At 40.1% G+C, this 288,358-nt stretch overlaps 3 protein-coding genes and 5 long non-coding RNA genes across 10 annotated transcripts; 5 read left to right on the forward strand and 3 right to left on the reverse strand.

Moving 5' to 3' along the window:
- The first annotated feature begins 27,039 nt into the window (after positions 1–27,039).
- On the forward strand, positions 27,040–123,081 carry LOC126108634 (uncharacterized). The gene is made up of 2 exons (XR_007523572.1): positions 27,040–27,868; positions 122,942–123,081. It is a non-coding gene; the product is annotated as an uncharacterized LOC126108634 (long non-coding RNA).
- On the reverse strand, positions 30,287–40,175 carry LOC126108637 (uncharacterized). Its single transcript, XR_007523575.1, has 3 exons — positions 40,051–40,175; positions 38,425–38,521; positions 30,287–31,066 (listed from the first exon to the last, which is right to left on the reverse strand). It is a non-coding gene; the product is annotated as an uncharacterized LOC126108637 (long non-coding RNA).
- Positions 73,632–87,178, forward strand: LOC126108639 (uncharacterized). Its single transcript, XR_007523577.1, has 3 exons — positions 73,632–73,873; positions 74,951–75,046; positions 87,025–87,178. It is a non-coding gene; the product is annotated as an uncharacterized LOC126108639 (long non-coding RNA).
- On the reverse strand, positions 122,459–137,760 carry LOC126108633 (uncharacterized). 3 transcript variants are annotated; one of them, XR_007523569.1, is made up of 3 exons: positions 137,643–137,760; positions 136,024–136,119; positions 122,459–124,794 (listed from the first exon to the last, which is right to left on the reverse strand). It is a non-coding gene; the product is annotated as an uncharacterized LOC126108633 (long non-coding RNA). The 3 variants fall into 3 exon arrangements; XR_007523571.1 differs by lacking the exon at positions 137,643–137,760 and adding an exon at positions 136,772–137,382 and having other exon boundaries at positions 136,024–136,115; XR_007523570.1 differs by lacking the exon at positions 137,643–137,760 and adding an exon at positions 136,772–137,382.
- A 251-nt stretch (positions 137,761–138,011) lies between these two features.
- LOC126108638 (uncharacterized) lies at positions 138,012–138,781 on the forward strand. Its single transcript, XR_007523576.1, has 3 exons — positions 138,012–138,201; positions 138,356–138,466; positions 138,626–138,781. It is a non-coding gene; the product is annotated as an uncharacterized LOC126108638 (long non-coding RNA).
- Positions 138,782–174,273: 35,492 nt separating this feature from the next.
- Positions 174,274–175,593, forward strand: LOC126108241 (uncharacterized). The gene is made up of 3 exons (XM_049913471.1): positions 174,274–174,403; positions 174,493–174,611; positions 174,772–175,593. The coding sequence occupies exons 1-3, from the start codon at positions 174,274–174,276 to the stop codon at positions 175,591–175,593; spliced, it is 1,071 nt and encodes a 356-aa protein (XP_049769428.1).
- A 4,436-nt stretch (positions 175,594–180,029) lies between these two features.
- On the reverse strand, positions 180,030–182,453 carry LOC126108243 (uncharacterized). Its single transcript, XM_049913472.1, has 2 exons — positions 182,122–182,453; positions 180,030–180,380 (listed from the first exon to the last, which is right to left on the reverse strand). The coding sequence occupies exons 1-2, from the start codon at positions 182,344–182,346 to the stop codon at positions 180,030–180,032; spliced, it is 576 nt and encodes a 191-aa protein (XP_049769429.1). The 5' UTR covers positions 182,347–182,453.
- Positions 182,454–247,440: 64,987 nt separating this feature from the next.
- Positions 247,441–275,650, forward strand: LOC126108244 (ankyrin repeat, PH and SEC7 domain containing protein secG-like). The gene is made up of 4 exons (XM_049913473.1): positions 247,441–247,502; positions 263,991–264,567; positions 270,664–270,787; positions 275,063–275,650. The coding sequence occupies exons 2-4, from the start codon at positions 264,002–264,004 to the stop codon at positions 275,645–275,647; spliced, it is 1,275 nt and encodes a 424-aa protein (XP_049769430.1). The 5' UTR covers positions 247,441–247,502; positions 263,991–264,001; the 3' UTR covers positions 275,648–275,650.
- Positions 275,651–288,358: the final 12,708 nt, after the last annotated feature.

Consider the following 288,358-nt stretch of genomic DNA (forward strand, 5'->3'; position numbering starts at 1 on the left):
TTTTTTTTTCTTTTTTTTTCCTGTGCTGAGGACTTGTGGGCATGTATGCCTCATACAGATCAGCAGCTGCTATTGTATAAATTTGAAACGGAAGTAACATGACTTCGCCATTGTGCATTATAGAGGCAGTCCCTTTCGAATGTCATACGTACTTGTGGCAAGGAATATGAAATTAAATTGACACTATTCTGATACATTATTCTGTTTTTTAAATCTTTATTATCTCTATATGCAATATCATGTTGTCTGCAAACATCATCTAGAGGATTTATTCCTTGAACGCCTTCAGCTAATCCTTCTTCCGATTTTGTTCCTGGACCACAACAATTATGACCAGAGGAATGCATTTCGAGTGGTAATTTAATAATTAAAGCATTAACTAATACTTTTCCATATTATTCATATTTCTAAAATATGACAAATGAATCAAAAATGTAATCAAATATGGAATTCCTTTTGGATTGTTTATAATAAAAACACTAAATCTATTTCTTAACATTTGTGTTATTCCCACAAATAACTGCTGACCCTCAATTAAATCTCTAACATCATTCATCCAAACATATTCAGTTGGTTTTACTGTATATTTTTTTATTAAATCTTCACGTAGTTTTTCATTTTCTTATGAAGACTCTGTATTTGATTGTAATCATCTTAAATTTGGGAAGAGGTCATAAACACTTCCTTGTATCAGCTCACTATATTTAATAGCTTTACTTAATTTCATTTTATTTTTATTCCTTTCAGTATATAATGCTCTTCAATGGTACAAAATATCTGCATAATATGATAAATGAACACAATCAAACTTTTTACCCATATCATGTATGGCAAAGTGTTCTTTAATTAATGGATTCATTAACAATACAGTAGATGTAAAATGATATTAGAGATAACGAGTTTGTTTGCGTAGCCATCCTCCACAGCCAGCACAGAAATATTTATTTTGTAAATAACAAACGCCTACTCTTCCTGCATTGTATTTTATCTCTCCGGGTGCATTTCACAGATGTGACTAGATGGCAGAAAGCGCAGATACCAACTTAAAATGCGAAGAACTGTGACGAATCATTTCTGTACATAAAAAGAGAAGAGAACTGTTTTATAATCTACGAATAATGCATATGAAAAGAAAACTGTATTATAGTTTCCACTGATGATAAAGTGAAAAAAGGTGAAATGTGTCTGGAAGAAATAAAATGCACTGCAGCAAGAAGAGCCTTTTTATTTATGTAGCAGATATTCATGAAGTTCAATAAAAATTTGTAATTGTGCCTCATATTCAAAAAGGCATTTCAATATGAGTACGATTACTGTTATTAGTCAGTCACCTGCTCACACAAATAACACGACAACATTTCATGGTATGTCAGTGTCGCAACTTATGCATCACTAAGGGTGGCAGCAATCTGAAACAGAGAACAGTTGACATGAAGTGTTTCAAGGAGTGCCGACTCGGGTCACGGCGGACTTACCACACTCTTACTATAACTAGTATGTTAAAAACTAAACTAAACTCCGCCCGAACAGGACTGTGAAGGCCCAGCAGTAATGCCCGTCCGCCGTGTCGTCCTCAGCCCATATGCATCACTGAGTGTGGATATGGAGGGTCGTGTGGTCAACACACCTCTCTCCCGCCCGTATGTCAGTTTACGTAACTAGTCTGTTGGGGGGGTTCTTAACATATTAATTTATGTTACCAATTAATAATAAAGCAAGTACATATGCAGCCTGAGGTGCCTGTTCAGAATGTCAGTATTGGCTCTTGAGTAAAACAGTTTAACCGCTGTTCTAGATGGAGACGAAGGACTGAATACATTGAGGGAGTACGAATAGATGTGTGTTGCAGTTACTGGGCGGAGACGGCAATGCACACAGAAGCTAGGCTAATATGGAGAGCTATATCGATCCAGTCTTTTGTCTTAAATCAACACAATAAATGCTATATTAATAATGGCGATGTGTGTTGTTGCACACTTCCTGATCGTAATAGACAGTGTAGACGGTTACACAGTATCCAGTTTTCTTGTCAGCATAATTTTAAATATGAGACAAAAGTTTTGTTGAGCATAATGAATTTGGTGTGTGGCACTGTACACAACCATCCAGTAACACATGGCACCTACAGTTCATTGACAAAGAATAGTGCAACATTTTTTGTGGCAACTTGGATTACAGGAGAGATTGACTGGATGCTCTGTGATACCCCTGGATACTGTGATAACGAAGTCTCTCGGGCAGGGGATATGGCTTCTCAGATGACTCCTCCATCTGGAAGTGGTGTGGGAAGATCTGTTTGAATACAAGTCTTCTTTTTAAGACTTTTAGCAAACAGAAAAAACCTTTCATAACTTTTTAGGTAGCTGTTACGTAGAATTAACTACTTTCATTGCTACAATTATTACTACATCTGGATATCCATTAGTGTGAACTGAATACAAGACTAGTGAAAATATCTATGATAGCAATGGCAATTTACTTATGAACGTGCAGGAACAATCGTACTACCAATTATTTTTGATTTGTATGTGTTGTACACTCGAACTGGAGACACTGTAAACACACAGTGAAAGGTTGTCTAGTGCATGCCATACACTGGCTCACTTAGTTGAAATCACACTAAATAGAAGAAATCTGCAAATACGCTTATCGGGTTTCTTGCCAGATCGTTTTGTGTAACTCAAACAATATTTTGTTGATGGAACTGCTTGACATCGTCAGGTGGTGGTAGATGGTGCTGTCACTGCTGCAAGGCACGGCTGATCAGTAACACAAGAGGTAGGTGTGTAAAAGGGTTACTATCAGAAAGAGTAGTATTATGAAAAGCGTCAAAGGAAATTTAAGTGAGCTTTCCTCACCTGGTACTTTATTGATGATGTTGCTGTGCTGGTGTATTGTGATGTTGATAGAACCTCTGGGCCATGGGTTTTTACTCCACAAGCCTCAGATTTCACAAACTCAGATTGACATCATCTCACAGTGGCACCTGCAAATTATGTCCTCAATTATTTGTTGGATGTATTGAAATCTGTCTTCATGTACAGTTTCTTACTCTGTACAGCTCCATGTCAACACATGTCCTATTATCTGATCCCTTCTTCTTGTTAGTGTTTCCCATGTATTCCTTAACCTCTCCAATTCTGCAGAGAACCACCACATTCCTTACTTTACAAGTCCAACGAATTTTCAACATTCTTCTGATCTCAAATGATTCAATTCTCTGCTGATACAGTTTTCCCACAGTCAATCTGTCATACAACACTGTGCTTCAAACGTACATTCTCAGAAACTTTTCCTCAAATTAAGAGCTATGTTTGATACTAGTATAGACTTCTCTTGGCCATGAATGCCTTTTTAGCCAGTGCTAGTTTGCTTCTTCTGTCCTGCTTGCTATTTTGACAAGGGTTATTTTGATGCCTAAGTAGCAGAGTTCTGTAACTTCATCTACTTCGTGGTCACTAATTCTGATAAGTTTGTTGCTGTTCTCATTTCTGCTTCTTCTCATTACTTTGATCTTCCTTCGATTTACTCTCAGTACCTATTGTGTTAATCATTAGATACTCATTCTATTCAACAGATCCTGTAATTCTTCACTTCAACTCAGGATAGCAGTGTCATCAGCAAATCATGTCACTGATATTATTTTACTGCAAATTTTAATCCCATGCTTGAATCTTCATTATTTCCCTCACTGCTTCTTCGCTGCAAAGACTGGACACTAGGGGTGAAAGGCGACATTCCTGACTTACACCCTTTTTAATTGAGCAATTCATTCTTCAGCTTCCTGTCTTATTTTTCCTCCTTGGTTCCTGTACATATTGTAAATTACTCATTTCTCCTAAAGCTTACCCCTATTTTTCTCAGACTTTTGAACATTTTGCATCATTTTACATTGTCGAGCACTTTTTCCAGGTCGACAAATCCTATGGACTTGACTTAATTCAGTCTTGCTTTTATTATCAACTGCAATGTGAGAACTGCCTCTCCGAGGCCTTTACTTCTCATAAAGTCAAACTAATTGTCATTGGAAAGGTCCTCAGTTTTCACTTCAACTCTGTATATTATTATTCTTCTTAGTAACTTGGATGCATGAGCTGTTAAGGTGACTCCGTGATAATTCTTGCACTTGTTGATTCTTGCTCTCTTCAAAACTGGCGGTAATGTTATTCCAAAAGCCTCATAGTATATTGCCAGTTCATACATTCTACACATCAATGTGAACAGTCGTTTTGTTGTCGTGTCCCGCAATGACTTCAGAAAATTTGATAGAATGTTATCTATCCCTTCTGCTTACTTGATCTTAAGTCGTCCAAAGATCTTCTGAAATCTGATTCTAATACTGAATTTTCTATCTCTTCACTGTCGACCCCTGTTTTTTTTCTATCACGTCATCAGACAAGTTCTCCCCCTCACAGAGGGCTTCAGTGTATTCTTTCCAGCTATTCGCTCTCTCCTCTGCACTAAACTGTGGAATTACTATTGTGTTCTTAATGTTACCTACCTTGCTTTTAATTTCACCAAATATTCTTTTGACTTTCTATATTTTGTCAGTCGTTCCGACGATCGTCCACTTTTCGATTTCTTCACATTTTTCGTGCAGCCATTTCGCCTTTCCTTCCATCCACTTTCCTGTCTATTACATCCTATTTCTGTATTTCTGAGTTTCCCTGAATATTTTTGTCCTTCCTTCTTTCATTGATCTATTACCGATGTTTTCTTCACAGTTAGCTTCTTCATATCTATGTTTTTCTTTCCAACGTCTGTGATTGCCCATTCCTCTTCAACTGAATTGCCCACTGAGCTATTCTTTATTGCAGTATCTATTGCCTTTGAGAATTTCAAGAGTATTTCTTCATTCTTTAGTATTTCCATATCCCACTACTTTGCTTATTGTTTTTACTGCGTAGTGTCTTAAACTTCATCATACAGAATGATTGTTACTTCTTATGCCATAAGTCTTCAGGTGCTGTTGCTGCTGATTTTTATTCAACCTTTATACAGTGGCGAGGTTCGAATGCAGGACCCAGGACTTTTTGATTACTAGTCAAAGACTCCACTACTAGACCTACACTAAGAAACAATTAATGTAAGGACTGACTGCTCAGAATGTAGGTAGAAGCGACGGAGAGAAACAGCTCCCCCTGCATCGTCACGGTCACATAGCCATAGTCTGTTCATTTGCATGGACAATCATATTGATAAGAGAAATACTGATAACGGTGTGTGCACACTTCCATTTTATGGATAGTAAATAACAATGTCAAAGTTTTGAAAGATTGTCACTATTATATTTAACTCATTTGGACAATGCTGCTAGGTCTCATATTTCCAGATGAATGCTTTTCCGGTCATACATTTCTTGGAAGTTAAGTTTAAAATTGATGTGCTACAGACTGATTTAATAAGTCTTAAAATCATATCGTTTGTGACCTGTTAAATGTGATGGTAACACTACTTATATATGTGGGGAAGGGGAATCATAGAAACAAAGAATCCCCCACCAGACCAAAATGTTGAGTCATGCCTGAAGTTCCAAAGCACTCTCTTCAGCTATATCGTGTCCTATTTTGATTAGTGAATGTCAACAAACTGTGGCCTATCTCTGTTAGTTGAGAAATGTTACATTCGTTGTGTTAGTAATATGCCCTCCTTATAAGTACCATAAAATTGATTTCTTTCCTATTATTTATATGCTCTCCACGGATGTCATAAGAGTCAATACTTCTCTAAACCACACACTGAAGAAAGTGGTGTTTCCAGCATGATCCACCAATCCGATATACACTGGGACCACAGCTAACACTGACAGGTACTGAGAAACTCTGAAAAAACTCAAACGGGTAATTCAAAGGCAAAGAAGAGGAATGTTGAGCAAGGGCGTACACACACTCCATGACAATGCTCGCCCACACATTGCTTGACAAATCATTACTCTCCTGCAACGGTTTCAGTGGAACATAATCACCCACCCTATAGTCCTGACTTGGCACCCAGTGACTATATCGCCTGTTCCCTAGGTTAAAAGAACATTTGGCCGGAAAGCGATTGAGCTCTGACAAGGAGGTGAAAGAAGAGGTTCATAACTTTCTGAACAGCACGGCGACGAGCTGGTATGACATGGGCATACAAAAACTGCAACAGTGTCTACAAAAATGCATTGAAAGAAATGGTGACTATGTCGAAAAGTCTCTAAATGTTAAAGCTGTAAACTGATTAAACCATTGTAGAAATAAACAAGTCTATGTACTTATAAAAAAAGACCTTATTTTTGGGATTACCCTCGTATGTTGGGCTACCTGTGCAAAAGGAAGGCTCACCTGTTCTGCAACCTATTTATGATTAAGATAATGATTGAACTGTCAAAAATGAAATCTCATTTACTGTACCTGCAAGCAATATGCAATGCAAGGTGGTATCTTATCACATTTCATAATAATGTTTCTGCAGCATGCTTGCAATGCAAGTAAGCAAACACATTCATGAACGTAAAGAGTGAAAAAAAAGAGGAAGTGAAGTTAACGAACGATAAATGAGAAAGATTCCAGGTATAACTATGCTTCATTAAGTCATAACAACAATACACCCTTTCATAAAGTTCTCACAACTACATATGTTAGCACACTCACTGGTGCGACACGTTTACATAATAAAATACGTAAAACGACTGACTATGCAGGAACTGGAGAATATACATAATTCAAATGACGCAACGGATATCTAATTGTACAAAAAATGTCTTAGGGCTGAAATGGAAAAATAAACATAATCGTTGAGCGCACCCCCATCGAAAAAATGGAAAAATCTACAAAGTAATGGCGCTAAATGACTGTACAAATATTCCAGAGTTTAGTTTTAGGCCTCTTTCCTTTGGCAGATTCTTAAAATACAATGTTGTGTGCGTGTCTGTTTTCACCACTGCAGCTGAATGTAGCTCAGTCAACTGGTGGTTGCCCCATAACGAAACTACAGAAGATCTTTTCTCAGCGGTTCTATGATTGTGTTTTGGGCTGCTAAATCCAAATTTCCCCACACAAAACTACAGCAGTGAAACACTTTTACAGAACGCACCAATCGGGTGAGATTTTCTGACGACGAGCGGTGACGGCGTGCTGTAAAACGGCGGCTGCCGAATATTCGGAATGCTCCTTTAACGCCCTTCATCTGTTGTTCCCTGCTATTACGGCACGCTGGAACAGTATAGCACGCTTCAGCAGAGGGAAAACAGCCCAGAACTCCATCTGCGTTCTTCGCATCACTGAACACAACAGCATTTACCGTATATACTTGGTGACGAAAGGAACGTCATATATTTTGAAATGTGTTCGTATTTATTTAAACTCGTAGTTTTAAGTGTCTGGTATCTGAGAAATTGTTGACATTTATTTTGATATCGAAATACGTAAATCTTGGTACTATGTAAAAATTAAATTTTGAACGGAAGTATGTGAAGGACACGCTACACGATGCAAAATCCAGGCTAGCCAGTACATGAAACAATTCGCCTGCAAAAGAGCAATACGTTTTCAATGTAATTTATATACACTACTTTCTACAAAACAGATGACTCAGATAAAAATGTTAGCTCTGAATACCGTCAATCTTTATCTTTAGACTTGCAACCAATCATTCTACCACAACTGTTTTTGTATTTGTAGTGCAAATGAACATAAAATTGAACGCATCTGAGTTTGTGTCAAAAAAGCTTTTCTTTCCGAAATAAATTACCGATTTGAAACCTCTGAAATGATGTGATATCTTCACAGATTCATTCTGGTGTGTGACGAAGGATGCTTTGAGTACCACAACTGTTTCAGACTAACAGAAGTGCCAAGTGCGTCTTTTAAATACTGATTATGAAATTGCATTGTCCTCCTTTTCCAAAAATCTGTCTCACAACAGTAGCAGACGAGGTCCTTACGCACACTAGACTTACTGTAACTCGGCAACCAGTCGAGAACTGAGCTGAAGTTCTGCCGCTTGTATTGACATGCGTCCCAGGTATCAGTGATTTCGGAACGGAGGACTCTAGAATATTTAGTAAGTAAAAGGCGGTCTCAGGTTAGTCCTCACCGATGATTCGAAAAAATATCTTTGGACTACTCGTCGATTAAGAGCTCTGTCTGGTTTTTTGTCCTTTGGCAACAGACTGACGTTTGGCAGTCATTGCTTCCAGAATACACGCAACTCGTGACGCGTTTATTACCACCGATTTAGAGCTGTCACGCATGCAGCACACTATAGTCCAGAGAACTTGGCCTTCAATTGTTCTCGCTGTGTCCACATGGTATTAGTTAACTGCAGGAGCGTCTGTGGAAATATGTCGGAACTAATTTCGCTTATAAGCGGTAACAGTGCCCACGGAGTACCAGGGTGAGAAAGCTAAGTCAGCAGCAACGAGATTCTAAATTCCGGTCGCAGCATATGTTGTAAAGAGAGGACGATTGCTGGTATTTAAAGCAGTGAAAAGTAAGATCACATTAGAGAGATTAGTGCAATTCCCGAATGTAAAATAATTTGTGTCAAGACAAGCGTTAAAGGTGGATCAAACAATGTAATGGAATGCTTCTATCGAGCCTCGCCTCATCAGCAACAGTGGCGGAATAGTTTGAGAGGAACCTGGATAATATATCGCGTGAATTTCCTGGCCATGTTATAGCTTTAGGTGGAAACTTTATCCTGACATCTATACAAGGACTCAGGTGGTAAAAACTGGTGGTACGGCCAGAAAATCATGATAAATTTATCCTAGTGCTGGACCCAGAAACTACCTCGAGCCGTTGAGAACTGACTCGTGAAGATAACATCTTAGGCCTGCCGGTAACAAACAGTCCCGAACTTTTCGAATCTGTTAGGGCAGAACAGAGAATCGCAAGACCGTTACACCATCACTGAGCACGACCGTAAACAGGAATACAAAGAAAGGTAGGAAGATCGTTCTGCTCAGCGAGAGCGACGAGAAACAGGTTTCACATAACCTGAGCGGTCAACACAAAAATTTCCTCTGCAGCGCCAACTACGTGGGTATCAGTGGAAGAAGTTGAAAGAGCATTGTACTGTACACTCTAGACAGGTGTGATGCGAGCAAATGCGTTTCAGGCCTGATTTCACAGCGAGAACTTTACAGCACCGATTTTCATATAAGTGTTGGTCAACGCACGTCAGAACATAAGAAAACAGTAAAGAAATTTCCGAGATCCGAATGTGATCGATAAAATTGAAACCCAAGAAACATTTCTGTGTCGGAAGACCAGCATACGTGTAACATGTTGCGTTACTCTCTACGTAACGAAAGCCAGTGTAAACATTCGGTTTTGTGGTTTAGGCAAGAACGTTTACAGCACTTTTTATCCACGTACAAATAGCAACGGGGGGCAGCATTCAAGCTTCACATTTCCCGTCGTCTAACTGCCCATGCAAACGGCCAGTGCAGTATAAAATTTGCACCAGTGTTTAGCGATTTGAGCTCCAGTTCTAATCAACAATTCAAAATTCAGCTGTAATCGCAGACACCAGTGTCCAGCTGCCAGTGAATGTCACGATATTGCAAAGATATTTTCTCCCGCTCTACCAGTAATTTTGCAGTTGCATCTCAACACGTTACATCTATCTAGTGGCAGTCCGCGGTGTACTAACACTAAACATTATTTCGATAACAACCGCTGTTACAATTAGTGCACTGAATTATTTCATACAACGTGTCACGTTTGATGCAATTTCTGGAGAGAATTCTTAGAACGATACATATAGATACAGTATCATTGGCGACAGGCAGTACTTTGCATTCTGATGCGTACAGCATTCAGCACATTCAATGTTTGACGCAAATGTAGAGGTCCATTCCTCCACTTTTTTCTGATAAACATTTTCGCGTTGCTGTACCACCAGGCCCAATTTTTCTGCTGTTCCGTGTTCAACCATAGCTGGAAATTCCTCCCTTGTCAGGACTACACAAGGCACAAGTAATGTGATCGATGTAATTTTCCTAACATCTTATACATCTCCACGCGATATACCTTACCCGATACGATTTTGTCCAATTCTAATAAAACCAGTACGTCCATCCTCCTACCCCCACGAACCATGGACCTTGCCATTAGTGGAAAGGCTTGCGTGCCTCAGCGATACAAATGGCTGTACCGTAGGTGCAACCACAACGGAGAGGTATCTGTTGAGAGGCCAGACAAACGTGTGGTTCCTGAAGAGGGGTAGCAGCCTTTTCAGTAGTTGCAGGGGCAACAGCCTGGATGATTGACTGATCTGGCCTTGCAACACTAACCAAAACGGCCTTGCTGTGCTGGTACTGCAAATGGCTGAAAGCAATGGGAAACTACAGCCGTCATTTTTCCCGTGGGCATGCAGCTTTACTGTATGGTTAAATGATGATGGCGTCCTCATGGGTAAAATATTCCGGAGGTAAAATAGTCCCCCATTCGGATCTCCAGGCATTGACTACTCAGGAGGATGTCATTATCAGGAGAAAGAAAACTGGCGTTCTATGGATCGGAGCGTGGAACGTCAGATCCCTTAATCGTGCAGGTAGGTTAGAAAATTTAAAAAGGAAATGAATAGGTAGAAGTTAGATATAGTGGGAATCAGTGTAGTTCGGTGGCGGGAGGAACACGACTTTTGGTCAGGTGAATACAGGGTTATAAATACAAAATCAAATAGGAATAATGCAGGAGTAGGTTTAATAATGAATAAAAAAATAGGAGTGTGGGTAAGCTACTACCAACAGCATAGTGAACGCATTATTGTGACCAAGATAGACACGAAGCCCACGCCTACTACAGTAGTACAAGTGTATATGCCAACTAACTCTGCAGATGATGAAGAAATTGGTGAAATGTATGATGAGATAAAAGAAATTATTCAGGTAGTGAAGGGAGACGAAAATTTAATATTCGTGGGTGACTGGAATTCGAGAGTAGGAAAAGGGAGAGAAGGAAACATAGTGGGCGAATATGGATCGGGGGAGAGAACTGAAAGAGGAAGCTGTCTGATAGAATTTTGCACATAGCATAACTTAATCATAGCTAACACTTGGTTCAAGAATCATAAAAGAAGGTTGTATACATGGAAGAATCCTGGAGATACTATAAGGTATCAGATAGATTATATAATGGTAAGACAGAGATTTAGGAACCAGGTATTAAATTGTAAGACATTTCCACGGGCAGATGTGGACTCTGACCACAATCTATTGGTTATGAACTGTAGATTAAAACTGAAGAAACTGCAAAAAGGTGGGAACTTAAGGAGATGGGACCTGGATAAACTGAAAGAACCAGAGGTTGTACAGAGATTCAGGGAGAGCATAAGGGAACAATTAACAGGAATGGAGGAGAGAAATACAGTAGAAGAAGAATGGGCAGCTCTGAGGGATGAAGTAGTGAAGGCAGCAGAGGCTCAAGTAGGTAAAAAGACAAGGGCTAGTAGAAGTCCTTGGGTAACAGAAGAAATATTGAATTTAAATGATGAAAGGAGAAAATATAAAAACGCAGTAATTGAAGCAGGTAAAAAGGAATACAAACGTCTCAAAAATGAGATCGACAGGAAGTGCAAAATGGCTAAGCAGGTATGGCTAGAGGACAAAAGTAAGGATGAAGAGGCTTATCTCGCTAGGGGTAAGATAATACAGCCTACAGGAAAATTAAAGAGACCTCTGGCGAAAAGAGAGCCACTTGTATGAATATCAAGAGCTCAGATGGAAACCCAGTTCTAAGCAAAGAAGGGAAAGCAGAAAGGTGGAAGGAGTATATAGAGGGTTTATACAAGGGCGATGTACTTGAGGACAATATTATGGAAATGGAAGAGGATGTAGATGAAGATGAAATGGGAGATATGATACTGCGTGAAGAGTTTGACAGAGCACTGAAAGACTTGAGTCGAAACAAGGCCCCCGGAGTAGACAACATTCCATAGGAACTACTGACGGCCTTGGGAGAGCCAGTCCTGACAAGACTATACCATCTGGTGAGCAGGATGTATGAGACAGGTGAAATACCCTCAGACTTCAAGAAGAATATAATAATTCCAATCCCAAAGAAAGCAGGTGTTGACAGATGTGAAAATTACCGAACTCACTTTAATAAGTCACAGCTGCAAAATACTAACGCGAAGTCTTTACAGACGAATGGAAAAACTGGTAGAAGCCGACCTCGGCGAGGATCAGTTTGGATTCCGTAGAAATGTTGGAACACGTGAGGCAATACTGACTCTATGACTTATCTTAGAATATAAATTAAGGAAAGGCAAACCTACATTTCTAGCATTTGTAGACTTAGAGAAAGCTTTTGACAATGTTGACTGGAATACTCTCTTTCAAATTTGAAGGTGGCAGGGGTAAAATACAGGGAGCGAAAGGCTATTTACAATTTGTACAGAAACCAGATGACAGTTATAAGAGTCGAGGGGGCATGGAAGGGAAGCAGTGGTTGGGAAGGGAGTGAGACAGGGATGTAGTCTCTCCTTGATGTTAATCAATCTGTATATTGAGCAAGCAGTAAAGGAAACAAAATAAAAGTTTGGAGTAGGTATTAAAATCCATGGAGAAGAAATTAAAACTTTGAGGTTCACCGATGACATTGTATTGCTGTCAGAGACAGCAAAGGCCTTGGAAGAGTAGTTGCACAGAATGACAGTGTCTTGAAAAGAATGTATAAGATGAACATCAAAACTAAATTTTGGATGTCGCAGTGTTCTTCCCTTCAGTATTCATATAAATCTAGCGTTCAATCTCTTGTAATGAAACAACAAAAATTACATTAGACTTAATACTAAACATAGATAACTTCATACAGCTTTATTTTGCTGAGTGAATGTGAATGTAGTCTAATGATTTGCACAATAAAATACATAAACTTACATTGCAGGAGAGAAGCATTTTGCTTGTTGCGTTGATAGCTGTTATCCAGAAGATGGTTCAGGGTGCTTGACTAAATCATTTAATATTTGAAATGTTATTGGTTTTGCCGTAGTCTTTAACTTCTGTGTTTTTATTGATACAGTTGATAGACACATCACACTGTTGCGATTATTTGAAATGCTTGGTTTTGTTCTACCACCTTTTCTTGCATAATTAAAGATCATACTTAAGAATGTCCGCCTTTTGTAGGCCTCAAATTCTCTCCAGTGTCCAGAGTTACCCACTCCACGGAAGGTGCGCTGCCAGCAGACCTTGGGTTGGTACCTACCTCATCACACCTTTTGTCGCTGAGCACTCAGCCCAGCCAGAGGAAATCCCAGGCTGGGTCCAAAGCTACTCCATCGGGAACACCACTCAAGTCTAACCTTGAACACGTTTTTATCAGTCTGCCATTAATCCAGCATACACTTTAAATTACTGCTTCCGGATCAGTTCGTCGATAAGCTTCATGTGTTAGAGATTAGCTGCAAGTTTCGATGTTTATATCGAAGCACTGGCTTGAACAAAACAGTTGACCACTAGTTACGTTTCATTCATAGACGTCGTTGGAGAACCAGATGTGCTTTCTTATAAAAATTTACTTCATTACTGAAAACATAAGTGGTACTTCTATCATATGTGTTAGCCCTAGGTGGGGGTTTGGTTTTGTAGCATCAGGTACACCTTATTCATGCCAATGTACAGTACAGGTTTCTAGTACAGACAACTTAAAAACGAAAGAGTGGGGGACACGACTTTTGGTAGGAGCAGATACTAAAGATAAATTTATTGTCGGTCATCATCTAGGCAACTATTGTTCTATTTTGATTCATGGCCCGAATGTGTGACGTATCACAGCACTACCTCTCGGAGGAAGACGAAACAACCGTGCAAACATTTGGACAGCCTAGGTTTCGCAATTCGATTGTCGAGGCAGAAAGTACAGTGATAAAATAATGTATGTTAGGTGCCTGTAAGCGAACTTGTTCAAAATGATCCGTTATACACACACACCGTTTACCTGTTTTAAATGTTCATTAAAGCTACATGAGAAGTAAAAGTACGTCCTTGATATGCTAGAACCACATAAATGAGTAGGAATTTTAACACAGTTAACAGTAACTGTAAATATTAACTGCAGTGTTTGGAGCATAAATATCTATCTTACGCACACTGATGGAAAACCAAGAGACGCCACTCATGCTTTGCGGCTCTGTCAACAGAAAGGTCGCACAGATAAGAATGTGCAACATTTAACTCCAGCTGACAATTGGCATTGTCTTAGCATTGCAAGGCGACAGATGTACTCGTCCAATTGTTTATTTGTCAACATGGGGAAGTAGCGTCGCAGACATCGACACCTTTCCCCGGTATACCTACTGTCATTAATACCACTGAAGTTTCCTGCTCCTCGATCAGTTTAGTTTCCATGAATTTGTGTTCAAAATATAATGTTTTTCTCAAGAGTTAGTAAATTAGGATGGACGTTGTTGTTGTCTTCAGTCCTGAGACTGGTTTGACGCAGCTCTCCATGCTACTCTATCCTGAGCAAGCTTCTTCATCTCCCAGTACCTACTGAAACCTACAACCTTCTGAATCTGCTTAGTGTATTCATCCCCTGGTCTACCTCAACGATTTTTACCCTCCACGCTACCCTCCAATGCTAAATTTGTGATCCCGTGATGCCTCAGAAGATGTCGTACCAACCGGTCCCTTCTTCTTGTCAAGTTGTGCCACAAACTCCTCTTCTCCCCAATTCTATCCAATACCTCCTCATTAGTTATGTGATCTACCCATCTAATTTTCAGCATTCTTCTGTAGCACCACATTTCGAAAGCTTCTATTCATTCTTGTCCAAACTATTTATCGTCCATGTTCCACTACCATACATGGCTACACTCCATACAAATACTTTCAGAAATGACTTCCTGACACTTAAATCTATATTCGATGTTAACAAATTTCTCTTCTTCAGAAACGCTTTCCTTGCCATTGGCCAGTCTACATTTTATATCCTCTCTACTTCGACCATCATCAGTTATTTTACTCCCCAAATAGCAAAACTCCTTTACTACTTTAGGTGTCTCATTTGCTAATCTAATTCCCTCAGCATCACCCGACTTAATTCAACTACATTCCATTATCCTCGTTGTGCTTTTGTAGATGTTCATCTTATATCCTCCTTTCAAGACTGTCCATTCCGTTCAACTGCTCTTCCAAGTCCTTTCCTGTCTCTGACAGAATTACAATGTCATCGGCGAACCTCAACGTTTTTATTTCTTCTCCATGGATTTTAATACCTACTCCGGATTTTTCTTTTGTTTCCTTTGCTGCTTGCTCAATATACAGATTGAATAACATCGGGGACAGGCTACAACCCTGTCTCACTTCCTTCCCAACCACTACTTCCCTCTAATGCCCCTCGACCCTTATAACTGCCATCTGGTTTCTGTACAAATTGTAAATAGCCTTTCACTCCCTGTATTTTACCCTTGCCACCTTCAAGTTTGAAAGAGGGTATTCCAGTCAACATTGCCAAAAGATTTCTCTAATTCTACAAATGCTAGAAATGTAGGTTTGCCTTCCCTTAATCTATATTCTAAGATAAGTCATAGAGTCAGTATTGCCTCACGTGTTCCAACATGTCTCCAGAATCCAAACTGATCCTCGCCGAGGTCGGCTTCTACCAGTTTTTCCATTCGTCTGTAAAGAATTTGCATTAGTATTTTGCAGCTGTGACTTATTAATCTGATAGTTCGGTAATTTTCACATCTGTCAACACCTGCTTTCTTTGGGATTGGAATTATTATATTCTTCTTGAAGTCTGAGGGTATTTCGCCTGTCTCATACATCTTGCTCACCAGATGGTATAGTTTTGTCAGGACTGGCTCTCCCAAGGCCGTCAGTAGTTCCTATGGAATGTTGTTTACTCCCGGGGCCTTGTTTCGACTCAGGTCTTTCAGTGCTCTGTCAAACTCTTCACGCGGTATCATATCTCCCATTTCATCTTCATCTACATCCTCTTCCATTTCCATAATATTGTCCTCAAGTACATCGCCCTTGTATAAACCCTCTATATACTCCTTCCACCTTTCTGCTTTCCCTTCTTTGCTTAGAACTGGGTTTCCATCTGAGCTCTTGATATTCATACAAGTGGCTCTCTTTTCGCCAGAGGTCTCTTTAATTTTCCTGTAGGCTGTATCTATCTTACCCCTAGTGAGATAAGCCACTTCATCCTTACATTTGTCCTCTAGCCATCCCTGCTTAGCCATTTTGCACTTCCTGTCGACCTCATTTTTGAGACGTTTGTATTCCTTTTTACCTGCGTCAATTACTGCGTTTTTATATTTTCTCCTTTCATCAATTAAATTCAATATTTCTTCTGTTACCCTAGGATTTCTACTAGTCCTCGTCTTTTTACCTACTTGATCCTTTGCTGCCCTCACTACTTCATCCCTCAGAGCTACCCATTCTTCTTCTACTGTATTTCTCTCCTCCATTCCTGTTAATTGTTCCCTTATGCTCTCCCTGAAACTCTGTACAACCTCTGGTTCTTTCAGTTTATCCAGGTCCCATCTCCTTAAGTTCCCACCTTTTTGCAGTTTCTTCAGTTTTAATCTACAGTTCATAACCAATAGATTGTGGTCAGAGTCCACATCTGCCCGTGGAAATGTCTTACAATTTAATACCTGGTTCCTAAATCTCTGTCTTACCATTATATAATCTATCTGATACCTTATAGTATCTCCAGGATTCTTCTATGTTTAAAAACCTTCTTTTATTATTCTTGAACCAAGTGTTAGCTATGATTAAATTATGCTATGTGCAAAATTCTACCAGACAGCTTGTTCTTTCAGGTCTCTCCCCTGATCCATATTCGCCCACTATGTTTCCTTCTCTCCCTTTCCCTACTCTCGAATTCCAGTCACCCATGAATATTAAATTTTCGTCTCCCTTCACTACCTGAATAATTTCTTTTATCTCATCATACATTTCACCAATTTCTTCATCATCTGCAGAGTTAGTTGGCATATACACTTGTACTACTGTAGTAGGCGTGGGCTTCGTGTCTATCTTGGTCACAATAATGCGTTCACTATGCTGTTGGTAGTAGCTTACCCACACTCCTATTTTTTTATTCATTATTAAACCTACTCCTGCATTATTCCTATTTGATTTTGTATTTATAACCCTGTATTCACCTGACCAAAAGTCGTGTTCCTCCCGCCACCGAACTACACTGATTCCCACTATATCTAACTTCTACCTATTCATTTCCTTTTTAAATTTTCTAACCTACCTGCACGATTAAGGGATCTGACGTTCCACGCTCCGATCCATAGAACGCCAGTTTTCTTTCTCCTGATAATGACATCCTCCTGAGTAGTCAATGCCTGGAGATCCGAATGGGGGACTATTTTACCTCCGGAATATTTTACCCATGAGGACGCCATCATCATTTAACCATACAGTAAAGCTGCATGCCCACGGGAAAAATGACGGCAGTAGTTTCCCATTGCTTTCAGCCATTTGCAGTACCAGCACAGCAAGGCCGTTTTGGTTAGTGTTGCAAGGCCAGATCAGTCAATCATCCAGACTGTTGCCCCTGCAACTACTGAACAGGCTGCTACCCCTCTTCAGGAACCACACGTTTGTCTGGCCTCTCAACAGATACCCCTCCGTTGTGGTTGCACCTACGGTACGGCCATTTGTATCGCTGAGGCACGCAAGCCTCCCCACCAACGGCAAGTTCCGTGGTTCATGGGGGTAGGCGGATGGACGTACTGGTTTTACTAGAACTGGACAAAATCGTATCGGGTAAGGTATATCGCGTGGAGATGTATAAGGTGTTAGGAAAATTACATCGAACACATTACTTGGGCCTTGTGTAGTCCTGACAAGGAAGGAATTTCCAGCTATGGTTGAACACGGAACAGCAGAAAAATCGGGCCTGGTGGTACAGCAACGCGAAAACGTTTATCAGAAAAAAGTGGAGGAATGGACCTCTACATTTGCGTCAAACATTGAAAGTGCTGAATGCTGTACGCATCAGAATGCAAAGTACTGCCTGTCGCCAATGATACTGTATCTATACGTATCGTTCTAAGAATTCTCTCCAGAAATTACATCAAAAGTGACACGTTCTATGAAATAATTCAGTGCACTAATTGTAACAGCGGTTGTTATCGAAATAATGTTTAGTGTTAGTACACCGCGGACTGCCACTAGATAAATGTAACGTGTTGAGATGCAACTGCGAAATTACTGGTAGAGCGGGAGAAAATATCTTTGTAATATCGTGACATTCACTGGCAGCTGGACACTGGTGTCTGCGATCACAGCTGAATTTTGAATTGTTGATTAGAAATGGAGCTCAAGTCGCTAAACACTGTTGCAAATTTTATACTGCACTGGCCGTTTGCACGGGCAGTTAGACGACGGGAAATGTGAAGCTTGAATGCTGCCCCCCGTTGCTATTTGTACGTGGATAAAAAGTGCTGTAAACGTTCTTGCCTAAACCACAAAACCGAATGTTTACACCGGCTTTCGTTACGTAGAGAGTAACGCAACATGTTACACGTATGCTGGTCTTCCGACACAGAAATGTTTCTTGGGTTTCAATTTTATCGATCACATTCGGATCTCGGAAATTTCTTTACTGTTTTCTTATGTTCTGACGTGCGTTGACCAACACTTATATGAAAATCGGTGCTGTAAAGTTCTCGCTGTGAAATCAGGCCTCAACCGCATTTGCTCGCATCACACCTGTCTAGAGTGTACAGTACCATGCTCTTCAACTTCTTCCACTGATACCCACGTAGTTGGCGCTGCAGAGGAAATTTTTGTGCTGACCGCTCAGGTTATGTGAAACCTGTTTCTCGTCGCTCTCGCTGAGCAGAACGATTTTCCTGCCTTTCTTTGTATTCCTGTTTACGGTCGTGCTCAGTGATGCTGTAACGGCCTTGCGATTCTCTGTTCTGCCCTAACAGATTCGAAAAGTTCGGGTCTGTTTGTTACCGGCAGGCCTAAGATGTTATCTTCACGAGTCAGTTCTCAACGGCTCGAGGTAGTTTCTGGGTCCAGCACTAGGATAAATTCATCGTGATTTTCTGGCCGTACCACCAGTTTTTACCACCTGAGTCCCTGTATAGATGGCAGGATAAAGTTTCCACCTAAAGCTATAACATGGCCAGGAAATTCACGCGATATATTATCCAGGTTCCTCTCAAACTATTCCGCCACTGTTGCTGATGAGGCGAGGCTCGATAGAAGCATCCCATTACATTGTTTGATCCACCTTTAACGCTTGTCTTGACACAAATTATTTTACATTCGGGAATTGCACTAATCTCTCTAATGTGATCTTACTTTTCACTGCTTTGAATACCAGCAATCGACCTCCCTTTACAACATATGCTGCGACCGGAATTTAGAATCTCGTTGCTGCTGACTTTGGGTTTCGCCCAGCTTTCTCACCCTGGTAATACGTGGGCACTGTTACTGCTTATAAGCGAAATTAGTTCCTACATATTTCCACAGACGCTCCTGGGGTTAACTAATACCATGTGGACACAGCGAGAACAATTGAAGGCCAAGTTCTCTAATCTCTGGACTATAGTGTGCTGCATGCGTGACAGCTCTAAATCGGTGGTAATAAACGCGTCACAAGTTGCGTGTATTCTGGAAGCAATGACTGCCAAACGTCAGTCTGTTGCCAAAGGACAAAAAACCAGACAGAGCTCTTAATCGACGAGTAGTCCAAAGATATTTTTTCGAATCATCGGTGAGGACTAACCTGAGACCGCCTTTTACTTACTAAATATTCTAGAGTCCTCCGTTCCGAAATCACTGATACCTGGGACGCATGTCAATACAAACAGCAGAACTTCAGCTCAGTTCTCGACTGGTTGCCGAGTTACAGTAAGTCTAGTATGCGTAAGGACCTCGTCCGCTACTGTTGTGAGACAGATTTTTGGAAAAGGAGGACAATGCAATTTCATAATCAGTATTTAAAAGACGCACTTGGCACTTCTGCTAGTCGTAATGGGAACTGATACTTTTAGCTAAAATATATGAAAACTTAACTCTTGTAGGTGTGAAGTTTTTCAGTTGATTACAAGCATTTTGATGGGACTAAAACACATTTGCGACTGGAACAGGAAAAGCCTGAAACAGTTGTGGTACTCAAAGCATCCTTCGTCACACACCAGAATGAATCTGTGAAGATATCACATCATTTCAGAGGTTTCAAATCGGTAATTTATTTCAGAAAGAAAAGCTTTTTTGACACAAACTCAGATGCGTTCAATTTTATGTTCATGTGCACTACAAATACAAAAACAGTTGTGGTAGAATGATTGGTTGCAAGTCTAAAGATAAAGATTGACGGTATTCAGAGCTAACATTTTTATCTGAGTCATCTGTTTTGTAGAAAGTAGTGTATATAAACTACATTGAAAACGTATTGCTCTTTTGCAGACGAATTGTTTCATGTACTGGCTAGCCTGGATTTTGCATCGTGTAGCGTGTCCTTCACATACTTCCGTTCAAAATTTAATTTTTACATAGTACCGAGATTTACGTATTTCGATATCAAAATAAATGTCAACAATTTCTCAGATACCAGACACTTAAAACTACGAGTTTAAATAAATACGAACACATTTCAAAATATATGACGTTCCTTTCGTCACCAAGTATATATGGTAAATGCTGTTGTGTTCAGTGATGCGAAGAACGCAGATGGAGTTCTGGGCTGTTTTCCCTCTGCTGAAGCGTGCCATACTGTTCCAGTGTGCCGTAATAGCAGAGAACAACAGATGAAGGGCGTTAAAGGAGCATTCCGAATATTCGGCAGCTGCCGTTTTACAGCACGCCGTCAGAAAATCTCACCCGATTGGTGCGTTCTGTAAAAGTGTTTCACTGCTGTAGTTTTGTGTGGGGAAATTTGGATTTAGCAGCCCAAAACACAATCATAGAACCGCTGAGAAAAGATCTTCTGTAGTTTCGTTACGGGTCAACCACCAGTTGACTGAGCTACATTCAGCTGCAGTGGTGAAAACAGACACGCACACAACGTTGTATTTTAAGAATCTGCCAAAGGAAAGAGGCCTAAAACTAAACTCTGGAATATTTGTACAGTCATTTAGCGCCATTACTTTGTAGATTTTTCCATTTTTTCGATGGGGGTGCGCTCAACGATTATGTTTATTTTTCCATTTCAGCTCTAAGACATTTTTTTGTACAATTAGATATCCGTTGCGTCATTTGAATTGTGTGTATTCTCCAGTTCCTGCACAGTCAGTCGTTTTACGTATTTTATTATGTAAACGTGTCGCACCAGTGAGTGTGCTAACATATGTAGTTGTGAGAACTTTACGAAAGGGTGTATTGTTGTTATGACTTAATGAAGCTTAGTTATACCTGGAATCTTTCTCATTTATCGTTCGTTAACTTCACTTCCTCTTTTTTTCACTCTTTACGTTCATGAATGTGTTTGCTTACTTGCATTGCAAGCATGCTGCAGAAACATTATTATGAAACGTGATAAGATACCACCTTGCATTGCATATCGCTCGCAGGTACAGTAAATGAGATTTCATTTTTGAAGGTACAGTAAATGAGATTTCATTTTTGACAGTTCAATCATTATCTTAATCATAAACAGGTGAGCCTTCCTTTTGCACAGGTAGCCCAACATACAAGGGTAACCCCAAAAATAAGGTCTTTTTTTATAAGTACATAGACTTGTTTATTTCTACAATGGTTTAATCAGTTTACAGCTTTAACATTTAGAGACTTTTCGACATAATCACCATTTCTTTCAATGCATTTTTGTAGACACTGTTGCAGTTTTTGTATGCCCATGTCATACCACCTCGTCGCCATGCTGTTCAGAAAGTTATGAACCTCTTCTTTCACCTCCTTGTCAGAGCTCAATCGCTTTCCGGCCAAATGTTCTTTTAACCTAGGGAACAGGCGATATAGTCACTGGGTGCCAAGTCAGGACTATAGGGTGGGTGATTATGTTCCACTGAAACCGTTGCAGGAGAGCAATGATTTGTCGAGCAATGTGTGGGTGAGCGTTGTCATGGAGAGTGTGTACGCCCTTGCTCAACATTCCTCTTCTTTGCCTTTGAATTACCCGTTTGAGTTTTTTCAGAGTTTCTCAGTACCTGTCAGTGTTAGCTGTGGTCCCAGTGTGGTCCTCAGTGTATATCGGATTGGTGGATCATGCTGGAAACACCACTTTCTTCAGTGTGTGGTTTAGAGAAGTATTGACTCTTATGACATCCGTGGAGAGCATATAAATAATAGGAAAGAAATCAATTTTATGGTACTTATAAGGAGGGCATATTACTAACACAACGAATGTAACATTTCTCTACTAACAGAGACAGACCACAGTTTGTTGACATTCACTAATCAAAATAGGACACGATATAGCTGAAGAGAGTGCTTTGGAACTTCAGGCATGACTCAACATTTTGGTCTGGTGGGGGATTCTTTGTTTCTATGATTCCCCTTCCCCACATATATAAGTAGTGTTACCATCACATTTAACAGGTCACAAATGATATGATTTTAAGACTTATTAATCAGTCTGTAGCACATCAATTTTAAACTTAACTTCCAAGACATGTATGACCGGAAAAGCATTCATCTGGAAATATGAGACCTAGCAGCATTGTCCAAATGAGTTAAATATAATAGTGACAATCTTTCAAAACTTTGACATTGTTATTTACTATCCATAAAATGGATGTGTGCACCCACCGTTATCAGTATTTCTCTTATCAATATGATTGTCCATGCAAATGAATAGACTATGGCTCTGACCGTGACGATGCAGGGGGAGCTGTTTCTCTCTGTCGCTTCTACCTACATTCTGAGCAGTCAGTCCTTACATTAATTGTTTCTTAGTGTAGGTCTAGTAGTGGAGGCTGACTAGTAATCAAAAAGTCCTGGGTCCTGCATTTGAACCTCGCCACTGTATAAAGGTTGAATAAAAATCATCAGCAACAGCACCTGAAGACTTACGGCATAAGAAGTCACAATCATTCTGTATGATGAAGTTTAAGACACTACGCAGAAAAAACAATAATCAAAGTAGTGGGATAGGGAAATACTAAAGAATGAAGAAATACTCTTGACATTCTCAAAGGCAATAGATACTGCAATAAAGAATAGCTCAGTGGGCAATCACAGACGTTGGAAAGAAAAACATAGATATGAAGAAGCTAACTGTGAAGAAAACATCGGTAATAGATCAATGAAAGAAGGAAGGACAAAAATATTCAGGGAAACTCAGAAATACAGAAATAGGATGAAATAAACAGGAAAGTGGATGGAAGGAAAGGCAAAATGGCTGCACGAAAAATGTGAAGAAATCGAAAAATGGACCATCGTCGGAACGACTGACAAAATATAGAAAGTCAAAAGAATATTTGGTGAAATTAAAAGCAAGGTAGGTAACATTAAGAGTACAATGGTAATTCCACAGTTTAGTGCAGAGGAGAGAGCGAATAGCTGGAAAGAATACACTGAAGCCCTCTGTGAGGGGGAGAACTTGTCTGATGACGTGATAGAAAAAAAAAACAGGGGTCGACAGTGAAGAGATAGAAAATTCAGTATTAGAATCAGATTTCAGAAGATCTTTGGACGACTTAAGATCAAGTAAGGCAGAAGTGATAGATAACATTCTATCAAATTTTCTGAAGTCATTGCGGGACACGACAACAAAACGACTGTTCACATTGATGTGTAGAATGTATGAACTGGAAATATACTATGAGGCTTTTGGAAAAACATTACCGACAGTTTTGAAGAGAGCAAGAATCAACAAGTGCAAGAATTATCACGGAGTCACCTTAACAGCTCATGCATCCAAGTTACTAAGAAGAATAATAATATACAGAGTTGAACTGAAAACTGAGGACCTTTCCGATGACAATTAGTTTGACTTTATGAGAAGTAAAGGCCTCGGAGAGGCAGTTCTCACATTGCAGTTGATAATAAAAGCAAGACTGAATTAAGTCAAGTTCATAGGATTTGTTGACCTGGAAAAAGTTCTCAACAATGTAAAATGATGCAAAATGTTCAAAAGTCTGAGAAAAATAGGGGTAAGCTTTAGGAGAAATGCGTAATTTACAATATGTACAGGAACCAAGGAGGAAAAATAAGACAGGAAGCTGAAGAATGAATTGCTCAATTAAAAAGGGTGTAAGTCAGGAATGTCGCCTTTCATCCCTAGTGTCCAGTCTTTGCAGTGAAGGAGTGAGGGAAATAATGAAGATTCAAGCATGGGATTAAAATTTGCAGTAAAATAATATCAGTGACATGATTTGCTGATGACACTGCTATCCTGAGTTGAAGTGAAGAATTACAGGATCTGTTGAATAGAATGAGTATCTAATGATTAACAGAATAGGTACTGAGAGTAAATCGAAGGAAGATGAAAGTAATGAGAAGAAGCAGAAATGAGAACAGCAACAAACTTATCAGAATTAGTGATCACAAAGTAGATTAAGTTACAGAACTCTGCTACTTAGGCAGCAAAATAACCCTTGACAAACAGAGCAAGCAGGACAGAAAAAGCAAACTAGCACTGGCTAAAAAGGCATTCATGGCCAAGAGAAGTCTATACTAGTATCAAACATAGCTCTCAATTTGAGGAAAAGTTTCTGAGAATGTACGTTTGAAGCACAGTGTTGTATGACAGATTGACTGTGGGAAAACTGTAACAGCAGAGAATTGAATCATTTCAGATCAGAAGAATGAAAATTCGTTGGACTTGTAAAGTAAGGAATGTGGTGGTTCTCTGCAGAATTGGAGAGGTTAAGGAATACATGGAAAACACTAACAAGAAGAAGGGATCAGATAATAGGACATGTGTTGACATGGAGCTGTACAGAGTAAGAAACTGTACATGAAGACAGAGATTTCAGTACATCCAGCAAATAGTTGAGGACCTAATTTGCAGGTGCCACTGTGAGATGATGTCAGTCTGAGTTTGTGAAATCTGAGGCTTGTGGAGTCAAACCCATGGCCCAGATGTTCTATCAACATCACAATACACCAGCACAGCAACATCATCAATAAAGTACCAGGTGAGGAATGCTCACTTAAATTTCCTTTGACGCTTTTCATATACTAGATACTCTTTCTGATAGTAGCCCTTTTACACACCTACCTCTTGTGTTACTGATCAGCCGTGCCTTGCAGCAGTGACAGCACCAGCTACCACCACCTGACGATATCAAGCAGTTCCATCAACAAAATATTGTGTGAGTTACACAAAACGATCTGGCGAGAAGCCCGAGAAGCGTATTTGCAGATTTCTTCTATTTAGTGTGATTTCAACTAAGTGAGCCAGTGTATGGCATGCACTAGACAACCTTTCACTGTGTGTTTACGTGTCTCCAGTTCGAGTGTACGACACATACAAATAGAAAATAATTGGTAGTAAGATTGTTCCTGCATGTTCATAAATAAATTGCCATTGCTATCATAGATATTTTCACTAGTCTTGTATTCAGTGCACACTAATGTATATCCAGATGTAGTAATAATTGTAGCAATGAAAGTAGTTAATTCTACGTAACAGCTACCTAAAACGTTATGAGAGGTTTTTTCTGTTTGCTAAAAGTCTTAAAAAGAAGACTTCATGTATTCAAACAGATCTTCCCACGCCACTTCCAGATGGAGGAGTCATCTGAGAAGCCATATCCCCTGCCCGAGAGACTTCGTTATCAGAGTATCCAGGGGTATCACAGAGCATCCAGTCAATCTCTCCTGTAATCCAAGTTGCCACAAAAAATGTCGCACTATTCTTCAATGGACTGTAGGTGCCATGTGTTACTGGATGGTTGTGTACAGTGCCACACACCAAATTCATTATGCTCAACAAAACTTTTGTCTCATATTTAAAATTATGCTGGCAAGAAAACTGGATACTGTGTAACCGTCTACACTGTCTATTACGATCAGGAAGTGTGCAACAACACACATCGCCATTATTAATATAGCATTTATTGTGTTGATTTAAGACAAAAGACTGGATCGATATAGCTCTCCATATTAGCCTAGCTTCTGTGTGCATTGCCGTCTCCGCCCAATAACTGCAACACACATCTATTCGTACTCCCTCACTGTATTCAGTCCTTGGTCTCCATCTAGAACAGCGGTTGTCAAACTGTTTTACTCAAGAGCCAATACTGACATTCTGAACAGGCACCTCAGGCTGCATATGTACTTGCTTTATTATTAATTGGTAACATAAATTAATATGTTAAGAACCCCCAACAGACTAGTTACGTAAACTGACATACGGGCGGGAGAGAGGTATGTTGACCACACGACCCTCCATATCCACACTCAGTGATGCATATGGGCTGAGGACGACACGGCGGCCAGGCATTACTGCTGGGCCTTCACAGTCCTGTTCGGGCGGAGTTTAGTTTAGTTTTTAACATTCTAGTTATAGTAAGAGTGTGGTAAGTCCGCCGTGACCCGAGTCGGCACTCCTTGAAACACTTCATGTCAACTGTTCTCTGTTTCAGATTGCTGCCACCCTTAGTGATGCATAAGTTGCGACACTGACATACCATGAAATGTTGTCGTGTTATTTGTGTGAGCAGGTGACTGACTAATAACAGTAATTGTAATAATATTTAAATGCCTTTTTGAATATGAGGCACAATTACGAATTTTTATTAAACTTCATGATGTCTGCTACATAAATAAAAAGACTCCTCTTGCTGCAGTGCATTTTATTTCTTCCAGACGCATTTCACCTTTTTTCACTTTATCATCAGTGGAATCTATAATACAGTTTTCTTTTCATATGCATTATTCGTAGACTATAAAACAGTTCTCTTCTCTTTTTATGTACAGAAATGATTGGTCACAGTTCTTCGCATTTCCAGTTTGTATCTGCACTTTCTCCCATCTGTGAAATGCACCTGGGAGAGATGAAATACAATGCAGCAAGAGTAGGTGTTTGTTATTTACAAAATAAATATTTCTGTGCTGGCTGTGGAGGATGGCTATGCAAACAAACTCGTTATCTCGAATATCATTTTACTTCTACTGTATTGTTAATGAATCCATTAATTAAAGAACACTTTGCCATACATGATATGGGTAAAAAGTTTGGTTGTGTTCATTTATCATATTATGCAGATATTTTGTACCATTGAAGAGCATTATATACTGAAAGGAATAAAAATAAAATGAAATTAAGTAAAGCTATTAAATATAGTGAGCTGATACAAGGAAGTGTTTATGACCTCTTACCAAATTTAAGATGATTACAACCAAATACAGAGACTTCATAAGAAAATGAAAAACTAGGTGAAGACTTAAAAAATATAAAGGAAAACCATCTGAATATGTTTGGATGAATGATAGAGAGGTAATTGATAGGTCAGGAGTAATTTGTGGGAATAACACAAATGTTAAGAAATAGATTTAGTGTTTTTATTATTAACAATCCAGAAGAAATTCCATATTTGATTACATTTTTGAGTAACTTGTCACATACATTTTAGGAAAAGAATAATATGGAAAAGTATTAGTTAATACTTTCATTAATAAATAATCTTTCAAAATGCATCCCTATGGTCGTAATTGTTGTGGTCCAGGAACAAAATCAGAAAAAAGATTAGCTGAAGGCGTTCAAGGAATAAATCCTCTAGATGATGCATGCAGGCAACATGATATTGCATATACAGATAATAAAGATTTAAAAAACAGAATAATGTATCAGAATAGTGTCAATTTAATTTCATATTCCTTGCCACAAGTATGTATCACATTCGAAGGGGACTGCCTCTGTAATGCACAATGGCGAAGTCATGTTACTTCTGTTTCAAATTTATACAATAGCAGCTGATTTGTGTGAGGCGTACATGCCTATGAGTTGTTAGCACAAAAAACATTTCTCACTCCCTGCAACTGCAGGTATATCTACACCTGCACACAGCTTCGCTCTTGAAATGACCGGGCAACTTTACTTTGCTCACGGTGAAGTTCACCAACATCAATTAAACTTGAAGACGAATTAACAACTTACAGTACCTCTGAGTAATTTTGTTTGTTAACGAGCAGGAGAACTACACTCTTAGTAAGCTCTCCATTGACGCTTTTGGATTTGGCTGTTGCTAGACGTACACTGAAGCACCAAAGAAACTTGAATATACATGTGTATTCAAATATAGAGATATGTAAACTAGTAGATTACGATGCTACAGTCAGCAATGCCTATTTAAGGCAACGAGTGTCTGGTGCAGTTGTTAGATCTGTTACTGCTGCTACAATGGCAGGTTATCAAGATTTAACCGAGTTTGAACATGGTGTTATAGTCGGGTGACGACCGATGGGACAGCGTCTCCGAGTTGTATCAGGGATTTTCCCGTATGACCATTTCATGCCTATACTGTGAATATCAGGGATCCGGTAAAACATCAAATCTCTGTGGCTGGAATAAGATACTGCAAGAATGGGACCAAACACAACTGAAGAGAATCATTCTAGGTGAGTGAAGTGCAACCCTTCCACAAATTGTTGCAGATTTCAATGTTGGGCCCTCAACAAAGCTTCATGTTCGCCTGGGCCCAACAACACTGACATTAGACTTTATGACTGGAAACACGTTGCCCAGTTGGAGGAGTCTGGTTTCAAATCATATCAAGCTGATGGACGTGTATGGGTACGGAAACAACCTCATGAATCCATGGACCCTGCATGTCAGCAGGAGACTGTTCAAGCTGGAGGCGGCTCTCTAATGGTGTGGGGCATGTGCAGTTTTAGTGATGTGGAACCCCCAGTGCAATCCTGACAGGCGACATGTAAGCAAGCATCCTGTCTGATTACCTGCATCCATTTGTGTCTACTGTGCATTCCAACAGACTTGAACAGTTTCAGCAGTACAATGTGACACCCCACACGACCAGAATTGCTAGAGTGGCTCCAGGAACAATCTTCCGAGTTTAAACACTTCTGCTGGCCATCAAACTTCTCAGAAATGAACATTATTGAGCATATCTGGGATGCCTTGCAATGTGCTGTTCAGCAGAGATCTCCACCCCTTAGACTCTCATGGATTTATGGACAGCTATGCAACATTCGTGGTGTCAGTTCTGTCGAGCACTACTACAGATGTTAGTGTAGTCCACGCCATGTCACACTGCAGTGCATTTACATGCTCTCGAGGGCCCTGAAAGATTAAGCAGGTGTCCCAATTTCTTTGGCTCTTCAGTGTATGATATCACAAAGGGAAATATGTAAAAGAATTATTTACTGTATTTACTCGAATCTAAGCCGCACTCTAATCTAAGCCGCACCTGAAAAATGAGACTCTAATAAAGGAAAAAAAAAAAAATTCCCGAATCTAAGCCGCACCTGAAATTTGCGACTAAATTCAAGGGGAGAGAAAAGTTTTAGGCCACACCTCCAAATCGAAACAATGTTGGTCCATTGTAATATGAGACAAATTAGGTCGAATGAATGACGATAAAGCTAGAGTAGTTTGCTTCGAGTCGTAAGCTTAGAAGTTAAGCTTTACCAGGTAGCCATTGCTATGTGTCAGGTGCTCCGTCCGTATTTATATGCGGCATGGCTTGCTTTTGTGCGCGCTAACACTGCCTACAATAAAAAAAGAGAGGAATTGTCTCATTAGTGAAACAATGGCCGGAGACTGCTATTTGTTGTTACTTACACTGCTGCTTTCTTTGATAATGATCAACAAGAACCAAATAATAGACTGCGAATGATAGAACATGTTCTGAACGAGAGTTAGGCGAAAATGTTCCTCCGTTTGAAAATCTTTGCGGCCGCTTCTTTAGTACATCAAATTCTGCACAGAAATCAGAGTCATCTTAGATTTAAAAATCTAGTCAGTTGCTGTGCTTCATTTCTGACTATCACTATTAGGCATAAGAATAATACGAATATAAACATGACACGATACGTATATTCTTCCTCGTTTGCTGTTGCCTCACTCAAGTTTCGTAGTTTATTAGGCAGACAGGATTTAAATGAGATAGCAGTAAACACGAAACAGTACATGGCAAAATGTTTATATTCGTATTATTCATATGGTGAAGAGAATACTGCATGTGATTCACATTTCATCAGGTTCCTATTAGCAACTATCTCTTCTCAGGGGTAGGAAAAAAAATCAGAACGTAAAGTTGGCCATATTGACAAACATCCCAAACAGTCTCGCCAGACGGATTTTCGTAGTACATTGAAATTCTGCTACATTCGAAGATGAACAATACGGAATTTGTATTTACTTCATTGGATAAATGCAGTGGTCGAAACTCGGGGCGGAGAAAAAAGCTCATCTTCCACTTTTTTATTTACTGACGCAGAGGTTTTGGCGCCAGTATTTACCTTTGTGCCTACAAAGCATGCCTGTGTCGCGCTACATATATTCAACAGCAGAAGTTACTTGTGGCGGCACCTACCAATGTTTTTCAGAACTTCTGCTTACTTTGCACTCGATTCTAAGCCGCAGGAGGATTTTTGGATTACAAAAAACGGAAAAAAGTGCGGCTTAGATTCGGGTAAATACGGCAGTCCTAAAAGAATGTGATTGACATTATGATATTTAGTATTTTGTATTACATTTCAAATTATTCTTTAGCTGCAATTAATGAAAGATGTGTAGTTTTTTTTATTATCGCGAGTTGGTTCTTTTATAAATATTCAGGGTCAAGATATGGCAAAATAATCCACGCAAGATACTCCATATCCCAATGTAACACACTTGCTGTTAGTTTGGACAGTTCAGTCCACAGTGTTGCTGGACTATAATGCAGGCTATGGTATGATTAGGGATTGTTTCACAACTGCTGTAAGGGAGCTTCTCTTATGTCAGTTACCTCTGATAAGTGGCTGCATGCTTCTGGCATCTCAGTCTGCGACATGCCAGCAAGAAGCCCCGTGTTCGCAGCGATGTTGTGAAGTGACATGCAAGAAACACAACATCGCGTCGAAGACGGGGCTCCTCCCTGCCAAGATGCGACTGTGCTGACTGCTCCGAGCCCCTGGGTGCCAGAGTCACGTCTGCGCCATTTTAAGCTTCCAGCAGCATGCGCAGGTCGCTCACAAAACTCCCTCTCTCAGCCTTCATCTCTGCCATTACAGTCACTTCTGAAACATACAGAGTGCAACGTAAGTGGAATCTGTCATGCCGCACATAAAGTAGTTTATCTGTTGTTCCACCAATGCAGAGTAACAAAGATCTCTAACTACGTCCAGCTCTTTTAAAGATTCTGAGGTACACCCACCCTAAAAGATGGAAATATATATTTTTTTCAGTAATGTGTATAATAATTTCAAGTATAAGGAAGAACTTAATATTTTCTCAGACATTTCATATAGCTGTCAACATTTGAGAATGTTGATATCATGTGATGTTTTCAAAGAGGAAGTAGGTAGCCTTAAAGCTGCATCCTTGAAATGCTGCCTTATTCTTTAGTACTGTCCTACAGACTTTATATTATTACGAAATAGGAGGTCTGTTCAGAATACTGCAGAACATTCGTAATTTCTCGCTAATAGTGTGTTGGAGCAAAATGTGGTTGGCATCTCTGCACACACTGTGTTTAATGCGTAACTGCCAGTGTTTAATGCGTAACTGCCAGAAGGTTCGTTGATGTATGTCTGCTAGTTACTGTTCAGTTCTATATTGAGTAGCATGTTGTGTCACATACTTTCCAAATTTCAAGGTGGCAGAGTTAAAGAGGAGCCACGTGTCTGCTTTAAATTTTGCGTGCAACTCAAGAAAACCTTTACAGATACACATCAAATGATGCAGAAAACGCACGGTGATGTGTGCTTAAGCCATACTCTATGTTACAAGTAGTTCACACAGTTTAAAACTCACCAGACAGAAGTTAAAGGTGACCCTTGTTCAGGACGCCCTTATCAGGAACTTCAACGAAACTGTGTGTGCTAATAAAGGCTAACTGTCCGAGTGATTGCAGAAGAATGTAACATTTCGGTAGAAGCATGTCACGAAACACTGACACAGCATTTTGGGATGCATCGTGTTGCTGCCAAGTTCGCCCCACGGTTTATGAGTCGAGACCAGGAAGACCTCCGCCTCACAATCTGTGAACGGCTTATGTATTCAACAAATGAGAACAAGATGTTCCTTAAAACATCAGTATGTCAAAATAACTTAAATTCCTTAACACCAAGCTGATCTCATTCTGTTGTGGGGACACAAAGCCTCTGCACCTATTCAGATTTTGGGAGTGCTTCAGCTGTGACGATTCTGTCCAAATGTGTTACTTCCATTAATATTAACAGTAACATAAATCCAATTTTCCATGTAGCATCAACATCACCCAAGTATGTCTGCACGAAGCATCACAAGTGTTTCATAAGTGTTTCCTAAGTCCCATATGAAATTGTGAAACCCCCTGTGTACTTGCTTCTTGTGATGTAACGGGTTAAAGTGGGTTATCACTTGCTCAACTTTCAGCTTACATACTGATGAAGAAGGAAAGAGCATGAACACAAAGCAGCAACCTTGCTTCCCTTGCACTTCTACCATACATTCTTCCCACCTCCACACTGTAACACACATGGAACACACTTTATCCATAAATATGATTACTGTTCTTAGATGTGGTACACACATTTAACATTTGTTTTTAACTCCTTTCATTTCAAGGTAAACATGAATTTTACATCCTTAGAACAATAATTTGCATAATGTTGCAATTTTCCTATCCCCTGCAACACGAACTATTAGTCCTGGAGAAAAACGAATAAAACCTTTTTTGGTAGCAAATTTTGAATTTGTATCGGTAAATATTTTTGCTGCAAGCTGCACTGTTCAAGTTATCCAACCAATTATTAAAAAAGTAACCTTTAAACAACCACTCCCCCACTCCAATGCACACATATCACAGGACAGGATTTTCAGTATTGTTTTCAGGATACTCATTCCTAGTAATGTGCAAAAATTTGTGACTACACAATTTCGTTTCCCTCATTTTCCTTCTCTGACTGGATTACATGGTGAATACACATTCTTGAGTCCATCAGTAAATTTCTGCCAGTTTGTGAAAAGTAGTTCATAACACTGTTGGCATATTTTGAATGCCACCTGGAGATTTTCATTTACAATGAAACGAGTTTTGGTGTAACAAATGTACTTGAAACATGGTTGTGGTGGTTGTTATTAACATTTAATACACCATGCAGTTCAACTGTGTGAGAATATTAATACACAAACAATTGATTTGCCAGCAGAAAATCTGGAGCAGGAACATGAAAATAATTTCAAACATTTGTAATGAAAATTGTGACAGGCTATTGTGGTTTAATTTTCAAGGAGAGGAATGGAAAGCCCTGTAATTGAAGTAGCACATGAAGTGAAAGAAGATATCTCATGGTCTCTCAGCATTCTCTAAGGTTCAGCTCCAAGGTTAAGCAGTGTTTAACAGAACTCTTTACCTTTGATTCTGGAACTTCAAAATTTTCAATTAATTTAAGAAGACTTATTTTAAGCTATCAGTGTTATAATCATATTTTAAAAGGTATTTTCAAGCAAATGTTGAACCTGGTAATCTGGATTAACTCTTAACGATATAGAAATGGTGAATAAGAACCTCATGCCAAAAACTAAACTGGCATAAAATGCCAAAATAATAATAATAAACTATGGTATTCTCATGACATACCATCTGTTAGATTTGCCAACTCACAATCAAACTGTCACTTCTCAAAGTAACATATACATCCAGCTATGCTGTACATCAGTATGTAACAACAAAGAAGAATTAATATTCAGTGACTTTGCCAACTTACAACCAAGGAGTCACCTTACAACCTAATATATACTTTGGGCTATGGGACAGATCAGTCTGTCACAACAATTGTCATTATGCTTTAGCCACCCTATCAATATTTGTTATATTTACTTACTTTCCTAAATTTTTCCACCGAGCTGAGTGTGGATTACGTTTGTGAAATTACTGGCAAAAGTAATCCCAAACTGATACTTCATTTTTTAAAGTCTATAATGAAGCACATTTATATTTATTAAAATTAAAATACAGGAATAACACCATCGCAACAGTTTCACTCTTGGGCCCATGAGTTAGTTTGCAGGCCAACAGCTGACCACACTCCAAATGGCTGCATTTTGTCAAATTTCAAGTCATATGCAAATGAGGCTTCACCATTCACAAGTAGAAGGGCTTCAATTTTCTGTAATGTTATTTACAACAATGTGAAGTGAATTTAGGAGTTGGTTATGAACAAACTTGTCCGTAATTGATGGTTTATAATATATTTCTAAAAATTATTCATTATCCATTTCAGGTATAGCCCATCATCAGATGGCCTGCTATATTAACAACACAATGCGAAAATGTATAGAAACGCATTAATACAGACACAAAGGTTTTGAAAACCAACATTACAATACTGTGACAAGTCCTTCCAGCTTTTAAGACCATGAAGTTACTGCATTCAAATAAAGCAATGCTGAGGGGACATACAGACAGCTAGCAGACAAATGAATATAATGGGGAAAACTACGTAAGTAACCTTCTTTGTACGAGACGGAGTGTGAGTGACTCTGGTGCAAACTGCCAATACAGGAAAGTAAATCATTACTTTCTACCATGATTTATTTTACAATAATAACAGAAATTTTTACATATTTAAAGTAGTGTATATTTCATGCAAACATACAGGGAAATTAAACATATTGAAGGCAAGTAGTAAGCAATAAAGAGTAAAGTAAAAATATTTAACCTTAGCATAAAATTTTAGTTACAAAGTACCTTGCAGTGTAACTGGATAGATACAAAATCTACTCACCAAGCAGCGGGGGGCGAACACAGATATAGAAGGTATTATGTATGCAAGCTTTCAGAGCCATTGGCTCCTCCTCCTGGCAGAAGAATTGAAGGGGAACGGAGGAAAAGGATTGATGGGTTGGTTGATTTGGGGGGAGGAGGTCAAACAGCGAGGTCACCAGCCCCATCCGATTACGGAAGGATGGGGAAGGACGTCGGCCATGCCCTTTCAAACGAACTATCCCAGAATTTGCCTGCGGCGATTTACGGAAATCGAGAAAAAACCCAAATCAGGATGGCCAGATGCAGGTTTGAACAGTCTTCCTCCTGAATGCGAGTCCACAGTGCCACCTCACTTGATATGAAGGAAAAAGACTAGTGAGGTTTAGGAAAAGGGGTAGAGTTCAGAGAAGTCATCTGGAACCCCATATCAGGGGCAAATTACCAGATGGGATGAGAAGGTAAGACAGATTGTTGGGAAATGAACTGGACAAGGTTTGAAAACCTGACAGCTAAGAAGTGGAAAATAGGGCAGTATGGAAGACAGATTACTGCTAAAACATCATACACAAGTTAACACGGGCACTGTGTGTGACAGAGGTGGGTTGAAAAAAATATACACGTCAGAAAATGAAAGATATAGGAAACTAAAATGTTGAAGAAAGGAATAGCTACTGTGAAGAAATGCTGAGATGGAAGAAATTAAGCTAAATAAAGGCCAGGTGGGTGGCAAGAACTAAGGACATGTAGTAGTGCCAGTTCCCACCAGTGGATGTCAGAGAGACTGGTGTCGGGGGGAAGAATCCAGATGGTATGTGTGGTGAAACAGGCACCAAGGTCATGACTGACATGTTTTAGTGCATGCTGTGAAACAGGATATTGTGTTCGTCAGTATACACCCTCTGTCTATGCCCCATTCATCCTGATAACCTGGTGGTAGTCATGCCGATATAAAAAGCCAAATAGTGTGCATGTAACAGCTAGTACATGATGTGTCATTTCACAGATGGCTCTGCCTTTGATAATATATGTTTTTCCAGTTACAGGACTGGTATACATGGTGGTTGGAGGTTGTTTTATTTCACTATGTGTACCTCACAAAACAGAAGATAGTAGATTTGTAGTAGTGGGAGATGCGGAAGAAATCATGGAGAAATTGAAGAGTCCAGTTGCACGAACTAGGAAAAGACTGCCTCTAAGTTGAAGTGTGTTGAGGTAGTAAGTACTGAGGAATGATCAACATTTTATTCTCATTACTGTACTAACCCAGTGCTAAAAAATCAATAAAAAAGTGAATGGAAACAGACTATGGTTTTCAGCATTTTTGATTAGCTACTACCTTAATTTCTCTTCTGTATTTTGCACAGTTACAAATGTATGATTTTCTATTTTGTGATGCACACAGTCAAATAAAACAAGTTACAAAAGAGGTATTTTTTATGCCCAAGTAAAATCTTTTTATATATATATATATGAAGATGGTATCTGTTCCTTCAGACATGTCCGAAAGAACAGATACCATCGGTGACCATGCAGCTCGGTAGAATGAAATTACAATGAAATAAATACACTTAGCTGCATACAGGCATTGACGTACGTCAACGAGGACAGATGAAAATGTGTGTCCCGACTGGGACTCTGACCTGGGATCTCCTGCTTACATGGTAGACGCTCTACATTTGAGCCACCGAGGACACACAGGATAGTGCGACTGCAGCGACTTACCTCTGGCACGCCTCCCGTGAGACCCACATTCACAACTTATTGTCTCGCACTGTATTCATAGTGCCTTTGTTTTGGACATTTGACCATCTTCTTCCGTGCAGATGCACCAGTGTCTGAACTCTTACGGGAATCGGCAGTAAGATCGCGAGTAATGAGTAATGGGTAGGTCAGATGAACAGAGTGTGCCATGTAAGCAGGAGATCCTGGGTTCAGAGTCCTGGTTGGGGCACACATTTTCATCAGTCCTTGTTGACATATCAACACATATGCAACTAAGGGTATTCATTTCTTTGTAATTAAATATTTTTACTTTACCTTCCTTCATCTTTACTACTTGTCTTCAATGTATTTTATTCTGCATTTATGTTGGCATGAAATATATCCTAACTTAAAAATGTAAAAATTTGTTCTTATTGTGAAACAAATCTTGGTATGAGGTAATGGCTTACTGTCCTATATTGGCAGGCTGCAGAGCCACCACTCATATGCCATCTAGCGTAAGTGAGGTTAGTTATGTAGTGATGAGGGCCACTATATTCATTCTTCCGCAAGATGTGTATGTGTCATCTCAGCTTTTCCTTCTTTATGTGAATAAAGGAACTTCATAAAGTCTAAAGACTTCTTTGTCATAGCACTGTAATTATATTGTATTGCAGTATGTATTTATGTGAAAAAAATATGAATTTTGGTTTTCACACCTTTATACCCGTATTAATAGATATCTATGCATTTTGATATTTGCAGTATAAAAATGTGTTGTTAATTTAGTAGGTCATCTGGCAATCAGTTACACCCAAAACGCAGTATGAAAATAAAGGAATTCCATCACCACCTAGTTATTACTTTTTGCAAACTGTCAGCCTTTTACAGAATCACATTAAAAATTGTTACATATGATTGCACGTTAGATACAATTGCGCATCTCACTACTGATTTTCATTGGTAGTTTCAATAATCAATGTGTGGTCCCATGACTGTCACACCTTTGCTGACAATACAGACCTTCATTTTGCACCTATTGGACTGCATAACATTTAACTCCTAATGACATTTACCAGAAACTGAACTTTACAGCTGTTGCTTGTGCCAAAGCCTTGTTTACGTATTCAAAGATGGCTATTGATGTAGACTGCCATGAAACTAACTTCTCAGACCAGTGATCTTTGCAAACTCAATTCCAAATTAATTATTTTCAATTAGAAGGGAACAACAACAACAACAACAATTAAATCACATTTTCTATGTAACTTAATAATGCGCTACCTGCAGTGGTTCAATTTATAAGTGTCTTTACATTGCTGATATTCACCATAGGGGGACCAATCTTCTGCTGCACATTAAGAGTTGACATTTACAAGAAGAATACCAAATCAGAATAAACCCTTTCTATGCTAACATACCATGAATTCCATTGAGTGGTGCATTATAAGTTTATGGATATTTATTAAACTCTCCTCTTCATTCAATGTGAGGTTCTACACAAACCATACTTTAATGTAGTGTTATGAAATGTCACATTTAACATCAGCACAAAGAGTTCTTATGGGGCAGACACTTTATTGCTCACATTGTGGTTTTGGAGCAGTTGAAGTTCCATCATCTGGTGTAAAAACTAAATCACTTAACCATCTGAGATCATCTTCACCCCAATGTTGTTTAAGAACAAAAGTTCAAAAAAGGGGACAAAGTCCATACAACATCAGATGGCTAAATTATTCTATTTTTTACACTACACGAAAGAAATTTGACTTGTGAAACAAGCCGTGTATGCATTAAAACATAGTTGATTCAGGATTATTGTGAAATTCACTAATTTTACAAAATTAAATCAACAGATAACAGTTATTATTATACTGAATTTATCATGCTTCCAGCAACATAACATGAATTACGGTTACTAACACACCATCCTGCACACAGAAATTAATGAACAGCAGTGAGAAACACAAGGAAGTCACTTACCATGGTGTCTGGCTTAGCACACATCTCATCAGTTTTTTTCTTCTTTGACTGAAATGGTTTTCAAATTGTCCAGGACTATAGTCTTGTATAGGCCTACCTGAAAAACGAGGGTTCTCATAAGAACACTCATATTAAATTTAAAACTCTCTACTGGCCACAGGAAATGGACAACTACACAGGAACACAAAATGTTCAATGGAAAAACTGATTCACAACTTTCTGGTTATAACATCACAAAACAAAGTAAGGATATCTCAGGCTGGGAGACTATCCAATTGCGAGATTTATTGGAGACAGCTAACCTTTTTTTCCCTTTATGAATATCTTCAGAATTATGATGTCAAAACAACTGAGAGACTAAAGTTAATTCACCAAATCCGAATAAAACCATTTACTATAATACTACTCGTGAAGGAAAAAAGATAAGATGGCTCTTTAAATCTTGATAAATATTGAACTGAATTTATTTTGGGCCCGTACTGTAACCCGGTTTATAACCAAATTCTTATTAGTATTGGTAAGGGCAGTATGGAATTCGTACTGTGAGCCACATTTTCATCAGAACATTTAATATGCATTTTTAACACACGGTTTGTTTGAAACTTTCTTCATCCGTATTTTCATGGTTTTATACCCACTACTGCAGTGCTGCAACTCTTATGAACTCACAACAGGGAAAAAAAAAAAAAAACTACACACACTGCTGTTCACATACTGTACTGAGAAACAGCTGATCTTTTATTAACACCAACATTTAACACGTTCCCTCACAAAGTGACTTACGTTTTCTCTGACGTGCGTACCACTGATGACGAATCTTCTATTCTCTGATATCGAATAATGCACTTAGTGAAAAATACACGTACGCAGCTTTTACTGAACCTATTTCGTTTGCTACACATCTCCAAAACCCTGTTGCTAAAGGTTTTTACGAAAGCACACTGAAACATGCCTATTACTACGTTCTTCTGTCAATACACGATTTAGCGATCTGTAGAGCCGTACGAATAGGTGAATGCCTGAAGCACACTAAATGGCCGCGGCAAATGCAACAGAATTCGGCATTTCCTTTCATCCCAACGTAGCAACTCACGAAATTATGTAATAACCGGGGGAAGCTATAATCTGAAGAACTTAATAATATGAAGCAATGGCTCATGCTACAGACTGAAGGAGCTCTACATCAGATCACAGCAAAACACTTTATTGTTCCTCGTTCACAGACATCACAGCCCATGGGCTAAGCAAGCCACCATAAAGAAACTAATGTAGGTAGTAAATGTGCGACATTCACTGTGCATTTCTTCTGGTCAATAACGAAGTATTTAACACTAACTATGACTTTCTCTCTCGGGATGAACACGCCGTCTCAGTATATTACAGATGTCGCCAATGGTGACGCAACTGCTACTTTTCAGGTACGGAATAAAATATCTTTGAAGTAGGCCCAGGAACAAACATTATACTAATTAACACTGTATTAGTACAGTTAACATAACTCGGAGGTATTTACTGTTTATCAAGATCAAACAAACTATAATATAAATTTTGCATTAATGCTGTTTCAAAAGAAAGTTTCGTATTTCCAACATACATGGTTATAAATTTCAGTAGCTTATTTCTTACCTGGAGGCATTAATTCACGTATTTCTGCTAAATACAATATTGCAACTGCTTTTTTTCTTTATTTATAATTATCAATTAATTCTTGAAACACAGAACAGAGTTCTCAAAGAAGTTTATTGTGAAAGAATCTACTATCAAGGATGCTTCACAACCTAGCACACAATGTTGTTGCTCTGCCAGAACGGGCGACCTATGTACTACTCACGCGTTTTACGTCAGTAAAATGTGCTTTATTCATTTTATAACTTACACTATTTCAGAACTTATGTCTGGGGTACAAGAGACATGTCAAAGTTACAATTTCCTTTTTTGAAATTTTGTCACACTTATAATAATACTCCGTGAAGAACTTACTTACCGTACTTAAAATTTGTGAAACTTACAGTATTTACATCCACAATAACCAGTCAATTTTAGGGATCCAGCTCAAAGTATCACTTCGTCTAGGGCAACATGGCGTCACGTGTGGAAGTAATAATAAATCGTTCTCCAGAAATTGACTTAAAAGTATCAGTTAGCTGTTTATATTGTAGCGAAATTGTTCGTAAAGGTGTCAGACTTTGTTCTGTGAGACAAATTTGGTGTCATACGAAATGTGTTGCAGAAGTAAATTGGGAAAACTCGGACTGTAATTGCGGCGTAGTGACTTGTAACGGACGCCGAGCCGCAACAGAAATGGTATATTCTGGTGTTGAAGATTGTGTAGCGAGTGCATTGCAGCGTGATCTTGAACTTAGCAAAAAATACGCATCAGTGCTTCTCAACATGCTTAAGTATATCTCAAGCAGTTCTCATTGTAACGGTATACTAACAGAAACTAGCCGTGACTTTGAAATACCTAAAAAGTTCCGCTCCAAATCTGGTGAAACAGTGTACAAAGTACCGTTGCAGAATCGTTTTGATGCCTTGTATCCAGGCACAAACACGATAGGCCGCGAAACGTGTGAACTAAACAAACATTCACAAGAAAAGTGCATAAACACAATTTCTGAGTGCAATGAAACACAAGTCTGTTACACAACTGTACAGACTGATGTAAACACAGTAGGCCTAGCGGAAGAAACGTGTGAAGTGAACAAATTCAAAATTGATAAATGCATTATCGGAAGAACGAAGACGAAAAAGTGTTATAAACGTACAAAAGTAACAGTTTACTCTGATAGCCATGGACGCAATCTTGCAGAAATATTGCGTGCTGAACACAATGTGATAGCGTGTGGATATGTTAAACCAGGGGCTCCTATACAGGAAGTAGCTAAAAACATTGAGCAAGACAGATTACAAAACAAAAATCAGCGCATTGTACTGATTGCGGGCGCAAACGATGTGTATAGGAACGAACTGGCAACTGCAGTCCGCAACCTAAAGAAAATTCTTCATGCTACCGAAAAGGACACAGTGATAGTAACAGGAATACCTCATAGGCATGATCTCATACCTAATTCTTGCGTAAATTTAGAAATTAAAAAAGCAAACAGGCAATTCCAGAAAATCTGTAAAGCCTACTCAAATGCCTATTTTCTCAGTGTGAATTTTCTTCAGAGGTGCAGCTACACAAATCATGGAATGCACCTAAACAGAAGAGGCAAAAGACTGCTCAGTGAAAAAATCAGTGAAACTTCAGACAAACTCAATATGCAAGACGACTTTTTAACTGAAACTGTTATGCCACTGGACTTTCATGCAGAAAGCAATGATGACCAAAACACACATTCAAAGGAGGTGACAGCAGAATTAGCCGCCATCCCAGGCTATCCCAATAGCAAAAACGATGAAAACTCAACACTAGTAGAAGTAAGAGTAACATCAACAAAAATAGATGCAGAAACACCAGCACAACTGCCACCAGTGTCACTAAAAGCAGCAGTACCAGAAACAGCAGACACAGCACCGTCAGCAGCAGCACAATCAACAGAAGCAGTACAGACAACAGGAGCAGCAGCAGTTCCAACATCAGCAGTGGCAGAAAAGTACACAACCTCACATGGAGCAACAAGCAGACGGAAGAGAGTGCCTCCCTCCCATCTGCAAGATTTTTTAGTCACAAGCATGATGAAAAAGAAACCTCCAAGATAAGTAACATTAAATCTCTAACAGTGCTTCACCAAAACATTCAGAGTGTAAAAAGCAAAGTGCAACAGCTAGAAGTTGAGTTACAATCCTTAGACAGTCCAGTTATCTGCATCACAGAGCACTGGTGCAAAGTCAATGAAATTCAATACATAAATTGGCCCTCATATGTACTAGCTTGTTCTTATTGCAGAAACTCAATGAAAGGTGGAGGATCATGTATTTTTGTTAAGAGTGGTATTACATTTAAAGTTAGAAATGATATTATCCTACTAAGTGTAGACAAGCATTTTGAAGTGTCAGCAGTAGAGATACCAGCTGTAGATATGCCCAAAAAACTAATTGTACTATGTGTATACCGTTCTCCCAGTGGTGATTTAGAAACATTCTTTTCAAAACTTATGCAAAGCCTAGAACAAGTGTCATCCCTGAAAAGTAATATACTCTTGTGTGGTGACTTAAACATTAACACAGCTAAGGCAGATGAAACCAGTAACACTTTTCTGAATATTCTGAATAGTTTTGGCATGTCCTCTTTAGTTAATTGTGCAACAAGAGAAACCAAACACTCAACATCTACCATTGACCATGTAGCTACAGATATAGGTGGGGAAAACTGTGTCATAACTGTCAAAAATCTTGGACTGTCAGATCATTTATGCCAAATCATAAAAGTAAAAGCTTCTGTAGAAAAACCAGTAAACCTCCACATGTATAAAAGAGTCTACTCAGACGCAGCAATACAAAAATTTTGCTTACAATTAAGACATGAAAGATGGGAAGAAGTATATTCAGAAAATAATGTGAATCAGAAATTCTCCAAATTCATGTCGGAGTTTAAGATAATATTCGAAGAAGCCTTCCCCAAAGCACTAAGTTCTACTGGAACATCCACCAAAAATAAGTGGATTACCACAGGAATTAGAAAATCTGCCCAAACTTTTAAATACCTAAACTCTATAAAAAACAACAACAGTGATCCAGATTTTCTTCATTACTACAGAAACTACAAAAAAATCTATAGGAAGGTGCTCAATGTTGCAAAAAAAAGGCCAATGATAGACTAATAAATCTAGCTAAAAATAAAAGTAAAGCTACATGGACTATAGTGAAACAAGAGACAGGAACTGCAACACAAAGGCAAATAAACACCCAAATCAGGAACAAAGAAAACCTAACAAGTACCCCAAAAGAACTAGCAAACTTTGTTAATTCTTACTTTAGTAGTATAGCTACAAAGTTACAGGAAAATTTTTCAAAATCTCATAATCCACGAACATGGGAATATACATCAAATTCAATGGTATTGCTACCCACTACTGAGGAAGAAGTATGTAATGTGGTAAGGAAATTAAAGAGCAAAAATTCAGCAGGTTTAGATGAAATTCCAATGTCTGTGCTGAAAAAATGCATAAATAGTATCAAAGCCCCCCTAACCAATATCATAAATGAATCTTTCAAAGCCGGTTGTTTCCCTGATTATCTGAAACATGCAAAAATTTTACCTCTACACAAAAAAGATGATGTAGAAAACATTGAGAACTACAGGCCAATTGCCCTACTGTCATCATTTTCCAAAATAATAGAGTCCATAATGAAGAACAGACTTATGAGCTATCTAAACAAATACAACCTTCTTTCAAATGACCAATTTGGTTTCAGACCCGGCAGAGATACAGAAATGGCAATAGCACATTTCACTAAAGTGGTTTTAGAAGCACTGGATGAAGGCAACTATGTATCTGGCATATTCCTTGACCTGTCAAAGGCCTTTGATACAGTTGACCACCAGAATCTATTACTTAAGTTAGAAGCACTAGGAGTAAGAGGGGTAATCAACAAATGGTTCCATTCATACCTAAAAAATAGAGTACAGTGGGTAGAGATCTCGCATGTCTCCAGTAGATCAAAGTTCATAGAAAAACACCTGTCAGATCCACAACATATTAATATTGGGGTCCCTCAGGGAAGTGTGCTGGGTCCGGTGTTGTTCTTGATTTATATAAATGACTTTCCACAATATATCCGACATGGAGAGAAGATATTGTTTGCCGATGACAGCAATATTATAATCACCAGTGAGACATTAGCACAAATGTTGGAAAATTGTAATGAATCACTGAAAGATGTCTACAAATGGTCTACAGAGAATAAAGTGACCTTAAATATTAAGAAAACAAATAGCATACGCTTTAGAATAAACAGAAAAAACAGTCCCCTAAAGTTAAAGCTACATAACACCTCTGTAGACGAAGTGCCCACCACAAAATTCCTAGGGTTGCATATTGACAGCCAGCTTAGGTGGAGTGAACATGTTAAAAAACTCACAAAGAAGATATCTACAATGTGTTACGCACTTAGAGTTCTCTCCTCAGTATGCAGCGATGAATGTCTAAGAACTGTATATTTTAGCTATGTACATTCAGTCATAAGCTATGGGATAATTTTCTGGGGAAATAATGTACTCAACCTACAAACAGTTTTTAAAGTGCAGAAGAGAGCAGTGAGAATTATAACTAAAAGCAGTAAGTGGGCTCACTGCAGAGAACTATTCAAAATACTTGGTATTCTAACTGTTCCCTGTTTATTTATGTTCCACACTATAGTATATATAAAGAAAAATATAGTGAATTATAGTACAAACAGCATTTTACACAGCTATAGCACAAGAACAAGCCACTGCCTTCATTTAGATAGGAGAAATAAGCATAAGACCCAAAAAAGTTTCTTGTATCAGGGTGTAAAATTGTATAACAAGCTGCCACAGGAAATCAAAGAAATTAACAGTATGTACTGTTTCAGAAAAACTCTTAAACTGTATTTTCAGGAACACTGTTTTTACACAGTAAGTGAATATTTAAATGTTTGAATGTAATTTAAGTGACATAATGACATTGTATTGTATATTCTGTAAATGTATAACAAGCTGCACAGGACATCAAAGAAATTAACAACATGTACTGTTACAGAAAAACCCTTAAACTATATGTTCAGGAACACTGTTTCTAAACAATAAGTGAATATTTAATTGTTTGAATGTAATTTAAGTGATAAATGTCATTGTATTTGTATACTCTGTAAATGCATATAAAAGTGTCAATGTATCTGCAAAAATCACTGTATCCAAACTGACAACATCCATACATTGCAAAATGTCTATGGATGGCTAATCAAATAAATAAATAAATAAATAAATAAATGAAATCTTTCGCAGCTTCGCTTTACGTGAAATACTTTGAAACGTAACAGAAGCGTTCTGATATGATGTTAACTTACAGTATCATATCTTAATTTACACTACACCCCGTCCAGTATGTGGCCTCTATTTACTGTGGTAATAAATTATATAACTTAGACAAGATATCTGTATGTTGCAAAAAGTGGCAACTGATTCTGAGCAATTAAAAGTGTGAAGTTATCCACATAAGTAGGTACTAAAAGAAATCCACTAAATTTCGGTTACACAATAAATCATACAAATCTAAAGGCTGTAAATTTAACTAATGACTTAGGGGCTACAATTACGAATAACTTCAATTGGTACGATTACACAGATAATGTTGTAGGGAAAGCAAACCAAAGACTGGGATTTCTTCGTAGAAAACTTAGAACATGCAACAGATAGACTAAAGATAGTGTGTACACTACGTTTGTCCGCCCTCTTATGGAGTACTACTCTGCGGTGTGGGATTTGCATCAGATGGAATGGAGGACATCGAAAATGTTCAAAGAAGGTTAGCTCGTTTCGTATTATCACGAAGTAGGGGAAAGAGTGCAACGGACATAATGCGTAAATTTGGGTGAAAGTCATTAAAACAAAGGAGCTTTTTGTTGCGGCAGATCTTCTCGTGAAGTTTCACTTCCGAATGCGAAAATATTCTATTGGCTTCCACCCACATAGGGAGATACGATCATCATGATAAAACATGAGAAATCAGAGTTCGCACACAAAGATTTTAAGTGCTCGGTTTACCCCCGCACTGCTAGAGAGTGTAACCATAGATAAATAGTTTGAAAGTAGTTCGATGAACCCTCTGCCGCGCACTTAATTGTGAATTGCAGAGTAATCATGCAGATTTAGGTGTAGGTATAGACGCTAGTATTTTTTCGGGTTATGGGGTCGTATGATTAAAACAGAGAAAACTCTCTGAATCTTATTCTCAGAGCAAATGAACATTGTGTGTGCAAATTCTTAGTTTTATATTAACAGAAATTTTGAAGCATATTCTCTAACCAGTACTTACTCTTTTTCTTAGTTTTTTATTTTTATCCTCCAGCACGACTCTATTTAGCTACCATAATTTAAATAAAATGACAATTAAAGCAGTGTAATCTTGATCAGACAGACTGTGGAGAGGAGACATACGTAAATGCGATTTGAGAATATAATGGTAACACTGATTCGTTGAGAGTAATGGATAAAAATAACAGTAAACCATTTGTTTGTTTGGAAGTCGATAATTCTGTTCCTGTTCATTACTTCTCGTTTTTTATATCTTCTTGAGCCATAAATTTGGCGAAGGCATTGTATATACTCCTGGGCTGATTTCCAAGAACAGAGTAGGAGGCAGTAATCAAGTCTCAAGAGTTCCTATCCAACGTTGTCTCTGTTGATCACACAGTGTTACTGACATAACAATTTGTGATGCCACCACATTGACAATGAGGTGTCCCTAATACGTCAATCTAATGTAAGTGGGCAGAGAATGATTAGTGATTGAGATGCATCCATCTACACAGTAGATGATATTAATATCCTTGACTGTTTGCACTTCACGAGCCATTGCCATCTCGTTGTGTTTGGCTGTATACCTGTGTACATTTTACCCTGTATTTGATGAATATCAGTCCATTCCACTGGCCAAGAAAGAACCGCTTGTCGTTTGATCTGTAAAAGGAGTTCTGTGTTTCAAGGTCTGATGTTCATAGGTCTTCCGCTGCTAGCCGCATGTTGTGCTATTTGGTCTGTTTTGTCATTATGGATGATGTCAAAATGTCATTTAATCGAAATGATTTCTATAACGTGACCAGTCTGTCTAGCTTGATAGTGGTGATCTCCTAGGTGTAGGGCAAACTGTCAGGTCCGTTTGTTCCAATTCAGATCACTAATAGAGTTTCATATGCTTTGCAAAACAGTGCTTATTACTGCTTTGGAGATTGATATGGAGTATAACTATTTTCTTGTCTGCAGAACAGTGAATGTTTCAATGAGAAAAATGGAAGCATCACATGGTAGCTGGAACTTCCTTTGTTTAGCAGTTTTTTGGCAGAGAAATGTGCATCTCACATAATGTTCCATATCCATGTTGAGCCATCAGTACAAATTTGAGTATAGTTTGCCCACTTTTACACAAGGTATGAGATGGGCGAAAGCTCCTTTTCCGGATGTGCACATTATCATAGGCACCAACAACATCAACAAAGATGGCTGTGATAGTTTCTTTCCATGTGGCTGCGTCACAGATGTAAGAGATTAAAGTATTTAAATTATCGATTGCTCCTTTGAATTTTCAAAACCCATACTAAATCGTTGGCAGGATTTGATTTGATACCAACCGCTATTCCAAGCGATTTTTGATCAGGTGCTCTACAGTTCTGCGGATGCAGGAAGAAAGGGAAATAGGTGGATATGATATGGCCTGCTCTTCATCTTTATGTGGTTTCAATATGTCCAATCTTCTGTTTTGTGTCGTTCATCGAAATTTAGTTAAACTTGTGCAATTGTTTACAGAGTGCTACGTCTGGGAGATTTTCTATCACTCGATAGTGAATAATGTCCTTGCCAGCTGAGGAGTATACCTCCATTATAATAATTGAATTCTTGATACGAAAATCGCCCTAGTAGATGAGGATTGTGATCCCTGTACTCTGGTGGATGAAACAGCTGCTTGACTGCAGAAGCTCACAGTGTTCAGTTCATTACAGGTAGTCGAGTTCTTGTATTTAAGAAACCAATTTTCGATACATCAGCAAGATTAAATTTTTAGTTAAAGATTGACAAAAGGTTTTGCAGCTGTTCCTTGTAATGTCTTTGAATTGTCGTCGAGCTCTCACCGGTATTTCCTAGTACACAATGAAGTTTTCTATAATCTGTTCTTTCCAAAAGGACCATACACAGGTCTTCATTGTGCTATAGTTCTAGAGCACTTTGATGATGTCCACCAGACAGGGACTATTGCTCCACCTCGATATGGCAGCTGCTATTTGAATTGTAACATTAACAGGATTTATTTGTGGGTCTATCGAAGTTTACAGAGGGAGATGATCCGAGTCAAGAGAGACTTTTTCGACTGTACACTCCGTTACATGCTGAAAGTCAGTGGAGCAAAATGTCAAATGAACGGTCGATGGTCGTCCGTATGGGTTATATAGCATGGTATGAGAACCATCGCTAAGGTGTACTAAAATGAGATTTCCCAGAAGTGTAAGCAAATCCCTGCCAACTACAACGTCCGTTTCCAAAACCCATACAGAGCACTGTGCATTGAAATCTGCATAAAGGAGAATGGCGTTTGAAGCTGGCAAAGAATCTGATCCAAGGCAAAGTTACATAATTAACACTGAGGAGGTTTGTATATGGTGACAATAGTAAATGCTCTAGTAGGAGAATAACTTACAGTGGCCACTGCTTGGCAGGCTGTCGTCCTAAGATCGATATAAAAGTTTTTAAACTGCATCACATCCCCAATTAAAAATGTGACAACTCTTTTCGATCCTCAGCATCAGCAACAGCTGTACACCTGGACGACACATGTACACTTTGCACTCACACTAACACATCTCCAAATAGTAATAAAACACAAAGTCCTAACACACCCACAGCAGAGACATAGAGATTAAAACCAGAATATGACTCAACAAACTGTTGACCTCACATAAAAATAGTGCGCTTTGTTTATGGAGGGTCTACAAACAGCCAACACATTCATGTACCTGTAATAGACAGCTCGGAAACATGTGAGCAGAATGCAGATAAACCAGTGATTAAAACAAAACCTGTAACAATCAGTAGGTAGGAAGGTAACAATAATGTAGGTGCCACACAAGCAAAAACTAACACGAGATCACACAGACACATAAAAACTTGAAAATATAAACACTCAAATGGTTCAAATGGCTCTGAGCAATATGGGACTTAACATCGGTGGTCATCAGTCCCCTAGAACTTAGAACTACTTAAACCTAACTAACCTAAGGACATCACACACATTCATGCCTGAGGCAGGATTCGAACCTGCGATCGTAGCAGTTGCGCGGTTCCGGACTGAGCGCCTGAACCGCTAGACCACCGCAGCCAGCTATATAAACACTCAAGCAAAGACAATCTGCAGCCATCTGTGTTACATATGTTAACAGTAGAACCAGAGTATCCCAAACAGGTCCAGAAACAGATATGGATTCCACAGACCCACTCCTAACTAAGAAGACAACCTCTAGGATATGAGAAATTTAAAGTTTTCCCCGCCAACTAAATGTTCAAACAATTATCGGGCTTGCAGCCAGTCGTTAATTAATTCATTGCATGATATTTCGACAGGGCACCTGCAAGTTATCTTCAGGTGAGGCATTGAAGACTTTGGAAGTACACACACACAATATGCTACCCAACCACATAGCAGACAGACATATGATCCTCTTTACTTGTTTATTTATTCATGTTCTGTAGATCCAGTATACAAGATAATTGTATGGATATGGATTGAGTCATAATAAAATTATACTTATATATACTAATAGATGCAAATTGCAGTATGTATACAGGAACAAAATATGTTAACAAATACAATCTTAGCCAGTTCCTCAAGTAAGACAGGAGGTATAAAACAATTCAATAATAAATTACAATTATTCCATATCAAGTTATAACTGTTCTAGACGTGAAGTACATTGTTATTCTGCAATAGGTCATCATGTTCAGTTTAAAAAGTGGTAACAGCAAGCATTACAAGTCAGTGTGCCATATCTGACTAACAAGATAGAAGTGTTTATGTCAAACAACTCATCAAGAGAGTAAAAAGAGTATTCCAGGAGATATTCTTTTAATTTACTATTAAATTTTTTAAATATAATTGCCATTCTTGGCGTGTAAGGCCTTCAGTCATGACTGTGGTTACTTGACTTAAGATACTAATTTGGGATCGCATTGGCTTGTTTTTAAAACATTATTTGCTGTATCTGTATTTTATGGTGATTTGCTAAATTGTAACACACTGAAAGCACTATTATTTACACAGTTCTTTATTCCTTCATTAATAACGTGTGTGATTTTTATTTCTCGCTGAGACTTGAATTAATGTTTTAAAATAAATGGGTGTGATTGTAAAAGGGAACCAAAAATAGCTGGCCATTGTGGTCGAGCAGTACTAGGCACTGCAGTCCGGAACCACACTGCAGTTGCGGTCGCAGGTTCGAATCCTGCATCATGTGTGGATGTGTGTGCTGTCCTTAGGTTAGATAGGATTAGATATTTCTTAGTCTAGAGGACTGATGACCTCAGATGTTAAGTCCCATAGTGCTCAGAGCCATTTGAACCATTCTTTTAACCAATAGTAACTGATTAAGGGCCCATCCATAATCGTAACCGAATCCTGCCTTCCCTTGACTACCATGTCGCAACTGGTAGCAGAGCATGGTTTCGATTGTAATATCGCCATTTCAGTTACTGTTGGTTTGATTTGTTGAACTCTGTTAGTGTTGTATGATTTATGCCTTTCTATTGTGCTCTGTTTTAGGTGGTCAACTCTGTAATGGCGGTCTCACTTATGAGCTGGTGATAAGACGCCAGCCTATTGAGGGTATTGTTCTGGACTTAGCAGCCCACTTGCGTGCTACCACTCTTCAACCCATTTGACGTCATGCCGGATGCTGTGGGTGAGACAAAGGCAGCCACTGAGTTTTTGTATAAAGAAGTTAGCAGTCTTGAGAACGTCGGCTTTTTAGAGGGCACTCAGCGTAGTGGCAGTCAGACGGGGTGCAGGTACAGCTGATACATTTAACCAATAGGATATCTGACTTAAGGGCATTAATGTTAGGAGATCGTGATAAGGAATCTACTGCTGAATTGGAGTCTTTGGTTAGTGTATTGCAGTTTAATGTCACATGTTTAGGGATTGATGGGAAGAGGATGGGTGAGCAGGATTTGCAGTGCACAAGCGAGCTTGGGAATGACGCCCTTGTGTCCTCTGAGGGGTTAGTTGGGGCGTTTGCTAAATTGCCTATTCCCCTGGTGCATCTGTTTCGAGACATCAGAGAATTAGCTGTAGATGGTAGCACATTAAACAGCTTATGTAGCACTATCAGTTACCAAATTTGGTTTACCACGTACCATGACCCAACAGAACAAATGTCCTGTCATGGAAAAAGCTGAATATAACACTCGTGCTGCCTCTCATTTGTGTGCTAAAACTATTTTGTTAACCAGTTATGATATGTAGAAGCAATACAATGTTTGTAGTTTTGACCGTAAAATGCCTAAAGGAGGTTGCATATCCGACCTGAAAGTTAGAATTACGTAAATACTCAACTAGCAACAGATACTGTATAGAAACTGTTTTAACTGTCCAAACTGCTCAACTGATAAAGAAAACGGTCGCCATCATAATTAGGCATAGAAATATGTAACATCTCTTTTCAAGAATAAGATATACGCAACTTTATTGGAAAGAGACAACCTATACTTTTCTGGTATGGAAGTGCAATGAACCCAGTCAAAGCAAAAACAAAACTGTTATAGTGGGTAAAAGCAGTAGCAGAAAGATATTCATGTTCTCACAAACACATAGGACACTGTTACAATCATCAACATTGAATACTTTGTCAAAACTGAATAACTTCATCAACACTCCAAATGCAAGTCACTGTTAAACTGGAAATTGGGCATGGTCCTAGTCTTACTTCATCAGATATTTTCTGCACAGTAAAAATTTAAATAAAATCTTACTTGCATAAATATTCACACTATTCTTTACAGTCAAAGAAGTAACTGTATTTGTGGAAAACGTTATTCATAGTAACTTTACCTTCAGTAAGTGGGTGCTCATAAACTGATATTACACTTTTTGGAACACAGTGTGCACAGAACTCAACATAAATATCAAGAGTAGTTAGAGCTTTCTATGATCAAGTAACTTTGTGCATTTGAGCAACTTTCAATTGCGGAGGGGTGGGAGGGGGGTTGGGGGGCTTAATCTTGACCACTGTTGTAAAGCAAACTAACACGCTTTCAGGAACAATCTAAAGAATGCCAACTTAGATAAACAGTTCTTAATGAATTGACTTACCTTGTATGCATTTTAATAGATTTTACAGTCAATAAATCACTAGGTATTGCTTTTCAAACCAATCATTAAGAACATTTACTTTAAACTGACCTCAAAATGGATTGTTGTCTATTAGCTACCATCGCAGTTCTTTACTTTTAAAATCAGTGATTAAATAAATAATTTTGAAAGTCGACAAAATTTTAAATTGAACTGTTTCAAACACTGTGAGGCTTTCACGAAGCTACACTTACTACCTCCCTCAATTTTCCTAAATCCACAGTACTTTTAACTACTCTTTCTCACTTAGTATCAAATAACATTAATTAAATAGCTGTTATGCTTCGAGACTCATTTTTCCACAACAAGGACACTCAGTAATCATAGTCAAAATGGAGAGGACCTTAAAAGTGTTGTGATAAGGAAAAAATCAAGGTAGGTACATAAATTCAGGTAAGAGTTACCTTATATATGTGCACACTGTAAGTGCTGATCCATCACTTTACAACTCTATAATTCTCCCTCTCTGTAGCAGTGATTGCGCAATATTGGTGGCGAGTATGTGATAGTAGATGGACTTGCACTTGTAACTGATGTGCTCTGTCATATTTTTCTTTGCGAATTTCCTCAGATTTTAAGGTTATTTCCAGTAACAGAGTATAATAATAACTCAATCCACCCAAGGCTTTAGCATTGTATGGACAACCACAAGAAGCCTCATTCGGTACCAGGACAATGCACTTCTCAATCATTGGCTGCCAATGGTTCAGTCGCTAGTCTCCGACTAACTCCTTGGTCCACTTTTTCATTGACGCCAACCACATTTTGCACACGCTGCAAGTTTCCTTTCCAGAGGGGAACCACAACACCTTTTGTACATATAAAAAAATAAGAACCCTAAGTGTGTTTCGGCAAATACAGAGTAGGAAACATCTCTTTTATATAAAACATATCGTTTGCACGTATTAGTAAGTTATCAAAATGTTGTTTAAAAATTTCCAGTTATATATAATAATTTTTGTTTCCCTCCAAGTGAGGCAAAGAATTTAACCAATAAAGATAAAACATTTAATACAATCTAAAAGACATCAAAGTTTTTAACTGAGAAAAGATTATGCACTTTTATACAGTATCAAATTAATCATACAATAATTACAGAAACTCAACAATGGAATGTTGAACAAAGCAGAAAACAAAATGAATCGGCAAAGCCTTTCAGCTTTGTTGTTACAACTGACTCGAGCAAATTGAAAGGTTGGTATGGTTGTTTGTCCACTTTGAGCAACTCGCTGATGCGTTTGGTGTTTTGCATCAGGTAATTTTGTCTCTATTGTATCCTTTAACTAGAGGCAAATTGAGAACTGTGCCAGCCAGGGCCATGGCCGAAAGGTTTTGCAGCAGTTGAGGGAGCTAGTGCGTAGCGAAAGATTGACCACGGGAGTTTGTAAACAGCTCAAGTGTCACTATATTGGGCGGATGCAACAAAATAGCGAGGAGTTGCGTCAATACGTGGACAGAGTTAAGATGGCCTGTTGGCCTTGTTTGTCGACTAGGCAGAATGGGAGTTAGTTTCGATTGTCCTGAGGGGAATGTGAGTGGTGGGTAAGCCACATTTTGTTTTTCCCTCCACTTGGGAAGACCTTCGTGCCGCCATTGTAGCTATATCTGTATTGCCGCTCTCGGATGATAGACAGTGCGAAGTTAAAGTTCAGTCTGTGGGTACCACTTAGGTCAACTCCAGATTACCAACATCAGCGCCGGCTGGAGTGGCCGAGCGGTTCTAGGCGCTACAGTGTGGAACGGCGCAACCACTACAGTCGCAGGTTCGAATTCTAAATCCTGCCTCGGGCATGGATGTGTGTGATGTCCTTAGGTTAGTTAGGTTTAAGTAGTTCTAAGTTCTAGAGGACTGATGACCTCAGAAGCTAAGTCCAATAGCGCTCAGAGCCATTTGAACCATTTGAACCAACATCAACTGAGTCTGCTAAAGGGGAATCGCGGCATTGTTTTAGATGCAGTTGAACAGGGCATTTAGTTCATAGTTGCGTTCAGCTGCAGACACCCGGAGTCAATAAAACACACCGGGCTGTACAGCGACACTGTTGTTGAGCCTTTAGACCCTGGTGTGCCCGTGTCGCTGCTAAATCATCACTCCCACTGCCTTATATTTGTTCTCGAGTTGGTGGCGAACCGATTTGTGCCCTTTTGGATTCTGGTAGCTCCTTTTCATTGTTGAGCTTGGAATGGTTTCTTTAATTTGGTCATCTTGTGAGACAGGACGGTCCCGTCTTCGGTGCAGAGATGTCGGGTTGCCAAGGGGCAGGTGTTGCCTCTGCATCGTTGGGTCCGAGGGGATCTCGGTTGGGGATTTCTCGTGGCAAAAAAACTGTATCTGTATGTTTCCTCTTGTATGGCTATGGTAGAAACCTGTCTCGCCTGGTAACAGCATAATTTTAATTAAATCTACAATCATGTGACTGCAGATACATGAAACTGGGGTAGTCCACTGATGTACATGGAAACTATTATGCAGCACGCCTATGTAAAATATGAATGATAGCATCATGATAAACCAACAGAATTTAGTGCAAAAACCAATTAGCTTGTCACAACAGGTCATCTAGCACATTCAAGATCAGTTTATTCATACATGGATGGATATAGTTTACTAGTGGATACAAGTAGTTGACTTTGACCACTGAAGCAATCAGCATGGAAATGATGTCAGTACTTAGTTGCAGTATTTTCACACACTAATGGGTAGATAGTTTTGTAAATTTAGCTGTTTTAACTGTACAGGAACTATGTACCAAATGACCAATAGATACACAATAGAGAGTCGCCTTTAGTCAATGAGGTTTAGGATACACTATAAAGAACCTTGCCAGAGTAGAGGCAGGAAGATTGACTTTTTGTGCGTGGATGCTGTTGTTACAATACTCATCGAAAAACAGTGTATCAGTATCTACACTTGAACTACATTTTAATCTCTTCATGGCTTAAATGTTTCCAAAATCAAATTCTTTCATTTATTCCATTCCCACATGCCCTTTGTTCACTGAATTCTGGCAGTCTTTTAATGTGTGCATGTTTTTTTTCTCCAACATTTCTCATGCATATGGAGAAAACTAATTGTTTCCTTCACACTACACTAACAAATTCTATTTGTACATTCTATAAACTTTGACAATGGTAGTCCGTTTTGAAATTTCATTCTTAGAGACCCATTCCAGAAAGCAAATTTATATCCTTAGCTACATAGCCATTAATGTTATTTGGCTATTGTTTCGTGTGTGCTACGTGGCTTGCTGCCTTCCCCATCGTACTATGATCAGTTTACCTGACTGAATAGCATGTAGTGCGAGAACGAAAAGTGTAACGTGCTCACAGAATGAAAATGGGGCAACGGAAGCGTCCAATTCCACCCATCTGCTTTGACCCATGACGTGAGGGTGTTGTGGTGTGTGACGTCTCCCTCTCTCTCTCTCTCGTGTACTGAATGTGTTTTAATTTACATAGGGAAGTTTGACTGCTGAATTTTTGAGGTGTTGTGGTATTGATTTTGTTTTTTGTAGTTTGTTTTTTCGTATCAATAGTTGTGGCTGACCTATAAGGGAAATGAACGATTCCAATTATCGTAGTTATTGCTGTAGGCGTTGGTGTTTTGGTATCGTCAGCTGCGGTTGACCTATATAGGTCATTGAAAATGTCCGAGTCCACTAAATTGTTGTACTTTCTTCTTTTGTTCGTCATTTTGTGTATTTTGGGATCGTGGTATGTTTATTTTTTACTGTTATATTTAGCTTGTCCCCTCCCCATCATAGGCGCCATATTGGAGACGCTTAGAATAGCCATTTGTGCTATATTGATGACGTCATGGGTCAAAGCAGATAGGTGGAATCGGACACTTCCGTAATCTAATGAAAATATGTAAGACATTTAACTCCAGAAATGGACAAATCTGATTTACGAACGACGTTATTTACTACAAATAACTAATTAAAATTATTTCTAACACAGCCAATGGATGTAAATGGAATACGTCTATGTAAAGGTTATGTAATTATGATACAATGTACATAAAAACTAATTGGCAACATTTTCACTTACGTTTAGCAGCACCTGAAAGGGGCTGACGATAACACGCACTTCTTCCAACTGAATAGGTGTAGCTATGGACCCGTAGGTTGCTCAGAAGTTGGGCGGCATCCTCTTCTGTCTCGCAAAATCCATGCATGTCGTTCTCTCGATCAAGACATACCTCTTTCAGCGATAACCGCATTAACCTCTCGATCACGTCTACTTCCCGGTCTATAACACAGTCAGTAGGCATAGTCGAAGAAGTGCCTGAATCAAAAATTTGTGACATGCTGCTGCGACAGAACTCTAAACCACTAACAAGTAACCACACGAATCTCCACCCACTTTTACGTCAGCTCGATTTTCTCTTACGTCAGCTCGATTTGTAATTGCCGATCGATATATCAATATACTTTGCGGACGCTGGGCTACGTCATTTTGACGTCACTTCCTTAGTTCGTTCAGGTGAAGAGAAGCTCTCTCCACTGATGCCACCTGTTCTGCGCGTGACTGATGGTGCACGTCTGTTCACTGCTGCGGGGATCTCAATAGGCACGATGTAACGTGATACGGCTTACACGGCTACAGCCTGTGGCGGGGCCACAGTTCGACCAACGCTACATAGAGAGAAGGTCTAAGCGAACAGCATGACGGGTATCCTAGAGTAGTCATAACAGAAAGAAGCAACAAGTGTTGTATAAAGTTGTGCTGAGCATAGGAGTACGTGAATGCAGCACAATGTAAATGTCTTAGAACGTTTTTAACGGTATTTATGTGATGCACAGTTCGAATTTGTGTTGGTAAAATGCTGTACACATATTGTGTGACTGGGTGTAAAGATACCCAACGGGACTGAAGGTGCAAGTTTTTTCGATTCCAAAGCAAAAGAAATCATTAGAAAAATGGAAACAGGCTATCCCAAGCGAAAATTTGACAATTAGTAAAACAAGAAAGGTAAGTTACACTGCTGGCCATTACAATTGCTACACCACGAAGATGACGTGCTACTGATGCGAAATTTACCCAACAGGAAGAAGATGCTGTGATATGCAAATGATTAGCTTTTCAGAGCATTCACACAAGGTTGGTCCCGGTGGCGACACCTACAAAGTGCTGACATGAGGAAAGTTTCCAACCGAATTCTCATACACAAACAGCTGTTGACCGGCATTGCCTGGTGAAACGTTGTTGTGATGCCTCGTGTAAGGAGCAGAAATGCTTACCATCATGTTTCCGACTTTGATAAAGTTCGGATTGTAGCCTGTCGTGATTGCGGTTTACCATATCGCGACATTGCTGTTCGCGTTGGTCGAGATCCAATGACTGTTAGCAGAATATGGAATCGGTGGGTTCAGGAGGGTAATGCGGACTGCCGTGCTGAATCCCAACGGCCTCGAATCACTAGCAGTCGAGATGACAGGCATCTTATCCGCATGGCTGTAGCGGATCGTGCAGCCACGTGTCGATCCCTGAGTAACAGATGGGGACTTTTGCAAGACAACAACCATCTGCACGAAGAGTTCGACGACGTTTGCAGCAGCATGGACTATCAACTCGGAGACCATGGCTGCGGTTACCCTTGACGCTGCATCACAGACAGGAGCGCCTGCGATGGTGTACTCGACGACGAGCCTGGGTGCACGAATGGCAAAACGTCATTTTTTCAGATGAATCCAGGTCCTGATTACAGCATCATGATGGTCGCATCTGTGTTTGGCGTCATCACGGCGAACGCATATTGGAAGCATGTAATTGTCATCGCCATACTGGCGTATCACCCGGCGTGGTGGTATGGGGTGCCATTGATTACACATCTCAGTCACCTCTTGTTCGCATTGACAGCACTTTGAACAGTGGTCGTTACATTTCAGATGTGTTACGACTCGTGGCTTTACCCTTCATTCAATCCCTGCGAAACCCTACATTTCAGCAGGATAATGCACGACCGCATATTGCAGGTCCTGTACGGGCCATTCCAGATTCAGAAAATGTTCGACTGCTGCCCTGGCCAGCACATTCTCCAGATCTCTCATCCACTGAAAACGTCTGGTCAATGGTGGCTGAGCAACTGGCTCGTCACAATTCGCCAGTCACTACTCTTGATGAACTGTGGTATTGTGTTGAAGCTGCATGAGCAACTGTACCTGTACACACTGTCCAAGATCTGCTTCACTTAATGCCCAGGCGCATAAGGGCTATTAGTACGGCCTGGGGTGGTTGTTCTGGGTACTGATTTCTCAGGATCTATGCGCCCAATTTACGTAAAAATATAATCACATGTCAGTCCTAGTATAATATATTTGTCCAATGAATACCTATTTATCATCTGCATTTCTTCTTAGTGTAGAAATTTTAATGGCCAGAAGTGTATTTAGAACATTTACGATTATACTGTAGTTGTGAAGTAAACAATGTGACCATAACCTTAAATTAACGCATCCCCTGGCACTTACTTGTTAATATTTTGAGAGTATATTATTAGTAGTATTATTGGTATACTGCCACTAACATACCTTAAATTCTGTAAGGGGAAATTAAAGTTAAACACCGTTCATAAAGTGTATCCTCTGCAATTTCGAGTTTCTATGTTGTTGCTGAATCCACAGAAGTTACAGGACACTAAACGCCAATTTCTGTTGGGCTATGATCGTAACGCTAATATTTACTTGTGTGTTTTTATTTCCTGTTCCATTTTAGTTGTTTGCTTTCCATGAATGTGAAGTCAGATATGGAACAAGAGCGAATCAATATGTGCTTCAGCCTTTTCCACGTAATATGTTTAAAGAGATAGTTTTGTTACTGATTTAGAGAACTGCATTTGCCAACAGAGCTGCTCTCATAAATCTAACAAGGCGTTGTGTTTCAATATGAGAGAAGGAAAGTTGCTACTCACCATATAGCGGAGATGCTGAGCCAAGATAGGCACAATAAAAAGATTCACACAATCATAGCTTTCGGCCATTAAGGCCTTTGTCAACAGTAGACACACGCACACACACACACACACACACACACACACACACACACACACACACACACACGCAAGCTCAACTTGCATACACATCTGCAGTCTCACAGAGCTTAAACTACACTACTATTGTGCCTATCGCGGCTCAGCATCTCTGCTGTATGGTGAGCAGCAACTTTCCTTCTCTCGTATTGTTACATCCCATCCTGGATTTTCCATTGTATGAAGGCATTGTGTTTAGCAGTTTAGATGTTAGGGCCCGTTAGCTTTTCAGCAAGTTTATCATAGCTTCATCAATTGAAGTTTATCATAGCTTCATCAATTGAAGTTTATCATAGCTTCATAAACTGAAGTTATACATGTATGCAGCTCTCTGTGATTTTAAATAGGCTATTATGGGCACAACTGATATTGGTCTATAGTTACCTTGTATGTCTCTGTCACCGTTTTTGTGTATTGAAAGTGTAAAATAGAGCATTGGCTTTCTAATTTCCATAATTATACATTTTAGAACATAGTTGCTATGCCCATGGTAGTCCTCTGTGCTGGATCTGTTCAGCTTGTTTGTTGGGAAGATCAGTAGCAGTAATTTTACTCCAAGTGATTATTTTATTTCTTTTACTCTGTAATTACAAAAGGAAGGCCTCCAGATCAGATGTATCAACACTTTGTGATATAAGGAAACTTCCAGAGTTCACAAAATATCCATTGAAGTTAAATGGGATAGTAATTTCTTCCTTTCCTATGTTTGATTCCCTTTTTACCACATTCCAGGATGCTTTACATTTATTTCTAGAATTTAAAACGTATTTCTCATTAGCTTTGATTTTGGCTGCTTTAATTTCAAATATATAGCTATATTTCTCTTAAGCTTAAAGAATTTTTCTTGTTCTTACAATGGTCAGCAGTTATGTTCTTCAGCATGAGTAAAAGATCCTGATTTTACTGAGTTGTGGTGTGTTCCATTTTTTGGTGTGTAGTTTGTGATTATGGTATTGCCAGTGTTGCATCTTTTAGAAACAAGAGGTCAGTTACTGGTTCAAATGGCTCTGAGCACAATAGGACTGAACATCTGAGGTCATCAGTCCCCTAGAACTTAGAACTATTTAAACCTAACTAACCTAAGCACACCACACACATCCATGCCCAAGGCAGGATTCGAACCTGCGACCATAGCGGTCGCACAGTTCCAGACTGAAGCGCCTAGAACCGCTCGGCCACACCAGCCGGCGTCAGTTACTGCCTAGTGTATGTTTCATGATGGAAAGGAATGTGAAGAAGCATTTATTAATATCTATCCCATTGGTCAGTATAATGGACCATTCAATTAGTTTGAAGTCATTTCTCATTCTTTCCGTGTTCTCTTCATTGAGAACACTGCATGTAGTTAACATCTAGAAATTATCAGTAGACAGGTTTCCATATTGGACCCATATGCCATCAGTGTCATATATTCCTAATCTGATGGTATCACATGCTACTTATTTCTACACATTGCTAATTGTCAAGCCATGCTTCAATCCTGCTTGGTTTTTAATTTAAGCAACATAAATTGATTGAGATTACCATATTTAGCAATTAACTTTTTTTCTCTTAACTTTTTATTTCTAGGTTAATATCTCGAGTGATAAAAATTTTGTAATGCTTATATTTTGCAGTCATTAGAATTTAAGTGGAGAACCTCTTGTGAATCAGTGGCTGGCATTTGGTAAATAGATGCAGTAAGAAGTCTGTGGGTGTGAAATGCCACAGCATATGCTTCAGAAATATAACTTGTGGTCACTGAATAAGCAATTGGTACAAAAAAGTTTATTTCTGTACTTTTAATCCAATGTTCAGTCACACAGAGATTGCTGCACATAATTTCATCCAGCCAGTACTAGAATTAACTGACTATATTATTTAAGGATTGCACATTTACATGTAACAAAATTAAATCATTTCCGCTACAGCACAGCGTTGGGCCTAGTTTTTTATTTAATTTTAGTGTGTCTTTTTACTATGTTCTGATGTTCTTTGTCATTGCCAAGACCGGTATATCTCTGGCTTGGTGGGGCTTATACATTTCTCTGATGAGGTTCTGTTTGTTGAGACATATGGTACTACTTGCTTGGGCAGACCAATTTATTATTTCCCATGTTAAATATTTTTTGTGTTAGTTTTAATGAATGATCTTCTCTGAGAAAGAGACTGTAGTACTCACAGTGGAAGCAGTCACATTACAGCTTGTAAGAAGCCAGGTAAACCTCAAAAATGTGTCAATAATAGCTAACACATACTAATGGAATCTTTTGGTGTGAGGTAAGGGCCCCACATAATCAGTATAGAGTTTGTCCATGGGGCAAGATTCACACTCCGAACTAAGGAACCTCTGTTGAAGAGCGTTATTCAGTTTGGCCACACAACACAACTGACAGCGAGAAACCATTTCTCTAACTTCTCGGTCAATAGACTGCCAAGTCAAATGCTCCTTGATCTTCATCAAGGTCTTATAGGTTCCTAAATGCCCGCCAATCAACGAGTTGTGGAAATAATGGAAAAGCGGGCGCTGTAGGGTGCCTGGTAGACATATCTTAATCTCCTTGGGACGTCCTGCCCTTTCGCACAAAATACTTTTCCTGATCATGTATTCATCCAAACGCTCCCCTGCCAAAAGCCCAATGTCGTTAAACAAATGAAGAATACCGCCGAACACGACACAATGAAGATTGCCTTCTGCAGCTTCTTGAGCTTAATTTCAAACTGAAATGTCGAAATGCGAACCGCCAACCTCGTGATACAGCCGGTTTCACACGACCTGGCTAGCACCCAGCTTAAGGCTTGATTGTCAGTATCTAGGTGACATACTCTATGTTCAAGATAAAACTGGTACTTATCCAGTGCGAACAAGGTGGTCAGTGCCTCACATTCGTAAACAGAATATTTAAGCTTGGCGCTTGTTAACAGACGAGACGCATATGCTAATGGCTGCCTTAGATGAGTCAGTTTGGACAATAAATTTCTTATTAAAATCGGGCACTCCGAGAACTGGAGGATCGGCTATAGCCGCCTTAATGTGCTCAAACTTGGCCTCTTGAACAGTTCCCTACTCAAAACGCACCCCTTTCTGGCACAGTTCGTTTAAAGGAGCCGCTAACTGAGCAAAATTTAGGACAAAATGCCTAAAATAATTTGCCATTCTTATGAACTTGGCAATCCCTCCCTTATCAGTGGGCGTCGGATGGGCTCTCAACGTCTTAGTCCGCTCCTGATCAATGCAAATACTCTTGTCTGATACTAGGTGACCTAAGAAGGATAACTGCTGCCTGACTAATGTCACTTTATTGCGTTTAACAGTCAAACTGGCCCTGCAACCTATCAAAAACTTGCTGGATATGTTCCAAATGCTCCTAAAACGAACGACTATAAATCACAAAATCGTCCAGGTAATTGTAAACACAGACTAATTTCAAGTCTCCAAGAATATTATCCAGCAAACGAATAATGACGGCTGTGCCTGAAGCCAAACCAAAGGGGACCCTATTAAATTCAAACAGATTCCAATCAGTACAAAATGCAGTAATGTGATTACATTCTTCGGCTGAGGGAAACTGATAATAGGCTTGACTCAGGTTGAGCACAGCAAACCAATTAGCCCCGGCAAAACCAAGTAATAGTTATGACGATCAGGTAAAGGAACCGATTCGCATACAACCTTCTTATTTAGGCGACAGTAGTCAACAACAGACCGAAAGTCCCGCCCCTGATCCTTGGGGACAAGGAATATAGGGAGGCATAAGCGGATGTAGAAGGCCTAATAATTACCTGCTCAACCATTTTGGAGATATTTCCCCTTAGTATCTTCATAGTAGGCGCTGTTTACGAACTCCTGTGGTCAATCTTTTGCTGATCACTAGCTCCCTCAACTGCTGCAATCAAAACCCTTCTGCCATGGCCCTGGTTGCCAGAATTCTCAATTTGCCTCTAGTTAAAGGATACAATAGAGACAAAATTACCTGATGCAAAACACCAAACGCATCAAGGAGTTGCTCAAAGCGAACAAACAACCATACCAACCTTTCAATTTGCTCGAGTCGCAGGCCACGTCATATCCACATATTTCCCTTTTTTCCTGCGTCCACAGAATTGTAGAGCATCTGATCAAAAATCACTTGGAATAGCGGTTGGTATCAAATCAAATCCTGCCATCGAGTCAGTATGGGTTTTGAAAATGCAAAGGAGCAGTAGATAATTTAAATACTTTAATGTCTGACATCTATGACGCAGCCACATGGAAAGAAACTACCACACCCGTCTTTGTTGATGTTGTTGGTGCCTATGATAATGTACATGTGTGTGTGTGTTGCTGCGGAAGTTGTAATCCACTGGAATCAGTTTCTTCTCTATGAATGGTGCGAATATTGGAAGCAATGGCAAATTAAAATTCACTGCACTGAAGTCCTTCCAATGTTCCAGTATGACCATCATGGCTCTTCTCAGTTCATTCATGTAACATATTTTGATTATTCTAGCACCAGAAAAGGAGCTTTCGCCCATATCATACCTCATGTAAAAGTGGGCAAACTATGCTCAAATTTATACTGATGGCTTAACATGGATATGGAACATTATTGAGGTGCACATTTTTCTGCCAAAAAACTGCTAAACAAAGGAAGCTCCAGCTTCCATGTGATGCTTCCATTTTTCTCGCTGAAACATTCGCTGTTCTGTAGAAAAGGAAATAGTTACACTCCATACCAATCTCCAAAGCAGTAATAAGCACTGTTTTGCATAGCATATAAACTCTATTAGTGATCCGAATTGGAACAAACGGACCTGTCAGTTTGTCCTACACCTGGGAGATCACTACTATCAAGCAAAACAGGCTGGTAACGATATAGAAATAATTTCGATCCAATGACTTTTTGACATCATCCATAATGACAAAACGGACCAAATAGTACAACATGCGGTTAGCAGCGTATGACCTATGAACATCAAACTTTGAAACACAGACCTCCTTTTACAGATCAAACGACAATCGATTCTATCTTGGCCAGTGGAATGGACTGATAGCCGTCACATACAGGGTGAAAGGTACATAGGTATTCAGCCAAACACAACGAGATGGCATGGCTCGTGAAGTGCAAACAGTCAAGGATATTAATATCATCTACTGTGCAGATGGATGCATCTCAATCACTAATTATTCCCTGCCCACTTACGTTAGATTGGCGTATTGGGGACACCTTATTGTCAATGTGGTGATACAAGTAACACTGTGTGATCAGCAGAGACAACATTGTACAGGAACTCTTTAGACTGCCACCTACTCTGTACCACCAGAGCTCTTGAAACTCAGTCCGGGAGTATATACTAGACTTGGCCACTGTTTCTATGTTTCGATACAGTGTATCGATACGTGGAACTGTTTCAGTCATGGAGGTAAGAATAAGGGGAGATGGCGCTACGTATCCAAGCCGTACTACGTTTTGAAGCCATGGGGGCGTGACTCGCTGCCATGACACTCTGACCAAAACATTGCCAGTGTGCTATAGCGCTGCGTGTACTACAGTCGCTAATTGCACCATATACGCATGTAACGTCATCAGATTGGTTGTTTCAAAGTTTTTGTTTAAAATAAAATCTCGTAAAGGCGAAATTCCGCGTTTCTTCTGATTAAAAATAGTTTTTAATGTAATATTACGAATAGCTAGCCTTCAATGTAAACGACACAATTTTGTTAATTCAGTAATAAACGTGTATCACAAACTAAATAATAGAAACTGAAAACTAAGTTAGCTATACCCTCCCTCCAAAGCCCCATAAATACATCTTGTTTGTAATACGTACTGGGACATTTCAGTTACGTTACACTACTGGGAAACACTATTCATTACCACCAATATTTACTGAAATACGGTACATTGAATGGCAAATCTACACAGTGTCCTGTTTAGGCCTATACTTTACGCCAGTTAATGAAGTGTTAGCTTTTATTTTGGTACATGATGAAGACAAAGTGAGTTACTCAACACTTCGATTATCGACGATACATACGTATTATACTGAAACGTGAACTTGAAAACTAAGAGTTTAGTTCTTTGAATTAACATACCTTTTGCAAATGTTTTGGGTGTGTAGGGAAAACTGATGGTACAGCATTTTCTTGGAGCCTTACTGTTGAAAGGGAAGTTCGGTCTATGTCCTCTTCTCGGAAATGCTGAGAACATATAGTGCTCCATTTAGATGCACGCCAATTCTTCCTCCTCACGGCATTCTCCCACAGAGCTTTCCGACTTTCATTTTTAGGAAATCTAAAATCATACAGGAGAAAAACACGCTATAGTACAAGTACCGATGTAGCACACGTTCATTCACAATGAAGTTGTAAAATCACACTTAACGAGACAACTTACACATGAAATGTTATTCCCTTCGATTTCGCATCACAATTAGAACGATTCGTACATCCGAACACCACACAAGTCACCATAATAGCGCAAAATCCTTCCAAAAGCGAGCGACAAGCCTATGCACACAAGCTTACAGCAGCAATGTTTTGGTCGGATTGAGATGGCTACCCTCGGCTTCACATAGCTTCACAGCTGTGACGTCACGGCGTCTCCCACTATTCTTAGCTCCATGGTTTCAGTGTTTCGGAATGGCTGTGGATCACTGTTTCGAAACAGTGATGTTTCATTCCGCCCCTGTCTCGGATAACCGGACCAGATTCGATCTCGAGCCAGACACAGAAACTGTATCGTTGTTTCAAAATAAGGCTGTTTCAGTCCACCTGTGCTTGGAACGGACTAATTGTATCGAAACAGTGATGTTTCATTCCGCTCTGTGTCGGACGAGATTCGGGCCGGCACAGGTACTGAAACACAACATACCACTTCATGAAACACTTTCAAGAGTGTCGAAATCTTTTTGACAGGCAATAGCATGAATCTTAAGATATCCGAAAATAAAGCTTCGTTTCTAGCTGACTGTCCTAGTCCGAAATGGCGTAACATCTGCTTTATAAACACTAACCGAACAATAAAACAACGCATACTATTCACATTCAAAATAATAAATATGTGAAAATCATTCAGTTAAATTACACTTTTTTTATAACATACGCTTCTCTGTTCATGTACAGTAATCATATTAAGAAACACAAGTAAACCTACAACATTTTGAATAAAGAAGGCGTAGAGTGACAGTTATCAGACACATACATAAATCTGACGTAGGTATAATTGCAAGCAATCTGTTTGACATATCACTGATAGTGTAATGGTGAACGAGAAGGGCTAGGGAGCATGGTGAATTTATAGTAACGGTTCGAAACAACTTGAAAGACAAAACTTTTTTCTGTTATATTTTGTTATTTATTCGAATTATCTGTGAGTCTATAGTCAATGTGCCTATTATCCACAATGATTCCCTTTGTGTGCATGGAAATTAGCAGGATGGGTATATTACCCATACTAACGGAATGTGGGAATCCCAGTACCAAGTCCGTAGTTTCTGCAGTTTGGTCCCACCTCCAGTTCCGTTCGTGGTGGTTCTTCTGTCTTCAGCTATGGCTGTCCTCAGCCAATTGAAAAGTATGAAAGTCACGCGACACGAAAGCAGTGCATTTGCTGCAGGAAATACGAAATGCCTATACGCCTAAGTGATAGTTTCATACTTTCTGCAATATGATAAGCGCTCTCGCTCCTCATTTGTGTTTATATGGACATACTTATACAGTAGACATTCAAGATGATAAAATGTGTAGGTTTATTAGATTACTAAACACAAACTGTTTCACTGTTTCGAAACAGCGTATCGAAACATTACATTGCACTGTTTCATTTGTTTCGAAACAATTACGTGTTTCAGTTTGCCCATCTCTAGTATATACAATGCCCTAGCAAAGTTTATGGCTCAAGAAGATATAAAAAAAGAGACGTAATGAACAGGAAGAGAATTACCGACTTCCAAACAAACAAATGGTTTACTGTTATTTTTATCCATTAGTCTCAACGAATGAGTGTTACCATTACATTCTCAAATCTCATTTACGTATGTCTCCTATCCACAGTCCGTCTGATCAAGATTACACTGCTCTTATTGTCATTTTATTTAAATTATGGTGGCTAAATAGAGTCGCGCTGGAGGATAAAAATAAAAAACTAAGAAAAAGAGTAAGTACTGGTTAGAGAGTATGCTTCAAAATTTCTGTTAATATGAAACTAAGAACTTGCACAGAGAATGTTCTTTTGCTCTGAGAATAAGATTCGGAGAATTTTCTCTGTTTTAATCATACAACCCCATAACACGAAAAAATACTACCGTCTATACCTACATCTAAATCTGCATGATTACTCTGCAATTCACAATTAAGTCGCAGCAGAGGGTTCATTGAACTAACTTCAAGCTATTTATCTACAGTTACACTCTCTAATAGTGCGAGGGTAAACCGAGCACTTAAAATCTTTCTGTGCGAGCTCTGATTTCTCTTATTTTATCATGATGATCGTATCTCCCAATGTCGGTGGGAGCCAATAGAATATTTTCGCATTCGGAAGTGAAACTTCACGAGAAGATCCGCCGCAACAAAAAACTCCTTTGTTTTAATGACTTTCACCCAAATTTACGTATTATGTCCGTTTCAATCTTTCCCCTACTTCGTGACAATACAGAACGAGCTAACCTTCTTTGAACATTTTCAATGTCCTCCATCCCATCTGATGTGAATCCCACACCGCACAGTAGTACTCCTAAAGAGGGCGGACAAGCGTGGTGTACACACTATCTTTAGTCTATCTGTTGCATGTTCTAAGTTTTCTACGAATAAATCCCAGTCTTTGGTTTGCTTTCCCTACAATATTATCTGTGAAATCGTTCCAATTGAAGTTATTCTTAATTGCAGTCCCTAAGTCATTAGTTAAATTTACAGCCTTTAGATTTGTGTGATTTAGAGATGGGCAAACTGAAACACCTAACTGTTTCGAAACAAATGAAACAGTACAATGTAATGTTTCGAAACGCTGTTTCGAAACAGTGAAACAGTTTGTGTCTTATAATTGTATAGGCCGTCACAATATATAATCTTGAGTGTCTACTGTATAAATATTGTCATAAAAACACAAATGAGGTGCGAGACCGCCAATCATATCGCAGAAAGTGTGAAACTTTTACTTAGGCGTCTTTGCAGTTCCATATTTCGTGTAGCAGCAAATGCACTGCTTTCGTGTCATGTGACTTTCACATTTTCCAATCGGCCGAGGTCAGACTTAATATGTTTGACATAACAGATTTTGCCAAACTCGTTTCCCTGTATTCTAGTGCATAATTTTGATAGGTTTTATGAGTGATAATCTGTATGTGCTCTTGAAAAGGCATATAATGAGATATAATTTATTGAGATAACATCCTGGAAGCGAGGCACTGAATTAACATTTATGAGTATGCCACTCACACTTTTCCTACCCGCAGATAAATTTTCCATTGTTTGTCACACAGAGCAGGATGCAAAGTGACTGATGCATACAGATCAAAAAATTACCGTAACAGACTGTAGATATAGCGCAATGGTCAAGTATGGCAGTTTCTCATCAAACATTCACAAGTTAGCTGGATACATCTCATAGTAAGTACACTTGATAGAATAGGAAAACATTTCAAGGTAACTGAAATGCAGAGATTCGTATGTTTCTTTGAAGTTTAAAATCCAGACGAAAATTTAAAGCAGTTCCTACAGTGTAATGCCTTTGTGATACCCGTATCATGGCAAATCTGCCTCTACACCACTTATAGTTCTTGCTAAAGAAGTTTGTTTGAGGTACAGGTACATGGAGTTCCCTCAAGTAGTCACAGCAAGCAGATGTATTACCATTTTATTATATACTTGGCCAGGAAATCAGAGATGAAATTACGTTGTTGTAGAAATGCAATTTTTATCACAGTATCTGAACGCCAAAAACAAAAGTATCGTACAATTGTTGATTTGCCTGAGAATTTTTTATCATACAGAAGTATCAAGATGCCTATAGTGTAATAATTAAACACAGCACATTTACAAAAATATACACACAAACATATACATACACAAATCAGATAATTATTCTCAAACACATAAATGAATAAATAACATACTAAAAAAAATTAAACTCACTGAATTGTGAGCAAAAACGTGTCTTCTGTGTGCAACAAATTTGAGAAAAATGTTGTTGTAAGGTAGCTACATACACAGTTTAGTGGACTAAACAAAATACAATCAAATATAAATTCAGTGCACTCTATCCAGAGAAGAACAAAATCAATTGAAATTTTCCTGTTTCATTTCTGAGTAGATCTGCTGTGACTATTCTAAGTTGTAGTTTAGAAATATCATTTTTGATATTTTTTCGCTTGAAAGATGGGATCGTCTGTCTGTTATTGTTTGCCCCTGCTTTGAAAATATGCGCTCACATGGAACAGAGGTGGCCATAATACAAAGACGTTGTTTCATTATTTCAAACAGTGTAGGAAACAACACATGATTTTCTTTCTACCACAGCAATGGATCTTGTGATCTGTGTATCAGTGTCATCTTCATATATTTATCAAGCTCGACTATACTTGCAGTACGTGGATTGTCTACACTTTGGATCAAGCCACCTACAGCTTGGTCAAAATCTTGCCAAATGTTGCCACTGCTAGAAGTGAATGTGCTCACCTCAACTGGTTTGGCTGGTAGCGGATTTTCTGTAGAACACCGAGTGGGTTTCTGTCGTATTGCACAGCACTTGTTAATTATGGCATCTTTTGTTTCTTTTAATCGATGCCCAGTTTTTGGAAAACCATGCTCCCTGAAGCGAGGATCCAGTAATGTTGCCTCACAAGCAATTGCTTTATCTGCAAACTTTTGAACGAGGCGGGTACAGATTCCGTCCTCAAGTTTAGCAATTACTGTATTAGTGGCTTCATTGCTGTGATCTGAGTTTTTTAGTCTCAGACAATGACTTTGTAAACCTTTGCTTAATAAGACAACTTTTGACAAGGTTACATTTCTTTCACTGCTAATTTCTGTTGTGACTTGTTCAAAAGGAGATAGTATTTCACAAGATTTTTCAATAACTAACCAGTCTTCATTGGACAGTTTTGTTTGTGAATCCACACTGAGGATGGCAAGGGTGCTTTGCAAAGGCTCTTTGATTTTCAAAAGCCTGTCAAACATTTCATATGTGGAATTCCATCTCGTAGGGCAATCTTGTTTCGGTGTTAAAATAGGAACGCCCATTTGCTTCTGAATATTGTGTAATTTCTCAAGTGCTTGAGGACTTCTTTTGAAAAATTCCACTATTGACTTCACCTTTGCCCTTGTGTCTGTAATTGGTTCAAGGCTTGCTTGCACGATTAAATTCAGTGTATGTGCAAAACAAGGTACATGCCACCATTTGCACATCATCACTGTCTTCACCATATTAGGTGCGTTATCTGTAGTGCAAGCTACAATTTTATTGGTGATACCCCAAGTTGAAGTCACATTTTGTAATTCATTGGAAATGTTTTCTGCTGTATGCTTGTCATGGAATTTAAAACTAGATAACAAATATGACTTCAGATTGCAGTTTTCATCAATGAAGTGAGCAGTCACTGCAATATAATTCTCATTTTTCACAGATGTCCATCCATCAGTTGTAATGCAGATGTAGGATGCAGCTTGCACTGCAGATCTTACTCGCACTAGTGTGCTGTCGAACACTTGAGAGAGTAAACTGTGGGAGAGTGTTTTTCTACTTGGTGGTACATAGTTTTCATTTAATAAATAAGTCATTTTTCTAAACTCTACACTCTCAACTACATTAAATGGAAGGTATTCTTTAACAACAAGTCTTAAAATCTGTTCGTCTATTTTGGCTCGTTTGGATGAAGGCACTGGTCTTGATGCAAATCCAGTAATCTGTGTTTGTTTACCACACCTACCCAGAACTGAACTGGTGGAAGTGCTGGGTTATTCTTGCACAGATTGTTCATCTTGACGCACAGGCACTGGAATGGCAGATTCCTGAACAGTTGCTGTGGAAACTGAACTGGTTTCGTCACTGCCCAGATTCATAAAGACTGATTTCGAACGAGTTTCACTTAAATTACCTGTTGGATGCTTATGTCGCAAGTGTCTCTTTAAGCAAGAAGTTGAACTACTTTTAAACGACAACACTGCCGAGCACAAGTTACATTTAATTTTCTCAGGATTTATCTTCATAAAATAATCCCACACTGGACTTCGTAACGCCATAGCTGAAGACAGAAGAACTAACACAAACTGTACTGGAGGTGGGAAAAAATTGCAGAAACAATGGATACGCTACTGGGATTCCCACATTTCGTTAGTATGGATAATATATACCCGGCCTGCTAATATCCATACACACAAAAGAAATCATTGTGGAGAATAGGCACATTGACTGTAGACTCACAAATAAAGCCACATAATTCGAATAAATGACAAAATATAAGAGAAAAAAAATTTTGTCCCTTAAGGTGTTTCGAATCATTATTATAAATCCACCATGCTTCTCAGCCCTTCCCGTTCACCATTACATCATCAATGATCCGTCAATTATATTGCTTTTCAAGTGCATCCAATTTACGTATATGTCAAAAAATTGCCACTCTACGCCTTTTCTAATTCAAAATGTTGTAGGTTTACTTGAGTTTTTTAATATGATTACTGTACATCAACAGATAAGCATAATAGGAGATGTGTAATTTAACTGAATGTTTTTCACACTTTTATTATTTTGAATGCCAATAGTGTGCTTTATTTTATTGTTTGTTAGTGTTTATAAAGTATATATTACGCCATTTCGGAATAGAGCAATCAATTAGAAACGAAGCTTTATTTTCCGAAATCTTAAGCTTCGTGCTGTTGTGTGTCAAAAGGATTTCGACACTCTTGAAAGAGTTCGATGAAGTAGTATATTAAACGTATTTCCGTATCTGTGCCGTGCCCGAATCTCGTCCGAGACAAAGCGAAATGAAACATCACTGTTTCGATACAGTTAGTCCGTTCCAAGCACAAGTGGACTGAAACAGCGTTATTTTGAAACAACGATACAGTTTCAGGTCCCGTTATCCGACACAGAGCGGAATGAAACACCACTGTTTCGAAACAGAGAAACATAGCCGTTTCGAAACAATGAAACAGTTCCACGTATCGATACACTGTTCCGAAACATAGAAACAGTAGCCAAGTGTAGTGTGATTTATTGTGTAACCGAAATTTAGTGAATTTACTTTAGTACCTACTTATGTGGATAACTTCACACTTTTAAATCCTTAGAATCAGTTGCCACTTTTTGCATCATACAGATATCTTGTCTAAGTTATATAATTTATTACCACCGTAAATAGAGGCCATATACTGCACGGGGTGTAGTGTAAATTAAGATATGATATTGTAAGGTAACATCACATCAGAACGCTTCTGTTACGTTTCAAAGTGTTTCACGTAAAGCGACGCTGCGGAAGATTTCATGAAGGACGAAGTGAGACTTTGAGCTGGATCCCTAAAATTGACTAAAATTTATGATAGTTATAGTGGATGTAAATACTGTAAGTTTCACAAATTTTAAGTAAGTAAATTCTTCACGGAGTATTATTATAAGGGTGACAAAATTTAAAAAAAGGAAATTGTAACCTTGACATGTCTCCTGTACCTCAGACATAAGCTCTGAAATAGTGTAAGTTATGAAATGAATAAAACGCATTTCACTGACGGAAAGCGCGTGAGTAGTAGACAGGGCGCCCGTTCTGGCAGAGCAACATTGTATGCAAGGTCTTGAAGCATCCTTGATAGAAGATTCTTTCACACTTCACAGTAAACATCTTTTAGAACAGTGTTATGTGCATCAAGAATTAACTGTTCTATATAAAAAAAGAAAAGAAAAAACAGTTGCAATATTGTATTTGGCAGAAATACGTAAATTAATGCCTCCAGGTAAGAAATAAGCTACTGAAATTTATAACCATGTATGTTGGAAATACGAAACTTTATTTTGAAACAGCATTAATGCAAAATTTATATTATAGTTTGTTTGATCTTGAGAAGCAGTAAATGCCTCCGTGTTACGTTAACTGTACTAATACAGTGTTAATTAGTATAATGTTTGCTACTGGGCCTACTTCAAAGATATTTTATTCCGTACCTGAAAAGTCCTCCTCATACCTCCATGTGAAAAGTAGCAGTTGTGTCACCATTGGCGACATCTGCAATATACTGAGCCGGCGTGTTCATCCCGAGAGAGAAAGTCATAGTTAGTGTTAAATACTTCGTTATTGACCAGAAGAAATGCATAGTGAACGTCGCACATTTACTACCTACATTAGTATCGTTATGGTGGCTTGCTTAGCCCATGGGCTGTGATGGCTGTGAACGAGGAACAATAAGTGTTTTTGCTGTGATCTGATGTTGAGCTTCTTCAGTCTGTAGCATGAGTCATTGGTTCGTATTATTAAGTTCTTCAGATTAAAGCTTCCCCCCGTTATTACATAATTTCGTGAGTTGCTACGTTGGGATGAAAGGAAATGCCGAATTCTGTTGCATCTGCCGCGGCCATTTAGTGTGCTTCAGGCATTCACCTATTCGTACCGCTCTACAGATCGCTAAGTCGTGTATTGACAGAAGAAAATAGTAATAGGCGTGTTTCAGTGTACTTTCGTAAAAACATTTAGCAACAGGGTTTTGGAGTTGTGTAACAAACGAAGTAGGTTCAGTAAGAGCTGCTAGTACGTGTATTTTTCACTAAGTGCATTATTCGATATCAGAGAAAAGAAGATTCGTCACCAGTGGTACGCACGTCAGAGAAAACGTCACTTTGTGAGGGAACATGTGTTAAATGTTGGTGTTGATAAAAGATCAGTTGTTTCCCAGTACAGTATGTGAACAGCAGTGTGTGTAGTTTTTTTTCCCTGTTGTGAGTTCATAAGAGTTGCAGCACTGCAGTAGTGGGTATAAAACCATGAAAATGCGGATGAAGAAAGTTTCAAACAAACCGTGCGTTAAAAATGCATACTAATTTTCTGATGAAAATGTGGTTCACAGTACGAACTCCATACTGCCCTTACCAATACTAATAAGAATAAGATTATAAACCTCATGGGTTACAGTACAGGCCCAAAATAAATTCAGTTCAATATTCATCTATCAAGATTTAGAGCGCCATCTTATCTTTTTTTCCTTCATGAGTAGTATTATAGTAAATGGTTTTATTCGGATTTGGTGAATTAACTTTAGTCTCTCAGTTGTTTTGACTGTTCATAATTCTGAAGATATTCATAAAGGAAAAAAAAAGACAAGCTGTCTCCCATAAATCTCCGCAATTGGATATTCTCCCAGCCTGAGATTTAGATATCCTGTTACTTTGGTTTGTGATGTTATAACCAGAAAGTTGTGAATCAGTTTTTCCATTGAACATTTTGTGTCCTACCAATTGTTTTATTTCCTGTGTAGATGTGCATTTCCTGTGGCCAGTTGAGGGTTTTAAATTTGAGTGTTTTTATGAGAGCCCTTGTTTTTCAGGTAGGCCTATACAAGACTATAGTCCTGGACAATTTGAAAACCATTTCAGTCAAAGAAGAAAAAACAGATGAGATGTGTGCTAAGCCGGGCACCGTGGTAAGTGGCTTCTTTGTGTTTCTCACTGCTGTTCATTAATTTGTGTGTGCAGGATGGTGTGTTAGTAAGCGTAATACATGTTATGTTGCTGGATGCATGATAAATTCAGTACAATAATAATAGGGTTATCTGTTGATTTAATTTTGTAAAATGAATAAATTGCACGATAATCCTGAATCAACTATGTTATATTGCATACATGGCTGGTTTCACAACAGTCAAATTTCTATTGTCTAGTGTAAAAAAAATGGAATAACTTAACCATACGACATTATCTGTACCCCAATGTCAATTAGCAATGTCAATGAGCAATTTGTATGGACTTTATGTGCCCTTTTTGCTCGTTTTGAACTTTTGTTCTTAGACAACATTGGATGAAGATAATCTCAGATGGTTAAATGATTTTACTTTTTACCCCAGAAGATGGAACTTTAACTGCTCCAAAACCACAATGTGAGCAATAAAGTGTCTGCCCCATAAGAACTCTTTGTGTTGATGTTAAACATTTCATAACACTACATTAAAGTATGGTTTGTGTAGAATCTCACATTGAATGGAGAGTAGAGTTCAATAAATATCCATAAACAAATAATGCACCACTCAATGGAATTCATGGTATGTTAGTATAGAAAGTGTTTATTCTGATTTGGTATGCTTCTTGTAAATGTCAACGGAAATACGGAAGCGTCCGATCCCACCCGTCTGCTTCGACCCATGACGTCACAAATATGGCGGAAACAAAAACAAACACACACACTTTCCACAAGAAGCCTAATGACACTAACGGGACAAGCGCAGGAAATGGGGTGTTTTGGGTGGGGGGCAAACTAAATATAAACAAACTTAGACGCCTTGCGTAGCTACAACGTGTAAGTGAAGACAGCCATGCATGAATACCCACCCACCTCCCCAGGGCTCGTAACCCCTGCAACCCATAGAAGATAAAGATGCTTCAGTAGCTGATTAGTGTTTTTCGTCTTTTTTTTTTAAAAAAATCTCATGGGATAGAACGAACAGATCAGAAAAGTAAATAAAATAAGATAAAACAGAACTGGAGACAGCCACACATAAACCAAACTCCGCGCCGTCATGACGTCACACACAACACCCTTACGTCACGGGTCAAAGCAGACGCATGGGATCGGACACTTCTGTCGACCCATGTCAACTGTTAATGTGCAACAGAAGAATGGCCCCCCTATGGTGAATATCAGCAATGTAAAGAGATTTATACATTCAACTGGTGCAGGTAGTGCATTATTAAGTTACATAGAAAATGTGATTTAATTGTTGTTGCTCCCTTCTAATTGAAAATAATTAATTTGGAATTGAGTTTGCAAAGATCACTGGTCTGAGAAGTTAGTTTCATGGCAGTCTACATCAAAAGCCGTCTTTGAATACGTAAACAAGTCTTTGGCACAAGCAACAGCTGTAAAGTTCAGTTTCTCCTAAATGTCATTAGGAGTTAATTGTTACGCAGTCCAATAGGTGCAAAATGAAGGTCTGTATTGTCAGCAAAGGTGTGGCAGTCATGAGATCACACATTGATTATTGAAACTACCAATGAAAATCATAATACGGTTATAAAGGTGTGAAAACCAAAATTCATATTTTTTTCACATAAATACATCCTGCAATACAATATAATTACAGTGCTATGACAAAGAAGTCTTTAGACTTTATGTAGTTCCTTTATTCACATAAAGAAGGAAAAGCTGAGATGACACATACACATCTAGCGGAAGAATGAATATAGTGGCCCTCATCACTACATAACTAACCTCACTTACGCTAGATGGCATATGAGTGGTGGCTCTACAGCTTGGCAATATGGGATAGTAAGCCATTACTTCATACCAAGATTTGTTTCACAATAAGAACAGAAATTTTTACACAATTAAGTTAGGATATATTTCATGCCAACATAAATGCAGAATAAAATATATTGAAGACAAGTAGTAAAGATGAAGAAAGGTAAAGTAAAAAGATTTAATTACAAAGAAATGAATACCCTTAGCTGCATGCGTGTTGATATGTGTCAACGGTGACAGATGAAAATGTGTGCCCCAACCGAGACTCGGAACCCGGGATCTCCTCCTTACATGGCAGACACACTATTCATCTGAGCCACCGAGGACATAGAGGATAGTGCAACTGCAGGGACTTACATCTGGCACACCTCCCGTGAGACCCACATCCTCAGCTTATTGACCTGCACTATGTTCATAGTGCCCTGCCCATTATACTCATTACTCGCGATTTTACTGCCGATTCCCGTAAGAGTTCAGGCACTGTTGCATCTGCACGGAAGAAGATGGTCAAATGTCCAAAACAAAGGCACTATGAATACAGTGCGAGACAATAAGTTGAGAATGTGGGTCTCACGGGAGGCGTGCCAGAGGTAAGTCGCTGCAGTTGCACTATCCTGTGTGTCCTCGGTGGCTCAAATGTAGAGCGTCTACCATGTAAGCAGGAGATCCCAGGTCAGAGTCCCAGTCGGGACACACATTTTCGTCTGTCCTCGTTGACGTACGTCAATGCCTGTATGCAGCTAAGTGTATTTATTTCATTGCAATTTCATTCTACCGAGATGCATGGTCACCGATGGTATCTGTTCTTTCGGACATGTCTGAAAGAACAGATACCATCTTCATATATATAAAAAGATTTTACTTGGGCATAAAAAATACTTCTTTTGTAACTTGTTTTATTTGACTGTGTGCATCACAAAATAGAAAATCATACATTTGTAACTGTGCAAAATACAGAAGAGAAATTAAGGTAGTAGCTAATCAAAAATGCTGAAAACCATAGTCGGTTACCATTCACTTTCTTTTTATTTTTTAGCACTGGGTTAGTACAGTAATGAGAATAAAATGCTGATCATTCCTCAGTACTTACTACCTCAACACACTTCAACTTAGAGGCAGTCTTTTCCTAGTTCGTGCAACTGGACTCTTCAATTTCTCCATGATTTCTTCCGCATCTCCCACTACTACAAATGTACTATCTTCTGTTTTGTGAGGTACACATAGTGAAATAAAACAACCTCCAACCACCATGTATACCAGTCCTGTAACTGGAAAAACATATATTATCAAAGGCAGAGCCACCTGTGAAATGACAGATCATATACTAGCTGTTACATGCACACTATTTGGCTTTTTATATCGGCATGACTACTACCAGGTTATCAGGATGAATGGGGCATAGACAGAGGGTGTATACTGGCAAACACAATATCCTGTTGCACAGCATGCACTAAAACAAGACAGTCATGACCTTGGTGCCTGTTTCACCACACATACCATCTGGATTCTTCCCCCAGACACCAGTCTCTCTGACATCCACTGGTGGGAACTGGCACTACAACATGTCCTTAGTTCTTGCCACCCACCTGGCCTTTATTTAGCTTAATTTCTTCCATCTCAGCATTTCTTCACAGTAGCTATTCCTTTCTTCAACATTTTAGTTTCCTATATCTTTCATCTTCTGACATGTATATTTTTTTCAACCCACCTCTGTCACACACAGTGCCGTTGTTAACTTGGGTATGATGTTTCAGCAGTAATCTGTCTTCCATACTGCCCTATTTTCCACTTTTTAGCTCTCAGGTTTTCAAACCTTGTCCAGTGCAGTTCCCAACAATCTGTCTTACCTTCTCATCCCATCTGGTAATTTGCCCCTGATATGGGGTTCCAGATGACTTCTCTGAACTCTACCCCTTTTCCTAAACCTCACTAGTCTTTTTCCTTCATATCAAGTGAGGTGGTGCTGTGGACTCGCATTCAGGAGGAAGACTGTTCAAACCTGCATCTGGCCATCCTGATTTGGGTTTTCCTCGATTTCCTTAAATCGCCTCAGGCAAATTCTGGGATAGTTCCTTTGAAAGGGGATGGCCGACTTCCTTCCCCATCCTTCCGTAATCCGATGGGGCTGATGACCTCGCTGTTTGGCCTCCTCCCCCCAAATCAACCAACCCATCAATCCTTTTCCTCTGTTCCCCTTCAATTCTTCTGCCAGGAGGAGGAGCCAATGGCTCTGAAAGCTTGCATACATAATACCTTCTATATCTGTGTTCACCCCCCGCTGCTTGGTGAGTAGATTTTGTATCTATCCAGTTACACTGCAAGGTACTTTGTAACTACAATTTTATGCTAAGGTTAAATATTTTTACTTTACTTTTTATTGCTTACTACTTGCCTTCAATATGTTTAATTTCCCTGTATGTTTGCATGAAATATACACTACTTTAAATATGTAAAAATTTCTGTTATTATTGTAAAATAAATCGTGGTTAAAAGTAATGATTTACTTTCCTGTATTGGCAGTTTGCAGCACTGTCACTCACACTCAGTCTCGTACAAAGAAGGTTACGTATGTAGTTTTCCCCATTATATTCATTTGTCTGCTAGCTGTCTGTATGTCACTTCAGCATTGCTTTATTTGAATGCAGTAACTTCGTGGTCTTACAAGCTGGAAGGACTTGTCACAGTATTGTAATGTTGGTTTTCAAAAACCTTTGTGTCTGTATTAATGCGTTTCTATACATTTTTGCATTGTGTTGTTAATATAGCAGGTCATCTGATAATGTTCTATACCTGAAATGCATAATGAATAATTTTTAGAAATATATTATAAACCATCAATTACTGACAAGTTTGTTCATAACCAACTCCTAAATTCACTTCACATTGTTGTAAATATTACAGAAAATGGAAGCCCTTCTACGTGTGAATTGTGAAGCCTCATTTGCATATGACTTGAAATTTGACAAAATGCAGCCATTTGGAGTATGGTCACGTATTGGCTGGCAAACTAACTCATGGGCCCAATAATGAAACTGTTGCAATGACGTTATTCCTGTACTTGAATTTTAATAAATGTAAAAGTGCTTCATTATAAATTTTAAAAAGTGAGGTATCAGTTTGGGATTACTTTTGTCAGTAATTTCACAAATGTAATCCACACTCAGCTCTGTGGAAAAAATTAGGAAAGTGCGTAAATATAACAAATATTGATAGGGTGGCTAAAGCATAATGATAATTGTTGTGACAGACTGATCTGTGCCATAGCACAAGGTATATATTAGGTTGTAAGGTGACTCCTTGGTGGTAAGTTGGCAAAGGCACTGAAAATCAATTAATTCTTTGTTGTTATATACTGATTACAGCATAGCCGAATGTATAGGTTACTTTGGGAAGTGACAGTTTGATTGTGAGTTGGCAAATCCAACAGATGGTATGTCATGCGAATACCATAGTTTATTATTATTTTGGCATTTATTTTATGCCAGTTTAGTTTTTGGCACGAGGTTCTTATTCACCATTTGATATTGTTAAGAGTTAATCCAGGTTACCAGGTTCAACATTTGCTTGAAAATACCTTTTAAGATATGATTATGACACTGATAGTTTAAAATGAGTCTTTTTAAATTAATTGAAAATTTTAAAGTTCTAAAATCATAGGTAAGGAGTTCTGTTGAACACTGCTTAACCTTGGAGTTGAACCTCAGAAAATGTAGAGACCATGAGATATCTTCCTTCACTTCATGTGCTACTTCAATTACAGGTCTGAATATTTTCATTAAAACTGCTGAAATATATTGAAAGTTATTTCTCAGTTTGTGTAGTAAACAGATGCATTTGACCATTCTCATTGCTGTTCTGACATGGTTCCCATGACCTTTGACAGTTTCCATTTACAAACTATAATACTGAATTCATAATTGGCAGTTCCCATTCTTGAAAAATTATTATATTATACAAGATTAATTTATACAAATTTCACTTAACAGCAGCATATTGTGTTCCTGTTACCTCGTGCCAAGACACTGAGGGGCAGCCACTGTGCATACACTGCAGTGCTACATCGTGGTCTCCAGTATTTCCATCAACCTTTGGTATCTCCATTCAAAAATTTTTTTGGCGCACCAATGATCTGTAATCCCAACGTAAGTCCATACGAGTTTACTAATTTTCCTTCAGACCTGTCTATCAGTGTTTCATTTCACCTAGTTGTAGCTCTTAATTCATAATTAGTTTCCTTCTGGCTTGTTGTAATTCTGATACTGTTGTCTAAATAATGCATTTCCATGGCTATGTCATCATTTGAGGTCAGCTTGTAAAACCCATAGCATAGGACAGAGTCAACAATTAAGTCACACAATCTTTCCCTATTATTGTTATAAAAGGGTCTTGTTACACCAAAAATAAATCCATACACCCTATTACTTATGTGTTTTGTTGTATTGTGTGTTCTCTACTACCTGATCCACTTTTGTCGTTATGTGCCCTGTAGATGCTTAAATTGTTGGACCTGTCTCACAGCTACTCTGTAATTGGCATGTAATTCAAATCTAGTGCCACTGTTCACTACCAGATATTCAGTTTTTGGTAGAATCCTCTGTAGTTCTCATTTGTTATATTTCTGATATATACCTAAAACCTAAAATGGATGGATTTGGAAAATAGTATGCATCTTTAGCTACATAGCCTGGTTTTCAGAAGAACTGAATGAAACACCTCTACATCACATTCCACCACAGCTGTCCTCTTTTTTGTGATTTAAATAGGTTTTCATAACACTTACTTTATTTTAATTTGTACCTTTATATCTGTGCATATTTCGGTAGTAGTGTGTAGAAGTTGGAAGTACATCTATATCTGAGAACCTCTGGCAGTTTTGTTCTAGGAACTATCATAAGCTTTAACTGATATGCAAAGCCCATGTATAACTCCTTTCCTATTGCTATGGAGTTTTCCATTAGCTGTTGTAAAACAGAGGTTTCTGTACAGGATATGTTCTACCTAAACCTACTTTAGTCTTCCCATTATGGTGGGCAACACTGTCTTCCTCTCTTCTCCATAGTTTCGCAAAATATATGGCTCATTGTAAAGTTCACACTAGTGCCTCTTACAAAATAGTGTCTCTTCCATTCCTCTCCTTCAAAATAGAAACCGTCTGTGATGGTGCTTCAGTCCATTGATAACACTATCTCATAAAATGCATTTTCCTTTTTATTATTTGATGTCCTTCAGCTTTCAGTAGTACTTCTACAGTAATATTTTCAGAACCAGAAGAGAATATAATCATGTATTCAGGGTGTATACGACCCGGGAAATCCGGGAAAAACCTGGGAATTTTTTCATCCGGGAGAAAACCGGGAAAAACCTGGGAATAACCCGGGAATTTTTTATTGTTTTAGCTTTCAGTTAAATTTTTGCAATTTTGACTAGTAAGAACTGATTCTCTAGCAAAGAATGTTACTGTATCCTGCTACTGGAGAATGATACTGCAGCAATGAAATATACAAGAGAGAAAAAAATAAAACTTTTGCGGCAAAGGAAATGCACAATTTACAACAATAAAACACCGTGCACGCACAAGTGTCAGCAAATAGCAAAAATATATCAAAGGGCATAGGGTGAAGACTGTAATTCTTCGTAACAATAAACTGCTTGCTGTGGGCATGATGTAACAACTGTTAACATTAGGCTCGTTTGACCATTTGCCAAGGGACTGATGCGGATGCGTTGTTGACTTGCGTATGAGCAGTTCCTTCTCCCGCTTTCCGCTAGTTGAATTGTGGCTGTTTGCTGCTACTGCCCATACAGCAAACAGCTAGGTGCAAACAAGAAAAATTTTTCCCGCACGCCCTAGTTGCCAGATTCGTGCATGCGCGGAGTTGTCCAAGTTGTAGTGTGGAGAGGGTTAGTCTCCACATGACCCATATTTGCGTTAAATGACATTTAGTTATTTCGCCGCTTCTCTTGGTTTACAGCTCCCACGTCTAGTGAAAACAAAACAATTTCTGTGGCTGGGAGCTATCAAGTGAATGAAAATACATTCACATAATTACGGAGGGCAAAAATATTTTATTAGTTTCAGTTTTCTGATTTAATTTTATTTCCAAGTAATTAGCAGTCAAACATTAATCACCTTGCAGAACAGTGAATTTATTTTTGCAAGTTTGCTAAAGAAATTAGGCTTCATTAATCTTTCTGCTGAGGCAACCATTTTATTTGAAACGAAGTGTTTCATTCCACAGTATTGGCTACTTCCAACTGTTCACTGAATTTCAAGAGCATGTTATTTTCTGCCATATATGGCATTATGCCATAATAAAGAACCAAAAATGAGATCGTAGAGTATCAGATGGGACCTACTTTTTTGGGAATCTGGAAAAAACCAATGAGCACTTAAAGCCGAATTATGCATTTTAGTATAGTTTACGAAATTACCATGCCCTTGGGAGTATCCTCTGAGGCCCTGTTTCTTTTATGGTGTAATGTAAGCTCTCTTAGTGCTTTACACATAGGAACATGCAGGCTTCGTACACCACTGCAGCTGTGTACGCGCAATAATGCCTGTTTTCTGGTGCTCACTGGCAAATGGTAAATCGAACCTATTTCTAACAGTCTCCGGATAGTATTGCGAACGGTGGTTCGAAATGTGTTACTTTCAAAGTAAATTTCTTTTTATGCAAGATGAATTATGTTACGTGTGAGAAAGTGGGATGAATTTCTAAATCACAGAGCATTTAAAACTGAAGACTGAGGACCAGCCACTTACAAGAATTTTGATCCCAGACATTTATGTCATAATATTAAATTCACTGGCACGTTTGTGTGATGTATGTTAAAGTATAACACACGCAAAAAAAAATCAATATTACATGTGAACGCTTAGCTTATGTTGTAGCTATACTATGTATATTAATATAAACTCTTAACTTTTCCCTTTTCCCCTTTGTCTGTTCGCGCTACGTAACCAGTGATATTGCTATTCGCTGACTGTAACGCGTGTCGTATGCTCTGAATGTCTGCGGTCATCAGCTGCCAAGATCATGTGGCATGAGGTATGATTGGCACACAAATGGACATCGCAACCTCGATTTCAACGCTCCAGAAACTAACACGCTGTGGTTGGTGCAATTTGAATTTAGACTTTCTTAATACGAAAATATGCAGCGTGTATGTTGCTGCAAATCAAAGGTCGTTCCAAAACTTCTCTCCCTCTTTCTTGCCCTCCTCCCCCCCCCCCCCCCCCCCTTCCCCCCGGTAAGTTCTACGCGAGTGTGTATAACATTAACTATTCAAAGTATTGATAAGTTTTACAATTCCGAGGGAAAATCTACAGAAACCCAGCTGTCACTTAGCACGGAATAAGTGTATTTTCACCTGGGGAAAAAGCATATTTTTTTAAACTGGATATCCGGGGAAAATCACGGCATTTTTTCCTTGTCCCCGTATACACCCTGTGTATTTTTTTGTCTTGAGAAACTTTTTGCCTTAAAAGAATTCCATTAGGTAGTCTTTAAGCCAATATGTACCCCTACTGTTCCCCACAGACTAGACCCAAAAATTTCCTCTGTCACTTTGTATCTCATGTTTACCATTCTGAATTAAAATAACCCATGATTACTGTCTGTGTTGGCTCGCAAAAAATAGGAAGTTTGTTTTTACAATTTTAATACTTTCTTCCACTGTCATTCAAACATTTCATCATGTACTTTCCATCTATGTTGCCATTCCATTTGGAAACTTCTTGTGTGTTCAGTTTTTAATTTAGTTTTGCATAATGCTTGGCAGAGGTTTTCTTTCAAATGAGTCTCAAAACTTGGTCTACTAGATTACGGTTTTAGTGTGCATCCTCAACTGTTCTACAGTGGAATGAGATAGGAAGTCTAGCTGCCAGGTATCTAGAAAGTAAAACTTTTTGGTGTGTGCCCAGTACAAAATAACATTAAACAACATGAAATTACATTTTATGCTTCCTTGTGTAATCATTATGTTCATTTACATACATTACACCATAGTAGCCTGTCACAGTTTTCATTAAAAATGTTTGAAATGTCTTTCATGCTCCTGCTCCAGATTTTCTGCTGGCAAATGAATTGTTTGTGTATTAATATTCTCACACAGTTGAACTACATGGTGTATTAAACGTTAATAAAAACCACCACAACCATGTTTCAAGTACATTCGTTACACCAAAACCAGTTTCATTGTAAATGAATATCTCCAGGTGGAATTGAATATATGCCAACAGTGTTATGAACTAATTTTCACAAACTGGCAGAAATTTACTGATGGACTCAAAAATGTGTATTCACCATGTAATCCAGTCAGAGAAGGAAAATGAGGGGAACAAAATTGTGCAGTCACAAATTTTTGCACATTGCTAGGAATGAGTGTGATGAAAACTATACTGAAAATCCTGTCCAGTGAAGTGTGTGCATTGGAGTGGGAGAAGGGTTGTTCAAAGGTTACTTTTTTATAATTTGTTGGATAACTTGAACAGTGCAGCTTGCAGCAAAAATGTTTACCAGTACAAATTTAAAATTTGCTACCAAAAAAGGTTTCATTCATTTTTCTCCAGGACTAATAGTTTGTGTTGCAGGGGTTAGAAAAATGGCAACATTATGAAAATTATTGTTCTAAAGACGTAAAATTCGTGTTTACCTTGAAATGAAAGGAGTTAAATGTGTGTACCACATCTAAGAACAGTAATCATATTTATGGATAAATTGTGTTACAGTGTGGAGGTGGGAAGAATGTGTGGTAGAAGTGCAAGTGCAAGGGAAGCAAGGTTGCTGCTTTGTGTTCATGCACTTTCCTTCTTCATCAGTATGTAAGCTGAAAGTCGAGCAAGTGATAACCCACTTTAACCCATTACATCACAAGAAGCAAGTACACAGAGGGTTTCACAATTTTATATGGGACTTATGAATCACTTGTGATGCTTCGTACAGACATACTTGGGTGATGTTGCTGCTACATGGAAAATTGGATTCATGTTACTGTTTAATATTAATTCGAGTAACACATTTGGACAGAATCATCACGGCTGAAGCACTCCCAAAATCTGAATAGGTGCAGAGGATTTTTGTGTCTCTACAACAGAATGAGATCAGCTAGGTGTTACAGAATTTAAGTTATTTCAACATAATGATGTTTTTAAGGAACATCTTGTTCTCATTTGTGCAATACAGAAGATTTTCATAGGCTGCGAGGCAGAGGTCTTCCTGGTCTCAACTCAAGAGTCCGTGGGGCGAACTTGGCAGCAACACGATGCATCCCAAAATGCTGTGTCAGTGTTTCGTGACATGATCCTACCGAAATGTTACATTCTTCCACAATCTCTCGGACAGTAGGTCTTGATTGGCACACACAGGTTTGTTGAAGTTCCTGATAGGAGCGTCGTGAACGAGGGTCATCTTTAACTTCTGTCCGGTGAGGTTTAAACTGTGTGAACTACTTGTAACATCGAGTATGGCTTAAGCACGCATAACTGTGCGTTTTCTGTATGACTTGACATGTATTTGTAAAGGTTTCCTCGAGTTTCACGCAAAATTTAACGTAGACACGTGGCTCCTCTTACCTCTGCCACCTCGAAATTTGCAAAGTATGTGACACAACATTCTACTCAATTCAGCACTGAACAGTAACTAGCAGACATACATCAACGAACCTTCCGGCAGTTGCGCATTAAACAAAAACTGGCAGTTACGCATTAAACACAGCGTGTGCAGAGATGCCAACCACATTTTGCTCCAACACACTATTATCGTGAAATTACGAATGTGCCGCAGTATTCTGAACAGACCTCCTATTCCGTAATAATATAAAGTCTGTAGGACAGTACTAAAGAATAAGGCAGCATTTCAAGGATGCAGCTTTAAGGCTACCTACTTCCTCTTTGAAAACATCACATGATATCCGCATTCTCAAACGTTGACAGCTATATGAAATGTGTCTGAGAAAATATTAAGTTCTTCTTTATACTTGAAATTATTATAAACATTACTGAAAAAATATATATCTCCATCTTTTAGGATGGGTGTACCTCAGAATCTTTAAAAGAGCTGGACCTAGTTTGCGATCTTTCAGTTACTCTGCATTGGTGGAACAACAGATAAACTACTTTATGTGCTGCATGACAGATTCACTTACATTGCACTCTGTATGTTTCAGAAGTGACTGTAATGGCAGAGATGAAGGCTGAGAGAGGGAGTTTTGTGAGCGACCTGCGCATGCTGCTGGAAGCTTAAAATGGCGCAGACGTGACTCTGGCACCCAGCGGCTCGGAGCAGTCAGCACAGTCACATCTCGGCAGGGAGGAGCCCCGTCTTCGTAGCCATGTTGTGTTTCTTGCATGTCACTTCACAACATAGCTGCGAATACGGGGCTTCTTGCTAGCAGTTCACAGATCGAGATGCAAGAAGCATGCAGCAAAGGTAACTGACATAAGAGAAGCTCCCTTACAGCAGTTGTGAAACAGTCCCTAACCATACCGTAACCTGCATTATAGTCCAGCAACACTGTGGACTGAACTGTCCAAAATAACAGCAAGTGTGTTACATTGGGATATGGAGTATCTAACGTGGATTATTTTGCCATGTCTTGTCCCTGAATAATTATAAAAGAACCAACTCATGATAATAAAAAAAACTACATATCTTTCATTAATTGCAGCTAAAGGATAATTTGAAACATAATACAAAAAACTAAATATCATCATGTCAATCAGATTCATTTAGGACTAATAATTCTTTTTCATATTTCCCTTTGTGATATCATACACTGAAGAGCCAAAGAAATTGGTACACCTGCGTAATATCTTTTAGGGCCCTCGAGAGCATGTAAATGCACTGCAGCATGACATTGGGGGCCACACTAACATCTGTAGTAGTGCTCGACAGAACTGACACCACAAATGTTGCAGGGCTGTCCATAAATCCATAAGAGTGTAAGGGGTGGAGATCTCTTCTGAACAGCACATTGCAAGGCATCCCAGATATGCTCAATAATGTTCATCTCTGAGAAGTTTGATGGCCAGCAGAAGTGTTTAAACTCGGAAGATTGTTCCTGGAGCCACTCTAGCAATTCTGGTCGTGTGGGGTGTCACATTGTACTGCTGAAACTGTTCAAGTCTGTTGGAATGCACAATAGACACAAATGGATGCATGTAATCAGACAGTATGCTTACTTACATGTCACCTGTTATAATTGAAGTACCGGGGGCCCCACATCACTTCAACTGCATATGCCCCACACCATTAGAGAGCTTCCATCAGCTTGAACAGTCCCCTGCTGACATGCAGGGTCCATGGTTTCATAAGGTTGTCTCCATACACGTCCATCAGATCGATAAGATTGGAAACGTCCAACTAGGCAATGTGTTTCCAGTCATAAACAGTCTGTCAGTGTTGTCAGGCCCAGGCGAACGTGAAGCTTTGTAGAGGGCCCAGCATTGAAATCTGCAGCAATTTGTGGAAGGGTTGCACCTCAGTCACCTTGAATGATTCTCTTCAGTTGTCTTTGGTCCCATTCATGCAGTATCTTATTCCAGCCACAGAGATTTGATGTTTTACCGACTCCCTCGTATTCACAGTATACTTGTGAAGTGGTCGTTGTTCCCCAGACCATAACACCATGTTCAAACTCACTCAAATCTTGATAACCTGCCATTGTAGCAGCAGTAACAGATCTAACAACTGCACCAGACACTTGTTGTCTTAAATAGGCGTTGCTGACTGTAGTGTCGTAATCTACCTGTTTACATATATCTGTATTTGAATACACATGCCTTTTCAAGTTTCTTTGGTGCTTCAGTGTACATCTAGCAACAGGCAAATCCAAAAAAAGTCAATGGAGAGCTTACTAAGAGTGTAGTTTTCCTGCTCGTTAACAAACAAAATTACTCAGAGATACTGTAATATGTTAATTTGTCTTTAAGTTTAATTGATGTTGGTCAACTTCACCGTGAGTAAAGTAAAGTTGCCCGGTCATTACAAGAGCGAAGCTGTGTGCAGGTGTAGATATACCTGCAGTTGCAGGGAGTGAGAAATTTTTTTGTGCTGACAACTCATAGGCATGTATGCCTCATACAGATCAGCTGCTATTGTATAAATTTGAAATGGAAGTAGCATGACTTCGCCATTGTGCATTACAGAGGCTGTCCCCTTCGAGTGTGATACATACTTGTGGCAAGGAATATGAAATTAAATTGACACTATTCTGATACATTATTCAGTTTTTTTAAATCTTTATTATCTGTATAGGCAATATCATGTTGCCTGCAAGCATCTTTTAGAGGATTTATTCCTTGGACGCCTTCAGCTAATCTTTTTTCTGATCTTGTTCCTGGACCACAACAATTACGACCATAGGGATGCATTTTGAATGATAATTTATTAATGAAATTTTTCATTTTTCTAAAATGTATGTGACAAGTTACTCAAAAATGTAATCAAATATGGAATTCCTTTTGGATTGTTGATAATAAAAACACTAAATCTATTTCTTAACATTTGTGTTATTCCTGCAAATAACTGCTGACCTATCAATTACCTCTCTATCATTCATCCAAACATATTCAGATGGTTTTACTGTATATTTTTTAATTAAATCTTCACCTAGTTTTTCATTTTCTTATGAAGACTCTGTATTTGATTGTAATCATCATAAATTTGGGAAGAGGTCATAAACACTTTCTTGTATCAGCTCACTATATTTAATAGCTTTACTTAATTTTATTTTATTTTTATTCCTTTCAGAATATAATGCTCTTCAATGGTACAAAATATCTGCATAATATGATAAATGAGCACAATCCAATTTTTTACCCATGTCATATATGGCAAAGTGTTCTTTAATTAACGGATTCATTAATGATATAGTAGAAGTAAAATGATATTAAAGATAACGAGTTTGTTTGCGTAGTCATCCTGCACAGCCAGCACAGAAATATTTGTTTTGTAAATAACAAACGCCTACTCTAGCTGCATTGTGTTTCCTCTCTCCCGGGTGCATTTCACAGATGGGACTAGATGGCAGAAAGCGCAGATACCAACTGAAAATGCCAAGAACTGTGACCAATCATTTCTGTACATAAAAAGAGAAGAGAACTGTTTTATAATATACGAATAAGGCATACCAAAACAAAACTGTATCATTATAGATTCCACTGATGATAAAGTGTAAAAGGTGAAATGCATCTGGAAGAAATAAAATGCAGTGCAGCAAGAGGAGTCTTTTTATTTATGAAGCAGACATTCATGAAGTTTAATAACAATTTGTAATCGTGCCTCATATTCGAGAAGGCATTTAAATATGAGTACAATTACTGTTATTAGTCAGTCACCTGCTCACACAAATAACGCAACAACATTTCGTGGGATGATTACAGTCACAAGGGTGGCAGCAATCTGAAACAGAGAACAGTTGACATGAAGTGTTTCGAACGGTGCTGACTTGGGTCGCAGCCGACTTACCACGCTCTTACTATAACTAGTATGTTAAAAACTAAACTAAACTCCACCCGAACAGAACTGTGAAGGCCCAGTGGTACTGCCTGGCTGCCGTGTCGTCCTCAGGCCATATGCATCACTGAGTGTGGATATGGAGGGTCGTGTGGTCAACACACCTCCCTCCCACCCGTATGTCAGTTTATGTAACTAGTCTGTTGGGGTTTCGTAACATATTAATTTATGTTACCAATTAATAATAAAGCAAGTACATATGCAGCCTGAGGTGCCTGTTCAGAATGTCAGTATTGGCTCTTGAGTAAAAGAGTTTGACGACCGCTGTTCTAGATGGAGACCAAGGACTGAATACAGTGAGGGAGTACGAATAGATGTGTGTTGCAGTTATTGGGCGGAGACGGCAATGCACACAGAAGCTAGGCTAATATGGAGAGCTATATCGATCCAGTCTTTTGTCTTAAATCAACACAATAAATGCTATATTCATAGTGGCAATGTGTGTGCAACATCACACTTCTCTTCCTGATCCTTATAGACAGTGTAGATGGTTACACAGTATCCAGTTTTCTTGTCAGCATAATTTTAAATATGAGACTACAATTTCTGTAGAGCATAATGAATTTGGTGTGTGGCACTGTACGCAATCATCCAGTAACGCATGGCACCTACAGTTCATTGACAAAGAATAGTGCGACATTTTTTTGTGGCAACTTGGATTACAGGAGAGATTGACTGGTTGCTCCGTGATACCCCTGGATACTGTGATAATGAAGTCTTTCGGGCAGGGGATATGGCTTCTCAGATGACTCCTCCATCTGGAAGTGGCGTGGGAAGATCTGTTTGAATACATGAAGTCTTCTTTTTAAGACTTTTAGCAAACAGAAAAAACCTCTCATAACGTTTTAGGTAGCTGTTACGTAGAATTAACTACTTTCATTGCTACAATTATTACATCTGGATATACATTAGTGTGCACTGAATACAAGACTACTGAAAATACCTATGATAGCAATGGCAATTTACTTATGAATGTGGAGGAACAATCGTACATCCAATTGTTTTCAATTTGTATGTGTCATACACTCGAACTGGAGACACGTAAACACACAGTGAAAGGTTGTCTAGTGCATGCCGCACACTGGCTCACTTAGTTGAAATCACACTAAATAGAAGAAATCTGCAAATACGCTTCTCGGGTTTCTCGCCAGATCGTTTTGTGTAACTCACACAATATTTTGTTGATGGAACTGCTTGACATCATCAGGTGGTGTAGCTGGTGCTGTCACTGCTGCAAGGCACAGCTGATCAGTAACACAAGAGGTAGGTGTGTAAAAGGGTTACTATCAGAAAGAGTATCTAGTATTATGAAAAGTGTCAAAGGAAATTTAAGTGAGCTTTCCTCACCTGGTACTTTATTGATGATGTTGCTGTGCTGGTGTATTGTGATGTTGATAGAACCTCTGGGCCATGGGTTTGACTCTACAAGCCTCAGATTTCACAAACTCAGATTGACATCTCACAGTGGCAACTGCAAATTAGGTCCTCAACTATTTGCTGGATGTACTGAAATCTCTGTCTTCATGTACAGTTTCTTAGTCTGTACAGCTCCATGTCAACACATGTCCTATTATCTGATCCCTTCTTCTTGTTAGTGTTTTCCATTTATTCCTTAACCTCTCTAATTCTGCAGAGAACCACCTCATTCCTTACTTTATCAGTCCAACGAATTTTCAACATTCTTCTGATCTCAAGTGATTCAGTTCTCTGCTGTTACAGTTTTCCCACAGTCAATCTGTCATACAACACTGTGCTTCAAACGTACATTCACAGAAACTTTTCCTCAAATTAAAAGCTATGTTTGATACTAGTATAGACTTCTCTTGGCCATGAATGCCTTTTTAGCCAGTGCTAGTTTGCTTCTTCTGTCCTGCTTGCTCTGTTTGTCAAGGGTTATTTTGATGCCTAAGTAGCAGAGTTCTGTAACTTCATCTACTTGGTGATCACTAATTCTGATAAATTTCTTGCTGTTCTCATTTCTGCTTCTTCTCATTGCTTTCATCTTTCTTCGATGTACTGTCAGTACCTATTCTGTTAATCATTAGATATTCATTCTATTCAACAGATCCTGTAATTCTTCACTTCCACTCAGGATAGCAGTGTCATCAGCAAATCATGTCACTGATATTATTTTACTGCAAATTTTAATCCCATGCTTGAATCTTCATTATTTCCCTCACTGCTTCTTCGCTGCAAAGACTGGACACTAGGGGTGAAAGGCGACATTCCTGACTTACACCCTTTTTAATCGAGCAATTCATTCTTCAGCTTCCTGTCTTATTTTTCCTCCTTGGTTCCTGTACATATTGTAAGTTACGCATTTCTCCTAAAGCTTACCCCTATTTTTCTCAGACTTTTGAACATTTTGCATCATTTTACATTGTCGAGCACTTTTTCCAGGTCAACAAATCCTATGAACTTGACTTAATTCAGTCTTGCTTTTATTATCAACTGCAATGTGAGAACTGCCTCTCCGAGGCCTTTACTTCTCATAAAGTCAAACTAATCGTCATCGGAAAGGTCCTCAATTTTCAGTTCCACTCTGTATATTATTATTATTCTTAGTAACTTGGATGCATGAGCTGTTAAGGTGACTCCGTGATAACTCTTGCACTTGTTGATTCTTGCTCTCTTCAAAACTGTCGGTAATGTTTTTCCAAAAGCCTCATAGTATATTGCCAGTTCATACATTCTACACATCAATGTGAACAGTCGTCTTGTTGTCGTGTCCCGCAATGATTTCAGAAAATTTGATAGCAATGATTTCAGAAAATTTGATAGTGTTATCTATCCCTTCTGCCTTACTTGATCTTGAGTCATCCAAAGATCTTCTGAAATCTGATTCTAATACTGAATTCTCTATCTCTTCACTGTCGACTCCTGTTTTTTTTTTTCTTCTATCACGTCATCAGACAAGTTCTCCCCCTCACAGAGGGCTTCAGTGTATTCTTTCCAGCTATTCGCTCTCTCCTTTGCAGTAAACTGTGGAATTACCATTGTACTCTTAATGTTACCTACTTTGCTTTTAATTTCACCAAACATTCTTTTGACTTTCTATATTCTGTCAGTCGTTCCGACAATCGTCCATTTTTTCGATTTCTTCACATTTATCGTGCAGCCTTGCCTTCTATCCACTTTCCTGTATTTCTGAGTTCCCTGAATATTTTTGTACTTCCTTCTTTCATTGATCTATTACCGATGTTTTCTTCAGTTAGCTTCTTCATATCTATGTTTCTCTTTCCAACGTCTGTGATTGCCCATTCCTCTTCAACTGAATTGCCCACTGAGCTATTCTTTATTGCAGTATCTATTGCCTTTGAGAATTTCAAGAGTATTTCTTCATTCTTTAGTATTTCCATATCCCACTACTTTGCTTATTGTTTTTTCTGCGTAGTGTCTTAAACTTCATCATACAGAATGATTGTGACTTATTATGCCATAAGTCTTCAGGTGCTGTTGCTGATGATTTTTATTCAACCTTTATACAGTGGCGAGGTTCGAATGCAGGACCCAGGACTTTTTGATTACTAGTCAAAGACTCTACTACTAGACCTACACTAAGAAACAATTAATGTAAGGACTGACTGCTCAGAATGTAGGTAGAAGCGACGGAGAGAAACAGCTCCCCCTGCATCGTCACGGTCACATAGCCATAGTCTATCCATTTGCATGGACAATCATAGTGATAAGGGAAATACTGATAACGGTGTGTGCACACTTCCATCTTATGGATAGTAAATAACAATGTCAAAGTTTTGAAAGATTGTCACTATTATATTTAACTCATTTGGACAATGCTACTAGGTCTCATATTTCCAGATGAATGCTTTTCCAGTCATACATTTCTTGGAAGTTAAGTTTAAAATTGATGTGCTACGGACTGATTTAATAAGTCTTAAAATCATATCATTTGTGACATGTTAAATGTGAACGTAACACTACTTATATATGGGGGAAGGGGAATCATTAGAAACAAAGAATCCCCCACCAGACCAAAATGTTGTCATGCCTGAAGTTCCAAAGTACTCTCTTCAGCTATATCGTGTCCTATTTTGATTAGTGAATGTCAACAAACTGTGGCCTATCTCTGTTAGTTGAGAAAGGTTACATTCGTTGTGTTAGTAATATGCCATCCTTATAGGTAACATAAAATTGATTTCTTTCCTATTATTTATATGCTCTCCACGGATGTTGTCATAAGAGTCAATACTTCTCTAAACCATACACTGAAGAAAGTGGTGTTTCCAGCGTGATCAACCAATCCGATATACACTGAGGACCACACTGGGACCACAGTTAACACTGACAGGTACTGAGAAACTCTGAAAAAACTCAAATGGGTAATTAAATTGAGACACTGGCCCATCATCAAGGTTTGGCAGTTCATGATCACTTATCAAATCCTTGCCCCACATTGCAAGTCCTTTGGCTACTGCTCACATAGCAGTTTGGGTAGCTCTATGCCTCAGAACTACTTGGCATTTCGTTAGATTGGTTTGTTACCCAGCAGTACAACATTTGGGTATTCTTTTTCATTCCAAACTGCAGTACTTTTACCACTGCAGTTGACCTTCCATCATCTCTAGTACATAATAGGCAATCAGTGTAATCATGACTTCTTTTATGTCATTCAGTATCTGAAACATATACAAAGACTTTAGACACTGGTAACAAAGATGAAAGAAAAGTTTTTTTCAACAAGGCAATATAGAGTGCTACATACATACTATGTTATTCAAATTAAATGTTATATTCAAGAATAAGTAAAGATAAAATTTTCTATTCATTTTTCATGTCAATAGCTTATTGTAAATGCTTTTATGACAACTACTATGGTTTAGAAAAGAAGAATATCTTATTACTAACACATATAGCAGACACCCTTCTCCTTCCTTGTACATAGCCAATTTTCATATTAACTTAGTGCCATTTTTACCCAACCATTTTTAGATATTAGTCATATTAGATTATTCATTTCAAATTTTACCTTTGTTTCCTCCCTTGCATCTTTATGATAGGAACTATTTAAGTCATTCAGTTATTTCTATTGCATGCTTATACTTTCCATTACAGCACCCACTTTACTTACAACTGGCTCAGTCATTTTCTAGTGTACCCACTAACAAATCACACTATTTAATATCACTTCTACACTAAGTAATTCGTCCTGATAGAGAAGAAGCAAAGGAAATAGTAAAGAGTTCTGAGTCACAGAAGGTGAAGGTTGTCAACACGAAAAGAAATGGAAGCAGTGTTGACAACAACTCGACTACCTGGTGCTCATCATACACCTAACATTGCATAGAGTGCAATGCTCTCTGAAACTTCAACATTTCATTCATTATTGGTTTCTGTGGGCATACAACTTCAGGTCAACAATATTCCTAATTCCCAAAGGTTTTCTTGATCTAGGGTACACAAGAAAATAAGCGTTGTCATGTGGAGTTCCTTGCACTTAAAATGCCCCATTGTAAATGTATTTAAATTTAGAAATTTCATTATTAATCTCACTAGAGTTTTCATGGGGTTTCACTAACACATAGTAGCCAATTTTAAATTTAGTTATTTTGAGGTTCTTATCATGCCATTCAAATATAGTGGCCACTTTCTCTTTCATTCTTTTCCTAACCAGTTTTTTTTCTCATGCAAGTTAATTCCTACAACAGGTGGGAATTGCAAGATGTCATCAATAATACTTTTGCTGTTATGGTTCAACAGAATTTCTACAGGGGAAGAACCTGTGGTTTCATGGTAGAGGGTGTTCATGGTTTTTTGAAAGTCAGTCACAAATATGCTCCAAACCTTATGATTATGGTGGCAATATGTTCTACCCAACCTTCCTAATTCACGCATATACCTTTCGACAGGGTTATTTGCAGGGTGGTAGGCTGAAATATATTTAACTTGTACGCCATATTGTCTCATACCTTCCTTCCAGATTTTAGAAATAAACTATAGTCTGTTACCAGATAAGACAGATGTTAAAACCAAATATGTTAAAATACTTAGTAATTTTATTAAAGACTGCTTCAGCAGCGGCTTTTCTGACAGGACATAGCTTAATAAATTTAGAGAAAACTTCTAAAGATACCACAATGTAAGACCAATTTCCTGACGTTTTAGGGAGAGGACCATACAAATCTACTGATACCAATTCTAAAGTGTCTTCTGGTACTGTGTTTTGCATATAACCCTGATTGGTTCGGTTAGCCACTTTTGCACTCTGACACACATCGCAAGATTTAATTCTATCGGTAATTTTCTTCGCAGCATCTACATTAATCATAATTACATCAGTCAATTTTTCAATACACTTTTTAGGACCACAGTGCCCTAAGGCAAGATGGAAATAATAACTTCAGTCTCAAATTGCATAGGCCAACACACTTTCCATTCCTCAGTAATTGTATTATTTCTCCTGTACAAAATTCCATTAAAGATCATATAAAATTTACTGATTTTTGGGAAGTTAGAGTTACTGAAACTAGTTTTTACTGGCTTCCAGACTTCACCGTCATTCTGATAAAACCTCATACCGTTACAAATCTGTTCTATCCTCTTCCTACATGGAACTTTCTTGATATACCTCATATGAAACTTGATATCTCCATTACATCCTGTCAGTAAGTTGTCCATACCTCTGGCAATCAAGATAAAGCATCAGTCACATGATTGTCACTGCCTTTAATGTACAACGTTTCATAATGAAACTGTTATAGATACAGGGCCCATCGACTCAATCTTCCGGTGTACAGGTGAAAGTCTTTCAAAAAGGTTAAGGCTCTATGGTCTGTATGGATAATAGTTTTGTGCCTCCATAAATAATTCCTAAATTTCTTTAATCCCCAAATAATGGCTAAAGCTTCTTTTTCTGAAATAGTGTAATTCTTCTCAAAGTTGGTCAGAGTCTTACTAGCAAAAGCTGTAGTCCCATGTTCTGCTCCCCCAGATTCTGTGTTTTCTTGAAGTATTTCAATACCAATACCGTATGCACTACAGTCTCTGATCATGCGGAATGGATCACTTAAAATAGGGTGATGTAAAATATTTTCCCTCTTCAGTTTTCAAGTTCTCGGAATCTCTTTGACATTCAGGTGTCCAAATATATGCACTATATTTCTTCAACAAACTGTTCAAATGTGGGCTGTTGAAAGCTTGCCCCTTCACAAATTTGCGATAAAACCCGCAAATACTAACAAATGCCTTCAACTGTTTCGTGTTCTTAGGTGGAGGGTACTTTTCAATTGCATTAAGCTTTTCTGGGTCCTTGCCAATCCCAGATGTAGTTATGTGTCCTAGAAACTTAATTTCTTGATTTTCAAATTCACACTTCTTCAATTTCAGTCTTTCCCACTGCTGGAAGAGCAATGAGGGTTTTATTCAACAGTTCACAATGTTCCTCCCAATCATCACTGGCAATCAACAAGCCATCTACATAAACAGTTAATGTGGAACAAAGTCCTTTTCCTAAGACAGAATCTAATGCCATAACTGTAACAGAAGTATTTAAACCGAAAGATACAACTTTATATTGATATCATTTTCCTGCAAAGAAGAATGCAGTATATTTCCTGGAATCTTTATGTAATGGGATTTGCCAATATCCTGCACTGAGGTCGAGACTGGTTAAGTACTTTTCATTATCGAATTTTTGTAATAGATCATCCACTGTCTACTTTTTATTTATTTATTTATTCCATGTGATCTGATGGAACACAGTGTGTGGCAGATGTCGGAAAATATCAATTAACATTGTTAACATATATTAACTTATAGTATCCTAATGTATTATATTGCAAATATTGGTTAAGTTTACTTCACTCCAACTGCTCAATGTTTTCAATTTAACACAAATAGCAAGATTACTGATCTAAGTATTCATTTATAGAGTAAAAACAGTGACAACAAATGTGACTTCACGGCATTGCTAAATTTTATGTTGTCTTCGATGGACTTAATACTAGTGGGAAGATTGTTGAACAGTTGGAGGCCCATGTGGAAAGCTCCCTTTTTATACAGTTTAGTGTTTGTAAGTAAAACATGCAGATTTGAGTTTTTCCTGGTGTTGTGTTTATGTATTTCATTTTTTTGTTTGACTCTGGAGTCAGTTGGCACTATGTGGTTTCTGAAAAATTTTAGAATCTGGAGAATGTGTAGACAAGGCAGGGTAAGGATTTCCAGCTTTCTGAAGGTGGGTTGCAGGAGTCTCTGGGTTTGCTGCCAGTAATAATCCTCATTGCTCTCTTCTGGATTTTGAATGTGCTGAGAGCAATTCGATAATTTCCCCAGAATACCACATCATATTTTAGGTGGGCTTGCATGTAAGTGTAGAACGCACTGGTTAATGTTTCCAGGCTAGCACATGAATTCAGTACACTCAATGCATAACAGCCAGTACTAATTATGGCATTTACCTTTGCTGTATGTGTATTCCATTACAGGTTATCTTGAAACCACAGACCTGGGAATTTGAATACAGTGTCAGTATCGGCTGGTTATTTACAGTGACAAGTGGCTGAGAGGAATTTGCATTTTCTGTTGTGTGGAAGTTCGTGAAAGCTGTCTTTTTGGTGTTGATAGTTAATCTGTTGATTTTAGCCCAATTGCTGAGTTGTTCAGAGGCCAAGTTCACAGCTTTTTGTACAGCCTCTGTATTTTCCCCTTTGAGGAGTACACGTGACTTATCAGTAAATATTATTGTTTTGTGTGCATCTACTTTCAGGCTCTAGTCATTAATATACAGGAGGAAAAGTAGAGGTCCCAATACTGAGCCCTGTGGCACCCCTTGCTTTACAGTTTTATTTCTTGATAGCATTTCAGTTATTGAGTTGGTTTGTCTATAGTGTAGTTCATGCTGACTCTCTACATCTGATTGGTTAGGAATGAAGCAATCCAACTGTTTGCAGTTCCTCTGATAACATAGTGTTCTATTTTTTCCAGCAATATTTTGTGGTCAACAGTGTCAAAAGCCTTTGGCAGATCCAGAAATATGTCTGTTATGGGTTATTTTTTATCTAACAGATCTAATAGCGTATTTATGCAATCATATACTGCAGTTTCAGTAGATTTGTTGCTCCTGAACCGATGTTAAGCTAAACATAGTCATTTTTTTTTCAATGAAGCCCATCAGTTTTTTGTACATTATTTTTTCAAAAACTTTAGAAGAGCAGGATGAGACTGAGATAGGCCTGTAGTTATTCATATCTTTATCATCACCTTTTTTGAAGACAGGAATTACTTTAGAATGTTTCATATCTTCAAGGAAAGTACCTGCCTGGAAAGTACAGTCATAGAGGTGAGTTAATGGTTCAGCAATTGTGTATACACAATTTTTGATTACAACTGCTGCAATACCATCAATTACAGCTGAATATAAATTTTTTAACACTCTGAAGGCTTTTGCAACATAATTTTCAGGGACTTTGCCAATGAAAATTGACTATGCACATGTGTGGTATTTTTGCTTTGCTGGTTGGTAGTTTGTGTTAGGATTATTTTTGACCAATTTTTCGGCTATGCCCTTGAATAAATTGTTGAAAGAGTTCACCACAACTTCGGAATTAGATATAGATTCATTGTTGAGTTTGATTTCTATGTTCATGTGTGTAGCTTTCATTTCCCCTCTTTCCCTTTTAAGGATATTCCACATTGCCTTAACTTTATTGCTGGATTTGTCAATGTACTCAGCATTTTGCATCCTTTTTGCTTGTCTTATCACTCTTCTTAGGATACATGTGTAGTTTTTATAGTATTCTGTTAGTTGGGGGAGACACAACTTTGTTTACATAGCATGTGGAGTATTCTTATGTTAGCAAATAGCTGGTATCATCCAAGTCTTGTTTCTCTTATTATTATTTATTCTTAATGATTTTTGTGGAAAAGCCTCTTAAAAGTGGTGGATCATTTTGTCAAGAAATATGTTGAATTTAATGTTCACATCATTGGCTGCGTACATCTTTATCTACTTTTTTTTACTAAGGAGGGAATTTAGCTTGTTCAGGTTATCTTGAGTGAAAAACCTTCATAAAGCTTTAAGTGGGACTGGGTTTGAGGTATCTTTGTTAACATCAACCTTTAGAATGACAGCTCGCTGATCGCTCGCTGAATCCTGCATTGTATACTTCTAGAGTTGAGTTAAGTTTATTTCTATTTGCAAAAATTTGATCTAGAGCTATCTTGGATGCAGGTGTTATTCTAGTGGGCTCGTTTACAAGGCCATGCAGATTATAAGTTTTTGTAATGTTAATCAATGTCTCCCTGTTTCTGTTGTGGGTGAGAAAGTCAAAGTCACTACATACACTCCTGGAAATGGAAAAAAGAACACATTGACACCGGTGTGTCAGACCCACCATACTTGCTCCGGACACTGCGAGAGGGCTGTACAAGCAATGATCACACGCACGGCACAGCGGACACACCAGGAACCGCGGTGTTGGCCGTCGAATGGCGCTAGCTGTGCAGCATTTGTGCACCGCCGCCGTCAGTGTCAGCCAGTTTGCCGTGGCATACGGAGCTCCATCGCAGTCTTTAACACTGGTAGCATGCCGCGACCGCGTGGACGTGAACCGTATGTGCAGTTGACGGACTTTGAGCGAGGGCGTATAGTGGGCATGCGGGAGGCCGGGTGGACGTACCGCCGAATTGCTCAACACGTGGGGTGTGAGGTCTCCACAATACATCGATGTTGTCGCCAGTGGTTGGCGGAAGGTGCACGTGCCCGTCGACCTGGGACCGGACCGCAGCGATGCACGGATGCACGCCAAGACCGTAGGATCCTACGCAGTGCCGTAGGGGACCGCACCGCCACTTCCCAGCAAATTAGGGACACTGTTGCTCCTGGGGTATCGGCGAGGACCATTCGCAACCGTCTCCATGAAGCTGGGCTATGGTCCCGCACACCGTTAGGCCGTCTTCCGCTCACGCCCCAACATCGTGCAGCCCGCCTCCAGTGGTGTCACGACAGGCGTGAATGGAGGGACGAATGGAGACGTGTCGTCTTCAGCGATGAGAGTCGCTTCTGCCTTGGTGCCAATGATGGTCGTATGCGTGTTTGGCGCCGTGCAGGTGAGCGCCACAATCAGGACTGCATACGACCGAGGCACACAGGGCCAACACCCGGCATCATGGTGTGGGGAGCGATCTCCTACACTGGCCGTACACCACTGGTGATCGTCGAGGGGACACTGAATAGTGCACGGTACATCCAAACCATCATCGAACCCATCGTTCTACCATTCCTAGACCGGCAAGGGAACTTGCTGTTCCAACAGGACAATGCACGTCCGCATGTATCCCGTGCCACCCAACGTGCTCTAGAAGGTGTAAGTCAACTACCCTGGCCAGCAAGATCTCCGGATCTGTCCCCCATTGACCATGTTTGGGACTGGATGAAGTGTCGTCTCACGCGGTCTGCACGTCCAGCACGAACGCTGGTCCAACTGAGGCGCCAGGTGGAAATGGCATGGCAAGCCGTTCCACAGGACTACATCCAGCATCTCTACGATCGTCTCCATGGGAGAATAGCAGCCTGCATTGCTGCGAAAGGTGGATATACACTGTACTAGTGCCGACATTCTGTCAGTGTGATCATGTGATGTGTTTGACCCCAGGAATGTGTCAATAAAGTTTCCCCTTCCTGGGACAATGAATTCACGGTGTTCTTATTTCAATTTCCAGGAGTGTATAATTACATCTCTCCTGATGATTTTGTTCAATGTTTGTGCATCAATGACAACTCTTATGCCTCCGTCTTTCTTGTTTACTATAATAAGCAGACTATTGTACTCACTGTTGCTTCTCTCTATTACACTTCATGCTAACATTTTATCAATTTCAGCTTGTAACTGCTTCTTTCTTAGCTATTGGCACTGGATAGGGTCTTACAAAGAATGGTTCATGTTCAATGGCCTCTATATGGTATTCAAAGTTCCTTACAACACCTGGTTTATCAGAAAACACTTCCCTATTATTGATCAAAACAGTATATAAATCCCCTTTTTCTTCACACGTGAGTTCTTGGATAATGTCAACAATTTCCCTAAAACTGTCAGTTTTCGATTCATTCATTACAAAATTTTTCACATGGTAGATTTCATATAGGTGAGACAAACCATCATTTTCAGATTCTGTTTCTAGCAATATAGATTCTACTCTAACCACGCACATTGTCATCTTCTTCTAATTTGATTTCTATTGCATTAGGCTCCCTATTAATTTTAAAAATTCCATTGCCACAATCTAAAAACGACTTTTTCCTTGTCCAGCCAATCAATATCCTAAATCATCTCAGCACTTAATTCAGGGACCACTAAAAAGTCATGTTCAAATCTTTGTCTTTGATCATTTATTTATTCATGTTCTGTAGATCTGCACAAAAGAATTGCATGGATATGGAACGAGTGAGAATATAAATTAACACAGTAGTTACTTGTATATGGTAACAAATGTAAATTGCAATTGGTGTATAAGAAACAAAGTATGTTAATAGTTACAGGCTTAAGCATTTTCTATAGTAAAACAGAGGTATAAAACAATAAAATAATAAATAACAGTTTTCCTTATTACAACTATACATTAGCAGGAATTTGATAGTGCCAATTGCCTGAACACGAATTCCCATACTGGTGTAAGATGTATTAAGTTACAAAGTGGCAATAGCAAATACTACAAGTAAAGTATTACATCTAAGTTACAATGTTACATTAAAGAATTGATTTAGAGATTGAAACGCTTTTTCCAGAAGATATTCCTTCAATCTACCCTTAAATTTTGGCATTTCACTGGAGAGATTTTTTATTTCAGATGGGAGTGCATTAAACACTTTTATGCTTGAGTAGTATACTCCCTTTTGTATTAGACTCGAGTTTTTTCTGTCAACATGAAAGTCATGTTTTGTTCTTGTGTCATAGTCATGATAATAAGTATTGATTTTGTACATGTGTAAGTTCTTAGCTGTAAAGCACATAAGGTATAGGATATATTGCGAGGTCATTGTTAATATTATGTGTGTTTTATAAAGATTTCTGCATGAATGATTTCTGTTAACTCGACTTATAATTCAAATTGCTCTTTTCTGAGTTACAAATACTTTATTTGCCACTGGTTGGTTACCTCAGAATTTTAAGCCATAGGATAACAATGAATGGAAATAGCCAAAATAAGCAGCCTTAACAGCATGACTATTAGCAGTTGTTGCTATAATAGTATAATATAAGCTGCTGAAGTAAGTCTTTTTCTGAAGTCCAAAATATGGCAAAACCAATTTAATTTATTGTCAATGTGGAGGCCTAAAAATTTTGTTGAATACACTTGATGTACATCTTGATCATTACAGCTTAGACTTATGTCATCCTGAGCTTTGTGAGACCCATGGAAGTGTATGAACTGTTTCCTTTTTTTAAGATTTAAAGTTAGGCCATTGCATCTGAACCACTTATGGAGGTCATGGAACACAAAGTTGGCAGATGATGCAGTATCATTTTCAGGTTTTTTTTCAATTACAAGGAATGTATAATCTGCGAAAAGAGTAAATTTGATGGTAGGCTCAGAACAGTGAGGAAGGTCATTAATAAAAATAAGAAAGAGCAGAGGGTCAAGCACTGGCCCTTGCAGCACGCCTTCATTGTTTCCCAACCAGATGAAGCTATTGAGCCATCTTCATGATTAAGCAATAGCATCTGCTTTGTGTCAGTCAGGTACGATCTGAGCCACATTCCCACTGTGTCAGTTAAACCATAATAGGCTGCTTTTGAAAGGAGGATTTCATGGCTCACACAGTCAAAGGCTTTGGTTACGTAGCAAAAAATAAATAAATACATAAAACCAACGGAAGCCAATTTATTGTTCAGAGCTTCTAGAACATTATTAGTAAAGGATAATATGGCATTATCAGTTGACAGGCCTCATTGGAAACCAAATTGGCATTGAATATGAGCCTTGTGGAAATTCAGGTGTTCTACAATTCTGTATGCATCAGTTTCATGAGAACTTTGGAGAAGCATGTTAAAAGGGATATAGGGCGGTAGTTGGAAGCATCTGTTTTTTTCCCCCTTCTTGAACAGTGGTTTCACATCGGCATACTTCATTCTATCATGGACAATACCATGTTGAAGGTATTCATTAAATATATGGCACAGTATTACACAAACGGCATTATGACAATGTTTAAGTACCTTAGTGGAGATATTATCAAAGCCAGATGACATATTGGTTTGCATTTTAGTGATGATCCTTTTCACTTCACTGACTGTAACTGGGGCTATGAGAATTTGATTAATTTTGCACGGACCAGATCCTTTCAGAAGGTCCATAGCCTTGTTGACTGAACCCCTACAGCCAGTTTCCTCAGAGGTTGTTAGAAAGCGCTCATTTAAGACTATTGCAACTGCATTCGTTTCTTTAATTAAATTAGCACACTGTCTTGTCTCTGTGCTGTATACACTCTCCACTTTTTTTTTCAGCTCCCTTTTGATGAAATCCCAGATGGTTTTTATTTTGTTGTTAGAGTTATCTATTTCACTTTCAATATGTAAGGTTTTCGAGCACTTTATAATTGTTTTTAGGATTTTACAATATAATTTGTAGGTAATCCAGGGTTTGATTTTGCAATTCTGGGGGTTAATTTTAATAGTTTTCTTGTGAAATACTGCTTCAAAGAGGGACAATAAATCATCTGTGAATAGGTTGAATTTAATATTAACATTTCTTTCTTTGTATATTGGGCTGCAAGAGCTGATTGAAATTTTCTAGTGTCCACACTGATTGTTTTGAAGGACCTAAAAATTGGTTTATATTTTTTAATGCCAGAACAACTCATTAAGAGTTAGCGACTGCCCATCATGGTCTGACAGACCATTAAGAATTTGACATACAGTACTAAGACTACTACTAAACTTATCAATAAAGATGTTGTCAATAAGGCTTATGCTGGTATCTGTCACTCAGGTAGGAAATTGAACTATTGGAGTTAAATTAAAGGTTTCCAATAAATGTTCCAATTCTCTTCTACTGGTGTTGCCTGTACAGGAGCTTACATTAAAGTCACCCATAATGACTAACTGCTTAGCCTTTGAATATATTTTTACCAAAACTGATTCAAGCTGTTTTATGAAAATGCAGGTTTCTCCTGTAGGAGCCGTATAAATTGATACCACTATAATAGACTTATTATCAGCAAAAATTTCAGATCCACATGCTTCAAAATTAAAATCTTCACAATACATACTTAAGTCCAGTGGTTTATGTCATATACCCTATTTGACATAAATTACAGATCCACCATTCTCTCTGATCTACAGTAACTATCAGCTAAAATATAACCTTCCAGATGGGGCATCAGCATGGCAGACCTTAGACGGTGTTCTGTAAAGCACAATATATGAGGTTGGTTTTCATTTAACATGAGACCCTAAAGCTCAAATGTTCCTCTAAGGCTTATGGTATGTTGGTGGAATATACAGAATTTATATTTCAATACAGATTTAAAGTGCTGGTTTGACTTGTGCTTTCCTCTGTTTCTTGATGCAGCACAGATCCCATGAAAAATATTCGTTGTGAACAGCTGGTCTTCTACTTCTATGGCTTTTTCTTGGATATGTGGAAGCAGACATTTCAGTGGACGGTAGATGCTTTGAAAAAAGTGACTCATTGTTCATCTCTTCGTTTTCTGCTCCTTGAGGTGATGCTGGAGATGGGATCTTGGAGACTGTGGTTGTGGCCTGTTGAGATGTTGATGGTGTGGCACAGGAGTCTTCTATTGGTGCTGCTATTGCTTTAGTTTTTTCTTCTACTGAAGTTGTGCAGGCTGATGCTTCTGTCATTGGCGATGCTGGCATAACAAGTGACTCTGGTAATAGTAGTTGTGATGTTTGTTGGGGTGATAGTAATGCTTGTTCAGTAATTGCTTTTGTTTCTAGAGAGGATAATGTTGGTGTTGATGACATCTGTGTTTTATCAGTAGATAGTGTCTGTTCTGCTGCTACAGTTGGTAAGGTTTGATGAGCTGTTGTTTGTGGCTGGCAAGATAAACGTGGTTCTCCTGCTATCAGCACATTATTAATATTACTTCTGTGAGCTGCAACCAACAACTCCATAATTTTATAACTGAGAAGTTCCTTGCCCTTGCCCTTATCGTTAAGGTACAGTCCATGTCTGGTAAAGCATTTTCTCTCCAGATAGTTGAGAGGCAAGAACTGGGTGTTTTGATGCATTCTACAGAGCTTCTCAAACCGGGTGTTGGCTTCATTGATTTCTTTATTAACACACGAGTCATTTGTAAGGTCGTGTCTGGGGGGGGGGGGGGGGGTATTCCAATGATGATGAGCTCGTTTTTTGTATTAGAACAGAACGAGACAATTCATTCTTGTAGACATCATTGGCACCTCCCATTATTACTGTAAACTCATTTGATTTCGTGAAGTTCCAGCTTTTATATTATTTGTGACTTCGCCCATAGGTGCTCCAGGTTTAACATAGCTACAAGAATGAACATTTAAATTAAAAGTTTGCTTTCCCATCATTCTTGTCACTTGTGTTGACTCACTTGTGTTTGTAGTTCATTTACACACTTATCTTCTGCACTTTTGATAGTCTCTACGTCACTGCGAATGTTAATTGGTGTATTGGTAAGTTGAAACACTGTTTCACTTTGAAATGGGCTAGTGAACTTTTTAGACCTAAAATGATCGTCATAATAATTCTTGTTCCTTATTGGTAAAGCTTGCAAAATATTTACACAGTTTAAAGATTCAAAATAAACTAAGTTCTTTGCAGCTTAATTATGTCGTCACACAGAGTGTTGATTATTTTTTCTTTTGTAGCTATTTCACAACGGATTTCTTCAATACAGGGTGATTCAAAAAGAATACCACAACTTTAGGAATTTAAAACTCTGCAACGACAAAAGGCAGAGCTAAGCACTATCTGTCGGCGACTTAAGGGAGCTATAAAGTTTCATTTAGTTGTACATTTGTTCGCTTGAGGTGCTGTTGACTAGGCGTCAGCGTCAGTTGATGCTAAGATGGCGACCGCTCAACAGAAAGCTTTTTGTGTTATTGAGTACGGCAGAAGTGAATCGACGACAGTTGTTCAGCGTGCATTTCGAACGAAGTATGGTGTTAAACCTCCTGATAGATGGTGTATTAAACGTTGGTATAAACAGTTTACAGAGAATGGGTGTTTGTGCAAAGGGAAAAGTTCTGGAGGGCCGAGAACGAGTGATGAAAATGTAGCACACATCCAGCAAGCATTTGTTCGCAGCCCAGGAAAATCGACTCGCAGAGCTAGCAGAGAGCTGCAAATTCCACAGTCAACTGTATGGAGAGTCCTACGACAAAGGTTAGTTATGAAACCTTACTGTCTGAAATTGGTTCAAGCACTGTCTGCAGCTGATAAGATTAAAATAATCGATTTCTGTGATTTTATCCTTGCTCAAATGGAAACAGGTGAATCTTTCGTTTCAAAGATTGTGTTTAGTGATAAAGCAACTCTCCACACTAACGGGAAAGTCAACCGTCACAATGTCTGTATATGGGGCACTGAGAATCCGCAGGAAACAACTCAGTATGAACGTGACTCACCTAAGGTGAACGTTTTCTGTGCCATTTCAGCCAATAAAGTTTTTGGTCCCTTTTTCTTCGAAGGTGCTACTGTAACTGGACTACAGTATCGGGAGATGTTAGAGAATTGGCTGTTCCCTCAGCCCGAACAAGAAGCACAATAATTCATATTTCAGCAGGATGGATCACCACCACATTGGCACTTAGCTGTCCATAACAACCTGAACGTCAACTACCCGAGGCGATGGATCGGCCGCCAGGCAGCCCATGACAGAGCACTTCATCACTGGCCTCCAAGAAGCCCTGATCTTACCCCCTGCGATTTTTTCTTATGGGGGTATGTTAAGGATATGGTGTTTCGGCCACCTCTCCCAGCCACCATTGATGATTTGAAACGAGAAATAACAGCAGCTATCCAAACTGTTACGCCTGATATGCTACAGAGAGTGTGGAACGAGTTGGAGTATCGGGTTGATATTGCTCGAGTGTCTGGAGGGGGCCATATTGAACATCTCTGAACTTGTTTTTGAGTGAAAAAAAACCTTTTTAAATACTCTTTGTAATGATGTATAACAGAAGGTTATATTATGATTCTTTCATTAAGTACACATGTTTAAAGTTGTGGTATTCTTTTTGAATCACCCTGTATTTCGCTGCAAGTGCGCACGTTTTGCAAGTTGACATGAGTTCCTTGTACTTACATGTGGTTTATCTAGTAATTCATCTTGGCTTCCAGTGTTTTTCATTAAAATATGGCACGACACACACAGATTATCATAAAGAGCATTATATTTCTCACACAGGGAACACTTAAATACGCGTTATTTTCATTAAAAGCGGATCTTATGAATTGTACACCTTTAATGGCCGCCATCTTTAACAACTCAGATTCATTCAATACTTGTTTTCGAATGGGTTTACTGGATTTGCCAGTAGCTCCTATAATCTTTACTCCACTCACAGACATAATTACACTACACCTGGCTTACATGAAATATGTTCAAAAAATGATTCTGATATAGCACTGATTTAGGATCCTGTATCTAAAAGTACTTTTAACTCAATATCATAAACATATATGGGAATGATGGTTTGTTTAACAACTTTAGCTTCTTTCTCCTCCTGTTCTTCCCACAACAAATCCTGTTCCAGAATTATTTCTTTCCACGAGATGCTACCTACTGATTTCTGTTTTATATCAGATGGGTTTTTAGGTTTCTTGACCTCTGTCTCTAGAGATGTTTAGCAGCTCCTGTTCTTTTATATTTTTCTCATGTGGTTCTACTGGTTTCTGTAATTCAAATTCTTCCATAACATTAAGTAAAGCTTACCCCAGTATAGTATCAACAGGTGGTCCTTTTGGTTTTGTTTCAGTTTCACATTTGGGTTTTGTTCTGAAAAAAAAAGTCATTAATTCTTTTGTAGCCCCTTTCTGCAAATGTATATTTACTTTCACTAGATTCGAGCAGGAATTCCAATTTTAGACAGTGGGGCAATCCATCAGTACATGTGTTACGCACTTGGTTTTTCCGATTATTTTCTGCACACTGCCTATAGTTTAAACACTCGGGAATTTCTTTGGTATCACTTTGAGCAACATCAGCTTTGATTTCATACTTCATATAAACGTCATTCACTTCGATAATCTTCATTACACTTTCATCCTCACTGTTATTTGTAAGGGACTGTGCGAAATCCCTATCTGGTTTTACTGTATCTGCCTCACAAAAAACCCTTTTCTCAATAATTATTTCATTTGCACTGTTATAACGTCATATTTATTATTATCCTTCCTTACATCATTTTCCTCTATTATTTTTGCACACCTAATTTGCGTGGCGTATCCTATTTTCCTTTCATTTCTACTTGTCACTATCTCCCCTACCTTTACTTCTTATTTCTTATATACATTACTGGCAGTACAAATATTTTATTTTCTAATCGTATTTTCCTGTTCTCTTTTTTCCTTCAATAATGTCTTTTCGGTCGATCCTAATATCGGATTAAATTTATTATTAAGCTTATTAGCTTCATTCTCAGTTTCACATTCATGTATTATTGAAACCGGTCAACGGAAATGTCAGATTCCACCTCTTCTGTCTCCCCCCCCCCCCTCTCTCTGTACAGTAGCCATCTTTTTCTCATGCTGGCCATTTAACCACTTCACCAAGCGCCCTGTGCAGTACCGCCTTGGATACAAGCGGCAGCCACTTTAACTACTGTCAGCTTCCGATCGATGCACATCACTATGTATCACTCCACACACGTCTTCCAACACCACATTCTTAATCTTTCTGCCCCATAGATTGTATGCCTCCCACTCGAATTTCTTATCTAACATCTTTGCTTTGGGCTTAAAACAGCCCTCCGTGTGAATCTGGCCCTTAACACACGCGGTTTTAGTTTTCCAATTCGTCTCTATTTTGTAATTCCGTGGCGTGAACCCTCTGCTGCATGGCATAAAATTGCCTCTTCGTCTTCCACGATCTCTTTGAAGTATGTCTATGCAAAATCTGTCATTTTCTGTCCATTCCTTCTGGTCATTATTTTCTCGCGATCGTTTGTTATTACTGTATCAGGACGAGACACTCGATTTCCTCGCCAATGGTCTTCGTCTTCGACCCTCATCCAGAAATGCTGAAAAACTCCCATGATTACTGCCGACAAATCGTTTCGAATCTCCCGATAATTTATTCCAAAGTTACCAAATGACTTGAGTTTGTCCGCCTAGCTTTCAGATGTATCAGTTTTCTATAGAATGACTCACAAAACTCTTTCATGTTTGCCTACCTCTGATGTCATACAACCTGGCCAGTATGAATTCACGCCATGAATGGTCTTGTTTTTCTTCTGAGCAGTATTCGTCGATAAATTTCCGTTTGAAATTTTCAAAAGCCATCTGGTTTCTATCCACATTCAGTCCCCACCTTTTCGCATCACCTGCCACTGCACTGATCATTACGTTAATCTTTTCTTGGTAAGACAAGTATTCAGGAAAGTTTACGAAATCCAAAGGGGTGCCATCTGTTGTGGTCAAACTTTTCTTCCCCCTCTAACATTTTACTATAAGCTACTCTTTCAGTAAATTGGGTGGGCCTCGCCTGCATTTTTCTTTCCAAGTCCTACATTGTGCCTGGGATTTGAGAAGTATGTTCACACTTCTTTTCGCAAGTAACAATTTGGTTGGCCAGTTCCCTGCCTGTTTCTGTTACAGATTGTTTAAGCTGTGAGAATTCGGTGTTGCATTCCATTTGTATTTCGGGTTTAATACCGAATACTTTTCTGTCCACTTTAGTAATGACTAAAGGTTGTATTTGATCTTGAATTGTTGTTACTTCTGTGTCAAACCTTTCGTTGATGTTATCGATTTGTCCTTGTACATTGGCAATATTACCATTAATGACATTAATTTCATTTTTGGGGTTTCTAATTTCATTACAACGCCTACTTTTGCATCTACTTTCTTGATTGGTTTGCTGAGTCTGGTCCCTTGCATTTCAATATCGCTACTTAGAACATTCACTTGTTGGCTTTGTGCTGTGATCTGTTGGTTTTCCTCTGCAATTTGATTATTGATATTTCGGCCTTGTTCTGAAATTTGTGCAGATTGCATTTTGAACATATCTGTCATATCTGTTTTTTTCCTGTTATTGTTATTTAAACACCTTTACATAAGGTGGGCTGGCAGCAGCATACTACGCTGCTCTTCAGCCACAGGTCTGACAATGAAAATAGAAAGAAGACATATAAGATACTGAACAAAGTGGCGAGCAAAAAACAGTAGACACAGAAACATATAACACTAAGCCGTTCACACTCGATGAAAAGCACACTAAAAAAAAACTGTCGGCACTGCGTACAAACACTGACAACGTAGACGGTACAGGTGAAGAACACTAAACCACAAACACAATGGCACACACACGAGAAAGTGATAGCGATGATCTCCGGCGCGTGAATGTCCACTTAACGTGCACCAGTCCGGGGACCTGCCAAGAGGGGAAGAAGGGGGGGGGGGGGAGAACAAAGACGCAAATGGCAGAGGAGATGGTAGGAGGAATGGAGGTATGGGGGTAGGGTAAGCATGGGGGAGAGAGGTTGCCCATAGGAACAAACACAGGAAGAGGGAGGATCAAAGTTGGTTGGTGGGGTAGATGGAGGGGAGGAGGGTATCATCAGGGAGGGGGAGCTGGCGGAAGCCACCTTGGGAGAGGGTATGGAGAGTGGAGATATGGAGAGCAGGTGGGACGTGGAAAAATAGGCACAGCAGCGGACGGCGTTGGAAGAGGATGTGAGAGACAAGCGGGTGAGGGCGATCAAGTTTACAGGAGGTGTATAGGATCCGTATCCGTTTGAGGAAGAGGAGGATCTGAGGGAACGGAATAAGATCGTACAGGATCCGTGTGGGGGATGGGAGACAGATACGATAGGTGAGGCGGAGAGCATGGCGTTCAAGGATTTGAAGGGATTTGTAAAAGGTAGGGGGGCGGAGATCCAGGCAGGATGGGTGTAGCAGAGGATAGAGTGGATGAGGGATTTATAGGTGTGGAGGATGGTGGAGGGGTCCAGACCCTATGTACAGCCAGAAAGCAGCTAGAGGAGACGGAGCTGGGAGCGTACCTTGGCTTGGATTGTCTGGAGGTGGGGGGTCCAGGAGAGGTGACAGTCGAGGGTGACGCCAAGGTACTTAAGGGTGGAGGTGAGGGCGATAGGACAGCCATAGATGGCGATATAGAAATCGAGGAGGCAGAAGGAAGGTGTGGTTTTGCCTACAATGGTCGCCTGGGTTTTGGAAGGATTGACCTTCAGCAACCACTGGTTGCACCAAGTGGTGAACCGGACAAGATGGGATTGGAGAAGGTGTTGGGAGCTCTGCAGGGTGGGGGTGAGGGCAAGGAAGGCGGTGTCATTGGCGTACAGGAGAAGGTCGATGGGGGTGAAAGTGGCAGCATGTCCGCCATATACAAAAGGTACAGAAGAGGGGATAGGATGGAACCTTGGGGCACACCAGCGGACGGGAAAAAGGTGTAGGAATCCGTGTGTAGGAAGGATGTTGGGAAAGGAAGGAGCCGATCAGATGGACATAATTAATAGGAAGGGCGAAGGTTTGGAGCTTGAAGAGGAGACCGGAATGACACACGCTGTCATAGGTTCGGGAGAGGAAGATAGTGTAGCGATTGGAATTAAGCTGTTTGGAGAGGAGATGAGTGAGGTGAAGGAGAAGGTCATCAGAAGAGAAGGACGGCTGAAAGCCACACTGGGTAACGGGAAGGAGGCAGTGCTGGAGGAGATGATGGTGGATGCATTGGGCTAGGATGGATTCCAGGAACTTGCTGAAAACCGAGGTAAGGCTGATGGGATGGTAGGAGGAGACAGCGGACGGCAGTTTACCGGGTTTTAGGAACATCAGGATACAGGAGGTGTTCCACAGGTCGGGGTAGTAGCCGGTGGACAGGACTACGTTATAGAGGCTTGCCAGGGTGGAGAGGAAAGAGACAAGAGCTTCATGAAGGTGGTGATAGGAGACATGATCGTGACCAGGAGCGGTGATGTGTTTCGAGCGGAGTGTAGCGATGAGATCCTGTGTAGTGATAGCGGCATTGAGTTCAGTGTGTGCAATGTTGTCCAAGTACTGGAAACCGGGTGCAAGGGGAGGGACAGAGGAGTTCAATTGCAGACATCCAGGAAGAGGGAGTAATCGAACTGGGGATCGCTGGGGATGGTAAAGACATTGGAGAGATAGGAGGCAAAGTGACTGGCCTTACTAAGATTGTCAGGGAAGGGTTGATCATCATGAAGGAAAGGGTAGTAGGGGGAGGGTTTAGATTCGGTGAGGCGGCGGAAGGCTGACAAGCACTTGGACGAGTTTATAGGAAGGGTAGCCTTTAAATTGGTGTATGTTTGTCTCCAGTCCTGGCGTTTCTTAGCTGCGAGCAAGTTTTGGATGTGATGCTGTAGTTGCCGATGGCGTCGTAGTGTGTCCGGGTCAAGCATGTGGAGGAAGGCACAGTAGAGACAGCGGGATTCATGGAGGAGGAGGATGGCCTGTGGGGGTAAGGTAGGAAGGTGGGGGTGGATGGCGACAGAAGGGACATGGGCCTCCCCGGCCTCAGACATGGTCTGCTGGAGAAAGGAGGCGGCATGGGTAATATCATCAGGGTGGCGGTAGTTGAAGGGTTGGCCATCGACCTGGGCAGATAGGGTATCCTGGTAGGCATTCCAGTCGGCACGGGAATAATCATGGACGTACTTTGGGGGAGGTTCATGACAAGGGTCGGGGTGGGGGCGACGACCGTCTGAAATGGTGAGGAGGACTAGGAGATGGTCACTACCAATGGGGTTCAGGACATCCACCGCTATGCAGCCAAGGAGGTTAGGGGAGGAGAGGATGACATCAGGAGTGGAGTTGGATTCAGGGCGGATGTGCTGGGGAATGGGGACGAGGTCGCCATGGAGGGAGGAGAGGAACCGATGCCACTGCCGTAACTGGGTGGCGGAACGACAATGGATGGTGAGGTTGGCGGCAATCACGTAGGAGGAGAAGGTGCGGTCAATGTAGGAGAGGAAGTCAAAAGGAACAGGGCCATTAGGGCGGACATAGATGGTGGCGCAGGTGATGGTAAGGCCAGGGAAGAAGAGACTAAGGATCAGATGTTCGGTGGGGTCAGGAAGGAGAGGTTGGAGCCGAACTGGGATCTGGCGGTGGTGACATTTTTGGGAGTACGTGGGATGTGGGAGATTACAGGTGTTACAGGAGGGAGGGGACTGGAGGTTGGGGCACTGCCAGAGGAAATGCACTTGTTTACAGTGCGGGCAGATGGGGGCCTCGCGGCAATCAGATGTTGTATGTGTGTTACTACGCAGACACCACTGGCAGAGGAAGGATTGAGGAGGGGAATGGGAGGGGTCGACTTTGTAGCGTTGGTTGAAGAGGAAGGTACCCTCCTTCAGGCGACAGTCAATGGAGGGGGCGAGTTCCAAAAAAACCCGCATGAGGTGGGTGGGACCAGATGAGTTAAAAATGCAGCAGACTGCCCGTGCTTCCAACGAGGGGTGGGCCTCGAGCTCCGCCAAAACCTCCTCCTCTGTGATCATCAGAATAAGCCGAGTGATCACAGCGGTGAGGGTCAGCGGGCGACATGGAGGTTGAGGTTGGTGGGAGAGAGATGGGGAAGGTGCAGGGGTGAGGGAGGCATTGGGGCCAAAGTTGGTGATGGGGATATGGGAAAGGATGTCAGTGTGATGGGTAGAGAAGGGAGAGTGAGGAGCGGGGGGATGGAATGATGTGGGGGGGGGGGGGGAAGATTGGGCACACAACATGATGGTGGTGGTGGCAGCACATGGGGACGTGTAGACTATGGCGGTAGTGGTGGCAGTGGTAGTGGTGCTGGGAGGCGACATGACGAGAGGGGAAAAAAGGCACAGGACAGGACATAAACGACAGAAGAGAACAAGGGACTTACAAGGCAGAAGAAAAACAGAGGAAGGCAGACGAGGACCGATGAAAAGCAAGGCAGGAACGCTGTTGGGAACGCTGGCTGGCTGGCAGGCAGGCACTCACTCACTTGCAAAACCCTAACACTTAGATTAATGATGAATGCCACTATCGAAGGGCGGTATTCATAGCGAATTACCGCTGGAGATAGTTGCAAGTCTAAAGATAAAGATTGACTGTATTCAGAGCTAACATTTTTATCTGAGTCATCTGTTTTGTAGAAAGTAGTGTATATAAATTACAATGAAAACGGATTGCTCTTTTGCAGGCGAATTGTTTCATGTACTGGCTAGCCTGGATTTTGCATTGTGTAGCGTGTCCTTCACATTCTTCCGTTCAAAATTTAATTTTTACATAGTACTGAGATTTACATATTTCGATATCAAAATAAATGTCAACAATTTCTCAGATACTGGACACTTTAAACTACGAGTTTAAATAAATACGAACACATTTCAAAATATATAACGCTCCTTTCGTCAACAGGTATATGCAGTGAATGCTGTTGTGTTCGGTGATGCGAAGAACGCAGATGGAGTTCTGGGCTGTTTTCCCTCTGCTGAAGCGTGCCATACTGTTCCAGTGTGCCGTAATAGTAGAGAACAACAGATGAAGGGTGTTAAAGGAGGATTCCGAATATTCGGCAGCCGCCGTTTTACAGCACGCCGTCACCGCTCGTCATCAGAAAATCTCACCCGATTGGTGCGTTCTGTAAAAGAGTTTCACTGCTGTAGCTTTGTGGGGGGAAATTTGGATTTAGCAGCCCAAAACACAATCATAGAACCGCTCAGAAAAGATGATATGTAGTTTCGTTATGAGGCAACCATCAGTGGACTGAGCTACATTCAGCTGCACAAGTGAAAACAGACACGCACACAACATTATATTTTAAGAATCTGCCAAAGGAAAGAGACCTAAAACAAAACTCTGGAATATTTGTAGAGTCATTTAGCGCCATTACTTTGTAGATTTTTCCACTTTTTCGATGGGGATGCGGTCAACGATTATGTTAATTACTTTTCCACTTCAGCTCTAAGACATTTTTTTGTACAATTAGATATCTGTTGTGTCATTTGAATTATGTATATTCTCCAGTTCCTGCATGTCAGTCGTTTTACGTATTTTATTATGTAAACGTGTCGCACCAGTGAGTGTGCTGCTAACATATGTAGCTGTGAGAACTATATGAAAGGGTGTATTGTTATGACTTAATGAAGCATAGTTACACCTGGAATCTTTCTAATTTATCATTCGTTAACTTCAGTTCCTCTTTTTGCACTCTTTACGTATATGAATGTGTTTGTTTACTTGCACTGCAAGCATGCTGCAGAAACATTATTATGAAACGGGATAAGATACCACCTTGCATTGCATATCGCTCGCAGGTACAGTAAATGAGATTTCATCTTTGACAGTTCAATCATTATCTTAATCATAAATAGGTTGCAGAACAGGTGAGCCTTCCTTTTGCACAGGTAGGCCAACATACAAGGGTAATCCCAAAAGTAAGGTCTTTAATCAGTTTACAGCTTTAACATTTAGCGACTTTTCGACATAATCACCTTTTGTTGACACCGTTGCAATTTTTTGTATGCCCATGTCATACCAGCTCGTCGCCATGCTGTTCAGAAAGTTATGAACCTCTTCTTTCACCTCCTTGTCAGAGCTGAATCGCTTTCCGGCCAAATGTTCTTTTAACCTAGGGAACAGGCGATAGTCACTGGGTGCCAAGTCAGGACTATAGGGTGGGTGATTATGTTCCACTGAAACTGTTGCAGGAGAGCAATGATTTGTTGAGCAATGTATGGGCGAGCGTTGTCATGGAGAGTGTGTACGCCCTTGCTCAACATTCCTCTTCTTTGCCTTTAAATTACCCGTTTGTGTTTTTTCAGAGTTTCTCAGTACCTGTCAGTGTTAACTGTGGTCCCAGTGTGGTCCTCAGTGTATATCGGATTGGTTGATCACGCTGGAAACACCACTTTCTTCAGTGTATGGTTTAGAGAAGTATTGACTCTTATGACAACATCCGTGGAGAGCATATAAATAATAGGAAAGAAATCAATTTTATGTTACCTATAAGGATGGCATATTACTAACACAACGAATGTAACATTTCTCAACTAACAGAGATAGGCCACAGTTTGTTGACATTCACTAATCAAAATAGGACACGATATAGCTGAAGAGAGTACTTTGGAACTTCAGGCATGACAACATTTTGGTCTGGTGGGGGATTCTTTGTTTCTAATGATTCCCCTTCCCCCCATATATAAGTAGTGTTACGTTCACATTTAACATGTCACAAATGATATGATTTTAAGACTTATTAAATCAGTCCGTAGCACATCAATTTTAAACTTAACTTCCAAGAAATGTATGACTGGAAAAGCATTCATCTGGAAATATGAGACCTAGTAGCATTGTCCAAATGAGTTAAATATAATAGTGACAATCTTTCAAAACTTTGAATTTCCCTTATCACTATGATTGTCCATGCAAATGGATAGACTATGGCTATGTGACCGTGACGATGCAGGGGGAGCTGTTTCTCTCCGTCGCTTCTACCTACATTCTGAGCAGTCAGTCCTTACATTAATTGTTTCTTAGTGTAGGTCTAGTAGTAGAGTCTTTGACTAGTAATCAAAAAGTCCTGGGTCCTGCATTCGAACCTCGCCACTGTATAAAGGTTGAATAAAAATCATCAGCAACAGCACCTGAAGACTTATGGCATAATAAGTCACAATCATTCTGTATGATGAAGTTTAAGACACTACGCAGAAAAAACAATAAGCAAAGTAGTGGGATATGGAAATACTAAAGAATGAAGAAATACTCTTGAAATTCTCAAAGGCAATAGATACTGCAATAAAGAATAGCTCAGTGGGCAATTCAGTTGAAGAGGAATGGGCAATCACAGACGTTGGAAAGAGAAACATAGATATGAAGAAGCTAACTGAAGAAAACATCGGTAATAGATCAATGAAAGAAGGAAGTACAAAAATATTCAGGGAACTCAGAAATACAGGAAAGTGGATAGAAGGCAAGGCTGCACGATAAATGTGAAGAAATCGAAAAAATGGACGATTGTCGGAACGACTGACAGAATATAGAAAGTCAAAAGAATGTTTGGTGAAATTAAAAGCAAAGTAGGTAACATTAAGAGTACAATGGTAATTCCACAGTTTACTGCAAAGGAGAGAGCGAATAGCTGGAAAGAATACACTGAAGCCCTCTGTGAGGGGGAGAACTTGTCTGATGACGTGATAGAAGAAAAAAAAAAAACAGGAGTCGACAGTGAAGAGATAGAGAATTCAGTATTAGAATCAGATTTCAGAAGATCTTTGGATGACTCAAGATCAAGTAAGGCAGAAGGGATAGATAACACTATCAAATTTTCTGAAATCATTGCTATCAAATTTTCTGAAATCATTGCGGGACACGACAACAAGATGACTGTTCACATTGATGTGTAGAATGTATGAACTGGCAATATACTATGAGGCTTTTGGAAAAACATTACCGACAGTTTTGAAGAGAGCAAGAATCAACAAGTGCAAGAGTTATCACGGAGTCACCTTAACAGCTCATGCATCCAAGTTACTAAGAATAATAATAATATACAGAGTGGAACTGAAAATTGAGGACCTTTCCGATGACGATTAGTTTGACTTTATGAGAAGTAAAGGCCTCGGAGAGGCAGTTCTCACATTGCAGTTGATAATAAAAGCGAGACTGAATTAAGTCAAGTCAAGTTCATAGGATTTGTTCACCTGGAAAAGGTGCTCGACAATGTAAAATGATGCAAAACATTCGAAAGTCTGAGAAAAATTGGGGTAAGCTTTAGGAAAAGATGAGTAATTTACAATATGTACAGGAACCAAGGAGGAAAAATAAGACAGGAAGCTGAAGAATGAATTGCTCGATTAAAAAGGGTGTAAGTCAGGAATGTCGCCTTTCACCCCTAGTGTCCAGTCTTTGCAGCGAAGAAGCAGTGAGGGAAATAATGAAGATTCAAGCATGGGATTAAAATTTGCAGTAAAATAATATCAGTGACATGATTTGCTGATGACACTGCTATCCTGAGTGGAAGTGAAGAATTACAGGATCTGTTGAATAGAATGAATATCTAATGATTAACAGAATAGGTACTGACAGTACATCGAAGAAAGATGAAAGCAATGAGAAGAAGCAGAAATGAGAACAGCAAGAAATTTATCAGAATTAGTGATCACCAAGTAGATGAAGTTACAGAACTCTGCTACTTAGGCATCAAAATAACCCTTGACAAACAGAGCAAGCAGGACAGAAGAAGCAAACTAGCACTGGCTAAAAAGGCATTCATGGCCAAGAGAAGTCTATACTAGTATCAAACATAGCTTTTAATTTGAGGAAAAGTTTCTGTGAATGTACGTTTGAAGCACAGTGTTGTATGACAGATTGACTGTGGGAAAACTGTAACAGCAGAGAACTGAATCACTTGAGATCAGAAGAATGTTAAAAATTCGTTGGACTGATAAAGTAAGGAATGAGGTGGTTCTCTGCAGAATTAGAGAGGTTAAGGAATAAATGGAAAACACTAACAAGAAGAAGGGATCAGATAATAGGACATGTGTTGACATGGAGCTGTACAGACTAAGAAACTGTACATGAAGACAGAGATTTCAGTACATCCAGCAAATAGTTGAGGACCTAATTTGCAGTTGCCACTGTGAGATGTCAATCTGAGTTTGTGAAATCTGAGGCTTGTAGAGTCAAACCCATGGCCCAGAGGTTCTATCAACATCACAATACACCAGCACAGCAACATCATCAATAAAGTACCAGGTGAGGAATGCTCACTTAAATTTCCTTTGACGCTTTTCATAATACTAGATACTCTTTCTGATAGTAACCCTTTTACACATCTACCTCTTGTGTTACTGATCAGCTGTGCCTTGCAGCACTGACAGCACCAGCTACCACCACCTGACGATGTCAAGCAGTTCCATCAACAAAATATTGTGTGAGTTACACAAAACGATCTGGTGAGAAACCCGAGAAGCGTATTTGCAGATTTCTTCTATTTAGTGTGATTTCAACTAAGTGAGCCAGTGTATGGCATGCACTAGACAACCTTTCACTGTGTGTTTACGTGTCTCCAGTTAGAGTGTACGACACATACAAATTGAAAATAATTGGTAGTAAGAGTGTTCCTGCACGTTCGTAAATAAATTGCCATTGCTATCACAGAGATTATCACTAGTCTTGTATTCAGTTCACACTAATGTATATCCAGATGTAATAATAACTGTAGCAATTAAAGTAGTTAATTCTACGTAACGGCCACCTAAAACGTTATGAGAGGTTTTTTCTGTTTGCCAAAAGTCTTCCAAGTTGCCACAAAAACTGTCGCACTATTCTTTGTCAATGAACTGTAGGTGCCATGCGTTACTGGATGATTGCGTACAGTGCCACACACCAAATTCATTATGCTCAACAGAAATTTTGACTCATATTTAAAATTATACTGAAAAGAAAACTGGATACTGTGTAACCGTCTACACTGTCTATTAGGATCAGGAAGAGAATGTGCAACTACACAAATCGCCATTATGAATATAGCATTTATTGTGTTGATTTAAGACAAAAGACTGGATCGATATAGCTCTCCATATTAGCCTAGCTTCTGTGTGCACTGCCGTCTCCGCCTAATAACTGCAACACACATCAATTCGTACTCCCTCACTTTATTCAGTCCTTGGTCTCCATCTAGAACAGCGGTCGTCAACTCTTTTGCTCAAGAGCCAATACTGACATTCTGAACAGGCACCTCAGGCTGCATATGTACTTGCTTTATTATTAATTGGTAACATAAATTAATATGTTACGAAACCCCAACAGACTAGTTACATAAACTGACATACGGGTGGGAGGGAGGTGTGTTGACCACACGACCCTCCATATCCACACTCAGTGATGCATATGGCCTGAGGACGACACGGCAGCCAGGCAGTACCACTGGGCCTTCACAGTTCTGTTCGGGTGGAGTTTAGTTTAGTTTTTAACATACTAGTTATAGTAAGAGCGTGGTAAGTCGGCCGCGACCCAAGTCAGCACCGTTCGAAACACTTCATGTCAACTGTTCTCTGTTTCAGATTGCTGCCACCCTTGTGACTGTAATCATCCCACGAAATGTTGTTGCGTTATTTGTGTGAGCAGGTGACTGACTAATAACAGTAATTGTACTCATATTTAAATGCCTTCTCGAATATGAGGCACGATTACAAATTGTTATTAAACTTCATGAATGTCTGCTTCATAAATAAAAAGACTCCTCTTGCTGCACTGCATTTTATTTCTTCCAGATGCATTTCACCTTTTACACTTTATCATCAGTGGAATCTATAATGATACAGTTTTGTTTTGGTATGCCTTATTCGTATATTATAAAACAGTTCTCTTCTCTTTTTATGTACAGAAATGATTGGTCACAGTTCTTCGCATTTTCAGTTGGTATCTGCGCTTTCTGCCATCTAGTCCCATCTGTGAAATGCCCCCGGGAGAGAGAAAATACAATGCAGCTAGAGTAGGCGTTTGTTATTTACAAAACAAATATTTCTGTGCTGGCTGTGCAGGATGACTACGCAAACAAACTCGTTATCTTTAATATCATTTTACTTCTACTATATCATTAATGAATCCGTTAATTAAAGAACACTTTGCCATATATGACATGGGTAAAAAATTGGATTGTGCTCATTTATCATATTATGCAGATATTTTGTACCATTGAAGAGCATTATATTCTGAAAGGAATAAAAATAAAATAAAATTAAGTAAAGCTATTAAATATAGTGAGCTGATACAAGAAAGTGTTTATGACCTCTTCCCAAATTTATGATGATTACAATCAAATACAGAGTCTTCATAAGAAAATGAAAAACTAGGTGAAGATTTAATTAAAAAATATACAGTAAAACCATCTGAATATGTTTGGATGAATGATAGAGAGGTAATTGATAGGTCAGCAGTTATTTGCAGGAATAACACAAATGTTAAGAAATAGATTTAGTGTTTTTATTATCAACAATCCAAAAGGAATTCCATATTTGATTACATTTTTGAGTAACTTGTCACATACATTTTAGAAAAATGAAAAATTTCATTAATAAATTATCATTCAAAATGCATCCCTATGGTCGTAATTGTTGTGGTCCAGGAACAAGATCAGAAAAAAGATTAGCTGAAGGCGTCCAAGGAATAAATCCTCTAAAAGATGCTTGCAGGCAACATGATATTGCCTATACAGATAATAAAGATTTAAAAAAACTGAATAATGTATCAGAATAGTGTCAATTTAATTTCATATTCCTTGCCACAAGTATGTATCACACTCGAAGGGGACAGCCTCTGTAATGCACAATGGCGAAGTCATGCTACTTCCATTTCAAATTTATACAATAGCAGCTGATCTGTATGAGGCATACATGCCTATGAGTTGTCAGCACAAAAAAATTTCTCACTCCCTGCAACTGCAGGTATATCTACACCTGCACACAGCTTCGCTCTTGTAATGACCGGGCAACTTTACTTTACTCACGGTGAAGTTGACCAACATCAATTAAACTTAAAGACGAATTAACATATTACAGTATCTCTGAGTAATTTTGTTTGTTAACGAGCAGGAAAACTACACTCTTAGTAAGCTCTCCATTGACTTTTTTTGGATTTGCCTGTTGCTAGATGTACACTGAAGCACCAAAGAAACTTGAAAAGGCATGTGTATTCAAATACAGATATATGTAAACAGGTAGATTACAACGCTACAGTCAGCAACGCCTATTTAAGGCAACAAGTGTCTGGTGCAGTTGTTAGATCTGTTACTGCTGCTACAATGGCAGGTTATCAAGATTTAAGTGAGTTTGAACATGGTGTTATAGTCTGGGGAACAACGACCACTTCACAAGTATACTGTGAATACGAGGGAGTCGGTAAAACATTAAATCTCTGTGGCTGGAATAAGATACTGCATGAATGGGACCAAAGACAACTGAAGAGAATCATTCAAGGTGACTGAGGTGCAACCCTTCCACAAATTGCTGCAGATTTCAATGCTGGGCCCTCTACAAAGCTTCACGTTCGCCTGGGCCTGACAACACTGACAGACTGTTTATGACTGGAAACACATTGCCTAGTTGGACGTTTCCAATCTTATCGATCTGATGGACGTGTATGGAGACAACCTTATGAAACCATGGACCCTGCATGTCAGCAGGGGACTGTTCAAGCTGATGGAAGCTCTCTAATGGTGTGGGGCATATGCAGTTGAAGTGATGTGGGGCCCCCGGTACTTCAATTATAACAGGTGACATGTAAGTAAGCATACTGTCTGATTACATGCATCCATTTGTGTCTATTGTGCATTCCAACAGACTTGAACAGTTTCAGCAGTACAATGTGACACCCCACACGACCAGAATTGCTAGAGTAGCTCGAGGAACACTCTTCCAAGTTTAAATACTTCTGCTGGCCATCAAACTTCTCAGAGATGAACATTATTGAGCATATCTGGGATGCCTTGCAATGTGCTGTTCAGAAGAAATCTCCACCCCTTACACTCTTATGGACAGCACTGCAACATTCGTGGTGTCAGTTCTGTCGAGCACTACTACAGATGTTAGTGTAGTCCACGCCATGTCACGCTGCAGCGCATTTGCATGCTCTCGAGACACCTAAAAGATATTAAGCAGGTGTACCAATTTCTTTGGCTCTTCAGTGTATGATATCACAAAGGGAAATATGAAAAAGAATTATTAGTCCTAAATGAATCTGATTGACATTATGATATTTAGTTTTTTGTATTATGTTTCAAATTATCCTTTAGCTGCAATTAATGAAAGATGTGTAGTTTTTTATTATTGCGAGTTTGTTCTTTTATAAATATTCAGGGTCAGGAGATGGCAAAATAATCCATGCAAGATACTCCATATCCCAATGTAACACACTTGCTGTTATTTTTGACAGTTCAGTCCACAGTGTTGCTGGACTATAATGCAGGTTACGGCATGGTTAGGGACTGTTTCACAACTGCTGTAAGGGAGCTTCTCTTATGTCAGTTACCTCTGCTAAGTGGCTGCATGCTTCTTGCATCCCAATCTGCGAATTGCCAGCAAGAAGCCCCGTGTTCGAAGCTATGTTGTGAAGTGACATGCAAGAGACACAACATGGCTTCGAAGACTGGGCTCCTCCCTGCCAAGATGTGACTGTGCTGACGGCTCCGAGCCCCTGGGCGCCAGAGTCACGTGTGCGCCATTTTAAGATTCCAGCAGCATGCGCAGGTCGCTCACAAAACTCCCTCTCTCAGCCTTCATCTCTGCCATTACAGTCACTTCTGAAACATACAGAGTGCAACGTAAGTGGAATCTGTCATGCTGCACATAAAGTAGTTTAGCTGTTGTTCCACCAATGCAGAGTAACAAAGATCTCTAACTAGGTCCAGCTCTTTTAAAGATTCTGAGGTACACTCACCCTAAAAGATGGAAATATATATTTTTTTCAGTGATGTATATAATTATTTGAAGTATAAGGAAGAGCTTAATATTTTCTCAGACATTTCATATAGCTGTCAACGTTTGAGAATGTTGACATCATGCGATGTTTTCAAAGAGGAAGTAGGTAGCCTTAAAGCTGCATCCTTTAAATGCTGCCTTATTCTTTAGTAGTGTCCTACAGACATTATATTATTATGAAATAGGAGGTCTGTTCAGAATACTGCAGAACATTCGTAATTTTTTGGGATGCATCGTGTTGCCGCCAAGTACACCCCACGACTCATGAGTCGAGACCAGGAAGACATCTGCCTCGCAATCTGTGAACAGCTTTTGTATTGCACAAATGAGAACAAGATGTTCCTTAAAAACATCATTATGTTAAAATAACTTAAATTCTGTAACACCTAGCTGATCTCATTCTGTTGGTAGAGACACAAAAATCCTCTGCACCTATTCAGATTTTGGGAGTGCTTCAGCAGTGATGATTCTGTCCAAATGTGTTACTTGAATTAATATTAACGATAACGTGAATCCATTTTTCCATGTAGCATCAACATCACCCAAGTATGTCTGTACGAAGCATCACAAGTGATTCATAAGTCCCATATAAAATTGTGAAACCCTCTGTGTACTTGCTTCTTGTGATGTAATGGGTTAAAGTGGGTAATCACTTGCTCGACTTTCAGCTTACATACTGATGAAGAAGGAAAGTGCATGAACACAAAGCAGCAACCTTGCTTCCCTTGCACTTCTACCACACATTCTTCCCACCTCAACACTGTAACACACATGGAACACAATTTATCCATAAATATGATTACTGTTCTTAGATGTGGTACACACATTTAACATTTGTTTTTAACTCCTTTCATGTCAAGGTAAACACGAATTTTACGTCTTTAGAACAATAATTTTCATAATGTTGCCATTTTTCTAACCCCTGCAACACAAACTATTAGTCCTGGAGAAAAATGAATGAAACCTTTTTTGGTACCAAATTTTAAATTTGTACTGGTAAACATTTTTGCTGCAAGCTGCACTGTTCAAGTTATCCAACAAATTATAAAAAAGTAACCTTTAAACAATCCTCCTCCCACTCCAATGCACACACTTCACTGGACAGGATTTTCAGTATAGTTTTCAGGACACTCATTCCTAGCAATGTGCAAAAATGTGTGACTACACAATTTTGTTCCCCTCATTTTCCTTCTCTGACTGGATTACATGGTGAATACACATTTTTGAGTCCATCAGTAAATTTCTGCCAGTTTGTGAAAATTAGTTCATAACACTGTTGGCATATATTCAATTCCACCTGGAGATATTCATTTACAATGAAACTGGTTTTGGTGTAACGAATGTACTTGAAACATGGTTGTGGTGGTTTTTATTAACGTTTAATACACCATGTAGTTCAACTGTGTGAGAATATTAATACACAAACAATTCATTTGCCAGCAGAAAATCTGGAGCAGGAGCATGAAAGACATTTCAAACATTTTTAATGAAAACTATGACAGGCTACTATGGTGTAATGTATGTAAATGAACATAATGATTACACAAGGAAGCATAAAATGTAATTTCATGTTGTTTAATGTTATTTTGTACTGGGCACACACCAAAAAGTTTTACTTTCTAGATACCTGGCAGCTAGACTTCCTATCTCATTCCACTGTAGAACAGTTGAGGATGCACACTAAAACCGTAATCTAGTAGACCAAGTTTTGAGACTCATTTGAAAGAAAACCTCTGCCAAGCATTATGCAAAACTAAATTAAAAACTGAACACACAAGAAGTTTCCAAATGGAATGGCAACATAGATGGAAAGTACATGATGAAATGTTTGAATGACAGTGGAAGAAAGTATTAAAATTGTAAAAACAAACTTCCTATTTTTTGCGAGCCAACACAGACAGTAATCGTGGGTTATTTTAATTCAGAATGGTAAAAATGAGATACAAAGTGACAGAGGAAATTTTTGGGTCTAGTCTGTAGGGGACAGTAGGGATACATATTGGCTTGAAGACTACCTAATGGAATTCTTTTAAGGCAAAAAGTTTCTCAAGACAAAAAAATACACAGGGTGTATACGGGGACAAGGAAAAATGCACGGATTTTCCCCGGATATCCAGTTTTAAAAAATATGCTTTTTCCCAGGTAAAAATACACTTTTTCCATACTAAGTGACAGTAGGTTTTCCGTAGATTTTCCAGAGGAACTGAAAAACTTATCAATACTTTGAATGGTTAATGTTATACACACTCGCGTAGAACTTCCCAGGGGGGGGGGGGGGGGGGGTATAAATAAATAGAAGTTTTGGAAAGACTTTTACTGAAGGGAAAAAAAAGAAGTTTTGGAACGACCTTTGATTTGCAGCAACATATACACTTCATATTTTCGTATTACGAAAGTATAAATTCAAATTACACCAACCACAGCGCGTTAGTTTCCGGAGCATTGAAATCGAGGTTGCGATGTCTTTCTGTATGCCAATCATATCTCGTGCCACATGATCTTGGCTGCTGATGACAGCAGATATTCAGAGCATAGGACAAATGTTACAGTCAGCCAATAGTAAGATCACTGGTTACGTAGCACAAACACACAAAGGGGAAAAGTTAGAGGTTTATATTAATATACATAGTATAGCTACAAGAAAAGCTAAGCTTTTACATATAATATTAGTCTCTACGATTAACAAGCTACAACAGAAGCTAAGCTTTCACATGTAATATTGATCTTTTTTGCGTGTGTGATACTTTAACATACATCACACTAACGTGCTAGTAAATTTAATGTTATGATGTAAGTGTCTGGGTTCAAAATTCTTGTAAGTGGCTGGTCCTTAAAGTCTTCCGTTTTAAACGCTCTGTGATTTAGAAATTCATCCCACTTTCTCACACGTAACATAATTCATCTTGCATAAAAAGAAATTTACTTTGAAAGTAACACATTTCGAACCACCGTTCGCAATACTATCCGGAGACTGTTAGAAATAGGTTCGATTTACCATTTGCCAGTGATCACCAGAAAACGCATTATTGCGCGTGCACAGCTGCAGTGGTGTACGAAGCCTGCATGTTCGTATGTATAAAGTGCTAGGAGAACTTACATTACACCATAAAAGAAACAGGGCATCAGAGGATACTCCCAAGGGCATGGTAATTTCGTAAACTATACTAAAATGCATAATTCGGCTTTAAGTGCTCATTGGTTTTTTCCAGATTCCCAAAAAAGTAGGTCCCATCTGATACTCTACGATCTCATTTTTGGTTCTTTATTATGGCATAATGCCATATATGGCAGAAAATAACATGCTCTTGAAATTCAGTGAACAGTTGGAAGTAGCCAATACTGTGGAATGAAACACTTCGTTTCAAATAAAATGGTTGCCTCAGCAGAAAGATTAATGAAGCCTAATTTCTTTAGCAAACTTGCAAAAATAAATTCACTGTTCTGCAAGGCGATTAATGTTTGACTGCTAATTACTTGGAAATAAAATTAAATCAGAAAACTGAAACTAATAAAATATTTTTGCCCTCCGTAATTATGTGAATGTATTTTCATTCACTTGATAGCTCCAAGCCACAGAAATCTGTTTTGTTTTCATTTGACGTGGGAGCTGTAAACCAAGAGAAGCGGCGAAATAACTAAATGTCATTTAACGCAAATATGGGTCACGTGGAGCCTAACCCTCTCCACACTACAACTTGGACAACTCCGCGCATGCACGAATCTGGCAACTAGGGCGTGCGGGAAAAATTTTTCTTGTTTGCACCTGGCTGTTTGCTGTATGGGCAGTAGCAGCAAACAGCCAATATTCAACTAGCGGAAAGCGGGAGAAGGAACTGCTCATACGCACGTCAACTACGCATGCGCATCAGTCCCCTGGCAAATGGTCAAACGAGCCTAATGTTAACAGTTGTTACATCATGCCCACAGCAAGCAGTTTATTGTTACAAAGAATTACATAGTCTTCACCCTATGCCCTTTGATATATTTTTGCTATTTGCTGACACTTGTGCGTGCACGGTGTTTTATTGTTGTAAATTGTGCATTTCCTTTGCCGCAAAAGTTTTATTTTTTTCTCTCTTGTATATTTCATTGCTGCAGTTCTCCAGTAGCAGGATACAGTAACATTCTTTGCTAGAGAATCAGTTCTTACTAGTCAAAATTGCAAAAATTTAACTGAAAGCTAAAACAATAAAAAATTCCCGGGTTATTCCCGGGTTTTTCCCGGTTTTCTCCCGGATGAAAAAATTCCCAGGTTTTTCCCGGATTTCCCGGGTCGTATACACCCTGAATACATGATTATATTCTCTTCTGGTTCTGAAAATATTACTGTAGAAGTACTACTGAAAGCTGAAGGACATCAAATAATAAAAAGGAAAATGCATTTTATGAGATAGTGTTATCAATGGACTGAAGCACCATCACAGACGGTTTCTATTTTGAAGGAGAGGAATGGAAGAGACACTATTTTGTAAGAGGCACTAGTGTGAACTTTACAATGAGCCATATATTTTGCGAAACTATGGAGAAGAGAGGAAGACAGTGTTGCCCACCATAATGGGAAGACTAAAGTAGGTTTAGGCAGAACATATCCTGTACAGAAACCTCTGTTTTACAACAGCTAATGGAGAACTCCATAGCAATAGGAAAGGAGTTATACATGGGCTTTGCATATCAGTTAAAGCTTATGATAGTTCTAGAACAAAACTGCCAGAGGCTCTCAAAGATATAGGTGTAGTTCCATATTCTACGCACTACTACTGAAATATGCACAGATATAAAGTTACAAATTAAAATAAAGTGTTATGAAAACCTATTTAAATCACAAAAAAGAGGACAGCTGTGGAGGAATGTGATGTAGAGGTGTTTTCATTCAGTTCTTCTGAAAACCAGGCTATGTAGCTAAAGATGCATACTATCTTCCAAATCCATCCATTTCAGGTTTTAGGTATATATCAGAAATATAACAAATGAGAACTACAGAGGATTCTACCAAAAACTGAATATCTGGTAGTGAACAGTGGCACTAGATTTGAATTACATGTCAATTACAGAGTAGCTGTGAGACAGGTCCAACAATTTAAGCATCTACAGGGCACATAACGACAAAAGTGGATCAGGTAGTAGAGAACACACAATACAACAAAACACATAAGTAATAGGGTGTATGGATTTATTTTTGGTGTAACAAGACCCTTTTATAACAATAATAGGGAAAGATTGTGTGACTTAATTGTTGACTCTGTCCTATGCTATGGGTTTTACAAGCTGACCTCAAATGATGACATAGCCATGGAAATGCATTATTTAGACAACAGTATCAGAATTACAACAAGCCAGAAGGAAACTAATTATGAATTAAGAGCTACAACTGGGAGAAATGGAACACTGATAGACAGGTCTGAAGAAAAATTAGTAAACTCGTATGGAGTTACGTTGAGATTACAGATCATTGGTGCGCCAAAAATGGAGATAACAAAGGTTGATGGAAATGCTGGAGACCACGATGTAGCACTGCAGTGTATGCACAGTGGCTGCCCCTCAGTGTCTTGGCACGAGGTAACAGGAACACAATATGCTGCTGTTAAGTGAAATTTGTATAAATTAATCTTGTATAATATAATAATTTTTCAAGAATGGGAACTGCCAATTATGAATTCAGTATTATAGTTTGTAAATGGAAACTGTCAAAGGTCATGGGAACCATGTCAGAACAGCAATGAGAATGGTCAAATGCATCTGTTTACTACACAAACTGAGAAATAACTTTCAATATATTTCAGCAGCTTTTAATGAAAATATTCAGACCTGTAATTGAAGTAGCACATGAAGTGAAGGAAGATATCTCATGGTCTCTACATTTTCTGAGGTTCAACTCCAAGGTTAAGCAGTGTTCAACAGAACTCCTTACCTATGATTTTAGAACTTCAAAATTTTCAATTAATTTAAAAAGACTCATTTTAAACTATCAGTGTCATAATCATATCTTAAAAGGTATTTTCAAGCAAATGTTGAACCTGGTAACCTGGATTAACTCTTAACAATATCAAATGGTGAATAAGAACCTCATGCCAAAAACTAAACTGGCATAAAATAAATGCCAAAATAATAATAAACTATGGTATTCGCATGACATACCATCTGTTGGATTTGCCAACTCATAATCAAACTGTCACTTCCCAAAGTAACCTATACATTCGGCTATGCTGTAATCAGTATATAACAACAAAGAATTAATTGATTTTCAGTGCCTTTGCCAACTTACCACCAAGGAATCACCTTACAACCTAATATATACCTTGTGCTATGGCACAGATCAGTCTGTCACAACAATTATCATTATGCTTTAGCCACCCTATCAATATTTGTTATATTTACGCACTTTCCTAATTTTTTCCACAGAGCTGAGTGTGGATTACATTTGTGAAATTACTGACAAAAGTAATCCCAAACTGATACCTCACTTTTTAAAATTCATAATGAAGCACATTTACATTTATTAAAATTCAAGTACAGGAATAACGTCATTGCAACAGTTTCATTATTGGGCCCATGAGTTAGTTTGCCAGCCAATACGTGACCATACTCCAAATGGCTGCATTTTGTCAAATTTCAAGTCATATGCAAATGAGGCTTCACAATTCACACGTAGAAGGGCTTCCATTTTCTGTAATATTTACAACAATGTGAAGTGAATTTAGGAGTTGGTTATGAACAAACTTGTCAGTAATTGATGGTTTATAATATATTTCTAAAAATTATTCATTATGCATTTCAGGTATAGAACATTATCAGATGACCTGCTATATTAACAACACAATGCAAAAATGTATAGAAACGCATTAATACAGACACAAAGGTTTTTGAAAACCAACATTACAATACTGTGACAAGTCCTTCCAGCTTTTAAGACCACGAAGTTACTGCATTCAAATAAAGCAATGCTGAAGTGACATACAGACAGCTAGCAGACAAATGAATATAATGGGGAAAACTACATACGTAACCTTCTTTGTACGAGACTGAGTGTGAGTGACAGTGCTGCAAACTGCCAATACAGGAAAGTAAATCATTACTTTTAACCACGATTTATTTTACAATAATAACAGAAATTTTTACATATTTAAAGTAGTGTATATTTCATGCAAACATACAGGGAAATTAAACATATTGAAGGCAAGTAGTAAGCAATAAAAAGTAAAGTAAAAATATTTAACCTTAGCATAAAATTGTAGTTACAAAGTACCTTGCAGTGTAACTGGATAGATACAAAATCTACTCACCAAGCAGCGGGGGGTGAACACAGATATAGAAGGTATTATGTATGCAAGCTTTCAGAGCCATTGGCTCCTCCTCCTGGCAGAAGAATTGAAGGGGAACAGAGGAAAAGGAATGATGGGTTGGTTGATTTGGGGGGAGGAGGCCAAACAGCGAGGTCATCAACCCCATCGGACTATGGAAGGATGGGGAAGGAAGTCTGCCATTCCCTTTCAAAGGAACTATCCCAGAATTTGCCTGAGGCGATTTAAGGAAATCGAGGAAAACCCAAATCAGGATGGCCAGATGCAGGTTTGAACAGTCTTCCTCCTGAATGCGAGTCCACAGCACCACCTCACTTGATATGAAGGAAAAAGACTAGAGAGGTTTAGGAAAAGGGGTAGAGTTCAGAGGAGTCACCTGGAACCCCATAGCAGGGGCATATTACCAGATGGGATGAGAAGGTAAGACAGATTGTTGGGAAATGAACTGGACAAGGTTTGAAAACCTGAGAGCTAAGAAGTGGAAAATAGGGCAGTATGGAAGACAGATTACTGCTAAAACATCATACACAAGTTAACACGGGCACTGTGTGTGACAGAGGTGGGTTGAAAAAAATATACACGTCAGAAAATGAAAGATATAGGAAACTAAAATGTTGAAGAAAGGAATAGGTACTGTGAAGAAATGCTGCAATGGAAGAAATTAAGCTAAATAAAGGCCAGGTGGGTGGCAAGAACTAAGGACATGTTGTAGTGCCAGTTCCCACCAGTGGATGTCAGAGAGACTGGTGTCTGGGGGAAGAATCCAGATGGTATGTGTGGTGAAACACGCACCAAGGTCATGACTGTCGTGTTTTAGTGCATGCTGTGCAACAGGATATTGTGTTTGCCAGTATACACCCTCTGTCTATGCCCCATTCATCCTGATAACCTGGTGGTAGTCATGCCGATATAAAAAGCCAAATAGTTTGCATGTAACAGCTAGTATATGATCTGTCATTTCACAGGTGGCTCTGCCTTTGATAATATATGTTTTTCCAGTTACAGGACTGGTATACATGGTGGTTGGAGGTTGGTAGGAAAAGACTGCCTCTAAGTTGAAGTGTGTTGAGGTAGTAAGTACTGAAGAATGATCAACATTTTATTCTCATTACTGTACTAACACAGTGCTAAAAAACCAATAAAAAAGTGAATGGTAACAGACTATGGTTTTCAGCATTTTTGATTAGCTACTACCTTAATTTCTCTTTTGTGTTTTGCACAGTTACAAATGTATGATTTTCTATTTTGTGATGCACACAGTCAAATAAAGCAAGTTACAAAAGAAGTATTTTTTATGCCCAAGTAAAATCTTTTTATATATATGAAGATGGTATCTGTTCTTTCAGACATGTCCGAAAGAACAGATACCATCGGTGACCATGCAGCTCGGTAGAATGAAATTACAATGAAATAAATACGCTTAGCTGCATACAGGCATTGACATACGTCAACGAGGACAGATGAAAATGTGTGTGCCGACTGGGACTCTGACCTAGGATCTCTTGCTTACATGGTAGACGCTCTACATCTGAGCCACCGAGGACACACAGGATAGTGAGACTGCAGCGAATTACCTCTGGCACGCCTCCCGTGAGACCCACATTCTCAACTTATTGTCTCGCACTGTATTCATAGTGCCTTTGTTTTGGACATTTGACCATCTTCTTCCGTGCAGATGCACCAGTGCCTGAACTCTTACGGGAATCGGCAGTAAGATCGCGAGTAATGAGTATAATGGGCAGGGGTATTATGAACATAGTGCAGGTCAATAAGCTGAGAATGTGGGTCTCACGGGAGGCGCACCAGAGATAAGTCCCTGCAGTTGCACTATTCTCTATGTCCTCGGCGGCTCAGATGAATAGAGTGTCTGCCATGTAAGAAGGAGATCCCGGGTTCCGAGTCTCGGTTGGGGCACACATTTTCATCTGTCACCGTTGACATATATCAACACGCATGCAGCTAAGGGTATTCATTTCTTTGTAATTAAATCTTTTTACTTTACCTTTCTTCATCTTTACTACTTGTCTTCAATATATTTTATTCTGCATTTATGTTGGCATGAAATATATCCTAACTTAAATGTGTAAAAATTTCTGTTCTTATTGTGAAACAAATCTTGGTATGAAGTAATGGCTTACTATCCCATATTGCCAAGCTGTAGAGCCACCACTCTTATGCCATCTAGCATAAGTGAGGTTACCTATGTAGTGATGAGGGCCACTATATTCATTCTTCCGCTAGATGTGTGTATGTCATCTCAGCTTTTCCTTCTTTATGTGAATAAAGGAACTACATAAAGTCTAAAGACTTCTTTGTCATAGCACTGTAATTATATTGTATTGCAGTATGTATTTATGTGAAAAAAATATGAATTTCGGGTTTTCACACCTTTATACCCGTATTAATAGATATCTATACATTTTGAAATTTGCAGTATACAAATGTGTTGTTAATTTAGTAGGTCATCTGGCAATCAGTTACACCCAAAATGCAGTATGAAAATAAAGGAATTCCATCACCACCTAGTTATTACTTTTTGCAAACTGTCAGCCTTTTACAGAATCACATTAAAAATTGTTAGATATGATTGCACATCTCACTACTGATTTTCATTGGTAGTTTCAATAATCAATGTGTGATCTCATGACTGTCACACCTTTGCTGACAATACAGACCTTCATTTTGCACCTATTGGACTGCCTAACAATTAACTCCTAATGACATTTAGGAGAAACCGAACTTTACAGCTGTTGCTTGTGCCAAAGCCTTGTTTACGTATTCAAAGACGGATTTTGATGTAGACTGTCATGAAACTAACTTCTCAGACCAGTGATCTTTGCAAACTCAATTCCAAATTAATTATTTTCAATGAGAAGGGAACAACAACAATAATTAAATCACATTTTCTATGTTACTTAATAATGCGCTACCTGCACCGGTTCAATGTATAAATCTCTTTACATTGCTGATATTCACCATAGGGGGACCAATCTTCTGCTGCACATTAAGAGTTGACATTTACAAGAAGCATACCAAATCAGAATAAACCCTTTCTATGCTAACATTCCATGAATTCCATTGAGTGGTGCATTATTAGTTTATGGCTATTTATTGAACTCTACTCTCCATTCAATGTGAGGTTCTACACAAACCATACTTTAATGTAGTCTTATGAAATGTCACATTTAACATCAACACAAAGAGTTCTTATGGGGCTGACACTTTATTGCTCACATTGTGGTTTTGGAGCAGTTAAAGTTCCATCATCTGGCGTAAAAAGTAAAATCATTTAACCATCTGAGATCATCTTCACCCCAATGTTGTCTAAGAGCAAAGGTTCAAAACGAGCAAAAAGGGCACAAAGTCCATAAAAATTGCTCCCCCAAAAGAAACAGATTTTATGGAATTGATGCTCCCTCACCCTTGTTTTAGTCTTTTGACAATTTTTGTTCCATGACAACATTGGGGTATAGAGATAACATCAGATGGCTAAATTATTCTATTTTTTTACACTACACGAAAGAAATTTGACTGTAGTGAAACCAGCCGTGTATGCCATAAAACATTGTTGATTCAGGATTATTGTGTGATTTATTCATTTTACAAAATTAAATCGACAGATAACCGTATTATTATTATTTATACTGAATTTATCATGCTTCCAGCAACATAACATTAATTACACTTACTAACACACCATCCTGCACACAGAAATTAATGAACAGCAGTGAGAAACACAAAGAAGCCACTTACCATGGTGTCTGGTATAGCACACATCTCATCTGTTTTTTCTTCTTTGACTGAAATGGTTTTCAAGTGGTCGAGGACTATAGTCTTGTATAGGCCTACCTGAAAAACGTGGGCTCTCATAAGAACACTCAAATTTAAAACCCTTTACTGAGCACAGGAAATGGACAACTACACAGGAAATAAAACAATTGGTAGGACACAAAATGTCCAATAGAAAAACTGATTCACAACTTTCTGGTTATAACATCACAAAAAACAAAGTAATAGGATTTTTTCTTTTAAATAGATGCTTCTGAATTATGATCAACCAAAACAACTGTAGACTAAAGTTAATTCACCAAATCCAAATAAAAACATTTATTACAATACTACTTGTGAAGGGAAAAAAAAGATGCGATGGCTCTTGAAGTCTTGCTAGATAAATACGGAATTAATTTATTTTGGGCCTGTACTGTAACCCATGAGGTTTATAACCGTATTCTTACTAATAATGGTAAGGACAGAACGGAATTCGTACTGTGAACCAGATTTTCATTATAACATTTAACATCCATTTTTAACACACGGTTTGTTTGAAACTTTCTTCATCCGCATTTTCATGGATTTATACCCACTACCGCAGTGTGCAACCCTTATGAACTCACTACAGGGAAAAAAAACCACACACACTGCTGTTCACATACTGTACTGAGAAACAACTGACCTTTTGATCAACACAACACATTTAACACATGTTCCCTCACAAAGTGACGTTTTCTCTGACGTGCGTACCACTGGTGACGAATCTTCTTTTCTCTGATATCGAATAATGCACTTAGTGAAAAAATACACGTACTAGCAGCTCTTACTGAACCTACTTCGTTTGTTACACATCTCCAAAAGCCTGTTGCTAAACGTTTTTACGAAAGTACACTGAAACACCCTTATTACTATGTTCTTCTGTCAATACACGATTTAGCGATCTGTAGAGCGGTATGAATAGGCGAATGCTCGAGCACACTAAATGGCACAGCAAATGCAACAGAATTCGGCATTTCCCTTTCATCCAAATGTAACAATTCACGAAATTATGTAATAACCGTGGGAGGTTTTAATCTGAAGAACTTAGCAACACGAACCAATGGCTCATGCTACAGACCGATGGAGCTCTACATCAGATCACAGCAAAAACACTTATTGTTCCTCGTTCACAGCCATCACAGCCCATGGGCTAAGCAAGCCACCATAACGATACTAATGTAGGTAGTAAATCTGCGACATTCACTATGCATTTCTTCTGGCCAATAACGAAGTATTTAACACTAACTATGACTCTCTCTCTCGGGATGAACACAACCTGAAACATTTGGCAATCACACGCCCTCCCAGTATATTACAGAAGTCGGCCAATGGTGACGCAACCACTATTTTTCGGGCACGGAATAAAATTTCTTTGAAGTATGCCCAGTAAAAAAAAAATACTAATAAACACTGTATTAGTATAGTTAACATAACACGTAGGCATTTACTGCTTCTCAAGATCAACCAAACTATAATAATAAATTCTGCATTAATGCCGTTTCAAAATAAAGTTTCGTATTTCCAACATATATGGTTATAAATTTCAGTAGCTTATTTCTTACCTAGAGGCATTAATTCACGTATTCCTGCTAAATACAAATTGCAAGTGTTTTTCTTCTTCTTTTTATACAGAGCAGTTAATTCTTGAATCAGAAACTTCGACCATAGATACTAGTAGACTAGCCTTGCTGTGCAGAAGCTATACGGCTGGTGTGGCTCCAACATAAACCACGTGACTGTTGGCTAGTGATGGGCTAAACTGCGATTTTCCGATACCAGTGATTTCTGTGAATGCTACTTTTGAGTATCTGTGATTCTTAACTGTGATTTGTCGCAGTTAAGAGTCGCAGTTAAGGAACATAGGTCGTGTATCCCTCCGCCACTGCTATTTCTGCGATTTCTGCTACTTCCGCGATTTCTGCGATTTCTGTGACTTCTGCTACTTCTGCGATTTCTGCTACTTCTGCGATTTCTGCGACTTCTGCTACTTCTGCGATTTCTGTGACTTCTGCTACTTCTGCGATTTCTGTGATTCCTGCGATTTCTGCGACTTACCACCGTATGAGAAAGTTACATCTGTCAACACAGAAAATTGCATCTCAACAAACCTGTCTTTGGCAAGTATGTTTTACGTTTTTTCTTCCGTTGGCTTTAATTTTGTATTAAAGAAACAACTGTGAAAATATTAATAGTGTAATTAATATGTAAGTAGCCGTACAGTACCGTAATAGTTCGTATTTAGAAAATGAATTGTAACATATTGTTATGTTCACAGGTACCTGAACTACATTTCAGTCACTCAGTAAAGTGATAACTCAAAATATCATTGTCAACAGATCTGAAGAAATTGCCACTGCGTCTTTAGACCGTTTTCGTCAGACGAGAGGTTAGTTTCTAAGCGTTTCGATGGACTTAATTACTTCAGTGTGATCGTTCTTGCAAATGTGATATTCATTATAGCAAATATTAGCAATCTACTCTGTCAATTATATTGCTAGTAATTAATGACAGCAAAAATTGTTTAATAATCCTTGTGTTTTTGCAGACACAGTTCTGACTCTGATTACTGGTTGCTGTACGTATCTATCCACATCAAGGCTGTTTTTGAGAGAGACTCGTGAAGATTCAAGACAGTTCTTAGAGGATTTGCAGTTTAAAAGTGAAATAATTGTGAAATAAGTGTGTGAATGATTACACTGTGTTTTATTGAAGTTGTTGTGCGATTTTAAAGGAATAATAAATGTCAAATACAGTGAGTGAATAATAAAAATCTCATTTTCCACATGTTTAAGCCGCCCTATACCCATAATTTTCCGCCACTTACTTATTGGTAAACACTTGTTGGAGAGTGACATGCCGCCCCTCCCCCTTTCTCCACAATCTTGGTGTGACACTGACCTGTAACTTATCCCGAAGTCTACAATATGCATTTTGAGGCTGTTGATATGAAAGTGGGAAGTACAGATCTTCCAGTTAAATCAGGAATAGCTTAAGTGCATTACTTGAAAGTAACACAGGAAAAGCTTACTTATGTAGGTGGTAGTAGTGTCGGCAAAAAGTTCTTGTGTGTGAAGTTGCCATGTAGAACACCAGGTGTAAAACTTTTCTCCCGAGTCTTGAACTGTGTCGGAACAAAAGTGAGGCATTCATATGACTGTTTTCATTTCTCTACACTTATACAGATGTCTGAGTTCTGCTGTGTTAACACTACAAAGTCCTGTAGGCATGTGGAGTATTAACCAAAACTGTCATATTGGAAGCAGAATCAAACACATTTGTTACGTTACTTGATATTTTCAGGAGAAAAAGGCAATGTTGTTTCTTATTAATATAATACATTCAGAGTCACAGCAGTATTTGACCAACCATAACTGATGCTGAATGTGCAATTCGTCATATAATATGAAGGGCTTATTTCAATAGTGGTACAAGTCCATTACCTCCACTTTTCTGTCTATAATGCGTCTAAAATTAGTGATCCAAACAAACATAAATAAAGGTTCACCTCTAGCAAGAAGCCATATGCTTGAATATTTCTGGTATCTCAAATGCAGATTTGTCAGCGCTCATTTAACTTTACGAGTCTGTATCTCAAAATGAACAAAAATGGACTTGTACCACTATTGAAATAAGCCCTTCATATGCACACACAGCACATCGAACTCGTGAGGCACAAGGCTCTCATAACGAAGTACGTACGTCGGTCAACAGATGACACTAGGAAAAGTATGTTAACTGCGCTTTTTAGTTGCTACTTGCGACTCTTAGTTGCGATTTGTCACAGAAATCGCAGTTTGCCTCGGTAGCGAATAGCGTAGTATGAACTTTGCTCAACAGATGGCAGTGCTAACTGCGCTTTTTAGTTGCTACTTGTGACTCTTAGTTGCGACTTGTCACGGAAATCGCAGTTAGACTTGATACCGCATAGCAGAGATGGACGTAGTACGAACTTTGGCCAAAAGATGGCACTGTTAACCGCGCTTTCTAGTTGCTACTTGCGACTCTTAGTTGCGACTTGTCACGGAAATCGCAGTTAGACCCGATACCGTATCGCAGAGATGGACGTAGTACAAACTTTGGCCAACAGATGGCACTGTTAACCGCGCTTTCTAGTTGCTACTTGCGACTCTTAATTGCGATTTGTCACGGAAATCGCAGTTAGACCCGATACCGTATCGATGAGATGGACGTAGTACGAACTTTCGCCAACAGATGCCACTGTTAACCGCGCTTTTTAGTTGCTACTTGCGACTCTTAGTTGCGACTTGTCACTGAAATCGCAGAAAGCAGTGCTAAATTCGAGCAATAGATGGCTCACGTCTTTGAATATGAAATACTTCTTGCGACTGCTAACTGTGACTGAAATCGCAGTTAGATTCTGTAAAGTTGCTACTGTGATATCTGTGACTTCTCAGTCACTGTGATTTCTAACAGATACGCGATTTCCTGCCCACCACTACTGTTGGCAAAACGTGGCGGGATTTCAAATCAGCGGTCTGCCATCTTATGTTTGTATCGGATTTTCCCCACATTTCTCAATTGACTGCCAAACGCTTCCAAGAAAAACTACTTTTTTATTTGTGAAAAATTATGCCAGAACTACATTTGACCTGGATTTGTTCAAAGTACCATTTATAAAATCTAACAAATACATCGAACGCCACTCTGGTGGGCAGCGGGACGAAATTACTATAAAGTATCAATTATAGTAAAAAGTCGTTAAAATTCTTTTAAACAGTAAGAGTGGGTTCGTGTAAGTGTTTACTTTAGGAGCATGTCCATTTTAGAGTATCAATTTTAGGTGCACTTCAAAGGTTCAGTTCCCACTATTTTTACAAAAGTTTAAACTATCAGTTTAAAAAAAATGATATTTTAGATGAAAGGTGAGACTTGGCAGTTTCAGAAAATAATTTTGGAGCCTAGGTTTAAAAATGACAGACACTGTAAATACAAATTATAGATATACATTGTAAATAATAATTAACCTATCAAAACACTTCTCCTCGAAGTGCTTCGAGCAAAGGCGCGTATGTGCAAACGGCTTAAAGTTTTTCCGTTTCAAGGCCTGTATCCAAAGCTGCCTTCGGTTTTCATCCTTACAGAACCTATGAGTAGGAACGAGAAGCAGTTATACTTACTTCTGTAACCGAATCATCACAGATACTTTCCAAAATGTAATATGAGTCTGAGTTTACAGGCATCACTTTGAACACTTTAATTTACGTGATACTCTCTTTCAAGTGTAAAAAACATATAAAAGTCACTTCAGCAGATTTCAATAAACGCGTCTGCACTATCTTAGACACACTTACACGTGAAATGTAATGCCATTTCCCCGACAAAACACTGAGTACAGCCATAAGGGCAACACGAAACAACCATGTTTTGCCAACATTCACGTGACTTCAGCCCAGAGATGTTGGAGCCATGAAAATGACGTCAGGGCCAGTCTATTATATTTATCATGGAGGTAAGAATAGAGGGAGACGCCGTGACGTCACAGCTGCGAAGCCATGTGAAGCCGGAGGATGCTAAGTTCACCCAACCTGGATATGATGTGACGTCATTATGACGTATATACGCTTTAGTCGATTAACACACCTATCGACTTTTACGAACGTTCGATATTCTAAACTGTCGTCAGCTAGTGGTTTGTTTTGACACGTTCGATTCTGATAACAGCTCAGTGTGGCAGCGTATATGTATTTCGCCGAAATAAAAGTGCTGGATATTAATAGAAATATTCCTGACCGTGGCCTTGAAAACACCACGGACAACACGTTTCGTAAAAAAGTGAAGTCTTCTTATGTCCAGACCAGATTAGATTGTGTGATTGTTGTATTGAATGCTTACGCCGAAAATAATATTTATTTATTATCAATATTTTAGTATGGTTTCATCGAATTGGTCTTGTCAGTACATATTAGATTGTAGCAGCATACTCTTGCTGACTTTTTTTTCTTAATTTATGTAGCTGAAAGAGAACTCGTGCAAGTTTGTTAGTTAAGTAATTTATATGTCCATCCCAAGATAGTCTTTTATCAACCATAATTCCAAGTAATTTTACACTCGGACCGCAGAGACAGGTACCTTAGTGTCCAGTAATGACTGGTGTGTAGAATGATTGAATTTCGAACTTAAAAAGAAAAATATGAGGCATTGTTGAAGAAAAATCGTCGACCGGAGATGAAATACGAGGGGAAGTGGATTTCTCAATGTAATCTTAACGAAAGGTTAGTGTCTTGACGCATCTAAAGATTTTGGCTGCTGAGTGCTTCTTCTCACCGAGTACGAATAACCGACGCACTTCAGCTGGGTCAGAAGTACATCAATTTCTGCTTGAGATTCACAATAACCACGCAATTGCCCGTCGTCATCGATGCTGAACTCTTTTCAGCTTTTCTCTCATTAGTCTCTCGAATGCTGAACACATAATTAGAGACGAGCAACGAAAAACAACGCACAGGACACACACAGAGTACAATACACGATTTAAACGCAAGGAACGCAAAACACATTTAAACGAATGGCGCAGAGCACAGCGCTACCCTGTCACAACCTCTCGAAAGTTCACAAAAGTCGAATAGTCGATATACGTTTTCTATCGTTTTCGATGTAGCGTGATACGTCATAATGACGTCACATCGTATCCAAGTCCGGCGAACTTAGCATCCTCCTGTGAAGCCGAGGGTAGCCATCTCAATCCGACCAAAACATTGCTGCTGTAAGCTTGAGTGCATAGGCTTGTCGCTCGCTTTTGGAAGGATTTTGCGTTATATGGTGACTTGTGTGGTGTTCGGATGTACGAATCGTTCTGATTGTGATGCGAAATCGAAGGGAATAACATTTCATGTGTAAGTTGTCTCGTTGAGTGTGATTTTACAACTTCATTGTGAATTAAGTACATCGGTACTTGTACTATAGCGTGTTTTTCTCCTGTATGATTTTAGATTTCCTAAAAATGAAAGTCGAAAAGCTCTGTGGGAGAATGCCGTGAGGAGGAAGCATTGGCGTGCGTCTAAATGGAGCACTATATGTTCTCAGCATTTCCGAGAAGAGGACATAGACCGAACTTCCCTTTCAACAGTAAGGCTCCGAGAAAATGCTGTACCATCAGTTTTCTCTTCACACCCTAAACATTTGCCAAAGGTATTTTAATTCAAAAAATTAAATTCTTAGTTTTCAAGTTCACGTTTCAGTATAATACGTACGTATCGTCGATAATCGAAGTGTTGAGTAACTCACTTTGTCTTCATCACGTACCAAATTAAAAGCTAACACTACATTAATTGGCGTAAAGTATAGGCCTAAACAGGACACTGTGTAGATTTGCCATTCTATGTACCGTATTTCAGTAAATATTGGTGGTAATGAACAGTGTTTCCCAGTAGTGTAACGTAACTGAAATGTCCCAGTACGTATTACAAACAAGATGTATTTATGGGGCTTTGGAGGGAGGGTATAGCTAACTTAGTTTTCAGTTTCTATTATTTAGTTTGTGATACACGTTTATTACTGAATTAACAAAATTGTATCGTTTACATTGAAGGCTAGCTATTCGTAATATTACATTAAAAACTATTTTTAATCAGAAGAAACGCGGAATTTCGCCTTTACGAGATTTTATTTTAAACAAAAACTTTGAAACAACCAATCTGATGACGTTACATGCATATATGGTGCAATTGGCGACTGTAATACACGCAGCGCTATAGCACACTGGCAATGTTTTGGTCAGAGTGTCATGGCAGCGAGCCACGCCCCCATGGCTTCAAAACGTAGCACGGCTGGGATGCGTAGCGCCATCTACCCTTATTCTTACCTCCATGATATTTATGGTCGAAGATCAGAAAACAAACTGTTCTCAAAGAAGTTCACTGTGAAAGAATCTACTATCAAGGATGCTTCACAACCTTGCATACAATGTTGTTGCTCTTGCAGAACGGGCGCCCTATCTACTACTCACGCGCTTTCCGTCAGTGTAATGTGTTTTATTCATTTCATAACTTACACAATTTCAGAACTTATGTCTGAGATACAGGAGACATGTCAAGGTAACAATTTCCTTTTTTAAAATTTTGTCACACTTATAATAATACTTCGTTAAGAATTTACTTACTTAAAATTTGTGAAACTTACAGTATTTACATCCACTATAACTATCATAAATTTTAGTCAATTTTAGGGATCCAGCTCAAAGTATCACTTCGTCCTTCATGAAATCTTCTGCAGCGTCGCTTTACGTGAAATACTTTGAAACATAACAGAAGCGTTCTGATATGATGTTACCTTACAATATCATATCTTAATTTACACTACACCCCGTGCAGTATATGGCCTCTATTTACGGTGGTAATAAATTATATAACTTAGACAAGATATCTGTATGATGCAAAAAGTGGCAACTGACTCTAAGGAATTAAAAGTGTGAAGTCATCCACATAAGTAGGTACTAAAGTAAATCCACTAAATTTCGGTTACACAATAAATCACACAAATCTAAAGGCTGTAAATTTAACTAAAGACTTAGGGACTGCAATTACGAATAACTTCAATTGGAACGATTACACAGATAATGTTGTATGGAAAGCAAACAAAAGACTGGGATTTATTCGTAGAAAACTTAGAAAATGCAACAGGTAGACTAGAGATAGTGTGTACACCACGCTTGTCCGCGCTCTTCTGGAGTACTACTGTGCAGAGTGGGATTCACATCAGATGGGACAGAGGCCATCGAAAATGTTCAAAGAAGGTTAGCACGTTTTGTATCATCACGAAGTAGGGGAAAGAGTGCAACGGACATAATGCGTAAATTTGGGTGAAAGTCATTAAAACAAAGGACCTTTTTGTTGAAGCAGAATCTTCTAGTGAAGTTTCACTTCAGAATGCGAAAATATTCTATTGGCTCCCACCTACGTAAAGAGATACGATCATTATGATAAAATAAGAGAAGTCAGAGCTCGCACAGAAAGATTTTTAAGTGCTCGTTTTACCCGCGCACTGCTAGAGAGTGTAACCATAGATAAATAGCTTGAAGGTAGTTCGATGAACCCTCTGCTGCGGACTTAATTTTGAATTGCAGAGTAATCATGCAGGTTTAGATGTAGGTATAGACGGTACTATTTTTTCGTGTTATGGGATCGTATGATTAAAACAGAGAAGATTCTCTGAATCTTATTCTCAGAGCAAAAGAACATTCTCTGTGCAAGTTCTTAGTTTCATATTAACAGAAATTTTGAAGCATATTCTCTGACCAGTGCTTACTCTTTTTCTTATTTTTTTTTAAATTTTTATCCTCCAGCGCGACTCTATTTAGCCACCATAATTTAAATAAAATGACAATTAGAGTAGTGTAATCTTGATCAGACGGACTGTGGAGAGGAGACATACGTAAATACGATTTGAGAATATAATGGTAACACTCATTCATTGAGAGTAATGGATAAAAATAACATTAAACTATTTGTTTGTTTGGAAGTCGATAATTCTGTTCCAGTTCATTACTCCTCGTTTTGTTTATCCTCTTGAGCCGTAAACTTGGCTAAGGCATCATATATACTCCTGGACTGATCTCCAAGAACTCTGGTAGTACAGAGTAGGTGGCAGTAATCAAGTCTCAAGAGTTCCTGTACAACGTTGTCTCCGCTGATCTCACAGTGTTACCATTGTCACAAATTGTGATGCCACCACATTGACAATAAGGTGTCCCCAGTACGCCAATCTAATGTAAGTGGGCAGGGAATGATTAGTGATTGAGATGCATCCATCTACACAGTAGATGATATTAATATCCTTGACTGTTTGGACTTCACGAGCCATGGCCCTCTCGTTGTGTTTGGCTGTATACCTGTGTACCGTTTACCCTGTATTTGATGACTATCAGTCCATTCCACTGGCCAAGAAAGAATCGCTTGTCGTTTGATCTGTAAAAGGAGGTCTATGTTTCAAAGTTTGATGTTCATAGGTCTTCCGCTGCTAACCGCATGTTGTCCTATTTGGTCTGTTTTTTCATTATGGATGATGTCAAAATGTCATTTGATCGAAATGATTTCTATAACGTGACCAGTCTTTTTTGCTTGATAATAGTGATCTCCTAGGTGTAGGGCAAACTGGCATGTCCGTTTGTTCTGATTCGGATCACTAATAGAGTTTAATATGCTATGTAAGACAGTGCATATTACTGCTTTGGAGACTGGCATGGAGTGTAGCTATTTTATTGTCTGCAGAACAGCGAATGTTTCATGGAGAAAAATGGAAGCATCACATGGTAGCTAGAACTTCCCTTGTTTCGCAGTTTTTTGGCAGAAAAATGTGCACCCCGTATAATATCCCATATCCATGTTGAGCCATGAGTATGAATGTGAGTATAGTTGCCTACTTTTACATGAGGGAAGAAATGGGCGAAAGCTCCTTTTCTGGTGCTAGAACAATCAAAATAAGTTACATGAATGAACTGAGAAGAGCCTTGATAGTCATACTGGAACATTGGTAGGACTTCAGTGCAGTGAATTTTAATTTGCCATTGCTTCCAGTATTCCCACCATTCATAGAGAAGAAACTGATTCCAGCGGATTCCAACTTCCGTAGCAAAACACACACGTGTACATTATCATAGGCACCAACAACATCAACAAAGACGGCTGTGATAGTTTCTTTCCATGTGGCTGCGTCATTGATGTCAGAGATTAAAGTATTTAAATTATCTATTGCTCCTTTGCATTTTCGAAACCCATACTGACTCGATGGCAGGATTTGATTTGATACCAACCGCTATTCCAAGCGATTTTTGATGAGGTGCTCTACAGTTCTGTGGATGCAGGAAGAAAGGGAAATAGGTGGATAAGACGTGGCCTGCTCTTAATCTTTATGTGGTTTCAATATGTCCAGTCTTCTGTTATGTGTCATTCATCCAAATTTGGTTAAACCTGTGCAGTTGTTTACAGAGTGCTACGTCTGGGAGATTTTCTATCACTTGATAGTGAATAATGTCCTTGCCAAACGAGGAGTATGCCGCCATTTTAATACTTCAGTTCTTGATACGAAAATCGTCCTGCTAGATGATGATTGTGATCCCTGTATTCTGGTGGATGAAACGGCTGCTTGACTGCAGAAGCTCACGGTGTTCAGTTCATTACAGGTAGTCGAGTTCTTGTACTTAAAAAACCAATTTTCCATACATCAGCAAGATTAAATTTCTAGTTAAAGATTGACGAAAGGTTTTCCAGCTGTTCCTTGGAATGTCTTATAATTGTCGTCGAGCTCTCACCGGTATTTCCTAGTACACAATGAAGTTTTCTATAATCCGTTGTTTCCGAAAGGACCATACACATATCTTCATTGTGCTATAGTTCTAGAGCACTTTGGTGTCCACCAGACAGGGACAATTGCTCCATCTCGATATGGCAGATGCTATTTGGATTGTAACATTAACAGGATTTATTTGTGGGTCTATCGAAGTTTACAGAGGGAGATGATCCGAGTCAAGAGAGACTTTTTCGACTGAACACTCCGTTACATGCTGAAAGTCAGTGGAGCAAAATGTCAAATGAACGGTCGATGGTCGTCCGTATGGGTTATGTAGCATGGTAGGAGAAACGTCACTAGGGTGTACTAAAATGAGATTTCCCAGAAGTGTAAGCAAATCCCTGCCAACTACAACGTCCGTTTCCCAAACCCATACAGAGCACTGTGCATTGAAATCTGCACAAAGGAGAATGACGTTTGAAGCTGGCAAAGAATCTGATCCAAAGCAAAGTTTCGTAATTAACACTGAGGAGGTTTGTATATGGTGACAATAGTAAATGCTCTAGTAGGAGAATAACTTACAGTGGCCACTGCTTGGCAGACTGTCGTCCTAAGATCGATATCAAATTTTTAAACTGCATCGCATCCCTACTTAAAAATGTGACAACTTCTTTTCGATCCTCAGCATCAGCAACATCTGTACACCTGGACGACACACGTACACTTTGCACTCGCACTAACACATCTCGAAATAGTAATAAAACACAAAGTCCTAACACACCCACAGCAGAGACATAGAGATTAAAACCAGAATATGACTCAACAAACTGTTGACCTCACATAAAGGTAGTGCGCTTTGTTTATGGACGGTCTACAAACAGTCAAAACATTCAAGTACCTGTAATAGACAGCCGGCCGGTGTGGTCGAGCGATTCTAGACGCTACAGTCCGGAACCACGTGACCGCTACGGTCGCAGGTTCGAATCCTGCCTCGGGCATGAATGTGTGTGATGTCCTAAGGTTAGTTAGGTTTAAATAGTTCTAAGTTCTAGGGGACTGATGACCTCAGCAGTTAAGTCCCATAGTGCTCACAGCCATTTTTTTTGTAATAGACAGCTTAGAAACATGTGAGCAGAATGCAAATAAACCAGTGATTAAAACAAAACCTGTAACAGTGAGTCGGAAGGAAGGTAACAATAATGTAGGTGCCACACAAGCATAAGCTAACACGAGATCACACAGACACATAAAAAACTTGAAAATATAAACACTCAAGCAAAGACAATCTGCAGCCATCTGTGTTACATATGTTAACAGAAGAACCAGAGTATCCCAAACAGGTCCAGAAACAGATATGGATTCCACAGACCCATTCCTAACTAAGAAGACAACCACTAGGATATGAGAATTTTAAAGTTTCCCCAGCGAACTGAATGTTCAAACAAATTTCGGGCTTGCAGCTAGTCGTCAATTAATTCATTGCATGATATTTCGACAAGGCACCTGCGAGTTTTCTTTAGTTGAGTCATTGAAGACTTTGGAAGTACACACACGCAATATGCTACCCAACCACTTAGCAGACAGATGTATGATCCTCTTTATTTATTTATTTATTCATGTTCTGTAGATCCAGTACAAAAGATAATTGTATGGATGTGGAATGAGCCATAATAAAATTATACAGGAGGACAGTAGCCTACTTATTACAACTTAGCCAGTTCCTAAAGTAAAACAGGAGGTATAAAACAATTTAATAATAAATTACAATTATTCCATATTAAGTTATAATTGTCTAGACGTAAAGTACATTGTTATTCTGACCTAGGTCATTATGTTCAGTTCCAAAAGTGGTAACAGCGAGTATTACAAGTCAGTGTGCCATATCTGATTTACAATATAGAAGTGTTTATGTCAAATAACTCATCAAGAGAGTAAAAAGAGTATTCCAGGAGATATACTTTTAATTTACTATTAAATTTTTTTATATAATTGCCATTCTTGGCGTGTAAGGCCTTCAGCCATGACTGTGGTTACTTACCTTATGTTTCTAATTTGGGATCACATTGGCTGGTTTTTAAAGCATTATTTGCTGTATCTGTATTTTATGGTGATTTGCTAAATTGTAACACACTGAAAGCATTATTATTTACACAGGTGTTTATTCCTTCATTAATAACATGTGTGACTTTTATTTATTGTTGAGACTGGAATTAATGTTTTAAAATAAATGGGTGTAACTGTAAATGGGAACCAATGGTAGCTGGCCGTGTGGCCGAACGGTTCTAGGCACTGCAGTCTGGAACTGCGCTGCTGCTGCAGTGGCAGGTTCGAATCCTGCCTCATGCGTAGATGTGTGTGCTGTTCTAGGTTAGTTAGGTTTACGTATTTCTAAGTCTAGAGGACTGATGACCTCAGGTGTTAAGTCCCATAGTGCTCAGAGCCATTTGAACTATATTTTTTGAACCAATAGTAACTGATTACGGCCCCATCCACAATCCTAACCAAATCCTTCCTGCCCTTGACTACCATGTCTCAACTGGTAGCAGAGCTTGGTTATGATTGTAATATCGCCATTTCAGTTACTATTGGTTTGATTTGTTAAACTCTGTTAGTGTTGTATTATTTATGCCTTTCTATTGTGTTCTGTTTTAGGTGATCAACTCTGAAATGGCGGTCAGGCCTATTGAGGAGGGACCACCTCACTTATGAGCTGGCGATAAGACGCCAGCCTATTGAGGGTAGTCTTCCGGACTTAGCAGCCGGATGTTGTGGGTGACACAAAGGCAGCCATTGAGTATTTGTTTATAGAAGTTAGGAGTCTTGAGAACGTTGGCTTTTTAGAGGGCACTCAACCTAGTGGCAGTCAGTTAGACAGGGTGCAGGCACAGTTGATACATTTAACCATTAAGGTTAAGGGATCATGTTAAGGAATCTACTGCTGAATTGGAGCCTTTGGTTAATGTATTGCAGTTTAAGGTCACATGTTTAGGGCTTGATGGGAAGAGGACGGGTGAGCAGGATTTGCGGTGCACTAGCGAGCCTGGGTATGATGCCCTTGTGTCCTCTGAGGGGTTAGTTGGGGCGTTTGCTAAATTGTCTAATCCCCTGGTGCATCTGTTTCGAGGCATCACAGAATTAGCTATAGACATTATAACATTAAACGGCTTATGTAGCGCTATCAGTTACCAAATTTGGTTTACCATGTACCATGACCCAACAGAACAAATAGTCCTGTCATGGAAAAAGCTGAATATAACACTCGTGCTGCCTCTCGTTTATGTTCGAAAACTATTTTGTTAACCAATTATGGTATATAGAAGCAATACAATCTTACCCTCTGTAAGGAATTTTGTAGTTTTGACCATGAAATGCCTAAAGGATGTTGCCTTTCCGACATGAAATTTAGAATTACATAAATACACAACTAGCAACAGATACTGTTTAGAAACTTTTTAACTGTCCAAACTGCTCACATGATAAGGAAAACGGTCGCTATCATAATTAGGCATAGAAATATGTTACATCTCTTTTCAAAGAATACGATATACGCAACTTTATTGGAGGGAGACAAACTGTACTTTTCTGGTACGGAAGTGCAATGAACCTAGTCACAAGCAAAAACAAATACGTTATAGTGGGTAAAAGCAGTAGCAGAAAGATATTCACGTTCTCACAAACACTTAGGACACTGTTACAATCATCAACATTGAATACTTTGTCAAAACTGAATAACTTCAACAACACTCCAAATGCAAGTCACTGTTAAACTGGAAATTGGGCATGGTCCTAGTCTTACTTCATCAGATATTTTCTGCACAGTACAAATTAAAATAAAATCTCACTTGCATAATTATGCAGACTATTCTTTAAAGTCAAGGAGTAACTGTATTTGTGGAAAACATTATTCATAGTAACTTTACCTTCAGTAAATTGGTGCTCATAAACTGATATTACACTTTTCAGAAAATATTGCGAACAGAACTCAACATAAATATCAAGAGTAGTTAGAACTTTCTATAATCAAGTAAGTTTTTGCATTTGAACAACTTTCACTTGTGGGGGGTCCTTAATCTTGACCACTGTTGTAAAGCAAACTAACATGCTTTCAGGAACAATCTAAAGAATGCCAAGTTAGGTAACAGGTCTTAATAAATTGACTTACCTTGTATGCATTTTTAATAGATGTTACAGTCAATATATTCACTAGGTATTGCTTTTCAAACCAATCATTAAGAACATTTACTTTAAACTGACCTCAAAATGGATTGTTGTCTATTAGCTACCATCGCAGTTCTTTACTTTTAAAATCAGTGATTAAATAAATAATTTTGAAAGTCGACAAAATTTTAAATTGAACTGTTTCAAACACTGGGAGGCTTTCACGAAGCTACACTTACTATCTCCCTCAATTTTGCTAAATCCACAGTACTTTTAACTACTCTTTCTCACTTAGTATCAAATAACATTAATTAAATTGCTGTTATGCTTTGAGACTAATTTTTCCACAACAAGGACACTCATTAATCATAATCAAAATTGAGAGGACCTGAAAAGTGTTACAATAATGAAAAAATCAAGGTAGGTACATAAATTACTGTATGAGTTACCTTATATTTGAGCACACTGAAAGTGCTGATCCATCACTTTACAAATATATAGTTCTCCCTCTCCGTTGCAGTGATAGTGTAATATGGGGTGGCGAGTATTGATAGTAGATGGACTTGCACTTGTAACGGATGTGCTCTGTCATATTCTTCTTAGCGAATTTCCTCAGATTTTAAGGTAATTTCCAGTAACTGAACATAATAATTAATCTCTCAATCCACCCGACACTTTAGCATTGTATGGACAAACACAAATAGCCTCCCTCGGCACCAGTAAGATGCACTTCTCAATAATTAGCTGCCAATGGTTCGGTCACTAGTCTCTGACAAACTACTTGGTCCACCTTTTCATTCCTCATTTTGCACGCACTGTAAGTTTCTGTTCCAGAGGGGAACCACAACACCTTTTTTACATATAAGAAATTAAGAACCCTAAGTGAGGATCAGCAAATACAGAGTAGTAAATAACTATTTTGAATGAAACATATCATTTACACATATTAGTAAGTTATTAAAGTGTTGTTTCCAGTTTTATATAATAATTTTTGTTTCCCTCCAAGTGAAGCAAGGTATTTACCCAATGAAGAAAAACATTTCATACAATCTAAAAGACATCAAAGTTTTTAACAGAGAAAGGAGTATACACTTTTATACAGTAATGAACTAATCATATAATAATTACAGAAACTCAACAATGGAATGTTGAACAAAACAGAAAGCAAAATGACTCGGCAAAGCATTTGATCTACGGCATTACACGTCTCATGTTTCGTTGAGGTTTCCTGTTAGGTTTACTTCAAGGAAACATCCATGCACCTAAGTGGTGTCGGCAACAAAAAAAATTATACTGTGCAACTTCAGTTGGAAGAAAAAAAATACACATATACAGACATACAGAATACACACGAAGAAATTTGATGCATTTCTTCCAAAACATTTTCAAAATAAGACATCTACAGTCATTGTTATTACTAAATAGAGTAATTTATCTTCATATTACTTTAAGAACCAAAAAATCCATTATTAAACAGGACACCTTTAAACATTTTCATCTCAACCACATTTTATCTCAGTAACAATACAGACATTCCATGTACAAAATAATCTGCATATTAGTAAAACAGGTATAGCATTCTAGAAAAAAGGTAAATATGCATATACAATAACACACATTAGCAAAAGCACACAATGTTGTATACTATTCAGAGGACACTGAAATACTTATAAGTCTTGTATCTACACCTATACATATACACAAACAAATATAGCCATTTAACACAAAAGCATCCCACTTGACTTTTCACTAATAGCAATCCAATTTTTTTGTCAATCACATAAGCAAACAATCATTTATCATAAATATTATTCTTGCTGCCTGCAGTAGCATTTGGCACTCAATGTTTCAAACAGTTATCCACATAAAACCATATACAAAAAATATTTCAAAATAATTATTACAAATTTACATTCTGCACATTATTGGTTTGGCAGTCTTTGTAAGTAAACATTTTGGCATATGAACACAATTTGGAGTAAGAACACTAGAAGAACACCTTTTTAAATTGAGACCCTGGCCCGTCATCGAGGTTTGGCAGTTTGTGATCACTTAACTCCTTGCCCCACATTGGCAAGTCCTTTGCGTGCTGCTCACGTAGCAGCTTGGGTAGTTCTCTGCCTCAGAACTACTTGGCATTTCGTTAGATTGGTTTGTTACCGAACTGTACAACTTTTGGGTATTCTTTTTCATTCCAAGCTGCAGTACTTCTATCACTGCAGTTGACTTTCCATGATCTCTAGTACATATTAGACAATCAGTGTAATCATAACTTCTTTTATGTTATTCAGTACCTGAAACTTATACAAAGACTTTAGACACTGGTAACAAACAAGAAAAAAAAGTCTTTTTAACAAGACAACGTAGAGTACTACATACATTCTATGTTATTTAAATTAAATGTCATATTCAAGATTAAGTCGAGATAAAATTTTCTATTCATTTTTCATTTCAATAGCTTATTGTAAATGATTTTATGACAACTCCTCTGGTTCAGAAAAGATTATTATCTTATTACTAACACATTAGCAGACAACTTGCTCCTTCCTTAGACATAGCCAATTATCATAATTACTTAATGCCATTTTTACCCAACCATTTTTAGATATTAGTCATATCAGATTATTCATTTCAAATTTTACGTTTATTTCCTCCCTTGCATCTTTATGATTGGAACCATTTAAGTCATTAAGTTATTTCTACTGCATGTTTATACTTTTCATTACAGCACCCACTTTACTTACAACCAGCTCAGTCATTTTCTAGTGTACCCTCTAACAATTCACAGTATTTAATATCACTTCTACACTAAGTAATTCATCCTGGTAGATAAGAAGTAAAGAAAACAGTAAAGAGTTCTGACTGACAGAAGGTGAAGGTTGTCAACACAAAAGAAATGGAAGCAGTGTTGGCAACAACTCGACTACCTGGTGCTCATCATACACCTGACATTGCATAGAGTGCAATGCTCTCTGAGGCTTCAACATTTCATTCATTATTGGTTTCAGTGGACATACAACTTCAGGTCAACAATATTCCACCGAGCGAGGTGGCACTGTCGTTAGATACTGGACTCGAATTCGGGAGGACAACAGTTCAATCCCGCGTCCGGCCATCCTGATTTAGGTTTTCCGTGATTTCCCTAAATCACTCCAGGCAAATGCCGGGATGGTTCCTCTGAAAGGGCACGGCCGACTTCCTTCCCCATCTTTCCCTAATCCGATGAGACCGATGACCACGCTGTCTGGTCTCCTTCCCCAAAACAACCAATCAATAATATTCCTAATTCCTGAAGGTTTCTTGATCTAGGGTACAAAAGAAAATAAGCATTGGCATGTGGAGTTTCTTACACTTCAAATTGCCCATTCTAAATGAATTTAAATTTAGAAATTTCATTATTAATCTCACTAGATTTTTCATGGGTTTTCACTAAGACATAATAACCAGTTTTAAATTTAGTCGTTTTGAGGTTCTTATCATGCCTTCCAGATCTCGGGGCCGCTTTCTCTTTCATTCTTTTCCTAACCAGTTCTTTTTCCTCATGCAAGTTAATTCCTGCAACAGGTGGGAATTGCAAGATGTTACAATAATATTTTTGCTTTTATGGTTCAACAGAATTTCTACAGGGGAAAAAACCTGTGGTTTCATGGTAGAGGGTGTTCATGGTATTTTCAAAGTCAGTCACAAATCTGCCTCAAACGTTATGATTATGGTGGGAATATGTTCTACCCAACCTTCATAATTCACGCATATACCTTCTGAAATGGTTATTTGCAGGGTGGTAGGCTGAAATATATTTAACTTGTGTACCATATTGTCTCATACCTTCCTTCCAGATTTTATAAATAAGCTTTGGTCCATTATCAGATAAGACAGCTTTAGGTTTACCAATGGTGTTAAAATACTCAGTTATTTTATTAGAGACTGCTTCAGCAGTGGCTTTTCTGATATGATATAGCTTAATAAATTTAGAGAAAACTTCTAAAGAGATCACAATGTAAGACCAATTTCCTGACGTTTTAGGAAGAGGACCATACAAATTTACTGATACCAATTCTAAAGTGTCTTCTGGTACTGTGTTTAGCATAAAACCCTGACTGGTTCAGTTAGCCACTTTTGCCCTCTGACACACGTCACTACATTTAATTCTATCAGTAATTTTCTTGGCAACACTTACATTACTCATAATTACATCAGTCAATTTTTCAATACACTTTTTAGGACCACAGTGCGCTAAGGCAGTCTCAAATTGCAAAGGCCAACACATTTTCCATCCCTTAGTACTTGTATTCTTTCTCATGTACGAAATTCCATTAAAGATCATAGAAAATTTACTAATTTATGGGAAGTTGTAGTTACTAAAATTAGTTTTCACTGACTTCCAGACTTCATCGCCATTCTGATAAAACCTCATACCCTTACAAATCTGTTCTATTCTTCTCCTAAGTGGAACTTCCTTGATATTCCTCATATGAAACTTGCCATCTTCATTACATTCTTTCAGTAAGTTGTCCATACCCTCTGGCAATCGAGATAAAGCATCAGCCACATGATTGTCACTGCCTTTAATGTAAAAGATTCATGGTAGGTACAGGGCACATCGATTCAATCTGCCGGTGAATCTGCCGGTGAACAGGTGACAGTCTTTAAAAAGGTTAAGGCTCTATGGTCTGTATGGGTAGTAGTTTTGTGCCTCCATAAATAATTCCTAATTTTCTTTAATCGCCAAATAATGGCTAAAGCTTCTTTTTATGAAACAGTGTAATTTTTCTCAAATTTCGTCAGACTCCTACTAGCAAAAGCTGTAGTCTCATGTTTTGCTTTCTTGAAATATTTCAATACCAATACTGTATGCACTACTATCTATGTTCATGTGGAATGGATAGTTTAAAATAGGATGATGTAAAATATTCTCCCTCTTCAGTTTTCAAGTTCTCGAAATCTCTTTGGCATTCAGGTGTCCAAATATGTGCACTATATTTCTTCAACAAACTGTTCAAGTGTGGGCTGTTGAAAGCTTGTCCCTTCGCAAATTTGTGATAAAACCCACAAAGACGAAGAAATGCCTTCAACTGTTTCCTGTTCTCAGGTGGAGGGCACTTTTCAATTGCATTAAGCTTTTCTGGGTCCTTGCCAATCCCAGATGTAGCTATGTGTCCTAGAAACTTAATTTCTTGATTTACAAATTCACACTTCTTCAATTTCAGTCTTTCCCCCTGCTGGAAGAGCAATGAGGGTTTTATTCAACAGTTCACAATGTTCCTCCCAATCATCACTGGCAATCAACAAGCCATCTACATAAACAGTTAATGTGGAACAAAGTCCTTTTCCTAAGACAGAATCTAATGCCATAACTGAAACAGAAGTATTTAAACCGAAAGATACAACTTTATATTGATAACATTTTCCTGCAAAGAAGAATGCAGTATATGTCCTGGAATCTTTATGTAATGGGATTTGCCAATATCCTGCAGTGAGGTTGAGACTGGTTAAGTACTTCCCATTATGGAATTTTTGTAATAGATCATCCAAATTCTCATGCCTGTCTACTTTTAATTAATTTATTTATTCCATGTGATCTGATGGTACACAGTGTGTGGCACAGGTCGGAAAATATCAGTCAATATTGTTAACATATATTAACATATAGTATCCTAATGTATAATATTGCAAATATTGGTTAAGATTACTTCACTCCAGTTGCTCAATGTTTTCAGTTTAACACAAATAGCAAGATAACTGTTCTAAGTATTCATTTACAGAGTAAAAACAGTGACAACAAATATGACTTCACGGCTTTGCTAAATTTTATGTTGTCTTCGATGGACTTAATACTAGTGGAAAGATTGTTGAACAGTTGGAGGCCCATGTGCAAAGCTCCTTTTTTTACACAGTTGAGTGTTTGTACATAAAACATGCAGATTTGAGTTTTTCCTGGTGTTGAGTTTATGTATTTCATTATTTTGTACGACTCTGGAGTCAGTTGGCACCATGTGGTTTCTGAAAAATTTTAGTCTCGAGAATGTATAGGCAAGGCAGTGTAAGGATTTCCATCTTTCTGAATATGGCTTTGCAGAAGTCTCTGGGTTTTCTCCCAGTTATAATCCTCATTGCTTTCTTCTGGATTGAAAATGTGCTCAGAGCAATTGGAGAATTTCCCCAGAATATCACACCATATTTTAGGTGGGCTTGTATGTAAGTGTAGTATGCATTGGTTAATGTTTTCAGGCTAGCACATGATTTCAGTACACTCAATGCTCTGGCATTTACATTTCATGTATGTGTATTCCATTTCAGGTTATCTTGAACCCACAGACCCAGGAATTTCAATACAGTGTCAGTATCTATTCTCTTGTTATTTACTGTGACAAGTGACTGAGACGAATTTTCATTTTGTGTTGTGTGAAAGTTCATGGAAGCTGACTTTTTGGTGTTGATAGTTAATCTGTTGATGTTAGCCCAGTTGCTGAGTTGTTCAGTGGCCAAGTTCACGGATTTTTGCACAGCCTCTGAATTTTCCGCTTTGAGGATTACAGTTCTGTCATCAACAAATACTATTGTTTTGTGTGCATTTACATTCAGCCTCAAGTCATTAATATACAGGAGGAAATGTGGCACCCCTTGCTTTACAGTTTTATTACTTGATAGGATTTCAGTTACTGAGTTGGTTTGTTCAAATGGTTCAAATGGCTCTGAGCACTATGGGACTCAACATCTTAGGTCATAAGTCCCCTAGAACTTAGAACTACTTAAACCTAACTAACCTAAGGACATCACACACACCCATGCCCGAGGCAGGATTCGAACCTGCGACCGTAGCAGTCCCGCGGTTCCGGACTGCAGCGCCAGAACCGCTAGACCACCGCGGCCGGCAGTTGGTTTGTCTATTAGTGTAGTTCATGCTGACTCTCTGCATCTGATTGGTTAGGAATGAAGCAATCCAATTGTTTGCAGTTCCTCTGATACCATAGTGTTCTATTTTTTCCAGCAATATTTTGTGGTCAATAGTGTCAAAAGCCTTTAACAGATACAGAAATATGCCTATTATAGGTTGATTTTTATCTAACAGATCTCATAGCGTATCTATGCAATCATATACTACAGTTTCAATAGATTTGTTGCTTCTGAACCCATGTTGGGCTAAACTTAGTAAATTTTTTTTTTTGCAATCAAGTCCATCAGTTTTTTGTACATTATTTTTTCAAAAACTTTAGAAAAGCAGGATGAGGCTGAGATAGGCCTGTAGTTATTCATATATTTATTATCACCTTTTTTGAAGACAGAAATTACTCTAGAAAGTGTCAGTGCTTCAGGGAAATTACCTGCCTGGAAAGAACAGTCACAGAGATGAGTTAACGGTTCAGCAATTGTGTGTAAACAATTTTTGATTTCATCTGCTGGGATACTATCAATTCCAGCTGAATATGAATTTTTTAACTCTCAGAGGGCTTTCGCAACATCATTTTAAGTGACTTTGGCGATGAAAATTGATTCTGCACATGTGTGATATTTTTCGTTTGTTGGTTGGTAGTTTGTGTTAGGATTATTTTTGACCAATTTTTCAGCTATGCTCGTAAAAAACACACAAGTTCGGGATTAGATATAGATTCATTGTTGAGGTTGATTTCTATGTTTGTGTGTGTAGCTTTCATTTCCCCTCTTTCCCTTTTTATGATATTCCACATTGCTTTAACTTTATTGCTGGATTTGTCAATGTACTCATCATCCTTTTTGCTTGTCTTATCACTCTTCTTAGGATACATGTGTAGTTTTTACAGTATTCTGTTAGTTGGAGGGAGTCACTACTTTGTTTACATAACTGTGGAGCATTCTTTTATGTTTGCAAGAGATTTTTATAGCTGGTATAATCCAAGTCTTGTTTCTCTTATTATTATTTATTCTTAATGGTTTTTGTGGAAAAACCTCTTCAAAGTGGTGGATCATTTTGTCAAGAAATATGTTAAATTTCATTTCCACATCATTGGCTGCGTACATCTCTGTCCACTTTTCTTTACTAAGGAGGGCATTTAGCTTGTTCAAGTTATCTTGAGTGAAAAACCTTCGTAAAGTTTTAGGTGGTACTGGGTTTGAAGTATCTTTGCTAACATCTACCTTTAGAATGACAGCTCAGTGGTCGCTTGATGAATCCTGCATTGTATACTTCTAGAGCTGGGTTAAGTTTATTTCTATTTGCAAAAATTTCATCTAGAGTTGTCTTGGATGTGGGTGTTATTCTAGTGGGCTCGTTTACAAGGCCATGCATATTATAAGTTTTTGCAATGTTAATCAATGTCTCCCTGTTTCTGTTGTGGGTGAGAAAGTTTATATTAAAGTCACTACACATAATCACATCTCTCCTGAGGATTTTGTTCAATGTTCGTGCATCAATGACAACTGTTGCGCCTCTGTCTTTCTTGTTTTCTATAATAAGTGGGCTATTGTACCACTGTTGCTTCTCTCTATTACACTCCATGCTAACATTTTATCAATTTCAGCTTGTACTGCTGCTTTCTTAGCTATTGGCACTGGATAGGGTCTTACAAAGAATGGTTCATGTTCAATGGCATCTATATGGTTTTCAAAGTTCTTTACAACACCTGGTTGATCAGAAAACACTTCCCTATTATTATTCAAAACAGTAAATAGATCCCCTTTTTGTTCCCACGAGAGTTCTTTGATAGTGTCAACAATTTCCCTAAAACTTTTCAATTCATTCATTACTAAATTTTTCACATGGTAGATTTCATATAGTTGAGACAAACCATCATTTTCAGATTCTATTTCTAGCAATACAGATTCTACATTAACCCCATGCACATTGTCATTTTCTTCTAATTTGATTTCTATTGCATTAGGCTCCCTATTAATTTTAAAAACTCAATTGCCACAATCTGAAAACCAATTTTTCCTTGTCCAGCCAATCAATATCCAAAATCATGTCAGCACTTAATTCACGGACCATTAAAAAGTCATATTCAAATCTTTGCCTTTGTTTATTTATTTATTTGTGTTCTGTAGATCTGGTATACAAAAGAATTGCATGGATATGGAAATAGTCACAATATAAATTAACACAGTAGCCTACTTGTATATGGTAACAAATGTAAATTGCAATTGGTCTATAAGAAACAAAGTATGTTAATAGTTACATGCTTATGCATTTTCTATGGTAAAACAGAGGTATAAAACGATGAAATAATAAATTACAATTTGCCATATTATAACTATACATTAGCAGGAATTTAATAGTGCCAATTGCCTGAACACAAATTCCCATACTGGTGTAAGATGTATTAAGTTACAAAATGGCAATAGCAAATATTACAAGTAAAGTATTACATTTAAGTTACAATGTTACATTAAAGAATGGATTTAGAGAGTAAAAAGCTTTTTCCAGAAGATATGCCTTCAATTTACTCTTAAATTTTGGCATTTCGCTGGTAAGGTTTTTTTATGTCAGATGGGAGTGCATTAAACACCTTTATGCTTGAGTGGTATACTCGCTTTTGTATCAGACTCGAGCTTTTTCTGTCAACATGAAAGTCATGTTATGTTCTTGTGTCATAGTCATGATAATAAGTATTGGTTTTGTACATGTGTAGTTCTTAGCTGAAAAGCACATAAGGGATAGGATATATTGTGAGATCATTGTTAATATTATGTGTGATTTAAAAATATTTCTGCATGAATGATTCCTGTTAACTCCACTTATAATTCGAATTGGTCTTTCCTGAGTTACAAATACTTCATTTGCCATTGGTTGGTTACCCCAGAATATTAAGCCATAGGATAACAATGAATGGAAAGAGCCAAAATAAGCAGCCTTAACAGCATCACTATTAGCAGTTCTTGCTATAATACGTAGAGTATAAGTTGCTGAACTTAGGCTCTTTGTCAAGTCCAAAATATGGCAAGACCAATTTAATTTATTGTCAATGTGAAGGACTAAAAATGTTGTTCAATAAACTTGATGTATATCTTGATCATTACAGCTTAGACTTATGTCATCCCGAACTTTGTGAGACCCATGGAAATGTATGAACTGTTTTTTTCTTTTTTTTTTTAGATTTAAAGTTAGGCCGTTGCATTTTAACCAATTATGGACGTCATGGAACACGAAGTTGGCAGATGATGCAATACCATTTTCAGGTGTTTTTTTCAATTACATGGGATTTATCATCTGCGAAAAGAGTAAATTTGAAGGTAGCCATAGAACAGTGAGGAAGGTCATTAATAAAAATAAGAAAGAGCAAAGAGCCAAGCACCGAACCTTGCGGCACGCCTACACTAACTCTTCCCCAGCCAGATGAAACTGTTGAGCCATCTTAATGATTCAGCAATAGCCTCTGCTTTCTGTCAATCAGGTATGATCTGAGCCGCATTCCCACTGTGTCAGTTAAACCATAATAGGCTGCTTTTGAGAACTTTGGAGAAGCATTTTAATAGGTGGTAGTTAGAAGCATCTGCTTTTTTCCCCTTCCTGAACAGTGGTTTCACATCAGCATACTTCATTCTATCAGGGGTTCATTAAATATACGGCGAAATATTACACAAATGGCATTATGACAAGGTTTAAGTACCTTAGTGGAGATATTATCAAAGCCAGATGACATTTTGGTTTGCATTTTAGTGATGATCCTTTTCACTTCACTGAGTGTAACTGGGGCTATGAGCATCTGATTAATTTTGGACAGACCAGATCCTTTCAGAAGGTCCATAGCCTCGTTGACTGAACCCCTACACCCAGTTTTCTCAGAGGATGTTAGAAAGTGCTCATTTCAGACTGTTGCAACTGCATTCGTTTCTTTAATTAAATTACCACGCTGTACTATTTCTATGCTGGATACACTCTCCTCTTTTTTCCCAGCTCCCTTCTGATGACATCCCAGATGGTTTTTATTTTGTTGTTAGAGTTGACTATTTCACTTTTAATATATAAGGTCTTGGAGCACTTTATAATTCTTCTTAGGATTTTACAATATAATCTGTAGTGTTCTTTTATTGCAGGATCTTCAGAACATCTTTATGACATATATAACCATTTTTTGTATTATATGAAATTTGGATGTGGACTCTGACCACAATCTGTTGGTTATGAACTGTAGATTAAAACTGAAGAAACTGCAAAAAGCTGGGAATTTAAGGAGATGGGACCTGGATAAACTAACTAAACCAGATGTTGTACAGAGTTTCAGGGAGAGCATAAGGGAACAATTGACAGGAATGGGGGAAAGAAATCCAGTAGAAGAAGAATGGGTAACTTTGAGGGATGAAGTAGTGTAGGAAGCAGAGAATCAAGTAGGTAAAAAGACGAGGGCTAGTAGAAATCCTTGGATAACAGAAGAAATATTGAATTTAATTGATGAAAGGATAAAATATAAAAATGCAGTAAATGAAGCAGGCAAAAAGGAATACAAACGTCTCAAAAATGAGATCGACAGGAAGTGGAAAATGGCTAAGCAGGGATGGCTAGAGGACAAATGTAAGGATTAGAGGCTTATCTCACTAGGGGTAAGGTAGATACTGCCTACAGGAAAATTAAAGAGACTTTTGGAGAAAAGAGAACCACTTGTATGTATATCAAGAGCTCAGATGGAAACCCAGTTCTGAGCAAAGAAGGGAAAGCAGAAAAGTGGAAGGAGTATATATAGGGTCTATACAAGAGCGATGTACTTATGACAATATTATGGAAATGAAAGAGGATGTAGATGAAGATGAAATGGGAGATACGATACTGTGTGAAGAGTTTGACAGAGCACTGAAAGACCTGAGTCGAAACAAGGCCCCAGGACTAGACAAAATTCCATTAGAACTACTGACAGCCTTGGGAGAACCAGTCCTGACAAAACTCTAGCATCTTTTGAGCAACATGTATGAGACAGGCGAAATACTATCAGACTTCAAGAAGAAAATAATAATTCCAATGAAAGCAGGTGTCGACAGGTGTGAAAATTACCCAACTATCAGTTTAATAAATCACAGCTGCAAATACTAACGCGAATATTTTACAGACAAATGGAAAAACTGGTAGAAGCCGACCTCAGGGAAGATCTGTTTGGATTCCGTAGAAATATTGGAACACGTGAGGCAATATTGACCCTACAACTTATCTTAGAAGCTAGATTAAGGAAAGGCAAACCTACGTTTCTAATATTTGTAGACTTAGAGAAAGCTTTTGACAAAGTTGACTGGAATACTCTCTTTCAAATTCTAAAGGTGGCAGGGGTAAAATACAGCGAGCAAAAGGCTATTTACAATTTGTACAGAAACCAGATGGCAGTTATAAGAGTAGAGGGGCATGAAAGGGAAGCAGTGGTTGGGAAGGGGAGTGAGACAGGGTTGTAGCCTATCCCAGATGTTATTCAATCTGTATACTGAACAAGCAATAAAAGAAACAAAAGAAAAATTCGGAGTAGGAATTAAAATCCATGGAGAAGCAATTAAAACTTCGAGGTTCGCTGATGACATTGTAATTCTGTCAGAGACAGCAAAGGACCTGCAAGAGCAGCTGAACCGAATGGACAGTGTCTTGAATGGAGGATATAAGATGAACATCAACAAAAGCAAAACGAGGATAATGGAATGTAGTCGAATTAAATCGGGTGATGCTGCGGGAATTAGATTAGGAAATGAGATGCTTAAAGTAGTAAAGGAGTTTTGCTTTTTGGGGAGCAAAATAACTGATGATGGTCGAAGTAGAGAGGATATAAAATGTAGACTGGCAATGGCAAGGAAAGCATTTCTGAAGAAGAGAAATGTTAACATCGAATACAGATTTAAGTGTCAGGAAGTTGTTTCTGAAAGTATTTGTATGGAGTGTAACCATGTATGGAAGTGAAACCAAGAAGAGAATAGAAGCTTTCGAAATGTGGTGCTACAGAAGACTGCTGAAGATTAGATGGGTACATCACATAACTAATGAGGAGGTACTGAATAGGATTGGGGAGAAGAGAAGCTTGTGGCACAACTTGACTAGAAGAAGGGATCGGTTGGTGGACATGTTCTGAGGCATCAAGGGATCACCAATTTAGTACTGGAGGGCAGCGTGGAGAGTAAAAATCGTAGAGGGAGACCAAGAGTTAATGCACTAAGCAGACTCAGAAGGATGTAGGTTGCAGTAGGTACTGGGAGATGATGAAGCTTGCACAGGATAGAGTAGCATGGAGAGCTGCATCAAACCAGTCTCAGGACTGAAGACCAGAACAACAACAACAACAACAACAACAACAACAACATGAAATTTTTATCCCTTTTGTAATTGAGGGTTTGATGTCGCAATTCTGAGTGTTAATTTTAATAGTTTTCTTGTGAAATACAGCTTCAAAGCGGGACATGAATTCATCTGTGAATAGGTTGAATTTAATATTAACATTTCTGTCTTTGTATATTAGACTCCAGTCAGTCTGCTGCAATAGCTGATTGAAATTTTCTAGTGTCCACATTGATTGTTCTGAAGGACCTAAATACTGGTCTATATTTTGTAATACCAGAACATAAGTCATTAAGAGTTAGCAACTGCCCATCATGGTCTGACAGACTATTGAATTTGACATACAGTACTAAGACTGCTACTAAACTTATCAATAAAGATGTTGTCAATAAGGCTTACACTGGTATCTGTCACTCGGGAAAGAAATTGAAGTATAGGAGTTAAATTAAAGGTTTCCAATAAATGTCCCAATTCTCTTCTACTGGTGTTGCCTGTAAGGAAGTTTACATTAAAATCACTAACTGCGTAGCCTTTGAATATATTTTTACCTAGAATGATTCAATCTGTTTTAAGAAATTACAGATTTTCCGTGCAGGAGCCCTATAAATTGTTACCACTATAATAGACTTATTACCTGCAAAAATTTCAGATCCACATGCTTCAAAATTAAAATCTTGACTATACATACTTAAGTCAAGTGATTTATGACATATGGCAATCTTTGACATAAATTACAGATCCACCGTTCTCTCTGTTTGATCTACAGTAACTATCAGCTAAAACATAACCTTCCAGCGTGGCAGACCTTACATGGTGTTCTGTAAATCACGATATATGAGGTTGGTTTTCATTTAACATGAGACCCAAAAGCTCCAATTTTCCTCTAAGGCTCATGATATTTTGATGAAATGTACAGAATTTATCTTTCAATACAGATTTAAAGTTTCAGTTTATGGATGTTATATTAGAAGCTCTCAATACATCAGGATTGATACTTGATTTACTGACCAGTTCCCTGTTAAGGGGCCTGCTTGTGCACACATTACTTACGATTTGACTTGTGCTTTCCTCTGTTTCTTGATGCAGCACTGATCCCATAAAAGATAGTCTTTGTGAACAGCAGGTCTTCTACTTCTATGGCTTTTTCTTGGATATGTGGAAGCAGACATTTCAGTGGACGATAGAAGCTTTGAAAAAAGTGACTCATGGTTCTTCTCTTCTTTTTCTGCTCCTTCAGGTGATGCTGCAGATGGGACCTTGGAGTCTGTGGTTGTGACCTGTTGAGATGTCGATGGTGTGGCACAGAAGTCTTCTATTGGTGCTGGTATTGCTGTAGTTTCTTCTTCTACCGAAGTAGTGGAGGCTGATTCTTCTGTCATTGGCTATGCTGGCATAACAAGTGACTCTGGTAATAGTAGTTGTGATGTTTGTTGGGGTGACAATAATGCTTCTTCTGTAATTGCTGTTGTTTCTAGAGAAGGTAACGTTGCTGTTGGTGTTGGTAACATCTGTGTTTTATCAGTAGATAGTGTCGGTTCTGCTGCTACAGTTGGTAAGTTTTGATGAGCTATTGCTTGTGGCTGGCAAGCTAAACTGGTTCTCCTGCTATTAACACATTATTAATATTACTTCTGTGAGCTGCAACCAACAATTCCATAATTTTATAAGTGAGAAGTTTCTTGCCCTTACCGTTAAGGTGCAGTCCATGTCTGGTAAAGCATTTTCTCTCCAGATAGAACAGAGGCAAGAACTGGGTGTTTTGATGCATTGTACAGAGCTTCTCAAACTGTGTGTTGGCTTCACTGATTTCTTTATTAACACACGAGTCATTTGTAAGGTCGTATTGCAATGATGATGAGCTTGTTTTTTGTATTAGATTCCAACACAACTTTAAGTTTAGAACAACACGAGATAATTCATTCTTGTAGACATCATTGGCACCTCCCATTATTACTGTAAACTCATTTGCATTTCGTGAAGTTCCAGCTTTTATATTATTTGTGACTTCGCACATAGGTGCTCCAGGTTTAACATAGCTACAAGAGTTAACACCATAATCCGAACGTAGAACTTTCGCGAGTTCGCGTCCGTGACTACCCAAAAGAATATTTACATTAAAAATTTGCTATTCCATAGTTCTTGTCACTTCTGTTGACTCACTTGTATTTGTGGTTTCATTTCCACACTTATCTTCTGTACTTCTGATAGTCTCTGAGTCACTGTGAATGTTTATTGGTGTATCGGTAACTTGAAACAGTGTTTCACTTTGAAATGGGTGAGTGAAATTTTTAGGCCTAAAATGATCGGCATAATAACTCTTGTTTGTTACCAGAACAGCTTGCAATATATTTGCAGAGTTTGAAGATTCCAAATAAACAAAGTTCTTTTGCAGCTTAATTATGTTGTCACACAGAGTATTGATTATTTTTTCTTTTGTAGCTACTACAGTTTGGCAACACGATTCTTTTTCCCTATTCGATTAGTACGATTCAATCTCACATTGCGAATAGATTCCTATGATTCGTTCACGATTCTTTCACGATTCATTCTAGTCTGCAAAGGCACGATTCTTACGGAATGCAAAAAGTTCTACATCGTACTCACAGATTGCAGGACATGTTTGAAATTGTCAATGGGCTTAAAATCGAACTGTGTCATGATAAGATATGCCAGATGCCAGAAATAGTTTATTTATGAGTAAACATGCATACGACGTTACAAGTGTGATTCTCGATTTATACGTGTAATGCCTTAATTGATGAAAGGTCACGTGATTCTCGATTTATACGTGTAATGCCTTAATTGATGAAAGGTCACGTTCGATTTGATTGCATCTATTGTTTTATTTCAGTATGCCAGGAAAGAGGAGTCGATTTGTACGAAAGGTGGTGCAGAATTACGTGGCATGCCAGTTTGGTTGTGTGGCTTGAACGTATCTAACTACAGATGGCTGTTTTATAGTAACAAAATCTAGCAGTGAGGCAGACATGGTTTGCCTCATATCATAGCTTAACTTTCATTTCTTCTAAATACAAAGCATAGGTATTTTGCTTTTAATTTGTCTGAGAACTTGTCGCTGTCACTACCATTTACGTGAGAAGACGACATACTTCTAAACAGTAGGATTCAATCGTATACAGCGATATTACTTCACTAAAATTTAATAGGAATCTGAACACGATAACATTCGAAAACTCGAACTTGAATTTATTAATTAAAAAGCTTTTGTTTAAAGACGGTATTACACGGCGATCCGGCAAGAAAGGTAGTGGTTAGAGAGCCTATATTCTCTCTATATAGGCTCTGTAATTTTGGTGCTATTGCTCGTGTGGAAAGAAGATGTGTGTGTTTTGCATGCATCTGCAACAAATAAGAGGTACGTATTTATTCATCACATTTGGATTTCTTGATTTTAATCGTGTGTATTGGGGGCTGTGTACTCGCTGTATATCGTTTCTGTCGTCACTAGTTCGTGTATTACTCGCGCAAACTAAGCTGACGTCGGCGCGGTGGCTGATGGTAGCGACAGTAAATGGGAAATGCCTTCACGCTCGTTCCCGTCAGCCACCGCCAAGTGTCAGCTTGGTTTTCACGAGTAATATTACGGCCCACGAACTTCGTTTGTTCGTAACGAGCCTCCTTTGTTCACACTCATCCTCCACTTGACTGCCATCTGGCGGTCGTAATCATTCAGCACGACTCGGCATGATTCAGGAGTTGCCTTCGAAGCATAGCGTACTAAGAATCGATGAATCGTTGGAACTTGGAATCGTCACGACTCGGAAACACGCAATCGTTCTTACGATTCTTTTGAACGACGATTCGTCCATATCACGATTCGGTTCTTACGTTTCTTTATTTAGAGTTGTTCAAGAGAACGACTCATTCACGAATCGCCACAACTCTAGTAGCTATTTCACAACGGATTACTTCAATATTTCGCTGCAAGGGCGGACATTTTGCAAGTTGATATTAGTTCCTTGCACTTACATGTGGTTTATCCGGTAATTCATCTTGACTTTCAGTGTTTTTTATGAAAATATGGCACTGCACACACAGATTATCATAAACAGCATTATATTTCTCAGACCGGGAAAACTTAAAAACGCGTTTTTTTTTCGATAAAAGCGGAGCTTACGGTTTGTACACCTTTAATGGCCGCTATCTTTAGCAGCTCAGATTCATTCAATACTTGTTTTCGTTTGGGTTTACTGGATTTGCCAGTAGCTCCCATAGTCTTTAATTCGCTCACTGTCATAATTACTACCCCTGGCTTACATGAAATATGTTCAAAAAATGATTCTGATATAGCACTGATTTAGAAGCCTGTATTTAAAAGTACTTTTAACTCAATCTTATAAACATTTATGGGAATAATGGTTTTTTTAACAACTTTGGGTTCTTTCTCCTGTTCTTCCCACAACAGATACTGGTCAACAATTATATCTTTCCAAGATATGGTACCTACTGATTTCTGATTTATATCAGGTGGGTTTTTGGTTTCTTGACCTCTGTCTCTAGAGATCTTTAGCAGTTCCTGTTCTTTTATATTTTTCTCATGTGGTTCTACTAGTTTCTGTAATTCAAATTCTTCCATAACATTAAGTAAAGCGTATCCCAGTATAGTATCAACAGGTGGTTCTTTTGGTTTTGTTTCAGTTTCGCATTCTGGGTTTTGTTCTGAAAAAATGTCATTAATTCTTTCGTAGCCTCTTTCTACAAATGTATATTTACTTTCACTAGATTCGAGCAGGAATGCAACTTTTAGACAGTGTGGCAATCCATCATTAGATTTTTAGCCACTTCATTTTTCCGACTATATTCTGCACACTGCATATAGTTTAAACACTCGGGCATTTCTGTGGTATCACTTTGAGCAACATCAGCTTGATTTCATACTTCATATAATCATCATTACTTCGATAATCTTCATTAAACTTTCCTCCTCACTGTTATTTGTAAAGGACTGTGCGAAATTCCTATCTGAATATACTGTATCTGCCACACAAAAAACCTTTTCCTCAATAATTATTTCATTTGCACAATTCATAACGTCATATTTATTATTATCCTTCCTTACATCATTTTCCTCTATTATTTTTGCACACGGATTTTGCATGGCGCATCCTAATTCCCTTTCACTTCTACTTGTCATTATCTCCCCTACATTTATGTCTTATTTCTTGTATACATTACTGGCAGTACAAATATTTTATTTTCTAATCCTATTTTCCTGTTCCCTTTTTTCCTTCAGTAATGCCTTTTCGCACGATCCAAATATCGGGTTACATTTGTTATATGACATATTAGTTTCATTCTCAGTTTCACATTCATGTATTATTGACGCCGGTCAGCGGAAATGTCCGATTCCACCTCTTCTTTCTCTTTCTACGGCAGCCATCTTGTTCTCATACTGGCCATTTAACCACTTCACCAAGCGCCCTGTACAGTACCGCCCTGGATGCAAACGGCAGCCACTTTAACTACTACCAGCTTTCGATCGATGCACATCACTACGTATCACTCCACGCATGTCTTCCACCGCCATGTTCTTAATCTTTCTGCCCCATAGTTTGCATTCCTCCCACTCGAATTTCTTATTTGACATCTTTGCTTTGGGCCGAAAACAGCCCTCCGTGTGAATGTGGCCCTTAACACTCGCAGTTTTAGTTTTACAATTCGTCTCTAGTTTGAAAATGAATCCTCTGGCGCACAGCATAAAATTCCCTTTTCCTCTTCCACGATCTCTTTGTAGAATGTCTACGTGAAATCTGTCATTTTCTGTCCGTTCCTTCTGGTCATTATTTTATCGCGATCGGTTGTTATTATCAGGACGAGACACGCGATTTCCTCGCCAATGGTCTTTGTCATCGACCCTTTTCCAAAAATGCTGAAAGATTCCTATGGTTGCTTCCGACATATCGTTTCGAACCTCCCGATAATTTCTTCCAAAGTTTCCAAATGATTTCAGCTTCAGTCCGCCTAGCTCTCAGATGTATCAATTTACTATACAATGACTCACAAAACGCTTTCATGTTTGACTACCTCTGATGTCATACAACCTGGCCAGTATTAATTCACGCCATAAATGGTCTTGTTTTTGTTCTGAGCAGTACTCGTCGATAAATTTCTGTTTGAAATTTTCAAAAGCCATCTGGTTTCTATCCAGTCCCCACCTTTTCACATCACCTGCCAATGCACTGATCATTACGTTAATCTTTTCCTGGTCAGACAAGTATTCAGGAAAGTTTATTTCGCAATTCTTTACGAAATCCAAATGGGTGCCATCTGTTATGGTCTAACTTTTCTTCCCTCTCTAACATTTTACTATAAGCTACTCTTTCAGTAAAATGAGCGGGCCTCACCTGCATTTTTCTTTCCAAGTCGTACATTTTGCCTTGGATTTCAGAAGTGTTATTTTCACACTTCTTTTCACAAGTAACAGTTTGGTTGACCAGTTCCCTGCCTATTTCTGTTACAGATCGTTTAATCTGTGAGAATTTGGTGTTGCATTCCATTTGCATTTCGGGTTTAATACCGAATACTTTTCTGTCCACTTTAGTAATGACTAAAGGTTGTATTTGATCTTGAATTGTTATTACTACTGTGTCAAATATTTCGTTGGTGTTATCGATTTGTCCTTGTACATTGGCAATATTACGTTTAATGATGTTAATTTCATTTTTGGGGTTTCTAATTTCATTACTCACTACGCCTACTTTTGCATGTACTTTCTCGATTTGTTTACTGAGTCTGGTCCCTTGCATTTCAATATCGCTACTTAGAACGTACACTTGTTGGCTTTGTGCTGTAATCTGTTTGTTTTGCTCCGCAAGTTGCTTATTAATATTTCGGTCTTGTTCTGAAATTTGGGCAGATAGCATTGCGAACAAATCTGTCATATCTGGAGGCATTAGTTTTTTTGTTCTGCTGCTTTTTCGTGTTCAAATTCTACTTCCCCTTTTCCTTTCGGTGAGTCAAACATATCTCTTGACTCATTCGCATAACCACTGCCTTCGACAACATTGTCTGTTTTGTCTTGTTTAGTATGCACGATATTCAAAGCCTGAATCTGTACTTTAACGTTTGAGTGAAATTCTATGTAATTCAGTACGCGCCTAGTGGCCTCTGTGGGTGTACTACTTCAACTACCGTCAGCCGCATTTTGATTACTGCATTCTCACTTTTCTGGATTCATTTCTATCCATTTTAGTTACTATTAAATTTAAATACCTTTCAGTTTCAATCTTAGCTAACTTTTTACAATTCGTTCTTTCAAATTGGTTACAAGTTCGTGCAGCTGGATATTATATGCTCACTTTACTTTTGCAAAACGCTTAGTACTTATATTTTCCCACGCCATAGCTGTATTTTTCAAGACTGTAGCCGTAAAATGAACAAACGTCCTGTCACATATAACATTAAACAGCTTCCGTAGCGTGTTCTATCAATTACCAAATATGGTTTCCCATGTACTAGAGTTGGGAAACACAATTCTTTTTGCTGATTCGATCCTACGATTCAGTCCCACATTGCGAATCGTTCCTACGATTCGCTGACGATTCGTTCTAGTCTGCGATGACACGATTCTTACGGAATGCAAAAAGTTCTACATCTTACTCACAGATGGCAGGACATGTCTGAAATTTCAATGAGGTTAAAATCGAACTATGTCATGATAAGATATGCCAGAAATAGTTTATTTATGAGTAAACATGCATATGATGTTACAAGTGTGATTCTCGATTTATACGTGTAATGCCTTAATTGATGAAAGGTCACATTTGATTTGATTGCATCTATTGTTTTCTTTCAGTATGCCAGGAAAGAGGAGACCATTTGTGCAAAAGGTGGTGCAAAATTACGTGGTATGCCAGTTTGGTTGTGTGGTTTGAACGTATCTAACTACAGATGTCTGTTTTATAGTAATTAAATCTAGCAGTGGGGCAGACGTGGTTTGGCTCATATCATCCTATGTTTTTCTGTGCTAAGATGTCTTTCCAAGTCCACATCACCCTTGTAGTAATTCATAACGCAGCTGACAGCCCTCCCACACAGGAAATTTAGCTTAACTTTTTATACCATAATGTGTGGATGACCGAGCTTAGCTCTGTTTCTTTTTATAAAATCGTATTTTTCGGGAGAAGCTAGTTATGCAAATAAAGTTGAAAGCAAACAGTTAACTAAATGTAAATGTTTATTTCCGAGATACCAGCGATCGGAGGAAACCATGTCTAACCTAAAACATATCTAGGATGATTGTTACTATCGGATGTATGGTAAGTCCAACGTGTTTGTATTCGGATAATGTTATACCGCCATCTCACAAAATTTTGATACACCTCTACTGTAACATCCAGTAGTAACAAAGATTTACGAAATTGCGATATAAAATACTTATTGTGTAAAATCGAGTTTTTTCAGGAAACACACTAATATAGATAAACTTAAATATCAAAATCCGTATCCAAATATAAAATTTTATCCAAACAGTTAAAGCCGTTCCTAAGAAACACGAAATTCGCGTTTTTATTTAAAAAATTATTTTGTGTAAAATCGTGTGCTGTAAGGAAAGACACCTATATACATATAAACATAAAAACCAAAACCTTAACTACATTCAATACATACTAACAAAGTTTTACGAAATGGCGTTATAAAAACATGTGAAATAGCGTTTTTATAGTATAAAATTGCATTTTTACGAATGGAACTATGTAGGATATATATATTGTAAAATTTACTATTTACGAAAGAATGGAACTATGTAGGTGAACTCAAAAAGCAAAAACCAGTCTAAATACAAAATTCCATCCAAATCGTTGGGGCCATTTTCGAGATACGCGAAATATAATACATAATCCAAGTGCTATTACTAGTGTGTAAGGAAGGTGTGTGTGTTTTGTATTGCATCTGCAACAACCAGAGGTACGTATTTATTCATCACACTTGGATTTCTTGATTTTAATCGTGTGCAATGGGGGCTGTGTACTCGCTGTATATCGTTTCTGTCATCACTAGTTCGTGTATTACTCGCGCAAACTAAGCTGACGTCGGCGCGGTGGCTGATTGTAGCGATGCTAAATGGGAAATGCCTTTACGCTCGTTCCCGTCAGCCACCGCCAAGTGTCAGCTTGGTTTTCACGAGTAATATTACCATGGAGGTAGAATAAGGGGAGATGGCACTACAGACTTAAAGTGGGTTTACACTAGCAAGTCGCTTGCAGAAATTATTGCTGCAAGTTATTGCAATCCGCTTGCAGCTGTGTTTACACTACAACGCAAGAATTAAGCAAGATTCTTCCGCAAGTTCTTTGGCAAGAAACTTGCGTCAACAAGTTGCAGATACTGTTTACATATGCTTTCAGTACCACTACGAGTGTCTGCCGAAGTATAAAATGACAAGTAGGCGTGTGAGATATGCTGCAGCTCTTGTAATTGTAATGAAAAACGTGAAAAAGAAAAAGAGAAGTATTTGGGTTAGAGAGTGGATAATGAGAAGATCGCAATATGGTGCCTATAATAACCTTTTGCAAGAACTTAGTATCGAGAGCATGGATACTTTTGAAAACTTTTGCAGAATGTCCTCAAATGATATGGAGTGTTTGTTGATGTTAATAGCGCCCGTCATATCAAAACGAGACACAAAGTTCCGTACTGCCATTTCAGCAAAGGAACGTTTGCTTGTCACTCTACGATTTATAGCTACAGGTGAGCTACGAATAAAATAGGCCTTTTCGTTTATTTGTGTGAAACATACAGCCAAAACAAGTTTAAATTTTGAAATCTTTTCTTTGTAGGAGACTCATACAAGTCCCTCATGTACTTGTTTCGTATTCCGGTCAGCACGATTTCTCTGATCGTACCTGACGTATATAGAGCCATTTTTGACGTATTGAAAAGGGAAAATTATTTGAAGGTATGTGAAAACACAACAATGAAACTAAATTTTTATTGAAATAAACTGCATTTTACAGAATGATATACTTATAAAATGTTTTTTTTATAATGCTCATAAAATGGAAAGAGACAAGCTAATTAAATACAACATGTAATAATTACACATCATCTGTTTCTAGACTGCTGTAACAACAAGCGAGTGGATGCAGGTGGCAAAGGGGTTTGAAGAGAACTGGAACTTTCCACACTGCATTGGGGCATTGGATGGGAATCATATTGTGATGCAAGCTCCAAAAGACAGTGGAAGCTATTATTATAATTATAAACATTGCCACAGTGTTGTATTATTGGCACTTGTAGATGCCAGTTACAAGTTGTTATACATTGATGTAGGCTGTAATGGAAGAGTTTCAGATGGTGGTGTATTTAGTAGCTGTTTCTTCTCTTCAGCCTTGGAGCAAGGACATCTTGACATTCCTCTGCCCAAACCACTTCCTGGCAGAGAAAAGGACACCCCCTATGTAATCGTTGCAGATGATGCATTTCCAATGAGGTTATATTTAATGAAGCCCTATCCATTCCATAACCAACCGGGCCTGAACAGAGTGTCTAATTACAGGTTAACAAGGGCCAGAAGAGTTGTGGAAATTTTTTTTGGACACATTGCACAACGGTTTAGGATATTGAGGCGTCCATTGTTACTAGGTCCTGAAAAAACTGTGACAATAGTTTCAGCTATATGTGCCCTACACAATTTCTTAATGGACAGAAACGATGGCAATTATGCAAACCGAAGTAATTTTGATGTAGAGGATGTACAGAATGGTGAGGTAATAGGAGCCTCATGGAGGAATGAAGAGCAAGGAACACACAATTTAATCCCAATTCAAACAGGACAATGTAACAAAAATTCTCATGATACTAGAGCAATTTGTGAAGAATTCATGAATTACTTTGTATCACCATCAGGTGAAGTACCTTGGCAGTACAGATACATTTAAAATGTAAACTGTAGACTTGGAAAATATATTTGCTGCCTGCGACTTATCATTTATAGCCTTACCATTAGGTTCAACAGTGATGTTCTTTTCTGTAGCTGGCTGTCCCAGCACTCATTTCACTACATTCCATATGGTCCTAAGCATGTTTTTGGAATTACTGATTTCTGACATTACATACATGTTCCTGGACTTTATAGTAAAGTTTCTCAGCAATTCTGAGTATTTTTTTTATGTGCAATTTACTGCAGGACTAGTTGAACACTTATTTACTTAATGTTAAATTGCTAAGATTGGCTGCAGTGAAAAGAAGTATAAAGCCTATCAATATCTGCAAAGAAGCCTGTTAGTGAGTAGTGAAATTCAGTTTAAGATCAGAAGAATTGGAGCTTGCACTACTTGACAAAAGTTGTGCATAATTTTGTTCCACATGGCCATAATGTATGGGCACTCAATGTAATTACAGCTGCACAGAAGATAGAACATCATGTATATGGTATGCTGTGGTGCAATAGGATATTCTATGAAACCAACTATTAATGAATAGTATATTTCCAAATTAACAATTATGATGAACAAACAAGGAATCGTCTATATTTTGGTTTCTTTACAGAACTTATCTTACCTTTGTGTAATACCTTTAAATTGTGAACTGTGTGTTTTGTATGCTTATTCCATTCCAACCCTTAACAAATTTTTAGAAGCAGGAGAATATTCATTCATATTCCATTTACATTATGGTGCTCTTGTCTTGTATAAAATCTCACATTTGGAGAACTGTATACTATTTTATTCATAGAAATTGTAGATGTAATCAGTGACAGTACAAAATAACATAATGGCACTCGCCCAACTGCATTTAAGATATTTGAGGAATGAAAATGTAAACAGGTCCTCCAACATTACTGCAAATTGGTATTCACAATATTTGGCAATTTATGTTCTCTATTTTTTTCTGGATGGTAGCAATATGCAGGCAATGTTTTTTATTGGAGGGTAACATGGGAAATGGCAGCAAATATGTGAATTTTAAAATTTTCCCTGCGAAATGACTGTTCAAACAAATTTCGGGCTTGGAGCCGGTCGTCGTTCAATACTTCGTACGATATTTCAACTGGGCACCTGCCAGTCATCTTCAGATGAGCCGTCACAGACTGGCGCAAACCTCGTCCGTTCCGCAATATATAGCGTACTGTAACTATTCTGCGCATGCGTCGAAAACCTGATAGTTGAACCACACTGCCCGCCGGCAGCGCCCTCGCTGGTGGAATAGCGGAACTCAGTCGCCTTCTGCGTTGCTGTTTGCCACGGCGGTCGACGCAATCTGTCGTCTTCGATTTGAGCAAATCGTGGAGATGATGGGATTCCTTGCACTGTCCAGCTGGTAGCCGCTGTCACGGTTTAACAGATTTTCCGCCAGTCGTATTTCTACCGATTCTTTAATAATGGAGTCCCAGAAAGACGTTGCTGTGGACAAAATCATTGTTTTCTCATACTCCATTGAATGTCCAGTAGAAATACAATGTTCAGCAATAGCGGACTTGCTTGGCTGCAAAAGGAGGGTGTAACGTTGATGTTCAGTGCAGCGTTCTTTCACGGTGCGTGTGGTTTGACCTATGTAAGCCATACCACATTGGCACGGTATCTTGTAAATTCCGGCCTTTCGTAGTAACTTATTGTCCTTAACTGATCCCACAAGGTCCGCAATCTTCGATGGTGGGCGGAAAACCACTTTTACCTGAAATTTTCGGAGGAGTCTTGCTATTTTAAACGAAGTGTTGCCAACGAAAGGAAGAAAAGCTAAAGATTGTTCTGGCATGTTCTCCTCTTTATTCACTTCCTGTTTCCTAGTTTTAACTGTTGGTGCCCTGTTAATCTGCCGGATGGAATACCCATTTTCGCTGAATACTGTCTTTAGATGGCCGAGTTCTTGAGGTAAGCTATCTAGATCTGAGACAGTATGAGCTCTATGAATAAGTGTTTTAAGCAAACTCATGGTTTGCAATGGGTGATGGCAACTCGATGCTTGCAGGTACAAATCAGTATGAGTGGGTTTCTGGTAAACTGAATGCCCTAGAGAACCATCATTCTTCCTTCGAACCAGGACATCCAAGAAAGGCAAACAACCATCTTTCTCTATTTCCATTGTGAACAGGATGTTGCTATGAATGGAGTTGAGGTGATGTAGAAACTCCATTAATTTATCTTCTCCATGAGGCCACACTATGAAAGTGTCATCCACATACCGCCAAAAAACTGTTGGCTTCAGGGAAGCTGATTCAAGCGCTCGCTCTTCAAAATCCTCCATAAAAAGGTTGGCCACCAAAGGAGACAGGGGACTACCCATGGCGACATCGTCAGTCTGTTCAAAATATTCTTGATTAAACATAAAATAAGTTGAGGAAAGAGCGTGCCTGAACAAAGCAGTGATATCAACAGGAAACATGTTACCAATTAGTGTCAAAGAATCTGCAAGAGGAACTTTTGTAAAAAGTGAGACACATCAAAACTTACTAGAAGGTCTACACTGCTAAGACGAAGAGCTCCCAGTCGATTGATAAAATCAGCTGAGTTTTGTATGTGATGTGAGCACTTGCCTACGAAAGGTCTCAGTAAGGAAGCGAGATGTTTAGCTAAATCATATGTAGGAGCTCCAATGTTGCTCACCATTGGACGCAGAGGAAGACCCTCTTTATGAATCTTTGGAAGGCCATACAGTCTTGGAGGTACACAACCATGTGGTCTTAACCTCTTGATGGTCTCTTGCTGTAAGGAGGAGGAATTTAATAGTGCTGAAGTTTTTCGTTGCGCACATCCTGTAGGATCGTAATCAATCCTCCTATAGGTAGAGTCACTTAGCAGACCATACATCTTATCTTTATACACACCACGAGGTAACAAAACAGTTGCATTACCTTGGTCAGCTTTCAATACCACTACGTCAGGGTCCTCTCTCAGATTTCGTAATGCAGCCCTTTCTGCAGAGGTTAAATTACTGCGTTGAGTAGGAGCCTTCAACAGAGCACGGCAAGTTTCCCTTCTTATTTCGTCTGCAGCATCCAAAGGAAGACGTCGTACAGCTTCTTCAACACCACTCAAAATACTTATTAATGGCGGTGCTGAAGGTGTAGGTACAAAATTGAGTCCCTTGCTTAATACAGACAGTGTAGCGTCGTCCAAATTCTTCTCCGTGAGATTGACAACGGAACGTCGTACCATTATCCCTTCTGGCGACGGCTTCTGTGGCAACAGTCGATCAAATTTTGATATCTGCCGACAATTAGCATCATTGTGGATCCACTCGAACTTGGCCAAAGTCACTCCATCAACCCAGTCCCATGATACAGGAGAAAGATACCTTGCAACCTTCAGATGTAACTGGTAAAGTTCTGCTGAAATAGCATCTAACCTTCGTCTTGTATAGCAAATCCTCTCCTTGACAATAGCATGACTAGCCTTCTCAGTAATCTTCCGTGCTGTAGCGGTCTTAATGAAATGAGTCACTCTAGCAAATTTTGGTATAATGCCGTGGTCCCGACATCTCAATAACAGTGTGCAGTGTGGTTCAACTATCAAGTTTTCGACGCATGCGCAGAATAGTTACAGTATGCTATACATGCGGAACGAACGACGTTTCCGCCAGTCTGCGACGGCTCACCTGAAGATGACTGGCAGGTGCCCAGTTGAAATATCGTGTGAAGTATTGAACGACGACCGGCTCCAAGCCCGAAATTTGAACGGCAGCAAATATGTCCGATAGACTACATTTGACATGCAACCAAACATTTCAATTTTGAAATAAACTGTAGTCTGCACAATACAATTTACACAAGGAGCTGTGGAGGCCAAGAAAGGATCACAACCTACCTTTGAGTTTCTTTACAAAAATTCTTTCCTTAATTGCAGTTTTGAAAATAACTATTCTGCATATAACGTTCACAAGGAGATCCAGGTCAGGTTAGGAATTGAAACCCACTTTGTTTCTTTACAAAAATCCTTCCTTTGTTGCAATTTTGAAATATTTTGCACAGTACAATTACAGCTTCCACAAAGAGTTGTGTAGGCCAAGAAACTAAGCACAACCTACCATTCAGTTTCTTTATGAATTGTGTTTCATTTGTTATTAATCTTACATTTGTGGCTAATTGTTTTGGCACAGAATTGGAATACAACTACTTCTCATAACATATTTAATTTTTTAGCTAATAATCATACAGATTTAATAAGCATTCACTGTTCCTATATGTCAAAAATTTAAAAAATCAATTTCTGAAGATGTTATTTGTAAGACTTTAACAAAAGCCCAAAATATACACATTCCAGTGAGCCTAAATTCAGCAATCATTACAGGTTTACTGAGCGACTTTTTTAAGGTTGTTGAATAAACACTACAGTCTGAAAATAATGTTTTATTTCGGTATCATACAGATAATCTGTTATTATTCTATGTTTATAAAATCTGTAACATTAAGTACGCTTTGACTGGCAGCACCTTTCTCTCTCACTGGCGAAACTGGAGCGGATGGTATTTCTGCACTGTCAGTCTCGCTTATTTCAATGATGTTTTTCAGAATAATTATTTTCAGCTTGTTTATATTTTTTTCATTCTTTAGTGACCGCAGCTCACTAGCCACATAATCTCCAAAGGTTTGGAAAGCATCAATTTCCTGGCCCAGAATTTTTTCTGCCTTTTCAAAGAGCCCATTACCACTTCCTTTAGTCTCCTTTCTTTTTCGTTTCTTCCCCTCATTAGCAACAAGCACATCATCTCCTGTAACTATTTCTTCTTCCTGCAAAAAGTAACAAACTTGAATGTAACAGCAGATCAAGGAATACAAGAGGCAAACAAATGGAACATAACTAAGTTTCCATACAGTGTTGATAGACTTCATTGGAAGCATATTGCTCATACTACAACCAAAAGACAGTTAAGATTATTAGAATTTAAGTTCACAATGTAAAATGTGACTAATACATATTAATTATACGATTTTGTACTATCTGTGTTAATGTTATATGAGAACAACTATTGTGTATTAAGTAAAACATTCAGCAATCAAAAGATTGTTTTGAACATCACAGGGCTTTACAAGCCCTGGTTCTGTTGGTGGTGGTATTATGAAAATAATTTGTTTACATTCCCAAAAGCTGGATCTACTCAATACTATGCCTAATGATCTTACTGAAAATGTATAATTCCACATGGCAATCAAATTTGCAGAGACTAATATAGTTAGTTTCATGTTACTTGAATCATTTAGCATGATAAATTGTAACATTGTGGAAGGAGTCATTTTACATAGCAAATTAATTTGTGTACATGTCTACATGTTGAACATTTATAAGGTGTATATATTTTTTATGTCCATAAAAGTCTATAACATACAAACTAGTTAGTACCCACCACCTGCTGCACATCGCAGTAAAAGAAATTCTTCTAAGGAAAAGGAGTTGTCAAAGAGAAACTTTTTTCAGTTTGTTTTCAAATTTTTACTTTGCTACCTGTCAGACACTTCATATCACTGTGTTAGTAGTCAAAACTTTTAGTTGCAACACGGTGCACTGAAGACAACTTTAATGTAGAGTAATGAATGTAATTTCATTAAGGCATAAATATACTGCGAAGTAGTAGTCAGAATACCCAATACCTGAAAAAGGTGTCTACGGGATGATTTTGGGTGAGCATGTCATATTATTCTTACAGCACACTTTTGGACAATCTTACTTAGATATGAGTTGATCCCAGAACACTATTCCATATAACACTGTATGAAAATATGTCAACTTACTGATTTGTCTCTCCCCAATGATTCTAAGTTCAAATGTGGATGAACCGAGTTGTTTTATGAATCCAAAATGTGCTTTTTCCAGTTTAAATTTTCATCAATATGGACACCTAAGAATTTTGAAGTTTCCACCCAATTCATTATTATTTTCTTTCTTTTTAAATTGAGGGTGGGACCATTTGCAGAAAATCAGGCAGTGATACTTTTAAGAACACTGTTTACCAATTCTTTTGTTGAAGAATGCTTGGGCTGATTACAATACTAGTGTAATCAACAAAAAGAACTAATTCTGCTTCCTGGAAATTAGCTGGAAGTTCATTCGCCAACATGAGGAACTATAATGCTGGAAGGAGATAAGTGTTGTGCTGAAGCATTTAGTAGAGAAATACTACTGAGATACTTAATTATTGGGCTCTGAACAGTGATATTACGCTAGACAATCATTATTAAATGTTATAAGAAGACTTTAAAAAATATGAACCCACCCAAATCATTTCCACAAATATTGAGGCAACAGACAGTGGTGTAAAAACAAGTTTCTCAAACATCTCAAGGGGGATAAACAAATTAAGAGAGCACACCGTCACAGTATTTAGCAGTTAATTCTTTAATATAATACAGATAGGTGGTAAAAGTCATAAAATTGAAATCTCACAATGAAGAGCAGCCTACCACACTTTTACTTCCCAACAAGGAGCTACAGTAAACAAACAAGGAATCCCAGCTTAACTTCACAGCTACTTACATTTGTTGATAGGGAAGATATTCTGTTAGAGGTTGTGGCAACACTACTTTCTAGAAATTTCATTGCAAAAAAATATGGCCACCGAGAATCCGAAATTATGCCAGGAGAGCCGCTTTTTATTTTCTGCAGTTTCCTAACTTCTTGAGAAAATTGGGTCTTCAAGTTATGCCACTTTCTTTGTACCTCTTTTATTGATGTGTCGAATATTGACGAGATTTCGTTCATGCGCACATCTTCTTCATTCTGTCCTTAAAGTCCCAGTTATGTACGTCCCAAATTTCGGGGTAGCTCTCCACGGCTTCGATAAAATTTTCTGTGTCCTGCTGCGTCAATTCTCGTTTCTCCTCCATTTCTGAAATTAGCTGGCATATAATACGTGAGATGGCTGCATAAAATTAAGTCACCACATTAAGTAAAATGTTAAATATGAGTATTATGCAAACGACATACTTACTATAACTTGTGCTTCCTACTTGCAGGAAATAGAAATAAATCCTAAAAGCTGCAAGTTACTTGCAGATACCTCTTGCGTGGTGTTCACACTGGAAGCGGAAAACATGCAGCAAGTCACTTCCGCAATAAATTGCTATGGTCGCAAGTCGACTCGGCGATAAGTTTACACTCGCAACTCGCGCGGCAAGTTCCTCCGCGCAATTAAATTGCTGCAATATGTTGCTAGTGTAAACCCAGCTTTACGCTGTACGTTGTTTTGAAGCCAGTGGGCGGGGCCTGCCGCCATCTTGGATCCCCCAAAACATTAGCAGACGAGTGTTTACAATTGCTTCTTATTCGTCATTTCTGTCTTGTGCACACGATATTTGTGTTATATAGTAAATGTTACACAGTTCAAAGTGAACAACACAGCATAAGGAACGCAACGTCCATCGTTGTTCTTGTCTTAAATGCGTATTCGATACAGTAATACGACACGAAAATACGACGCATCTGGCCTCAGTACTGTAATTCCTTTTTGTTTATACACTTCAAATAACCGAGAAGAGAAGTATGTGATATGAAAAAGGTGCTTTCGTAATCCATTTCTATTCACTTTCATTGTGTTTGTGTCGATTATTGATAAAGCCAGAACGCCAAAAGCAATGATTGATAGTAACGTGTAATACAATAACAAAGTGAAATTAACATATCTATGAACAGATTCTACACTTTTATTATATACAGTTAATTCCGTTGCAATCTCCACATTTCAGTTACTACACATGCGTAACCATTGCAATTGAAATCTCCAGACAAGTAGTTCCGGATATTGAGGTTTTAAACCGTAATTTTATGGCAGCTGAATTCCATATTGATATGCTACATTTCACGAACCTTTTGCAAGTGAGCAGGATAAGCGGAAAAAATTGATGGCACAGCATCTTCCCTAATGGGGACTGACGAAACTGATGTTCGATCAATATCTTCCTCCCGGAAATGCTGCGAACATATTTTACTGTACTTGGTTGGTTTCCAATCTTTCCTTCTCAAAGCGTTCACCCAGAGAGCTCTTCGCGTTGGATTGATAGGAAATCTAAAGTCAAATCACTGAAATAAAACCATACAGTAAAACTTTACAGTGTATCAGAATTTCAAGTATATATAAGAAAATAGCGCTTAAATAAGTCCACTTACGAATGAAATGTGATTTGTTTAAACTTTAGACTACAATCAGAACGATTAGTACACCCGTAAGAGACGCAAGCCGGCATTTTTTTATCAAAACACTTCACGACCACACGGAATCAAACCACCAAATGCGAATGTTTTGGGGTAGGTAACATGGCGGACCTTCTCTTGGGTTGGCTTCAAGTTTGTGACGTCATGACATCTCCTCTTATTTTTACCTCCATGAATATTACGGCCCACGAACTTCGTTTGTTCGTTACTAGCCTCCTTTGTTCACATGCAACCGCCACTTGACTGCCATCTGGTGGTCGTAATCATTCGGCACGACTCGGCATGATTCGGAAGTTGCCTTCAAAGCATAGTGTACTAAGAATCGATGAATCGTTGGACTTGGAATAGTCATGACTCGGAAACACGCAATCGTTCTTACGATTCTTTTGAACGACGATTCGTCCATATCACGATACGATTCTTACGATTCTTTATTTAGAGTCGATCAAATGACTGACTCATTCACGAATCGTCACAACTCTACCTCGTACAATGTCAAAACAAAACAAATACTCCTGTCACGGGAAAAGTCACGTATAATACACGTGCTGCCTCTCGTTTATGTTATGAAACTATTTTGTTAACCATTTATGGTATATAGAAGCAATACAATGTCACCCTCTGTAAGGAATTTTGTAGTTTTGACCATGAAACGCATGAAGGAAGTTGCCTATCGAACATGAAATTTAGAATTATGTAAATACACAACTAGCAACAGATACTGTTTAGAAAATGTTTTAACTGTCCAAACTGCTCAAATGATAAAGAAAACGGTCGCCATCATAATTAGGCATAGAAATATGTAACATCTCTTTTCAAAGAATAAGATATACGCAACTTTATTGGAAAGAGACAACCTATACTTTTCTGGTACGGAAGTGCAATGAACCCACTCACAAGCAACAACAAAAATGTTATAGTGGATAAAAGCAGTAGCGGAAAGATATTCACATTCTCACAAATACATAGGACACTGTTACAATCATCAACATTGAATACTTCGTCAAAACTGAATAACTTCATCAACACTCCAAATGCAAGTCACTGTTAAACTGGAAATTGTGCATGGTCCTAGTCTTACTTCATCAGATATTTTCTGCACAGTAAAAATTTAAATAAAATCTTACTTGCATAAACATTCACACTATTCTTTACAGTCAAAGAAGTAACTGTATTTATGGAAAACGTTATTCATATGAACTTTACCTTTAGTGAGTGGATGCTCATAAACTGATATTACACTTTTTAGAACACAATGTGCACAGAACTCAACATGAATATCAAGAGTAGTTAGAGCTTTCAATAGTCAAGTAACTTTGTGCATTTGAGCAACTTTCAATTGCGGGGGAGCCCTAAATCTTGACCACTGTTGTAAAGCAAAATACACACTTTCATGAAAAATCTAAAAATGTCAACTTAGATAAACAGGTCTTATTAAATTGCCTTACCTTGTATGCATTTTTAATAGACTTTACAGTCAATACATTCACTATGTATAGCTTTTCAAACCAATCATTAAGATCATTTACTTTAAACTGACTTCAAAATGGATTGTTGTCTATTAGTTACTATCATAGTTCTTTATTTCTGAAATCAGTGATTAAATAAATAATTTTGAAAGTTTGCAAAATTTTAAATTGAACTGTTTCAAACACTGGATGGCTTTCACAAAGCTACACTTACTACCTCCCTCAATCTTGCTAAATCCACAGTACTTTTAACTACTCTTTCTCACTTAATATCAAACAAAATTAATTAAGTAGCTGTTATGCTTTGAGACTTTCATTTTTCCACAACAAGGACACTCAGTAATCAAAGATAAAATGGAGAGGAACCTGAAAAGTGTTGCGATAAGGATAAAGCCAAGGTAGGTACATAAATTCAGGTATGAGTTACCTTATATTTGAGCACACTGTATGTGCTGATCCATCACTTTACAAATCTATAATTCTCCCTTTCCGTTGCAGTGATAGTGCAATATTGGTGGCGAGTATGTGATAGTAGATGGACTTGCACTTGTAACTGATGTGCTCTGTCATATTCTTCTTAGCGAAATTCCTCAGATTTTAAGATGATTTCCTGTAACAGAGCATAATAATCCCTCAATCCACCCGAGGCTTTAGCATTGTATGGACAACCACAAAAAGCCTCCCTTGGCACCAGCACAATGCACTTCTCAATCATTAGGTGCCAATGGTTCGCTTGCTAGTCTCCGACTAATTCCTTGGTCCACCTTTTCATTCACGCCAACCACATTTTGCACACGCTGCAAGTTTCCTTTCCAGTGGGGAACCACAACACCTTTTGTGCATATAAAAAACTAAGTACCCTAAGTGAGTATCAGCAAATACAGAGTAGGAAAGATCCCTTTTAAATAAAACATATCGTCTGCATGTATTAGTAAGTTATCAAAATTTTGTTTAAAAATTTCCAGTTATATATAATAATTTTTGTTTCCCTCCAAGTGAGGCAAAGAATTTAACCAATAAAGATAAAACATTTAATACAATCTAAAAGACATCAAAGTTTTTAACTGAGAAAAGAGTATGCACTTTTATACAGTACCAAATTAATCATACAATAATAAGAGAAACTCAACAATGGAATGTTGAACAAAGCAGAAAGCAAAATGAATTGGCAAAGCCTTTGCGCTATGGTGTTACAACTGACTCGAGCAAATTGAAAGATTGGTATGGTTGTTTGTCCACTTTGAGCAACTCACTGATGCGTTTGGTGTTTTGCATCAGGTAATTTTGTCTATATTGTGTCCTTTAACTAGAGGCAAATTGAGAACTGTGGCAGCCAGGGCCATGGCAGAAGGGTTTTCATTGCAGCAGTTGAGGGAGCTAGTGATTAGTGAAAGATTGACCACGGAAGTTCGTAAACAGCTCAAGTGTCATGTCCCTATATTTGGCGGATGCAGCGAGATAGGGAGGCAGTGCATCAATACGTGTAAAGAGTTAAGATGGCCAGAACGGGAGTTAGTTTCAATTGCCCTGAGGGGAATGCGAGTTGTGGGTAAGTCACATTTTGTTTTTTGTGGTCGTCCCTCCACTTGGGAAGACCTTCATGTGGCTTAACTGCAAAGTTAAAGTTCAGCGTGTGTGTGTCACTGAGAGAACTTCGGATTACCAACATCAGCTGAGTCTGCTGAAGGGGAATCATGGCGTTGTTTTAGGTGCAGTCGAACAGGGCATTTAGTTCATACTTGCGTTCAGCCACAGACACCCAGAGTCAATAAAACACACCTGGCTGTGCAGCGACACTGTTGTTGAGCCTTTAGACCCTGGTGTGCCAGGGTCGCTACTCGATCATCACTCCCACTGCCTTATATTTGTTCTCGAGATGGTGGCGAACCTGTTTGTGCCCTTTTGGATTCTGGTAGCTTCTTTTCATTGTTAAGCTTGGAATGGTTTCTTGAATTTGGTCATCTTGCGAGACTTAGGCTGGTCCCTTCTTCGGTGCAGAGATGTTGGGTTTCCAAGGGGCAGGTGTTGCCTCTTCATCATTGGGTCTGAGGGAATATCTCGGTTAGGGATTTCTCGTGGCCCTTGTCTTTGGCCTTGGTTAAGGAGCTGCCAGTCGATTTGATTTTGGGATGTGATATTATTGGTAAAACTGGTCTTGACTTGCATTATTTGGGGTACACCCTTTTCTTTAAGTTTGCTTCTGGTCAGAAATTTGGGTTCTGTGAGTGTACTAAAGGTAAGGTCCATCGAGATGTGGGAATGCTGGCTGTTGATGGTAAGGTTAGCGAATTTGATCTCACCCATCTTTCTTCCCAGGAGGCCTCTGAACTAGGGGGCTTGCTGGAGAGGTTCCCAGAGCTTCTCTGTGATACACTGGGGGTCACTTATGTTCTTGACTACCATATTCGTCTGTCTGACCATATTCCTGTCAGGCGTCCCCCATATAGTCTCTCACCGGCTAAGATGAAGATACTAAGGGGAAAGATCTGCAAAATGGTTGAGCAGGTAGTTATTAGGCCTTCTACATCCGCTTATGCCTCCCTATATTCCTTGTCCCCAAGGATCAGGGGCGGGACTTTCAGCCTGTTGTTGACTACCGTCGCCTAAATAAGAAGGTTGTACTCGAATCGGTTCCTTTACCTGATCTTCCTAACTCTTTTACTTGGTTTGCCGGGGCTAATTGGTTTACTGTGTTCGATGTGAATCAAGCCTATTATCAGATTCCCTTAGCCGAAGAATGTAATCACGTTACAGTATTCTGTACTGATTGGAGTCTGTTTGAATTTAATAGGGTCCACTTTGGTTTGGCTACTGGCACAGCTGTCATTACTCGTTTGCTGGATAATATTCTTGGAGAATGAAATTAGTTTGTGTTTACAATTACCTGGACGATTTTGTAATTTATAGTCGTTCGTTTTAGGAGCATTTGGAACATATCCAGCCAGTTTTTGCTAGGTTGCAGGGGGCTGGTTTGACTGTTAAACCCAATAAAGTGACATTAGCAAGGCAGCAGGTATCCTTCTTATGTCACCTAGTATCAGGCAAGAGTATTCGCATTGATCAGGAATGGACTAAGACGCTGAGAGCCCATCGGCCACCCACTGATAAGGGAGGGATTGCCAAGTTCATAGGGATGTCAAATTATTTTAGGCATTTTGTCCTAAATTTTGCTCAGTTGTCGGTTCCTTTAAATGAAGTGTGCCAAAAAGAGGTGCAGTTTGAGTGGGGACCTGCTCAAGAGGCCCCGTTTGAGCACATTAAAGCGGCTATAGCCAATCCTCCAGTTCTCGGAGTGCCCGATTTTAATAAGAAATTTACTGTCCAAACTGACGCATCTAATGCGGGAATTTCGGCAGTCCTCCTCCAGGAGTTCGAGGGTCAAATGCAGCCATGAACCTATGCGTCTCGTCAGTTACCAAGCGCTGAGCTTAAATATTCTGTTTACGAATGTGAATCATTGACCATGTTGTTATGTTGTTCGCACTGGATAAGTACCAGTTTTATCTTGAACATAGAGTATGTAAGCTAGAAACTGGCAATCAAGCCTTAAGCTGGGTGCTAGCCAGGCCGTGTAAAACTGGCTGTATCACAAGGTTGGTGGTACGCATTTCAGCATTTCAGTGTGAAGTTAAGCACATTAGGGGTACAGACTGTACTCGCAGACGTCCTCAGCCATATGTTTAGCGAACAACCATCTAGTGAGGGCGCCCACGAAGCTGCAGAAGGCAATCTACGTTGTGTCATGTTAGGCAGTATTCCTCATTTGTTTAGTGACATTGCCAACCATCAGGATCAGGACCACACTTGGGGACCTGTTAAGAAATGGCTTTTGGCAGGGGAGCGTTTGGATGAATACATTATCAGGAAAGGCATTTTGTGTAAAAGGGTGGGGCGTGCCAAGGAGATTAAGATCTGTCCACCAGGCACCCTAGTAAGCCCCATTTTCCATTATTTTCACAACTCGTTGATTGGCGGGCATCTAGGAACCTATAAGACCTTGATGAAGATCAAGGAGCATCTGACTTGGCAGTCTATTGACCGAGACGTTAGAGAAATGGTTTCTCGCTGTCAGTTGTGTTGTGTGGCCAAACCGACTAACGCTCTTCAACAGAGGTTCCTTAGTTCGGAGTGTGAATCTTGCCCCATGGACAAACTCTATATTGATTATGTGGGGCCCTTACCTCACACCAAAAGAGTCCATCAGTATGTATTAGTTATTATTGACACATTTCGAGGTTTACCTTGCTTCTTCCAAGCCGTAATGTGACTGCTGCCACTGTGAGTACCACATTCTCTTTCTCAGAGCAGTTCATTCATTAAAACTAACACAAAAAATATTTAACATGGGAATTAATAAATTGGCATGCCCTAGCAAGTAGTACCACATGTCTCAACAACCATAACCTTATCAGAGAAATGTATAAGCCTGACCAAGCCAGAGATATACCAGTCTTGGCAATGACAAAGAACATCAGAACATAGTAAAGAGACACACTAAAATCAAATAAAAAAATCTAGGCCCATCGTTGTGCTGTAGTGAAAATGATCTAATTTTGTTACATGTAAATGTGCAATCTTTAAATAATATGGTTAGCTAATTCTAGTACTGGCTGGGTGAAATTACGTGCAGCAATCTCTGTGTGACTGAAAATTGGATTAAAAGTAGAGAAATAAACTTTTTTGTACCAATTGCTTATTCAGTGACCACAAGTTATATTTCTGAAGCATATGCTGTGGCATTTCACACCCACAGACTTCTTACTGCATCTATTTACCAAATGCCAGCCACTGATTCAGAAGAGGTTCTCCACTTCAATTCTAATGATTGCGAAATATAAGCATTACAAAATTTTTATCACTCGAGATATTAAGCTAGAAGTAAAAAGTAAAGAGAAAAAACGTTTTTTTTGCTAAATACGGTAAGCTCAATGAATTTATGTTACTTAAATTAAAAACCAAGCAGGATCGAAGCATGGCTTGACAATTAGCAATGTGTAGAAATAAATAGAATGTGATAACATCAAATTAGGAATATATGACAGTGATGGCATATGGCTCCAATATGGAAAACTGTCTACTGCTAATTTCTAGATTTTAACTACATACAGAGTTCTCAATTAAGAAAACACTGAAAGAATGAAAAATGACTTCAAACTAATTGAATGGTCCGTTATACTGACCAATGAGATAGATATTAATAAATGCTTCTTCAGATTCCTTTCCATCATGAAACATACACTAGATGCAACACTGGCAATACCATAATCACAAACCACACAGCAAAAAATGGAACACACCGCAACTCAGTAAAATCAGGATCTTTTACCCATGCTGAAGAACCTAACTGCTGACAGTTGTAAGAACAAGGAAAACTCTATAAGCTTATGAGAAATACAGCTACATATTTGAAATCAAAGCAGCAAAAATCAAAGTTAATGAGAAATACATTTTAAATTATAAAAATAAATGCAAAGCATCGTGGAATGTGGTAAAAAGGAAATCAAACATAGGAAAGGAAGAAATTAGTATCCCAATTAACTTCAATAAATATTTTGTGAACTCTGAAAGTTTCCTTGTATCACAAAGTGATGATACATCTGATGTGGGGACTTTCCTTTTGCAATTACAGAGTAAAACAAATAAAATAATCGCTTAGAGAAAAATTACTGCTACAGATCTTCCCGACTCAGAAAACAAGCTGAACAGCTCCAGCACAGAGGACTACCATGGGCACAGCAACTATGTTTTAAAATGAATAATTATGGAAATTAGAAAGCCAGTGCTCCATTTTACACCTTTAATACAGAAAAACGGTGACAGAGACATACAAGGTAACTATAGACCAATAGCAGTTGTCCCTATTTAAAATCACAGAGAGCTGCATACATGAATAACTTCAGTTGATGAAGCTATGATAAACTTCAATTGATGAAGCTATGACAAATTTCAATTGATGAGGCTATGATAAACATGCTGAAAAGCTAACGGGCCTAAACATCTAAACTGCTAAACACAACGCCTTGTTAGATTTATAAGAGCAGTTCTGTTGGCATAGTAATAAACTCCACAAATGCAGTTCTCTAAATCAATAACAAAACTCTCTTTAAACACATTATGTGGAAAAGCGCTGAAGCACATAATGACTCGCTCTTGTTCCATATCAGGCTTCACATTCATAGAAAGCAAACAGCTAAAATGGAACAGGAAATAAAAACACGTAAGTAAATATTAGTATTACCCTCATAACCAAACAGAAATTGGCGCTTAGTGTCCTGTAACTTCTGTGAATTCAGCAACAACATAGAAAATCGAAGTGCAGTTGGTACACTTTATGATCGGTGTTTAGCTTTAATTACCCCCTTCAAAATTTAAGGTATATTAGTGGGGTAATAACAATAATACTAATAATAATACAGTACTCTCAAAAGATTAACAAGTAAGTGCCAGGGGATGTGTGAATTTAAAGTTATGGCTCACATTGTTTACTTCATAACTACAGTATAATCGTAAATGATCTAAATACACTACTGGCCATTAAAATTACTGCACCAAGAAGAAATGCAGATAATAAGTGGGTATTCATTGGACAAATATTTTTTACTAGAACTGACATGTGATTACATTTTCACGCAATTTGGGTGCATAGATCCTGAGAAATCAGTACCCATAACAACCACCCCTGGCCATAATAACGGCCTTGATACGCCTGGGCATTGAGTCAAACAGAGCTTGGATGACGTGTACAGGTACAGCTGCCCATGCAGCTTCAACACAATACCACAGTTCATCAAGAGTAGTGACTGGCGTATTGTGATGAGCCATTGCTCGGCCACCATTGACCAGACGTTTTCAGTTGGTGAGAGATCTGGAGAATGTGCTGGCCAGGGCAGCAGTCAAACATTTTCTGTATCCAGAAAGGCCCGTACAGGAGGACCTGCAACATGCAGTCGTGCATTATCCTGCTGAAATGTAGGGTTTCGCAGGGATCGAATGAAGGATAGAGCCACAGGTCGTAACACATCTGAAATGTAACGTCCACTGTTCAAAGTGCCGTCAATGTGAACAAGAGGTGACCGAGACATATAACTAATGGCACCCCATACCATCACGTCGAGTGATACGCCAGTATGGCGATGACGAATACACGCTTCCAATATGCGTTCACTGCAATGTCACCAAATACAGATGCGACCATCGTGATGCTGTAAACAGAACCTGGGTTCATCCGAAAAAATGACGTTTTGCCATGCACCCAGCTTCGTCATCGACTGCACTATCGCAGGCGCTCCTGTCTGTGATGCAGCGTCAAGGATAAGCTGATAGTCCATGTCAGCTATCAGTGCCAACCTTGTGTGAATGCTCTGAAGAGCTAACCATTGCATATCACAGCATCTTCTTCCTGTCAGTTAAATTTCGCGTCAGTAGGACGTCATCTTCGTGGTGTAGCAATTTTAATGGCCAGCAGTGTAACTTACCTTTCTTGTTTTGCTAATTGTTAAATGTTCCCTTGGGATAGACCGTTTCCATTTTTCTAATAATTTTTCTTCCTTTGGAAACGAAAAAACTTACACCTTCGGCCCGTTGGGTACCTTTACACCCGGTTACACATCTGTACGGCATTTTATTATCACAAATTCGAACTGTGCATCACATAAATAACGTTAAAAACGTTCTAAAACAGTTACGTTGTGCTGCATTCACGTACTCCTATGCTCAGCACAACTTTATACAACACTTGTTGCTTCCTTCTGTTATGACTACTCTAGGATACCCGTCATGCTGTTCGCAGGGAACGCTTAGACCTTCTTTCTAGGTAGCGTTGGTCGAACCGTGGCCCCGCCACAGGCTGTAGCCATGTAAGCCATATCGCGTTACATCATGCCTATTGAGATCTCCGCAGCAGTGAACAGACGTGCACCATCAGCCACGCGCAGAACAGGTGGCGTCAGTGGAGAGAGCTTCTCTTCACCCGAGCAAACTAAGGAAGTGAAGTCAAAATGACGTAGCCCAGCGCCGGCCGAAGTGGCCGTGCGGTTAAAGGCGCTGCAGTCTGGAACCGCAAGACCGCTACGGTCGCAGGTTCGAATCCTGCCTCGGGCATGGATGTTTGTGATGTCCTTAGGTTAGTTAGGTTTAACTAGTTCTAAGTTCTAGGGGACTAATGACCTCAGAAGTTGAGTCCCATAGTGCTCAGAGCCATTTCCATTTCTTAGCCCAGCGTCCGCAAACTATATTGATATATCGATCGGCAACTACAAATCGAGCGACGTAAAAGTGGCGGGATATTCGTGTGGTTACTGGTGTATAGTTACGTCGCAGCAGTATGTTGCAAACTTTTGATTCAGGCACTTCTTCGACTTGCCTACTGACTGTGTTGTAGACCGGGAAGTAGACGCGTTCGAGAGGTTAATGCGGTTATCGCTGTCTTGATCGAGAGAACGACATCCATGGATTTTGCGAGACAGAAGAGGATGTCGCCCAACTTCTGAGCAATCTATGGGTCCATGGCTTCACCTATTCAGTTAGAAGAAGTGTGTGTTATCGCCAGCCCCCTTCAGGTGCTGCTAAACGTAAGTGAAAATTTTCCTAATTAGTTTTTATGTACAGATGTATCAAAATTACGTAATTTTTACATAGACGTATTCCATTTACATCCCTTGGCTGCATTAAAAATAAATGTAATTAGTTATTTGTAGTAAATAACGTCATCCGTAAATCAGATTTGTTCATTTCTGGAGTTAAACGTCTTGCATATTTTCATTTGATTACAGAAGTGTCCGATTCCACTTGTCTGCTGTGACCCATGACGTCATCAATACGGCACAAATGGCTATTCTAAGCGTCTCCAATGTGGCACCTATCATGTCACTACATACACATGACAACAAACACGAAAATACGTAGAAATAAGACAATAACATCTGCCGCCAACAATACAATCAAAATAACGGGACAACCTCGGGAAATTGGGGATTTTAGGGAGGGGACAAGCTAAATATAACAGTAAAAAATAAACATACCACGATCCCAAAATACACAAAATGACGAACAAAAGAAAAAAGTACAAAAATTTACGGGAATCGGAAATTTCCCTTGACCTATATAGGTCAACCGCAGCTGAAAATACGCCTACAGCAAAACTACGAAAATTGGAATCAGTCATTTCCCTTATAGGTCAACTAAAACCAAAACCAACACCTACAACTACGAATATCAAAACCAATACAACACCTCAAAAATTCTAAAGTCAAACTTCCCTACGTAAATTAAAAGACATTCAGTACACGAGAGAGAGAAAGAGAGAGAGAGAGAGAGAGAGAGAGAGAGACGTCACACACCACAACACCCTTACGTCATGGGTCAAAGCAGACGGGTGGAATTGGACGCTTCTGTTGCCCCATTTTCATTCTGATAACACATTACACTTTTCATTCTCGCACTACGTACTATTCATTCGGGTAAATTGATCATAGTAGGATGCGGAAGGCAGCAAGCGTTGTAGCACACACGAAACAATCGCCAAATAACATTAATGGCTATGTAGCTAAAGATATAAATTTGCTTTTTGGAATGGCTCACTAAGAATGAAATTTCAAAAAGGACTACCATTGTCAAAGTTTATAGAATGTACAAGTAGAATTTGTTAGTGTAGTGTGAAGGAAACAATTAGTTTTCTCCATACGCATGAGAAGTGAGAAATGTGGGAGAACAAACACTCATACATTAACAGACTGCCAGAATGCAGTGAACAAAGGGCATGTGGGAATGGAAGAAATGAAAGAATTTCATTTTGGAAACATTTAAGCCATGTAGGGATTAAAATATAGCTCAAGTGTAGATACTGAAACACTTTTTTTCATTGAGTATTGTAACAGCAGCATCCACACATGAAACGCCAATCTTCCTGCCCCTACTCTGGCAAGTTTCCTTACAGTGTATCCTAAACCTCATTGACTACAGGTGACTCTGTATTGTGTATCTATTGGTCATTTGGTACATAGTTCCTGTACAGTTGAAACAGCTAAATTTACAAAACTATCTACCCATTAGTGTGTGAAAATACTGCAACTAAGTACTGACATCATTTCCACGCTGTTTGCTTTAGTGGTCAAATGAAGCTACTTGTATCCAATAGTAAACCATATCCATCCATGTATGAATAAACTGATCTTGATTGTGCTAGTTCATGACCTGTTGTGACAAGGTAATCGGTTTTTGCACTAAATTCTGTTGGTTTTTCAAGATGCTATCATTCATATTTTACATAGGCCTGCTACATAATAGTTTCCATGTACATCAGTGGCCTACCCCACTTTCATGTCTGTGCCATCACATGATTGTAGATTTAATTAAAATTATGCTGTTACCCGACGAGACAGGCTTCTACCATAGCCACACAAGAGGAAACATACAGATACAGTTTTTTTGCCCTGTTTTCTGTGTAGAAAGCCTCGTAAAAAAAGTGTGTACTCTTGGCCCATTCTATCACAGTAAAAAGGAGACCCCTGTTGCAAATCATCTGATAAGTAAAATAAAGCTCTTAGTAGCAAGTATACAGGGTGTTTATAAATGAATATAGGAGTTTTAATGCTTTATAATATTTATTACATTAAACTTACAGTTATAGATGAGATGTCGAATGAAAGAGCAACTCAAACAGCTTTACCAAGAACCTTATAAATGTTCACTGGCATAGCGAAGTACGTGATTGGTTGAACTTCACTGTACCCAAGCGCAAGGGGTCCAATTACAGGGTTCGTTTTATATGGCCTCCACGTTCACCTAACCTAACGCCATGCGATTTATTCCTTTAGGGCTTCATCAAGGATCGTGTGTACGTGCCTTAGCTACCAGCAGACCTCCCTGAATTAAGAAACCAGATTGAAGCAGCTGTTGCTACAATCACTGAAGACACACTTATCAATGTTTGGGAAGAACTCGGCTATAGACTTGATGTGAGCCGTGTGACAAATGGTGCTCACATTGAACATTTATAAGATTCTTGGTAAAACTGTTTGAGTTGCTCTTTCATTTGACATATCATTTATAACTGTAAGTTTAATATAATAAATGTTATAAAGTGTCAAAACCCCAATATTCATTTATAAACACCCTGTATATATTTTCAATCAAAAAGCAATAGTTACAGGCAAGGGCATATTAAATTTTGTTCATTTTATACATAAAGATGGACCATGTTAACCCAAAAAAGAAGAGAAAAGTGATCATTGACACACAAAAGAAAGACTGTCCAGCAACACTAGACGTTAAGTGTGTCAGGGTATTCCCCGATTATGCAATGAAGTCTCCAACAGACAGTTAAAAAAATTATAAAAAAAGGAAAGGTAGTATCCAATTGAACAATGTGTGTGGATATATTAGCCTGATCAGTTACATGTATGTGATTTGACTATCTCTTGTATATAAATGTTTGTAATTCATTGATAAATTTGTATTGGGTTAAAGGTTATTGAGAAATTGAAACGAGACTTGGAGTCAACACACACACCAAAAAGCCTTCTGCAGTATTGTGTGGCTGCCTCCCAAGCAAGCCGCAATAATCATGGCACTGAATATGTGAAAGCAATTGGACATATACACCCTTCGCTTTCAAAAGAGATCAGGGATATGGTTGCAAAGGTGACCACACCGGCCGGCTTTCCCTGGATCTTCAATCACAGTACCATCTTCTGTTTCCATCTTTACTGGTACTTCAAAATCCTTCCTTTTATTTTCATCATTTTATAGAACATTTTCTTATTGCTCTTCACATCTTCTTCATGTTTTTCTTTTTTTTTCTTTTTTTTTTGTAAGCTCTTCTCATGCCTTTTTCTTTGCTGTTTCCACTATTTCTTTGCACTTCTTCTTTTCCTCTATATATCTTTTATGATCCTCATCATTTTTAGGTTTCCACCACTTTCTCCATACTACATTTTTTTTCTTCTAACTGCTTGGATTGTGGTATCATCCAACCAACTTGTCTGTCTTATTTTTTCCTTTCCAGATGTTCTATCACATAATTTTTGTGCTGCTTCAACTAAAGTGTCTTTGAATAAACTCCATTCTTTTTCTACTTTGCAGAAAACTTCTTTTGGAAATTTGTGTGTGATGTATTCTCTATACTTCCCAGCACTTTCACTCTCCTTCAGTTTCCAATCCTGTATCCTCATCACTTTCTTCTATTTTCTATTTTTCACACACTGATTCATTTTCCATTGTCCCACCAGTAATCTATGGTCTCCATCTGCACTCACACTTGGAATTACCTTCACATTTGTGCTTTCTCTCCCCATTCCCTGTCTACTAGAATATAATCAATTACACTCTTGGTTCTTCCATCCCAACTGTATCTGGTGATAAGATGACTTTCTCTCTTCATAAATTAGCTGTTTGCTATTTTCATTCCATTCCTCTGGCACAGATCCAGGAGTCTTTCCCCTTCTCCATTTCTGCCTCCATATCCAAAACATCCCAACACTTGCTAAATACCTTTCTGTCTTTGGCTACCTGTGCATTAAAATCTCCCATCACTATATTAGCACTCTCTATATGGTTCTCTAACTCATTTCCAAAGTCCATCTTCTCTTCCTCGCTACATACCACTTGAAGTGCGTAAATCTGGATAACTTTTAGTGTTTCTTTTTGAAATCTCAGGTTTAAGATAATGATTATGTCTGATAAACACGATCACGACAGGTTACGACCTCTCACATCGCGCGGCTTCTCTCCACCGCTGTGTCACACCACTTTCGACTCCCCCCAACAATGCTCGCTCGCTACTACTCGCGATAACAATATCTCAGACTCAGAGTTTGTGTACGCACACAGCAGAATCATAGACGTCCAACTTTCAAAGTCATTGTAATCGGTGTTGGCACGGTGGCTCAGCGTGTTCGTTTAAAGGATTGGTAGCTCTCTGTAATAAAGCCACCCCACCGAACAACAACAAACAAACCGAGATAAAAAAAAGTGGTTGTAGGTCGTGCGTTGCAATGGGGCTAGTCTTGCCAACATTTTTTTTATTTGTACCTTTTTCATCACTGGTCACATTATTTCGTTTACATTACATTTGAGAGCTAAAATAAGGGAAAAAACACGTGCATTTTCACGAAGTTGTAGTGAATTTCATATGTAATTAAATTTTCAAGGACGACGGACGGGCTTGGGACACCAAAGACAAACCTCGATAAATAATGATGCCAATGACGTTATTCACAATGAGAGTTTGACAGAGCACTGAAAGACCTAAGTCAAAACAAGGCCCCAGGAGTAGACAATATTCTATTAGAACTACTGACAGCCTTGGGAGAGCCAGCCCTGACAAAACTCTACAATCTGGTGAGCAAAATGTATGAGACAGGCGAAATACCCTCAGACTTCAAGAAGAATATAATAAATCCAATCCCAAAGAAAGCAGGAGTTGAAGATGTGAAAATTACCGAATTATCAGTTTAATAAGTCACGGTTGCAAAATACTAACGCGAATTCTTTACAGACAAATGGAAAAACTGGTAGTATCGGACCTCGGGGAAGATCAGTTTGGATTCCGTAGGAATGATGGAACACGTAAGGCAATACTGACCCTACGACTTATCTTAAGAAGCTAGCTTAAGAAAAGGCAAACCTACGTTTCTAGCATTTGTAGACTTAGAGAAGCCTTTGACAATGTTGACTGGAATACTCTCTTTCAAATTCTAAATGTGGCAGAGGTAAAATACAGGGAGTGAAGGGCTATTTACAATTTGTACAGAAACCAGATGGCAGTTATAAGAAGTGAGGGACATGAAAGGGAAGCAGTGGTTGGGAAGGGAGTGAGACAGGGTTGTAGCCTATCCCCGATGTTATTCAATCTGTATATTGAGCACGCAATAAAGGAACAAAAGAAAAATTCGGAGTAGGTATAAAAATCCACGGAGAAGAAATAGCCACTCAGACTGGCAACACGAATGTGCATTTTGTGGAACTGTTTCAGCGTCACGATCGGCCTCATCTTAATACAGCCGTCAAGCATAATAACATGAGACCTGGGGGTGCGCTGATGACAGAAGGCATGAGTCACACTTCAGTGGTGTCGGTGGAGTCTATCAGCAGGACGGGTTTCACTAGACATGGCCTGCACCTCAACAGGTATGGAAAGGGGAGGTTGGCAAAGCTTATACGTGACAGCATAGGTGGGGGTGGTGGGATCACTCATGGGAAAATTCCTGTACTAGTGGGTGTTAGAGCTGCACCTTTTTTAGATTGAAGTCAGCTGATAGGTATTCCTGCTTAAGGGAAGGCTCTCTAACAAAGAAACCACTTTCGACAAAGCTTAGGTATCCGAAGAATGAGGGAATTAGTATATTTTATCAAAATATACAAGGTATTAGAGATAAAGTTAGTGAACTGAAATTATTGGTATATCTGAACACTTCTTAAATAAGGAGATTATTCAGAGGCTTCCTTTACCAGGATACAGGTTGGCTGGCAGCTTTTCTAGGAGCTCTTTGCAGTGTGCGGGAGTAGCCATGTATGTGAAAAACGGTATTCCATTTGAGTCAATTGATGTTTCAAAGTACTGCACTGAAAAGGTGTTTGAATGTTGGGCAGGTGTGGTTAAATTTAGTGGAGTTAAACTTCTAACTGTTGTTATTTATAGGTCCCCAGACTCCGATTTCACAACATTTTTGCTAAAGCTAGAGGAGGTTCTTGGTTCACTTTATAGGAAATACAAAAAGTTAATTATATGTGGTGACTTCAATATTAATTTTATAAGTGATTGTACAAGGAAAAGGATGCTGGTAGACCTCCTTAATTCATATAATCTTATGCAAACCGTATTCTTTCCAACGAGAGTGCAAGGGAACAGTAGAACAACCATAGACAACATTTTTGTTCATTCCTCATTACTAGAAGGGCATTCTGTTAGCAAAAAAGTGAATGGCCTTTCAGATCATGATGCACAAGTTTTAACTCTAAAAGATTTTTGTGCTGCAACACATGTTAAATGTAGTTATCAACTTTTTAGGAAAGCTGATCTAGTTGCTGTAGAGACCTTTGTAAACCTTATCAAGGAACAAGAGTGGCAAGATGTTTGTAGTGCTGATGCAGTAGACGATAAATATAATGGTTTCCTCAAGACTTTTCTCGTGCTCTTTGAAAGTTGTTTTCCGTTAGAACGTTCAAAACAGGGTACTAGCACAAACAGGCAGCCTGGGTGGCTGACCAAAGGGATAAGAATATCCTGTAGAACAAAGTGGCAATTATATCAGAACGTTAGAAACAGTCAAAATCTAAATGCAGCAGCCCATTACAAACAGTATTGTAAGGTGCTTAAAAAAGTTATTAGGAAGGCAAAAAGTATGTGGTTTGCAGATAGAATAGCTAAGTCTCAGGATAAAATTAAAACCATATTGTCAGTCGTGTAGGAAGTGGCTGGTCTGCAGAGACAGGTCGAGGATATAGAATCAGTGCGTAGTGGGAATGTCCGTGTTACTGATAAGTCGCATATATGTACAGTATTTAATAATCACTTTCTGAATGTAGCAGATGAACTAAATAGAAACCTAGTCCCAACAGGGAATCATATAGTGCTCGTAGAAAAAAGTGTTCCGAGACTGTTACCTGAAATGCTCCTCCATGATAATGCCAAGAGGGAGATCGAGTTAATAATTAAATCACTAAAGACGAAGAACTCTCGTGGATATGATGGGGTATCTAGCAGAATACTGAAGTATTGTTCTATGCATGTTAGCCCAGTACTTAGCCATATCTGTAACTTTTCCTTTAGGAGTGGTCAGTTTCCTGACCGATTAAAGTACTCGGTAGTGAAGCCACTTTATAAAAAGGGAGACAGGGATAATGTTGACAATTATAGACCTACTTCTATGCCATCGGTGTTTGCTAAAGTTATCGAGAAGGTTGTATATACAAGGTTACTGGAGCATTTAAATTCACATAATTTGCTGTCAAATGTACAGTTTGGTTTTAGGATTGGTTTAACAACTGAAAATGTTATATTCTCTTTTCTCTGTGAGGTTTTGGACGGATTAAATAAAAGGTTGCGAACGCTAGGTGCTTTCTTTGATTTAACATAGGCTTTTGACTGTGTTGACCACAGAATATTACTGCAGAAGTTGGACCATTATGGAGTAAGGGGAGTAGCTTACAATTGGTTCGCCTCTTACTTTAAGAACAGAAAGCAGAAGGTAATTCTCCGCAATATTGAGAGTGGTAGTGATGTTCAGTCCCAATGGGGCACTGTTAAGTGGTGCGTTCCCTAAGGGTCGGTGCTGGGGCCACTGCTGTTTCTTATTTATATAAATGATATGCCTTCGGGTATTACAGGTGGTTCAAAAATATTTCTGTTTGCTGATGACACCAGCTTGGTAATGAAGGATCTTGTGTGTAATATTGAAACATTATCAAATAATGTAGTTCATGAAATAAGTTCGTGGCTTGTGGAAAATAATGTGATGCTAAATCACAGTAAGACTCAGTTTTTACAGTTTCTAACTCACAATTCAACAAGAACTGATATTTTGCTCAGACGGAATGGGGATATTATAAGCGAGATGGAACAGTTCCTAGGCGTTCGGATAGATAGTAAGCTGTTGTGGAAAGCCCATGTTCAGGATCTTGTTCAGAAACTAAATGCTGATTTATTTACCATTAGAGCAGTATCTGAAATAAGTGACAGTTCAACACGAAAAGTAGTCTACTTCGCATATTTTCATACGCTTATGTCATATGGTATTATTTTTTGGGATAATTCCTCTGATTCGAAAAGGGTATTTTTGGCTAAAAAACGGGCTGTTCGATCTATATGTGGTGCAAGTTCGAGAACCTCTTGTCGACCCCTATTCAATAGTCTGGGAATTCTGACATTGCCCTCACAGTATATATTTTCTTTAATGTCGTTTGTTGTTAGCAATATTAGCTTATTCCCAAGAGTTAGCAGCTTTCACTCAGTTAATACTAGGCAGAAATCAAATCTGCATGTGGAATGCACTTCCTTGACTCTTGTGCACAAAGGAGTGCACTATTCTGCTGCATCCATTTACAATAAGCTACCACAAGAACTCAAAAATCTTAGCAGTAGCCCACTCCTTCTATTCTATCGAGGAGCTCCTGGAAGAGCTGAAAAATTAAGCAAATTCGTGTTACATTGTTGATTTTCTTTATTTAAACTTACGAATTGTCGCCTGAATACGTTTCTTGTATTTCATTTTACCTGTTTCTACTATCGTGTTATAATTTCATGTATTGACTCGTTCCATGACCATGGAGACTTCTCCTTAATTTGGTCCCACGGTACAATAAATAAATAAATAAATAAACTTAAGGTTCGCCAATGACATTGTAATTCTGTTAGAGACAGCAAAGGACTTGGAAGAGCAGTTTAACGCAATGGACAGTGTCTTGAAAGGAGAATATAAGATGAACATCAACTAAAGAAAAACGAGGGTAATGGAAAGTAGTCGAGTTAACTCGGGTGATGCTGAGGGAATTAGATTAGGAAATGAGACTCGTAAAGTAGTAAAGGAGTTTTGCTATTTGGGGAGCAAAATAACTGATGATGGTCGAAGTAGAGAGGATATCAAATGTAGACTGACAATGGCAGGGAAAGCATTTCTGAAGAAGAGAAATTTGTTAACATCGCGTGTAGATTTAAATGCCAGGAAGTCGTTTCTGGAAGTATATGTATGGAGTGTAGCCACGTATGGAAGTGAAACATGGACGATAAATACTTTGGACAAGAAGAGAATAGAAGCTTTCGAAATGTGGTGCTACAGAAGAATGCTGAAGATTAGATGGGTAGATCACATAATTAATGAGGAGATATTGAATAGAATTAGGGAGAAGAGAAAATTGTGTCACAGCTTGACTAGAAGAAGAGATCAGTTGGTAGGGCATATTCTGAGGCATCAAGGGATCACCAATTTAGTACTGGAGGGCAGCGTGGAGGGTAAAAATCGTAGAGGGAGACCAAGAGATTAATAAACTAAGCAGATTCAGAAGGATGTAGGCTGCAGTACGTACTGGGAGATGAAGCAGCTTGCACAGGATAGAGTAGCATGGAGAGCTGCATCAAACCAGTCTCAGGACTGAAGACCACAACAACAACAACAACAACAACAATTAGTAAGTCAAAGTGTGATGGACCACAAGTGTAATGCGCAATTACTTTGGTTACACCATAAATCAGTTAAATCGAAAGGCCGTAAATTCAACTCATTACCTAGGAATTACAATTACGAACAACTTAAATTGGAAGGAACACAGAAAATGTTGTGGCGAAGGCTAAGCAAAGGCTGCAATATATTGGTAGGACACTTACAAAATGTAACAGATTTACTAAGGAGACGGCCTACACTATGCTTGTCTATCCTCTTTTAGAATAGTGCTGCGCGAACTGTGGGATCCTTACCAGATAGGATTGACAGAGAATATCGAAAAAGTTCAAAGCAGGGCAGCACGATTTGTATAATCGCGAAATATGGGAGAGAGTGTCATTGAAATGATAGAGGATTTGGGCTGGACATCATTAAAAACAAAGGTGTTTTTAGTTGCGGAGCAATTTTCTCACGAAATCCCAATTACCAGCTTTCTCCTCCGAATGGGGAAATATTTTGTTGACGCCGACCTACATAGGGAGAAACAATCACCATGTTAAAATAAGGGAATCAGAGCTCGTACGGAAATATGTACACTACTGGCTATTAAAATTGCTACACCAAGAAGAAATGCAGATGATAAACGGGTATTCATTGGACAAATATATTATACTAGAACTGACATGTGATTACATTTTCACGCAATTTGGGTGCATACATCCTGAGAATTCACTACCCAGAACAACCACCTCTGGCTGTAATAACGGCCTTGATACGCCTGGGCATTGAGTCAAACAGAGCTTGGATGGCATGTACAGGTACAGCTGCCCACGCAGCTTCAACACGATACCACAGTTCATCAAGAGTAGTGACTGGCGTATTGTGACGAGCCAGTTGCTCGGCCACCATTGACCAGACGTTTTCAATTGGTCAGAGATCTGGAGAATGTGCTGGCCAGGGCAGCAGTCGAACATTTTCTGTATCCAGAAAGGCCCGTACAGGACCTGCAACATGTGGTAGTGCATTATCCTGCCGAAATGTAGGGTTTCGCAGGGATCGAATGAAGGGTAGAGCCACGGGTTGCAACACATCTGAAATGTAACGTCCACTGTTCAAAGTGCCGTCAATGCGAACAAGAGGTGACCGAGACGTGTAACCAATGGCACCCCGTACCATCAAGCCAGGTGATATGCCAGTATGGCGATGACGAATACACGCTTCCAATGTGCGTTCACCGCGATGTCGCCAAACACGGATGCGACCATCGTGATGCTGTAAACAGAACCTGGATTCACCCGAGAAAATAACGTTTTGCCATTCGTGCACCCAGGTTCGTCGTCGAGTACACCATCGCAGGCGCTCCTGTCTGTGATGCAGCGTCAAGGGTAACCGCAGCCACGGTCTCCGAGCTGATAGTCTGTGCTGCTGCAGACGTCGTCGAACTGTTCGTGCAGATGGTGGTTGTCTTGCAAACGTCCCCAACTGTTGACTCAGGGATCGAGACGTGGTTGCACGATCCGTTACAGCCGTGCGGATAAGATGCCTGTCATCTCGACTGCTAGTGATACGAGGCCATTGGGATCCAGCACGGCGTTCCGTATTACCCTCCTGAACCCACCGCTTCCATATTCTGCTAACAGTCATTGGATCTCGACCAACGCGAGCAGCAATGTCGCGATACGATAAACCGCAATCGCGATAGGCTAGAATCCGACCTCTATCAAAGTCGGAAACGTGGTGGTACGCATTTCTTCTCCTTACACGAGGCATCACAACAACGTTTCACCAGGCAACGCCGGTCAACTGCTGTTTGTGTATGAGAAATCGGTTGGAAACTTTCCTCACGTCAGCACGTTGTAGGTGTCGCCACCACCGCCAACCTTGTGTGAAAGCTCTGAAGAGCTTATCATTTGCATATCACAGTATCTTCTTCCTGTCGGTTAAATTTCGCGTCTGCAGCACGTCATCTTCGTGGTGTAGCAATTTTAATGGCCAGTAGTGTAGGTGGTCATTGTTTCTGCGGGCTATACGAGATTGGAATAATAGAGAATTGTGAAGGTGGATCGATGAACTTCTCTTCCGATCTTTCTCGGAATTGCCAGGGTAGTGCACCTTACTAATACACTATTAGACACATTGTCTAAGGGTCGTATTTTAAATACGACAGTATCTACATCTACATCCATACTCCGCAAGCCATCTGACGGTGTGTGGCGGAGGGTACTTTGAGTACCTCTATCGGTTCTCCCTTCTATTCCAGTCTCGTATTGTTCGTGGAAAGAAAGATTGTCGGTATGCCTCTGTGTGGGCTCTAATCTCTCTGATTTTATCCTCGTGGTCTCTTCGCGAGATATACGTAGGAGGGAGCAATGTACTGCTTGACTCCTCGGTGAAGGTATTTTCTCGAAACTTTAACAAAAGCCCGTACTGAGCTACTGAGCGTCTCTCCTGCAGAGTCTTCCACTGGAGTTTATCTATCATCTCCGTAACGCTTTCGCGATTACTAAACGATCCTGTAACGAAGCGCTCTGCTCTCCGTTGGATCTACTCTATCTCTTCTATCAACCCTACCTAGTATGGATCCCACACTGGTGAGCAATATTCGAGCAGTGGGAGAACAAGTATACTGTAACCTACTTCCTTTGTTTTCGGATTGCATTTCCTTAGGATTCTTCCAATGAATCTCAGTCTGGCATCTGCTTTACCGACGTTCAACTTTATATGACCATTCCATTTTAAATCTCTCCTACTGCCTACTCTCAGATAGTTTATGGAATTAAGTGCTTCCAGTTGCTGACTTGCGATATTGTAGCTAAATGATAAAGGATCTTTCTTTCTGTGTATTCGCAGCACATTACACTTGTCTACATTGAGATTCAATTGCCATTCCCTACACCATGCGTCAATTCGTTGCAGATCCTCCTGCATTTCAGTACAATTTTCCATTGTTACAACCTCTCGATATACTACAGCATCATCTGCAAAAAGGCCTCAGTGAACTTCCGATGTCATCCACAAGGTCATTTATATATATTGTGAATAGCAACGGTCCTACGACACTCCCCTGCGGCACACGTGAAATCACTCTTACTTCGGAAGACTTCTCTCCATTGAGAATGACATGCTGCGTTCTGTTATCTAGGAACTCTTCAATCCAATCACACAATTGGTCTGATAGTCCATATGCTCTTACTTTGTTCATTAAACGACTGTAGGGAACTGTATCGAACGCCTTGCGGAAGTCAAGAAACACGGCATCTACCTGGGAACCCGTGTCTATGGCCCTCTGAGTCTCGTGGACGAATAGCGCGAGCTGGGTTTCACACGATCGTCTTTTTCGATACCCATGCTGGTTCCTACAGAGTAGATTTCTAGTATCCAGAAAAGTCATTATACTCGAACATACTACGTGTTCCCAAATTCTACAACTGATCGACGTTAAAGATATAGGTCTACAGCTCTGCACATCTTTTCGACTTCCCTTCTTGAAAACGGGGATGACCTGTGCCCTTTTCCAGTCCTCTGGATCGCTACGCTCTTCTAGAGACCTACGGTACTCCGCTGCAAGAAGGGGTCAAGTTCCTTCGCGTGCTCTGTTTAAAATCAAACTGGTATCCCATCAGGTCCAGCGGTCTTTCCTCTTTTGAACGATTTTAATTGTTTTTCTATTCCTCTGTCACCTATTTCGATATCTACCATTTTGTCATCTGTGCGACAATCTAGAGAAGAAACTACAGTGCAGTCTTCCTCTGTGAAACAGCTCTGGAAAAAGACATTTAGTATTTCGGCCTTTAGTCTCTCATCCTCTGTTTCAGTACCACTTTAGTCACAGAGTGTCTAGACATTTTGTTTTGATCCCCCTATCGCTTTGACATAAGACCATAATTTCTTAGGATTTTCTACCAAGTCAGTACATAGAACTTTATTTTCGAATTCACTGTATGCCTATCGCATAGCCCTCCTCACACTACATTTCGCTTCGCTTAATTTTTGTTTGTCTGCAAGGCATTGGCTATATTTATGTTTACTGTGAAGTTCCCTTTGGTTCCGCAGCAGTTTCGTAACTCGGTTGCTGTACCACGGTGGCTCTTTTCCATCTCTTACGATCTTGCTTGACACATACTCATGTAATGCATATTATACGATGGTTTTGAACTTTGTCCACTGATCCTCAACACTATCTGTACTTGAGACCAAACTATTGCGTTGAGCTGTCAAGTACTCTGCAATCTGCCTCTTGTCATGTCACTCTTGCCAAACAGAAAAATCTTCCTACCTTTTCTAATATTTCTATTGACGGCTGAAATTATCGATGCAGTAACCACTTTACGATCGCTGATTCCCCGTTCTGCGTTAACTGTTTCAAATAGTTCGGGTCTGTTTGTCACCAGAAGGTCTAATATGTTATCGCCACGAGTCGGTTCTCTGTTTAACTGCTCAAGGTAGTTTTCATATAATGCTCTTAAAAATAATTCACTGGATTCTTCGTCCCTGCCACTCGTTATAAACGTTTGAATCTCCCAGTCTATATCCGGTACATTATGTTGTTTTTGCTAAAGGTGTACAAAATTTGAGCTAATAGCATCACGCCGCTATTCCAGACACCGACGATTTTTTTGATAAAGGCACGTCTTGAAAGCAGCGCCACAGCACAAATTGACTGTTTTAGAAAGAAGGAAAACATAGTGCCAGTTGCCGATAAATCGAGTGAGAAGGCTCGGAGAATGAAAATGCCGCAAAAAACTGCGTACTTTTCCGTAACTGAGGCCCCTTATCAGATAACGGCGTCTGTACGTGACTTGCGCTCAGTAGCGTTATCTGGCCATCCATCGCGTATGTGGAGTATCAGAAGAGTGGAATTTCATCATCCGATAACTTTACTCACGTTACGAAGAAAGGATATACCAGGAGCAGTTAACTGAACTTTGAATAACCTGTAAACTCATCGTCCTGCGTTCTTGTGTTCACTTAATGAGACTGTATAAGCAGAATGAGGCGCAATTTTAAACGAATGAAAATCAAACGGACAAATCTAATCGTTAGTGCCATGAAATGGCACGTTTTTGGAATTGAGAACATTACAGAAAAACTCAGAGACTTTAATAGTGAAACCTTTGTGGCCATTATCGATCTTGAGAAGGTTTTTGACCGTGTGAACTTTGACAGCCTACGGAAGGTTATATCTGAATGTGGATATCGTTAGCACAAACTAGAGGTACTGAAAAGTCTTTACAAAACGACACGTTTTGTAATAAACACAGGTAGAAATCGCTTAGAAGAAATAGCTGTTAATGACTATCGCCTATCCTTTTAAATACTTCCACTGACTTCATTCTTCGCAAAACGAAATGTGAAGTAAATAAAGGAATTAAGATAACGAATGAGGAATACCTGAAGGTACCTTCGTTTACATATGACATCGTTATAATTCAAAAGAATGAAGATGACCTCCAAAGATCAGTATACCTGCTGAACGAAATATGAACAAATGCAACTTTAAAATTTCTGGTAATAAAACGAAAATAATGGTATTCCGAGGAAAACATCCAGTCAGATCAAAAATTGTTATGGATACAGGATAATTCAGTTTCACAACAAGTCTCTCAAATCTCTTATTTAGGCTGTGCTATCAGTTTTTATTTTGTCTCTGACACTGAAAATAAAATACACAAATTCCAAGCTGCCTTTGGTGCCATAAGCATAGCATTGGGCCATAAACTACAGAAAGAGCCCATAGTGAAAATATATAAGGTGATGGCAATTCCTGCGTTACACTACGAGAACTAAAGATGGGTTACCCAGCAAAAAAATAGCAAAATAAAATAAAATAAAAAATTAAATTTAATAACAAACAAAATAAAATAAAATAAAAATAAAATAAAAATAAAATAAAAAAAAATAAAATGCAAACAGCGAAGATAAGGATCCTAAGGAAGATGAAGGACTGCACCAAAAAGTATATGATTAGAGATGAAGATGAGAATTAAACGTTTCCAGCAGGAATGAAGAAATTCACAAGTTTCCAGAATGAGATTTTCACTCTGCAGCGGAGTGTGCGCTGATATGAAACTTCCTGGCAGATTAAAACTGTGTGCCCGACCGAGACTCGAACTCGGGACCTTCGCCTTTCGCGGGCAAGTGCTCTACCATCTGAGCTACCGAAGCACGACTCACGACCGGTACTCACAGCTCAGATGGTAGAGCACTTGCCCGCGAAAGGCAAAGGTCCCGAGTTCGAGTCTCGGTCGGGCACACAGTTTTAATCTGCCAGGAAGTTTCATATCAGCGCACACTCCGCTGCAGAGTGAAAATCTCATTCTGGAAACATCCCCCAGGCTGTGGCTAAGCAATGTCTCCGCTATATCCTTTCTTTCAGGAGTGCTAGTTCTGCAAGGTTCGCAGGAGAGCTTCTCTAAAGTTTGGAAGGTAGGAGACGAGATACTGGCAGAAGTAAAGCTGTGAGTGCCGGTCGTGAGTCGTGCTTCGGTAGCTCACATGGTAGAGCACTTGGCCGCGAAAGGCAAAGGTCCCGAGTTCGAGTCTCGGTCGGGCACACAGTTTTAATCTGCCAGGAAGTTTCATATCAGCGCACACTCCGCTGCAGAGTGAAAATCTCATTCTGGAAACATCCCCCAGGCATGGCTGAGCCATGTCTCCGCTATATCCTTTCTTTCAGGAGTGCTAGTTCTGCAAGGTTCGCAGAAGAGCTTCTGTAAAGTTGGAAGGTAGGAGACGAGATACTGGCAGAAGTAAAGCTGTGAGTACCGGTCGTGAGTCGTGCTTCGGTAGCTCAGATGGTAGAGTACTTGCCCGCGAAAGGCAAAGGTCCCGAGTTCGAGTCTCGCTCGGGCACACAGTTTTAATCTGCCAGGAAGTTTCAAATTCACAAGTGTCGTGAAAATTGGAGACAACGACTCATGGGGATGCCAGGCCACAGAATTCTCCAGAAAATGCTGGACTACAAGCCGAATGGGAAGAGAGACGTTGGAAGGCCTCGAAAAAGATGGGAATGATTTTGTCTGTGAGTCCGGAACACGCAAAAGCCTAATTCTTGAAAGGAAGATGATGATGATGTCATGATGAGGAAATGAATTAAGTGGTGGAACGGTCAGTATTAGTCCTCTGAAGTTAATACAGGGTGTTTCAAAAATGACCGGTATATTTGAAACGGCAATACAAACTAAACGAGCAGCGATAGAAATACACCGTTTGTTGCAATATGCTTGGGACAACAGTACATTTTCAGGCAGACAAACTTTCGAAATTACAGTAGTTACAATTGTCAACAACAGATGGCGCTGCGGTCTGGGAAACTCTAGAGTACGATATTTTCCACATATCCACCATGCGTAGCAATAATATGGCGTAGTCTCTGAATGAAATTACCCGAAACCTTTGACAACGTGTCTGGCGGAATGGCTTCACATGCAGATGAGATGTACTGCTTCAGCTGTTCAATTGTTTCTGGATTCTGGCGGTGCACCTGGTCTTTCAAGTGTTCCCACAGAAAGAAGTCACAGGGGTTCATGTCTGGCGAATAGGGAGGCCAATCCACGCCGCCTCCTGTATGTTTCGGATAGCCCAAAGCAATCACACGATCATCGAAATATTCATTCAGGAAATTAAAGACGTCGGCCGTGCGATGTGGCCGGGCACCATCTTGCATAAACCACGAGGTGTTCGCAGTGTCGTCTAAGGCAGTTTGTACCGCCACAAATTCACGAAGGATGTCCAGATAGCGAGATGCAGTAATCGTTTCGGATCTGAAAAATGGGCCAATGATTCCTTTGGAAGAAATGGCGACCCAGACCACTACTTTTTTAGGATGCAGGGACGATGGGACTGCAACATGGGGCTTTTCGGTTCCCCATATGCGCCAGTTCTGTTTATTGACGAAGCCGTCCAGGTAAAAATAAGCTTCGTCAGTAAACCAAATGCTGCCCACATGCATATCGCCGTCATCAATCCTGTGCACTATATCGTTAGCGAATGTCTCTCGTGCAGCAATGGTAGCAGCGCTGAGGGGTTGCCGCGTTTGAATTTTGTACGGATAGAGGTGTAAACTCTGGTGCATGAGACGGTACGTGGACGTCGGCGTCATTTGGACCGCAGCTGCAACACGGCGAACGGAAACCCGAAGCCGCTGTCGGATCACCTGCTGCACTAGCTGCGCGTTACCCTATGTGGTTGCCGTACGCGGTCGCCCTACCTTTCCAGCACGTTCATCCGTCACGTTCCCAGTCCGTTGAAATTTTTCAAACAGATCCTTTATTGTATCGCTTTTCGGTCCTTTGGTTACATTAAATCTCCGTTGAAAACTTCGTCTTGTTGCAACAACACTGTGTTCTAGGCGGTGGAATTCCAACACCAGAAAAATCCTCTGTTCTAAGGAATAAACCATGTTGTCCACAGCACACTTGCACGTTGTGAACAGCACACGCTTACAGCAGAAAGACGACGTACAGAATGGTGCACCCACAGACTGCGTTGTCTTCTATATCTTTCACATCACTTGCAGCGCCATCTGTTATTGACAATTGTAACTACTGTAATTTCGAAAGTTTGTCCGCCTGAAAATGTACTGTTGTCCCAAGCATATTGCAACAAACGGTGTATTTCTATCGCTGCTCGTTTAGTTTTTATTGCCGTTTCAAATATACCGGTCATTTTTGAAACACCCTGTATGTCTCCTACAAGTAACCAGAACAAAACAAACACTGTCCGTGCAAGTCTCGAAGACCGAATGTCACCGCCCCCCGCCGGCCAAAGTGGCCGTGCGGTTAAAGGCGCTGCAGTCTGGAACCGCAAGACCGCTATGGTCGCAGGTTCGAATCCTGCCTGAGGCATGGATGTTTGTGATGTCCTTAGGTTAGTTAGGTTTAACTAGTTCTAAGTTCTAGGGGACTAATGACCTCAGCAGTTGAGTCCCATAGTACTCAGAGCCATTTTCACCGCCCCCCGCCGCGTCACCCTCAGACCTTGGGCGTCATCGGTGGTATGGTCAGCACACCGCTCTCCCGGCCGTTGTCAGTTTTCGTGAGCGGCACATGGAACTAAAAGAAACGAGAAAAAGTATAACAAGGGAGGGAGTGACACAGTAGGGTTCACAATGGGTGTAAGCCTATGAAAGGCGATTGTATTTCACCAACGCCATCCAGTTATCACTTTTAATGCCAGCAGCCAGCAAAACATTAAAACGATGTGGCGGAGGTGGTTTTGTCGGAATCAGAGTCGGAAAATGTTTTGGAAATTTATGGTAGGTGTCTGTGGGAACAAACTGTTGAGGTCATCGGTCCCTAGGATTACGCACCACCTATTCCAACTTAAACTAACGCTAAGAACAACACACACACACACATCCATGCCCGAGGGAGGACTGGAACTTCCGACAGGAGGAACCGCGCGAACCGTGGCAAGGCACCGGAGAGCGCGCGGCTGCCCAGCGCGGCAATCAGAGTCAGAGTTGGAGGCTGCTCGCTAGTTTCCCTGGACTGAGACTTACGCAGTTATCATTTCTAATTAACAATGCAGTATATGAAATGTTCCGGTTACTTATTTAAACAAGAAATTTTAGTGTTACTGTAAACTATTTGTGTAATTAATAATTACAAGATGTACTGGGAAATAAAAATGGATGGCTTCCTGTAAACTGATGGTACGGTGTCATCAATTGTATTAAACGATGCAAACACACATCTCTCACAAAATGAAGAGCAGCCATGATACATTGAACAGCCAAAGAAACCTGGGAACGAAGTTTTTCGCGGCCGCTCTTATGTATAAAATATTCTCGGTATTCTTGCCGCGTCAGTTCTAGATAAAATCTCGAGCTTTCGACGATTACCTCCATCGTCATCGTCAGGAGCTGACTGTCTCCACTGCTGCTATGGTAGCCTCTATGTAGCCCGAAGACGGCTTCTGATTGGTCGGCTTCTGATTGGTCGGCGATTACGTGCTGCTGTCTCAGACGGTGTCGCTGTGTGCGCCAGTGGCGCCACCGCTTCCGTTTGAACGTAAACCTTGGAAGGAACGTCTCTGCTGCTTCTCTGCATCAAGCGCTCGTTTCCACGCACAGCTCAGATGGTATCCGCTATCGCGGTTAAAGTTCTTTTGGCTCATTCTTATTTCAACAGCCTCCTTAATAACAGAATCCCAGTACGTGGAGGCATGGGACAGAATTTTAGTTTCATCGAACAATATTCTGTGTTTGTTCGTGAGGCTGTGCTCCGCAATTGCCGATTTCTCCAGCTCTCTATTTTTAATATGGCGTTGGTGTTCTGCACAGCGGTCGGAAACGGTACGAATAGTCTGACCTATATAAATGCTTCCACACTCACAGGGTATATTATAAACTCCAGGGACCCTGAGGCCGAGATTGTCCTTAACAGGGCGCATCATCTCCTTAATTTTCTTAGGAGGACGAAAAATCGGTCTTATACCACGTCTACGCAGGACTCTTCCTATTTTGCTGGAAATTGCGCCACAAAAAGGAAGAACCGCCATCGGTGTTTCATCCTGTGAGGTTGCAGCATTATCACGTTTCCTTCTTTTGGAGAACGCTGCCTTTATATCGCGTGCACCATAGCCGTTCTTTCGGAACACGTTCTTCAGGTGATTAATCTCGGACCTTAAGTGGTCCTCGTCAGAAACAGTTTTGGCTCTACATACCAACGTGTTCAAAACGGCTCTCTTCTCAGCAGGGTGATGGAAACTCTGTGCGTTCAGGTATAAATCGGTATGCGTCGGCTTACGGTATACAGAGTGGCCAAGACGCCCGTCCGTCTGTCGTTGTACTAAAACGTCTAAGAAAGGCAGTCTCCCTTCCTTCTCCATCTCGACAGTGAACTGGATGTTCGAATGGATGCTGTTCATGTGTTCCATGAATTCTTTGAGAGCTTCTTCGCCGTGTGGCCAGATCATAAATGTATCGTCAACGTAACGATAAAATAAGGATGGACGGAGGGGAGCCGAATTTAGTGCACGTTCTTCAAAATTCTCCATAAAAAAGTTAGCCAGTGATGGAGACAACGGAGAGCCCATTGCCATACCGTCTGTCATTTCATAAAATTTATTACCATACAAGAAGTAGGTGGTCGTCATCACGTGCCGGAACAACTTTATAGTTTCAGGAGGAAAAAGATCCGCCAGCATTTTCAAAGTGTCCTCCACAGGAACTTTTGTGAACATTGTTAGGTATTTGGCCAAAAGAACTTTAACCGCGATAGCGGATACCATCTGAGCTGTGCGTGGAAACGAGCGCTTGATGCAGAGAAGCAGCAGAGACGTTCCTTCCAAGGTTTACGTTTAAACGGAAGCGGTGGCGCCACCGGCGCACACAGTGACACCGTCTGAGACAGCAGCACGTAATCGCCGACCAATCATAAGCCGACCAATCAGAAGCCGTCTTCGGGCTATATAGAGGCTACCATAGCAGCAGTGGAGACAGTCAGCTCCTGACGATGACGATGGAGGTAATCGTCGAAAGCTCGAGATTTTATCTAGAACTGACGCGGCAAGAATACCGAGAATATCACTGTTCTACAAAAAAAAAAAAAACCTTTTTTTCTATTTCTGATGAAAAATATTGTGATTCTAGTTGTATTTTGAGTGCTGAATTGAAAACTGTTTTTGGTTTTTTTCTGTCAGGGATAGTTTATGAGTAATCGCAATTTTATTTCTCTTTTCAGTTTCTGATATAGTGCAGCAAACGTGAGGTGAAATTCGACAAACAAATGCACATCTTTATGATGTTATAAGTTCATCACATTAATGGAGGGTTGGATCTAACATATAACACAGTAACCTTTGTGTATACACTTTGAAACATTTATTTGACATGAGAAATTACAGAAAATTGACAAACATTGAGCATCTGCCTTGTAATGCACATCACTTTTTTCTCTTGTATTGTGAATCTTTCTTCTCTCGAATGATATTCCAGCAATAATCTGCTAACATAGAAGGTACACACTTCCCTTCGTAGCGCCTTTCTATGGTAGAAATGTCTTTATGGAATCTTTCCCCATGTTCATCCGATACGTCACTACAACTCTCTGTGAAGTAGTCCAGATGAGAGTCCGTCATATGTACCTTCAAAGACATATTGCATCCCAAATCCTGATATGCTTTGATCATATCCTTCACCATTGCTTTGTAGTTAGTATCTCTTATTCTTCCGAGGAAGTTTTCCGACACCGTCTTGAAACAGTCCCATGCGGTTTTTTCTTTATCAGTTAAACATGCTTCAAAATTTGCATCTTTCTGCAGCTCCCTGATTTGTGGGCCCACAAACACACCTTTATTTTTGCAGCTGAAAGACAGGGGAATTTGGTAGCTAGATATGCAAACCCACAGTCTGTTGGATCCATGGCCTTCACAAATTGTTTCATCAGGCCAAGTTTGATGTGAAGCAGTGGAAGTAGTATATATTCAGGAGCTACCAGACTTTCACGTTGTACATTCTTTTCGCCAACTTTCCATCTTCGCCTAGGCCATTTATTTTTCACGTAGTGAGAATTTCTGTCTCGACTATCCCACTCGCAAAGAAAACAGGCTTACTTTGTGTAGCCCTGTTGCATTCCCAGTACCATAGCAATTACCCTGAAATCTGCACATATTTTCCATTTGTGTTCATTGTATTTTAATGAATTTAGCATTCTTTGTACGAATTCGTAATTCTCTTTTGTCAAAGTAGCGTAAGCTACTGGAATAGAGGGTATTTTATTTCCGTTATGGAGCAAAACACCCTTCAGACTTGTTTTCGATGCATCTATGAAATGTCTCCACTCCTGTGAAATATAAGTGAAGTTCAGCACTTTCATCAGGCCAGCAACGTCATTGCAAAATGCCAGTGCTTCGTCAGTTGAAAAATAAGAAATAAAGGCATGTTCTCTGCGCCTGAACAGATTGATTTTAGTACTTTGGTGCAGTAGATTATACTCTTGTAACCTTGAACCAAGCAGCTGCGCCTTTTGTTTACTTAGTCCTAGATCACGTACTAAATCATTTAAATCTGCCTGTGTTAACAAATGTGTCGATGACTCACTTGTGCAGTGATATAAAGAATCATCATCTGTGATTTCTTCAGTACTACTTATTTCACTGTCATTCGGAATTTGACCTCGAGCTCTTGAAGGTACTGGAAGGTTGTCGGAATGCTGCACTGGCATTCTCGCTGAAGGCAGATCTGGGTAAATAATGTGCCTCTTCGACTTTTTATTTGTAAAACCTTGAATTTTTGTTACACAGAAATAACAATCAGTAACATGGTCCTTAGGCTCCCTCCACACCATGGGAACAGCAAATAACGCCACATTCTCTTTACCTTTCCACCACTGAGTTAGTTTGCAGTAACATGTAACACAACAGAAATGTGGTCCCCATTCTTTATCTTGGTCTCCTACCTCTACTCCAAAGTAATGTTTGTATGCTTTCTTTATGACTGAAGAAAGTTTCTTCCTATTTCTGGCAAAAGTGAACTTCCCACAGATGTAGCAGAAGTTGTCCGGCTTATATCGACATCCACGACGACGTGGCATTTCTGCAAATTTAAAAATACCATTTTGGTAATACACCTGTATTAAATTAATAGTAGGGAACTAGAGGAACGCTGATGTGTAAAAACAAGCAGTCGTTTTACCTTCAGCACCAGGCTCAATTAGTTTACACACAGGAACTAAAAAATTCAACCGTGCTCGGAAATATGACAGACAGTTACTTGTCAGCCAAAACACCCACTCGTTAAGACTGACACAAATTGCGGCTAACACCACTGTAAACTCGATGCACCTGCCCCTAGGAGGCGTGAAGCTTTACTGCCGAGGCAGCGACCGGCTGTCGCCATTCGAGTTAATGAGATGTTTCAGGTGGTCTTAATGACATAGGTGTGGCGGGAGATAACCTAATGATGTCTGATTCTTCCCACCTGCTGTTGCACAAGAAATTATCACGTTCTATCACTACTGGATGCGGCAACATACCCGTATTTCTCTATAACGTCTCTGTGTTTGCCATGAATTGTGAATATACATATATATACATATTACATAAAAAGTATTCCTGACAACGATATTTTGTTTACATATTTGAATTTACCACGGTAAAATGGTCTAGAAGCACATACTTTAATATCAGAAATAGAACCCATGTCGAACAGTGTATTTTATACAGCCAAAGAAACCGTTACACCTGCCTAAAATCGTGTAGGGCCCCTGCGAGCACGCAGAAGTGCCGCATCACGCCGTGGCATGGACTTGACTAATGTCTGAAGTAGTGCTGAACTGACACCTTGAATCCTACCGGGCTGTCCATAAATCCGTAAGAGGGGTTGGAGATCTCTTCTGAACAGCACGTTGCAAGGCATCTCAGATTTGGTCAACAATGTCGGTGTTGACAGGCCCAGGCGAGGCATAAAGCTATGTGTCACGCAGTCATCAAGGGCCCACGAGTGGACCTTCGGCTCCGAAAGCCCATATCGATGATGGTTCGTTGTATGGTTCGCACGCTGACACTTGTTGATGGCCCAGCATCGAAATTTGCAGCAGTTTGGGTAAGGATTGCACTTCCGTCACGTTGAACGGTTCTCTTCAGTAGTCTTTGGTCTTGCTTTTGGGGGATCTTTTTCCGGCCGCAGCGATGTCGCAGATTTGATGTTTTACCGGATTCTTGATATTCGCGGTACACTCGTAAAGTGGTTGAATGCTCAATAATGTTCGTGTCTGGGTAGTTTGGTGGACAGCGGAAGTGTTTGAACTCAGAATAGTGTTCCTGGAGCCATTCTGTAGCAATTCTGGACGTGTGGGGTGTCGCAGTCCCCTGCTGGAATTGCCTAAGTCCTTCGGAAAGCGCAATGGACATGAATGGATGCTGGTGATCAGACAGGATGCTTACGCCCGTGTCACCTGTCAGACTCGTATCTAGACTTATCAGGGGTCACATATCACTCCAACTGCACACGCCGCCCACCATTACAGTGGTGCCAGATGCGTCTATCAGTAGATCGGATTTCAGTAGGCATGGCCTGCACCTCAATAGGTATGAGAAGGGGAGGCTGGCAAAGCTTGTAGGTGACAGTGTAGTGGAGGGTGCTGGGATCACTCATGGAAAAATACCTGTAGTAGTTTGTGTTAGATCCACACCTTTTTTTCATTGAAGTCAGCTGATAGGTATACCAGCTTAAAAGGAGTACCTCTAACTAAGGTGACGTCATGTTTCTAAGTAGAGAAGGAATTAGCATATTTCATCAAAACATAAGAGGTATTAGAGATAAAGTTAGTGAACTGCTTATAGATGTTAATTCTGCAATTATTGGAATATCGGTACACCACTTAAATAATTTGACAATTCAGAGGCTTCGTTTACCAGGATACAGATTAGCTGGCTGTTTTCCAAGGTGTTCCTTGCAGGGTGGGGAAGTGCCCATGTACGTAAAAAACAGTATTCCATTTGAGTCCATAGACATATCACGCTACTGCTCTGAACACATATTTGAACGTTTTGCAGGGCCAGTTGAACTTGATGAAACTAGACTTCTAATTTTTGTTGTTTATAGGTCCCTTAACTCTGACTTCAGAGCATTTCTGCTCAAGCTAGAGAGGATGCTTGATTCACTTTTTAGCGAGTACCAGAAATTAGTGTTGACTTCAATATTAATTTTGTATATGGTTATGCAAGAAAAACGATGTTGGTAGATCTCCTAAATTCATATGATCTGATGCACACTGCGTTTTTTCCAACTAGTGTTCAGGGAAACAGTAGTACAGCCATAGACAATATTTTCATTCATTCTTCTTTACTAGATGGGCATTCTGTTAGTAAAAGAGTGAATGGCCTTTCACACCATGATGCACAAATTTTAACACTAAAAGGCTTTTGCACTCAAACAAATGTCACATATAATTACAAACAATCCAGTAAAGTTAATCCAATGGCAATACACAGGTTTTTAAACCTTATTAAAGAACAAGAGTGGCAGGATTTTTATAGTGCCGATAACATAGATGACAAATATAATGCTTTCCTTAACACATTTCACATGCTCTTTGAGAGATGCTTTCCACTAGAACGTTCTAAACGATGTACTAGCAGTAAAAGGCACTTTGGGTGGTTGACTAATGAAATAAGGATATCATTTAGAACAAAGCGGAAATTATATCAAAATGTTAGAAGTAGTCACAATCATGCTAGAGCTGTCCATTACAAATAGTATTGTAAGGTGCTTAAAATGTTATTAAGAAGGCAAAGAGCATGTGGTGTGCAAATAGAATGCCTAATTCTCAGGATAAAATTAAAACCATATGGTCAGTTGTGAAGGAAGTGTCTGCTGATGACACTAGCTAGATAGTAGAGAATGTTGTGTGCAACATTGGCTCAGGACTGTTAGTCCTATCTGGTATGGGTCCTTCACAGTTGAGCAGTATTCTAGAACCGATCCCACGAATAATTTTGCAAGAAAATCTCTTTTGCAGACTGGTTATACTTTCACAGTACTCTATCAATAAACAGAAGTCAACCACCTGCTTTATCTGCCACTGAACCTATGTAATCATTCCATTTCATATTCCTACAAAGTGTTAGACTCAAGTATTTGTATGTGTTGGCCGATTCCAAGAGTGAATCACTGATATTATAGTTATAGGAGACTACTTTTCTCCGTTTCGTGAAGTGCAGAATTTTACATTTCTGAACATTTAGAGAAAATTGCAAATCTCTGCACCACGTTGAAAAGTTATCAAGACCTGACTGAATATTTATGCAGCTTCTCTCAGATAGTACTTCATTACTGTACTTCATACTGTATCACCTGCAAAAAGCCAAATTTTATTGCTAATAATATCTGCAAAATCAATAATATACAACATGAACTGTGAGGGTCCGAAAACATTTCCCTGGGGCACACATGAAGTTACTTCTACATCTCACAATTTCTCTCCCTCAAAATAACATTCTATGTCCTCCCTACCAAAAAGTCCTCAATCGAGTCACAAATTTCACTGCACCCTATTGATCGCAGTTTTGACAATAAGCGTTAGTGTGGTACTGAGTCAGATGATTTCTGTAAATCAAGAAACACTGTACCTACGTGTTTACCTTAATCCAACGCTTGCAGGATGTCATGAGAGAAAAGTGTGAATTGGGCTTGTCAAGGTAGATGGTTTCGAAATCCATTCTGGTTGGTATTGAGAAGGTCATTCTGTTCAAGATACCTAATTATGTGTGGGCTCAGAATATGTTCCAAGATTCTATCAACAAATCAACGTCAAGGATTTTGCACGGTAGTTTTGTGGACTACGTGTGGCAGTACTTGCTCTGTGCGAGGTCTCCGACAGAAATATGTCTTGAAACAAATAGCGGAACTCGTCGAAATGGTTCAAACGGCTCTGAGCACTATGGGACTCAACTGCTGTGGTCATCAGTCCCCTAGAACTTAGAACTACTTAAACCTAACTAACCTAAGGACATCACACACACCCATGCCCGAGGCAGGATTCGAACCTGCGGCCGTAGCAGCAGCGCGGCTCCGGACTGGAGCGCCTAGAACCGCTACATTATCATTTAGCTACAAAATAGCAGGTCAGTAACTGGAAGCAGTTAATACCATAAATTATCTGGGAGTACGCATTAGGAGTGATTTAAAATGGAATGATCATATAATGTTGATTGTCGGTAAAGCAGATGCCAGACTGAGATTCATTGGAGGAATCCTAAGGAAATGCAATCCGAAAACAAAGGAAGTAGGTTACAGTACGCTTGTTCGACCACTGCTTGAATACTGCTCAGCAGTGTGGGATCCGTACCAGATAGGGTTGATACAAGACATAGAGAAGATCCAACGGAGAGCAGCGCGCTTCGTTACAGGATCATTTAGTAATCGCGAAAGCGTTATGGAGATGATAGATAAACTCCAGTGGAAGACTCTGCAGGAGAGACGCTCAGTAGCTCGGTACGGGCTTTTGTCAAAGTTTCGAGAACATACCTTCACTGAAGAGTCAAGCAGTATATTGCTCCCTCGTACGTATATCTCGCGAAGAGACCATGAGGATAAAATCAGAGAGATTAGAGCCCACACAGAGGCATACCGACAATCCTTCTTTCCACGAATAATACGAGACTGGAATAGAAGGGAGAACCGATAGAGGTACTGAAGGTACCCTCCGCCACACACCGTCAGGTGGCTTGCGGAGTATGGATGTAGATGTAGATGTAGATGTAGAACCGCACGGCCACCGCGGCCGGCCCGGAACTCGTCGAGACAAGCTGGCAGAGATTGGGCACTTGCATGTGCAATGTGGAATTTGGTACGTTCAGGCACCACTGCTGGTCGTTAGCGACTCTGGGTGAGTGCTGGTGGGGAAGCAAAGCACTCTGAGGTAGGGGAATGCGGGGTCCTAAAATTGAAAGCGGCAGGGACCAACGGCTTTGCCACAGTGGTAACACCGGTTCACGTCAGATCATCGAAGTTAGGCGCTGTCGGGCTGGGCTAGCACTCGGATGGGTGACCATCCAGTCTGCCGAGCGCTGTTGGCAAGCGGGGTGCACTCAGCCCTTGTGAGGCAAACTGAGGAGCTACTTGACTGAGAAGTAGCGGCTGCGGTCTCGGAAACTGACATACGGCCGGGAGAGCGGTGTGCTGACCACATGGCCCTTACATATCCGCGTCCGGTGACGCCTGTGTACTGTGGATGACACGGAGCCCGGTCGGTACCGTTGGGCCTTCGCGGCCTGTTCGGGCGGAGTTTAGTTTTAGGTTTCTGCAGGGGGGAGGAAGGCCCTGTGCAGCCAGCTTTGCAGCGGTCGTTAAGCAGGAAAAGAAACTCGCTAAACAGAGCTGGAATAATTGAAAGCGAGAGAAACAGAATAAAAACAAAGTCTACAATTAACGGCAATAATGATGAGTCACAACAATAATATGCTAATAAACTGCTGAATAATAATGGAAGTATAAGATGATACAATAATTCTTCACCGAGCGAGGTGGCGCAGTGGTTAGACACTGGACTCGCATTCGAGAGGACGACGGTTCAATCCCGCGTCCTGCCATCCTGATTTAGGTTTTCCGTGATTTCCCTAAATCACTCCAGGCAAATGCCGGGATGGTTCCTCTGAAAGGGCACGGCCGGCTTCCTTCCCCATCCTTCCCTAATTCGATGAGACCGATGACCACGCTGTCTGGTCTCCTTCCCCAAACAACTAACTAACTAATAATTCTTCTTTTCCTGATACCTTTGTCCAACTGTGTCATAGGGTCGGCACGGTTATGGTCAGATTTGGCAGGGTTAGTTTAGGATGTGGCCAAATGCCCTTCCTGTCGCCACCCCGTTACACGAATGATAATGAGGGTGAAGAAATGAAGAGGACAACACACGGACAACACAAACACACAGGCCCCAGGCAGAGAAAATCCCCAACTCAGCAGGGAATCGAACCTGGGACCCCATGATCCAGAGTCAGCAACGCTATCCACTAGACCACGAGCTGCAGGCAAGATGGTACAATAATTGACAAAGTAAATTTAAAATAATAAGAAAATCAGGAATTAACAATGAAGAAAAAGATAGCAGTTAAGACTTCATTGAAGTTATGGTTAACTATAATCTACAAGAACACTATAAACACATAAACTTGTGGCAGCAAGAGTTGGCATGCTCTTAGCTCTTAAATCACAGGCTTCCAATTTCGATTGCATCGTCAACTGATCTTTTTCCATATCCCGTCATCACCATTATACGAACAACATTTGTCCATACATTGTGTAGGTCAAACCTCAAAATCGTTGTTCAAAAATTTTAATTTTTCAGATGTGAGATGAGACACGACTTCCCGAGTTCCTCTTTCCCTCAGAAGAACTCGGATCTTATCCTGTACAACACGCATTTCACTGTTATCGGTCCAGGTTTTGTAGATTCTGGCATTCTACGTCCCACTCTATGACTTTTTTCAATATCGTTCCATGTCATCTGCAGGCGTAGTTTCTCACAGACAAGGTTCGTCACTAATTCATCTGTGTTCTCTCTGCTATTCTGTGGAGTTCTGAATAGTATGATATTATTGCGTCTTTTATATAGTTCAAATTCGTCAGACCTCTCAGCCGGTTTCTGTTCGAGCAATTGTGCCCTGTGCTCATTTCCTTTTAAGGGGCTCCGGAAAGGCTCAAAATCATGAAAAGTTCAATTTTTACTTTTTTGCGTTTTCTGAATCTGCAGACTATTACCATTTAATAGATATATAATTTATTCAATTCCGAAGAGTACAACTATTTTTAAATTTTGTTTGAAATGTGTTCTACATGGGCGTGACCCACTGTGGCGCTGTTAAACTGCTGTAAAATGGTGTTATTATTAACGTCCGTGTTCATCAGGTACATTTTAGTGATGTGAGATAAAGTATGTGTTGTGGCTAACCTATTTTCAGAGACTTAGCATCACCTGAACTGTTGAAAAAGTGTATTCACGGAAAAACTCAAAACCCCAATGAAAGTGTAAATAGTGTTATATGGTCGAGAATCCCCAAGACTGTATTTGTTGGAACAGAAACACTTCACTTTGGTGTGTATGATGCTGTTGCGACTTTCAATGATGGCAACATTGTAAGGTGCAAGGTATTTAGAAATATGGGAATGAAGATAGGTTCTAACATGGTACGAGCGATGCTTGCTTTAGACAAGGAACGCCTTCGGGCTGCAGACAGGGCTGTAAAGAGTCCAGAAATACAAGCAAGAGTAAACAGCAGGAGGAACAAGAGGAAGCTGGAGGAGGAGTTTGCAGAGGATGAAGATAATCCATCCTATGGACCTGGAATGCACTAAAAAGTTAATCCAATCTTTGTCGCTCGATTCCCAAAACTTTTATTTTCTCATACTAATTACATGTTTTCTAAGGATCTTCCAAACATATTTATTTCAAACTTTCAGTAAATGTTACACAGTACCTTCTGCATAATGTAACACAGCCTTTTTCCAAAAAACTGTATATTTTTGAATATATAAATAAAAAATTGCAAAAAAATGTTGCGAATTTTCATTACAATTGAAAAAAAAATCATCTTTAATAACTGAACTAAAATTTTGTAAAATCCCTGTGTTAAGTTGTAGCCCATATTCCAATAAATAATCTGTAAAAAGTTCAACTTCCTACCTCAAATACTTTGTGAGGAAAGATGTACTTTATAAGCGTTATTTTAACATTGCAAGTATAGGGCGTTCCGGAGCCCCTTAATGATTCGTCTAGAGCACAGACTTCGCTCCCATTCACCTCGCGAGTGTGCTGTGCTTTGACCATCACTGTGACAGTTCCAGTTATGGTTAGGACGAGAAGCCCAAGCATCTCCTGGGCTTGTAGAGTGGCATCAACCTCAACCCTGACGCGTCGCTCAGCATTCCTGGCATCTACATCCACATCCCGAACTGGAGCATGGCGGAGGGCACCCTGTACCATTGTGTATTGAAATGGGGACCTAGAAACAATGGCTCCGTCACCGCTGTAGACCTCAGTGTTTCACAACCCCACATCAAACCCAGGGTTCGTGTGCGGTTCAGCCCCCAATGTACCCCCCCCCCCCGCTCCCCCCAAGTAACGTCTCATACCAGACGAGTGTAGAATAATTCTGGTGTGCACGTATGTCAGGGGCGGGCAGGAATCCTGCACATGTGCGGTGCACTTGCATGCGTGCAGTTAACAGGTGTTCCGCGTGCATACAGGGGCAAGCTGGCCACCCGCTTATCTCCCATCCCCACCATACCTTCTGTCCGCTCCTTCCTCTGTAATGCGTTTTTGTTTGCTAGCTTGCTTTATTGAGTGAATGAATAAGGTTAGTAGGAGTGCTTGAAAGAAATCATGGTTTGAAAGAGTACCTATTACCTACGATACGTTTTATTTAATTATCACAGGTGGAGTTTACAATACGTTTAATATCTGGAACAAAATTTCTACATACAGACAAACACAAACAGTTACGTAAATTTTCATCACTGATGTTTGCTCTTAACCGAGACTTATTAATTCAGCAAACGGTTTTCCAGCTCTCGCTATATTAAGCGCAGTCTTATAACTTGCACATACCGCTCGGCTATTATTGTTGTCGTCCTGAAAACTTGAAAACAGTGCTCCATAAAATGTTAAATCAGTTAGATGAGAGACATGACGAGAGAAAGTCGCAGATCTCTCGTGACAACAGCAACTACGACAAATTCAAATGGCTCTGAGCACTATGGGACTTAACTGCTGTGGTCATCAGTCCCCTAGAAGTTAGAACTACTTAAACGTAACTAACCTAAGGACATCACACACATCCATGCCCGAGGCAGGATTCGAACCTGCGACCATAGCGGTCGCGCGGTTCCAGACTGTAGTGCCTAGAACCGCTCGGCCACTTCGGCCGGCCAACTACGACAGATTCATCTACACTCCTGGAAATGGAAAAAAGAACACATTGACACCGGTGTGTCAGACCCACCATACTTGCTCCGGACACTGCGAGAGGGCTGTACAAGCAATGATCACACGCACGGCACAGCGGACACACCAGGAACCGCGGTGTTGGCCGTCGAATGGCGCTAGCTGCGCAGCATTTGTGCACCGCCGCCGTCAGTGTCAGCCAGTTTGCCGTGGCATACGGAGCTCCATCGCAGTCTTTAACACTGGTAGCATGCCGCGACAGCGTGGACGTGAACCGTATGTGCAGTTGACGGACTTTGAGCGAGGGCGTATAGTGGGCATGCGGGAGGCCGGGTGGACGTACCGCCGAATTGCTCAACACGTGGGGCGTGAAGTCTCCACATTACATCGATGTTGTCGCCAGTGGTCGGCGGAAGGTGCACGTGCCCGTCGACCTGGGACCGGATCGCAGCGACGCACGGATGCACGCCAAGACCGTAGGATCCTACGCAGTGCCGTAGGGGACCGCACCGCCACTTCCCAGCAAATTAGGGACACTGTTGCTGCTGGGGTATCGGCGAGGACCATTCACAACCGTCCCCATGAAGCTGGGCTACGGTCCCGCACACCGTTAGGCCGTCTTCCGCTCACGCCCCAACATCGTGCAGCCCGCCTCCAGTGGTGTCGCGACAGGCGTGAACGGAGGGACGAATGGAGACGTGTCGTCTTCAGCGATGAGAGTCGCTTCTGCCTTGGTGCCAATGATGGTCGTATGCGTGTTTGGCGCCGTGCAGGTGAGCGCCACAATCAGGACTGCATATGACCGAGGCACACAGGGCCAACACCCGGCATCATGGTGTGGGGAGCGATCTCCTACACTGGCCGTATATCACTGGTGATCGTCGAGGGGACACTGAATAGTGCACGGTACATCCAAACCGTCATCGAACCCATCGTTCTACCATTCCTAGACCGGCAAGGGAACTTGCTGTTCCAACAGGACAATGCACGTCCGCATGTATCCCGTGCCAACCAACGTGCTCTAGAAGGTGTAAGTCAACTACCCTGGCCAGCAAGATCTCCGGATCTGTCCCCCATTGAGCATGTTTGGGACTGGATGAAGCGTCGTCTCACGCGGTCTGCACGTCCAGCACGAACGCTGGTCCAACTGAGGCGCCAGGTGGAAATGGCATGGCAAGCCGTTCCACAGGACTACATCCAGCATCTCTACGATCGTCTCCATGGGAGAATAGCAGCCTGCATTGCTGCGAAAGGTGGATATACACTGTACTAGTGCCGACATTGTGCATGCTCTGTTGCCTGTGTCTATGTGCCTGTGGTTCTGTCAGTGTGATCATGTGATGTATCTGACCCCAGGAATGTGTCAATAAAGTTTCCCCTTCCTGGGACAATGAATTCACGGTGTTCTTATATCAATTTCCAGGAGTGTATATACTCAAGATTCGTGCACGAGTGCCTAGTGTCGTATTACAAATTCATTTTCAGTATATGTTACGTCAGTTGGCTCTCAGAATGGAAAACGGTCGAGAATCGTGCAGCACCATCAAATGCCAGGCTGTGGCTGTTTGCTGATGATGCTGTGGTGTACGGCAAAGTGTCGAAGTTGAGCGAATGTCGGCACTAGTACAGTGTATATCCACCTTTCGCAGCAATGCAGGCTGCTATTCTCCCATGGAGACGATCGTAGAGATGCTGGATGTAGTCCTGTGGAACGGCTTGCCATGCCATTTCCACCTGGCGCCTCAGTTGGACCAGCGTTCGTGCTGGACGTGCAGACCGCGTGAGACGACGCTTCATCCAGTCCCAAACATGCTCAATGGGGGACAGATCCGGAGATCTTGCTGGCCAGGGTAGTTGACTTACACCTTCTAGAGCACGTTGGGTGGCACGGGATACATGCGGACGTGCATTGTCCTGTTGGAACAGCAAGTTCCCCGGCCGGTCTATGAATGGTAGAACGATGGGTTCGATGACGGTTTGGATGTACCGTGCACTATTCAGTGTCCCCTCGACGATCACCAGTGGTGTACGGCCGGTGTAGGAGATCGCTCCCCACACCGTGATGCCGGGTGTTGGCCCTGTGTGCCTCGGTCGTATGCAGTCCTGATTGTGGCGCTCACCTGCACGGCGCCAAACACGCATACGACCATCATTGGCACCAAGGCAGAAGCGACTCTCATCGCTGAAGACGACACGTCTCCATTCGTCCCTCCATTCACGCCTGTCGCGACACCACTGGAGGCGGGCTGCACGATGTTGGGGCGTGAGCGCAAGACGGCCTAACGGTGTGCGGGACCGTAGCCCAGCTTCATGGAGACGGTTGCGAATGGTCCTCGCCGATACCCCAGGAGCAACAGTGTCCCTAATTTGCTGGGAAGTGGCGGTGCGGTCCCCTACGGCACTGCGTAGGATCCTACGGTGTTGGCGTGCATCCGTGCGTCGCTGCGGTCCGGTCCCAGGTCGACGGGCACGTGCACCTTCCGCCGACCACTGGCGACAACATCGATGTACTGTGGAGACCTCACGCCCCACGTTTGAGCAATTCGGCGGTACGTCCACCCGGCCTCCCGCATGCCCACTATACGCCTTCGCTCAGAGTCCGTCAACTGCACATATGGTTCACGTCCACGCTGTCGCGGCATGCTACCAGTGTTAAAGACTGCGATGGAGCTCCGTATGCCACGGCAAACTGGCTGACACTGACGGCGGCGTTGCACAAATGCTGCGCAGCTAGCGCCATTCGACGGCCAACACCGCGGTTCCTGGTGTGTCCGCTGTGCCGTGCGTGTGATCATTGCTTGTACAGCCCTCTCGCAGTGTCCGGAGCAAATATGGTGGGTCTGACACACCGGTGTCAATGTGTTCTTTTTTCCATTTCCAGGATTGTAGAATAGTCTCACGCTTAACAACGCCTCCAAATTTCAGGTAAACTTGTAAACTGAGCAAGGGCACACCAGTCCCTCTTTCGCCGCCATCTTACGCTATATACACACATCAAAAAAGTTTCGCATCACCCAGGTTCCCAGAACTTCTGAAGATAGACGTTGACGGCGGATATTGTATCACAGACACAGTCCTTTTGACTGTTCAGAGATGTCACTAAACCCACTCAAAGGTGTAAACAACCGTGCATGAGTAGCGTCTATTAGACAGAGGGGCTCCGACAGCCGATCAGTTCCAGTCATTCCACCAGGAAGGAGGTACACAGCTCGGGTTGTCTTTAGTTCAACCATGCCGTTCGTTCGCGCCCGCATTTTTTCTTTGTGCCAGGAAGGGCTCTAAACAAGGAAAGTGGCAAGGCGTCTTGGCGTGAACCAAAGCGATGTTGTTTGGACACGGATGAGATACAGAGAGACGGGAACTGTCGATGACATGCCTCGCTCAGGCTGCCCAAGGGCTACTACTGCAGTGGATGGCCGCTACCTATGGATTATGGCTCGGAGGAACCCTGACAGCAACGCCACCATGTTGAATGATGCTTTTCGTGCAGCCACAGGACGTCGTGTCACGACTCAAACTGTGTGCAATAGGCTTTATGATGTGCAGCGTTACTCCAGACATCCACAGCGAGTTCCATCTTTGCAACCAAGACACCGTGCAGCGCGGTACAGATGGGCCCGACAACATGCCGAATGGACCGCTCACGATAGGCATCACGTTCTCTTCACCAATGAGTGTCGCACATGCCTTCAACCAGGCAATCATTGGAAACGTGTTTGGAGGCAACCCGGTCAGGCTGAACGCCTGAGACACACTGTACAGCGAGTTTGGCAAGGTGGAGGTTCCCTGCTGTTTTGGGGTGGTATTATATGGGGCCGACGTATGCCGCTGGTGGTCATGGAAGGCGCCATAATGGCTGTATGATACGTGAATGCCATCCTCCGACTGACAGTGCAACCATTTCGGCAGCATATTGGCGAAGCATTCGTCTTCATGGACGATAATTCGCATCCCATCGTGCACATCTTGTGAATGACTTCCTTCAGGATAAGGACATCACTCGACTAGAGTGGCCAGCATGAACCCTACTGAACATGCCTGGCGTAGGTTGAAAACAGCGTTTATGGACGATGTGACCCACCAACCACTCTGAGGGATCTGTTGTTGTTGTGGTCCTCAGTCCTGAGACTGGTTTGATGCAGCTCTCCATGCTACTCTATCCTGTGCGAGCTTCTTCATCTCCCAGTACCTACTGCAACCTACATCCTTCTGAATCTGCTTAGTGTATTCATCTCTTGGTCTCCCTCTACGATTTTTACTCTCCACGCTGCCCTCCAATACTAAATTGGTGATCCCTTGATGCCTCAGAACATGTCCTACCAACCGATCCCTTCTTCTGGTCAAGTTGTGCCACAAACTTCTCTTCTCCCCAATCCTATTCAATACTTCCTCATTAGTTATGTGATCTACCCATCTAATCTTCAGCATTCTTCTGTAGCACCACATTTCGAAAGCTTCTATTCTCTTCTTGTCCAAACTATTTATCGTCCATGTTTCACTTCCATACATGGCTACACTCCATACAAATACTTTCAGAAATGACTTCCTGACACTTAAATCTATACTCGATGTTAACAAATTTCTCTTCTTCAGAAACGCTGAGGGATCTACGCCGAGGAATGGGACAATCTTGACCAACAGTGCCTTGATGAACTTGTGGATAGTATGCCAAGACGAATACAGGCATGCATCAATGCAAGAGGACGTGCTACTGGGTATTAGATGTACCGATGTGTACAGCAGTCTGGATCACCATCTGTGAAGGTCTCGCTGTATGGTGGTACAACATGCGATGTGTGGTTTTCATGAGCAATAAAAGAGGCGGAAATGTTGTTTATGTTGATATCTATTCCAATTTTCTGTTCAGCTTCCGGAATCCTCAGAACCGAGGTGATACAAAACTTTTTTTGATATATATATATATATATATATATATATATATATATATATATATATATAATACATACTCTTTGATGAAAAAACGATGAAGAGTAGGCTAAAATTTAAGAGAATCATCCAGAAAGATAAGTGTGGAAGGAAGTGGTATACTGAGGTGCAGATTAGTGGTGAGACACACCTGAAGTTGACATGTATACTCTGATATGGAATACCACACTGCGTATTTCTGCTGAAGGAGAGCAACAACATATGTTCATACATTGTCTTGCTGAAAAATGGCGTCTGGACTGTTGCGTACAAAGAGTATGGCTACGGGTCGCAAGATGTAGTTCACATAGGTCACACTGGTCACAGTGCCCTGAAGAAGCACCAAATGTGATTTGCGGATGTACTCAATAGTTCCCCATACCATAAGTCCCTTTATTTGGCACTGTATGCCTTCTTCGAATGCTGTCACTGTGACGCCATTCCTCCTGTCTGCGGCGAACCAAAATGTGGCCATCATTTTGCGGAGTATTGATTTGTCCGGAAACACTATCTTATGCCATTCCTGTCCCGAGTGACGTCCTTCTATACACCATTGTCGTCTAGCATGTTTCTGCACACTCGTCAAAGGTAGGCGGACAAGTGGACAGCACACACGTCATCCATGCCATAATAAACGGCGACGGACTGTCAGCCCTGATAGTGGAATGAGATTTTCACTCTGCAGCGGAGTGTGCGCTGATATGAAACTTCCTGGCAGATTAAAACTGTGTGCCCGACCGAGACTCGAACTCGGGACCTTTGCCTTTCGCGGGCAAGTGCTCTACCATCTGAGCTACCGAAGCACGACTCACGGCCGGTACTCACAGCTTTACTTCTGCCAGTAGCTCGTCTCCTACCTTCCAAACTTTACAGAAGCTCTCCTGCGAACCTTGCAGAACTAGCACTCCTGAAAGAAAGGATATTGCGGAGACATGGCTTAGCCACAGCCTGGGGGATGTTTCCAGAATGAGATTTTCACTCTGCAGCGGTAGCTCAGATGGTAGAGCACTTGCCCGCGAAAGGCAAAGGTCCCGAGTTCGAGTCTAGGTCGGGCACACAGTTTTAATCTGCCAGGAAGTTTCATATCAGCGCACACTCCGCTGCAGAGTGAAAATCTCATTCTGGAAACATCCCCCAGGCTGTGGCTAAGCCATGTCTCCGCAATATCCTTTCTTTCATTAGTGCTAGTTCTGTAAGGTTCGCAGGAGAGCTTCTGTAAAGTTTGGAAGGTAGGAGACGAGGTACTGGCAGAAGTAAAGCTGTGAGTACCGGGCGTGAGTCGTGCTTATGTAGCTCAGATGGTAGAGCACTTGCCCGCGAAAGGCAAAGGTCCCGAGCTCGAGTCTCGGTCGGGCACACTGTTTTAATCTGCCAGGAAGTTTCAGCCCTGATAGTGTATTACGTGTTCCACTGCTCCACTGTTGCGCCACAGCCGAGGAGGACACAGATCTGCTCTGCAATGCCGTTCGAATGAGGGTTCGATGTTCTCGGGGGGGGGGGGGGGGGTCTGGGCGTGGGACTTGACCCATGTCGTGCTCTACGGCCATCCGTGAACCATTCTGCACACACCCGTTGCACTGCCGAAATACTTCGTCCCGCACGAACAGCAGTTTCCCTGATGGATACATCACATTCTCTGAGGCCAATAATTTTGCAGCGTAACCTTCCAGTACTGGTGGTGGCACAACTCGACCTAGTCGGAAGATTACTGTCGCTTTGTCATATCCTACAGTTCCTGCAAGCTACGCTCTTTAGTAAAATGTTTCACAAATTCGCGTGGTCTACGAAATTATTAGCTCCTGGGAGTTATTGTCGGGTATTAATAATTTCTAGCGGAAGGTTTTAACCAAATGGAAAAAATTTGAACGCAACGGTTAACGCAATATTTTTTTTATAACCACTACAGAAGGCACCAGTGCGGTGCTTAATAGGCAATATACAGGGTGTTCCAAAAAGGTACGGCCAAACTTTCAGGAAACATTCCTCACACACAAATAAAGAAAAGATGTTATGTGCACATGTGTCCGGAAACGCTTAATTTCCATGTTAGAGCTCATTTTAGTTTCGTTCACCTACGCTCAATTGAGCACGTTATCATGATTTCATACGGGATACTCTACCTGTGCTGCTAGAAGTACAAGTACGACACAACATGTGGTTCATGCACGATGGAGCTCCTGCACATTTCAGTCGAAGTGTTCGTAAGCTTCTCAACAACAGATTCGGTGACCGATGGATTGGTAGAGGCGGACCAATTCCGTGGCCTCCACGCTCTCCTGACCTCAACCCTCTTGACTTTCATTTATGGGGGCATTTGAAAGCTCTTGTCTACGCAACCCCGGTACCAGATGTAGAGACTCTTCGTGCTTGTATTGTGGACGGCTGTGATACAATACGCCAGTCTCCAGGGCTGCATCAGCGCATCAGAGATTCCATGCGACGGAGGGTGGATGCATGTATCCTCGCTAACGGAAGACATTTTGAACATTTCCTGTAACAAAGTGTTTGAAGTCACGCTGGTACGTTCTGTTGCTGTGTGTTTCCATTCAGTTATTAATGTGATTTGAAGAGAAGTAATAAAATGAGCTCTAACATGGAAAGTAAGCGTTTCCGGACACATGTCCACATAACATATTTTCTTTCTTTGTGTGTGAGGGATGTTTCCTGAAAGTTTGGCCGTACCTTTTCGTAACACCCTGTATAGCTTTTATTTGTTTTCATGACCCAGGATTCTCTATGATGGAGGGAGAAAATAATCAGTCGAGGGTATAGATTAATTGATATTTATTCAATACCAATGACATTTCAACAACTAGATGTGTTTCTGTTGCAATATGCATCATCACAATTGGTCTCTCTAGTTACCATGGTTCAGTTTCGCCACTTAATTATGGAATGGGAGAGGGGAGCGCAGAGCTGGCTTCAATGTAAATTTAAGCAAACTTACAATTACACCTAAACCCAAGCTTATAGTATTTAATTGCTGTAGATCATGCAGAACAAGTTCAGGAAAGACACTACAAGTGAACTAGGTCAGGACGGAAGAGTATTTTGCAAATGTTTATCCAATCAATGGGCATTAAAACTTGAACTTTTCCTAGATGCACGAGCTTAAACCGTGTATTTTCCGTAATGCACAACATTGCCAGCAAATCAAATAGTTAGCGGGGAACACAAGAAACACTACCACTTCAATACTATTTCATGCACGTGGCCAAGTTTTGGTAGCCAACAGAAATCCAGAAAGATATCAACACACAAGATTATTCCTTCCCTGTTTTACACTAGCCCACAACTGTATGATTATTCATCATCTACTACATATTTTGAAACCGAAACTACAGTTTATCAATGTGGCGGTTGCTCTAACCGTCCACGTGGCGCGAAAGCAAGTTCACAAAGGAAAAATAAGGAAAATAAATAAAAATCCCCCAAAATACACTCCTGGAAATTGAAATAAGAACACCGTGAATTCATTGTCCCAGGAAGGGGAAACTTTATTGACACATTCCTGGGGTCAGATACATCACATGATCACACTGACAGAACCACAGGCACATAGACACAGGCAACAGAGCATGCACACTGTCGGCACTAGTACAGTGTATATCCACCTTTCGCAGCAATGCAGGCTGCTATTCTCCCATGGAGACGATCGTAGAGATGCTGGATGTAGTCCTGTGGAACGGCTTGCCATGCCATTTCCACCTGGCGCCTCAGTTGGACCAGCGTTCGTGCTGGACGTGCAGACCGCGTGAGACGACGCTTCATCCAGTCCCAAACATGCTCAATGGGGGACAGATCCGGAGATCTTGCTGGCCAGGGTAGTTGACTTACACCTTCTAGAGCACGTTGGGTGGCACGGGATACATGCGGACGTGCATTGGCCTGTTGGAACAGCAAGTTCCCTTGCCGGTCTAGGAATGGTAGAACGATGGGTTCGATGACGGTTTGGATGTACCGTGCACTATTCAGTGTCCCCTCGACGATCACCAGTGGTGTACGGCCAGTGTAGGAGATCGCTCCCCACACCACGATGCCGGGTGTTGGCCCTGTGTGCCTCGGTCGTATGCAGTACTGATTGTGGCGCTCACCTGCACGGCGCCAAACACGCATACGACCATCATTGGCACCAAGGCAGAGGCGACTCTCATCGCTGAAGACGACACGTCTCCATTCGTCCCTCCATTCACGCCTGTCGCGACACCACTGGAGGCGGGCTGCACGATGTTGGGGCGTGAGCGGAAGACGGCCTAACGGTGTGCGGTACCGTAGCCCAGCTTGATGGAGACGGTTGCGAATGGTCCTCGCCGATACCCCAGGAGCAACAGTGTCCCTAATTTGCTGGGAAGTGGCGGTGCGGTCCCCTACGGCACTGCGTAGGATCCTACGGTCTCGGCGTGCATCCGTGCGTCGCTGCGGTCCGGTCCCAGGTCGACGGGCACGTGCACCTTCCGCCGACCACTGGCGACAACATCGATGTACTGTGGAGACCTCACGCCCCACGTGTTGAGCAATTCGGCGGTACGTCCACCAGGCCTCCCGCATGCCCACTATACGCCCTCGCTCAAAGTCCGTCAACTGCACATACGGTTCACGTCCACGCTGTCGCGGCATGCTACCAGTGTTAAAGACTGCGATGGAGCTCCGTATGCCACGGCAAACTGGCTGACATTGACGGCGGCGGTGCACAAATGCTGCGCAGCTAGCGCCATTCGACGGCCAACACCGCGGTTCCTGGTGTGTCCGCTGTGCCGTGCGTGTGATCATTGCTTGTACAGCCCTCTCGCAGTGTCCGGAGCAAGTATGGTGGGTCTGACACACCGGTGTCAATGTGTTCTTTTTTCCATTTCCAGGAGTGTATGTCTCCTACAAGTTCACAAAGGAAAAATATGGAAAATAAATAAAAATCCCCCAAAATATTACAGTAAATGAAAGAGCGAAACTACGTCACCGTCACCTTAACAATTAATGTATCCAATGCTGACAAGGATAGCATACAGAAGAAAACTGTATTCGTGTTTGCTGACGATCAGTTTTGGACGACTTAAAATCAAATAAGCCAGCTGGTATTGATAACACTCCATCGGGATTTCTAAAATCATTAGGGAAATTAGCAACAAACCAACAATTGACGTAGTTGCGTAGAATGTTTGAGACTGGCGATATGCCACCAGACTTTGGAGAAGCATCATCCACACAATTTCGAAAATTGTTATAGCCGACAAGTGCGAGAATTATCTCACAATCAGCTTAACAGATTAAGCATCCAAGCTGCAAACGAGCTTAATATATAGATGAACCGAAAAGATAATTGCGGATGTGTTAGATGACGACCAGTTCAGCTATAAGAAAGATAAAGGGACCAGGGAGGCAGTTCCGATGATGCACTTTGAATGGAAGGAAGACTGAGGAAAAATGAATCTTTCACAAATGGGGCAAGATGTTAGAAAAATAGGAGTAAACTATAAGGAAGTAATACGCAATATAAACGAGAACTAAGAGGTAACAATAAGATTGGAAAACCAAAAATGGTTCAAATGGCTCTATGGGATTTAACATCTGAAGCCATCAGTCCCCTACTTACACCTAACTAACCTAAGGACATTACACACATCCACGCCCGAGGCAGGATTCGAACCTGCGACCGTAGCGGTCGCGCGGATCCAGACTGAAGCGCCTAGAATCGCTCGGCCACAGCGGCCGGCCTTGGAAAACCAAAAACGATGTACTCGGATTAAAAAGGACGTAAGAGAGAGATGCAGTCTTTCGCCCCTTCTGTTCAATCTATACATTGAGGAAGCAATGACAGAAATAAAAGAAAGCTTCGATACTGGGCTTAAAATTAAGGTTGAGAAGATATAAATGATATGATTCGCTGATGACATTGCTGCCCTCAGCGAAAGTGAAGAAGAGTTACAGGATCTGTTGAATCGAATGAACAGTCTAAGGAGTACAGAATATAGATTCAGAGAAAACCGGAAAAAGAGAAAAGTAATCAGTAGCAGCATAAACGAGAACAGCGAGAAACTGAACATCAGAATTGGGGATCACGAAGTAGACAAAGTTAAGGAATGCTGCTACCGTGGAAGCAAATGACCCATGACGACCGAAGCGAGAAATTTAGGGGAGGTATCAAACAAAGGTCTTAATTTATGGAAGAAATTTCCGAGGATGTACATTTGGAGCGCAGCATTGTATGGTAGTGAAACTGGAACTGAAGAGAATCGAAGCGTATGAGATGTGATGTCACAGAACTACACTACTGGCCATTAAAATTGCTACACCAAGAAGAAATGCAGATGATAAATGGATGCTCAATGAACAAATGTATTATGCTAGAACTGACATGTGATTACATTTTCACGCAATTTGGGTGCATAGATCCTGAGAAATCAGTACCCAGAACAACCACCTCTGGCCGTAATAACGGCCTTGATACGCCTGGGCATTGAGTGAAACACAGCTGGGATGGCGTGTACAGGTACAGCTGCCCATGCAGCTTCAACACGATAACACAGTTCATCACAGTTTTTTTGTTAGTTTGCTTGTGACACGATAAATAAAATAAAATAATCAAGAGCAGTGACTGGCGTATTGTGACGATCCAGTTGCTCGGCTACCATTGACCAGACGTTTTCAATGTGAGAGATCTGGAGAATGTGCTGGGCAGGGCAGCAGTCGAACATTTTCTGTGTCCAGAAAGGCCCGTAAAGGACATGCAACATGCGGTCGCGCATTATCCTGCTGAAATGCAGGGTTTCACAGGGATCGAATGAAGGGTAGAGCCACGGGTCGCAACACATCTGAAATGTAACGTCCACTGTTTAAACTGCCGTCAGTGCGAACAAGAGGTGACCGAGATGTGTAACCGATGGCACCCCATACCATCATGCTGGGTGATACGCCAGTATGGCGATGACGAATACACGCTTCCAATGTGCGTTCACCGCGATGTCCCCAAACACGGATGCGACCAATACGATGCTGTTAACAGAACCTGGATTCATCCGAAAAAATGACGTTTTGCCATTCGTGCAGCCAGGTTAGTCGTCGAGTACACCATCGCAGGCGCTCCTGTCTGTGATGCAGCGTCAAGGGTAACCGCAGCCACGGTCTGCGAGCTGATAGTCCGTGCTGCTGCAAACGTCGTCGAACTGTTCGTGCAGATTGTTGTTGTCTTGCAAACGTCCCCATCTCAGGGATCGAGACATGGCTGCACGATCCGTTACAGCCATGGAGATAAGATGCCTGTCATCTCGACTCCTAGTATACGAGGCCGCTGGGATCCAGGACGGCGTTCCGTATTACCCTCCTGAACCCACCGATTCCATATTCTGCTAACAGTCATTGGATCTCGACCAACGCGAGCAGCAATGTCGCGATACGATAAACCGTAATCACGATAGGCAACAATCCGAACTTTATGAAAGTCGGAAACGTGATGGTACGTATTTCTGCAACGTTTCAGCAGGCAACGCCGGTCAACTGCTGTTTGTGTATGAGAAATCGGTTGGAAACTTTCCTCGTGTCAACACGTTGTAGGTGTCGCCACTGGCGCCAACCTTGTGTGAATGCTCTGAAAAGCTTATCATTTGCATATCACAGCATCTTCTTCCTGTCGGTTAAATTTCGCGTCTGTAGCACGTCATCTTCGTGGTGTAGCAGTTTTAATGGCCAGTAGTGTACTTACAAAGCGTTTTTAGGAATCTTCTCGAAAGTAACTATTACCGGAGATATACGAATCAAAAGTGAATTACGAGTTGGGTATGGGAAACTATTGTTACGTCCTTAGTAAAAATATTGTTTCGAGTCTCGTAACAATACAGTATTTTTACTGTGAAATTACTATGAATTACTTTTATTAATACTTGGCAATCATCTGATCACTCTCACTTTTGACTACTCTTCACACTTGCTCTTGCTGCAACTAGGACGTGTCACATATTCATTCTTCAGTCTTAATATTTCTGCTGCTGAGTGTGAACTAGCTTCCTATTCGGAGAATAGTCCGTATTTATAATGCTACGTATCGGAGGTTCTCTGTACAAGAAAACAGTAGAATATTTGCGACTTTTCGCGAACAAATACCGGCAGAAAAACGTATCGAGATCACTAGAATGGCCGCAACTTTTCTCTCGTAGGTCTGTGTTAGCTGTCTATATGCCAGACAGAAACGTGTAAAATACGATGACGCGGATCCGCGTGTTACATAGGAAGCGAGTCGAGTCGAATGACGAAAGAAGCGAATGGATAGCGTGCGGGCTGAGTGGCGTGGATAGCAGTGCTGTCGGCCCAGCAAGTATGTGTGGTGGGTGGGGTGGGGTTGGGGAAGGGGGGGGGGGTGAAACGTGCGCTCCCAAGGGGGGGGGGGGTGAAGCGCGCGCTCCCAACGAGTTAAAATTTCATAGAGTGGCTATGGGCCCGCCATGTTTGAAGCAAATTGAAGTTCCGTCCGCCATGTTTTCTTTAGTCAAGGCATTCGTCTGCTGTGTCCCGCCCCTTGTAACTGCGTTTGACTTACTTGAAATAGCCCATACTAGCTTTATTTTTTCTAAAACAAGCAATAGACAGCAGTGATTTCAGTGTACACTGACAGCAAAAAGGGATGTTTTTGTCGAAATATGGCTAAACTTTTCGATGTAGATAACACTACAAGACAACTCAAATAAGTCTGTCCATCCACTATAACGTTACTTGTTGCCCATAAATTAATGCAATTAGCGCAGGTACCACCAGAATATTACGGTGAAACTTCTAAACATGCTGTGGTTAACTATTAGAAACAATAACGGGCGCAGAAATGCGATATTTTTGTCGCTATTTCAAAGTAAACAGTCAAAGCCTCAAAAACCAGTACATTGTGAACGAGAATATTATTTGAAATACGTGTTACAAGTAGTTAACACAAGCATAGTAATTCAATAATAATAATAATCTACAAGAAAAGTAAAATAATTTATTTACATTTAATTTTTACAATGTTTTAACTGACATTCGTATTTTTTCAGTCTTTTCACTGACCTTTAAATAAAATAAGCTTCGTGTATAGTTGTCTCACAACTTTACCTCTCTGCTCCGATGATTTTGATTTGCATAAGTGATTTATTCGACATACAAAATAAGGTTTGAGCAGCAGTTTTATCAGTTTGACATAATGGGTTTCTTCACCAAATTCAGTTTCAGTAAAAAGATGTTCATTGTTTATAAATAAGGAGCCTCTCACCAATTGCAACACTTCTGTCTGGAACCTCAACAAAACGTTTTTCTGACATTTCAGGATTATGTCCTCATTATTTCTGAAAACCTTCTCAGCAACATTACAAAGTTATCAACATCATTAGCTGGATTGATTAAACTGGTTTTCACATCTTTCACTGCAATCAATCCAGTTCTTTTAGCCTCAATACAAGCAAAAGTAACTTCTAAGCAGTCAGTACAGTTAATTTTGTTTGTCACCTGTCTCACTATACTTCCAGCTATGTACTCAATGACATATTGTGAGTACATACTCAGTGAGGCATAATCTGGCACATAATCATGGTCGACAGCTGCAGGACTTACCTTAGCAAAAGGAAGTGATGGAACGGTAGCAGGAGGTAGCATACTAGTATTTGATTCTTGGCAATTGCCATTTTGAGAACCTTCTATCTGTGCAATTAAGCATTTCCTGTATGCTGATCTAACCTGCACAGCATTTGGGTTATTTCTGTTTCCTCCTCTACTACGAATGCTGGAGAAAAATAATTCCAAGTTATCTTGACTTGTTCTACGGGTCAAAATATAATTGAGCTCTGCATTTTCTTTCCAAACATACAATTCTGCAATTTGCCTTATCCTCATTAAATTCAGCATAAGTCCATACAACGGCATTTTTCTGTTAGACAGAATTACAGGACTTCCACCAGAAAGCTTTAAAGACTTGAAATAATGTATTCATTGATCCTTTTACAGACTGTGTCTCTGTTCCCTCTGAAAATTGGTGCCTTAGTGCCCTTGCCCATTGTGTGACAAGAATTTAATAAATCAAAGGCACTGTCTAACATTTTGATATATTTAACTGTTGCCTCACACCCATAAAATTCTTTAATGCCTAAATCTTTGCAGAACAACATGACATTTGCAACAGAATTGCTAAGGGTTTGTGCTGCCAAAGCCACTTTCATTTTTTGAGTATGGTACAGAATGTGCTGCCTCCTAAGTTTGTTCGCAGCATGCAAACCTTCCCTTTCATGGAAGTCCACTAACTTTTTAAAATATTCCCATTTAATTATGTTATCACTGCCTGAAATTGCACCATCTAACAAAAAATTCTTTTCTGCAAGTAAATTACGTGCCAGCTTTAGCATGTGAGCTGTGTCAAACATGCAAAATACCCTCATATCATTATTTGAAGGGTGGGGAAACCAACACTGTGCTCCCTGTTCATCACATCTGATCCCTAAATTTGCCATTAAAGATCTATTTGTGGCAGTACCATCGCAAACCACAGCTACTATAGTAACACCAGTGTCTTCAAGTTTTCGGAGATACTGTTGTACCAAATTTAGCTTTACAGTAGAAGATATGAAGTGAACTAAACAATAACCCACAGGAATTTTCCAATTTCTGTTTAGTGCTGTGACCATGAACACAAGAGCCTCTTTTGCTGCCTCGCTATCATCACTTTCTATGCCACCTCCCCAAAATCAACATAGCCTCTTATTTTTTTCCCCATCCCAAACAAGGTCCTTCTTAATAGCCATCTCATCAAACATCAATGTTGCAAAAATTTGGGTTGTGCTATTCTCAACTTCGGAGGCAATTTTAGTGAAACCCTCCTCAGTAAAACCTGGATGGCCACCCACTGACTTTGCCCAACGGCGAAGCGTTCTTGGGTGGGGTAATTTCACAAATTTTCGTAAGTAGCTGTATGCCTTGGTAGAATAAAAGTGTAGGGTCAGAGCAAATTTCCTTATTTGCTGAGAATAATGGCATACTTTAGCACTGCACTGAAGTTCCAATAGCTCCTTCAACAAACCAACAACATTTTCACTGTTTAACATATCAGAAACTGAACTACATAGCCTTCTTCTCAAACCAGCAACTAAAGTCTGTTACTGCACTATTCTTCTTTTGTGTCGTACACTAAGTTGCTTCATTTGCTTTATCCGCTTCTTTAGTCGCACATTCTCATCTTGTACTCTGTTATATTGTGTTTTCAACTTCTTAGGGCTTGGTAGACAGTAATTGTGGCCAGCAGAAACAGATGTGGGTCCGACAGGTACTGAAAGAATGCAGTTACATCATAAGTTTATAACAGAGTTACACCATAAGATTATAATAGAAAGTATGTAATTCAAAGTAATAAGAACACCGAGTAAAATTAAATTATTGACTTACTTTGTGCTAATGATGTCACTGTAACAGCACTATCTTGCGAATTGTCGAAAGATCGCTTTCTGGGTTGTGGTCGTAATACTTTATCTTGCTTTTGTAAATGTGGTGGAAAATTAAAGATAGTAGGTACTGCTTTTGACAAAAGGCGCCTCTGGACATTTGTGTGGTACATATATTTCTCTTCAAAATGATCTGAACAGAGGTAACTGGCTGTAGTAGGAAACCAGTTTTCTCGCTTCATATTTATAACCCATCTTTTTGTAATTTCCTTATCTTTTAAAGGAAATCTGTAATCAACGATAAATAAATTACTTTCCTGCATTTGTCTTAAGCATAATTACAGTTCCAATGCAAATGACTCTTTAATAAACATTAAAAAACGTGTGTCGTATTTCGGTACTAATATACTTATTTATAATATGAAATATTTGTTGTTTTATCGCTGCGATTTGTGCAGTTGAACGCTGAACATACTGCAGGCATGTTGACTTTATATTTTGTAACAAAAAAGTCAACTAGAAAAGTTAAATATTGCAGTAATATCACAACAGCTGACACACTTCCAACACAAACAACAGTAACGCTTTCCTAATGTTTTGACTAAGGAGAACATGGCGGCCGAGTTAACGTTGGTTGCCGCTAGGAGCGCTGTAACTAGTATCTCAGCCACTCTATGAAATTTTAACTCGTTGCGCGCTCCCATTATATACGCCACTGCCGCTGATTGGCCAGTGCTGTCCAAGTTTAATGCGCCGGTAAAGCTGTTGTCGCGCACATTATACTTCAGTCTGTGTGCGTGTAACACAGCATAAATCGTATCCTTACGATCGTACTTGACTGTACTGGTCACAATTCGGCTTCCACTCCACGTGAAACAAAATGATGTGAGATTCGAGCAAATGCGGAAGAATACACAGCGTGATGTTTACATCCGATCTGTTCTTATGATGAACAGAGTATAGTCAGAAGAGTGTTTGCTTAAGGGGGGGAGGGGGGAAGGATGTCAAACGGGCCAACTTGGAGCAGGAGAGGCATCACGGGACATTTTAATTTCCACTGTCAAAGCTTTTACAAATAAATTCATAAAACTTCCTGGCAGATTAAAACTATGTGCCGGACCGAGACTCGAACTCGGGACTTTTGCCTTTTGCGGGCTAGTGCTCTACCAACTGAGCTACCCAACCACGACTCACGCCCCGTCCTCACAGCTTTACTTCTGCCAGTACCTCGTCTCGTACCTTCCAAACTTTACAGAAGTTCTCCTGCGAACCTTGCACAACTAGCACTCCTGAAAGAAAGGATATTGAGGAGACATGGCTTAGCCACAGCCTGGGGAATGTTTCCAGAATGAGATGTGAGCTGTGAGGACGGGGCGTGAGTCGTGCTTGGGTAGCACTTGCCTGTGAAAGGCAAAGGTCCCCAGTTCGAGTCTCAGTCCAGCACACAGTTTTAATCTGCCAGGAAGTTTCATATCAGCGCACACTCCGCTGCAGAGTGAAAATCTCAATCTGGTAAATTCATAAACTTTGTCAGCACGACAAGGAATAATTCAGTATTCACATTCATAGCAGTGAATGTTCAAAAACATACGAAAATATTTTTTTAAATGTGAAATTTTATCATTTTTTTACTTACTATTGGCTGGATTTGTTGCTACAGGCTCACTTTTCTTCATAAGTAAGAGTGATTCTTCGATGAATTTTGCACAGCATACGAACCATACTTATAGGTGTAAGAAACTCTAGATTTTATTTGATGTATGAGAAAAAGAAGCTATTAGTTCTTAAACTACATGTCTTGAAAAAACTCAAATTTTATTGTTAATTGTCTCAGTTTTGAAAACAGTTTTTCATAGATTTGGAAAATTTTAGAGTTTCATACATCTGTAAGTATGGATTGTATGCTGTGCAAAATTCATCGGAGAATCTCTCTTACTTATGAAGAAAAGTGTACCTATAGCAACAACTGCAGCCAATAGTAAGTGAAAAAACGATGAAATTTTACACGTAAAAAAGGTTATTTTCTCATGTTTTTGACCTTCCACTGCTATGAGTGTGAATCCTGAATCCTTCCTGGTCATACTGACGAAGTTTTATGAATTTATTTGTAAAAGTATAGACAGTGGAAATTAAAAGGTGCTGTGGTGCCTCTCCTGCTACAAGTCTGCCTATTTTGACGTCCTTGAAGCAGAATATATTCTCTTTTTTTGCCTTTAAAGTCAGTACCGCCATTAGACTTTTTTATTTGCAGTGATACATTTACACGATTTTGATTTTGGTTTTAAAGTGCCATTATCAATGTTTTAATGTTATACAGTGCCTAAGATGGCATACAGTCGTACTTAAAATGCACTATTAGACACATTGTCTAAGGTTCGTATTTTAAATACGACAGTATTTACATCTACATCTACATTCATACTCCGCAAGCCACCTGACGGTGTGTGGCGGAGGGTACCTCCCTTCTATACCAGTCTCGTATTGTTCGTGGAAACAAAGATTGTCGGTACGCCTCTGTGTGGGCTCTAATCTCTCTGTTTTTATCCTTACGATCTCTTCGCGAGATATACTTTGGAGGGAGCAATATACTGGTTGACTCCTCGATGAAGGGATGTTCTCGAAACTTCAACAAAAGCCCGTACCGAGCTACTGAACGTCTCTCCTGCAGAGTCTTCCACTGGAGTTTACCTGTCATCTCCGTAACGCTTTCGCGATTATTAAATGATCCTGTAACGAAGCGTGCTGCGCTCCGTTGGATCTTCTCTATCTCTTCTATCAACCCTACCTGGTACAGATCCCACACCGGTGAGCAGTATTCAAGCAGTGGGCGAACAAGTGTACTGTAACCTACCTTTTTCGGACTGCATTTCCTTAGGTTTCTCCCAGTGAATCTCAGTCTGGCATCTGCTTTACCGACGATTAATTTTATATGGTCATTCCATTTGAAATCACTCCTAATGCCTACTCCCAGATAATTTATGGAATTAACTGATTCCAGTTGATGACCTGCTATCTTAGGCACTGTATAACGTTAAAACACTTGATAATGGCACTTTAAAGCCGATATCATGATCGTGTAAATGTAACACTGCAAATAAAAAACGGTCTAATGGTGGCACTGACTTTAAAGAAATATATTATGACTGTGGCCCCACGTTATGAAAAAATTATTGGAATATATTCTGACATTTAGCATTCCTCGAAATCTAATGTCCACATGCTTACTTACTTTCCGTGTCCGGAACTAGACTTCAAACTTCCAAAAATCAGCAGCCAATATGGCCTTGTCATTTGCCTCCCATAAGTCATTCATTGTGCAGGGCTGCTCTAAATATGGACAGATAAGCAAGTGTTGAGGATCCTGGACAGAATCACACTGACAGAGAGTGTTCTCATTCTCTTTTAGGAAACCCCATTGCTGCAGGTTTGTCTTGCACTTTGGCGCTTCTACCCTCATACGGTTTAGGGTTCTAAAGACTGTGTATGGTAGGTCCCCACCAGGCGCAACTTCTTCTTTCACATCTTTATAGGGGTTTCTCAGGTAGATTTCCCACCTTATCAAACGATTCTCTGCAGCCGACCCTTCCAGGGCTCGGGTACGTGACAGGAAACTCTTCCTCGAAGAAAGCTGTCAGTCAGCAGGCTGGTGTCCATATAAAGGGTGACGCATGTCCTTTTCTTGCTTGGGTTTTTCGGCTTCGGCAGTGATGTCACGTCGTATGTTGGGCGGTGCGATCCCCGTGATTAAGTACATCTTGTGCACTGGGGTCGGCCTCAAGCATCCGGTAACAATCCGTGCTATTCCATTCACCGTGACATCAACTTTCCTCGTGTGTGTTGTTGCAGACCATACTGGAGCGACGTATTTCGCGGCTGACACACAGGACTTTTGGGTTTGAACCTCAGGATCCGCTGGTTAGTTTCCTGATGATGTTGTTTCTAGTTGAGATTTTTTCCCTTGTGGCATGACAATGATGTTTATAGGTCAGTGTGCGATCCATCGTGAGACCAAGATATTTGGGCGTTTTACAATGCTCGAGACGTTCACCTCTCCATATTACATTTAATTCACGATTTGCCTCCCTGTTCTTTAAATGGAATGCACAGATTTGGAAGGGTACAGCCTTAGGTGGTTTGCCTCATAATACTGGGAGAGAGCTTCCAAGGTACTGGTTAATTTCTCCTCTACACCCATAAAATTGTTACGTTGGGCTGCAACTGCAGTGTCATCGGCATACATAAATTGGCGCGTGATGTTTGGCACTGGTTTGTCATTTATATATACCGGATGATCAAAAAGTCAGTATAAATTTGAAAACTGAATAAATCACGGAATAATGTAGATAGAGAGGTACAAATTGACACTCATACTTGGAATGACATGAGGTTTTATTAGAAGCAAAAAAATGCAAAAGTTCAAAAATGTCCGACAGATGGCGCTTCATCTGATCAGAATAGCAATAACAAAGTAAGACAAAGCAAAGATGATGTTCTTTACAGGAAATGCTCAATATGTCCACCATCATTCCTCAACAATAACTGTAGTCGAGGAATAATGTTGTGAATAGCACTGTAAAGCATATCTGGGGCTATGGTGAGGCATTGGCGTCGGATGTTGTCTTTCAGCATCCCTAGAGATGTCGGTCGATCATGATGCACTTGCGATTTCGGGTAACCCCAAAGGCAATAATCGCACGGACTGATGTCTGGGGACCTGGGAGGCCAAGCATGTCGGAAGTGGCGGCTGAGCACACGATCATCACCAAACGACACGCTCAAGAGATCTTTCACGCATCTAGCAATTTGGGGTGGAGCGCCATCCGGCATAAACATCGTACGTTCCAGCAGGTGTTTGTCAGCCAGGCTGGGGATGATGCGATTCTGTAAGGTATCGGCGCACCTCTCACCCATCATGGTAGCAGTTACTGACGTTTTGCTGTCCAGCGCCATCTGTCGGACATTTTGTGAACTTCGTTTTTTTTTTTGTTCTAATAAAACCCCACGTCATTCCGAGCATGTGTGTCAATTTTTACCTCTCTATCTACATTATTCTGTGGTTTATTAAGTTTTCAAATGTTGATCACCCGGTATACAGTATTATACAGAGCTGGGGCGAGGATGCCTCCCTGAGGTAGGCCGTTCCTCTGATTTCTCCACCTGCCCTTCAATGTCCACGTGGGAGTGGATAAGAAGATTACACAAGCCTACTCGAGTGGCTTACTCGAGAGCTCCGGCTCGCACACTTGACGGAAAAAGATTCGAGGTGACGAGAGCGATAAGCTGACAGGCGCCACCTGCTCGCGATCACGCGAGGTGACGGCACGCGGCCGCTGCGACCTCCTGCAGGTGTATAAGAGGGGAGGGGAGCCGCGCCCTGGCTGTCTGTACGCCTTGTGAGCCGCTCGCGACTCAACTCACCACCTGACGGAACTCCGCCGCGACTGCAAGGTGAGTAGACGTGCCCTTAGCGCTAGAATTTCATCCGGAACAAGTCCCGCCCCTTCACCCCCCTCCACGCCTATCCATAGTGTAAGGCCCTCCCCTAAACAGCCGCCAGTTCCACAGAGTGGAAGCTACAACAAAGTTGTTATCGCTACAGTCCAACACATGTTAGACTGTGATGAAATTCAGTAATGATAAGAAATTTAAGTTTTTCTGGATAGTAACATAATGTGCATTGTGAAAGAAATAAAAATATTTATAGAGAATTGAAAACGTTGCCAGCAATAGAAAAGAAAAAATAACGTGATGTTCTACAAGGGCAATAAGGACAAATTTTCATTAACTAATTCACTTATTTATAATACGTTTATTTGAGGGAAACAGCAGAGAAAACATACGATGCGAAAACAATGGTCTTGAATCTGTCATGTCGGTAGTAAAGTCACAGATGCAGTCGAATAACTCTGTTGTCTAAAATCAACGTTATGTTGTTTATGTTGGCCCTCATAGTAGCTTACGAAAATTAAAGAATATAAAAATGCCATAAAGTAGAAATGCCTAATGAAAGCAGTAAGATATTTGCTTATATGACATATTTCGTTAGCATTTGCATTGGTAATGGGAGAATTTAACTTGTAAATTCTTCCAATGCCACACCTGCGCATTATAAGCGAGGTTATAAAGAATTGTGGCTGTTTCCATGTGATTAGTGTCCTATATGCTATTGGAAACGTCTCAGAAAAATAATCTGTCGTTACTCATTGTCTTGTCTGTCTTTAACCAAAAGATTTATTAATTTCGTAAATGTCATTCAAACCATTTTTCTTAAAATAATAATGATGATGTATACCTTTGTCACAGAGCAGTTATGGAGGAAATAAATGCTGCAGTGTTTCATGGCTGTAAAACGTCCTTCATGCTGTGCTAGTTCTTCTTCCACCCCTAAAACTTTTCAGCAAAACTATTTAGTCAATAACACGTAAAACAGCTTGGATTGATCTAGCAAGATCAAAGTAACTTTGATGCCCTCTGGAAGTATAGTGGTGCTTGTTTCACATATACTGTGTGAGTTCTGAAAGTCAAGTGTCAAGTATACTGTGGTTCCTCTTTCTCCAAGCAAATTATTCTTTGGGGGTAGATTTTTCCTGTTTTAGCTTCGGGTGCTTTTTCTCACATGGAAGTATGTTTCTTCATAGGCTACTCATCTGAATACTGAGTTCTCATATCTAAGGAATTCAGTGCTAAATTGTTTTCTCCTATGTTTGCCGTGGAAGTACCTGGCACAGCTGAGGCCAATTGTGCACGTTTTTTGTAACGTGTCTTTTCACTACCTGGCAAAATTTAAGACCTAGCAAGATACTAATTTAACATTCACTGCAAGTGCAGCCGAACGCGGTAAACCAAGTGCGTCAACTGAAACGATGCCCAGGCGCCGAACAAAGACTGGGAAAACCGGGGGTGAGTGGGCGGGACTTGTTCCGGGTGAAATCCTGGCGCTAACGATTCCTGGTGAGTAGGGGCCCTCAAGGTCTGCTTCCTCTGCTTAGTCTCGCAGTTTCTTCTGGTAATGGGCGGGCGCTGCTTTACACTGTTCCCTGGTAATTCCTTTCCAAGGGGAAGGCCTCAGACACGACGAACCGATTCCCAGCCATTTACTTTGCCTGTTGCGTTGCAAAGTGGGCAGTGGTCATTGTATAAGGCCTGGCAACTATGTCTCCATCGCCATACAGGAACATGAAGTGCTGAGTGCTATTGACAAGGGATTTCAGATCGATTCCGTATTTCTGGATTTCCGGAAGGCTTTTTACACTGTACCACACAAGCAGCTCGTAGTGAAATTACGTGCTTATGGAATATCGTCTCAGTTATGTGACTGGATCTATGATTTCCTGTCAGAGAGGTCACAGTTCGTTGTAATTGACGGAAAGTCATTGGATAAACCAGAACTGATTTCTGGCGTTCCCCAAGGTAGTGTTGTAGGCCCTTTGCTGTTCCTTATCTATATAAACGATTTGAGACACAATCTGAGGAGCCGTCTTCCGTTGTTTGCAGATGACGCTGTCGGTTATCGATTAATAAAATCATCAGAAGATCAAAACAAACTGCAAAACGATTTAGAAGAAATATCGGAATGGTGCGAAAAGTGGCAGTTGACCTTAAATAAAGAAAAGTGTGAGGTCATCCACATAAGTGCTAAAAAAGAACGCATTAACTTCTGTTACACGATAAATCAGTCTAATCTAAAAGCTGTCAATTCAACTAAATACCTAGGAATTTCAATTACGAACAATTTAAATTGGAAGGAACAGACAGATAATGTTGTGGGGAAGGCTAACCAAAGACTGCGTTTCATTGGCAAGACACTTAGAAAATGTAACAGACCTACTAAGGAGACTGCCTACACTACGCTTGTCCGTCCTCTTTTAGAATACTGCTGCGCGGTGTGGGATCCTTACCAGATAGGACTGACGGAGTACATCGAAAAAGTTCAAAGAAAGGCAGCAAGCTTTGTATTATCGCGAAATATGGGAGAGAGTGTCACAGAAATCATACAGGATTTTGGACGTACATCATTAAAAGAAAGTCGTTCTACGTTGCGACGGAATCTTCTCACGAAATTCCAATCACCAACTTTCTCCTCGGAATGCGAAAATATTTTGTTGACACCGACTTACATAAAGAGGAACGATCAACAAGATAAAATAAGGAAAATCAGAGCTCGTACGGAAAGATATAGGTGTTCATTCTTTCCGAGCGCTATACGAGTTTGGAATAATAGAGAATTGTGAAGAGGGGCCGGCCGGTGTGGCCGTGCGGTTCTAAGCGCGTCAGTTTGGAACCGCCCAACCGCTACGGTCGCAGGTTCGAATCCTGCCTCGGGCATGGATGTGTGTGATGTCCTTAGGTTGGTTAGGTTTAAGTAGTTCTAAGTTCTAGGGGACTGATGACCTCCGTAGCTAAGTCCCATAGTGCTCAGAGCCATTTGAACCATTTTTTTGTGAAGAGGGTTCGATGAACCCTCTGCCAGGCACTTAAATGTGATTTGCAGAGTGTCCATGTAGATGTAGATGTAGAAGGGGTAAATGGCCATAGGGCAATATCCATTTATATTGACAAAAATAAATCCGCCTTGTCTCTGAAAGAAAGAAAAATAAACACAAAGCTACACTTCTGTAACACGCACATGCGGCGTCGATACTCCATGGTCGCTGCTGCCGCTTTTTCATGGCATGTTTTCTTGTAATGTTGGGTAGCTTCTTATCTGTTCATCTCCTTGCGCGTATGTATCAAAATCTCCTGCGGCCGTCCGTTGTGGCCAAGCGGTTCTAGGCGCTTTAGTTTGGAACCGCCCGACCGCTACAGTCACAGATTCGAATCCTGCCTCGGGCATGGATGTGTGTGATCTCCTTTCAAGTTAGTTAGGTTTAAGTAGTTCTACGTTCTAGGGGACTGATGACCACAGATGTTAAGTTCCACAGTACTCAGAGCCATTTGAGCCATTTGTAAAAGTTTCTTTCCTCGATTTCTGGAAAAGTATGCATTTGTGGTCCCTACACCTCATGGCGAAAAATGCTCTACTTACAATTGTTTTCCGATCCCGCCAATTTTGGGTCGGTTGCTCGTCGTAACCTTTAGGGGTGGTTTTCTCAAAAACGTGAGGGCGTTGAGCCAAAATACACTACTGGCCATTAAAATTGCTACACCACGAAGATAACGTGCTACAGACGCGAAATTTAACCGACAGGAAGAAGATCCTGCGATATGCAAATGATAAGCTTTTCAGAGCATTCACACAAGGTTGGCGACACCTACAACGTGCTGACATGAGGAAAGTTTCCAACCGATTTCTCATACACAAACAGCAGTTGACCGGCGTTGCCTGGTGAAACGTTGTTGTGATGCCTCGTGTAAGGAGGAGAAATGCGTACCATCACGTTTCCAACTTTGATAAAGGTCGGATTGTAGCCTATCGCGATTGCTGTTTATCGTATCGCGACATTGCTGCTCGCATTGGTCGAGATCCAATGACTGTTAGCAGAATATGGAATCGGTGGGTTCAGGAGGGTAATACGGAACGCCGTGCTGGATCCCAATGGCCTCGTATCACTAGCAGTTGAGATGACAGGCATCTTATCCACACGACTGTAACGGATCGTGCAACCAAGACTCAATGCCTGAGTCAACAGATGGGGACGTTTGCAAGACAACAACCATCTGCACGAATAGTTCGAAGACATTTGCAGCAGCACGGACTATCAGCTCGGAGACCGCGGTTGCGGTTACCCTTGACGCTGCATCACAGACAGGAGCGCCTACGATGGTGTACTCGACGACTAACCTGGGTGCACGAATGACAAAACGTCATATTTTCGGGAGAATCCAGGTTCTGTTGACAGCATCACGATGGTCGCATCCGTGTTTGGCGACATCGCGGTCAACGCATATTGGAAGCATGTATTCGTCATCGCCATACTGGCGTATCACCCGGCGTGATGGCATGGGGTGCCATTGGTTGCACGTCTCGGTCACCTCTTGTTTGCATTGACGGCACTTTGAACAGTGGACGTTACATTTCAGATGTGTTACGACCCGTAGCCTACCCTTCATTCGATCCCTGCGAAACCCTACATTTCACCAGGATAATGGACGATCGCACATTGCAGGTCCTGTACGGGCCTTTCTGGATACAGAAAATGTCCGACTGCTGCAAATGGTTCAAATGGCTCTGGGCGCTATGGGACTTAACTGCTGTGGTCATCAGTCCTCTAGAACTTAGAACCACTTAAACCTAACTAACTTGAAAGGAGATCACACACATCCATGCCCGAGGCAAGATTCGAACCTGCGACCGTAGCGGTCACGCGGTTCCTGACTGTAGCGCCTAGAACCGCTCAGCCACTTCGGCCGACTCGACTGCTGCCCTGGCCAGCACATTCTGCAGGTCTCTCACCAACTGAAAACGTCTGGTCAATGGTGGCCGAGCAACTGGCTTGTCACAATTCTCCAGTCACTACTCTTGACGAACTGTGGTATCGTGTTGAAGCTGCATGGGCAGCTGTACCTGTACACGCCATCCAAGCTCTGTTTGACTCAATGCCCAGGCGTATCAAGGCCGTTATTACGGCCAGAGGTGGTTGTTCTGGGTACTGATCTCTTAGGATCTATGCACCCAAATTGCGTGAAAATGTAATCAATGTCAGTTCTAGCATAATATATTTGTCCAATGCACACCCATTTATCATCTGCATTTCTTCTTGGTTTGGCAATTTTAATGGCCAGTAGGGTATCTTAGAGTCCTTGCTTTTGGACTGTACACAAGCGACCTGCCAAATTTAAGCCGAATCGGTTGGCCCTGCCTGAGGCCTTCGCCTTGTCAGTCAAGTCTATAGGTGGCAGGACCGTAAAGAGAGAGGGAACACAGCACAGCACCGCTGTAAGCGTCGCCCAGGGTACGGTGGCCCATCCACAGTGTCCAGGGTTTGTCCAAAACACCGGGGGAGTTCATTCATTTGTTCAGTCGGCGATGACGGAATCGACGTGCGTGCCCTGCAATCTTTCTCGACGATTTTACCGAAACTATTCAGTAAAAAAAATTAATTTTTGCTTCACTTGTATCTTTGTACGTCAGGTTCATTACGATGTGCCCATCGTTTCGTTGACGATTATAGTTATTGTGATATTTGCGTACAAGTAAGACACTGCTCGGATTTCGATAGTCTGCAACGATAAACAGGGGTCGCTATGACTTTGCGTTTGGTGCATATTACATAATATGTTGCTGAAATTTAGCTAACATATTGAATTTTTCTTTAGACTTGTGTGGAATTCTGTATCTGTCACCCATGTCGAGAAAATTGGTTTACGACCGCACTGCGCCATTGATAAAGCCAAAGTGAAAAATCCACAACATCGTTTATCATAAACGGTTTGAGATATCGGAATGAGATTGGCGTGTGATAACACAGAAACAGTATTTTGCTGTATGGCTATTATGCAATACTTCTTTATCTACCTTGTTTTTCGTGGCCGAGCAGTTCTAGGCGGTTCAGTCTGGAACTGTGCGACTGCTTTTGCAGGTTCGAATTCTGCCTCGGGCATGGCTGCGTGTGATGTCCTTAGGTTAAGTTAGGATTAAGTAGTTCTTGGGGTTGTGTTGGCAGAAGAGCCAACACCGTGTTACTAGAGGAGGCCGAAAGGCACGCGTTTTAGCTCACGTAGGCTGGCGTGAGGAGGGAAGGGCTATACTGACGTGAGGTCTGGAACATGACAAGGAATTAGAATTCAGAAAGCGGACGTAATTAGTTTGATACTTAACTTTAATCCATTAATGAGGAACGTCGCTCTCGACGGTATATGATTCACAATATTATCTGTTCAGAAGACATATAGTAAGTGAATATGGCGCCTTGGTAGGTTGTAGCAAAGGACGTAGCTGAAGGCTATGCTAAACTGTCGTCTCGGCAAATGAGAGCGTATGCAGACAGTGAACCATCGCTAGAAAAGTCGGTTGTACAACTGGGGCGAGTGCTAGGGAGTCTCTCTAGACTAGACCTGCCGTGTGGCGGCGCTCGGTCTGCAATCACTGATAGTGGCGACACGCGGGTCCTACGTATACTAACGGACCGCGGCCGATTTAAAGGCTGCCACCTAGCAAGTGTGGTGTCTGGCGGTGACACCACACTAGGTTCTTGGGGACAGATGACCAGTGCTCGGGGTCATTTTAGCCTTGTTATTCCACTAACTACAGACTGTTCCGATGAAAGGACGTAACTGGTGAAACGAGAAATTCTACAGGTTTTGGAACAACGTACGTGAAGTCATTAGACGTTTATTTTATACCGAGGATGTGCGTTTTCATAAGATGCTGACCTCGCTTTTCCTTAGTTCATCACCTAATAACCCTCGCAGCGTCCGCTGCCATCTACTCTGGAGACACTGTACAGGGCCCACTTCGGAATGGTGAGATGGCAGCGCCGCTGCATCGAGATAGCAGTCAGAGCACGCTAGGGCGGTGATGTCGCCGCTGGGTTAGCGGTTATCGTCCGCGTTTTACTGTCCCTGTTACTCGTACATGTCGATAAGATGGATATCGCACTAGATCAGTCGGGAACCGCTCTATCGAATGGCCACGTAAAATCCCGCTTCGAAAATTATTTTGCTCGTAACAGGAAACAAACCGACGCTCTCCGCTGACGCTGGGTGACGCATGAAAGACGTGATGACGTGACGAGCAGAACTTCTTTGGTATAGCTGCAGCTACACAATACAAAAAAAAAAAAAAAAAAAAGAAACTGCAAATGTCTGCAGAAACGTCAGAGCAAAATGCACCTAACGACTCTCTCTCTCTCTCTCTCTCACACACACACACACGTATATATATATATATATACAGACTCTGCAAATCACATTCAAGATCCTGGCAGAGGGTTCATAGAACCACCTTCACACGTCTCTATTATTCCAATCTCATATAGTGCGTGCAAAGAGCGAACACATATATCTTCCTGTACGAGCTCTGACTTCCCTTATTTTATCGTGGTGATCGTTTCTCCCCCTGTAGGACGGTGTCAACAAAGTATTTCCACATTCGGAGGAGAAACTTGGTAACTGGAATTTCGTGAGAAGATTCCTCCGTAACGAAAAACGCCTTTCTTTTAATGATGTCTATCCCAAATCCTGTATCATTTCTATGACACTCTCTCCCCTATTTTGCAATAATACAAAACGTGCTGACCTTCTTTGAACTTTTTCGATGTACTTCGTGAGTCCTATCTGGTAAGGATCCCACACAACGCAGCAGTATTCTAAAAGAGGACGGACAAGCATAGTACAGGCAGTCTCCTTAGTAGATCTGTTACGTTTCCTAAGTGTGCTGCCAATAAAACACAGTCTTTGGTTAGCCTTCTCCACAACATTTTCTATGGGTTCCTTCCAATTTAAATTCTTTTTAATTGTAACTCCTAGGTATTTAGTTGAATTTACGACCTTTAGATTTGACTAATTTATCATGTAAATAAAGTCTGACTGTTTCTTTTAGCACTCATGCGGATGACCTCACTGTTTTCGTTATTTAGGGTCATTTGCCAATTTTCACACCACACCACATCTTTCATAAATCATTTTGCATTTTGTTTTGATCTTCCGATGATTTTACTAGTCGATAAACGACAGCGTCATCTGCAAACAACTCAAGACGGCAGCTCAGATTGTCTCCCAAATCGTTTATATAGATAAGGAACAGCAAAGGGTCTATGAAGCTACCTTGGGGAACCCTATAAATCACTTCTGTTGTAATCGATGACTTTCCATCAATTACTACGAACTGTGACCTTTCTGACACACACACACACACACACACACACACACAGATATATATATATATATATATATATATATATATATATATAATTTATATAATTTATATAATAATTTATTTAATAATAATTTATATAATTTATATATATATGAGGTGTTACATTTTAAACATAATGTTGAGAAAAAACTCAAATTTTATAGTTCATTATCTCAATTTTTACCATAGTTTTTAATAGATTCGGAAAACTCTAGAGTTTAGCATTAAGGATTAAACAATAGTATATACTGATCTACAAATTTAATTTGATAGTATACAGGGTGTTACAAAAAGGTACGGCCAAACTTTCAGGAAACATTCCTCACACACAAACAAAGAAAATATGTTATGTGGACATGTGTCCGGAAACGCTTACTTTCCATGTTAGAACTCATTTTATTACTTCTCTTCAAATCATATTAATCATGGAATGGAAACACACAGCAACAGAATGTACCAGCGTGACTTCAAACACTTTGTTACAGGAAATGTTCAAAATATCCTCCGTTAGCGAGGATCCATGCATCCACCCTCCGTCGCATGGAATCCCTGATGCGCTGATGCAGCCCTGGAGACTGGCGTATTGTATCACAGCCGTCCACAATACGAGCACGAAGAGTCTCTACATTTGGTACCGGGGTTGCGTAGACAAGAGCTTTCAAATGCCACCATAAATGAAAGTCAAGAGGCTTGAGGTCAGGAGAGCGTGGAGGCCATGGAATTGGTCCGCCTCTGCCAATCCATCGGTCACCGAATCTGTTGTTGAGAAGCGTACGAACACTTCGACTGAAATGTGCAGGAGCTCCATCGTGCATGAACCACATGTTGTGTCGTACTTGTAAAGGCACACGTTCTAGCAGCACAGGTAGAGTATCCCGTATGAAATCATGATAACGTGCTCCATTGAGCGTAGGTGGAAGAACATGGGGCCCAATCAAGACGTCACCAACCATGTCTGCCCAAACGTTCACAGAAAATCTGTGTTGATGACGTGATTGCACAATTGCAACATTACCTTCCTTCAATTGGGCCAACTGGCGGTGAATCGAGGAAGTACAGTACATACTGACGAAACTAAAATGAGCTCTAACATGGAAATTAAGCGTTTCTGGACACATGTCCACATAACATATTTTCTTTATTTGTGTGTGAGGAATGTTTGCTGAAAGTTTGGCCGTACCTTTTTGTAACACCCTGTATAACTCAGCTGAAGGACAAGCAGGTTCTCTATGACGCTCAGACATATCCCTGAAGCATTGTCAGGTGTTGTCCTGTTGTAATATTTCAGACACGTTGTGCATGAGCTGCAGCCTGAGATGCCTGCTACCCTAAGGTAACGTTTCCCTGGAACGCATCTCAGCCTTAAGCAGTAGATGACTGATCTTCTGTGTAAACCAACTGCTCAATGGTTACATGCAAGACTAATCGTCAAAAGCAGAATAAATCAGATTCCGTTCATAAAATATCTTTGTCTCCTTAAATAACTGAAGAAATCAACAGAATAACTCGTTGAATAAAATCGTGCTATAGTTACTTACGACCTCGTTAGTACTGTAGTACATCTTCATTTCGAATTATTTCCTGGTCAAGTAACATTGCAGTGTGCTACGAAATCAGAAAAAGTGAGGTCTCCGGCCCTTCTGAGGCTTCCTATGCAAACGAAATATGCTGAAACCGAAAGGAAATTCTTTAAAACGGTATTATTACAGATTTGTGTCTATTCTGCTGTCGCATTAATTTGACATGGCAAGGATATTGTTGCGTTGAAACTGACCCAGATATCCCTATCGAAGGTGAACTGTGAACAACCACTTTCCTGCATTATTGAATTATGATCATGAAACCCGGTTGATATAATTCGCCTGTCTGAACATCACGACACACTGGTATAGACGTGTGATGTGTTACAGGACTCAGGTTAGCATCTCAATTTTGTAGGACATAAATGGAGAAAAGAAGGAATTGCCACACTCACCAGTAATTGTCGTATCAAAATGTTTGCTTAGAAAAGCTTGCGGAAGCATATGTGGCCGATGTTGAATTTCATAATAAATCCTTCACAATACACCGGCGGAATAAAAATCCCACTACCAAGAAGGAGTTTTGCGGGATAAACTAAAGTTGGTAGGCGTGTTTCTACATCTAAAAGATGATGTCTATTGAAATTTGGCGCCAGTCGCATGGGAGTGGCTCTAGTGGCGCCAGTACGAGAATGGAAATCTAGTTGGCTTTAAATATGCGCTGTAACGATCGTGTGAGTTAGTTATCTTTGAGATTGGAGGTGGTGAGTTGATTTTAATCAGGAATGCACGTGAGGCAATACTGACCTTACGACTTATCTTAGAAGGAATATTAAGGAAAGGAAAACCTACATTTCTGGCATTTGTGGACTTAGAGAAAGCTTTTGACAATGTTGACTTGAATACTCTCTTTCAAATTCTAAAGGTGGCAGGGGTAAAATACAGGGAGCGAAAGGTTATTTACAATTTGTACAGAAACCAGATGGCGGATATAAGAGTCAAGGGGCATGAAAGGGAAGCAGTGGTTGGGAAGGGAGTGAGACAGGGTTTTAGCCTCTCCCCGATGTTATTCAATCTCTATATTGAGCAAGCAGTAAAGGAAACAAAAGAAAAATTCGGAGTAGGTATTAAAGTCCATGGAGAAGAAAGAAAAAACGTTGAGGTTCGCCGATGACATTGTAATTCTGTCAGAGATAGCAAAGGACTTGGAAGAGCAGTTGAACGGAATGGACAGTGTCTTGAAAGGAGGATATAAGATGAACATCAAGAAAAGCAAAACGAGGATAATGGAATGTAGTCGAATTAAGTCGGGTGATGCTGAGGGAATTAGATTAGGAAATTAGACACTTAAAGAAGTAAAGAAGTTTTGCTATTTGGGGAGCAAAATAACTGATGATGGTCGAAGTAGAGAGGATATAAAATGTAGATTGGCAATGGCAAGGAAAGCGTTCCTGAAGAAGAGAAATTTGTTAACATCAAGTATAGATTTAAGTGTCAGGAAGTCGTTTCTGAAAGTATTTGTATGGAGTGTAGCCATGTATCGAAGTGAAACATGGATAAATAGTTTGGACAAGAAGAGAATAGAAGTTTTCGAAATGTGGTGCTACAGAAGAATGCTGAAGATTCGATGGGTAGTTCACATAACTAATGAGGAGGTATTGAATAGAATTGGGGAGAAGAGGAGTTTGTGGCACAACTTGACAAGAAGAAGGGACCGGTTGGTAGGACATGTTTTGAGGCATCAAGGGATCACAAATTTAGCATTGGAGGGCAGCGTGGAGGGTAAAAATCGTAGAGGGAGACGAAGAGATGAATACACTAAGCAGATTCAGAAGGATGTAGGTTGCAGTAAGTACTGGGAGATGAAGAAGCTTGCACAGGATAGAGTAGCGTGGAGAGCTGCATCAAAGCAGTCTCAGGACTGAAGACAACAACAACAACACATGCCTTTAAGACGACAAAGATGCCATTATCAACAGCACACTGAGTTTGAATGATGTCGTGTAGTGGTGCTACGAGAAGCTGGATGTTCCTTTCGTGATACTGCAAAAAAACTTGGCAGGAATGTAGTGACTGTACGTGAGTGTTGGCAGCAGTGGTCACGGGAAGCTATGGTCACAAGAAGACCGGACTCCAGACTGCCACGTGACACTACCCAGAGGGAAGGCAGGCGCGTCCGGTGTATGGATGTGGCGCATCGTACTCCATCTGCAGCAGCAACCTGTGCAGTAGTTGGAACCACAGTGACACAACTGTTACAAATCGGTTACTTCAATGACAATCTCCGAGGCAGATTCCCTAAAGCGGTATTCCACTGACCCCAAACCACCAGCGTTCGTAGCTTCAAACATATCAAACGAGAGCGCACTGGAAGGCAGGGTGGAGGTCAGAGGCGTTTTCTGATGAAAGATGGTTCTGCCTCGGTCCCGTTGATGGCTATGTGTGGTCAGAAGGAGGTCAGGTGAGCGACCCAACGACCCTGTGCCTGCAGCCTAGATACACTGTACTGGAGGGCGATTTGGTATGACAGTAGGAGCACCTTCGCGGTCACCCCATGACCTCTCACCGCAAATTTGTACGCCAGATTCGATCTGTTCAGCTGTCATTAATGAACAGCATTTCAGGGTATGTTTTCCAACAGGATAACGCTCGCCCATGTATCCCTGTTGTAGCCCTACATGCTCTACAGATGGTCGACATGTTGCATTGGCCTACTCGATCACAATATCTGTCTCCAATCGATCTCGTCCTGTGGAACTTAAGCATCATCCACCACCAGCATTAGCCATCCTTGTATTAACCAACCAAGTGCAACAGGCATGGAACTCTATCCCAAACTCACATCCGGCACCTGTACGACACAATGCATGTCCGTTTGCACACTTACATTCAACATTCTGGCAGTTACACTGGTTGTTATGAAATAGGATATCACATTTGTATTGACTTCTATCACACTTACATGAACCAATAATTATGTAACGTTAACCACGTTACCTAGCCAAACGTACCCCAAAAATTTCATTACTCTACATTACTTGTTTCTTGGTGCAGGAATTTTTTTCTGTCATTGTAGTAAATGTAGTAATTGTAGTAATGTAGTAATTGTAGTAAATATATACCAAGCACCTCCAAGTAACTTTAGTCTGGTTATAGAGGGTGTACCATAATTAATGGTGTAACCGCATATAGTTGAAAGTACATGATATTAGATGCAAGCAATCCAGCAGACAAAGGCTCTAAAATGCATACCAGAAGAGCTATGTGCATTCCTTCTTCGACACTGTGAAACAGAGCTCTTCTTCTGCAAGCTCTTTGTTTTCCATATTTTGGGTGGATATAGTATGGACCAAAACAGGCTGTAAAATGAGTATAGGTATTAAGCTATGTGCACTTGTTCAGTAGAAGAGATGTCGACATAAAAATTTTCTGGGTATGGTACCGCATCATAGTCTATAAAACTACTGCGTTTATACAATATGACGTGGTACATTTTTTTTTCCAGAAAACTTTTATGTCGACTGACTCTGGCCATATTAGAAGAGATGTGTTTCACTATAGCGAAGATGAACAGGTGTTTATAGTTCTTATAGTACACACTTTAGAACCTATGTTTACTCAACATTTTTATCTTGTTTTGGTCCTTACTACCATCTCCAAAATATGGAAAGCAAAGAGCTTCAACATAAGAGACTTGTTTCACAGTATCGAAGATGTTCTTCTGATAGACGTTTTAGAGCCCACGTTTACCAGACTTGTTTGCATCTAGTGTTGTGTACTCTCAACTGTGGGCATTTACATAATTTGTTATGATACAAGCCACAAATCACCTTGAAGGTCTACTGCCCTATTTAACGACAAAAAGAAATAGTGACAATTGATGATTTTGGCATACATGTTCTCAAAAATTTCTCCAGTAAAAATTCATTACAGTCAGTAACATTAGCATTAAGTTTAATTCCTACTGCAAATTTCCCAACTAGCGTAGCTAATTGCTTGAAAACAGCCACTGATAATATCTTTGTACAAATAGCTAATGAAGAAAATTATGTTACAAACCGTTAATATCTTTGTACAAAGAGCTAATGAAAATTATGTTACAACTGTTAGTCAATGACCTCATTCACCAGATCATGCAATTTCTTTTGTTAAATGTTAGTAATAAGAAGGATATAAAACTTACTAAATCAGAGCTCAAGAGTGTAGCCAGCAAGCCACAAATTGATCATTTTGGCAAACTGCTCACAGATATGAACGGTAGTTGTGTATACTGGCTCACAGTATTAATGGAAAATACAAACAATGATTAATAATATACTTACCATTTTTGAGAGCTGCTTTTGCCAAAACTAACCCAGATTAGACCAGAGTCTACAAATACACTGTGGATTACTCAAGGAATAAAGGTATCTTGGAAGACAAATAGGAAACTGTATCTGTCACTCAGACACAAGTCTGGTTTTGATACTGTAGCTTATAGCAAAATGCACTGCAAAATATTAAAAGTGGTGCTGTGGGTGTCAAAGCAAATGCATAACGAGAACCAGAGAATCACATCAGGAAAAATGAACAGAATATGGAATTTAGCAACAGGAGAGACAGGTAGAGAATTTGAGATGAAGAGGGACAGATAGTATTAAAAGTAAATGATACACTGGTAACAGATGTGTGCAATGTTGCAAAATTTGTATCAAGCGTTTCATAACTGTTACTGAAAAGTTGGTGATGCTGCCATGAAACATCTCGGACCATTCATTACAAATAACTTCGCCAACATATAATTCCTGTAGAAGTGATGTCAACCAATAAAAATTCAAAATCAAAAAGGTCAGGTGGTTTTCATAAAATAGCAGCAAAGTTAATTAAAGAGCGCGCTTCTGAGTTTGGTAACATATTAAGTTATCTGTGTAGCCAGTCATTTATCAGTGTAACATTGCCTGAATTGTTGAAAGATGGTGAAGTTAAACCATTGTTTAATAAAGGAGATAAAGAAATACTGTTATGTTTATGTCCATTTTCACTTTTCCCATTGATCAACATTTTAGAAAAGGTAGTATACAATCAGCTTCTTAACCATCTGACAAACAAATAATATATTGTCATGTCACAGTTAGGATTTCTATAAATGGTTTCGATATTAGGAAGGCTGTTTATACACACAGAAAGGATTTACGTATTTCATTATACAATAAATTACAAGCTACTAACATATTTTGCAATCTCTTAAAAGCATTTGACTGTGTAAATTAAATGTATTATTATTTTTATTTTATTTGATAATGTGCTTACATACCACACAGCACATAAATAAATCCTTTTGAGTAAATTAGGATATTATGATGTAAGCGTAAATGCTGCAAATTGTTCACAATATTCTTTATGTCTGAAAGGACACAAAGGGTTTCAATACAGATGGGACATGTATTAACGTTTCAGGCTTCATTCATCTGTGTACCAATTATAAGTGAAATCCCACAAGGTTCCATCTTAGGGCTCATAATTTTCCTTGTGTACATCAGTGACCTTTCGTCAATGACATTATGAGATGCCAAATTAGTTTTGTATTCAAGTGTTATAAACATTGTAATAAATAGCACAAAAACTATTCAGTTCAGAGTTTATAAAGGTTCTCCACCAGCATATGCCTAAAATATGACATGGAGCAGATAGAAGAAGTTGACAGTGTTAAATTCTTTGGATTTCAGCAAGAGAATAAGTTCAGCTAGGTGGAGCATATCACAAAATTGCTGATGTGCCTAAACAAATCTCTGTATGCATTGCAAATGTTGTAAGACATAATGGATATAAAAATGATAAATCTAGCATACTATGCACACTTTCATTCCGTAATGTCATATGGGATTATTCTTCAGCATAATTCATCCAGTCAGCCTAACTTTCTGTGAGTTCAAAAACGTGTAATGAGAATTATTTGAGACATGAATTCAAAAAATTCTTCAGGAGACCTGTTTACAGAATTAGGTATACTAACTACTGCTTATCCATACATTTATTTTGCAGTGAAATTTCTCATTAAAAATATATCTCTTTTTCAATGGACAGTTCAGTTCATGGAATCAGTACTGGAAATAAGAATAAACTTCACAAAATTTTAATGTTAAAACTTGAGTCCAGAAAGGTGCCCATTATTCAGGAACACACATTTTCAATAAATTGCTAGCAGTCATGAAACGTTTAACTACAAATGGAGTTCAGTTTATGAAGAGCGTGAAGAATTTATTGACGGGCAATTCCTTCCACTTCAGTAATGAATTTTGCTAGCAGAAACGACTGTTCTGTAGATATACTGATAATATCAAACAATGTATCATGTACAATTCAGTCCAGTAATGTAGTCGTTGTTGATAAGTGTTGTAAATATTTTTCTCTGTCTAAACTTTTTCACTTGGAATCCATGGAAGATAATTTAGCATATCTGTTTCTCTTTCTAAATGTTTATAGTGGTTTCTTGTTTCCCGACATATTCTACATCCGGGGGGATCTACTCACTACAGATACATATTCTACGTCCGGGGGGATCTACTCACTACAGATATATTAGAACGACAACATATCGACTCTAATCTAGACAAAAGGCTGCTAAGTGATGCTATGTTTCAGAATCATCCACAATGGAAACAGTTAAGAAGGTTGAGGAGACGATGCCCACAGACCTGGGAGCCCTTCTGGACGCTGGGGACGGCGCCATCGTGATGCTGGTGGCAGGCGACACACGGCTGGCGGCGCACCGGGCAGTCCTGGTGGACAGGAGCCCAGTGTTCGCTGCCATGTTCCAGCACGACACGCTGGAGGCCAGCAGCGGAGAGGTGGCCATCGCGGACGTGGAGGGCCCGGTGCTGCGCCAGCTGGTCTCATACCTGTACACCCTGCGGGCCCCCCAGCTGCCCAGCATAGCCCCCCAGCTGCTGGCCACAGCAGATAAGTGCGCATTGTCGGGGCTTAAGGCAGAGTGCGAGAAACAGGTGGCCGCAGAGTTGGCCCTGGAAACCGCAGCGGCCACAGCGGTTCTCGCTGTGAGGCACTCTTGTAGCAGCCTCAGGCAGGCTGCACTCACCTTCATCAAGAAACACACCCATCAGGTGATGGCCACCCAGGGATGGGCTGATGCGATGCTTCGTCAGCCTAAAGATTTGATTGAAGTGAGCCGGCTGCTCTCTGATCCACCAGCAGAAACCAGGTAAGCTGAAGCAAACCACTCATCTTTGTTCCTTGTGTATGTGTGTATTTCCAAGCCTACAATGCTTGTCACTGAGTTTCCTTAGATGTGTCCCTGCTGTAAAATACACCATTACAGACATTCGTTTCCTGGTAGCTCATGGTTCTTTAACTGCCTCCTCATAACAGGTTCATCGAACCTCTAAATGTAACTGTCTTTATTAGCAGATAAACAGGGTGTACATAAAGTCCGGGAACACTTTCAATTATTATTTATTGCACAAGAACTAAACATTGTACAGATGTCCTACGTATTGTATTTTGAAGAGAAACTCTGAAAGTTTTTTTTTACAAACTTTTTATATGCGAACCATGAGTGAGCCAGCAGACGTCAATACGGTGATCTAATTCTTGCCATAGCCGTCCCAGCATGGCATCGTCGACTGTGGCAGTCGCTTCCCGTATTCTCTCCTGGAGCTCTGCTACATCACGTGGCAGAGGCGATACAAACACTAGATCTTTAATGTGTCCCCACAGAAAAAAGTCACACGGAGTGAGATCTGGTGATCGGGGAGGCCATTTCATGAAACAGCTGTCTGTCCCCTGCGAACAAAACTCAAAAGGCTTGTCTTCGTTGTCGTCATTGAGCTTCTGCACCTGCTCCAGTTTGAATGGTTTCATAGACAGCTGCTGTCGCAGGACTTTCCACACTGGCATTGGAGACATTTCGAGTTCACAGGATGCACGACGCACCGATATCTTTGTACTCCTTACTAATGGCCGGCCGCTGTGGCGGAGAGGTTCTAGGCGCTACAGTCTGGAACCGCGCGACCGCTACGGTCGCAGGCTCGACTCCTGCCTCGGGCATGGATGTGTGTGATGTCCTTAGGTTGGTTAGGTTTAAGTAGTTCTAAGTTCTAGGGGACTGATGACCTCAGAAGTTAAGTGCCATAGTGCTCACAGCTATTTTTGAACCTTACGAATGTCTCTCGTACACGGTCCACATTCACTTCACTCACATTGGGATGTCCGCTTCTCTTTGCCGCACACAAGCAACGAGTTTGTTGTGCCAGTGGTAAATAGCCTTCCTTGTTGGTGGCTTCTTACTGAACTTGGTTGTAAACATCTGTTGAACAGCTGGCGCATACTTGCTTTTGTCGAACTCCAACACACAGAAAGCTCGCTCCATCCCTGAACTCGCCATGTTTGCGTCTAGCGTTGACTATCAGCAAATTACTAAACTACGCTGTGGCGGTACACAGGAAAAAAAGACTTTCAGGTTTTTTTTTCAAAATGACATATGTATGATATCTGTACAATGTTTGGTTCTTGTGCAATAAGTAATTGAAAGTGTTCCCAGACTTTATGTACACCCTGTATTTCCCAAAAAATCGTGTAAGAGTTAAGTTTTACATAGTCTCATGAACCGTTTTGACCTTTAAGTAGTCCAACCTTATCTGCAGTCACTAATTGTGTTACGCAAACGCTTGTTATTTGATTGTCTGGACAAATGCCCCATTGACTGTGTGACTACAGCATGGGGTATACTAAATTTCATTCTCCTGCTGAAAAAAATGTAAAAAATTAGAGACGACTGTACAAAACTTTTTGAACGCCCTTTGTACTCAAGGAACACACAAGCACACTACAAGCAAACATAGCAACAACACACCCAGCAACTATGCAGGTTGAATGGCACAAGCAAGAGTCTGTGTGCAAATCTTTCACAATACGATGTCTCGTACATGACTCACACTAGAATCCTGCAACACACACCACTGACACTCTAATTTACCCCACTTTTAGTCTGTCAACGTCGATAGTCATTGTTCCATTTAAAAAAGTATATGTTCACACAAAAATACGGTTACTGAATATCATTAGAATCTGTTGATTGGCCAACAATACGAGCCTTTGACTAAGAATCTGTCCTGTGAAAACCGCACATCAGTAGCATTTTCAGATTCCGAATTACCCTGTATATGCAATATCCCATTAACCTGTACAACATAAGTTTTTGTTATTTTGGAACTTACTTACAAGGCACATCAAACGAAACAGTGATTAGTTTTTCCAGTCAGAGATTGTATTTCGATGTGCAGAAAGAAAAGTGAAAGCAGCACTGGAAGAAAGCGCAGGTCGTTCCCATTTTCAAGAAGGGTCATAAATCAGATGCGAATAATTATAGGCCTATTTCGCTTACGTCAATCTGTTGTAGAATAATGGAACATGTTTTGTGTTCTCGTATTATGACGTTCTTAGATAATACAAATCTCCTTCATCATAACCAACATGGATTCCGCAAACAGAGATCATGTGAAACTCAGCTCGCCCTATTTGCCCAAGAAATTCACAGTGCCGTAGACACTGGCGAGCAGATTGATGCCGTATTCCTGGACTTCAGGAAGGCATTTGATACGGTTCCGCACTTACGTTTAGTGAAAAAAATACGAGCTTACGGAATATCGGACCAGGTTTGTGATTGGATTCAGGATTTCCTAGAAGAAAGAACACAACATGTCATTCTTAACGGTTCAAAATCTGCAGATGTAGAGGTAATTTCGGGAGTACCGCAAGGAAGCGTGATAGGACCTTTATTGTTTACAATATACATAAATGACTTAGTTGACAACATCGGTAGCTCCGTGAGGCTATTTGCAGATGACACGGTTGTCTACAAGAAAGTAGCAACATCAGTAGACTCGTACGTACTCCAGGAAGACCTGCAGAGGATTAATGCATGGTGCGACAGCTGGCAGCTTTCCCTAAACGTAGATAAATGTAATATAATGCGCATACATAGGGGCAGAAATCCATTCCAGTACGATTATGCCATAGGTGGTAAATCATTGGAAGCGGTAACGACCGTAAAATACTTAGGAGTTACTATCCGGAGCGATCTGAAGTGGAATGATCACATAAAACAAATAGTGGGAAAAGCAGGCGCCAGGTTGAGATTCATAGGAAGAATTCTAAGAAAATGTGACTCATCGACGAAAGAAGTAGCTTACAAAACGCTTGTTCGTCCGATTCTTGAGTATTCCTCATCAGTATGGGACCCTTACCAGGTTGGATTAATAGAAGAGATAGACATGATCCAGCGAAAAGCAGCGCGATTCGTCATGGGGACATTTAGTCAGCGCGAGAGCGTTACGGAGATGCTGAACAAGCTCCAGTGGCGGACACTTCAAGAAAGGCGTTACGCAATACGGAGAGGTTTATTATCGAAATTACGAGAGAGCACATTCCGGGAAGAGATGGGCAACATATTACTACCGCCCACATATATCTCGCGTAATGATCACAACGAAAAGATCCGAGAAATTAGAGCAAATACGGAGACTTACAAGCAGTCGTTCTTCCCACGCACAATTCGTGAATGGAACAGGGAAGGGGGGATCAGATAGTGGTACAATAAGTACCCTCCGCCACACACCGTAAGGTGGCTCGCGGAGTATAGATGTAGATGTAGATGATGTAGAATGGGTGGCTGCCTACTCCTCACACAGACACTCTGTGACCACCTCATGGTACCACAAACCACTCCTCATGACAGCTGCGGCCGATCGCACACTATGCTGAGTCTACCCATCTCGGTTTCTTTCCCTTTTTGTTCAACCATGATCCAGAGCATACTCAGTATGTGGGTGCGTTCCACAGAAAAGGGCTGTTGTGGTCAACACACTTTGCTGCATCCTCAGTCAACAGGTGTCAGGTCCCTGTATAGTTCTCTTGGTTGCTTTATGGCTATACTACTAGGCCTCAGCCGATGATCTTCTCTACCCCATCTGTTGTTGTTGCTGTTCCATCTCAGCTTGAACACTGAAGAATCGTTGAGATCCATCTTTCCTTTATTGCACACCATCTTACAGTTATATATGCCACCTACAAGTCTACTAACCAGTAACACTCAAACATGTTTCAGTTAGATTTTAATATTATGCAATACATTATGTCCTGTTTGACCTACTGGAAACCTTGGCTTTGAGGTGACATTGCTAGTACTTCCTCTATTAAGTCTAATCAACTTATAGCCTGCATAGTAGTAGTTGATCTCTATAGTTCAGTGTAGATTAAAATGTAAATACATGTTTGAAGCAAGCAACATATTACTATTGCTCTGTATTTTTATTGTAAAGAAATTGTTTTTAATACATTATACATAAATATATTTGTCTGCATTAAGCCAAACTTGTTCTGCATGCTGTTTCAAATTACAAACACCCACGATTTTGAAGAGTTTGTTATAACCCCATGACTCAACCCATCCTTGTATCCATGCTATTTTTAGTTTTCTGGCTCCTACTGGTAAATTTCTCGTCGAGTTTAGCATTCACATCTACATGTGATCGACTGGCTTCATGTCTGTCACTAGCAGTGTCAGACCCCAATATTATAAATCGTAGCATTCCTCATCACACATACATACATACACACACACACACACACACACACACACACACACACACACACATCCACTGTCATAAATACAATAGTGAAATCAGGAAAGCACCATATCTTCTACAAACATTTTATCATCTGATACACAGATCACTTCAATATAGGAGCACACCCTCTGTAAGCTGTGGTATGGAGAGCTCTTGGAACAGCAGTTTTTTTTTCCATTACTACGTGTGTTCACGCCAGCTTGTTACACAAATATTTTCAGTCTTCAGTACATTACACAAAAACTTCTGTCATCTAGTTTTGTTAGTACAGCTTGCTTGTGCAAACATTCCAGCCACATTTCTCGATTGCACATGGTGAGACAATAGAAGCGAGTCCAATGTTTCATAATGTGCAACACCGAAAACACCAACAACATTAAATTAGTAACCATTGGAATGGCGTGTGCTTACTCATTCACCCATACACACACGCACGCACGTACACACACACACACACACACACACATACAAACACACACACACACACACACACACACACACACACAAACTAACACATACAGATGATCCCTCCAGTGTTATCATTCAGCTCACTGTGAGTTCTACTCACTGGGCCGGCCATGGTGGTCTAGCGGTTCTAGGCGCTCAGTCCAGAACCGCTCGACTGCTACGGTGGCAGGTTCGAATCCTGCCTCGGGCATGGATGTGTGTGATGTCCTTAGGTTAGTTATGTTTAAGTAGTTCTAAGTTCTAGGGGACTGATGACCACAGATGTTAAGTCCCATAGTGCTCAGAGCCATTTTTCTACTCACTGGTAAATGTCACTGCTGATTTTAAGCACTTCATGACTTAATGGGTACTTAGAGAGTGAGAGCAAATGTTTTAAATATCCAGTCTGGAACCGCTCGACCGATACGGTCGCAGGTTCGAATCCTACCTCGGGCATGGATGTGTGTGGTGTCCTTAGGTTAGTTAGGTTTAAGTAGTACTACGTTCTAGAGGACTGATGACCTCAACAGTTAAGCCCCGTAGTGGTCAGAGCAATTTGAACCATTTTAAAATATCTAAATTTGCGAAACCTCTATGTACTGGATAAAATTTCAGTTTCTGCGATAACATTTTTAATGCTAGGTCAATTTCCCACTACCATAGGTTGTTTCTATCACGAAATCTTGATTTTCGCATTCCTGCACTGTTTACTACTCTGAATTTTTTTCTCCAGTCAGTTAAAAACCAGCTGTCCATGTTTTAACGTCTGTGCCTTCACAACCCCAATTTTTAATAGACACTTTGAACACTGTATCATGATGATAGTATGACAATAATGAAATTTAAATTACTGTCACATCCAACATAGTACACTTCTAATTCGTCTGCAGTTGTTGCTGTTGAGGGAACTTGCACTGACCTGTATAATAATTCTGTGATTAAATTTAGCATAACTGTCAGTCACTGTATGTACCTTTTGTTTGTGCTTAATTTTAAACCATCTTATGCTTGGTATAATGAATTACTGCTGTGGCGAACTCAAGAGAAGCAGTAGTTCAGTGCTAAGTCATTTGTATTAACTGAAGCACTACTCTTGTTGTTGGTGTGTGTTCTGCCTATTGCCTGTGTGTGGACAGTACTGCTGTACTGGTTACAATAAGCCACTGCATGGTTCCCACATGGTCACACGTGCTCACACTGTGCATCTCACTTTTTGTGTGCAGCACACCAACCGCTACACAAGTGAGGTCCACCACCACCACCACCACCACCACCGCCAGCGCCACCCGCCAGTCCCACAGCAGTCAGATTCCTGCTGCAGCTGTACCGGCAACAGCAACAGCAACGGCAACGGCAATGGCAATGTCAACAGCAACGGCAATGGCAACAGCAATGGCAACAACAACAGCTCCTTCACTTGATGGCGATGCAGTCTCTCGCATACAGTGAGTTCCCTCTCCTATATATACACTCATCATGCAATTACATGGTGAGGAAGCTACCAAAACAAAAAGAAAATGTAAATGCTCAATATAGGTTCAATGGTAGTCAGAGAGGCGAGATGAAAAGATAAGGATATATGGTCAGATGAGTAATGTTGTGAAAAATTGTACCTTAAGAGGAACCTAAAAATGAATTAGAAAGAGGAGCAAATAGTGAGTTATAGTGAACAGTTCAGTGATTTTATTTTCATCTGAGCCAGCAAATTTTTATAATCTCACCAAAATGTCTAAAATCCATTGAGAAATTCCTCACACAATCTAAAATCCGTTGAGGAATTTCTCACATAACAGTAGAAAACGCATTTTTCAACCAGACTGAAAGAAAATTATAAAATAGATTCTTTTATCCAAATACCGATTACTAGCCTCACACAGATAATCCTTAAAGTCTTTGCTTGTGCATTCTTAATTGGTGTGAATACTTGTAAGATCCGTAACAAAAATTGTGGGATGCATGCAGTACATAACTAATGCATCAATAGTGCACCTCCTATCATCTATCACATAGGTCCTACTTTTTCTTTATAAATGATACAAATATTTTCATAACAATCAAAAATTAACAAGCAAAAACTCTCAGGGCTGTCTGGATGAGGTTAGGATTTTGAATCGGGCTAGGAGAAATTATTCTATCCATTTTAGTTCTATTTAAAATGTGTTATACTAAGAATGTATTTTTATTTGAATCATTGTGTCTTACATCTTGCTTCCATTATCAATTACAGGTTAGAACCGCTTCTCTGGAGCCTTTATTTTTCCTAGATTCAAAAATCCTGTCGTCTAACAGATCTTCAATGTAGTTTTCCATTCATCTGTATATTACTCCAGTCAGTAACTTGGATATGTTAAGCTCGTTGTGTGAAGGTACTTTCAGCTATTGGCCCTTGTTCGATTCTGGAGTGTCTGGTTGATATTTTTTTCTGAAAGTTTGTTGGTATATTTCTAGTCTCATAGATTCTGTAGATCTACTAGAATAGTTATTTGCTTGCAACTTTCCCTAAATGATTACAGAAATTCTGAAGGATTGTTATGTAATCGCATTCCTTGTTTGTGCACACTGCCTCCAAAGATTTATTAAACACTGAGTCTGGTACTGAATTATTATGTTTTCTGATTCGACTTCCATTTATTCCTCTCTTAAATCATCTGACAGTTTCCCTCCTCACAGAGATTTTCATCCCTTCTCTCCTCTGAGTTTAACTACGTAACTCCTTTTGAACTTTTCATGTTGACACCTTGGGGCAGTGTGGTTACTTTTGTCCTACACTTACCTGTGGACTCATTACAGTAGATCACTAGTAGGATAGCCAAGCGGAAACCTACCGTACTGCAACTCGGACTTAACATATTATGATACAAAATTCCTCGTCGTCTGCATTCACACTGCCTTAAAAATTTGTCACGTCAGTTCGTACAGTAGAACACTGATTTACATATTTACTTTAGACCACATTCACGCACCATTCACACTACTAAAAGCATATAAAAAGCTGTACCAACATAAATGAACAAAAAAAAACACCTTCAAGAAATAAACAGAACATGTTAGAAAACATTCTCTTGACCTGTTTCTTGAATGTCTCTGTGCGCTGCTGTCCTCTGGTGGATGAAAATTAGAATATATACTCAACTGGACCCGCTTCAGACCATCTGTCACTGTACATGCGTGACTCATTCTCCTTATACACAGGCTCTAGACAGGAGCGATATAAGGTGCCACACATCAATGTTCTTTATTTTATCGAATGTTGTTTGTTCTTTTCTATGTGCCAAAGCTGTCCTTCCTACAGTCATTTCTTTTTCGATTTCTTCTAATTCTTCCTGCAGCCATTGTGCTTTATCTTTCCTTTTACTAGCTATTTATTTCACTCCAGAGTGGTTTACATTGCTGTATTCCTATCTTCTACTGAATATTTTTCTATTTTTTTATTTCCTCAATGAGTTTATATTTCTCTTTGTTTACCAAAAATTCTACGGGGATCCTTTCCTTGAAGTCGTTTGAGTGACAGACTTTTGTGGTTGCCCTTTTTGGAGATGTTCACTACTGTTCACCGATCTTCGAATGCAATATCAGATTATCTACAACCTTGTATTCCTCAATACTTCAGTATTCAACTTATTTACACACTGGTTCTTCTTGAAGCTTCTCTTCAACTTTGGTGTACACTACAGCTGAATTGTAATCTCAGTCTGCATCTGCCCATGAATACCCCTCATAATTCAATAACCGATTTCAAGATCTCTTTTCGACCACGATATTATTCAGTTGGAATCTTCCAATGTCCCCAGGCCTTTACCAAGTAAACCTCCACCTCTCTTCTTAATATCCAAAAACACTGAGGCACAGAAGCACTTATACAAATGTATTGGCATATGTGATGTAGACTTGCAGTAACTCTACCATCCAGCACAAGTACTGGAAAGAAGTGGGAGGTCTCTTCCACAGGGGATTGGTGTGGAGAGAACTGGCTGCCAATCAGACAATGGGTCTCAGAAATTGCACTTCAGTGGTGAGGTTATTTGGTAAGATGAATTTCTCAGACTGTCACTGTTCCTTACTAGTTGACTGTTCATTACCATCGCAAAAGGTTTGAAGATAGAAACACATACATATGTCTGTACATGAAGCAACATGGTTGCTTCTCCCAAAATCTTGGATTCCACATGTCAGGGATTGATTGACAAACAGTCCTAGAAAGTTTTAACCTGAGTTTCACATCTGTCATCTGTATGTTTCAAAATGAAACATCACTATTGTTAGTCTTCCATGTCAGGAAGTGTGTGTGTGTGAACCAGTTAACACATTAAATGCCTGCAAAGGTGTACCAGTTCCACCAGGGCTGTCCCTAGTGAGACACTTTCAAAAGAACTTCCAGGTGTCAAGTACTGTAAAGTCGTTCAAAATGCACATCTATCTTATTATTCGATCTAAGATTAGGCGACATGTCACATAAAAAGTTAGAAAGCTAAGATTTCTCTTTAAGAAATGAAGTGCATCTGAGGTCATTAATTTTTCATTTGCACAGATTTATTTTTAATTGGAAAAGAAGCCTTAGCATCTTCCTGTGCATCTAATTAGAAATGAAACTGAGTTGTTGAAAGATGAACATTAAGTTGAACAGCTGTAATACCTCCCTTGGCACACTGAGAAAACTACATTGTTTTTATTTATTTAAGGTCTTTAGAGAAGTTGGCATATTGCAGATATTAGCACATATGATGCACAGGTCATACTATGAGTAAATAGATATTTTATGCAATGGCGATTGCAATGAGATAGTCAGATACAAGTGACACAGCAGATTTTCCAGTACTTACATCAGTGTGTGATGTAATCAGTATTTCCACTAAGACAATGTTTGTTTACAAGTACGTTTCTAATGGTAGTCCAGCAAAATGCATGAAAGATTAATTTACTTTCATGGATTGTAACTTTTGCAGTAGCCAGAAGACATGGGACAGCAACAAGAATTTAGTCAGAAGTGTGTGTGTGTGTGTGTGTGTGTGTGTGTGTGTGTGTGTGTGTGTGTGTGTGTGTGTGTGTGTGTGTATGAATATTAGTGTACACTATCAGGTACTTCAGAGTGGCAGTGTGCATATCCACATGTGTTCATGTACAGGTCACAAAAACAAAAGCGACAAACATACACACAGTATGAGTGTGGGTGAGTAGCAGTCCACTTAAAGTGCTTCTTTCAACAAAATCATTTTCTGCAAAACTTTCGCTATTTGGCATGTGTGTGTGTGACTAAATGTGCTGATAACTGGACTGAACCTTTTTGGCTCCTTGTCCAGAAAATATCATTAAATATTTGCAGATGGAATTCAGTTTGTGTATCACCTATGGTAGTTTAAGGAAGGACTGCTGCACACAGAAACAGTATTAACTGTGTGAAGTATCTGTTTCACTTGAGGTCAACAGAACAGATTTCCAGCAAATGATTGGTGAAAATGTGACAACTCAATTTCTTGAAAGACTGGGTAAAGGAATTTTTAATGGACAGAGGATGAAGACTTTGACAAGGGGCTACAGCACTACTTCTATACCTTGATATACACAGAGTTTGACACTCATTTGTATAATAGAAGTGGGAAATATAGTAGGTGTGTTTCTGGACAGATGTACATTCAGAACTCTTCTGTTTGTTCGTTTGATAGTTTCCTTCATAAGGTGTGTTTGCTTATAGTAAACAGTAAGAATTCATCTGTTATTTGCAGGAGACTTTCTCAACAAGGGAAAAACAGAAGGCTGATCCAGGCAGCTGAGCAGGGGGCCGTAGAGGAGCTGAGAGCACTGCTCGCTGCAGGGGCGGATGTGGGGGTGAGAGGCAGGGGCGAACACAGGATGCCTGCCCTACACTGGGCAGTGCAGGGGGAACATACGGAGGCCGTGAGGTGTCTACTGGATGCTGGTGCGGAGGTGAACGACAGGGACAGCGACCAGAACACACCTCTGCACTTGGCTGCATACAGTGGTGATGTGGCTCTGGTGCAGATACTGCTGGAGTCATCTGCTGATCCCAACGCGAGGGATAAGTGGGGGAGAACGCCGCTGCACGACGCAGTGTGGCGTGGCCACATTGAGGCGGCGACTATGCTGCTCGATGCAGGAGCTGATGGGGATGTTATGGATGACGATGGGTTCACCCCCCTGGACAAAGCCCGGCAGAAAAACAACCGGCAGCTGATAGATTTGTTATCATGAGGCAGGCCGACCTACAAACTTTTGTGTAATAGTACTGAAATAGTCTCCCTAATCTGTTTCTTATGTTGTTAAATAAAGAATGAAAAATGTTGTTCCCACAGCCACTCATTTGTACCTATCATTATGTAGCGTCTGTAAATGCTTAATAACACTGCAGCAATACTGAGTGAACTAATTTAAGTAACAGGAGGCAACCTCTCTCTGAAGACAAATTTCTACACTGCTCTTTGCAGAAGCCAACAAGAACAGATAAATACACACTTCATACCTAACAAACACAGTACTCTACAATATTTGATTATTGAAAAGTATTTTGTACTGGCATATATGATGATGTCAAACTACTGTAAGCTTCATCATGCCCAGCTTACTTGATATGATCGCTGCAGTTAGAGTTTTCAGCTTTGATCTCAGACTGAACCTACTTGTGCATCTGTAGTAAGATGATTCAATGGATTGTGTTTTTAAATACAACGTGACATTTGTAGCAATATTCAAACCACAATAAGTGCTTATCTTCTGGAATCAGTTCACATTCAACTCAGGAGAAGCTACACTACTGACCATTAAAATTGCTACACCAGGAAGAAATGCAGATGATAAATGGATATGCATTGGACAAATATATTATACTAGAACTGACATGTGGTTACATTTTCATGCAATTAGGGTGCATAGATCCTGAGAAATCAGTACCCAGAACAACCATCTCTGGTCTTAATAACAGCCTTGATACGCCTGGGCATTCAGTCAAACACAGCTTGGATGGCGTGTACAGGTACCGCTGCCCATGCAGCTTCAACACGATTCCACAGTTCATCAAGAGTAGTGACTGGCGTATTGTGATGAGCCAGTTGCTCGGCCACCATTGACCAGACGTTTTCAATTGGTGAGAGATCTGGAGAATGTGCTGGCCAGGGCAGAAGTCGAACATTTTCTGTATCCAGAAACGCCCATACAGGACCTGCAACATGCGATCGTGCATTATCCTGCTGAAATGTAGGGTTTTGCACGGATCGAATGAAGGGTAGAGCCACAGGTCGTAGGACATCTGAAATGTAACGTCCACTATTCAAAGTACCGTCAATGCGAACAAGAGGTGACCGAGACGTGTAACAGATGGCACCCCATACCATCACGCTGGGTGATACGCCAGTATGGCGATGACAAATACACGGTCGCAATGTGCGTTCACCGCGATTTCGCCAAACACAGATCCGACCATCACGATGCTGTAAACAGAACCTGGATTCATCCGAAAAATGACGTTTCGCCATTCGTGCACCCAGGTTCGTCGTCAAGTACACCATCACAGGCGCTCCTGTCTGTGATGCAGTGTCAAGGGTTACCGCAGCCGTGGTCTCCGAGCTGATAGTCCATGCTGCTGCAAACGTCGTAGAACTGTTCGTGCAGATGGTTGTCTTGCAAACGTCCCCATCTGTTGACTCAGGGATCGAGACATGGCTGCACGATCCGTTACAGCCGTGCCGATAAGATGCCTGTCATCTCAACTGCTAGTGATACGAGGCCGTTGGGATCCAGCACGGCGTTACGTTATACGCTCCTGAACCCCCCGATTCCATATTCTGCTAACATTGGATCTCGACCAATGCGAGCAGCAATGTCGCGATACGATAAACCGCAATCACGATAGGCTACAATCCGACCTTTATCAATGTCGGAAACGTGATGGTACGCATTTCTTCTCCTTACACGAGGCATCACAACAACGTTTCACCAGGCAACACCGGCCAACTGCTGTTTGTATATGAGAAATCGGTTGGAAACTTTCCTCCTGTCAGCACGTTGTAGGTGTCGCCACCAGCGCCAACCTTGTGTGAACGCTCTGGAAAGCTAATCATTTGCATCCTCTTCCTGTCCGTTAAATTTCGCGTCTGTAGCACGTCATCTTCTCGGTGTAGCAATTTTAATGGCCAGTTGCGTAAGTGTGAACTCACAGCAGTAATGCTGCTCTTGTGATACGCTCTCGCAACAGTCAGGTAACATTGATCTTCACTCTGATATTGCAGGATGCTGCAGGAAATGTTCTCGCTTTCCACATTTCCCTTCTGCCAGTCTTCAGTGCACTGCCCTCAGCTAGGTGTCGTAGGGGCAGAGCACAGCAACAGCAACTCTGGCTGGACAGGCGCCACTGCCGACATCGCCCTCACTTCCCCATTGCCCAGTCTGCTGAACAATGGGTGTCATGAACTCTACAACTGATGGCGGAGTGTGACGTATTTGTGTTGGCAATTGGATCATAAAATTGAACATTTAACACGAGATCTACATTCTGTTCCATGCCAAAATAACAAAAACCAGTAGTGTTTCTAACCTTTTATGAAATAACTATGCAAATTTGTGAAAACAAATAAGTAAACAATACACTCAGCTGTCTCATTCGTCAAATAGGTTGTTACAGCAGAATATAAGTAGCAACGACAGATTATCTTCCAAGCTGCGATATGGTGGCAATGTAATATAAACTGTTCCAAACTGAGTAAATTTAGCTGATAAATTTGCAGGTGGCTCATTGTAGACTGCTTGGTGTTTGACAACGCCAACCATACATTTTAATTAGAACAGAAACCAGTACCTAAATGCAGTACTTAAGTTAGAAGCTAACGAAGGCACATAAAAATAGTAAAGAAAATTCTATCCTTGTAGTAACGTCATTTTACTTCACATAATCAAATTGCAACAGTCAAAATAATTGTGGTTGAATTTGGTGCAGAAGACTGATTGCCAACTTTGAACATGAGTAGCAACATTGGTTTCCCAATGTTGATGTAACTTGACACTCATCAGAAAGAATTACACTGGTGAGGTGGTTGTACAAGTCACGAAAATACAGGTGTAAAATTGTATTGCCTTTGGCTTGTAAATCTGTTAAATAACTATAGTAAATAGTGCATGCTTTACAAATGAAATAGGTCCTACTGTTAAGTTATTTAATTCGTTGATTCCTTTATTGATGATAATCCTACAGTGTCCCTTACTTTAGATGCGTTTTAGAAAAAGGGCATCAATGTACCTTTTTTATACTTCATATTTTGATACAGCTATGCCCAAAATCTGAAATCGCCTTGCATGTATAGTATTGTCATAATGTTGACAATTATTGTGAAAATTTGAAAGGTAGGAAGTGACAATATCTCCGAAGCTACAAAGTAGTGACTGTATAGGAGTTTCATGGAAGACGCTGTGTCATATGGTGCAGACGTATGGACGCTGACAAAGAACAGAAAGACCCCCTCACAGTGGAAGTTACATGTCCGAGAAGGTGTTGGAAAACTGCGATATTGGCCTGGTTAAGGAAATGAACACACAAACGAATAATGCTACAGTCGATAGAAAGGAAGCGACTGGTTTGGTACGATCATGTGAGACCTGTGGATTCTAACACAGGGAACAATGGGCTGGCTTAAGCTTCCTATTCTTGTGTTCAGTCACTTCTGTACGCGCTACAAATTCGATCCCTGGTCTAGTGCGATGAGCAGTGTAACTCAGTCAACTGAAATTGTGGGAAAAATGACTGAAATATTGTTGTCCTTAAATTGCGTTATGTTGTCTCTTGATCTATTGTAGGTCTGTTCTACATATTGGGTAGAAGTACAGTGATATTATTAGCTAAAACAGTTTCGAATGAACTTGAATTTTCCAATATATTTACGGAAGCATATGGTGCACTTTAGTTGTTATACGCTGTTGTTACGACCATTTGACTATACAGTGTAGCTAGAACACTTCTGTGATAAGTATAAGGGAAAATAAAATTAAAACAAGACAGATTGTATAATGGGCGTGGCGTTGTCGTTGGTAATGCAGGTAGGTGTGTGTATCATAGCCGGCCGCGGTGGTCTAGCGGTTCTAGGCGCTCAGTCCGGAACCGCGAGACTGCTACGGTCGCAGGTTCGAATCCTGCCTCGGGCATGGATGTGTGTGATGTCCTTAGGTTAGTTAAGTTTAAGTAGTTCTAAGTTCTAGGGGACTGATGACCACAGATGTTAAGTCCCATAGTGCTCAGAGCCATTTTTTGTGTGTATCATAGTTGGAAATCAGGAACAGCGAGAACATTCACCACTGTGCCATCTGTTCATCAGACATGCTCTACGTCAGTTGGGCGACTCGCGTGTGCACCTGCATTCACTATGAAGACTGTGAAAAAGGCACAGTAATGTGCAGTGCTGTTACACACTGTCAAAGGTGTGTCAGGAAATTAAATTCATGCCTAAATGTCTGCTGTGTCTGGTGAGCACAGTACATCATGTACATGAGAGTTTGTCTTGAGCTCGTGGTCTAGTGGCAAGTGTTACTACCTCTGGATCACAGGGTTCTGGGTTCGATTCCTGGCCGGATTGGGGATTTTCTCCGCCTGGGGACTGGGTGTTTGTGTTGTCCTCATCATCATTTGGGAAGCAGTGAGATTGGAACTTGTAGGATTGGGAACTTGTATGGGTGCTGATGACTTCGATGTTGAGCACCCCACAAACCAACATCATCATCATCACCATCATCATCATTATCATTACATGTGAGTGTGTATGGAATAAACGATTTCGAGAAGGTTGGGTATCACTGGAAGACAGAATTCGGCCAGGACAGCTTCATTGTGTCATTACTTCCCATTGGTGTGGTGGACACTGCCATCAGTAATAATCAGCACTGGATGGTGGAAACCATTTGGCTCCTGTTGGGGAATAGTCATGATGCTGCTTACATCACCATGGGAGAACCTGTGCACAGTGGGATTTCCACAGACAGATGGAGTAGCAGAAGTTGAACAAAATCTCGACAACACTGCAGCGCCTGCTGCAATGTCATGGTGGAGACTATTGTTACCTGTCCCTTATTGTAATGGGAGATGAAACATGGTGTCATCATTCTGAGCTAGAGAACAAACGTCAGAGCCAACGTTGGAAGCATATGAATTCACCCCCGCTGAAGCCGTGAAGACCACGTGTCTGAAGGACATAATTACCTTTTCCTCTGCTGTTCATTGACTTTCTGGAACATGGCGTCACAGTTAATGCACAGTGTATGTGGACGCTTTGCAAAAATTGAAGTGTGCCATTGACTCCAAACACCTAGGAATGTTGGTGGGTGGCACCATTAAGTTGCAGCATAATGCCCTCCTACAATCTGCCAAAGTTATTTCGACTACATTGCAGAAGTTTTTCTGGGAAACCCTCACACATCCTCAAAACAGTCCTTATCTCTCCCCATGCGATTGTCTTATTTTTGGAGCCCTGAGTAAAGTCATTTGTGCACACTGATTTGATTCAGATGAAGAGATGCTTGTCTGGTTCAATCATGCGTCTGAAAGCAATGGCAAACATTTTTCATGAGCGCATTGACCATCTTGTCCCACAGTGGGATAAATGTATTAACAGTTATATCAATTACTTGTGAAACAATAAACAGTATACTTACTTTTTTCCATTCGTCACATTTTCATTTGACTGCTCCTTTTATGAAATGTCATAGTAGTGCACCATGAAGATTCTCATTGTAGAGAACTGAAAGTTGGGCATGTTAAGTAAAATTATGTATCTCACTTGGGTACAGAAGTGAAAAGCAGAGTCGCATAGTCGACTTTTGAATTTAGTCATTCCTAACACTTATTTCAAGAACAGTGCAAGGTTGTACACGTGGAAGACACCTGCCTGCACTAGGAGATTTTAGATAATTCCGTAATGCTACGACGGATTTGATACAAGATTTTCAACCGCAAAATAAATAGTCCAGCCACAATAATGTGACCATCACCTATGTTCGTCGTCAACGTGTAATATGCACTCACGGACAGTAGATGGCAGCAGTAGCAGTGCAATGTGCATACACTATGTGATCAAAAGTATCCGGTCACCCCCAAAAACGTACGTTTTTCATATTAGTTGCATTGTGCTGTCACCTACTGGCAGGTACTCCATATCAGCGACGTCAGTAGTCATTAGACATCGTCAGAGAGCAGAATGGAATTCACGGACTTCGAGCGTCGTCAGGTGACTGGGTGTCACTTGTGTCATACGTCTGTACGCGAGATTTCCAGACTCCTAAACATTCCTAGGTCCACTATTTCCGATGTGATAGTGAAGTGGAAACGTGAACGGACGCGTACAGCACAAAAGCGTACAGGCCGACCTCGTCTGTTGACTGACAGAGACCGCCGACTGTTGACGAGGGTTGTAATGTGTAATAGGCAGACATCTACCCTGACCATCACACAGGAATTCCAAACTACATCAGGATCCACTGCAAGTACTATGACAGGCAGGAGGTGAGAAAACTTGGATTTCATAGTCCAGCGGCTGCTCATAAACCACATCATAGCGGTAAATGCCAAACGACGCCTCGCTCGGTGTAAGGAGCGTAAGCGATTGAGCAGTGGAGCAACGAATCAAGGTACATAATGTGGCGATCCGATGGCAGCGTGTGGGTATGGCGAATGCTTGATGAACGTCATCTGCCAGCGTGTGAAGTGCAAACAGTAAAACTCGGAGGTGGTGGTCTTATGGTGTCGTGTTTTTCATGGAGGGGGCTTGCACCCCTTGTTGTTTTGCATGGCACTATCACAGCACAGGCCTACACTGATGTTTTAAGCACCTTCTTGCTTCCCACTGTTGAAGAGCAATTCAGGGATGGCGACTGCACCTTCCAACAAAATCGAGCACCTGTTCATAACGCATGGCCTGTGGCGGAGTGGTTACACGACAGAAACATCCCTGTAACGGAATTACCTGCACAGAGTCCTGACTTGAATCCTATAGAACACCTTTGGGATGTTTTGGAACGCCGACTTCGCGCCAGGCCTCACCGACCGACATCGATACCTCTTCTCATTGGAGCGCTCCATGAAGAATGTGCTGCCATTCCCCAAGAAACCTTCCAGCACCAGATTGAACGTATGCCTGCGAGAGTGGAAGCTATCATCAAGGCTAAGGGTGGACCAACAGCATTTTGAAATCCAGCATTGCCAATGGAGGGTGCCACGAACTTGCAAGTCGTTTTCAGCCAGGAGTCGTAATGCGGAATCGGAGAGATTTATCTGACGTCTAAAAGGGCTTTCAGGACAAAGGTGGACGCATTTCCAGAATAGCCAGGCCGAAGCGACGAGGCTGGAGAAGGGTGACTTGTGGTCTGGAGAATGTTTTCATGGCGCTCCCTGGGATATATCGTCATTCTGGAAGGCACAATGGACAACACAACTGTGCATTTATTCTTGGGGACTATGACCAACCCTACATACAGTTCGTTTTTCCTCAGCACGATGGCATCTACCAGCAGGACAATGAAATATGTCCCACAGATCGCAGTGTACATGCTTTGTTCAGAGAGCATCAGCGTGGGTTTATCCTAGTCCCCTGGCCACCAAACTCCGCGGTTTAAACCCAATCGAGACTCTGTGGGACCACCTTGGATCCTCAGCAGAAAAACTTAGCGCAGCTGGCCATGAGAGTGGAGTGGGCATGGCTCCACATGCCCGTCGGTAACTTCCAGAACCTCACTAACTCGCTTCCTGCGCATTTCACAGCAGTCTCGACTGCGAAAGGTGGTCATTCAGGCTTTTGAAAGCTGACCAAATTGATATGACTGGGCAGTCCACTTCCAGGGGCGCATGTGGCCTGACCTTAATTTGTTGTTAATAAACTACAGACTAAAACTAAAAAAATTGTAGAGTAGGAAATTAACGAGATGAGACCTCAAAAAATTGAAAGCAAATAATCGATTGAAACACGGGAAACGAAAAAAAATATGAGACGAATGGGTACCTTTGAGAAATGGAACAGCGAAGGGAGCTGAGAATCAGAGGGCACTTAGCTCATGAAATGAGTCATTATACACTCAAGAGCCAAAGAAACTGTTACACCTGCGTAATATCGTGTAGGGCTCCCGCAAGCTCGCAGAATTGCCACAACACGATGTGGCGCGGACTCGACTAATGTCTGAAGTAGTGCTGGAGGGAATTGACAGCATGAATCCTGCAGGGCTGTCCATAAATCCGCAAGATTACGAGGAAGTGGAGATCTCTTCTGAACAGCACGTTGCAAGGCATCACAGATATGCTCAACAGTGTTCTGTCTGGGGGGGTTTGGTGGCCAGTGGAAGTGTTTACACCCAGAAGAGTGTTCCTGGAGCCACTCTGGAACAATACTGGAGCAATTCTGGACGTATGTGGTGTCGCATTGTCCTGCTGGAATTGCCCAAATTCGTCGGAATGTACAATGGACATGAATGGAGGCAGATGATCAGACAGGTTGCTTACGTACATGTCGCCTGTCGGAGTCGCATATAGGCGTAACAGGGGTCCCATATCACTGCAACTGCATAAGCCCCATATCATTACACAACCTCTATCGGCTTGACCAGTCCCCTGTTTACATGCCGGATCCATGCATTCATGAGGTTGTCTCCATACAGGCAGACTTCCATCCTCTCTACACAATTTGAAACAAGACTCGACCGACCAGGCACCGTGTTTCCAGTCATCAACAGTCCAATGTCGGTGTTGATGGGCCCATGCGAGGCGTAAATCTTTGTGCTGTGCATCATCAAGGACACACTAGCGGGCCTTCGGCTCCGAAAGCCCGTATCGGTGATGTTTCGTTGAATGGTTCTCACGCTGACACTTATTGATATCCCAGCATAGAAATCTGCAGCAATTTGCGGGAGGGTTGCACTTCTCTCACGTTGAACGGTTCTCTTCAGTCGTCATTGGTCCTGTTCTTGAAGGATCTTATTCTGGACACAGCGATGTCGGAGATCTGATGTTTTACCGGATTCCTATATTCACAGTACATTCGTGAAGTGGTTGTACGGGAAAATCTCTACTTCATTGCTACCTCAGAGATGCTGTGTCCCATCGCTTGAGCACCGAAAATAACATCACTTTCAAACTCACTTAAAACCTGCCATTGTAGCAGCAGTAACCGACCCAACAACTGCGCCAGTCACTTGTTCTCTTATATAGGCATTGTCGACCGCAGCGCCGCATTCTACCTGTTTATATATCTTTGTTTTTGAATGCGCATGACTATACCAGTTTCTTTGGGGCTTCATTGTAAGTAATAGTTGACATTTGCCATCAGGATAAAGAGAGAACGTGCGATAGCTGAAGAAGAGGGCATCCGAAATACAAACAATCAACAGCAAGAAAAGTATTCCTGAAAAACAGATATTTACTGTCATCAAATGTAAATGTAAGTGCTGAAAGGCTTTTTCTGAAGATATTTGTGTGGAGTAGGCTTGTACAGAAGTGTAAGAAGAAACTGGAAGTTTCCGAAATGTCGTGTTACAGGAGAAAGGTAAAGTGTTAGATGGATACATCTATCTTACAGCTAATGAAGAGGCACTGAATTGGATCTGGCAGAAAAGAAATCGTCTTCGTCGCCGTCTGAGGTGAATCGTTTGCCCCTCAGAGCCTTTTCAAGAGGACCAAAAATGGTGTAATCACAGGGAGAGAGGTCCGGACTGTATGGAGAGTAGCCAAGAACCTCCCATTTGAATTACTGCACTAGTGCCGCGTCTGTGTTGGCTGTACGGGTGTTGGATGTACGGGTGAGATTGCCTGGTTGTTTTGATTTGATCGCTTGGTGAAGGGTGGTCAAGTTTTGTGAGTGACGCTGGGCATTCACTGTTGTCCCATGCTGCAGGAAGTGAATCAGAAGGGGGCCATCTTGGTCAAAGAAGAACGTCAGCATAACGATTCACCTCAGACGTCGATGTCCAGCTGTATGTGTGGAACTGGTTAACATCGCAGCCCTGGGAATTTTGTGAGACAGCCATTCACCGCCCTGTGTCACAGTGGGACAAGTGTCAATACTTCTAACATACCGGTACTGGTTTCTGTAATTATGTCTCTGACTCGTTTCTTTTTGAACGCCCCTTATACATTCTGCAGTTACTACTCGCACATTTGCAATGTTAGTTGATATTCTGATTCCAGTGTAAGGTCCTAACACAATGTTTACTGACTTTAAGATACACTGACCATCAACAATGTGCTACACTCATCGTTGGTGTAGTAGCCCTAGGTGGGCAGAAGTGAGTAACTTGCATCTTTTTTAAAGCTGAGGATGAGACCGTTCACAGCAAACCAGTCAATGATACTTTTAAGAGCACTGTTTACCATTCTTTTGTTCCTGTATGTATGCTCAGATTGACTGCAACACTAGTGACATCTGTGAATAGAACTAATTCTGTTAGTTGCGTATTACATGGGAGGTCATTTACATACAGGGTATCCACAATTAAGTTCCAGTTTCAAAGCGCTGCTGTAAGAGAACCACTGCTCAGAATGATGTCAAATTTGAACAGCATATTATTGAGACAAGAAAAACGCCATGGAACAAAGAGAGGTAACGAAAATTTTTCTACAGTTAGCCCCATAAGCGTCTTAACATAAATGGGGTCGATTATGAGTGACATGAATCCTTCGACCATAGATACTAGTAGACTGGCCTTGCTGTGCAGAAGCTATGGGGCTAGTGTGGCTCCAACATAAACCACGTGACTGTTGGCAAAACGTGGAGGGATTTCAAATCAGCAGTCTGCCATCCTATGTTTGTATCGTATTTTCCCCACATTTCTCAATTGACTGCCAAACGCTTCCAAGAAAAACTACTTTTTTATTTGTGAAAAATTATGCCAGAACTACATTTGACCTGGATTTGTTCAAAGTATCATTTATAAAATCTAACAAATACATCGAACGCCACTCTGGTGGGCAGCGGGACGAAATTACTATAAACTATCAATTATAGTAAAAAGTCGTTAAAATTCTTTTAAACAGTAAGAGTGGGCTCGTGTCAAAACTTTAAACATTGTATTCACCACGTTTCGAGCTTTAGTCACTTATAAAAGAAAATGGGCTGTGGGAATTATGTCAACTATAGGTGTCAAAATTGTTTACTTTAGGAGCAGGTCCATTTTATAGTATCAATTTTAGGTGCACTTCAAAGGTTCAGTTCCTACTATTTTTACAAAAGTTTAAACTATCAGTTTAAAAAAAATGATATTTTAGATGAAAGGTGAGACTTTGCAGTTTCAGAAAATAATTTTGGAGCCTAGGTTTAAAAATGACAGACACTGTAAATACAAATTATAGATATACATTGTAAATAATAACTAACCTATCAAAACACTTCTCCGCGAAGTACTTCGAGCAAAGGCGCGTATGTGCAAACGGCTTAAAGTTTTTCCGTTTCAGGGCCTGTATCCAAAGCTGCCTTCGGTTTTCAACCTTACGGAATCTATGAGTAGCAACGAGAAACGATTATACTTACTTCTGTAACCGAATTATCACAGATACTTTCCAAAATGTAATATCAGTCTGACTTTACAGGCATCACTTCCAACACTTTAATTTACGTGATACTCTATTTCAAGTGTAAAAAACATATAAAAGTCACTTCAGCAGATTTCAATAAACGCATCTGCACCATCTTAGACACACTCACACGTGAAATGTAATGCCATTTCCCCGACAAAACGCTGAGTACAGCCATAAGCGCAACACGAAACAACCATGTTTTGCCAACATTCACGTGACTTCAGCCCAGAGATGTTGGAGCCACGAAAATGACGTCACGGCCAGTCTATTATATTTATGGTCGAAGCATGAATCCTAAGAGGATGGCTGTGGTTTGTCTTGCACGTTAACCCAACCATTCTGAACAATGTGCATGACTACTCAAGTTCAGCAGTCAACAGATGTTAGTTAGGTAAGCCCATCCACTACACAAGGTCGTACCGCAACGGTTGGGAAAAATCGGTTTTTAACTGTCATGAGGCGTAAACCGCGTAAGTAGCTAAATGACATTGGTTTTGAATTGTTCTAGGGGCCCAAAACAGCATTAAAAGCAAAATGACTTTGGTTTTTAATTGTCCAAAGGCCCAAAAACTGCATAAGAAGCAAAAACACACCACCTTCTAACTGGCGTGACCCTGCCACAATACATATATGATATGCTCTTCACTGCTTTCTGCCAGAAGTTTAAGTTTAAGTGTCTTGGAAGTAATGTTCAGAATGCATTGTGCAATGTATGCCTCTGATTCAGCTACATTCACAACTGGAGCACTGGACACGACATCTTTCAGATAATCATACAGCCAGAAGTCATACAGATAAAAATCATGTGATCTGTATGGGTAGGCTTTGGGCAAATGACGACTGGTAATTTTAGATTCTGCAATTCCTCTGCAATAGCTGCTTCACTGGCTGTGCAATGTGCAGAGGAGTGCCATCTTGCAGAAAAATAATTCTAACGACACTGTTGAAGGGTTGTAATTATGTTGATCCACAAAAGACTCTCGTGGCGTTTACCAGTGCTGGTACAGGTAACAGGCCCCATCTCCTCACGAAAATTGAATCTACATCTCAATCTACATCTACATGGATATTCTGCAAATCACATTTAAGTACCTGGCAGACGTTCCATCGAACCACCTTCACAATTCTCTGTTATTCCAATCTCATATAGTGTGTGGAAAGACCGAACACATATATCTTTCCATAAGAGCTCTGATTTCCCTTATTTTATCGTGCTGATCATTTCTCCCTATGTAGGTCGGTCTCAACAAAATATTTTCGCATTTGGAGGAGAAAGTTGGTACTTGGAATTTCGAGAGAAGATTCCATCGTAACGAAAAACACCAGTCTTTTAACGATGTCCAGCCCAAATCCTGTATCATTTCTGTGACACTCTCTCC

This window comes from Schistocerca cancellata, chromosome 11 (assembly GCF_023864275.1).
Source record: "Schistocerca cancellata isolate TAMUIC-IGC-003103 chromosome 11, iqSchCanc2.1, whole genome shotgun sequence".
Classification (NCBI taxonomy): Eukaryota; Metazoa; Arthropoda; class Insecta; order Orthoptera; family Acrididae; genus Schistocerca; species Schistocerca cancellata.

Excerpts from the sequence above, each read along its gene's own strand:
- LOC126108241 (XM_049913471.1), top strand. The coding sequence starts at position 174,274 with ATGTCCTCAAATGATATGGAGTGTTTGTTGATGTTAATAGCGCCCGTC. Across the intron at positions 174,404-174,492 it reads TCTACGATTTATAGCTACAG|GAGACTCATACAAGTCCCTC; the intron begins GTGAGCTACGAA and ends TTTTCTTTGTAG. Across the intron at positions 174,612-174,771 it reads AAAGGGAAAATTATTTGAAG|ACTGCTGTAACAACAAGCGA; the intron begins GTATGTGAAAAC and ends ATCTGTTTCTAG.
- LOC126108243 (XM_049913472.1), bottom strand. The coding sequence starts at position 182,346 with ATGAACGAAATCTCGTCAATATTCGACACATCAATAAAAGAGGTACAA. Across the intron at positions 180,381-182,121 it reads TATCTTCCCTATCAACAAAT|GAAGAAGAAATAGTTACAGG; the intron begins GTAAGTAGCTGT and ends TACTTTTTGCAG.
- LOC126108244 (XM_049913473.1), top strand. The coding sequence starts at position 264,002 with ATGGAAACAGTTAAGAAGGTTGAGGAGACGATGCCCACAGACCTGGGA. Across the intron at positions 264,568-270,663 it reads GATCCACCAGCAGAAACCAG|CACACCAACCGCTACACAAG; the intron begins GTAAGCTGAAGC and ends TTTTGTGTGCAG. Across the intron at positions 270,788-275,062 it reads CGGCAACAGCAACAGCAACG|ATGTACATTCAGAACTCTTC; the intron begins GCAACGGCAATG and ends GTTTCTGGACAG.